The following is a 288,358-nucleotide window of genomic DNA, read 5'->3' as shown; positions in this document are numbered from 1 at the left end:
ATAATGGACCTAAACTGGAACTGTTTCCCTTAAAAAACAGGCTTAACCATTTTTTCTATATGCCATTGAAATTCATATCATCACTTCCACACAAAAACACATAATTAATCCTAATCATTTCCAACACTCTGAAGAGGAGAAATGGAATTCTTGGTCTCTCTTTTATGTGTGTTAAGCCTTTCTGGCCACAAAGTCAACATTTAGTAAATTGCTTCCTCTAAAAGGCTGCCCAGTGGCCTCTTGGCCTGAAGGAGTTAATTCAGTTACAAGAGGTGAGTCACTGAATTCCTTTGTGACAGAAAGATGAAACTCAGTGATGGCTCAGAGATGTCCTACTCTGCTATTGAATGATGATCCAGTTAGGAAAAAAAAAAAAAATTACTTCTCACACGCAGGTCTTAACAAGAAAAATGAAGAGTATGCATTGTAAATGCACAGGCGGGGCAGTGGGTGTGAAAGGAATGTAACGGTGTTCCTGACCAGTACAAAATTAAAATGGAAAGAGAATGAAATCTTCCCTAGAGGTGATTCTTCAACTTTGCTATGACTTTTGTCAAAGATGACCTAGCTATGTATTATTGCCTTATGATATTTGTCTTGGATGACATTTGGAAGCCTAAGGGGAGACTACAGTTCCCACAAACCTTTGGCATTTCAACCTCTGGACTCCAAGTCCTACTCAGGTAGGAGACAGCCCCAAATCGTAGGTAGCTAAGTCATTTGCTCCAACTCTGACTAACTTCCTCTTTCCCAAATAGCTGCTTTTGGCATGGCCATCTTCCCAAAGTGCCTCAGTTCCTGAATCTGCTTCACTCCAGCCCACTGCCTCCCTGCTTCACGGGGTTTCAGCGCTACACTCAGTTCTCTCCTTTCATTCTCTCTGCCCCACTCTGTGCTGTGTGTGTGCTCAGTCGCTTCAGTCGTCTCTGACTCTTTGCGACCCCATGGACTATAGCCAGCCAGGCTCCTCAGTCCATGGGATTATCCAGGCAAGAATACTGGAGTGGGTTGCCATGCCGTCTTTCAGGGGATCTTCCCAATCCGGGAACTGAACCCACGTCTCCTCCATCTCCCCCATTGCAGGCGGATTCTTTACAAACTGAGCCACCTGGGAAGCCCCTTAGCCCACCAGGCTCCTCTGTCCATGGGACTCTCCAGGCAAGAATACTGGAGTGGGTTGCTATTTCCTTCTCCAGGGAATCTTCCTGACCCAGGGATCAAACCCAGGTCTCCTGCATTGCAGACAGGCGCTTTAACCTCTGAGCCACCAGGGAAGCCCTTACCCAGCTCAACCCCATGCCAAAAGCACCTCTTCTCTCCTAGGTTCACCCTGCTTTCTCAGACACTTACAGAACTGTAAAAATTCTTATTTCCTTAGGATTGGGTCCTTGCAGGAGTTATCTTTGAAGTTGTCTCCAGATTTCTATCCTCTCCCCTAGATTTCCATCTAATAACCCCTCTAGTGGTTATTGGTAATTAATACAGTCTCTAAATAGTTCTGTGCTGTCAGACACTAGGTTCACAGTATTTTCCTCTCAAGATCAGGTAGGTCATGTCCATGAGAATTGAGCTGTAGATTTTTAACAGAGTTCTCACTAACTGCAGCAAGTTGTCCTCCTTGCAAATTCAACATTATCTCCTGCTGGTTCTCTCTAGCTCCCTTTATACGGCTTCACTCCCACCCACAACGCTTGTTTGGTCATTAACAACTTCTAGTTCTGGTTTCATTAAATCATTCAGTTTATCATTGATGAGCACCTACTATATGTCATACATTGTGCCTGAAAGACATTAGTGAATAAAAGCAGGAGTAGTCCCTTTTGTGTAGTGCTTAATCTAGTAAAGGAGTCCAGTTTGATTCAACAATCCCACAGAAAGCTATAAAACTGCAATTGCAAAACATAGATAAACAGATTAAAGGGGAAGTATAAGGTGCCATAAAAGTCTGGTCAGGGAGGTCATATAGACTGACCACCCACCTCTTATATTTATCATCAAGATTACTCAGATCCATGTTCATTTCACTCCAAGCCTAAAAGGTCATTTTCATTTGACCTCATCTCCTACCCTTCTCTGACCTCCAGAAGTCTTCCTGGGCTCTATAAAAGGCCCCCCAAAACTCACAGCAGTAAACCCCCCATATCCATAATTCCTTCTTTAAAATTTCTCTTCACCTTATTCAGTTCAGTTCAGTTCAGTCGCTCAGTTATGTCCGATTCTTTGTGACCTGGTGAACCGCAGCATGCCAGGCCTCCCTGTCCATCACCAACTCCCAGAGTCCACCCATACCCATGTCCATCGAGTCGGTGATGCCATCCAACCATATCATCCTCTCTCATCCCCTTCTCTTCCTGCCCTCAATCTTTCCCAGCATCAGGGTCTTTTCAAATGAGTCAGCTCTTCACACCAGGTGGCCAAAGTATTGGAGTTTCAGCTTCAACATCAGTACTTCCAATGAACACCCAGGACTGATCTCCTTTAGGATGGACTGGTTGGATCTCCTTGCAGTCCAAGGGACTCTCAAGAGTCTTCTCCAAGACCACAGTTCAAAAGCATCAATTCTTCGGCACTCAGCTTTCTTTAGAGTCCAACTCTCACATCCATACCTGACCACTGGAAAAATCATAGCCTTGACTAGATGGACCTTTGTTGGCAAAGTAATGTCTCTGCTTTTTAATATGCTGTCTAGGTTGGTCATAACTTTCCTTCCAAGGAGTAAGCGTCTTTTAATTTCATGGCTGCAATCACCATCTGCACTTACAGTGAAACCAGGCTATATGTTAAGTCCATGTCTTCCCCCTGAGACTTTCAAAATGGAGCTTTTTTCTTTTTCCACCCCACATTCCAGGACTTAGGTTGGTGTGTCTTCTTCAGTTCCTTAAAACCTATGGCCTCTTAGAAGCACAACCAACCACCAGTCTGTATAACCACTTTCCTTATTTTATATCATCAAGCACCTTGGCACCAAACTCCTTCATGGGCTAAGTTAGCATCTATTTCACTGTCTTCCACTGTGCCATGACCCCTGCCATCCTTGGTAGTTTCCATGCTGAGACAGATGATCCTTCTGACCCTGTGGACTCTCAGAAGTCTGAATCCTATGTTTTCAACAACTTTGTCCTCACTCTATCTTATCTACCTATTCTCAGAGTCATTTTTGTTGTTGCTGTTCAGTTGCTAAGCCATGTCTGACTCTTTGCAACCCCATGGACTGCAGCACACCAGGTTCCCCTGTCCTTCACTATCTCCTGTAATTTAGTGAGTTTAGCTCAAATTCACGTCCATTGAGTTGGTGATGCTATCTAAACATTTCATCCTCTCCTGCCCCCTTCTCCTTTTGACCTCAATCTTTTCCAATATCTGGGGCTTTTCCAATGAGTCAGGTTTTTGCATCAGGTGGCCAAAGTACTGGAGCTTCAGCTTCAGCATCAGTCCTTCCCATGAATATTCAGGGTTGATTTCCTTTAGGATTGACTAGTTTGATCTCCATGCAGTCCAAGAGACTCTCAAAAGTCTTCTCTAGCACCACAATTCGAAACCATCAATTCTTCAGTGCTCAGCTTTCTTTATGGTCCAACTCTCATATCTGTTCATGACTATTGGAAAAACCATAGCTTTGACTATATGAATCTTTGTCATCAAAGTGATATCTCTGCTTTTTAATACACAGCCTAGGCTTGTCATAGCTTTCCTTTTAAGGAGAAAGTGTCTTTAATTTCATGGCTGCAGTCACCATCTGTAGTGATTTTGGAGCCCAAGAAAATAAAATATGCCACTCTTTTCATTTTCTCCCTATCTATTTGCCATAATGTGCCATAAAAAATCTGTGGCACTATGTGCCATAGTGCCATAAAGATCATGCCATACCAGAGGCCATGATTTTAGGGTCATTAGAGCTGTGTTTTCAAACTGCAAGTTTGGGTCCGTTAGTAACCAAAACAATAACCTTTGGTTTGAGTTATAATCAGTGTTTTTCCTTATAAGTTTAACACAGATTACATTTTAAAATGTCAGCTTATTAAGTAAGGTAAACATTGTTTCATGAACATTTCTTTCAGATACATATAATATACGTATGGGCATTCTAAGTTGTTTTGAAGATCACATTATTTACTGTCTCCAGTGCAAAAAACATGAGAAACACTGACCAACTTTGTCATCACCAATAACCAAATTACTTCCAAAATCTTTATTTTAAACATTCAATTTGTTAACTTCCACCTTCTAATTTTAGAGCCTACTAATCTCCTCCTTCCTTGGGGAAAAGACATTACTGACGCTCTAACCCAAAAGTGATACCTCTCCTAATTATTATCTACCTCTGTGTCCTAATTTATTTTCTTCACAGTACTCAGTAGAATCTGAAATTATTCTATTTGTATATTTAATGTCTGCTTCTCTACTAAAATAGAAATCTATATAAGGCCAGGACTGCATATTCAGTTCCTAGAATTTTTAGTTGAATGAATGAGTGGGAGCTGACAGTGTGGTTGAGTTGGAAAAAATAGTGATGGAGAAGGGGTAAAGGAGTTGGCACTATCAAATATGCACTTTTAAGAAAATATCATTCTAGCTGGACAGCTCTAGTTGATACCATGATCAATGAGGTAGCTACTAGCATAATCTGGGTGAGTGATGATGGGAGCTTATACTACGACCCGGGGAAGAGACGACAAGAAGTGAAAGAATTGCAGAGATATTTATGAAGATCAAATGATATCCCTTACATTCGGATATGGAAAATGAGGGTGAGCGAAAGGGAGATTTGAAGGATGTCACCAAGTGTTTCTGTGTCACTGACTTAGGGACAGTGGGAGAGGCCAAGGTTTAAGGGAAAAATCACAAGTGGTTGTTTGGGCTTGCTAAGTTTAATTTCTCTTGACATATTTGGGAAGAGATGACAACATGACTGGTATAAAAGTCTGGCACTCTCCATATGATCCAGCAGTCCCACTCCCAGCCACATACCCATACAAAACTGTACTTAGAAAAGACACATGAACCCCTATGTTGACAGCAGCACTACTTGCAATAGCCAAGAATGGAAATGGCCTAAACAGATCAGCAGATGAATGGATAAAGAAGATGTGGTACATATAGATCATGGAATATTACTCAGTCATTTAAAAGGATAAAATAATGCCATTTGCAGCAACATGGATGATCCTAGAAATTATAATACTAAGTGAAGTAAGTTAGCAAGATAAAGACAAATACCATATGATATCATTTACATGTGGAATGTAAAATAGGACACAAATTAATATATCTATGGAGTAAAAACAGACTCATAGATACAGAGAATAGACTTGTGATTGCCAAGGGGGAGGGGAATGAAGGAGAGAAGGATTGGGAGCTTGGGATTAGCAGAGGCAAACCAGGGCTTCCCTGGTGGCTCAGTGGTAAAGAATTTGCCTGCAATGTAGGCGATGGGGGTTCGATCCTTAGGTTGGGAAGATCCCCTGGAGGAGAGCATGGCAACCTTCTCCAGTATTCTTGTCTGGAGAAACCCATGGACAAAGGAGCCTGGTGAGCTACAGTCCATAGGGTTGCAGAGCTGGACATGACTGAAGCAACTTAGCAGGCATGCAGAGGCAAACTATTATATCTAGGATGGATAAACAACAAGGTTCTACTGTATATCACAGGAAACTACATTCAATATCCTGTAATAAAAGGTAATGGAAAAGAATATGAAAAAGAATATACAAATATATATGTACATATATCTGAGTCACTTTGCCATACAGCAGAAATTAACACAACATTGCAAACCAACTAGACTTCAGTTCAAGTCTGAAGTTCTAAGGAATGATCTAGACTAAAGGAGATAAATTTATAAGTCATTTCATACATAAGTAGTGAGGGATGAGTTGAAATCATACTCAATAAGATAATCAGGAAAGGCCTCATAAAAGATCACCTGATGACCAAGGAACCAGACATGCAGAGGCACTATCAAAGTTTGCTGGATGGACATAAATAAAAGATAATGTGGCTAGAGAATGGGGAAATAGGAGAGAATGATAGGAGATGAGGAAGACAGGTTCTATCATGCAGTGCTCACAAACCACAGTGAAGAACTTGGATTTTATCCTCAACATTAATGGAAACTACTGAATTATACCATCAGATTTACATTAAAAATTTTTATAGTATTATGGTAAGACTATATAGCATGAGATCTACCCTTTTAATATATGTCTAAGTGTACAATGTTTTCTATAGGCACAACGTTGGACACGAGACCTATAGAAGTTATTTACATTGTAAAACCAGAAGTTTGCATCTGTTGATTAGCAACAACTCATTTATTCTTCCCCCCAGACTCTGTCAACCAACATTCTCCTCTCTGCTTCTATGAGTTTGACTATTTTAGATACCACCTATAACTAGAATCATAAGTATTTGACTTTTTATGAGCGACATTTCACTTAGCATAATATCTTCAAGGTTCATCCATGTTCTGTCACATATGGCAGGCGTTTCTTCTTTTTTAAAGGTTGGATAAAATGCTATTTTATGTATATACCACAAGCTTCTTTCCTATTCATCAATCGATGGAATGATGTATTTAGGTTGATTCCACATATTGATTATTGTGGAACATGGGAGTGCTGATATCTCTTCAAGATACTCATTTCCATTCTAATGGATAAATACCCAGAAGTGGGACTGCTGAGTGATATGGTAGTTCTATTTTTATTTTTTTGAGGAACCTTCATACTGTTTCCCATAGCAGTAGTACCATTTTGCATTCCTACCAACAGTATACAAGGGTTCCAACTTTTCCACATTCTTGTCAATATTTTTCATCTTTTTTTTTTATATGGCCATCTTAATAGGCATGACATGATATCTCATTGTGATTTTGATTTGCATTTCCCTGATGATTAGCGACATTACTTTGGTTCATTTGTATATCTTCTTTGAAGAAATATGTATTCAAGTCTTTAGACCATTTTAAAATTCAGGTTATTAGTTTCTTTGCTATTGAGCTGTAGGAATTCATTATATATTTTAGAAATGTAGCCACTATTAGATATATGATTTGCAAATATTTTCTGCTATTCCAAAGTTTGCCTTTGCATTATGATGACTGTTTGCTATGCTGTGTAGTAGCTTTTTAGTCTGACGAAATCTCATTTGTTTATTTTTGCAAGTTTATCTTCTTAAAAAGTCACTCTATCATTGTAAAGCAACTATACTTCAAAAAACTTTGTTTTAGATAAATAAATATGTTGAAATTTTCTTTTAAAGAAAGGTCACCTTGAGTACTGTGTGCAAAATGAATTGTGGCGGAGGGGGGGAGTAGGAGGAGAAGTAGGGAAAATTAGATGACACAGGTTTTGTAAAACCATAAAGAAGGATGAAGGTAGCTTGGGCTAGGCTTCTCAGGGTGAGGAAGAAAAATAGACTCTGACTGGAAAGAGTGTAGGATTAGAAGGGGTAGAATTTGTTGGTATACACAGTGGACAAAAGAGGAAATGTGGAAAACCCCTAGGTTTTGGGCTTGAGCAACTGGATGAATATTTATGAAGTTTCCTATGATGGGAAAGATTGAAAAAGAAGTAAGTATAGGAGGTAGGTGCAAATTAGATCAGGTTAAAAAACTGTTATGTTGCTTATTGTCTTTTATCCTACATGATAAGTTTGGATATGACTCATGTAATTCTGGTGACAGTTTCTTAATGTTAGTACTGAGGATGAGGGTTCTCAGATATTCTTTGCAACATTAGAGGACTACAAAATCTCCTTGATCCTGATTTCCTGTACCCTGTAAGGTCACAGGAACTTACACTATCATTACACTGGACCCTATACCTTGCCTGAATACATTGCCTGCTTCATAGACTACCATTAGTACAATGCAACAACCTATTCTATCATTGTCTCTCAGCCTGAGAAAAATCATCTACTTTGCAAGTGTTAGAATTGAATGATCACAATGGAATTAGTCAAGCCTATTTCTTACCTGAGCAACAACAAATGGTCTTGTTTCCAAGTCAAAAATAGAGTATGAGTCAAGAACCAAGGACTTTTATGAATTTAACACTAAGCCACACTAATTCTTTCAGATAGTACCTTTAGGTTTAAAGAAATTTAAAATTAAATGTATTACTAAAAAATCCCTCCCAATATTTATTTGACCACATGGTTCAATAGGTCACAATATACTATGTCATTCAAGCCAATACATATTTTGAGAGTGAGAAGAATTATTGATAACTACAGGTAAACAATGGGACTGTCCAGGTATATTAGGACCCAGGGTCACTACTTTTTATAAACCATGATATCTTGAGCATGAAAGTCCAGAACAGTATATGGTTTCATTGAACTAAATCAGGTGGTAAAATACAAAGAATAAAATGAAAGGAAAATCAGGAATTCTGCATCTACTTAATGGTCCTTCTTTTCTTTCTCTTCAATTTCATTGATTTAAATATATTTATTTGATTGATGTAAAAACTGACCACATTTTTAAAAGTCGGATTACATAGCTGTGGATTAAATTTCTGGCAAAAGTTCAGATAAGATACTCATTTCATTATGTCAATCTAGGTCATATATTACAGTAGAGTACAGTACAGTCGCTCAATCATGTCTGACTCTTTGTGACCCCATGGACTGCAGCACGCCAGGCTTCCCTGTCCATCACCAATCCCCAGAGCTTGCTCTCACTCATGTCCATTGAGTTGGTGATGCCATTCAGCCATCTCATCCTCTGTTGTCCCATTCTCCTCCTGCCTTCAATCTTTCCCAGCATCAGGGTCTTTTCCAATGAGTCAGTTCTTCGCATCAGGTGGCCAAAGTATTGGAGTTTTAGATTCAACATCAGCCCTTCCAATGAATATTTAGGGCTGATTTCCTTTAGGATTGACGTGTTGGATCTCCTTGCAGTCCAAGGGACTCTCAAGAGTCTTCTCCAGCATCACAGTTCAAAAGCATTAATTCTTCAGCGCTCAGCTTTCTTTATAGTCCAACTCTCACATCCACACATAACTACTGGAAAAACCATAGCTTTGACTAGACAGACCTTTGTTGGCAAACTAATGTCTCTGCTTTTTAATATGCTGTCTAAGTTGGTCATAGCTTTTCTTCCAAGGAGCAAGCGTCTTTTAATTTCTTGGCTGCAGTCATCATCTGCAGTGATTTTGAAGCCCAAGAAAATAAAGTCTTCCACTGTTTCCAGTGTTTCCCGATCTATTTGCCATGAAGTGATGGGACCAGATGCCATCATCTTAGTTTTCTGAATGTTAAGTTTTAAGCTAACTTTTTTACTCTCCTCTTTCACTTCCATCAAGAGGCTCTTTAGTTCTTCTTTGCTTTCTTCCATAAGGTCATATATTAGTGCTTTAAAAGTATAAAGATGATGCTATAGATAAATCATGTATATATTCAAAGGAAAAATTAAGATGATTTCAAAAACCAAAATAATAGTCATAAAGATTACAAAAGCAATTTCAACATTTTAGTCAATAGATACAATATATGTTAATAGGTTAAATATATGCATACAAAGGAAATATTGCTTATAAATAGAATAAGAATATCATGTCCAAGCTAAATCTAGCTGAATGCCAAATCTTTAGTAACCAAAGGAAAAGTGTTTCCCATAATGTAAACATATACTTGGAGATGTTTGTTTTCTCATTTCAATTTCATTTTCAAAATATGCTGTATTTTCTGTGTAACCCATTTTTCATCCGCCCAATTACTAGCAATCTTTTTTCTACTATCAAAAACGATCATTTGTTTCTTTATTGTAGTAGATAAAATATCCTTTCATTGTTTCAGCTCACAAGCTGTGCAGATCCTACCCACTGTTCTTGCCTCCAGCACTTCACATTATTGGTGTATTATTTCATGCATGCCCTACTCTTTTATCAATTGCTTTTGAAGTAATGTTAATAGACTAGAAAATTGAGACATTTATGAAGTATAGGCAGTGTTTATGAAAAAATCCATAAAATATGACACAGGCAAGACAAGATAAAAGCAGCATTTTAATAGATTATGGCAAAGAGATCCTGTCAGAGTTGACAACTGACTCCTTTGAGATCACTAATTTTTATGGGATTAATTCTGTGGTATAAAAAATGAAGTTAAATGTCCTAATTAATCTGTAAATAGCACACCCACAATTAAACCTTGTGGCCCCTTCTTGGATTAGGGCTGCAATTTTTGAAAAGTAATTATCTCACATTTTTAATGAATAAGGTTTTGCTCTTTTCATTTTTTTTTTTTTTTTCGTGCCATTTCAGCTAAAAATCCACCTGGATTCCAACTTGAATAGCAGCCTTCTGATAAGGAAATCAGTTCACAGCTTGCTGGGCAGCCACATCCATTAGACTTGTAGGCTATATACTTTTGAATGGTTTATATATTAAGAAAATAAAATTTGAAGAAATGGAGTGAAAGAGTGGAGGGGAAAAAACCTGGAATTTCTCCATATTTGAGCAGCTATTCTTTATTCCACAATTTATAGCACCCAGAAAGATTTTTAGTTCCCATCTCTTGTGGAGTTGACAACATGCAAGGCCCTGCTTCTAACACGGAAGTTAGAAAATACCTTATGTAGGAGTTAGAAATAAAGCTATCATCTGACTTCCTGACGCTGTGGCAGAGTGCTCAAGAAATGTCTGTTCCGTTTCCTTTCTTTACTTCCCTTTTAATATTTGAATTTTAATAATACTACCATAAATGTCTGATGTTATCTGTATGTAGGCAAATGGAAATAACATGATTGATGAAACATTAATTATTTTGAATATTTTTAAAGAGTTAATGTTAACAATGCATACTAGCCTTTATGATTTACATTCATTATTTTATTGCATCCAGACAACAGCTCCAGAGACAAGTATTACTGCTTTGTTGTTAAAAATAAGGAAACTGAAGTTGAAAGATGCTGAAAGAATTACCCTAATCATATGTATATGATAGGTGATGGAATAGATTCTTGCATCCAAATATCCTGACTTGAAATTCTGTGCTTTTTTTCATTATAAGAATACTGTGAGGTTATGTCTGCAATCAGAAATAATCTGTTGACATAGTAAAATATCCTATCAGTTTTGGTGAAGAGAAAATTATTGAAATCAGTGGGCTATCAAGTTAATAAAAGGGTTTAACGACCCTTTCCATTTGGATATTCTGCTTTTTGGAGGAATAGGAATATATGTAACCACCCCCTTTTTTTTAAAAAAAGGACAGATATTTTCTTCTTTGAATCCCATGAGAAAGTATGATTGTGAAAGTTGATAACTTTTACATTTATAGTCTATGGCCCCAACAATAGGTAAGTTGTGATTATAATCTTTTAGATAATACTGAAGGAAAATGGTATATTATTACCATTTTTGAGAGAAAGATCTTTTAAATTGCTATTACTTGGCAAGGTAGTACCAATATTAAGAAAGCAGATAGTTCTCAAGCTATAACAAAGAAGTTTTTTGATTGTTTATAGTCTTATTGTAAATTGCTTAAATATTTCGGCTGAACTAACCAGCTGATGTGGTTAACATGATTAAATGACTTGTGTATTTGATGCCTAATTAATGGAATTAATTTCACACTGAGGAAACTTGCAATCTACCTCTTGCATTTCATATGAGAAAATAGGGAACTGAGAGGAAGTGATTTGCTCAAGATAACATAAATTATGTTGCAGATTCCTGATTACAACTCACTTATGATCCCAAGTTCAAGTTCCCTTCCAATAAATTACCTTAGCTGATTTTATCAGACTACTATTCAGTCAAAACCTTGGATACACATTGAATGGAACATTCTTCAACAGGTAAGACATTTAAGAACAGTTAGGCCTAGTATTATAAACATGATTGCAAACAGAAGTCCTAAGCTGACAGAAAGAGAAAATAATAAATGGCACCTTTTTCATCTCTAAACTCTCTAATACCAAGAAAACACCTTAAAGCCCTTGCCTTGGGTAAAAAATATTTGAAATGCCAAATCCAGTTATCAATTCATCTCTATGTGTGTCGGGAAGGATTACTACAGTTAAGTATATTCTAAGCCTGTTTATACCCAGCATTATTCCTAAAGTTCCAATAAGAGTGCTTATTTTTATTTTTGAAGTGACACTAACCTGAGAAGAAAGAAAGAAAAAAAAAGAGTATGTTTAAGCCATGCTTCAAAGCTCATCTCCATGAAACTATTTTGATGTTTTCTTTTTAAAAAAGGAAGCAAGCTGCAGTGAAATTAGATAGCCACACTTTCATGTTCTCTGAATACAAATAACAAAAAGAACGTGATATACTTACAGATTTTGATAATCAAATTTGAAATTCTGCTTATTTATGCAGTTACTCTGTCCTAGAATTGAAAATAGAGACGACTAGTCACAGAGGAACACTTTTAATATTATTATTTTCACATCTTCATGTAAGAGCAAATGAGGAATTCTCCATGTATGGCATGGTGCATGCAAAGAGGAATTTTCATGTGGCCAACCCATGCACTCAGTAATGCCACAGAGACAGGCATAAAGGCTTTTTATTATTATGTACTTCATGCTGTAGCTGCTGCTGTTTAGTTGCTAAGTCATAACTGCAACCCCATGGACTGTATAGCCTGTTAGGCTGCTCTGTCCATGGGATTTCCCAGGCAAGAATACTGGAATGGAGTGCCATTTCCTTCTCCAGGGAATCTTCCTGACTCAGGGATTGCACTCAAGTCTCCTGCTTGGCAGGCAGATTCTTTACCACAGAGCCACCTGGGAAGCCCCCAAGTATTTAATACTCCTTGCTAAATAAAGTTGGGTATCTTCAAGATAGTTGATTCTACCATATACGGTGAATGATTCATTTTAAACATTTTTAAAAGGTGGTACATAGTGACTCTTTTCCAGGGTATGTAATGCTTCCATGTAATTATCAGTAACATTTCTTACACTCACAAAATATTCAATGTCATTGATAGAAGATAATGACCACAGTCTTAAAGAATGTAAAAATAACCTTTATGACTTTAACTGCAACATACTCTGCACTAGCAAAATGAACATTTTCCAAACCACTTTGTTTTCAGTTCCTGATTATTCCCATGACTCCAACCACTTAGATTTTATGTTTTAGATTACTCCCTTTTACATTCAATAACCACATCAAAAAGTTCATAATTGATGTGCGATCTAACATCTCTCTACTTGCCACAAAACCACCTGTGTTAAGGAATTTTGATGCAAGCATAGAGGAAATTATAGATTCTTAGTTACTGTGCTTAGACCATTTAAAAAACCTACTTAAAGATATCATATCAACAGGATTTTATCTATATATATACATATATTTCTAAGAAAGAGCAGCTACATTTTTTCAAGTTTTGTAATAAATTCTGTCCTTTCTCACAGTCATCAACTGGAAGACACAAAATAAAATAACATTAAAGTAGATATAGTACTCAAGAATCTTCTGTTGGATATGTTTTCTTTTTAGGAATGAAGGAAAAGTCTCCCATTTTTGAGCCATTCTTTTATATCAATTCTACAAATGCATGTAACTTTATAAATATTTTTAAAAAGATATATAGTTTTGTAAATATTTAATATTCTCCTAATCTGATTGTGAATTGTAAACGTCAAGTATTCTGTTTTGGGGTTTTTTGTGTTTTATTATACGCAATTAAAAAGGAAAATCTGTACATTTTTAGAATGTTCTTATGAGTAAATTTAATGCACTGAAAATAAAAATTAAAAAGAAAAGAAAATTAGTACGGTGAAACAGAAATACATATATTGTTAGATCCCAAGGGTCAACATGGTAAATCAAGTTTTGTTATTTTTTTCTTTAATGGTTATTCTGTTCTTCTTGTGTAGGTAAAAGTATTGTTGGAACAGTAAGCCTTTAACATCTGTGCACTTTGGATCACCTTAAGCCAGCTGGTTCCTCTCAAAATTGCTCATCTTTTGTTCTTATTAAGTTCTGACCTGGGCCCCTAGCCTTAAGACAGCTCTGTGCTTTCTACAGCCAGGATATCCTCTTCAGGACTGTCAGACAATTTCAAATGATTGATGTGTTAGTCTGGTGCTCTGGTATTTTTCCCTTTTGTAAGTCTCCGTAAATCTACAGCTCATTCTATAAGAATGCTAATTAGGTCTCCTCTTACTTAACTCCCTGCACATTTTTCTTGTTTTCCTGTATCTTTGGAAGCAAGCTTTAAATTTATATCACAGTGTTTCTTTTAAAAAATAATATTACATATAAATAAAACACATTTTCTACAAAGGAAACAACTTAAGCAGCAAACTTAGATGACTCTTTTCCCTCTGGAACTGTGCATCCATTGGACAAACCTGAAGCATGTTTCCTAGGTCCACTCTGAAAATTAGAACTCATTCCCCCCCGCCCCTTTTACTCCTTTCCTCTGTTACTTCTTACTATTTTTACTCTTATTTGGATGGCTCTCTACCCTTTCCCTCATGATCAGAGGCAACGAGTACAGGAGGTCTTGAACTTCTTTATCTCTGAGGACATTTCAGTTTCTGCTCCAGAGTGTCACCGAGGGAATCTCATCTCACCTACGTAAGCCATGCCACTAACTGAGTCACAGTCTTCTATCAGGCAAAGCCCAAGCAAGGTAGGCTCCGGCTCTTTTAGGCTATCAAACTTGTTTTTTTTTTTTTTACTATAGAGATGTTTGCACATGAAGACAGACCTCCATCAATCTCAGGGCATTAATTCTAAATCTCTTGCCTTAACACATATTGTATCACGTTTCCCAATCTCATGATTGATTGTCCTTTTGGGGCCTTGTATGACCTCTCAACTGAATTTCCTGCTTCAACTTTTTGCTTTCATTCCTGACCATATTTGGATTTTTCCTCTAAATAAGTTACTTCTTTCAGCAAACTGCTGGGCCACTAAGGTTTCCAGGGCCCTATAACTATCTCAACATAGCCCCCTACTGGTATTGCATACAACACAGGAAACCTGACTCCAAAAGTAAGACCTGAATATCTTGTAATGAATATCACTGGGTCAACTAACACAACTGGAATACAGATGGAAGATAAGGGGGAAAAAAGTCTATTTTATATCTATTTGTATGTAAGACAGTATTCTTATTTGTAGAAAAAATACATGTTGAAGTATATGAGTAAAAGACCATGCAACTAATATTTAAAAGGTTTAGAAAAAATGCATGTGTGCATATAAACACACATATATAAATATATTCATAATATATACACGATATATATATGTATGTGTACATATACATATGTATATGTATATATATATATATACACATACCTACATACACATATGCAAAGAGAGAAGGAGAGTGCACATTCATTTGATAAAGGAAATGGGGCAAAATACTAACAACCGGTGAATCTGGTAAGAAGATGTATGAGTGTTTTATGTACTATTCTTATGGTCACTATTCTTCAGTGAATTTGAAATAATTGCAAAACAAAACCATAAAAAAGCAAAAATTCTGCTCAGAATGCCAATAGCTTCTACATATCAAGATACAGTTAACCATGGTAAGAGGGGTGGAGAAGACTGGAGGAAGGCAGGGGAATTTGTGTAGGAGACAGAAATCTCTTAATTGAAGTGGCTGGTGGTCAAAAAGAGAGAGAGGAAAAAAAACTTGGAAAACTCAAAATTGGAAGGGCAATTCCTATAGATCTGAGAGTACATTCATATGCCCAGAGATTTCTTTCTTCTTTATAAACCATAAACATTTAGGAGTTGAAATATTTGTATTTTATGGAGACGTGTAAAAAATGACTGTGTATTAACATCTATGCTATTTGTACTTCTACACACTAAATGTAATACATTCAACTTGAATGTAACAATTAGAGGATCAACACTATGGATAGAGTTAATATGTGCTTATCTGAAACTTAGCAGATAAAGAGAGACTGCCAAAATAAACAAGTTGAAAGTGAGAAGGGACATTCAAAGTACATTATTGTGTTACTGGAACATCTGGTACTAACACTGTCAAGTTTACATATGTTCTCAAATACTTATTTATGTAACAATCAAATGCTAAGCATTCCAGCTGCACTTGTAAACTTTTTATGAACTGAAGTCATATGCACAAGCTCAGCTGAACATATTTGACAGAGGGAGGAGCGTGAGGAAACTATTAACTCTCAGAACTGAAGTTTCATTGCAATGTGACCTTCTGGCAGTTTGGTATGAGAACTAAGCTGCTGGCTCATGTGAGATTCATTTTATTCAAGTAAGTAGAATCAGAAGTATCTAATCAATGGGTCAAAATCATGATTTGGCAGCTACCTTTTGAGCACATAATTTATTCAGGAAAGAAAATCGTATACAGATTTAAAAAATAAAGCAAAGGATATGATGATACTGAGTCATTAAGGAAAGAGTATTTGATATTAAAGTGAAAAAAATATTTTCCTTAACATATCCTAGAGCTAGTACAGGTAGGCTGATGGATCATGGCAATATATAAATTAGAAAAGATAGCAGAAAAAAGGAGGTGCTTTTGTATGACGATCATCTGATATTGCTCCTATGAAAATTATTTGCGTGTACCTTGCCTCCTTAGTGACAGGATAAATGATAACTATCTTAAACCCATTTTAGAGTACAAAGGCAAGAACAGTGGCAAACAAATATTTCTATTTTTCTCCTTTACTAACAAGAGGAAATAGACATTGTTTTCTCCGAAGTTTTCCTAATCACTGCTTTGATCCAATTTCTGTAGTATACAATATTGCAAAAAGGAAATAACTCACAAAGATCTTAATTTTATGAACAGAAGAAGGTCTAAAGTGATTTCTGCCAGGTTGAGGTTAAAAGGACACAATTTTGAGGAAAAATAAGAATCTCCTCCCCTCGCGATGTGACCAGCAAGATTCTGAAAGTTTCCTTTAGAATCAACCAGATGTTTCAGAGTGAGGCATTGATCTCGAAATGTGGAAGTTTGGAGTCCATGTGATTCTCCTGCTCTGTCGTTCAGTCGCTAAGGCATGTCTGACTCTTTGCCACGCTATGGACTGCAGCACACAAGGCTCCCCTGTCCTTCACTATCTCCCAGGGTCTGTTCAAACTCACGCCCTTTGAGTCGATGATGCTATCTAACCATTTCACACTCTGCCATCCCCTTCTCCTTTTGCTTTCACTATGCTAGCATTTGCAATCACAAAACTTATACCTAGAAAAATAAACCCTTCCCCCTACCCTCTATGTAGGGTTAGAATAATGGCTTTCAACCTGAGATACATACATCAAAGTCTCACACCTAGGTTGCACCCCAGACCAGATAAGGGTGAACCAGCCCGGTGTGATGGTGCAGCTGAGACTGAGAACACTGCTTAGAATGAGGATGGGTATTCTTTATTGATCATGGGATTAGTTTTGCAAAAATAGCACTTTTACAAAATAATCTGGAAGCACTAGGTGCTCTCCATTTTCTGATTTTTAATTAGGCCTGGAAATTTGGGATTACTAACACAACAGCTCTGATTCTTCAAACTCTACCTCTTTTCCCATTTTGAGAACATCTTAAGGCTGATAGGGTTCTGTTGGAGGATGGTGGTCTAGACTTCTAAACCCTACTATTTCCTCCATTTTAGATGAAGAACAGTAGAATAAGAAAAATGGATTGTTTTCATTTTTGACAAATTATGAAAAAAGCAGTAAATTTTGCTTACAAAACTACATTATTCAATGGAGAAGGTGGGGTTTAAGTGGCAACTTAAATCATAAGGGGAACAGGAAATAATATTTTTAAAATGCGTTTTAGAGTTTTTTTGAAACAATGTGGCATGTATATGCAAATTTCTAGACAAATGGTATCAGCCAATGGAATAACTGGAATTCAACTTCAAGAAGAGTGACTCTAAGTGCCCCTCTGCCTGGACAGTTCAGGTTATACCAATTGTCTCAGAGTATTAATAGTATCTCAGGTATTAATAGTACCTTCTTTGATGCTCAAAGCATCTTGTTTGGACCATAAATTATATTACAAGGGATTAGAAAGTTCTTATTGAGAGAGAACTCAGTCTAAATGTAGAGACCAGGTACATGAGTTACATATAGCAAGTACTCAGCAAATACTAGCTGCTACAAGATTATTGTCATCATTAATTCACAAGCAATAAGTTTTAATGACAGTCTACATATGAAAAGGAAACAAAAATGCACACCCCCAGATTTTAATCAGACCTCTATAATTGAATTGGTTTTCTCTACATTTTCACATGTGGTCATGTAGTTTCACCTTTGAAAGTAGATGGCAGTCTTCTTACTCTTTTTTATTTTGGTAGACAAAAATATAATTCAAGATAATTACAAAAGGATTTTTGTCTTCAAAATGTCAGAGGGGTTTATATAATGTAAAGATAGCTCTAAAATTATTACCAAATAGGTAACCTTCCTTATAATTATCATCTATGTTTAGCAAATTATGCTTAGTGCTTTGGGACAAGAAAGCAAAAATAAAATAAAATACATAAATAAAAATAAAAAAGACAGTAATGTCATTTAGATGTACTTTAAATACAGCTATCTGGAATGTTCTCTTGTTTTGACTTATTCCAGAAGGAAAATTTAAAACAATGAGTAAATGAGTATAAGTTACAAAGAAACATATTTTAGCTAAACATAAGGATTTTTAAAATAGAGTTGTCCAACAGAATGGTTTGTTTTAGGAAATGATGAGCTCCTTTTCTGAAGATATCCAAGTTGAGACTGGATAAGCATCTGCCAAGGATGCTGCAGGAAACATTTCTGTACTGTGTGGGAGATTAGCCAACAGAAGATGATGTCTTAGGTTCCTTCTAATCTAAATTTTAAAATCGTATGACTATTTCAAACATGAATAACTACTTTAATGATACAAACTCTGAGGACCTGGTTAAGAAAATGAAAAAGAAGGAAAACAAAATGACTTTATTTGGGTTCCAGGAAAAGCAGACTATATGAAGCAGCTTTTTTTTAAAGCCAAGATAAAATGTAAGATAGTACTAAGATAGTACATTTTAAAAGCATATGCTTTATGATGCATGCAGTTATTTTATAACACTTAATACAAATAATAAAGCATGCATTTATAAAAAATAAGTGAACTGAAGAATAAGAAATCATTTGCTGAATTATTAAATTATACAAAATAAGATAATAAGAAGCTCAGCAGAAAGCCAAAGAAGGACTGGCTGACTAAGGTTTTCTACAGTCTCACAGTCCTAGGGGGACAAAAACTATAGTTCAGAAGTTTCCAAGAGGGAGAGATCCTGATGAAAAACTCCAGTATATCAATTAGCAATCCAGGTGTCCACATACTAGAAAAGCAGAGACAAACAAAAGGTAGAATGACCATCACCAAATCTGCAATTGAATCCTAGAATTAGAATACAGTAATCTGCCAACATTTTACTGGCAAACTAGAGCCACAGAGAAAGATAACATTATTCAGAGTCACTATACTTTAGCAAACATAATCTTTGATAGTAATAAAATACTAAGAAAACAGACATGACACAAAATAGGAGAAAAGATCAGATCAATAGATGACATATTTATTGGAATTATCAGCTTGGATAAAACAGGTATAATTAGGCTCAAAAAATAAACAACAGGGAGAATTTATAGATTTTAAAAAGAATAAATAAAAATTCTAGGGCTAAAAATGTAATAGCTGAAATTAAAAACTAAATAGGTGTGCTAAATAGAACACTGAAAGATGAAGAGAGGGTAAGTGATCTGAAAGAAATATCAGAAAGTATTAGGGTTAAAATTTGGTGAATAAACGAGATGAAATGCTAAAAAGTTTGTCACTTTAATACAAGTAAAAAGTATACATAACTGGCATCCCAGAGGAAAAGAACAGGAAAAAAAACTTGAAGAAATAAAGGCAAAGAATGTCCAAATTAATAAGACACCAAATCAAAGAAAACTGCAATAAGTCACACACACATATAGTAGTTTGTATCTGTTAATCCCATATTCCTCATTCATCTCTCCCCTCTCCGTCACCCTTTTGGCAACCATAAGTTTGTTTTCTATGTCTGGATTCTGTTTCTGTTTTATATATGAATTCATTTGTGTTATTTTTTAGATTCCACACATATATGGTATCATATGGCATTTGTTTTTCTCTGACTTATTTCATTAAGCATAGTATTATACTAGCTCCAACCTTATTGCTGCAAATGGAAATATTTCATTCTTTATTATGGTTGAGTAATATTCCATTTTATATGTATGTATGTGTATATATGTGTATATATAAACTTCTTAAGACATCTTCTTAAGCCAGTCATCTGTTGATGACTACTTGTGTTGCTTCTGTGTCTTAGTGATTGTAAATGGTGCTGCTACGAACATTGAGGTGTACGTTCTAAAGAATACTTTCAATAAACCTCCCTTAATTGGCATATACATATCCTGCACCAAACAATAAAAGAGCATATATGTATATGCATCATTCACCAAAATTGACCATGTGCTGGGCCGTAAAGCAACGTCAACAAATTGCAAGAGGCTGAAGTTATCTAGAGCACATTCTTTGACCATCAGTTAGTTAAGCTAGAAATCAATAATCAAAGAATTACAAATATTTTTGTTTCATATTCTAAACTAAGACTATAGCAAATAGGAATAAATTTATATTTACTTTCAGTTAATTACAAAAAAATCTAAATAGTGTTTTTACTTTTCATAGATGAAATAATATATAGAATTACTTTTCTTAATTATTTTTGCCTATATATCAAGTTTCCTCTCTTAAAGATGTCACTATATATACCTGGGATAACTAATATGATGAAGATTAGAGCTGAACTGAAAACTTTTGTTATTAAAAAAGAGCCAACTTGTCAACTTCTTTCATGTAGTTAGACGATTGCCACAGAAACAAGAATACATGTCTACTAACCTTAATAGACTGACTTTACGCTCCAATGTTTTCAGGTGCCCAATAAGAAACTCTGAACATGCAGAATCTATTCAGGATGAAAGAGACCATCACTGATCTTTATGTCACTCTGGTGGATAAAACAATCTACTGAGAAAAGTACTTCTGGCAACATAGTTTCTACAGATACTCTGAAAAGGGAACCACATTGAGAGAAACAACATTAAAAAACCAAAACCAAGAAAATAACTGTGGAAAGGATCTTCTCTCAGTGTTGTAGTTCAAGGTCACTGATGGAACCTAGACATTAATTTTTTGCCTCTCTCCAAATTCTGCTTAAGTGACAGTAGGAATATAAATCTAAAAATACATCTTCAGCAATGCTTTAAAGTTAGAGGAGTGCTACTAGCATAGAAGAATGGGAAGAAATGTCTGGAAGGTATAAAACAAAATTGGGGAAAAAAGGTTAAGAAGGAACTGGAACAAAGTTGAGAATTCTGCAAATCCAAAAAGGGATCAGGAAGGACATTATGTACAATACATTCTTATATTTTTCACCTCTTTGCCATTATGCCTGGGATTATATAAGAATTAGTTCATTCACTCTTCTAGTTCACTAAGCTGATCTTTAGCTATTATGTCTACTATTTAGCCTGAGTGATTTTTAAAAAAATCACTAATCATTTCATTTTCACAGCAGCTCTTTTTTTTTTTTAAAGCTATTGTCTACCTGAATGTCACTAAATATATTAAATAAAATAATTGTGAAGTTTTATTTGTTTTGCAATTAACTTTGTTCCCACAAAGGCTGCATTGTTTTATTGTTGAATCTGATGCCTCTTTTTGCTTGGGTTGGCTATTATTGAATGTTTGGTTTTTGGTTATCTGTTTATATTTACGAGCAAGGATCTTGATTACTAAGAATTGTCTCCTGGAATGTATCAAATGACAACATTCACCTGGTTCTGAGATTGACAGTGATTACATGGTGCTGGCCACACTGTCAGGCTATTTTGTGTACACTGCCTATCTTTTACATGGGGTGCACTTTCTTGTTTGGGGCCTATTAGTCAGGGGAGACACTATCTCATCAAAATCTCTTCTGGGACTCTCCCGCATCATATTTGGATTTCCAAATTTGTGGCTTTCTCCTGTTCACAGTAGAATTAGTGCAGTGAAGGCAGGACTCTGGTGCAATTGTTCCACCATCATGGCCAACTGGACACAACCTATTTTCAGTTCCCTGAAGCCTTTCATTTTGGGCTTATTTATAGGCTCCTTTTGTTCTGGAGGATATTTTCCATCTCTGTGGAGCTGCAGGCTCCTCTGTGCTGGGATATGCTTCATATCTTATTTGCTTTATGTCTTCCAGAATTTTGCATTTCTGATGGCACCCTTGCCTGCTTTCTAAAGTTTCTATGGACTTATTACTGTTTTACATTTCTTATGTCCTTTCAATGAAATTTTGGTAGAGTGGAAAGAAAAAAGCCTGTCAAAATGTCAGTCATTCTTCTTGAACCAGCATATAAAAAAATTCCTATGTCAATTCACTTGAATCTTCTGAGTAATTAAACAAATGTAATCTGATAGCACTTCATAGTTTACTCAAATGGGAGCTATTCATCTTAATTCTGACTCTCTATTAATATTTTAGTAAATTCGTCCAGACTCTGTTTTCACAATCTTGCTTCAGCATAAGAAGTGTAACCCATACCTTCCTTATTCCTTCTCTTTTTTGTATCTCCAATCTTTCTCCTGTGGGGTCTTCTTTTCTCTTAAATTTAAATTTCCTTATTCTAAGTCCTTTAGCTTCATTAGCAGGACTGATGCTGAAGCTGAAGCCCCAATACTTTTGGCCACCTGATGCAAAGTACTGACTCATTGGAAAAGACTTTGATGCTGGGAAAGATTGAAGGCAGAAGGAAAAGGGGACGACAGAGGATGAGATGGTTGGATGCATCAACAACTCAATGGACGTGAGTTTGAGCAAGCTCCAGGAGTTGATTATGGACAGGAAAGCCTGGTGAGCTACAGTCCACGGGGTTGCAAATAGTTGTACATGACTGAGCGACTGAACTGAACTGTTCTAAAAATGATCTCTTCTGTTTCACCTCCCTCCTATCCTTCATAGCCCTCTCATTAACTTTTAAGCCCAAAGAGAAATAAACATTGCCAAACACTCACTCTTGAGGAAGTGCTCCTTGGGGTTCCAGTATCTTACTCTACTGTGGTCCTTGTCCTGCTTCTATTAAAATTAAGTCTGAAGGTAGTAGGGCATTGGTGATTCTCTCAAGGTTGATACTAATGCCAAAGAGAGGGAAAAATCATGAAAATTGATCAGAAATAGGAAGAAAAGAATTAAAAACCATGCTGAGCACTTCATAAGTTAAATCTGTGTTTTCTTAGTCTTCATCTGCAGTAATGAATACTACTGAACCCTGACTCACTGAAGCTATCTTCCCTAGGATTCCATGATCCCACTTGAATGTGATCCGCTTTCTACTTCTTGGATAATTCCTTCTTTGTCTAAAGGGAGTCAATAGTGGGGGAGATTTCTACAATATGGAGGGCAATCTGTAGGAGTGTCAAATTTTTTTTTAATTCCTTGAAATTAATCAGAACTTTGAAGGAATAGATTTAAAAAAAACAAAACAAAAGAGGACAAAACCCAAGAAAACAGGGTTGGAAACAATATGAATTAAAAGGTGGGTCTAACCAGTTAGTTGAGAAGCAAAGCAGAAATAACACTGGGTTTCAAAGCCAGTGATTTCTGAATGGGAAATTGTAATCTTAGTGTTGCCTCCCTGATGGAATGGCTGATAGATGTCAAGTGCTTAAGCCCTTAAGTGTAGCAAATCAGAGGAACATTGTTACTCTTATCTGCCTAATAGAAAAAAGGCTTGGTCATATATTGAGTCACTGTCCTTTAGTGGTTCTGGGGGCAGATGAGTCAGCCTGCTCATGGCTTGATGCTGCTCACTGTGGCTACCTGGAATGGGCCAAGAGCAAGGCAGAGATCCTGCAGAAAGTACAAATTTCCCAGGTCACTGTCACAATAGTCTATTCCTTTATTCCATACCTATTAAGTATTCAAGCATTTTCTTATCAGTAAATTCTCTTCTATTTATTTACTTCTGATGTGACTTGGGTTGTTTTATAAAAAAATACTTTTACCTCTAAGCTTGTCATGGAAAATGTCTTTTAACTTTCTTTCTTTTTAAAAATATATATCCCTAGTATATGTTGTATTCTGCATCAAAATTAAATATCCATTTCTAGGAAACTTCCTATAAAAGTTAACTTCTCTGTCAAAATACTGTAATTTCCTGAAAGCATTTATCATTGTACAATCAAAGCTATTTTTATTTTTTTATCTTTTAATTTGAAAGTTAAATATTTAACAAAAACTGGAAAAGATAATTAAATATTAGTAAATTTTCCTGATTAGTCTTGTGTTGGCAAAACAACAACAAAACATCTGATGTTTTGTTGTTTAAGACTGTGTCTGAAACCATTTACTTTATGAGTAAGAAAAACAGAGACAAATTAGATCATTTGGAAATGACCGTAAACTGGAGGTATAGAGTTGAGCTGAGGAAGTAAGATTATCCTGGTTCCACAAAGATTCATTCTTTACCTCACTGCTGATGCCACTTTCCAATGTTACTTTTTCTGTTTTTATATCTCAGAATCCCTTTATTTCTTAAGCCTTACCATGAGTGTGTACCTCCATGTGTGAATTACTGACAATTGTTGTTAAGAAATGGTAAGAAATTGTTGAGAGAGGGGGAAAAAAGAAACTTGCGCTAATAATCCATGCTAGAAAACATGAAAACCACAGAAATTTGAAAAACAACACAACAACTATACCAATGGGAGACAGCATGATAAAAAACAGCTTTCAGAGTCAGGGATAGCAGGGCATGAACCTTGAGTGAGGATTAAAGGAGATAACCATAGAAGTGCCTGGTATCAGGCATTCAGGAAACTGTCCCTTCATGTAAAAGTAATAGTTACATAACTTGCAGGCAGACAGTGCTTGAAGGTGGTCACATATGCTGAGCTAATAATTGAGAGATCTTACATATTTTTCAAATAGAGATGGACCAAAATAATCTCTCTCAAATCTGATCTCTTAGATTTAATAGTATCTGAAGAAGGAAAGATATATCCATAAATTTAAGAAAACTACAACTCTTCTAAGAAAATTATTAGTGATATCTTGAGTAGATTTTATACAAAATATATTCCATTTATAATATTTATATTCTTGATAATGGTTTAGTGTAATTGTAGCATTTGGTGATGGTATAATGCAGAGGTTAGCAAACTTATTCTGTAAAGGTAAATAGTAAATATTTTAGGCTTTGCAGACCAAGAGGCAAAATTAAGGCTATCATATGGAACATAACAAATTATAGAAAATATAATAAGTTGCTTTATTAACAAAATTCAAAACACAATAATAATAGTTGAGAACATTAAAAATACATACCTACTAATGGGAAGAATAAAGTTCTCTTTTTTTTCTTTTGGGATAATATTTCACTTAATAAAGTTTCAAAGTTAGTATTCTCTGGCATCAATAAGGTGGCGAATATTCATTGTAGGTAGTATCAATATTGCAGCAAGCTGGCTTTGGTCTGTGGGCCTTAATTTATTGACTTCTATACTAATGATCTTTAAAGCTATTATAACTTGGCCTTTTATTAAAAAAATGAAACGTGACTTTAAACTTTAGGTTTTATGAAATAAAGCATCTTCAACTTATCAAGGTTTTTTCTGTACAAATTACATGTAAACAAGATTAAATCAATGAATATACTTTAAAATGTTATGTAAACAAACTATCCATTTTAATTTCAGAATTAATACTTCCAATGAGTATTATCATTGGTGATATCAATGACTTTAATACCTTATTTCTTAGCAAACAATAGGCAGAATAAGGAAATAAACAATTATCCAAATTTTAGTTAAAACAAATTGATCTAATTTCTGACCTCTGAAATTGCTGATAATGTCCTCTACACTAGATTTGAGATTTGTACACTTCCCAGTTAGATCCACTGTAAAAGATAAGTTGTAAATACTAAAATATTAATACTATATTCTCAAGGATTCTTGATTGTTTTCATATATTGCTATTCCTTACTTTCTCCAAAGCTCTAGAACTGAGATGAATCTTCACTGAACCAAGAAACTAAGAAGATTTAACAAGACAAAGAAGTAAGAAGCCAGAATCATATCTGATGAGGCTGAGGATTACTAATAAAATGGAAAAGGGCAGTAAAATTCTTAAGTAAACAGAATCCTGGGATGATCATTGAATTATGGGACTTAATTAATAAAAGTCCTAATTAATAAAGTTCTAATTAATAAAGAACTTAGGGGAAATTACCTCTCTTTAAGAGTATTCCAGGTAAAAGAGAAAAATTCAGGCAAAGAATGCTTAGGAGATAACTGAGCAGCTGATCATCAATAAAGCCGATGAAAGAAGTAGGTTTTATTATATATTATATATTTTGAATAGAAGAAAATAGAAAACGAAATAACCTTCAAAGAGCTTCATATGAAGATCACAAGCCACTTTTGAAATTAATATTATTTCATTCCTATGTTCTGAAAAATTAAGTCAAACACAATAAACAATTTGCATTGCATGCCAGCAGCCATTCTTGAGATGCTACATCCATTTTTCACCTCCCGTGGACCACTAAATCACTTATTCAACATTCATTGGCTACATTCTTTCTTAAACTACTAAGAAAATGAACTTAAATTATTCTGAAGTGTTACATCTTGACATGCAAATTAATACTTAAAAGTGAACCAAAGATTTTAAAAAAGGTAAAGGAAAATCCCTGAGCAAATATTAAAGATTGAGTATCAAAATTCACCCCCCCACAAAAAAATCCCTTTTTCTTTTAAGGAATTTCTTGCTTCAAGAATTATGAAACATTTGACTATTTTCACATTTTATACATTTCAAATAAAAATTCGTTATTGTTGTTGTTGAGTCATTAAGTTGTGTCCAACTCTTTGCAACCCCATGGACTATAGCCCAACAGGCTCCTCTGTCCTCAACTGTCTTCCTGAGTTTGCTTAAATTCATGTTCATATAGTCAGTGATGCTGTTTAACCATCTCATCCTCTGCTGCTCCATTCTCTTTTTGCCTTCAAAGAAAAATAGACTGCTATTTTTCTGAGGTCAAGAAAAATTATACAGAAGAGTAGAGATTCAGCTCAGATGAGCTTTTCCCATTCTTTTCTGTTTCGTGATCCTTGGATAAATATGACACTCAACAGCATTTATACCTAGGAGACAGAGGATACCAGTAATAAAAAAATAAAATAAATTTTTTTAAAAAAAGGGCAAAAACTTTAGATTTTCCATGTTGGAATCCTTCTACAACTTCTCTTAGTCTAGAAATAACAAAGAGAATTTGAAACTTTTCTTACTCACTTCTTTGGTTTAGATAGTGTCTGATAGCTGCAGAGAGATTTTGACTTGGAACTCATGTTATGGAAAATGTGTCTATGTTGGGATTTGGGGTTCCTAATCCAAAGCAATTCCTTGAGGAGGATGTGCAGGTTACAACGGTTTCCTGCTCCATTTTCTGGCAGCACCTGGCTGGTTTGCATGCCTACTAATAACCCTCGGAAAGGAGCTGCTTCTACCTATGATGTCTTTGCAATGTCATGTGGGGAAACCTAGGTGTCCTACTTATGCCCAGCTATTCCCAAACCATAGAACTGATAGATAACAGATGGGCTGACAGATCCACTATTACACATATTTCCCAGAAATTGAAGGTCTTCTGTTATTGTGGCTACTCTCTTTTTCTCTGAGAAAGTCTACAGTGGGTAAGTGTGCCAAGGGAAGTTATTTTGGAACCATCAAGATACTCCATTGCTTCCTAATTCTTTGGAGATTATACATCCCATTATTCCATTGGACTATCTAGGTTCATGGCATTTTAAATCAAAGACTTTTAAACTGAGGGATTTCCACAAAGAAACATAATTTTCATCTTAGAAATTAATTCATAAGAAAATTTTATTTATTTATGCACATGTAAACCTCTCACTCTCAAAATGATTTGAGACAGCCACTTATGAAAATTTACCTTAGCAGTAGCTTTATTAGAATTTGTTGTCACACTAATGTGATAATTGAGCAAGAGACAATTGACTAAGATTCTGAAAGTACTCAGTCTCTTGCATTTAGAGGATTATTTCAACTAGCCTATACTAAAAGAAACCTGGGTTATGGATATTTGAATGTGTTTTTTAATATGATATTTTTGGCTATTTTTGTATGTCTTGAGTATCTCATAAATTTCAATAACAACAAAAAGCTATACCATATTTGCCATATTGATCAAAATAAAAGACTAATAATAACCAGTAGTATCCATATACATTGGTTCAAAATTTTTGAGTAGTAATTCAACAAAGTGTTCATCAGTTCAGTTCAGTTGCTCAGTCATGTCCAACTCTTTGCAACCCCATGGGCTGCAGCACACCAGGCCTCTGTGTCCATCACCAACTCCCAGAGTTTATCCAAACTCATGTCCATCGAGTCGGTGATACCATTCAACCATCTCATCCTCTGTCGTCCCCTTCTCCTCCTGCCTTCAATCTTTCCCAGCATCAGGGTCTTTTCAAATGAGTAAGCTCTTCGCAACAGGTGGCCAAAGTGTCAGAGTTTCAGCTTCAGCATCAGTCTCCAATGAACACCCAGGACTGATCTCCTTTAGGATGGACTGGTTGGATCTCCTTGCAGTCCAAGGGACTCAAGAGTCTTCTCCAACACCACAGTTCAAAAGCATCAATTCTTCAGCGCTCAGCTTTCTTTATAGTCCAACTCTCATATCCATACATGAACTGGAAAAACCATAGCCTTGACTAGACGGACCTTTGTTGACAAAGTAACATCTCTGCTTTTTAATATGCTGTCTAGGTTGGTTATAATTTTCCTTCCAAAGAGTAAGCATCTTTTAATTTCATGGAGGCAGTCACCATCTGCAGTGATTTTTGAACACCCTAAAATAAAGTCTACCACTGTTTCTAGTGTTTCCCCATCTATCTGCTATGAAATGATGGGACCAGATGCCATGATCTTAGTTTTCTGAATGTTGAGCTTTAAGCCAACTTTTTCACTCTCCTCTTTCACTTTCATCAAGAGGCTCTTTAGTTCCTCTTCGGTTTCTGCCATAAGGGTGGTGTCATCTGCATATCTGAGGTTACTGTTATTTCTCCTGGAAATCTTGATTCCAGCTTGTGCTTCATCCAGCCCAGCATTTCTCACGATATACTTTGCATATAAGTTAAATAAGCAGGGTGACAATATACAGCCTTGATGTACTGCTTTTCCTATTTGGAACCAGTCTGTTGTTCCATTTCCAGTTTTAACTGTTGCTTCCTGACCTGCACACAGATTTCTCAAGAGGCAGGTCAGGTAGTCTGGTATTCCCTTCTCCTTCAGAATTTCCACAGTTTATTGTGATCCACACAGTCAAAGACTTTGGCACAGCCAATAAAGCAGAATTAGATGTTTTTCTGGAACTCTCTTGCTTTTTCAATGATCCAACAGCTGTTGACAATTGGATCTCTGGTTCCTCTGCCTTTTCTAAAACCAGCTTGAATATCTGGAAGTTCACTGTTCATGTACTGCTGAAGCCTGGCTTGGAGAATTTTGAGGATTACTTTACTAGCATGTGAGATAAGTGCAATTGTGTTGTAGTTTGAGCATTCTTTGGCATTGCCTTTCTTAGGGATTGGAATGAAAAGTGACCTTTTCCAGTCCTGTGGCCACTGCTGAGTTTTCCAAATTTGCTGGCTTATTGAGTATGGCACTTTCATAGCATCATCTTTTAGGTTTCAAAATAGTTCAACTGGAATTCCATCACCTCCCCTAGCTTTGTTCATAGTGATGCTTCCTACAGCCCATTTGACTTCACATTGCAGGATTTTTGGCTCTAGGTGAGTGATCATAGTCCATGTTTGTTTTAATAAAGATAAAATATAGCTTTTAGAAGACAACATGGTCTTCATGATCTTTAGACAGGAAAGATTTCTCTTAAATGAGACACAGATAGCATTAACCTTAAAAGATAAGAAAAGGAGTGAGTTGTCATCAAAAGACATCATTAAGAAAGTAAAATGGGAAGCCACAGTACAGAAGATGATACTGTAACACACATCTGACACAAATCATTTCTAAAATAGAGAAAAAAATTCTTATTGATTAATTAAAAACAGTGACAGATTATCCTATAGGAGAATGTACAAGAGACTTAAATGTACACTTTATGAAAGAAGATAATCACATGGATAGAAAACATGATCAGAGACCTACAGATGAGAAATACAATGAAATACCATTATATACTCACTAGGAGGGCAAATACTTAAAAGACTGACAATACAGTGTTGGTGAGGCTATGGAACAAATGGGAACTCTAATACACTGCTAGTGGAAGTGTAAATTATTTTAATCACTTTAGAAAATCTAGCAATTCTACTCTATAAAGTGCATAGATATATGAACCAAAGATGTGTAGCACAATATTCATAGCATTATTTGTAAAACCATAACATACCCAAATATCTATCATAGAATATATTACAGTACATACGTACAATAGAATACCTTAAAAAAAAAGTAAAAAGGAAAGTAAATCCCTGACAATTCCTACAACAATATGGATGAACTAGAACTCTCCTCTTTCACTTTCATCAAGAGGAACTAAAGAGCCTCTTCATGAAAGTGAAAGAGGAGAGTGAAAAAGCTGGCTTAAAACTCAACACTCAAAAAACTAAGATCATGGCATCCAGTCCCATCACTCCATGGCAACTAGATGGGGAAACAATGCAAACAGTGACAAACTTCATATTCTTGGGCTCCAAAATCACTGCAGATGGTGACTGCAGCCATGAAATTAAAAGATGTTTACTCTTTGGAAGGAAAGTTATAACCAATCTAGACAGCATATTATAAAGCAGAGACATTACTTTGCCAACAAAGGTCTGTCTAGTCAAAGCTATGGTTTTTCCAGTACTCAAGTATGGATGTGAGAGTTGAACCATAAAGAAAGCTGAGTGCCAAAGAATTGATGCTTTTGAACTGTGGTGTTGGAGAAGACTCTTGAGAGTCCCTTGGGCTGCAAGGAAACCAATCACACCTAAAGGAAATTCTAAAGGACTATACATTGGAAGGACTGATGCTAAAGTTGAAGCTCCAATACTTTGGCCACCTGATGCAAAGAGCTGACTCATTGGAAAAGACCCTGATGCTTGGAAAGATCGAAGGCAGGAGGAGAAGGGGATGACAGAGGATGAGATGGTTGGACGGTATCACCAACTCGATGGATATGAGTTTGAGCAAGCTCTGGGAGTTGGTGATGGACAGGGAGGCCTGGTATGCTGCAGTCCATGGCATGACTGAGTGACTGAACTGACTGATAGGTGAATTGTATAGCCATATGTTGAGTGAAATAAAGTGAAAGAAGCCAGGCACAAACAGAATACATAAGAATAGATAATAAATATTTTATTGAGTTCAAAAAACAAGTAAAACTAATTATCTGTGGTATTATTTGTGAGAATGGTGTTTCCTGTCACAAAAAGGAGAAGAAATAGTTACTGAGAAGGGCACAATGCTGTGGGGAAGACTTCTGCACTCTTTATTTGTTTGATTTTTTGATCTGGGTAGCAGTTACACAGTGGTGATCACTTTGTGAAAATTAATTAATTTGTATATTTGAATTTTCCTCTTTTTGGGTGTGTTAACACTTCAATAATAATTAAGGAAAAAAGCAGTTGTATGGATATCCTAACAGAGATCGTCCTTCAATTAAAAAAACAAATAAATTTTAAAAAATAAATAAAATGACACAAAGGAAAAAAAATCTTTTTAACCATCTATTTCTGTTTTGTTTATTTGAAAGTAGGACCTCACAGATTTTTCTTCCACATCTCATTTTTTCTCCTGTATTTTCCAAACTTTTTGTTATATATCTAGAACACATCCTTGACTGATAGGAAATTATCAGATTATTAACTTATTCTTGTGTCTTGAACTATATTATTATAGTTCATTATAATATATGCCTCTGAACACCATGTTAATCTCAGGTTAAATATACTTGCTTGTAGGAATCCAAATAATTTTTGGAATGAATTTATCAATATGTTTGGAAACATCTTAATTTTCACTGAATTTCAAAAATTTTCACTCAGGTATTGTTATTTAAACATAGTGAAGGAATAAAGGAAAAATAATGAGAACACTGATTCTAGATGAGTTTGAGAAGAATTTTAAACTTTCCCTCCTCAAATCTTGTATACTGCAGACAAAAAGTAATTAAATTGGATTAAAAAAATCATTATGTCAATTTCTGAAGATAACATTTAAAAGACAATCTATTCAAGGGTGATGTTGCTTATATGCAACATACTTTAGACATGTCCTTTTCTTATGAATGCCTCAAAATCAGCTTTGTTACAGAGAATTTTGGTTTTACGTCTGGATTGAAAGATTTTTTGATTGTGCTAAAATGAACATATTTGTGGGAAAAAAGCCAAGAAAATGTGTCACTTGGGGAAAGAGAGGAAAATATTTTGTTTTATTTCTTTCTTGGGATATTTTTGTTTACAGAATGAGCATAGGTTGCGATCAAACTTCCAAATCTGAACAGCAGAGGTGGCTTTGTCAGCATCACTTTGTTCCCAAAGTCAGTGGCTTTCCAAAACAGTGCAGTTGCCAGCTTACCTCTTTAGTTACTACTACATTTAGACACTTTAATTAAAGCCTATTGTTCACCTTAAGCAGTATCATTTTATTTTTATGTATTATTTGTCTAAGGTGAATTTATTTATAGGTAAGAATTAATGTTTTAAAGTGATTCTACTACGGAATTGGTTTAACAACAGTGAGAAATTATTTTCACAATCACTAATTAAAAATAAAATGCAGCTCCAGAATCTATCCAATATTTGTTTTGCTTCAGCACTGAGAAACCATTGTTATTAGAATTCCACTAAAAGTAATTTATTTTATAACCTATGACAAATGTCTACTCTTAAATTTCTCACTAAAAATTTTAAAGCTAAGTAGCTTGAGAAAAGTACCTATACATTTACTTAATCCTTCAACAACAGAATTAAAATATAGGTGTATCACTCACCTAGTGAGAGGCCATACAGAATAGAGGCTAAAAGCAGAGGTGTAAAGGCCACTTGTTGATGCGTATCCTACCAACTGACTACTTGTATAACTTGGCCTGGATAACTTCTAGGTACCCTAGTCTTATCATCTGTAAAATGGGGATTGTTGTTGTTGTTTAGTTGCTAAGTCATGTCTGGCTCTTTTGCAACCCATGAATTATAGCCTACCAGGCTCCTCTGTCCATGGGATTTCCAAGGTAAGAATACTGGAGTGGGTTGCCATTCCCTACTCCATGGGATTTTCCCTACACAGGGATTGAACCCATGTTTCTTACATCTCCTGTGTTGGCAGGCATAATATTTACCACTAGCACCACCTGGGATGCCTTAATAAAGAATGTTGGAAGACGTTAATCAGTAGAGATATGAGTGTATTGTATAAAGTCATGTCATCTTCCAAAGATCAATACATAGGAATTTATAGGAGTAAGGGGAATGGGAAGAATATATTGATCCCTCACTTTTTCTTAAATTCAACAAAAATAGGATGAAGACTATAATAAAGATATGTGCATCAGTTAGTTAAATACAAAACCATTTCTTCTTCTCACTGTGCCCTCTGTTATTCTCAAAGCTTTCCAACAATTCCCTTTATGACTTCAAACATTCCTGTGTCCTATCTCCCAAAGATTAAAGATATATATACAATCACATGAAGCTGAGGAACCCGTAAACCTTAAAAAGAGAAATAAAGTGTACCAAATATAACAAACTCCGATACTTTTCATCCCTTTGTGATTTTGCACTGGATCATGTAAAAATGTCTCAAGTTAAGCTTCCAGTTCCCTAAGGTGATGTTTGTGTGTATGCGTGCTGATGTTTGCATGGGCGCACGCTCAGTCCTGTCTAACTCTTTGCGATCCTACGGACTGTAGCCCGCCAGTCTCCTCCATCCATGGGATTCTCCAGGTAAGAATACTGGAGTGGGTAGCCATTCCCTTTTCCAGGGGATCTTCCCAGACCAGGGATCGAATCCAAGTCTTCTGCGTCTCCTGCATCAACAGGCAGGTTCTTTACCACTGAGTCACCTGGAAAACCTGGTTCTTTTTACTATTCATTCCAAACTAGTATTTTTAATTTTTTAATTTAAGTATAATTGAGTTACAATATTATAAAAGATTCAGGTTTACAACAAAGTGATTCAATATTTTTATATATTATATAGCATATAAAGTTGTTATAAAATATTGGCTATATTCCCAGTGCTGTACATTACATCCTTGTATCTTATTTATTTTACACTTAGTAGTTTCTATGTCTTAATCCCCTTCCCCTATCTTTTCCCAACCCAGTCCTTCTCACTGGTAATGACTAGTTTGTTCTCTGTATCTGTGAGTCTGTTTCTGTTTTGTTATATTCATTATTTTATTCTTTAGATTCCACATATCAGTGAAAATATATAGTTTTCTTTTCCTCTAACATTTCACTAAACATATTACCTTCCAGATTCATCCACATTGTTATAAATGGCAAAATTTCATTATTTTTTATGGCCAAATAATATTCCATTTATATAGACACTGCTGTTAAGTCACTTCAGTTCAGTTCAGTTCACTCACTTCCATTGTGTCCAACTCTTTGTAACCCCATAGACTGTAGCCCGCCAGGCTCCTCTGTCCATGGGATTCTCCAGAATACTGGAGCAGGTTGCCATGTCCTCCTCCAGGGGATCTTCTGGACCCAGGGATTGAACCCACATCTCTTACGTCTCCTGCATCGGCAGGCAGGTTCTTTTCCTTTTTCACCACATGGGAAGCCCCTTATATATGTGTGTATGTATATATACAGATAGATAGATATACACATACATGCACATATGTATATATATCTCACATCTTCTTTATTCATTCATCTGCTGTTGAACACAAATTGCTCCCTTGTCTTCCTATTGTAAATAATACTGCTATGAACATGGGGTTCATATGCCCTTTCAAATTTGTGTTTTTGTCTTCTTCAGATATATACCTAGGAGTGAATATTGGTGGATCATATGGTAGTTCTATTTTTAATTTTTTAATATAAATAGCAAGGGTAGGCATTCTTGTTCCTGATTTTAAAGGAAAAGCATCAGATTTTCAACATTGAGTATGTTAGCTGTGGGTTTGTCATAAATGGACTTTATTATGAAATATGTTCCCTTTATGCTAATTTTGTTGAAGTGTTTTTGTCAAGAATGGATGTTGAATTTTGTCAAATGATTTTTTGTGTATCTATTGTAAAAATCATGCAATTTTTATCCTGTGTTTTCTTAATGTGGTGTATCACATTGATTGATCTGTGTAGGCTGAAACATTCTTGTATCCCTGGAATAAATTCCACTTGATCATGGTATATAATCTTTTTTATGTATTGCTGAATTAGGTTTGCTAATATATAGTGGGGGATTTTTGCCTCTATGTTCATCAGGAATATTGGCCTCTAATTTTTCTTCTCTAATATCTTTGGTTTTGGTATCAGGGTAAAGCTGGCCTTCTAGCATGAATTTAGGAGTGTTCCTTCCTCTTTAATTTTTTGGAATAATTTGAGAAGGATAGGTATTAACTCCTTTCTAAATGTTTGGTAGAATTCACTTGTGAAGTTATTCAGTGCTAGACTTGTTTTTGGGAACTTTTAAAATACTTATTCAATTTTAATATTAGTAATTGGTCTGTTCATATTAGCTATTTCTTCCTGATTCAGTATTGAATGTTTGTATGACTGTATGTTTATAGGGATTTATCCATTTTTTCTAGGTTGTCCACTTTGTTGGTGTATAACTTGCAGTATTCTCCTATGATTATGATTGTATTTCTGTGATATCAGTTGTAACTTCTCCCTTTTCATTTCTCATTTTGAGACTTTTCTTTTTTTTTCTTGATGGCTTGCTAAAGGCTTATCAGTTTTATATCTTTTCAAAACACTAGCTCTTGATTTCATTGATATTTTCTACTATTTTTGTTTTGCCCTCTATTTTATTTATTTATATTCTGATCTTTACTATTTCCTTTCTTCTGCTGACTTTGGGGTTTGTTTTTCTTTTTGTCATTCCTTTAAACGATTTTTGTTGAATGTCATGCTTGAGTTGGTTTGCTTTAAATTTTTGGTGATTCTTGGTTATCAGTTTATTTATGGATAAGTATTTAAAATCTTCATTGTTTTTCACTGCAAATATGTCCTCAGTCCAAGTGACAAGTCTCTTCTTTCATGGTTCTGAGTATAGGTTCTGATTATATGAGCTCTAACCATATCCCCAAGCCAGTACATGGAGGTCACTTATCTTTTGGATGTAATCACTCCTCTTTAGAGGAAAACTCTAGCTTACATCTCTGGCAATCAAATTCCCCTCTGAGAATCTCTCCATCAGAATTAGATTCACGTATGTGTGGCTTTGGTCTAGAATTAGATGGCAGATTTGGCTGCTTTGGTAGCAAGGGACTAATGGAATTATTCTACTATCTGTAATTAAATAACTAGTCAGCCAGACAAAGCCTATTCTTCCCAGTTTACCACTGCCTCTATCTTTGGTTGATACATTTCATGCACATATTTTATATAATGTTAGAGTTTTAAGATAAATTATATGTGACGAAAAACTCTCAATATGAGATACACACCTTGTTCATTAAGTTAAAAGTCTCAGTACTTCAGAAAGCTCAATTCTCCCCTAACTAGCTTGTAAGTTTAATATATTCCTGATCTAAATTCTAGTATTATTTTTGAATGAAGCTGACACACTCATTCTAAAATTTTCAAGAAAATGCAAAGGACTAAGAAGAGCTAATAGAGATCATTTCAAAGACGAAATCTGGAGAATTTTTTCTAATGGGTATCAAGACATTGATATAGTACTTAAAAGCTACTATAGTTCAGATTGTGTGGTACTAGAAAAAGATAGACCAATCAATCAACAGAATAAAACAAAGAATTGGAAGCAGGGACACAGTTATATAAATAGTTTATGAGAAAGGTAATGCTACAGAGCACTGCAGAAAGAATTGTTCTTTCAAACAATAATGATGGTTCATTCATATATTTTTATGGAAAAGGATATTATGAATTTTATGAATCTGAACCTTACCTTAATCCAGACACAAAAATCACTTCTTAAAGGGGTTATAGATATAAATGTGAAATGTAAGCAAGAAAGTTTCTAGAAGAAAATGAACATTTCCTCATGCTGTTGGACTTGGAAATGTTCTCTTCAATAGGACACTAAAAAGCATTAATTGTAAAGGAAAATATGGTAAATTGCATTACACTAATTAACAAATTCTCTGTATGAAAGAAAGACAGCATTAAGAGAGTGAAAACATAAGCTACAGAACAGGAGAAGGTTTTGCAATCAGTTGTTAAATTGTGCCTGGTTCTTTGCTTCACCATGGACTGTAGCCTGGCAGGCTCCTCTGTCCATGGGATTCTCCAGGCAAGAATAGTGGAGTGACTTGTCATGCCCTCCTCCAGGGGATCTTCCCAACTCAGGGACTGAACCTGTGTTTTTTATGTCTCCTGCATTGGCAGGTGGGTTCTTTACCACTAACACCACTTGGGAAAGCCTGGTAACTCCCTAGATGCCCAGATAAACAATCTAGGTGAGGTGTATGAATCTCTTTCTCCCTTATCTTTTTGGCATAATTATGGGTATTATTTCCACTACACTCTAAAATCTGTGAGTACAGAAAATAAATCTATTTGATTCTCTGTAGTAAACCCAACATGTAGCGCTGTACATGGCTGGGCACTAAAAAATGTTTGCTGAATATACATTGTGGAAAGAAAAAATCCTAGGATGGGGCAGACCAAAAGAAGAAAAGGTGATAAATGAAAAAGGTGATGAGGAAACAAAGACTTAAAATTATTTATCAAGAAATATAAATCAACTAATAAGATCATTTGATGGCCATATTATCCAAAGTCATCTACAGATATAGTGAGATCATTATCAAATTATCCCATGACATTTTTTTTATGGAACTAGAACAAATAACCCTAAAATTCACATGGAACCAGAAAAGAACTAAAATTGCCAAAGTAATCTTGAATAAAAAGAACAAAGCAGGAGGCATAACCCTCTTCTGACTTCAGACAATACTACAAAGCTACAGTAATCAAAACAGCATGACACTGGCACAAGAATAAGACATATAGATCAATGGAACAGAATACAGAGCCCAGAAATAAAGTGATATACTCATGGTCAGTTAATCTTTGACAAAAGAGGCAGGAATATACAATTAGAAAAAGACAGTCTTCAGCAAGTGGTTTTGGGAAAGCTGGAGAGCTTCTTTGTAAATCAATGAAGTTAGAAAACACCCTCTCACCATACACAAAAATAAACTCAAAATTGCTTCAAGACTTAAACATAAGATATGACACTATAAAACTCCTAGAAGAGAGCACAGACAAAACATTCTCTACACAAATTGTCCCAATATTTCCTTGGGTCAGTTTCCCAAGGCAATAGAAATAAAAACAAAAATAAACAAATGGGATCTAATCAAACCTAGAAGCCAGACAAAGACAAACATCACATGATAATGTAGAATCTAAAAAAAGGGTACAAATGAAATAAAGTTACAGGTGTAGAAAACAAACTTATGGCTACCAGGGAATAAGGAGTGATGAGGGATAAATTGGAAGATTGGAATTGACATACTACTATATATAAAATAAACTAATACACTACATATATGTAATAAATTAAAAGGTACCCACTGTGTAGTACAAGGAACTCTACTCAATATTCTGTAATGACCTATGTGAGAAAAGAAGCTAAAAAAAAACCAATTGATATACGTCAATGTATAACTGATTTACTTTGTTGCACAGCAAAAACTAGCACAAATTGTTAATTAACTATACTCCAAAAAAATTTATAAAAGAACATATATATACACGTATGACTGAATCATTTTGCTGTAGATCAGTAATTAACAAAACATTGTAAATCAACTCTACTTCAATGAAAAAATAATTGGAAACTGTGTTATAAAATAATTGCTAAAAATTAAATTAAAGAATCCTCATAGATCACAATCTTTAATATTGAGGTTTCTTTCCTATTAATTGTTTCAAATGGGTAGGACAAAAATGCCATCAATCCAAGCAAGGATATTTCCTTTTGGGGTCAGTAAAAGATACTAGAATGTATAAATTAAAGGTTATTGAGGAGCACTTAAGCATGCATGGCAAACTATAGTATCAGATGATTACAATATCCATTAGCTATATTCACACTGAGAATATATGATTTCAAAGACTATAACACACAAATGTTATCTGGTAATATTTGTTATTGTTTAAAATCTAGGAAAATAGATTTGTGAAGGATGGGAAGAGTGTCAGCTTTGAAAAAAATTAATACAAGACATACACATTCTCCATAAACTATTTATATTAAGAAGAAACTCAGTCTTAAAATATTACTTAAGTTCATTTGCTAATTTAAAATTCATAAATTTAGATTCCTAAATTCCTCTGGCAAAATTTATCTTCTTTGGGGGTTATTAAATCAATTAACTTTGCAAGGAAAGGTTAAAAGGACTTCTGTAGGCTACAATCTCACAGCATGAAAGAGAACAAGCAGCAGCTTGAGTGAACTGCTGGTAGGGTTCAAGGAAAGGCTTATACTAGCAGATGATCAGCTCTGTTCTTGCTAAAATTTGGCAAAGAATTACACTGTGGTTTCTTCAGATGACAGCATCATAATTCATTTAGCTTTCTCCTACCTTTTCACAAAAAGGCCAAAACCCCACAGGAAATGTGAGCACTGACATTTTCTACCCAGGATCAAAAACTGACTATTTTGCCAGAAATTGAAAATAATATAGCTCAAACCGTAAACACACACTAATGCATTGAAAGAAAGAGGCTGCTGGACCAGCCAGTGACACAATCCATCATTTCTATTTTAATTTCTGATGGATAGAAAGGTGAAAAAAATAAAGATATATAGATGTTTGGATTGGCAGATTTCCATGTGAGTGTAATGAAAACCAAATAAATTTTAAAGAATCCCTTTGCATTAATTTACAGATTATGATCTAAAGATTTACACAAAACATTGTGCCGTTAATGGCAAGTTTGATTATACATTTCTAGCTGTTTTCCAGGCAGTTAAAAGCTAGCTAAGGGCCAACTAGAAGGCATGATTTCTTTTCTTTCCACAAAATGCTAAAGCTTCTTTATCATTCTTATTCAGTCATGAACTCAGCTGCACAAGCCAAATGTAAAGATTTTATGGGGTGATCTATCATGCGAATTCGTGAACAAGAATACAAGCCTACTCATGCAGTCACTCAGAGTGATTTCCATTTTTATGAATGAAAAAGAACCTTGCATAAACATTCTTTATTTAAAGTTTTAAATGAAGAAAGATGCAAAACAAAATGGGAGCATTTTGTTTTATATGTCAATATCTTACAAGAGGGGCAAAGTAACGAATCTGGTTCACATGATTCCCAAGACAGCACTATCTCCTTTGCATTAAGTACATAAATGAGATTTACGGCCACTGACCTAATCTTAGATGCCAAAACGTACAGCAGGAACAGCTTTCTGAAAAACTTAATTTAAAATTATGGTGTTAACAAAAGCACTTTAGGAAGCAGACAACACACTAGGCATACATACACACGTGCATCTTAGACTATAGAAAGAAGCCACGGTTATTTGCATAAAGCTTTAGAATACATTTCAGAGATAATTCAAATCCACAAATTTTACTTTTTTCCCCTGTCACATTGATGTTTGTTGTTGTTTGGTTGCTCAGTTGTGTCTGACTCTTTGCGACCCCATGGGCTGCAGCACACCAGGCTTTCCTGTCCTTCACCATCTCCCAGAGTTTGTTCAAACTCATGTCCTTTGAGTCGGTGATGCCATCCAACCATCTTATCCTCTGTGGTCCCTCCTCCTCCTACCTTCAATTTATCCCATAAGAGGGTCTAAAATAAGAACTTGGATGTAGGTAACTTACTTGGGAGGCAAATCCCAAAATGTTGACTGAGAAGAAATGGGGAGCAAGAGAGGAAAGGAGACGCCAACAATGCGATTGAGTGGGTTAATGATCTGAACAACCAAGGATCAATTCTACTAGTCTGTAGAACGTGGCTCAGAACTGCTCATTTGAAGGCTAATCAGGCTGGTGTGTGTGTGTGTGTGCGCTCTGTCACTCAGCTGTGTCTGACTCTTTGTGAGCCCATGGACTCTAGCCTGCCAGGGCTCCTCTGTCCGTGGGCTTTTCCAGAGAAGAATCCTGGAGTGGATTGCCATTTCCTCCTTCCATGGATCTTTCTGACTAAGGGATTGAACCCATGTCTCCTGCATTGCAAGTGGATTCTTTACCACTGAGTCATCAGGGAAGCTTATCAGGCTGGTGTATTTATTCACAATATCCTGTCTTTCATTAGTTGCATATTGCTGCAAGTGGCAATATCTTCCTCACTCCTCCAAGCTTCCTTGGCACAAGGGCTGAGTAAGCTCCCCTGACTTCAGAGAAAGCCCTGAGGCAGAAGAATGGAGAAGTGCACAGCCCAAGTTTTGGTAGAACACTGTTAGTGTGCCCAGAGCTATTTGGCAGTGTTCCACAGGATGTGACAAGGGCACCAAAAACCCGTGCCTCAGATGCCAGGTCACCTACAAAAGTTATCACTGCATTATTCTGGATCAGCTCACAAGATGAAGATTAGTAAAACTCTTCATAAGTCTGAAATTTTTCATTCTAAAATATATTATTATTCCTAATTTAAAAAATTGGAAGGCAACTTAATTTATAAAAATAATTTATGTTTTCATACAACCAGTACAATTTCCTTTCCAAATAACTTTTTTTTTGGTGTGTGAGTGTGTGTGTACCTTCAGAAGAAATTCATGTTTAAACTAGGCAAAAGCATAAATCTGAAGTTTAAAAGAAGCCAATGATGTCAAAAGAAAGAAAAAGCATCACATAGATATTATGATAACTAATTTTCATATTGTTTATATACTACAAAATTATTTACATGGAAAAAATGTAATTCGATCAGTTTTATTCTTTTTTTATCTCAGTAAAGAACAAGCTGGTTTGGATTAATTTCACATTTTTCAGCTAGCTGTTTCAGCATCATGAACAAATACATTATCCTAATTGTACTTTTTTAAAGGCCATCTACCACAGTGATTAAAACTGCTCATGCCTTGGGGTCAGCTGCCTGTGTTTGAATTCTCACTCTTCAACTTACCAGCTGTGCAAAATGGTGACAATGATAATACTTAGTTATATATTCATAATTGGTACTTCAGAATTAAATCATATAATACATATGAAACCCTCAGAAATGTGTCCATCTCATATAACTGCTCAGTAACATCACTGATTATTATTACTATGTATTGTTAATAATCTGCAAAAATTAGGAGGTAAAAGTCATAACAGAAAGTTTGCAACTACATGTGAATTCATATACAATTATATTACAAAGCAATAAAGGAGAAAAAGAGACTCTTGAGTAATGACTTCCAGATGAGAGGTGGAGTTTCATTTTGGTCTTCCTCATTACAGTTCACCTCACACGAGCAGTTACCCATAAACAGCTTGTCTGAGGCTGTCAAACGCTAAGAATAAAGATTAGTGAGCAGAAGAAATGATGAATCAGGAAGCTAAAAAAAACGATGAAATGGGACAGATAAATGCAGCTTATATTTACTCAAGAAAAAAGTGAAAGGGAAAGTAAGAATTTTACCCAGTAATAGGAAAATGCAATATCTGAAAATGGCAAACAGTAGATATTGGTGACATGGTATACACTGAATTTCTAGTTTGGTTTAAAATAGGGGGACATACATAAAACATATCTTGAGGGTAAATTTGTATATCATAATATAAAAAAGCATACTCCCCAGTTTTAAAAAGTGACTTCCAAGCAGTTTTCAAAACTGAGTTTTCATATCAAGACATAGTGTTCTCATTATATGGGTTTTCATAATACAAATGTGAGGAAAAAATGTTGACGGTTTTCCTATAAAACTTCATTTATACTTTCACCCACTTCTTATCCTCACTGTGATACTACTGAAGAAAACCTCAGATATCATAACATTTCATCTGTGCATATTTCAGTTGGTAAACCGCTAGTGTTTTTATGAATAGAACCACATACAATTATCACACCTAAAACATCAATTCCTTAATATCACTGATTTTTTTGTCAGTGTTCCCAACAAAATTTGATGAAATACAACAAAATGTAAGGTATCTTACTACCTATCCCTTCTCCAGCAGATCTTCCCAACCTAGGAATCGAACCAGGGTCTCCTGCATGACAGGGGGATTCTTTACCAGCTGAGCTAGCAGGGAAGCTCAACAAATAGTACAATAAATGGTTAAAGCAAAATTGATAAGCAATTTGTATATTTGTCTTAATTTTTAAAATATATTTGGTAATTGAATGTTGTTTTCATATGAATTATCAAGCAAAATTAAATCTCCACTATCATTTAATTTAGAATCTCCATTAAGCAATACAGAAGGATTTTGACCTTAAAATTTAATATCTTAATAGGTTATATCCAATGTTCACTTTTTTCTGTGAATAATCACTGTAATTTTTATTTGTACATGCACACAAACTGAAATGGGATAATGTTACTTCTATGGCCCCAAACAAAAGTACATGATGTCTTTCCATAAATTACAGTGCTGTCTCATTTTCTATTATATACCACCTCATGTTCCAACAACTACTTTATTTATAGTAGCAGTGAATAGGTAAGGCCCTGGACTACTTTATGGTAGGATTGTATTGCTGTAAACTTCCCTCTTAGAACTGCTTTTGCTGCATCCCATAGGTTTTGAGTTGTCGTGTTTTCATTGTCATTTGTTTCTAGAAATTTTTTTATTTCCCTTTTGATTTCTTCAGTAACCTGTTGGTTATTTAGAAATGTGTTGTTTAATCTCCATGTGTTTGTGTTTCTTATAGTTTTTTTCTTGTAATTGATATCTAGTCCATAGCATTGTGATCAGATAAGATGCTCGATACGATTTCAATTTTCTTAAATTTACAGAGGTTTGATTTGTGACCCAAGATGTAGTCTATCCTGGAGAATGTTCCATGTGCACTTGAGAAGAGGTGTATTCTTCTGCATTTGGATGGAATGTCCTGAAGATATCAATGAGATCCATCTCATCTAATGTATCATTTAAGACTTGTGTTTATTAATTTTCTGTTTTGATGATCTGTCCATTGGTGTGAGTGGGGTGTTAAAGTCTCCTACTATTATTGTGTTATTGTCAGTTTCTCCTTTTCTGTCTGTTAGTGTTTGTCTTATGTATTGGGGTACTCCTGCATTGGTGCATAGATATTTACAATTGTTAGGTCTTCTTCTTGGATTGATCCCTTGATCATTATGTAGTGTCCTTCCTTCTCTCTTGATATCTTCTTTATTTTAAGGTCTATTTTGTCTGATATGGGGATTGCTACTCCAACTTTCTTTTGCTTCCCATTTGCATGGAATGTATTTTTCCATCCTCTCACTTTCAGTCTATATGTGTCTTTAGGTCTGAAGTGGGTTTCTTGTAGACAGCATATATATTGGTCTTGTTTTTGTATCCATTCAGCCAGTCTGTGTCTTTTGGTTGGAGCATTTAATCCATTTACATTTAAAGTAATTATCGATATATATGTTCCTAATGCCATTTCTTCTGGGATCCCTATAATTTGAATGTTGGTGCATTTGATATTGTCCCAGAGGTCTCTGAGACTATCCTCAGTCCTTTTCATTCTTTTTACTTTATTCTCCTCTTCAGAAGTTATTTCCACCATTTTGTCTTCCAGCTCACTGATTCATTCTTCTGCTTCAGATATTCTGCTATTGATTCCTTCTCGAGTATTTTTAATTTTAGTCATTGTGTTTGTCTCTGTATGTTTATTCTTTCATTCTTCTAGGTCTTTGTTGATTGATTCTTGCATTTTCTCAATTTTGCTTTCAAAGTTTTTGATCATCTTTACTATCCTTATTCTGAATTCTTTTCCAGGTAATACGCCTATTCCCTCTTCATTTATTTGAACTTCTGTGTTTCTACTTTGTCCCTTCATTTGTGTAGTATTTCTCTGCCTTTTCATTATTTTTTTTTTTAACTTAGTGTGTTTGAGGTCTCCTTTTCCCAGGCTTCAAGGTTGAATTCTTTCTTCCTTTTGGTTTCTTCCCTCCTAAGGTTGGTCCAGTGGTTTGTGTAAGCTTCATATAGGGTGAGATTTGTGCTGAATTTTTGTTTATTGGTTTGTTTGTTTTTCCCCCGGTGGGCAAGGTGGTAATCCTGTCTGCTGATGATTGGTTCTGTATTTTTGTTTGTTTGTTGTTTAGATGAGGCGTCCTGCACAGGGTGCTACTGGTGGTTGGGTGATGCTGAGTCTTGTATTCAAGTGGTTTCCTTTGTGTGAGTTCTCACTATTTGATACTAGGGTTAGTTCTCTGGTAGTCTAGGGTCTTGGAGTCAATGCTCCCACTCCAAAGGCTCAGGGATTGATCTTTGCAGTTTAGACACTATTACTTTGGATTTCTCTAAGAGTCAGACAAGGCAAATATGAATCAATGTTCTGGTCATTAAACCAGGGAGAAGAGTCCCATGGTCTTGAAGTTACACCACCTGTACCTTGATGCCTGTCTTAATCTCAGTTCACCTTTGCAAACATATTGGATGAGGTGAGAGTTGCCTGAAGCCTGCTACCAGCCTCAAGATGACCCTCTTTCTTGATTTGTCTTTGAACTGATTCCAGTTGACTCTGAAGAATGAACACGCCAGCAGCCCAGACCAGGAACTTTTTCACTCCCTGGATTACTTTAAATCAATCATTCTTCCTTTGACAAATTAAAGAAGTTGGCTAATTTACTTCAACTTAATAAATATTTATTGAGTGCCTAATAAATGCTAGGCTCCATGATGTCATATGTGCTGTTATATGAGTAGTCAATAGGTGAGAAATGATCTCCACTCTCATCAAGTTTATAATCTAGTCCAGTAGGAGAACTGTAAAAATATGCCAAAGCAATAACTATGTAACCTATTTCAAAAATTAGGAAATGTGATATTAAAAAAAAATCTCTAGCAACATTTGTTTCTCATGTGGAAAATATGATTTTATTAAGAAAAAAAAAGAGGGGAGGCAGAAAGTTTTGCATACAGGAAGTCATTCAATTAATAGTAACAAGACTAAACTGATTAACCTAATTTTTTTCTGGATAAGGCATTCATTAATTTTCCTGCTTAATAATAGTTAGCTGTGTTTAAGGTGGGTTAAACAACTTTTAATTAAATCTAAAGTAATCAATTAAGATAAGTTTGAAACATCAAGTCTGTTTTCTTACTAAATAGCTTTCTTTTTTAGAGGCTTATGATTACTACTGGTGATAAAGAGAAACCGACTGGAAGGAAGAAGGATTGGAAGAAGCACATACACTAAGCTCAAAGAGGACATGTAAATCACCAATCTTAAATCCATTAGGAAATGCTCTCTCTCCTTAGAAAAATATTTGTACCAGGCTGAAAGCCCCATTATATGCAGTGGAACTGAACCTTAGCTTATAATTAGGGTTGGGTCAAAATTCTAAACCAGAAATTCAAAATACACATAAATACTTAACCTGAATAAGGAAAGAAAGTCTCCAGTGAAGTGAAAGCTATATGTTTGAAGGTTCTCAGGGGACTCCATTACTACTCCTCATTCTTTTAGGAAACATAACTCAGGAGAAGTTTAAAGGGAAGTTAAAAAGATGCTAAAATCCCCAAGGATTTTATTTTCTCTTATTAGATAGTCACTTATTTAGGCAAATAAACGGATATAAATTGAATGAAGAAAAAGAAGCAATTAAATAGTATATAATACATTGTATGATATTTTCCTGTATATGGACCATGTTCTAAATTATAAATAAAATAATAATTCTGTTCTGAATTTTATTTGGTAACAAAAAGATGGGAAATTAGTTATGTATGCCATAGTTAAAGAATATGCAAAAATATAAGCAGATATCAGTTCCTACTTGATTTCAAACTGGACTTGAACTACTCTTGGACCTAATCCAGGGAAATTAGTTTAAAAGGAGTGAAGAATCTTACTTTTGAAGTGACTTTAATTTTTTGGCTTTAGTAAATTATTAGAAAAACAAGTCATTTTTGAGAAAATATTTTTATATGGTTGACTTGGATCAACCACCCATAAATTCACATGCACAAACATATGAGATGATCAACAGAGACCGTCAAATATGTAGCTGCAAAGTCTTACTAGATAGCATTTACTCAATAAGGATGGATTTTTTGATATAATGTGGCACCCAATGCACTGCTAATGTTCACTGTGAAAATACTATTACTCAAATAATAATTTAAGCATTTTCTATGATATACTAGCCATTTTCTAATTGCTATTATTATTAAATACTATGATTGTTTAATATCACAATTATTAAATATTAGCTAATTTATAATATTTGAGACTGACCTACTTTCAGGGGATACTGCATTAATCATTATTTCTTCTTTCTGTCCACAGTTATTTTACTGCTTCCAAGGACTTACTTTGATTCTTCATCCCACTTTTAATACATTGAAGGGGTCAAAAATAACAATAAAAGCATCATCTTGAAAAAAAAGTTCTTTTGTTTTCTCACAAAAATTCTATCTGCAACAGATTGAGAAGTTTCCCTATAACTTTATCCTTTAGATTATAAATAATTAACATATTTTAAAAGATTATTGGGCTTCCCTGGTGGCTCAGACGGTAAAGAATCTGCCTGCAATGCAGGAGACCTGGGTTCGATTCCTGGGTTGGGAACATACCCTGGAGAAGGGAAAGATTATCCACCCCAGTATTCTTCCCTAGAGAATTCCATGGATGGAGGAGCCAAGCAGACTACAGTCCAGGGTGTATTATTTAGATGCATAAATTTTACATATCTACAATCATAGGTACAATTTCACTTTTAACATTTAGATATGTAATATGCAATTATCAATGCTGTATACTCTGTGAAATAAAGCCTGTCAATGGATGTATCCCCATGAGTTAATGTGCTATAATTTAACTACTCTACTATAAAGGAAAAGGCAAGTAGGTCAACATTTAAAATGCTTAGAAGAGTATCTGTATATAGTAAGTTCTACTTAGTACTGGGTTTCATTATTATCATAATTATTGTTATCATTCTATTATTATTGTAATTATAACTGTTCTTAGAGTACTGGATAAAATGAAACTTGAAAAGAATAAAATGAGATATAAAAATATTCAAATTGAATTTATATATATATATTCTTACGAAATCCAAGGAAATCAAATAATAAAAATTTTTTAAGCTAGTTCTATAAAGAGAATCTATTTAAAAAAGAAGCCTTCTTTATGCAAACAATAACTCATTAGAAAATATAATGGAAGAAAATCATAATTATATCAATATTTAACATTACTGAACATTTGTTAAGTGTCAGGCACTGTTGCAAATATCTTAAATTTACTGTATTTATTAATTCACCTTCCAAACTACATTATGATACCATACTACATATGATACCATATTTCATGAAATCTAAGACCACATCAATGTTAAGACACATCATAATTTCAAAGATGTTAAAAAAAATGGAAAAATGTGTGTCAGAATCACTAAGATACAGTATTATCATTCCTAAAAAGAAGAAACTGAGAGAAGAGAGGTTAGAAAATTTGCTCAGGGTTACTCAATACAAAAGTAGAAGGCAGCCTGGTTCACTTTAGCTATTTCTTGTTGTACATAAATGAAATTATTTTTCTAAATTAATCTTATACCCAGAAACTTTACATTCTAAGTATGTGTCTATAGATCTGTTCTACATTTTCTACTTACACAGTCATAATCTGTAAATATTGATAGTTTTATATCTTCATTTACCTAATTACATTTACTTATTTCTCTTGCCTTCCCACTGGCTGAATAGAAGTGGTGATTCTATGCACCCTTATCCTGTCCTTAAAAAAAAGATCTCATCATTTCACACATAGATATAACACTTTCTGTGTCTATTGAAGATGATCATGTTTTTGTCTTTGTTATTCTGTTAATGTGGTGAATTCATTAATTGATTTTCAATTGTTAAATCAGCCTTACATTCATGGAATAACCCAACTTAGTCATGGTGTATTGTTCATTTTATATGTCACATGTTTGATAATATTTTCTGAAGGATTTTTGAACCTATGTTCCTGAGTGAGATTGACTTATACTTTTCCTATTTCTTAATTTCATTATCAAATTGTGTTACTTTTTAATTTCATTATCAGATTTTGTTATTTTCTAAAGTTAGAGTCATGAGTTTAAAGCAAACATAGATTGAACATGTATTAAATATCAAAATTTATGTTTCTATTTTATGTAATTAATTTCTTTTAAAAACATTGTTTCCTTGGGTTAAATTTCTATTCTTTAACTTATCATTACTGCTTAACTCACTGATTTTTGGTGATTCTCCTTATATTTGATATGTATATATATATTTGTGGCTATAAATTTCACTGGAAATACTGCTTTAATGTTATTTCACAATTTTGATATGTCAAAATTTTCACTAGGAATTTGTTCAAAACATTGCTAATTTCACTTGGGGTTTATTCTTTGTGCCATGAATTATTTAGAGATTTGTTTAATTTCCACATATATGATGATTTTCTAGCTATCTTTTAGAGTGGGAAATGGCAACCCACTCCATTATTCTTGCCTGTAAAATTCCATGTACAGAGGAGCCTGGTGGGTTACAGTCCATGGAGTTGCAAAGAGTTGGACACCACTGAGCATGCACACACACACACACACACACACACACAAATCTATTTTTTATTAAAGACAAGTAACATAAATTTTACAACCTTAACCATTTTTAAACATGTAGTACAGTAGTGTTAAATCTATGCACATTGTTGTACATTAAATCTCTAGAACACTTTCACCCAGTAAAATTGAAACCCATTGGACATCTTCTCTTTCCTTCCCTACCCCCAGTCCCTGACAACCAAGATCCTATGTGTTGTTTCTGTAAGTTTGTGTACTTTAGATAACTCATATAAGTGGAATCATACAGCATTTATCTTCTTGTGACTAGCTTATTTTTTGTGTGTGTGACTAGCTTATTTCATGTAGTATAATGTCCTCAAGGCTCATCCATGTTACTGCATATGATAGAATTTCCTTTTTTTGTAAGGCTGAATAAAATTCTATCATATGTAAAATCCTATCATATGTATACATCAATTTTTGTTATCTGTTCATCTGTCAATGAATATTTAGGTTGTTTCCACATCTCAATTACTGCAAATCATGCTGCAATGAATGCAGGAGTGTGAACTTCTCTTTAAGATCCTGGTTTCAGTTGTTTTGGATATATATCCAAAGGGAGGATTGCTGGGTCATATGGTAGTTCTATTTTTAATATTTTGAGGAAACTCCACACTTTTTTATATAACTGCTGCATGATTTTACATTCCCAACAGAGTACACAAAGATTATCATTTCTCTGCATCTTCACGAACACTTACTTTTTCTTTTTTTTTTTTTTTGATAGAGGTTATCCTAATGTTTTTGTGGATTGGTATCATGCTATAGTTTATTTCCACACCCTTGATAATAGTGATGATGAGAATTTTTTTCATCTGTCTGCCATTTGTAGATGTTGGAGAGATGTCTATTCAATTCCTTTGCCCATATTTTAACTGGATTATTCTTGTTGTTATTGTTAAGTTGCAGGTGTTTTTATATATTCTGCATACTAGAATGATTGACAAATATTTTCCCCTATTTTGTATGTATTTTATTGACTGATTCCATCGCTGTGCAGAAGTTTTTAAGTTTGATGTCCTATTTGTATCATATTCTTGCTTTTACTGCCTATGCTTTTGGTATTACATCTAAGAAATCACTGCCAGATGCAATGTCATAAAGTTTTCCCCCTATATTTACTTCTATGACTTTTACAGTTTCAGGCCTTATGTTTAGGCATTTAATACATTTTGAGTTAATTTTTGTACATGGTAAAAGGTAAGGGTCTAAATTTATTCTTTGGCATGTAGAGATCCAGTTTTCCTAGCACCATGAAAATAACATGCTTTCCCCATTAAGTAGCCTTGGCATTCTTGTTGAAGGTCATTTGACCATGTATATGAAGGTCCATTTCTGGCTGCTCTATTCTGTTCCATTGACTTACATGTCTGTTTGTATGCCAGCACCAAAATGTTTCAATTACTGTAACTTTGCAATATGTTTTGAAACCAGGAAGTGTAATGCCTCTAGTATTGTTCGGCATTCTCAAGACTGCTTTGGCTATTGGAGTTCTTTAAGGTTCCATATGAATAATATTTTTTATTTCTGAAAAATCAATGCCATTGGGATTTTGATAGGAATTGCACTGAATCTGTGGATTGCTCTGAACAGTATGGATAATTTAACAATATTAAGTCTTCCAACCTATGGCTGTCTTTTCATTTATTTGTATCTTTTATTTTTTTTTCAGCAATGTTTTGTAGTTCTCAGTGTATTAGTCTACCATCTACTTATTAAACTTGCTCCTAAGTATTTTTTTTTTTGATGCTACTGTAAATGGGGCTGATTTCTTAATTTCCATTTCAGATTTTTTATTGTTGGTGTACAAAATTGCTCCAGCAGTGTTTTATGTGTTGATTTGTATACTGACATTTTATGGAACTGTGCATTAATTCTAACAATATTTTTGTAGAATCCTTAGGGTGTTCTGCATATAAGACCATGTTACCTAACAACTGAGAAAATTTTACTCCTCCCTTCCTGATCCGGATGCCTTTACATCTTCTTCTTGACTAACTGCTCTGATTAGGACTTCTAGTACCATGTTGAATAGAAGCAGTGAGAAGGCACCCTTGCCTTTTTTCTAATCTTAGGGGGGAAAGCTTTCAGTTTTTATCACTGAGTGTAAAGACAGCTGTGGGCTCTCCGCTCTGGGCTTCATCATGCTCAGGCAATTTCCTTTTCTTTTGAGTTTGTTGAGTGCCTTCATCATGAAAAAGCTGTTGAATTTTGTCAAATGCTTTTTCTGCATCAATTAAGACAATCATGTGGTTTTTGTCTTTCATTCTCTTAATGTGGTATGTTATATTGATGGACTTTCATTTGCTGAGCCAACTTTGTATTCCATGAATCTCACTTGGTCATGGTGTAGAATTTTTTAAATGTATTATTGAGTTCAGTTTGATTGTAGCTTGTTGAGGATTTTTGCATCAACATTCATCAGGGGTATTGGATGATAGTTTCCTTTTCTTGAAGTATCTTTGCCTGATTTTTTTTTCTTGCAGTATCTTTGCCAGGGTATTGCTGGCTTCATAAAATGAGCTTGGAAATGTTCCCTCATTTTCACTTTTGTGGTAAGAGTTTGAGAAAAATTGTTAATTTTTAAAATGTTTGGTATAATTCTTCAGTGATGCCTATGCTTTTCTTTGTTGGGAAGTTTTTGATTACTGATTCAATCTCTTTATTAGTTATAGGTATGCTTAGACTTTAAATTTCTTCATATTCAGTCCTGACAGGTTGTGTGATTTCTAGAAATTTATCCATAACTTGTAGGTTATCCAACTTGGGGCATATATTTTTTTTTTATAACAGTTTTTGTTATTCTTTATTTCCAGGATACTAGTTGCAACATAATCTCTATTACTTTTTGTTATTTGAGTCTTCTATTTTTCTTAGTCTAGCTAAAGAGTTGTCAATTTTGTTGATCTTTTTCAAATAACCAACTCTTAGTTTTGCTGTTCTTCTATATAATGTTTCTGTTCTGTTTTTTTCTGCTTTAACATTTATTATTTCCTTCCATTAACTTTGGCTTTAGCGTGTTCTTTTTTTCTAGTTCTTTGAGGTGTAAAGTTAGGTTGTTGATTTGAGATCCTTCTTCTGTTTTTTTTTTCCCACTCATCTAAAATAATTTTTTTGAGTCAACACTAGTTTATAACATTATGTAAGTTTCACGTGTACCGCATATTTTTACTTCTGCAAATACCACCAAAAATTTAATTTCCACCCTTCACCATACAGTTGAACTCTTTGACCCATTTCACCTTCTCTCTCAGTATCTTCCCCTTTGATAACCACTACTCTTTACTTTGGCCACCTGATGTGAAGAACTCTGCTTTAGATTTATGTTTTATGGTTATCACATGGTTCATATAAAACATTATAATTATAAATAAGATAGTCATTTTCCTGATAGCATCTTATCTTCATTTGCCTATAAAAGTTCTTTTTCTTCTGTCTCTTTTATGTTCTTATTGCCTCAAATTATTCCTTTTTATGTTGTGAATTTGTTACTAAATTGAAGTAGTTATAATTACTTTTACTGCTTGTTTCTCCTTTAACCTTTACAAATCTATTCTTAATTAGAGTTGCAATTTTCTGATTCTTTACTCAAAATTTTGTGTATATTTGTCATTTTGTTTCTGATAAAGAGCTTCTTTCAACATTTCCTGTAAGGCAGATCTAGTGTTGATGAACTCTCTTGGCTTTTATTTGTCTGGGAAAGACTTTATTTCTCCTTCATATCTGAATTATAACTGCAGGATAGAGTGTTCCTAGTTGACCAGTTTTTATTTTTCAGTATTTTTAGAGAGTCATTCCATTCCCTCCCAGTGTATAGTTTCTGATGACATATCTGCTAACTTTACGGGGGTTCCTTTGGAAGTTACCACCCCCTTTTTTTTTTAACCAGGCTGCCTTTAAAATTCTTTCTTATTGACTTTGACAATTTTAATTTAATGTATCTTGGAGATCTTTTTGTGTTGAGGTAATTGGGTGTTCTTTTGGGTTCATGGGAGTGTATATCCAGTTCCTTCTCCAGGTTTGGGAATTTCTGAGTTATTAAAAACAAACAAACAAACAAACACTCTCTTCTCCCTTCTCCTTTTCTTCTTCTTGAATAATTATTTATGTTCTGTTCCTAAAAGAGTCAGATAGGTCATGTAGAATTTCTTCATTTTTCTTACATCTTAATTGTCTTTCTTCTTCTACTTGCATCTTTTCTAGATTTCTGTCTTTAGTAATATTCCATGACTTTACATTTGGTTTCTGGAGAAGTATTACTTTATGTTTGTGATACAGTGTTACTGTGAGTCTTTATGATGCTTGATGATTTGTTCCTCATTTGAAGCAGTGAATAACTTTCTTCTTTAGGTAAAACTTTTTTCTTTTTACAATAAAGAATTCAAGATTAGACATTAAAGGTCTCTCTTTTACTTTTCAGTAGGTGGCGGTACAGCACAAGTTGTTGGTTACTCTTACTTGAACAGCCTCTGGTTATATATCACATGTAAATATATGTCTATGTATAATATTGTAGAGATGGCACTGTCCACCCTCCCTTGCCCCATCATTCAGCGGTGTCTCCCAGTCCCTCTGTCCCTCCTTGTTGGTGCCTTGCTGCTGCTGGTGCTGCTGTCAACATCTGAGGCACGGGGATGATAGGTGCTACTCCTGTGCTGGGGATCTCCTGAGTCACAGGTTCCGCTGCTGTAGCAGATGAGGAGGAACTGGGGTTTTGGGTGCTTCTGCTATGCCTGGAGTTGTTGAATTTGTGCATGCTACTGTTGAAGGTGTGGTGGCGGTGGGTCAGGAGGGCCGAAGTCGTGGGAGCATCTACAGCTAGAGAGATAGGGTCACAGGCCCTGGACCACTCTTGCCCAGTTACCTGTGACCACAAGTACTGGCCTCTTCAGACAGCCATTTTGCTTTTTTGCATTTCTTTTTCTAGGGGATGGTATTGATCCCTGTCTCCTGTACAATGTCACGAACCTCCAACCATAGTTCATCAGGCACTCTATTAGATCTAGTCCCTTAAATCTATTTCTCACTTCCACTGTATAATTGTGAGGGATTTGATTTAGGTCATACCTGAATGGTCTAATGGTCTTCCCTACTTTCTTCAATTTAAGTCTGAATTTGGCAGTAAGGAGGCCTTACAAATAGCTGTGAAAAGAAGAGAAGTGAAAAGCAAAGGAGAAACGGAAAAATATACCCATTTGAATGAAGAGTTCCAAAGAATAGCAAGGAGAGATAAGGCTTCCTCAGTGATCAATGCAAAGAAATAGAGGAAAACAATATAATGGGAAAGACCAAAGATCTCTTCAAGAAAATGAGAGATACCAAGGGAACATTTCATGCAAAGATGGGCTCAATAAAGGACAGAAATGGTATGGACCTAACAGAAGCAGAAGATATTGACAAGAGGTGGCAAGAATACACAAAAGAACTGTACAATAAAGGTTTCATGAACCAGATAATCACAATGGTGTGATCACTCACCTAGAGCCAGACATCCTGGAATGTGAAGTCAAGTGGGCCTTAGGAAGCATCACTATGAACAAAGCTAGTGGAGGTGATGGAATTCCAGTTGAGCTATTTCAAATACTAAAAGATGATGCTGTGAGAGTCCTGCACTCAATAATGCCAGCAAATTTGGAAAACTCAGCAGTGGCCACAGGACTGGAAAAGGTCAGTTTTCATTCCAATCCCTAAGAAAGGCAATGCCAAAGAATGCTCAAACTACCACACAATTGCACTCATCTCACATCCTAGCAAAGTAATGCTCAAAATTCTCCAAGCCAGGCTTCAGCAATATGTGAACCATGAACTTCCAGATGTTCAAGCTGGTTTTAGAAAAGGCAGAGGAACCAAAGATCAAATTGCCAACATCTGCTGGATCATCGAAAAAGCAAGAGAGTTAGAAAAACATCTATTTCTGCTTTATTGACTACGCCAAAGCCTTTGACTGTGTGGATCACAATAAACTGTGGAAAATTCTTCAAGAGATGGGAATACCAGACCACCTGACCTGCCTCTTGAGAAATCTGTATGCAGGCCAGGAAGCAACAGTTAGAACTGAACATGGAAGAACAGACTGATTCCAAATAGGTTAAGGCATACGTCAAGGCTGTATATTGTCACCCTGCATATTTAACTTATATGCAGAGTACACCATGAGAAATGCTGTGCTGGATGAAGCACAAGCTGGAATCAAGATTGCCAGGTGAAATATCAATAACCTCAGATATGCAGATGACACCACCCTTATGGCAGAAAGGGAAGAAGAACTAAAGAGCCTCTTAAAGAGCCTCCTAATTAGTGAGTTAGTTCAGTCACTCATTCGTGTCTGACTCTTTGCAACCCCATGAAAAAGCAAACTCTCTTGTTTGGCCAGGGAGGCCTAGCGTGCTGCAGTCCATGGGGTCACAAAGAGTCAGACACAAGTGAGCGACTGAACTGAACTGAACTGAAAAATTACTGGAGTACTGCTTTTGCCAGGAGGCCTGAGTTGTGTGTGCTGCCTTCCTGTAGCTATTGGGTTCCCTAGGGCTGTAGGTTCAGCTGTTGTAGCAGGGACTAGGATCACAGGCACTGTTCTTGCTTTTCCTTGATTTTGCCTTCCCTAAGTGCTTGCGTCCACCCACCTTTAAATGTACAGATGTGTGAAATTCTCATGTTCCGGGCTGGCAGAGCCATCTTGGCCGAGTTGGCGACTTTCCTGGTTGCAGATTGAAGGGGAGTGACAAAAGAGGGTGTCTCACTCCACCACGATGCTGACATCACTCTTTGTTTTTTATTGTATGTGTTTACTACTATAACCTTCCCTTTTGGTAATGCTTTTGTTGCAGTCTATAAATTTTGGTACATTCTGCTTTCATTCTCTTTTGTCTCAAAATATTTTCTAATTTCTCTTGTGATTTATTTTGGCCCATTGATTATTTAACAGTGTACTATTTAATTTCAACATATTTGTGAATTTTTCAGGTTTCTCTGTTTTTGATCTCAAGTTTCATTCCATTCTGGTTTAAAAAGATAATTTGTGTGATTTCCATCTTAAATTTGTTAAGAAGTGTTTTGTGGCCCAACAAGTGATCTACCTTGGAGAATGTTCTTAGTACATTTGAGAAGAATGTGTATTTTGTTGTTGTTGTTGGGTGGAGTGTTACTTTAATGTACATTAGATCCAATTATTCTACAGTATTGGTCAAGTCCTCTGTTTCCTTATTGATCTTTGATCTGACTGATTTTTACATTATTGAGAGTGAGATATTGAAATCCCTACCATTATTGTGTTACAGTCTAATTCTCGATTCACTTCTGTCAATATTTATTTCATATATTTGGATGCTCTGCTGTTAGGTAGATATAGATTCATAGTTTCATACCTTCGTGGTAAGCTGACTCTTTTATCATTATATGATGTCCTTCTTTGTTTCTTGTGACAGTTTTTGACTCAAAATATATTTATCTGATGTAAGTATGGACACTCCTGCTCTCTTTTGGTTATCATTTTCATGAAATGGCTTTATTGAAACTTCTACATTCAGCCTATGAATAACCTTATATCTAAAGTGTGTCTCTTGTAAAGGGCATACTGTTGTTGTTAATGTTTTAATACATTCAACCACACTATGTCTTTTGATTTTCTGAGTTGTTCCCCACGTAGATGTAATTTTGGTGTGTTTATAAGAAGAGTTGAGCTACAGGTTTTCTGACTCCACCATCTTGATCTCCCAGTGTGCATCCCTCCCATGTCTTTTGATTGGGAGTTTAATCTATTTAAATTTAAAGCACTTACTGGTAGAGAAGAATTCAGTGTTATCATCTTGTTGTTTATCTTCTAGTCTTCTAGTTATTTTGTTACTCCTTCCTCTTTTGCAGTTGTCCTCTTTTATTTTTTTGTGGTGATACACTTTGATTCCTTTCTCATTTTCTTCTGCGTATCCTCTATAGGTATTTTCTTTGTGGTTACTATATTGCATCAAACATCTATAATAATCTATTTTAAACTAATAAAAACTTAACATTAATCACATATATAATTCTACACCTTTATGCTTCTCCGTCCTACTTTATATTATTGATGTCACAAATTATATCTTTGTATATTCTATATCCTCTAACATAGCTTGATAGTTATACTTTCATGACATTATTTATAACATTCTATGACGGAATTATAATTAATTTACATACCATCATCACAGTATTACAAAACTCTGTATATGTCTACATATTTACCTATATCAGGGAGTTTTACATTTTCAAGTGCTTTAGTGTTGCTGTCTATCTTTTTTTTTCAACTCGAAGAATTCCTTTCAGGAATACCTGTAAGTAAGGCAAGTCTAGAATTCTCTGTTTTTCTTTAACAGTGAAGGTCTTTTATTTCTCCTTTTTGGCTTTTCTGTATGTTTAAAATTTTCCTTAATAAAATATTGGACTAAAATAAAAATGAAGTGAAGAAATTTTACAAAATTAGGAAAAATTATTACTAGCAGACACACCAAAGCATAATAAAGTATGTTAAAGTTTTAACATAAATGTTATTAACTAGAGTTAAATATTTGTTAAATATTTCTTGAGGCGAAAAACCACAGTGAAATTGACAAACTATAAGTGCACTATCAACGAGTTTTGACAAATGTATAACTAACATCCTGAAAGTAACTCCACTTTAATTTTTGAAGGATATTTTTTCTGGCTACAGATTCTAGAATGAGAGTTATTTTCATTTAGCGATGCAAAGGATAGGGCTCCATTATTTTGCATTTCATTTTTTGTTTGTTTGTTTAAAAGTTAGGTTAATTTAACAGTTGTTACTTTGAATGTGGCCTTTTAAAAAATTGTATTTTGACTATTTCTAATTTTTTTTGACATTTTTTCAGCAGTTTTATTATCACATACCTAAGGAAATCAACTCTGAATATTTATTGGAAGGACTGATGCTGAAGCTGAAGCTCCAATACTTTGGCCACCTAATATGAAGAGTGGACTCATTGGAAAAGACCCTAATGCTGGGAAAGACTAAAGGCAAAAGGAGAAGAGGGCAGCAGAGGATGAGATGGTTAGACAGCATCACCAACTCAATGCATTTGAGCAAACTCTGGGACATAGTGAAGGACAGGGAAGGCTGACACGCTGCAGTCAGACATGATTTAGTGACTGAATAAGAACAAAAATCTAAATATGGATCTCTTTTTATTTCATTTGTGGTTCATGAAATTTGCTGAATCTGTACCTCAGTGTATCTAATTAATTTTGTAAAGTTCTCAACTATTACCTTCTCAATTATTCCATTTTTTCTCATTATACATCTCCTGACACCTTAATTATATACATTTTAGACCTTTTCACTAGTTTTATTTCTCAGCTTCTGTGTGAGCTTAGTTGCTCAGTCATGTCTGACTCTTTGAGACCCCATGGACTGGAGCCCTCCAGGCTCCTCTGCCTATGGGGATTCTCCAGGCAAGAACACTGGAGTGAGTTGCCATGCCCTCCTCCAGGGGTTCTTCCCAACCTGGGGATTTTCCCAACCCAGGTCTCTCTCATTGTCGGCAGATTTTTACCATCTGAGCCACCAGGGAAACCCGCTCAACCTCTAATGTGTATTTTTTATCTTTGTTTCTCTTCATGCTTCATTCTGAATATTTTCTTTTGACTTCCAATTCACTGAAACACTCTTTGGCTGTATCTATAGCCTTCGGGCAAGACTCTTACCATTGCCTACCCAAATCCAACTACTCATAGTTTATCACTACCATCTGCTATATGACCAAAAGAATTAGTCTTGTTACCCTAAATCTGGGTTTAAACATGTTACAAGAGCAGCCTCAGATTCTCAGATCATGTTTATTCCATAAACTCCAATCTTCATCTCTATGGGTAGTCAGGCAACCTTTCTCCATCCCCTCTTTTTAACATATTTAATTAATCTGTCTTGGTCCATAGGATAAGGGCTCCATGAAAGAAATAAGTTTTGGTTGTCCAATTCACTATTGTTTCCTCACTGAATGAACAGTGCCAGCTGTTTAAATTTAAGCACTAAATAAATGTTAAATGAATAAGTAGTATGCTACCTTTTTAATGATAAACTATCAAAGTGAAACTTTATGAAAATACTAATTAAAAACTTTATTTTTCAAAACAACACCAAGAACAAAAAGCTACATAGAAGAGCATAACAACTAAGTAAATACTAAGGGAAAAAAGTCACTTAGAATTGGAAAGAAGGGAAGGAAATCATTTGATTGGTTATTTTTATGATCCTCCCCCAAACTGATTAAGTCTATCAAGATGTGGGTTCAAAAACTCTTCTACTGTCCAGTTTGATTCATGACTTCCTGATGCGGTGATAAATTGTTGGTAGTACTGAAATATATGCATTAGGGGCAGAAATGCATTAAGTAGCTCTCTAAATTTGGGTGAATATAATGCTTGATTTATTAATCTCCTCCAATGATCATTTATGGTAGCATTAGCACAGCAGTACCTAAAGCCAAAATTTATCTGAATTACAAGCTGTATCAGTAAGGTTTGTAGAAAAAGGTTTTAAAACCTGCTAACTGCCTTGCTCTCTCTCAACAGATCAGTTTTTTGCTCCTTACCTTGAGGGCAAAGATGGGGAAAGGGTGGGGTTGGATAGGAAAGCTGTGCTGAACCAAATGTTGATGAATAAAAGTCATCTTTTTATCTTTCTCCTTCTTCTGTCCCTCTGTAAGGAGAGCTATTATAATTATATAAAATATATAATTATCCCATGAATTATTTCAACAAAAACCAAAATTAAGTGCTAAATGATAGTAGGGTACTTTAGTAAAATTGGGGCTAAATTTCTGTGAACCTTGCCCTCTTTATAAATGCAATGGCTTTGCCAACAATTAACTTGAAATATTTCTCTTATAACTGTTTGAAAAATCTAAAACAACTACGTAAGGAAGAAAGAGCTTCTGAATAGTTAAAAGTCTTGATTCTTCTGTTAAAGGTTATGCATTTTAATATGATCTTTTGGTTGATTTATGTAAAGCTTTGTATTTTTCATTTTCTCAAGCCTGTCATGGTAGTGATGTATGGTGTATTTTAGCATCAAGTTTGCCATAAGCAATAAAGTCAGAGCCCTAAAAGAAATTTTAATATATTTCTTCATTTTTAACCTGGAGCTTTCCATTATTCACTTATTTTGTTTGGGATCCCATGTTTAGTTGATATAATTTTTACACTCACATAAATAATTTAATATTTAATTCAAAGGTAACATTTAAATAGATTATTCAATAAAAAGTTAAAGGGTCATTATATATAAAGTGAAAATCTTAGCAATAACTTAAATTTCATACTAACAACCTCTCTAAAGGTTGTATGCTATGTTCCAGTTTGCTTGGCGTATTTTATCTAACAAGATAAAAGAAAAATAAACAAGAAAGTGACTTTCATTAAATAATATGAAGCATGAAATGGAAGCATGTTTATAAAACCCTACATGAAGAAAAAAAAGAAGTATGAAAGTAACAAACAGTTAAAAATTCTTACTGCAGAACTAACTGCTGTTGTAGGAGCTATGAGATGAATAAAGAGGAGTCCTTCAGAAATTTTCATCCTAGTGGAAATAGTAAGTCTGTAAACATCCTGGTGGCTCAGAGGTTAAAGCGTCTGCCTCCAATGAGGGAGACCAGGGTTTGATCCCTGGGTCGGGAAGATCCCCTGGAGAAGGAAATGGTAACGCACTCCAGTCTTGCCTGGAGAACCCCATGGACGGAGGAGCCTGGTAGGCCATAGTCCAAGGGGTCACAGAGTCTGACAGGACTGAGCAACTTCACTTACTTACTTACTTAAACATCTAAAACATAAGCTGCTTAAGTTAATTATCACAAGAAAAGGCAAAACAAAGTGTTAGGGCAGTTTATCTGATATGGTTAAGTCTATGTCAGTCTTATATCATGGACAAGATGTACATATTTAAAGAAAGGGAAGAAGAAAGTAAGATAGGTAAAATAGAATAATCAAAGGGTGGGAGGAGGAAGCAGAAGGCCTGGTAGGACATTTATTCAATGGTTCTTTATTACCAGAGCAAAGGTACATGTGGGAGAATCCTGGGAACAAGACTGAAAAAAAAATATTATGGCAATAAATGTGAGGTGGCCCTCAATTCATGGCTAAACATCTTATTTATTAAGAAAACCATGTGGCACCATTATGGATGTTTGTGCAGAGAAACAAAAACTAGAAAGCAAAATATAACATGGCAGTAGAGTAGAATGTGGGAAGAATAAAAGCAATGAATCCACTTAAGTTTTATCTTGTCCAAGAGTCTGAGCAAGATATAACTTTAACTGGAGAGATGGGCATGGAGATGGAACAGTGTGACATTAAAACTAGTTTATAAGGAATCAGATAATCAATTGAATGTTTATGGTAAAGGAAAGATAGCTCTAATAGATGGTTCATTTCTTTGTGTGCCTGAGTTACTAGGTGGAAAACAGTAGTGCTAAATAACAAAAAGAAATGGTACACTTGGAGGGGAAAATAAGTTGAAATTTGGTACATAATGTGCTTGATCCTTATTGGCGGTCATGTCCAGCAGCCAGTCAGAAATAGGGATGTAGAGTTAAGGAGGAAAAACAGATATTAGTATAAAGACCAGAAAGAGAGTGCCTTGAGAATTATCTATATAGAGGTAAAAAGTAAACTTGTAGGACAAGATAAAATCTAAGAAAGAGACTAACAGCAATTCATCAAAGTAATTGACAAAGCTAGATTGCAAATGTGTTATAAAGTATATAGAAAGTAAAGAAATTCTGGGAACAGATACAGATTTTCAGAGTGGTATTCAAGGTATACATTCATGTTCTATTATTTGGGGTAGAGTGCTAATTTGTTAATGAGTTTGAAATGACAATGTGATTTTGATAAAACATGTGGAAGTCTGTCATTTATTTTTTGGCCATGCTGTGTGACACGTGGGATCTTCCAATGACTAGGGATCAAACCTGCATTCCCTGCATTTGAAGCACAGAGTCTTAACCATTGGATTGCCAGGGAAGTCCCTATCTGTCATTTTTGCCCTCTAGCATTTAACCATCTTTCTTTTGTTAATGACACTTTGTTTCCATTCTGTAAAATCCCCTTCTCTACTACCTGAGTGGGCTCAGGGGTAGAGCTGGTGACTTGGCCAGTGCTTTACTCAAGCCATTGATACATAGTACAATTTCTGGGAAAGGAACTCTTACTTATTTCTTTCCTGATTCACACTAAGAATGCTACCTTGATGTCCGTCATTTGCAAAAAAAAAAAAAGTTGAAAGGAGGCAATATTTAACGTATTAGGTTAGAATAATGAAAATAAAAAGAATATTCAAGCATATATACATAAAACTCTGATGAAAGAAATCAAAGAAGAATAAAATAAACAGATATCCCAAGGTCATGGATAGTAAGATTCAGTACTGTTAAGATATCAGTTCTTTCCAACTTGATCTATAGATTCAATGTTATTCCATTCAAAATCTTACAAAGTTGTTTTGTAGATATAAAAAATGGACTCTGATGCTTAAAGGGAAAGGCAAACAGGTCTAGAATAGTCAATACAATATTGAAGGAGAAGAACAAAGTCAGAGTCTGACATTATCTGACTTTAAGATACACTACAAAGCTATAGTAATTAAGACATTGTGGTATTGGCAAAAGAATAGACAAACAGATCAATGGAACAGATAGAGAGCTGAGAAATAGGTCTACACAAATATAGTCAACTGATCTTTGACAAAGGAGCAAGGAAATATAATGGAGAAAATACAATCTTTTCAACAGATGATGCCAGAACCACTAGATATCTACACATAAAAAAATGAATCCAGACCAAACCTTATATCCCTTTACAAAAATTAAGTCAAAATGAATAACAGACCCAAATGTAAAATGCAAAAGTATAAAAATCATAGAAGATAAAATAGGAGAAAATCTAGATGATCTTGGGTTTGGTGATGACTTTAAGATATAATACCAAAGACATAATTGATGAAAGAAATAATAACCTGGTCTTCGTTAAAACTAAAAATGTCTGCTTTGGCAAAGTTACTGGCAAAGAATGAGAAGACAAGCCATACACTGCAAGAAAATATTTGCAAAAGACATAGCTGATAAAGAACTATTTCCAAAACATACAGAAAATTCTTAAATCTCAATAATAAGAAAACAGAGTTCAAATAAAAAATGGGCAGAAGGTCTGAGCAGATATCTCACTAAATATAATATAGAGATAGCAAATAAAATATATGAAAAGATGTTTCACATCATATGTCATCAGGGAAATTCAAATTAAAACAGCAATGAGATACTATTACACACCTATTAAAATGACAAAAGTCCAAAACACTGACAATATCAAAAGCTGACAAGGATGCAGAGGAATGCAAATAGTGAACAGAGGGAATAGGAATAGAGAATAGTGAATCTCATTCACTGCTGGTGGGAATGCAAAATGGTACAGACACTTTGGAAGACAGTTGGATAGCTTCTTGTGAAATTAAATATACTTTTACCACATAATCCAGCAATCATGTTTCTTGGCATTGTACCTCAAAGAGTCGACAAGTTATGTCCATACAAAAACTTGCATATGGGTGTTTTATAGTAGTTTTATTCAAAATTGCCAAAACTTGGATGCAACCAATATGTTCTTAAGTAGGTGAATGGGTAAATAAATCATGGTATGTCCAGACAATGGAATACTATTAAGCATTTAAAAACTTATGAAAGACACACAGAAACCTTAAATGTATATTACTAAGGGAAAGAAGCCAATCTAAAAATGGCAACATACTGTATTATTCTAACTATATGACCTTCTGGAAAAAGCAAAACTACGGAGATAATGAAAAGATCAGTGGTTGCCAGGGGATGGAGGAAGTAAGTGATGAAAGGTGGAACACAGATGATTTTTAGGGCAGTGGACATACTCTGTATGACATGTATAATGATGGATACATGTCATCCACAGAACGTACAATACCGAGTTGATTGTCTATGGACTTAGGGTGATAATGATGTGTCAGTGTAAATCCCTTGATTGTAACAAATGTACTGTTGTGGTGTGGGATGTTGATAGTTGGGGGGCACTGTGCATGTGTGGGGACTCTCTGTGCTTTCTGCTCAATTTTTCTGTGAATTCAAAAAACAGCCTGAAGTCAACATAGGTAATACTGAAAAATTGTGTGTTTTTAATCAGTTACAAATTAACCACTAAGAGCTAATGGTGTTCTTCCTGATTGTCCTGTAATGTTGAAACAATGAATATATTATGAACAAAAATGATGACACCCAGTAAATGTGATTAACTAAATATAGTGATTGCCTTTTCATCTTCATTTTCAAATGCCTTTGCATCATGGTATCATTGGCTGAGATGAGAGCAGGAACAAGAAAAAGAAAATAAACTAGGGTGACGAAGGCAAAGAAATGTTACAAAGTGAGGACTGCAGATGAAGTAAAGGGGAAAAGAAAAAGTTACCAGAGATGATGCACAGGATGTGTTAACCAATCAATGGTTCTATTAATTTCTGATAATGTAAATATTTCTAAGAATTAAAAAAAAGGGTAATGAGGAAAAAGTGGTACAAAATAATTAAGACAATGCTATGTAATTTTTTAAATTACATAGAAATAGCAGGTTAGTAACAAAAATGTTTTTCAAGAGTTATGTATATAATTAGATGTTCTGCAGTTGTCAGGTACTGGGGACACCTAAAAAAAAACAAAGGAAATACACCATATTTATTCAGTGTCAATGAGTATTGTACCTCAAAGAAGTAACATTCTTTTCCCAAAGAGGGAAAATGGTCAGTAAAGACTAACGAAATACCCAAACAGTGTGAATAATGAGCTATTTAGGTAGAGCTGAACGTTTAACGGCCAACGTATCTAAACCAGAATTTGGTGGGTTTGTTTTTTGTGTGTGTGCACATGGCAGCAAAAGTAGCAGAGACCTAGAAATAAGAAGCTTCTTTCAGTGGATCTGAAAGAAACCTGGATAGTTTAGCTTCATTGTCTTCAGGGTTACCAGCTTTCGGGTAAAAGGTCACTGAAATAGCCTCCTTCCAGCCCAATTCAATGATCTATTTTCAACCCTATCTTAATTTTTCTGGAGAAATGACAGCAAATATCATTCTCTACTTTTGGAAACTCCTCCTGATTAAGAGATTTCTGGGGTTCCCATTTTTCTCCTTCCTTTGCTGATCATTGAGTCTCTTGATTCTTCAGATTATCTATTATATATATAAATCTCTGGGTGTGCATCAAGACGTGGTGATAAAACACAAAAGATGCAAAAACCTTTTCCCAATCCTTTATGTCTTAAGGAGCAGAACTTTTAATCAAAGGGTCTAATCTAGATCTTAACTACTTTACAAAACATTTAAAAATAAACTTTCTGCTGTATCTTGACAGTATATTTAAAATAAAACTCTTTATCATATTTTTTGCTGAATTTTCCATCTTTTATTTGTACGTCTGTTCTCTTGTTTATTTTTGGAACAGCTTTAATTTCTCATACTCCTCTTAAATTTTGTATAAGCATTCAACTTATCCTCAAACCTTTCCCCTACAGCTAATGCTCAACAACCTAACTCTTAATTTACTAGAGGATTTGATATTTGGTTATACATTGTCCTGTCTTCTCCTTGATTAATGTATATATGATCCCTTTTCAGATGAACTACAAACTCTTCAGAAATGTAATATCTTTTATATCATATAGAGCTCTCAAAACCATAAACATTTGAAAAATTCTTAGTTATTGACTGAGGATCTGAAAAAAATAATTTTTTACCTTTGATTTGTTGCTATGGAATTACATATATAGAGATAATGCATATATCCCAATTTTCACTTTAAATCACTGCCAATTTTAGATTACTTGCCTTGTCCTCCAAGTGCAATTCTAAAAAGCGTAGGTAAGCCACAGGTGCAAATGCATCAGCTGAATGTGTGACTACTTCTGACGAATCTCTGAAATAAAATAAAAATTATAGTTTATCTACTATGCAAAATCTGTTTTGTGCAAACTAACTCCTACTAGTGACTAGAAAAGACCAAAAATCCTCATTTATTTCTACTGGAATACTACTGTATACATATTTACTTCACAATTAGTGATTAACATCTACTTTTAATAATTAAATATTTAATTGGGAAAAAGATGGAGGAAACTAAACTTTCAAGAATAAGTAAAGAAGCTTTTCATCTTTATGAGGACACAGAGTTCAACTTTCAGGTTCACTCAAAGCTCTCTGAACAGTTTTACAACCTGAAGCCTCTATTCAATTTCATTCTCACAAAGTTGGTTGGTATGGGCTAACCATTAAACAATAGGGCTTTATCTTCATTATTCTTTTCATTTTCAAGAGGTAATTCATTCACTGTTTCACACAAAATCTCAATTATCCTTCACAAAAGCAGTACTGGTGATGGTTTTAAGCTCTAGATGAACTCTTCACACTGTAATATCATTGCTATTAAAATTAAATGTCTGACATAGCAATTACCACATTCAGGTAAAATAGTATGAACTGCTTGCTGGCACCATATGGATACATGTAAATTAAATCAACTTATCAAAGATACCCTGTAAAGCACATGTAAATAAATAAGATTATGTGTGAAGTTCTAATAACTAATTATTTTTATTGTTGTTTATTAAGAAGCAGTGTTTTTGTATTTTAACTGAAATTCTAAAAGCAGACATTTTTCATCTCTTTTTAAAGCCTCAGGAACTAGTTGCAGTGTTCATACTAGTACATTGTTAGCATTTTAACCATTGTGGTACAGCAAAATAGATTCTTACTTTGCCTCTTTTCCACTTACATAAAATAATTTTGAATCAGTGTTTGTAATGAAAAGTTATTGAGTGACAATAGAAGAAATCTTAATCTTAGGATCCAGTATATTAAATTTTCATGGGCAAAATCTGTTTACTTTTCACATGAAAATCAGAGATAGAGAAAAAGCAGTCTGATGATACCACTCATGAACCTTTTGTATCAAATATGAATCTTGTTAGTGCTTTAAATATTACATTAAAATGGGCTTCTATAACATTAAAAGAAAAGTAACACATTACAACAGAAATAAAATCATTAAAGAGTTGCGATCATGAAAGGAAGTAATAACCTGTCTTCACAGACTACCTAAACCAAAAGATGCCTCCCTGTATAATGAGCAGGAGGAGGAGAAAAAGAAAGCAAAGAGGAGACCTCTTGCTTTTTACCACTTGCCTCTCTGCCTTGTTAACCCTAGTTAAGTCGTCCTGCTTATTTACTCCATACTTGTCTGTCCTGGTTCTATCTTGGCTCATTAGTTCAGTTGCTCAGTCGTGTCTGACTCTTGGTGACCCCATTGACTGCAGCACGCCAGGCCTCCCTATCCATCACCAACCTGGAGTTTATACAAACAAACTCATGTTCACGGAGTTGGTGATGCCATCCAGCCACCTTATCCTCTGTTGTCCCCTTCTCCTCCTGTCTTCAATCTTTCTCAGCAACAGGGTCTTTTCCAATGAGTCATTTCTTCACATCAGGTGGCCAAAGTATTGGAGTTTCAGCTTCAGCATCATTCCTTCTAATGAATATTTAGGACTGATTTCCTTTATGGACTGGCTGGATCTCCTTGCAGTCCAAGGGACTCTCAAGAGTCTTCTCCAACACCACAGTTCAAAAGCATCAAATCTTCGGCACTCAGCTTTCTTTATAGTCCAACTCTCACATCCATACATAACTACTGGAAAAACCTAAGCTTTGACTAGATGGACCTTTGTTGGCAAAGTAATGTCTCTGCTTTTTAATATGCTATCCAGGTTGGTCATAACTTTTCTTCCAAGGAGCAAGCGTCTTTTAATTTCATGGCTGCAGTCACCATCTGCAGTGATTTTGGAGCCCAAGAAAATAAAGTCTCTCACTGTTTCCACTGTTTCCCCATCTATTTGTCATGAAGTGATGGGACCAGATGCCATGACCTTAGTTTTCTGAATGTTTTGTTTTAAGCCAGCTTTTTCACTCTCCTCTTTGACTTTCATCAAGAGGCTCTTTAGTTCTTCCCTTTCTGCCATGAATGTGGTAACATCTGCTTATCTGAGGTTATTGATATTTCTCCCTGCAATCTTGATTCCAGCTTGTGCTTCATCCAGCCCAACATTTCTCATGATGTACTCTGCATATAAGTTAAATAAGCAGGGTGACAATATACAGCCTTGACGTACTCCTTTTCCTATTTGGAACCAGTTGGTTGGTCCATGTTCAGTTCTAACTGTTGCTTCCTGACCTGCATACAGATTTCTCAAGAGGCAGGTCAGGTGGTCTGGTAATCCCATCTCTTGAAGAATTTTCCAGAGTTTGTTGTTGTCCACACAGTCAAAGGCTTTGGCATAGTCAATAAAGCAGAAGTAGATGTTTTTCTGGAACTCTCTTGCTTTTTCAATGATCCAATGGATGTTGGCAATTTGATCTTTGGTTACTCTGCCTTTTCTAAAATCAGCCTCAACATCTGGAAGTTCATAGATCATGTACTGTTGAAGCCTCGCTTGGAGAATTTTGAGCATTACTTTACTAGCATGTGAGATGAGTTCAATTGTGTGGTAGTTTGAGCATTCTTTGGCATTGCCTTTCTTAAGGATTGGAATGAAAACTGACTTTTCCAGTCCTGTGGCTACTGCTCAGTTTCCCAAATTTGTTGGCATACTGAGTGCAGCACTTTCACAGCATCATCTTTTAGTATTTGAAATAGTTCCACTGGAATTCCATCACCTCCACTAGCTTTGTTCATAGTGATGCTTCCTAAGGCCCACTTGACTTCACATTCGAAGATGTCTGGCGCTAGGTTGGTGATCACACAATTGTGATTCTTGGGTCATGAAGATCTTTTTTGTATAGTTCTTCTGGGTATTCTTGCCACCTTGTCTTAATATCTTCTGCTTCCCTTAGGTGCATACCATTTCTGTCCTTTATTGAGCCCATCTTTGCATGAAATGTTACCTTGGTATCTCTACTTTTCTTAAAGAGATCTCTAGGCCTTCCCGTTCTTTTTTTTTTCCCTTTATTTCTTTGCATTGATCCTTGAAGAAGGCTTCCTTAGCTCTCTTTGCTATTCTTTGGAACTCTGCATTCAAATGGTTATATCTTTCCTTTTCTCCTTTGTCTTTTGCTTCTCTTCTATTCACAGCTATTTGTAAGGCCTCCTCAGACAACAATTTTGCCTTTTTGCATTTCTTTCCCTTGGGGATGGTCTTGATCCCTGCGTCCTGTACAATGTCAGGAACTTCCATCCAAAGTTCTTCAGGCACTCTATCAGATCTAATCCCTTGAATCTATTTGTCACTTCCACTGTATAATTTTAAGGGATGATATGATTTAGGTCATACCTGAATGGTCTAGTGGTTTTCCCTACTTTCTTCAATTTCAGTCTGAATTTGGCAATAAGTAGTTCATGGTCTGTGCCACAGTCAGCTCCCAGTCTTGTTTTTGCTGACTGAATAGAAATTCTCCATCTTTGGCTGCAAAGAATATAATCAATCTGATTTTGGTATTGACCATCTGGTGATGTCCATGTGTAGAGTCTTCTCTTGTGTTGTTGGAAGAGGGTGTTTGCTATGACCAGTGCGTTCTCTTGGCAAAATTTTATTAGCCTTTTCCTTGCTTCATTTTGTACTGCAAGGCCAAATTTGCCTGTTACTCCAGGTATTTCTTGACTTCCTACTTTTGCTTTCCACTTCCCTATAATGAAAATAACATCTTTTTTGGGTATAAGTTCTAGAAGTTCTTGTAGGTCTTCATAGAACCATTCAACTTCAGCTTCTTCAGGATTATTGGTCAGGGCATAGACTTGGATTACTGTGATATTGAATGGTTTGCCTTGGAATTGAACAGAGATCACTCTGTCGTGTCTTGGCCCATCAATAGATTCAAATTCTTACTCCTGGATATGATCTCATTTTTACATTAAATTTTGATTTCTCAGGGTTACCATTTCCAGCTTTGGAAACTCACCCTGAGCCTGAATTATGCCTGATGTAGCCAGCTTGGTCTTGATATCCTTGACAATGGATACACCAAAACTATGACTAATCCAAACCAATGATGTGTCAGTAGAAAGGGTTTCAGTCCCTCCCTTCTCATGCCAGTTATCCCTGCTAGAAACAGAAGATTGGCAGCAAATGGTTCACTTAACTGATATAATTATCACATCTGAATCAAGATTGTTTTCCAGAGAAAATATATAACAGAGAAATATATATATATGTAAATTATATATATAGAAATATATAACAAAGAAAATATCTAACTATACTATATAACATAACTAAATGAAGAGGAGTAAGATTTTTATGGATTCTATTGCATCCACAATTGACTAATATAATTTCATTCTCTTATACAAAGCCAGAATCAACTGGAAGATAGATAATAGATATCAAATACATAGCTTGTAGCTTCAAAGAGCATAGCCACTATTGCTCTTCTTTTCTTTCATAAACTGTCACTTGAAACTGAACTTTCAAGGGTCTCTGGTTTCTGTTGGCTTCTGAAACCCAGAACAGGATCTGCGGGAGTATCCTCAGAGAAACCCCCAAATTAAGAACTGAACTACAGCAAAAGTGCTTTCCAGTTGGTTACCATCCTCCTCTTTCCCTACTGATACAAGTAATCAGTGCAGCCTCGACCTCTTATAGAATGGAGATGTCTCTGTAGCAAACAGCTGGATCTGACATTCCCTTTCACTGCTGCATTAGGCTTACCCCCAGTTATAATTTCAAAAGGACAGCTACCTGAGCCAGGTCTGAGTCTCTCTTCTCTGAGCCAGACTCTCTCTCAAGGTATGAGATCAGGCCTTACCCTCTCACTTCAAAAAACTGATACTTTCTCTTGAGATTCAGCCATGATCTTGGTTCCTACTTCTCTAAAACACAGCCACACATAGATATATATCCCCCATGAACTCACACTTATGCTCACATTTCTGTGAAGCCTTGCCTGACATCCTCACACAGTGCTAGTTTTCTGCTTTCTGTGCTTTGATTGTGCATTTGTGTGTGTGTGTGTGTGCGTGCATGCGCGCACACACACACTCAGTTGCTCAGTCGTGTCCGACTCTTTGTGACCCCATGGACTGTAGCCCGCCAGGCTCTTCTATCCCAGGGATTTTCCGGGCAAGAATACTGGAATGGGCTGCCATTTCTTCCTCCAAGGGATCTTTGCAACTCAACAGCCCTTTCATAATACATCTACTATATTAGAATTATGTTTCTGTGCTTGTCTTCATTTTCAAAGAGGGACTAAGTTTCGTTCATCTTTGTCTGTCTGTTCCTCCATACTTCGCCTCTGGCTCAGAGAAGAATATATTGCCAGGTATTCACTCATTTGTTGAATAAAAAAATTACTGTATAGTTTAACTTTGTTAAACATATTTACTATCAAAAATCCACAGATTTTTCAATTACCTATCTTTACATGAATATATACATTTTCATACATGCATATTACTTGTATACATATAGATGAACATAATCACACATATATATCAATAACATAATATAGCATCTCTAGCATAATAAAAATAATTATATAAATTTAAATACAAGGAAAATTAGTTCATAAATTTTAGTTTCCTGAGTGATATAGGAGAGACATGAGAAAGTAGATAAGGAAAGTACTTGACTCATCCCCACTGCTAAATGTGATATTAGGATGCTCTGGGCTGAGTTATGTCTTGACTTGAATAGGTAGAAACTAGGAGTGAGTGGGGAAAATGAGTGCATAGTGTTTTAATCATAGAATTTAGTTCTTTTCATCCCTTCTTCCTTCCCACTGTTTCTTCTATCTATCCACCCATTCCATACATAGCAACTGTGTAGCAGCAGTATATTAATATTGTAGTTCAAATGGAAATGTGGGGTTGTATCAAATACTGACATTAAAGATGTGTTCATCAATAGCAAGAGGAAAATTATCACTTTCATTAATACAGTACTGGGACTTTAGTTTTTATTTTTTTCCCCAAAATATTGGCTATATTCTTGTGTTTCAATTCTTACTTTCGATATACATACATACATATTTCAAAGTAAGAAACAATAGGAAAATAGGTATATTATTTTTAGGACCTACAAGTATCTTCTTCTCTTAAAGACTAAGCCATATTTTTTTTATCAAGGCTCCTCAGGAAGAAACTCATTTTCTGATCTAAAAATTTGTATCTAGAGGTGGGTAGGCACATCATAATTGATGTGAAAAGTATATTGTAAAATGTTCTAGTAAAATTTTTTCTAAATTACTTCCAGACAAAGACTGGTATGCTAGTCTTTCCTACAAGATTTTAAAAATGTTAATTGGAATATATCTCATAATACATCTCATAATAAACTTATAGAAAGTGAAAGTGAAAGTCACTCAGTCATGTGCAGCTCCTTGCGACCCCATGGACTATACAGACCATGGAATTCTCCAGGCCAGGGATACTGGTGTGGGTAGCCTTTCCCTTCTCCAGGGGATCTTCCCAACCCGAGGATCGAACCCAAGTCTCCCAAATTACAGGTGGATTCTTTACCAGCTGAGCCACATGGGAAGCCTAAACTTCTAGAACCACCTCATTTGTCTAAATTACTTCATTATACAAGAGAGTTAATCTGTGTTTAAAAAAAAAATCATCATTTATAATCAAATAATTTTACATGAAAAAGTTTATTTTTTTCTCCTGTTAGATGTAATCTCCTTTTTAACAATAAAATTTTGAGTCACAAATTTAAAAGGGGACTCCTAATAATCAACTAGTTGTATGCTAATTGTGGAAGATCACTACTATATCAAATAGAACAGGAAATAGCATAAATTTGTCTCCTAAATAAAGTCCAACTTATAGGATCCAGGATGATTAATAGTCAGTTGTTAACAAGTAGTTACCTGGTTTAAACTTATCATTTAATTTTATTACATGGACAACTATCTCTAAGTGAAATAACTTAATTTACATAATGGTTTTAGAATGTGCAACGCTTGTTCACTCACACCATCACATTCAGTGCTTATCAGATAGGTATGGTAAGGACATTTTCTATTTTAAAGTGAAGGAAAGATTTTATATATAGTGGGTGATATTCTTTTTCCATTCAACTACTATAACCTGTAAGTATAACTTAAGAAAGAAATGCATAGAAGTGAAATATGCATATATAAAAATAAACAATAAGTAAAATTAATTCAATGATATTCAACATTTATTAGTATCTACTGTATGTTCTGAGAGTTCAGTTATGAAAATAGGCACTGGGGGCAATAACCACCAAAGTTTTTAAAAATGGAAGGATTTAGCAAAGTAGGGCAAAGTGGGAAGGCAATCAAGAGAAAAGAATTCAAATAAGAAAGCTGTGAAGCTGAAGTGAGGCAGAACATATGAAGAAAAGAAAGCAAAGAATTTGCCAGCATCAGATTTAGATTAGCGACTAGTTGACAAGAAAGAAATATCATTAGCACTTCCTCCGCTGTTCCTGAGGGGTGCACAATACAGTATTGCTGATTAGCCCCTCCATTCTTAAAGAACTCCTACAGAGCAGGGCAGCAGCCTGCAGAGTTCCACCCACATAATTCTCCTCAACAAATGATTACCCAGTTCAACTGAACAGCTCATTTTGGCACTAGAGGGTTCTAATACACTTCCCCCGACTTCCCTCTCCCTCTCTTTAACATCATGACTAACTCCCACTGTGCCATTGTTTCAGTTAGGTTGAGGTTTTCTTATCTACAGAATGATAACGTAAGATTCATTTTTCAGGTCTAAAGTTTACTATGATAAACAAACCTTCTGATTATGTAATGTAAAACAGTACATTTCTTATAATTCTAGGTTGTCCATAAAGACTTCTAGGTGCCCCAGGAACTCAAGTTGTCAAATAAATAGGAAGAATATTCTTCTTTGGCCTTTTTTCTCTTATTGTGCTTTTTATTTTTTTCCTAATTTTGTTAGTCCCATATTAATAAGTAAGTATATGTAAGTTTCCCATTATACAGCAATTTCACCCGAGCATGGAAATGCCCTTCTTGAGTAACAAAACAGTATTTTTTCACAGAAGCAATACCTAATGCACAATTCAATCATGAATTGTTTTGTGATCACTGAAGTTAGGAGAAATACCTCCTATTTATGAAATTTTTCTTGTGGCTCTGATTCTCTACCATTTTGTGTCAAATTCTATGCAGATGTGTCGTCCTCCCATCATTTTGGAGACAGGAACTATGTTCAACATCAATGGTGCCCAGTAGAATGTTTCAGGCATAAAAGGTATAATAGGTACATATTTGTCAAATGCACTGTTATGTTGATGATCATTAATGGGAAAGAAGTCAGAAGAAATGAGAAAAGCAAGAGTGGGTAAATATTGCAAAGGATGAAGTCTTGGCTATGTTTCTCAAGATAAAGGTATTTTTTAGAAAATTCACCTCGAGTTGTCTTCACTTTTTAGAACACTCCTTCCCTCATTATTAGTATGTACAAAGAAATCACCTTTCAGTGTTGAAAACATTGAAGATTTTCATTCAATCCAAGATTCTAATCTTTTAGCAGATGAGGTTTCTGAAATCAAACATAATTCTGACAACCGTTTCAAGAAGCTAAAGAGCTTAGGAAAAGCAAATAAAATGCTCTCTTAGCATATGAGAAGAGTGATATAAATTAAGAATATGGGTAATGATGTAACAAACTGAAGAAAGTCCCTGTCTTTTACTACACAAATTTTTAACAATTTATGGCAAAGAAATCACACTACTCACCACAAACAGAATTCATTTTTAAGAAGTTTATATGTAAAAATAACCCCAAATAATTGAAGAGAACTGTTTAGTATAACCATTCTAAGTTATTAAAGCCAAGAAAAAGGAAAAAGAGGATGGAGTTAATGGAACCCACAGGCTACTGATGTGGCAGTTTATCAAATGTAGCTGTAATGAAAGATAAATAATACAGGCAATTCACACTTCATGAAAGGATAAAAGTGTCAGTGTGTAGGTACCAGTTTTACTGCAGGCCATAATCAGCAAGTAAACGAAAGTGCAATGTCTAAAAAGTTTATAGGCTTCTATGAAGGCCTCGTCTTGTCAGGTATTGATTTAGGTATTCAGACGACTTCACTGGTATTAAACAAATTGAGTGTTTGTGAACTTGGAGGACATGTTCTATTTCTCCCAAAAAAAGTTGCCTCCAGCTTAAAGTTAAGTTGCTTCCATCACTTAAATTTGAGGAAGGGGAAGAAAATGCCGAAATGATATCTTACACAATTATTTTCTTCTTAAATAGAGGGCAATCCAAAGTGAACGTTTCATATTCTCCACCTTCTCCACAAACATGGACTCCATATTTCTTAGAAAGCTGAAAATAGAAAAAAAAAAGAGAAAGAAACAGGAAACTTAAAATTTAGATAACAAAAACGTTCACTTAACTTATTTTGTCCTAAAAAAAATCCATGTCAGAAACTTTAATTCCAAAATAGATTGTGAGCTATAGGAAAATGACTGTATATTTCTGTTTAAAAACTGTTAAAAATCATTTGTAAAATGTTATCATAAAGCACAGCATTTTAAATAATCCCCAATCCTTATAAAAAGATATATTGGACCAACATTTTTATGTATAATGAAAAAGCTTAAAGATTACTATAAAGTTTGACACTAGCTTTAGCTTCAAAAGGAGGAGAGATACTAAGTCATTATGTACTAAATGAGAATACATGCAGCCAAAATGCGCTTTCCCTGCCCTTTACCTATATGTGGAAGGGGAAAAATGTGTCTAGAAAATTTCTCAGACAACACAAGGGAATGTAATCTAAGGCCTTTCCTTGGGCCTATGAACAAAAGGAAGTCATAAACATGGTTATTATGCTTAAGGCTGTTATTAGTAGTAAAGTTCTAAGAATATCAAGATCTAATGAAGTTCCAATGCTACAGACAAGCCCTGGGAGGGTCTAACTCCAAGAAAGGTTGGAATAGCTTATAATGTTGTCTGATTAAGCCTGAAATTAAAAAAAACAATAAGCACAGAAACAACCACCCCCCCACCTCAACCCCATGCTTTGCATGAAATAGAAGTTGTTATTCAAATGATCCTGATACTGACAGTAAAATCCTCTCTTATTGGGCTGGTGCAAGGCTGGAATCAGAGCTGGGGAGCACTCTCACTGGCTGTGCAACAGAATCTTTCTGGTCTTGTATGGAGGCTTTATCACTGTGATTCTATCTCCTTCATTCTGAATTTCATAGCTTTTCCTGCTTATAGCCTCTCCTAGCCCCAAATCCTCATAGCCCAAAGGAAGAGTGACTCCATTGATGTTCTCTGCTACTGCCAGTGCTGGGACTGTGGCCTAAGTTTTCAGTTTTACCTGCATAAATATTACACATTTATTTATTTGGTTATTTTTATAGTTGTGCTACCATTCCAACTCCATTACATTTCATCTATCGACTACATGCCCTTCGGGACTGAAAGGATGGATCTATGAAAATTCTATTCCCTCTAAGGATGTGGTAATGTGAATGACCTGTAAAGCAAAACAGCAAGAAAAGTGAGGGAAAGAAAATGAGGTGGCATTTAGTATATGAACTTGCAAAAAGTTAGTAGATAAATTTTCACCATGGTGGATCATGAAGTAGGGAACTGGCAAGGCAGAATTAGGGCAGCTGGTCATTATGAGAGCAGATAACAGGAATAGATTACAGTAGTAAACCAAATTAAATTAATGTCTGTTTTGCAGTAAAAATGTAGGAATAATAATGGGATATGGATTTCAAGGGCGTTTCCTTGTTCTGTCAGCTAGTGCCCGACCCCTTCTGTGCTCATCTCCCTTCACTGGTCTTCTCATTCTAGTGACTTTCTGCCAAGGGAACCTTCTACTCTCACCTTTATGGTCAGTCTTTTTTATGTGGGAATATATCTTAATAACCACAGACTTCTTTTTATTAGAAAATGTATAATTGAAGCTTTGCAAAATTTCTGTAATCTACCACAAAAGCATAACTGGATTTTTTTTTATTAATGTTGGCATAGCTGTTATCATACTGAAGTAATTCTGTTAGTCCCTAAGTAAAAATAATGTAAGCTGCTATATTAAACCAACCAGCACTAGGAAATCTAAAATTTGGATATATCCAGTGGTATTTTCAATTCACATAAAATATTTCCATAATATTCATCCAGTCAGTTCTTCCACAAACATTTACTGAATAGTGATTATTGGGCAGGCTTTGCTAGATAAAAAAGTTCCAGGAGTAAACAAACAATGTCCTTGGTCTCTGAAGCTTACTAAACATATTGCACCCTATATTTCAATACCACAGTATGATGAAACAGTGATGTTGATTCTGTAAATAATATGTGCAATCTCTTTCCCCTCTGCCACTCATTGACCAGCATGGACACAGATTCCAAGTCAAGAAAGATTCTAGATTAGTGGATGTCCCTTGGGGATCTCGAGAGGGTATGCCCAGTCACCCCCAGCTGAGAACCATCATTACATCTGACTATACACAGGCGGTAGACGGCAGTGTAGTCCATTTTAGGTGGAAAGGGAATATCGAAACATAGAGAGGAGCATTTTTTGTGGGTAGTCCACAGAGGTGAACTGAAGAAAGTGACCTACATTTCAAAAGCATACAGTAGGAGGGAGGAGCCAAGATGGCGGAGGAGTAGGACGGGGAGACCACTTTCTCTCCTACAAATTCATCAAAAGAATAACTGAACGCAGAGCAAACTTCGCAAAACAACTTCGGATCGCTAGCTGAGGTCATCAGGCGCCCAGAAAAGCAGCCCATTGTCTTCGAAAGGAGGGCTGTATAGTTGGAGAAGTCCTGAGACTACAGGAAGAATAAAACTGAAATCCAGAGGCAGGAGACTTAAGCCCAAAACCTGAGAACACCAGAAAACTCCTGACTACATGGAACTTTAAGTAATAAGTGACCGTCCAAAAGCCTCCATATCTACACTGAAACCAACCACCACCCAAGAGCCAATAAGTTTTAGAGCAAGACATACCACGCAAATTCTCCAGCAACGCAGGAACATAGCCCTGAACATCAACATACAGGCTGCCCAAGGACACACCTAACACATAGACCCATCTCAAAACTCATTACTGGGCACTCCATTGCTCTCCAAAGAGAAGAAATCAAGTTCCACGCACCAGAACACTGACACAAGCTCCCCTAACCAGGAAATCTTGACAAGCCAATCGTCTAACCCCACCCACTGGGTTAATCCTCCACAATAAAAAGGAACCACAGACCTCCAGAATACAGAAAGCCCACTCCAGATACAGCAATCTAAACAAGATGAAAAGGCAAAGAAATACCCAACAGGTAAAGGAACATGAAAAATGCCCACCAAGTCAAACAAAAGAGGAGGAGATAGGGAATCTACCTGAAAAAGAATTTAGAATAATGATAATAAAAATGATCCAAATCTTGAAAACAAAATGGAGTTACAGATAAATAGCCTGGAAACAAAGATTGAAAAGATTCAAGAACTGTTTAATAAAGACTTAGAAGAAATAAAAAAGAGTCAATTAAAAATGAATAATGCAATGAATGAGATCAAAAACACTTTGGAGGGAACCAAGAGTAGAATAACGGAGGCAGAAGATAGGATAAGTGAGGTAGAAGATAAAATGGTGGAAATAAATGAAGCAGAGAGGAAAAAAGAAAAAAGGATCAAAAGAAATGAGGACAACCTCAGGGACCTCTGGGACACTGTGAAACGCCCCAACATTCGAATCATAGGAGTTCCAGAAGAAGAAGACAAAAAGAAAGGCCATGAGAAAATACTCGAGGAGATAATAGCTGAAAACTTCCCTAAAATGGGGAAGGAAATAGCCACCCAAATCCAAGAAACCCAGAGAGTCCCAAACAGGATAAACCCAAGGCGAAACACCCCAAGACACATATTAATCAAATTAACAAAGATCAAACACAAAGAACAAATATTAAAAGCAGCAAGGGAAAAACAACAAATAACACACAAAGGGATTCCCATAAGGATAACAGCTGATCTATCAATAGAAACCCTCCAGGCCAGAAGGGAATGGCAGGACGTACTGAAAGTAATGAAAGAGAATAACCTACAACCTAGATTACTGTACCCAGCAAGGATCTCATTCAGATATGAAGGAGAATTCAAAAGCTTTACAGATAAGCAAAAGCTGAGAGAATTCAGCACCACCAAACCAGCTTTTCAACAAATGCTAAAGGATCTTCTCTAGACAGGAAATGCAGAAAGGTTGTATAAACGTGAACCCAAAACAACAAAGTAAATGGCAACGGGACCACACCTATCAATAATTACCCTAAATGTAAATGGGTTGAATGCCCCAACCAAAAGACAAAGATTGGCTGAATGGATACAAAAACAAGACCCCTATATATGCTGTCTACAAGAGACCCACCTCAAAACAAGAGACACATACAGACTAAAAGTGAAGGGCTGGAAAAAAATATTTCATGCAAACGGAGACCAAAAGAAAGCAGGAGTCGCAATACTCATATCAGATAAAATAGACTTTCAAATAAAGGATGTGAAAAGAGACAAAGAAGGACACTACATAATGATCAAAGGATCAATCAAAGAAGAAGATATAACAATTATAAATATATATGCACCCAACATAGGAGCACCGCAATATGTACGGCAAATGCTAACGAGTATGAAAGAGGAAATTAATAGTAACACAATAATAGTGGGAGACTTTAATACCCCACTCACAACTATGGATAGATCAACTAAACAGAAAATTAACAAGGAAACACAAACCTTAAATGACACAATGGACCAGCTAGACCTAATTGATATCTATAGGACATTTCACCCCAAAACAATCAACTTCACCTTTTTCTCAAGTGCACACGGAACCTTCTCCAGAATAGATCACATCCTGGGCCATAAATCTGGTCTTGGAAAATTCAAAAAAATTGAAATCATTCCAGTCATCTTTTCTGACCACAGTGCAGTAAGATTAGATCTCAATTACAGGAAAAAAATTGTTAAAACTTCAAACATATGGAGGCTAAATAACACGCTTCTGAATAACCAACAAATCATAGAAGAAATCAAAAAAGAAATCAAAATATGTATAGAAATGAATGAAAATGAAAACACAACAACCCAAAACCTATGGGACACTGTAAAAGCAGTGCTAAGGGGAAGGTTCATAGCATTACAGGCTTACATCAAGAAACAAGAAAAAAACCAAATAAATAACCTAACTCTACACCTAAAGCAATTAGAGAAGGAAGAAATGAAGAACCCCAGAGTTAGCAGAAGGAAAGAAATCTTAAAAATCAGGGCAGAAATAAATGCAAAAGAAACTAAAGAGACCATAGCAAAAATCAACAAAGCTAAAAGCTGGTTTTTTGAAAAAATAAACAAAATTGACAAACCATTAGCAAGACTCATTAAGAAACAAAGAGAGAAAAACCAAATTAACAAAATTAGAAATGAAAATGGAGAGATCACAACAGACAACACTGAAATACAAAGGATCATAAGAGACTACTACCAGCAGCTCTATGCCAATAAAATGGACAACTTGGATGAAATGGACAAATTCTTAGAAAAGTATAACTTTCCAAAACTGAACCAGGAAGAAATAGAAGATCTTAACAGACCCATCACAAGCAAGGAAATCGAAACTGTCATCAAAAATCTTCCAGCAAACAAAAGCCCAGGACCAGATGGCTTCACAGCTGATTTCTACCAAAAATTTAGAGAGGAGCTAACACCTATCTTACTCAAACTCTTCCAGAAAATTGCAGATGAAGGTAAGCTTCCAAACTCATTCTATGAGGCCACCATCACCCTAATTCCAAAACCAGACAAAGATGCCACAAAAAAAGAAAACTACAGGCCAATATCACTGATGAACATAGATGCAAAAATCCTTAACAAAATTCTAGCAAACAGAATCCAACAACATATTAAAAAAATCATACACCATGACCAAGTGGGCTTTATCCCAGGAATGCAAGGATTCTTTAATATCCACAAATCAATCAATGTAATACACCACATTAACAAATTGAAAGATAAAAACCATATGATTATCTCAATAGATGCAGAGAAAGCCTTTGACAAAATTCAACACTCATTTATGATTAAAACTCTCCAAAAAGCAGGAATAGAAGGAACATACCTCAACATAATAAAAGCTATATATGACAAACCCACAGCAAGCATCACCCTCAATGGTGAAAAATTGAAGGCATTTCCCCTGAAATCAGGAACAAGACAAGGGTGCCCACTCTTACCACTACTATTCAACATAGTGTTGGAAGTTCTGGCCACAGCAATCAGAGCAGAAAAAGAAGTAAAAGGAATCCAGATAGGAAAAGAAGAAGTAAAACTCTCACTGTTTGCAGATGACATGATCCTCTATACAGAAAACCCTAAAGACTCTACCAGAAAATTACTAGAGCTAATCAACGAATATAGTAAAGTTGCAGGATATAAAATTAACACACAGAAATCCCTTGCATTCCTATATACTAACAATGAAAAAACAGAAAGAGAAATTAAGGAAACAATACCATTCACCATTGCAACAAAAAGAATAAAATACTTAGGAGTATATCTACCTAAAGAAACAAAGGACCTATACATAGAAAACTATAAAACACTGATGAAAGAAATCAAAGAGGACACAAACAGATGGAGAAACATACCGTGTTCATGGATTGGAAGAATCAATATTGTCAAAATGGCTATTCTACCCAAAGCAGTCTATAGATTCAATGCAATCCCTATCAAGCTACCAACGGTATTTTTCACAGAACTAGACCAAAGAATTTCACAATTTGTATGGAAATACAAAAAACCTCGAATAGCCAAAATAATCTTTAGAAAGAAGAATGGAACTGGAGGAATCAACCTGCCTGACTTCAGACTCTACTACAAAGCCACAGTCATCAAGACAGTATGGTACTGGCACAAAGACAGAAATATAGACCAAAGGAACAGAATAGAAAGCCCAGAGATAAATCCACGAACCTATGGACACCTTATCTTTGACAAAGGAGGCAAGGATATACAATGGAAAAAAGACAACCTCTTTAACAAGTGGTGCTGGGAAAACTGGTCAACCACTTGTAAAAGAATGAAACTAGAACACTTTCTAACACCATACACAAAAATAAACTCAAAATGGATTAAAGATCTAAATGTAAGACCAGAAACTATAAAACTCCTAGAGGAGAACATAGGCAAAACACTCTCCGACATAAATCACAGCAAGATCCTCTATGACCCACCTCCCAGAATATTGGAAATAAAAGCAAAACTAAACAAATGGGACCTAATGAAACTTAAAAGTTTCTGCACTACAAAGGAAACTATAAGCAAGGTGAAAAGACAGCCGTCAGATTGGGAGAAAATAATAGCAAATGAAGCAACAGACAAAGGATTAATCTCAAAAATATACAAGCAACTCCTGCAGCTCAATTCCAGAAAAATAAATGACCCAATCAAAAAATGGGCCAAAGAACTAAACAGACATTTCTCCAAAGAAGACATACAGATGGCTAACAAACACATGAAAAGATGCTCAACATCACTCATTATTAGAGAAATGCAAATCAAAACCACAATGAGGTACCATTACACGCCAGTCAGGATGGCTGCTATCCAAAAGTCTACAAGCAATAAATGCTGGAGAGGGTGTGGAGAAAAGGGAACCCTCTTACACTGTTGGTGGGAATGCAAACTAGTACAGCCGCTATGGAAAACAGTGTGGAGATTTCTTAAAAAACTGGAAATAGAACTGCCATATGACCCAGCAATCCCACTTCTGGGCATACACACTGAGGAAACCAGATCTGAAAGAGACACGTGCACCCCAATGTTCATCGCAGCACTGTTTATAATAGCCAGGACATGGAAGCAACCTAGATGCCCATCAGCAGATGAATGGATAAGGAAGCTGTGGTACATATACACCATGGAATATTACTCAGCCATTAAAAAGAATTCATTTGAACCAGTCCTAATGAGATGGATGAAGCTGGAGCCCATTATACAGAGTGAAGTAAGCCAGAAAGATAAAGAACATTACAGCATACTAACACATATATATGGAATTTAGAAAGGTGATAACGATTACCCTATATGCAAAACAGAAAAAGAGACACAGAAATACAGAACAGACTTTTGAACTTTGTGGGAGAATGTGAGGGTGGGATATTTCAAAAGAACAGCATGTATACTATCTATGGTGAAACAGATCACCAGCCCAGGTGGGATGCATGAGACAAGTGCTCCGGCCTGGTGCACTGGGAAGACCCAGAGGAATCGGGTGGAGAGGGAGGTGGGAGGGGGGATCGGGATTGGGAATACATGTAAATCCATGGCTGATTCATATCAATGTATGACAAAACCCACTGGAAAAAAAAAAAAAAAAAAAGAAAGATTCTAGACAAGACAGATTTCAAAATTCCAGAATCCATGGGTTCCAGATTCCAAGAGTGCAGTGGATTTTATGGCTGATGAAACACGAAGTAGCCTATGAATCCTTAGGATGTCTTTTGCAGCCCCTCTAAACTCTATTAGCTTAAAGCTCTAGCAGACATAAGTATTCAGAAGAATCCCATCTTTTTTGGCTTACATTTGGCCAGTTCCAAGGTCCTTTGATGTCCTGAGAGAACCTCCTCAAGAAGCAAAGCCTAAGCTAGCCACTTTCTTTAAGGAATCTTTAGCTAAGGCATAGCAATCAACAATCTGTTGTTAGAAATCAACAACCTGGTAGCACAAAAGCGTGAGGTGTGCATTTGACTGGGCTTCCCAGGTGGTGCTAGTGATAAAGCACCTGCCTGCCAATGCATTCAATCCCTAGATAGGGAAAATACCTTGGTGGTGGGTATGGCAGCCCACTCCAGTATTCTTGCTTGGAGAATCCCAGGTATGGAGGAGCCTGGAGGGTTATAGTCCAAGGGGCTGTAAAGAATTGGACATGACTGTGATGGACAGGGAGGCCTGGTGTGCTGTGATTCATGGGGTCGCAAAGAGTCGGACATGACTGAGCGACTGAAATTAATTGAACTGAAGTGACCTAGCATGCATGTGTGATTTGATTTTTTTAAAAAGGGGTCAATTAAGGTAAGTGGAGAATCTATAGACATATTTGTGGTATGAGATGTTCAATCGGCTTTTCTAAAACATAAAACACTTGCTTACATAAGCAAGTGTTGCTCATATCTACATTACTCATAGAAAGTAGCAACTTCATTCTAACATAGTTCAGGTCTGTGTCTGGGTTTCAACTCAGTATTATTGTAGGCCAGCACCTACTCATTCCAAATACAGTTTCTGCAGTTCACTTTGATAGTTTTTCTGTCAATATCATTGTAATTGAAAATACTGGATTGGTTTTCCTAAGGTTTAGTTCCTTACTGAATTATTGTGATTCTTTCCATAATTTAAATGAATAAGATAGCAAACTATATTGAAAAATAAAAAAAAGTGTTTTTCAAGTTGCTTTTTTCCCACTAAAGTATGATATAAAGGATTAAGATGTTCCTTAAATAGTTTCAGTTGGTATATAAAAAGTGGGAGCAGACAATTGGTGTCATCATAACACCAGAAATATGCAAGATCAGCTACAAAACCACACCTTTGTGTTTTACATACAGAGATCTGAGAATGCAAAGGCATCTGGAGGAACTAATAGCAGATAAGGATAAGCTTTTCTGAGATGAGTGAAGATTCATGGTCACCTTCCTAATGGGGCAACAGACAGAGTAGAAGCAAAGCTCCATGGATGTGGGATGTCCATCAGCGTATGTAGAAAGCCAAACTCTTGTGGACCTCTGTGATGGATTATTAAGAGTCCTGAAGAGACCCAGGGAGTATGTATAGCCTACCAATTATTTTTCAGAGTCTTAACTAAGTGCACACAGTGGCTACCTTCAGAAAACTGCCCCTCTCCAGGGCAGGAGAGAGGAGAGACAGAGATCCCTTTGAGAACACATGCCCATCAAGTCTTTTCTATTGAACTTTCAAGGTACCAAGGGGTGGTGACAGGGCAGGAAGACTGAGAGATTTCACCCAAGACTTGGAAAGCCATAGAGAAGGCAGAGAAAGGCTGAGAGTAGTAAGCCCTCGAAAAGGCACAAAATGGTGGTGAAGGACTTTAAAACATGGGGACAGGGTAGGGGGAACAGGGAGAGAGAGATCTCTAGACTCATTGGAGAATAGATCACATGCCCTGATAAAGCGAGAATCTTTATCCTGCTTTCAAAACATTTCAAACAAGTAGCAAACTGAAACTAAACAAAAATCAAACCAGACTCACCTCAACTGGAGAATAGACTAAAAAGAATAAACACCTCAGACTAGATGTCACAGAGAGGAAGTGGTGTGACTTTTCTGGAGTAAATATTTACTTCAGTCTCTATTGTTCTTTTTTATTCACTATCTACCATAAAATATATAAAATAAATTAAGAGATAAAAAGTGAAAAATGTGACTGTAATCAGGAGAAAAACAAACAAAATAGAATCAAACCCACACATTAACCAAATATTGAACCCAACAGACAAGGACTTTAAACATAAACTATAATTATACACTAGAGATTTACTGGAAAAGACAGATAAAGTTTATGAACAGAGATTAATTTCAGCAGAATTGGAAAACTAGGGGGAAATATCTTTAGGTCCATATTCTGGTTCCAACATGTATTGGGCACAGGACCTGGGATGAACTGCTTGTTCTCTGAATTTCCACTTGCTTAGGGAAAGCCTGCCCTCAGGGGGATGCTATATTAAAAAATATAATACATACAAAGCTTTAAATCCAATGCCTAGTGCACAGAAAGTAGTTAACATATGTTATCCTTTCTCTATTAATTTGCCCTTCCCTTGGACCTTCTGCTCTTTATCTATATATACCTTCTTTGAGGATCTTGACTCCTACTATATCTATCATCTCTACTGCAAATGGCTCTCAAAGTGAAAACCTTAGTTATTAAACTCTCTCCCATGTATCTCCTCTCCCCACAACTCCAAATACTTATTGAGTGTTTTACTTGGGAGCATTGATAGGAAAGACTAGAGATCTCTTCAAGAAAATTAGAGATACCAAGGGAACATTTCATGCAAAGATGGGCTCAATAAAGGACAGAAATGGTATGGACCTAAGAAGCAGAAGATATTAAGAAAAGATGGCAAGAATACACAGAACAACTGTACAAAAAAGATCTTTACTACCCAGTTGATCACGATGGTGTGATCACTCACCTAGAGCCAGGCATCATGGAATGTGAAGTCAAGTGGGCCTTAGGAAGCATCACTATGAACAAAGCTAGTGGAGGTGATGGAATCCCAGTTGAGCTATTTCAAATCCTCAAAGATGATGCTGTGAAAGGTTGCACTCAATATGCCAGCAAATTTGGAAAACTCAGGCAGTGGCCACAGAACTGAAAAGGTCAGTTTTCATTCCAATCCCTAAGAAAGGCAATGCCAAAGAATGCTCAAACTACTGCACAATTGCACTCATCTCACATGCTAGTAAAGTAGTGCTCAAAATTTCCCAAGCCAGGCTTCAACAGTATGTGATCTGTGAACTTCCAGATGTTCAAGCTGGTTTTACAAAAGGCAGAGGAACCAAAGGTCAAATTGCCAACATCTGCTAGATCATTGAAAAAGCAAGAGAGTTCCAGAAAAACATCTATTTCTGCTTTATTGACTATGTCAAAGCCTTTGACTGTGTGGATCACAATCAACTGTGGAAAATTCTGAAAGAGATGGGAATACCAGACCACCTGACCTGCCTCTTGAGAAACCTGTATGTAGGTCAGGAAGATACAGTTAGAACTGGACATGGAAATGGTTCCAAATAGGAAAAGGAGTACATCAAGGCTGTATATTCACCCTGCTTATTTAACTTATATGCAGAGAACATCATGAGAAATGCTGTGCTGGATGAAGCACAAGCTCGAATCAAGATTTCTAGGAGAAATATCAATAACCTCAGATATGCAGATGACACCACCCTTATGGCAGAAAGTGAAGAACTAAAGAGCCTCTTGATGAAAGTGAAAGAGGAGAGTGAAAAAGCTGGCTTAAAGCTCAACATTCAGAAAACTAAGATCATGGCATCCTGTCCCATCAGTTCATGGCAAATAGATGGGGAAACAGTGGAAACAATGGCAGACTTTATTTTTTGGGGCTCCAAAATCACTAGATGGTGACTTCAGCCATGAAATTAAAAGATGCTCACTCCTTGGAAGGAAAGTTATGACCAATCTAGACAGCATGCTAAAACGTTGAGACATTACTTTGCCAAGAAAGGTCCTTCTAGTCAAGGCTATGGTTTTTCTGGTAGTCATGTATGGATGTGAGAGTTGGACTATAAAGAAAGCTGAGCGCCAAAAAATTGATGCTTTTGAATTGTGGTGTTGAAGACTCTTGAGAGTCCTGTGGACTGCAAGGAGATCTAACCAGTCCATCCTAAAGGAGATCAGTCCTGAGTGTTCACTGGAAAGACTGATGTTGAAGCTGAGACTCCAATAGTTTGGTCACCTGATGCAAAGAACTGACTCATTAGAAAAGACCCTGATGCTGGGAAAGATTGAGGGCAGGAGGAGAAGGGGACAACAGAGGATGAGATGGTTGGATGGCATCACTGACTCAGTGGACATGGGTTTGGGTAAATTCCGGGAGTTGGTGATGGACAGGGAGGCCTGGCGTGCTGCAGTCCATGTGGTCACAAAGAGTCGCACACGACTAAGCAACAGAACTGAATTGTTTTAAATAAAACATAGTTCTTGATTTTTCCTCAAATTCTTCTCTCCCTGCTCAATTTCTGTAATAGTTCAATCAAGTTTGAAATTCTGGAGTTGAGCTTAACTCCTTTTCCTTCTGCCACACAGCCTACATTTAAAATTTTTCTTGAATTTATTTATTGAATCAACAAATATTCACTCAGGACTTATTAAGTACTAAATCCTAGTCTATACATAAGGCATGTGGCAGTAAATGAGACAAAGTAAACACTCCCTTCCTTTCTAACACCTTTCCTGATCATTTTGGGCTTTAACTGTTATAGTAATCTCTTGTCTCCCTGCTTTATTTTCACCCCTCTCATCTACCATACATGTTATCACCACACTAACTTTCCTTAACAATATAAGAGATGGCATTCATCCACTCAAAAACTTATGGTGTCGACCATTGCCTACTCAATAAAAATCAAGGTCTATAAACTGAGAGTCAAAAGACTTCAGTCATTTGATCCCACCCTTCACAAGAATACCAAGACATAAAGCTAATACAATAGGAAAATAAAATAAAGATTCAAAAGAATCTTGACTGGCTGAAAAAAAACCTGAGGACTAAATCTTAAAAACTGAAATAAAAAGTAATAAACATAAACCGTATCATGCAGCTTCTTTCTGGTCTACTTACAGAAATCACTATTATTGCTTGTGGAATTGTCCTGTGCTGCCTTGTGACATATTTCTGTATTGCATCACTATGAATTTCAGTGTTTGTCATGAGACTATAAGTTTCTAAATTTCTTAAACCCTCTCAAACCCATAGTTTTCTCCCAGTAGTGTGTGTAGCACATGGTACTCAAAGACCAAATGACTCTCTTCTCTACGGTCAAGATATCCTGCATACTTCCAGAAAAGAGTCTAATTGGCCTTGTACTCACAGAAAGTAAGCCACCACCAAACAATTATCAAGTAAAAGGGAGGAAAGAGTTACTGATTGCTTTTGATATACCCTTGGAAATAGGACAAAATAGGATCAACATTTTCTGTTTCTGGAACTCTAAAACTAAATAAAATTTACACATGGTAGTCAATGCTTTTCTCATCTAACCCATTGAATCAAGAATGTTACTATTTTCACCCATTTTTAACCATTTGGGGAATGTTATACAGAAAAAGATTCAAATCAGATGACTATTTTATAAACTTAATATACCTGCTATTTTGTCTGACATTAGTCAAGTAGTCTCATCCTTCATATAAATGCAAAAAAATTAAAGCTGATAAAATCAATAAAATGAAACAAAATTTCAAAAGGATCTTGACCAGCTGGAAAGAAATACGTTGCTGTTTTCTAACCAGAAGCAATAAGATCAGTTTTTACTTGTGTCACAATATAATTTTCATTGTACAAAAGCATGCTCTTTGTTTCATATACATCTAAATTATTCTATGTTCTCTTGGATAAAATGTTTAGGGAAGGTGAACATTAATTTTTCAACTGACTATTGTTAAGATAAACTTTTTAAAACACATTTTGAACAGATGTGGCTGACTTGGGTCATTTCATGACTTATAAGAATTCCTTGGAGTCTGAGCATTTAAAAAGTGAATTCCTAGAGTTAATGTAAAGGAAACTACTAATATGATTCTATTTTTTCCTGGTACATTTATTCACATAAACATTCATATTCATAATAACACCATTTGAACTCTACTGATTATTGAACTAAAAAGGTAATCAGGCATCATCATTTTCCTGTTTAATTTTCTTTTTTTTTATCTTTATTAGTTGGAGGCTAATTACTTTACAACATTGTAGTGGTTTTTGTCATACATTGACATGAATCCCTTTAAAAGATTGTAATGATCATAGTTGTGAGAATTTCTTATTAAATCAAAATATTTCTTCTTTTAAACCTGTCTCATTTGCTGTTAGTAATCTTAAAACTGGAAAAAATAAAAGAAGGGCCAAATGAAATTGCACTTCCTTCATTCCTCCTACCACCTAGATAAAACCATGATGTTTATAGAACTCACCATAATTTCATATAAATATTGTATTTAACATATAAAATAATTTCACCCTGCATATATTCATTCATAGCAGTTATTAAAGAAGTATTTATTGAATGTCTACTATAGGTTTGGCATTGTTTTAAGTGCTGGGAATAACAATAGGAACAGACATAAATTTTGCATAAAACAGCTTACTGTCTGCAGGTACAGGCAGAAAGTCAAACAAGCAGTTACAATAAAGGGTAGGGATGGGTTTGGTGAATGCCTGAAATGCATGGGACTACAAAGCATGAGATCTAACTGGAAGGACCTCAAAAGGCTTCTAAAAGAATCTAAAGGATAAGTTAACCAGAAAAGTCCGAAGGGAGAGATGGAAAGAGAAAGAGGGAGGGGTAGGAACAGCATGTGTTAAGTCCCAGAGTACATGATGGGTACTAGAAATTGAAATAAGTTTGGCATTTGTAGTTCAGTTGCCAAGTTGTGTCTGATTCTTCATGACCCCATGGACTGCAGCACACCTGGCTCCTCTGTCCTCCACAGTCTCTTGGAGTTTACTCAAACTTACGTCCATGGAGCAGTGATGCTGTCTAACCATCTCATTTTCTGGAACCCGCGTCTCCCTTTGCCTTCAATCTTTCCCAGCATTAGAGTCTTCTCCAGTGAGTGACCTTCCAGTGCATATTCAGGATTGATTTCCTTTAGGATTAACTGGTTTGATCTCCTTTCAGTACAAGGGATTCTCAAGAGTCTTCTTCAGAAACACCGTTCAAAAGCTTCAGTGCTCAGCCTTCTTTATGGTTCAATTCTCACATCTGTACATGACTACTGGAAAAATCATAGCTTTGACTATACGGACCTTTGTTGGCAAAGTGCTATCTCTGCTGTTTAACATGCTGTTTAGGTATGTCACAGGTTTCCTTCCAAGCATCTTTTTAATTTTGGCATAGCCGAAGTATAACTAGATGAGTAATAGTGGAGAGATGAGGCTAAAAACCTAGAAAGAGGACAGATGTTACGGAGCTTTATAAGCCATACTGAGTTATTATCCTCAGGTCAATGAGAACCCATGGGGATGTTTTAAACAGAGAATTGACCTGATCTCATTTGTCTTTTAGAAACATCATTCTGGCTGCACATGGAGAATGGGCTGGAGGGCAGTAAGTCAAGAAGCAGATAGAACTGAGAGGTCGCTGGAGGAATCTTGGCAGGAGGTAAAGATTTCCTGAAGTGGGGAAGGAGCACTGAGGATGGACAGCAGAGGGCAGATAGATCGACAGAGTTTTTAGCAGGCTGAAATAAGTGAATGGAGAAGTGATGAAAGTTTTTTTAAAAATTAAGAAAAATTTGCAGCTTTCTGCATAGGGAAACTGGATGGATGGTGGTTCTGTTTACTGGTATTTCAGTACAAACAGCAATGGGCTGGGTCACTGTCTAATGACCTTTTTTGCAAATTTTATGTATCACGTCATACGACTGATGTCTCAAATCTTTGTGATTATTTTCCTGAGTCTTCTATGTTACTGTGTTTTCTAAGCTACTGCTAGGCTTTTCCAACTCCTTTCCTTCCTGCTGCTCCAAAATTATAAATATCCTTCATGATTCTCTCTATGCTATATTCTTCTATATTCATTTATTCCTCCTGATAGCTTATGCAATCCATGGGTTCAGCTAATCACCTTTATGTTATTCTGTTACTGCAAACTGTTGAACTGACGAACTGATGGTTTGTCAGTACTGATGAACACTGTCACTACTAACTAAAGAAAATTTGCTTTATGCATTGAAGTTAAGAAAATGATAAAATTATCTTATTTAATCTTCAAAATGATTTTTAAGAATAAAAAAGAGCATAGGCTCTGAAATCAGATATATTTAAAGCATAAATTCCGGTTCTGAAACTTCCCAACTCTGTGACTTTGGAAAAGTTACTCACCTTCTAAGTGATCCCTCATTTTTAAAATGTAAAAATTAATAGTAGCAACCTCATAGTCTTGTTAGATAATTAAATAACATAATGCATAAAAAGTACTTAGGTCAGAGCTGTAATACACAGCTTAACTATAAGAGTAGGTAAAGCACATATTGTAGTGAGGCACAGTGAAAGCAGCATTGTGTAATATATTAGTCAAAAGCAGTAGCTCTGGAGGCAAATTGTTCTTGGTTCACATTGTCCTTCATTCAAATCATAGCTCTATCACTTTGTAGCTATGCAGTCTTAGGTCATGCAAACTCTCAGAGCCTCAGATTACTGATCTGTACAAGGGAGAAGACACCAGTACCTACCTCACAGGAGTACTGTTTTCAGTAACAAAACCATGTGAAAAAAAGGTCTAATATATTACACAGCACACAATAGATACTCGATGAAATGGTTACTAATTTTATTTTTTTTCCTTTTCCAGAGACAAAAACTAAATTGATTTGCAAAGGATATGTAGCTTAGAACTAAACAAACCCATAATTTAGAGTTGTGTCCTGACTCATAAACTATAAACCTTAGTCTTTAGCCTGAACACCTCAATTGTGTGCCAACCTCATGGTTTTAAAACACATGCTTTGGTTTATAATTTAAAACTCAGTATGTTTAAGACCAATCTTATCATGTTCCTTTCAACCCTGTTCTCTGCAAACATGTGTGCTTCTTATTTCCCCAATTATTTGTGTGTGGATTAATCTTTGATTCTTCCTTTTCCAGCTTCTGGCCATTTGGTGCTAATTTCTTTGTCATTCTTCCATCAGAATCTTTGTTTTGTTCTGTGTCTCTATCCCTACTGTCAGAGGTTTCATGCTTTAAGCCCTCAGACCTGTTTCAATAAGAGCATCTTAGACTCTTTTTGATTTCCAGTTTCTTCTCTCCAAATCCAGGAATACTGCCACCACACTAAATTTCCTGAGATATCTTTTAATAATAAATACCCCTGTTGATGAGCCTTCCATATCTTATTTCTTACCCCAAATTGCTTGGTCCATCTCTCAAGGCCCTTAATGACTGGGGCCTAAATTACCACCTCACCTGGTTCTTATTAATCTACCAACATGAGCTGTTACTTTCATTTGAATAAAATCCCTTATTGTCCTTACATGTCTTCTTGCCAAGGAATCTACAGATTGATTCACTTTGTTGCCACCACCAATACAAAAAAGGTCTTAATGATCCAGAAAACCATGATTGTGTGATCATTCACCTAGAGTCAGACATCCTGGAGTGTGAAATCAAGTGGGCCTTAGGAAGCATTACTACAAACAAAGCCAGTGGAGGTGACAGAATCCCAGTTGATCTATTTCAAATGCTAAAAGATGATGCTGTGAAAGTGTTGCACTCAATATGCCAGAAAATCTGGAAAACTCAGCAGTGGCCACAGACTGGAAAAGGTCAGTTATCATTCCAATTACAAAGAAGGGCGATGCCAAAGAATGTTCAAACTACAGCACAATTGCACTCATTTCACATGGTAACAAGTTAATGCTCAAAATCCTTCAAGCTAGGCTTCAACAGTAAGTGAACTAAGAACTTCCAGATGTACAAGCTGGATTTTGAAAAGGCAGAGGAACCAGAGATGAAATTGCCAACATCCACTGGATCACAGAAAAAGCAAGGGAATTCCAGAGAAATATCTATTTTTGCTTCATTGACTCTGCTAAAGTCCTTGACTGTGTGGTTCACAACAAACTGGAAAGTTCTTAAAGAGATGGGGGTACTATACCATGTCACCTGCCACCTGAGAAACTGGTATGCAGGTCAAGAAGCGACATTTAGAACTGGACATGGAACAACAAATTGGTTCCATTTTGGGAGAGGAGTATGTCAAGGCTGCATATTGTCACCCTGCTTATTTAACTTATATGCAGAGTACATCATGAGAAATGCAGGACTGAAAGAAGCACAAGCTGGAATCAAGATTGCTGGGAGAAATATCAGTAACCTCAGATATACAGATGACACCACCCTTTTGGCAGAGAGTGAAGAGAAACTAAAGAGCCTCGAAGAAAGCGAAAGAGAAGAGTGAAAAAGCTAGCTTAAAACTCAACATTCAAAAAACTAAGATCATGGCATCCAGTCCCATCACTTCATGGCAATGAGATGGGGAAACAATGGAAACAGTGGCAGACTTTATTTTCTTGGGCTCCAAAATCACTGCAGATAGTGACTGCAGCCATGAAATTAAAAGACGTTTGCTTCTTGAAAGAAAAGCGATGACAAACCTAGACAGTGTATTAAAAAGAGACATCACTTTGCCCACAAAAGTCCATATAGTCAAAGTTATGGCTTTGCAAGTCATCATTTATGGATGTGAGAGTTGGACAATAAAGAAGGCCGAGTGCCAAAGAACTGATGCTTTTGAATTGTGTTGGAGAAGACTCTTGAGAGTCCTGTGGACTGCAAGGAGTTGAAACCAGTCAATCCTCAAGTAAATCAATCCTGAATATTCATCAGAAGGACTGATGCTGAAGCTGAAGCTCCAATACTTTGGCCACCTGATGCATAAAGCTGACTCAGTGGTAAAGACCCTGATGCTGGGAAAGATTGAGGGCAGGAGAAGGGGGCAACAGAGGATGAAATATTTGGATGGCATCATCGACTCAATGAACATGAGTTTGAGAAAGCTCCATAGATACTGAAGGACAGGGAGACCTGGTGTGTTGCAGTCCATGGGGTACAAAGAGTTCGAGATGACTGGAAGACTGAACAACTAAGTATAAGTTTCATCCATCCTTTAGACCAATTTAAGTGCTAAGACTCCCATGACATTGCTTTCAACTATTCTAGGTCAGATGGTCATCTTCCATTTTTAGCTTCCAATTATACTTATAGTAAATACCAACTGGGCTTTATCTGATCCAAATTATTAGGATCCCTCCTCATAAGACTCTAAATTTAATGCAAAAACAACTTTTTTACTTATTTTACAATACACACTCAATGAAATGTGAGGAACATGTTCATGATCATATATTGGAAGAGCTACTAACTATGGAGGACCTTCATTTCTTCTCTTTAACTGCAAATGTTAATGGGCTCTACTGCTGAGTCAAATTCCTTAAAGTACACCTTTCAGAATTCCCTTCCGCTAAAACCTTCGGTTGTTCATTGCTTTGATAATTAAATCCTCAATTCAGTATTCAGAATTTCTCACAGTATGGCTTCTAAACTTTTTGTTTCCTCTCCAAGTACTTAAGACATATTCCAAACAAGCCAGCCAGTCAAAAGTTCTATCCCCATTCTTAAAGTCCAGTATGGCTGTCAATTTACCTCTCAATTTATTCAGAATTCTCTCAACAACATACAATGTTTTCTTTGAAATTCTTTGGTACATATTTTATACTATCTTAGAGTACATTTTTTAATTTAACAGTTTTCATTATATTTTTAATTGGAGGATAATTGCTTTAAAATATGTGTTAGTTTCTGCCATACATCAACATGAATCAGTCATAGGTATACATATGTCCTCTCCCTCTTAAACCTAGACTATGGCCTCACTGATTCAATGAACATGAGTTTGAGCAAACTCTAAGAGATAGTGAAGGACAGGGAAGCCTGGCATGCTGCAGTTCATGGGGTCACAAAGAGTCAGACATGACTTAGGGACTGAACAACATTTTAATACTTCTTGTAAATTATAAGAGTCACTGAACATCTCAGCCTTACTAAAGCTCCACATATCCTTCCAACTCTGTTATATTGAAAATTTAAAATTTCCTCTCAAGGATATTCTACCTTTCTCTTAACTTTCAAGGTCAGTTATAGGTTTTCCTTTCCATAAGTTCAGCAGTGTAGGGAATAAGGCTTAAAGTTCTGTCTCTCACTCACAACATCAAATCAACTTTAGTGAAATTCTTTGTCTTTTGCGTTGTTAAGTGATAGGTAGCTGGGACTGTAAATTGTTCTTCTGTCAAACTCATAAGGAAGACAAGTTAACTCATATAAAAGAGAACTTGAAATAGAGCTTTAAGCTTGACGTTAGCATTAGTATCCTGCTTTAGCTCTTATAGCAGCCAGCTGAGCAGTATACTCCTTAGTCAATACATATCTGCTTACCTTTGACTCAAGACTAGAAGTCAGATTTCCCAATTCTATGTGAATAGTTCTGGAAAAAGTAACCAGATCTACATATTCAACATTTTTATATAATATAATATGATTTCACCTTCCATTTAGCAAACAACTTTTACTTGGATGATCTCTTGATTAAAGAGTAATCACTGATTAAAGAGTAACCTTTAATCTCTTGATTAAAGAGTAACCACTGCTGGTAAAGATAGTGAATTGAATCCACGCACCTACTCCCACCCGCTTCTAAAACTTCCATGGAAGGTATTTCATAAAAAGGCATAAATTCAAAAAAGATGGAGAAAATCAGAGAGCAAGCAACAGAATCAAGAACATTGGAACCTAAGCCAACAGGACAGCATGCAAAGGACTGACCCAATTTATACAGGAAATTAACTCTTTACTCTAAAGCAATAAAGTAAGGGATTGATGACACCAGTTACTTCTGGAAGTAAAGGGAAAATGTGAAAAGGAAACCAAAATAAGAGGGATAGATAGGCAGTCTGTTTAACAAGCAGTCAGATTCCCTAGATCCTTTCTTTCTTTTTTTTTTTAGAGACTTAAAAATTCTTTATTTTATTGAAGTATAGTTGACTTACTATGTTGTGTTAATTTCTAGTGTGCAAAAAAGTGGTTCAGTTATACATATGCTACAATCTTTTTCATTTTATTTTCTATTATGGTTTACCACTGGATGTTGAATATAGTTCCCTCTGCTATATAGTAAGACCTTGTTGTTTATCCATTCTATATAAACTACTTTCTATCTGCTAATCTGAAATTTCCAATCCATCCCTCCTCCACCAGCCCTCCCCCTTGACAACAACAAGTCTATTCTCTGTCGAGAGTCTGTTTCTATTTTGTACATAAGTTCATCTGTATCATATTTTAGATCCCACATATAAGTTATATCATATGGTATTTGTCTTTCTGACTTATTTCACTTCGTATAATCTTTAGGTCCAAGTGTGTTACTGCAAATGGCATCCTTTCACAATTTTTATGGCTGAAGAGCACTCCCCTAGATCCTTTCCCTATAGGCTGACAACCACCTCTACTTGACCCTGTCAGAACACTGAAGGTTTATTCTCTGCAAAGGGAAAACAAATGAACTAACCTGGGAGAAACAAGACACAGCTGAGGACAAAGGTACTATAACAAAAATAGAGAGATTCAGTTAATATATGCACACAAGATTCTAAGACCTCTAGCCATTTTCCTTGTCAACTCCAACAACAACAACAAAAACCTGCAGCATGTCTTCACGTTAAGAGGAGGCTGGAGAATCATTTTCTTTGGAGTATAACCAGCTCAGATTAAATGACCCATATATACTCCCTTCCAGTGAAACTCAAGGTCACAAAGCTCCATCCACATACTTAGGGCTTGCAATAAAACTTTTAGGTCTCCACTCTTAAATGTGAGTAGAACACCAAAGATTAGCAGAAACATCTATAAGATGAAAGATAGAGATCAAAATAGACAAAGGAAAAGACTGACTACGAAGGAGAGAAGAAAAATTATTTAAGGATAAAGTATTACAGATTAAAAAAAAACATTCAGAGAACAAAAATGTGCTTTTAGAAATTAAAAATAAAATATGAAAAAATTTAACTAAAAGTTTAAGTGTAAAATTGTGAAATTCTTCCAGAAAGAATAAAGTGATGTGGATGAAAATTAAGAGAAAAGTTAGAAGTTCAAGGAACATCTAAATAATAAGAATCCAAAGAAGCAAAATTGGGACTGGTTCAAAACTGGGAAAGGAGTACGTCGAGCATGTACATTGTCACCCTGCTTATTTAACTTATATGCAGAGTACATCATGCAAAATGCCGGGCTAGATGAAGCATGAGCTGGAATCAAGACTGTGGGGAGTCAACCGGTTATATCAATAACCTCAGATATACAGATGATACTACCCTCTTTGCACACTGTGAAGAAGAACTAAAGAGCCTCTTGATGAAGGTGAAAGAGGAGAGTGAAAAAGCTGGCTTAAAATTCAACATTCAGAAAACTAAGATCATGACATCCGGTCCCATCACCTTCATGGCAACTAGGTGGGGAAACAATGCAAACAGTGGTAGACATTTTTTTCTTGGGCTCCAAAATCACTGCAGATGGTGACCACAGCCATGAAATTAAAAGATGTTTACTCCTTGGAAGAAAAGCGATGACAAAGCTAGACAGTATTAAAAAGCAGAGACATTACTTTGTCCACAGAGGTCCATATAGTCAAAGCTATGGTTTTTCCAGTAGTCATGTACAGATGTGAGAGTTGGACCATGAAGAAGGCCGAGTGCCAAACAATTGATGCTTTTGGAACTGTGGTGTTGGAGAAGACTCTTGAGAGTCCCTTGAACTGCAAGGAGATCAAACCAGTCAATCCTAAAGGAAATCAACCCTGAATATTCATTGGAAGAACTGATGCTGAAGCTCCAATACTTTGGCTACCTGATGTGAAGAGCTGACTCATTGGAAAAGACTCTGATGCTGGGAAAAATAGAAGACAGGAGGAGAAGGGGATGACTGAGGGCTAGATGGTTGGATGGCATCACGGGTTCAATGGACATGAATTTGAGCAAACTCCGGGAGATGGTGAAGGACAGGGAAGCCTGGGCATGCTGCAGTCCATGTGGTTGTAAAGAGTTGGACATGACTGAGTGACTGAACCACAAAAAGAAAAGAAAGAGTAGGTAAACACCAGTGAAATAATTCAAGAAAATTTCCCAGAACTGAAATTTTCAAGCTGAAAACCCTTCCTGTCTAAGCACAATGGATAAAAACATTCATGCCTAAGACACAGCACATAAGACTTTAAAATTCTTGGTGCAAAAGAAGTGTCTTACATACTCTTACACAGAGGAGATGGAGAGAGAAATAAGTAAGGTTGCATATAAAGAGTTAGGAATAAGAATGACTTTGGGCTTCTCAACAGCATACCAAGCTGCAAGGGAATGAAGCAATACTATCAAGATCTGGAAGGGAAAATATTCCTAAAACAGAATTTATGACTTGCTAAAGAACCAATCAAATGAAAGGAAAGAATGAAGACATTTACAGATATGTATACTGTCTCAAAGAGTCCTGTGGACTCTCCCTTAAAAAGAATGTGCTTCACAAAAATGAGATGGAAACAAAGATAAAGAAAGACACTGAATCCAGGAAACAAGGGATCTAACAAAGAAGAAAGGTAAAGGGATCTCTTGGATTATGAGAAGATGAAGGATGACAGCCTTGTAACAGGCATAGAATGAAACTGATCCAAATTATATACATCAGGTCATAAGGCCCTGGAAAAGACTTCAGGGAGAGGAAACTTAAAAACTATTTAGTATGTCTGAACACCTGGCTAAGAGACTAAGAAACTGTCAGTGAGTAAAGCACTGAATTAGTGATTAGTACATAGCATACTGAATAAATGAATAAAGCAAGACAATTATAATTCACATGAAAATATATGAGGATCAAGAAGCAACAGTTAAGAACCTTGTATCGACCAGCTGATTGGTTCAGGATTGAGAAAGAAGTACGGCAGGGCTGTCTGCTGTCACCCTGTTTGTTTAATCTATACTCTGAGCACATCATGAGAAATGCTGGACTAGATGAGTTACAAACTGGAATCAAGATAGCTGGGAGAAACATTAACAACCTCAATATGCGGATGATATCACTCTACTGGCAGAGTGAAGAGGAACTAAAGAACCTCTTGATGAGGGTGGAAGAGGAGAGTGAAAAAGCTGGTTTAAAACTAAATATTAAAAAAACTAAGATCATGGCATCCAGCCCCAGCACTTCATGGCAAATAGAAGGGTAAAGGTGGAAGCAGTGATAGATTTCCTCTTCTTGGGCTCTAAAATCACTGTGGATGGTGACTGCAACCATGAAAACAGAAGACAATTGGTTCTTGGCAGGAAAGCTATGACAAACATAGACAGTGTGTTGAAGAGCAGAGACATCACTCTGCTGACAATGGTCCATATAGTCAAGGCTTTGGTCTTTCCAGTGGTCACGTATGGTTGTGAGAACTGGACTGTAAAGAAGACAGAACACCAAAGAATCGATGCCTTCAAACTGTGGTGCTGGAGAAGACTTCTGAGAGTCCCTGGGACAGGAAGGAGATCAAAGCAGTCAATCTTAAAGGAAATCAACCTTGAGTACTCACTGGAAGGACTGATCCTAAAGCTGAAGTTCCAGTATTTTGGTAACCTGATACAAACAGTGGATTCACTGGAAAAATCTCTGATACTGGGAAAAACTGAGGGCAGAAGGAGAACAGGGTATCAGAGGATGAGATGGCTGGATGGCATCACCAATGCAATGGACATGGACCTGGGCAAACTCCAGGAGATGGTGAGGGGCAGGGAGGCCTGGTGTGCTGCAGTCCATGGAGTCACAAAGAATTGGATATGACTGGGAGACTGAACAACAATACAGGAAAGGTTTACTATCAGAGTCTACTACTGAATGAGGCAGTGTTTTGAGTTTTTATAGTTATTGTCATTTAAACACTGACTATTCATACAACCAGAATTGCAGTATAACATGGGAAGATGGAATAAGGAAAAGGGTACACACATTTATTTGATGGAGACAAAGGGAGTAAAGAGCTAAATCTGCATAATCTAGAGTGAGAAATCAATAAATAGTGCTAAATTTGAGGGAAATCATTAAGTAATACAAAGACATAGAGGTAAAAATCAACCAGAAGACATGAAAGTGAGATGATGAAATAAGTAAAAGGCAAGAAAGACTCATAGGGTTGTTTACATAGCAAAGTATGAAAATCATTTGAAAGACTGAGTTCAACAAACATTGTAAAATATCACAAAAATAGGAATACTCTTCAAAAGCATTTAAAGAGCAGTCCAAAGCTTTTAAAATTTGATGTAATTTTATATTAAAATTCATCTCCTTTTTTGAAAAATGAGAAAATAATCCTGGGGGAAAAAGCACAAAAGATAAAATAATTTTTTAATCCATTGTTCATGTATCAGATAATAATTTAGGAACTTGAAGAAATTTAAGAAGCAATGGCTAATAGTTAATTTAGAGTAGTAAATGTATAAGCCTTGAAGTTTTATTTTTTGATCCAGAAATTATGATTCCTAGGAATTTATCTAAAGAAAGTAATAATCAGAAATATACATGAAGATTTACTTGGAAAGATAATAATCAGAATATTATTTATAATAATTTAAAAAGAAATAACTTTTTAATAACTTATTAGGTTGTTGAAAAAGTAACTGTGGTTTCAGACCATGAATTTTAAATCATTATAACTAGACTCAAACACATCGTTATTAATTAAAATAGAAACGATTACAATCAACACATTTTTGCCAATGAGGTAGAAGTTTGTTTATTCCTGTAGCATAAAAAGCCATGCTTTGGGATTTGATAAACTCTTGAAAAACATTTTCTGCCTCCTGCTAGTTGTGGAAGCATTTTCCCTACAAAAAGTGGTGGAGATGCTTGAAGTGGTAGCTGGTTGGTGAGAGGTCAGGTGAATGTGGTGGATAAGGCAAAACTTCTTAGCCCAATTTGTTCACCTTTTGAAGCATTGGTTGTGTCACATGTGGTCAGGCATTGTTGTGGAGAAGAATTGGGCCCATTATGTTGACCAATGCTAGCTGCAGGCACTGCCGTTTTTGGTGCATCTCATTGGATCTGCTGAGCATACTTCTCAGATATAATGGTTTCACCAGGATTCAGAAAGCTGTAGTGGATCAGGTGGGCAGCAGATCACCAAACAGTGACCATGACTCCTCACCGTCGAGCTCCCTTCTCCTTTGCAAGACCTCTGGAACCGCCACTACTCTGTGTGCTCATTAGCGGTTCCTGGGCCAAATGCATCGATACTGAGAGCTGCCTCCCTGCTTTATGACCCATTTTGAACTTGAATAAAAAAACTGCTTGTATTTGCTTTTTGTCTAACATCATTTCTATAGTATAAAATAAATATAAAATACACATCAAGTCATTAGCAAAAAAACATAAAGTAAGACGTGCATGAAAATGATGTATAGTATAATCACATTTAAGAAGTATTCCAATCAAATGGAAAAGTTCAACAATGCAAAACTGCAATTACTTTTGTACCAACCAAATAGAGATAAATATCCCCAAAAAGAATATATTCATATGTAGAACATGAATATGATGGAATCTACACAGCCATTAATTAATGTGTTTTCAAAGTAGATTTAGTTTTGTGGGGAAGTAAACACATCATAACACTATGAGGAAAAAAGGAGACAAACTATATGTATAGTTGAACCAAATTGTGCAAATACAATACGTACAAGTATTTAATGATATGAACTTGAGTGTACAACAAAAGCTCAGGAAATAAAAATCAGGGAATACACCAAGACGTTAGCAACATGCATCATGGGGCAGAAGAACTATGCTTTTTTTTTTTGCTACCTTATACTTCATCATGTTGCAAATTTGCAGTAATAGGTATTCTTACGTCTTATTAAAAAATATTTATCTTATTTATTTGTTTGGCTGTGCCAGGTCTTGGTTGCAGCACACAGAATTTTGATCTTTGGTATGGCATGCAGGGACTTAAGTTGCAGCATCTAATTACCTGACCAGGGACGGAACCTGGGCCCCCTGCACTGGGTGTGCAGTGTTAGCTACTGAACCCCAGAGAAGTCCCTTATGTTGTTATTTTTTAAATTTCCATTTATTTATCAATGAGAAAAGGGATGGGGGATGGGCAACATAGTGGTGGACAATTAAGAGCTACAAACTATCATATAAAATAAGCTATGGGATATATTAAAAAGTACAAGAAATATAGTCAATATTATTTAGAATAACTGTAAATGGAGTATAACTGTTAAAAACTGTGAATCACTACATTGTACATCTATAACATATAATACTGCACATCAACTAAACTTCAGTAAATAAAAAATAAAAATTCCCATTTATCTCTATTCCTTATCCCCTTTTCCATATCACAGGCAAATATTTAAAAGTATTCCATGTGTATCTTTTGTCTATGTCCTTGCAAATGTATTATTATTTTGTGTCCCTGTATTTTTCATTTATTTCAATGGTTCTTTTATTCATTCAGCACTTTGCTACCACTGGTACATTGACAGTAAAATATGAAGGGATTTGAAACTTGAGGAGCAGAGAGGGAATAAAATCGTCATTATGGAGAATGGGTAGAGAATTTTTCTAGTGAAATGTAAGACTGACAGGCTTGTGAGGAACTTGCTGAAGTAGAATAAAATAATTTCTGTGTTTAAACATCTTATGGTAACACACAGGTTAATTCACAATCAACATCATGGTAATCCTGAAGCTTTACTTGTCTTTTCTAAAAATAATCTACACATGCTTGAAACCTGACCTCACAACTTCAAGTTTTAGAAGCATCTTTTGCCAAAACTCCAGTCTCCTATCTCTGAAGTTCCCTTTCTTTTACCCTCATAAGTTTAATTACATTATTTATTTACACTGCTTTTATAGAAGCAAAATTTAGCCTGATGGTAGTGAATAGATGTGAACATAGATACGCTGGGCATAGAACAAATTACTATGAAAAGAGTCCTATCAGAGGGGCATGGAAAGCAACCATGTCCATCAGATAGACTTAAATAAATAATATCAAATTATCCAGAAATCAAAATAATTTGTCACAATTATACAATCATTTCAATTTTAATCTTTTATTATTTTCCTAGCTCATTTTCAAATCTTTTCCTAGCTCACTTCCAAATCTTTTACTATTTACGTCATTCATTGGAAAAGACCCTGATGCTGGGAAAGATTGAAGGCGGGAGGAGAAGAGGATGACAGAGGATGAGATTGTTGTATGGCTTCACCGACTCAATGGACATGAGTTTGGGTAAACTCCGAGAGTTGGTGATGGACAGGGAGGCCTGGCGTGCTGCAGTTCATGGGGTCGCAAAGAGTCAGACATGACTGAGTGACTGAACTGAACTGAATTGATTTTCCTAGCACATGTTAGGTGCTTAATAATGCTTAATAAGGGGCTTCCCTGGTGGGCTTCCATGGTAGCTCAGCTGGGTAAAGAATCTACCTGTAATGCAGGAGAGCCTGGGTGAATTCCTGGGTCAGGAAGATCCCCTAGAGAAGGGATAGCTACCCACCCTAGTATTCTTGGGCTTTCCTGGTGGCACAGCCAAGAATTTGCCTGCAATGCAGGAGACCTAGGTTTGATCCCTGGGTGGGAAGATTCCCTGGAGGAGGGCATGGAAACCCACTCCAGTATTCTTGCCTGGAAAATTCCATGGACAGAGGAGCCTGGTAGGCTACAGTCCATGGGGTTGCAAACAGTCAGACACAACTGAGTGACTAAGTACAAGCATAATGCTTAGTAAAACAAGAAATGAGTATTTTAGGGATTTCTAAGCATTTGGTACATAATGATAAGCCATAAAATAATCAAATATCTGAAAGAAAAAAGTGAAACACATACAGTTACCGACAGGTATAACTGCTAACAGTTCATATTACAGCATTGGCATTAACAGTGTCCAAGACAATTTGATGAAGAACACGGGAGGTAAAAATGGTAACTTAATAGAGGAGTTCACTTCTTTCACAGAAGTAGGGTGATTTTCTTTTTCATTGTTTGTAACTGTAAAATTTCAAAAATCCAAGTTACACTATTCTCGTTATTTCAGAATTGCCATACTAATACTAACATTTGACCCCTAACTCTAATAAAATATAATACAGTTAATAGAGTAAAAATAGCAAGATCTTTCTTTAATATTTAAAACACATTTAGACTTTGACAATGATAAACAGTTGTAACCTGAAGCCTTGGGATAATTTGTTTACTACTCGGCAAGTTAATTTCCTAATTGGTAAAAGAAAAGAGGTTAGATTAGATAATCTCTAAAGGAAATTTCCTCTTCCATTTCTGATGGAAATGCACCTGATCATGGAGACCCTCAGGGACTGTACTTTGAAAGTGAAAGTGTCAGTCACTTAGTCGAGTCCAACTCTTTTCAACCCCATGGACTGCAGGCTGCCAGGCTCCTCTGTCCATGGAATAAACCCAGGTCTCTTGCATTGCAGGCAGATTCTTCACTGTCTCAGTTACCAGGGAAAATAAAAGTAAACTTTTTGACAAACAATTTCCTTTTTAATATAGCTTACTTAATTATTCTTTTAGCAAGCTCAACAAAGTAGTCATAACTTTTGTAATTAATTTTAAACACTTTCATACCCATCAGAGGTTTAATTTTTTCACAAAGTTGTATCATCAATGTATCTGAGAATTTCTAAAAATTGATTGTATAACCAGCATATCATGGCATTATTTATTTTCCTCCTTTAGAAGCCTGTATTTTGATAAATACTCTAAATTCTTACCTCTAAGAGATAGGGCTCCATTTGATCCAAGGTTTTTCCAAGATGCTTATCTGGATCTAAACCTGCCAAGAAAGGTCAAATATTTTTTATGTAACTATTAAACTGGAGGTTTAAAAACACATTTCCATTCCCTTGGTTCCTCTTTGCCTAGTGTATATGTATTTTAAGTTGCTCTGATCCTAAAGCAAAATTTACTTTGCTAGTATTTATTTTTCTATTCCCCTTGGGTAACTGCTTTTCTTGCTCCTGAAAAATAAGTTTCATTCCAATTCATTTTAATTGCACTTCATCAACTACCAGATCCATTGTTTTCAATCCCTTTTTCATTTTTGAGGAACTGTAATTAGGATAAGAAAAAAAACTATAATTTCAAAGATATGAAATTTAAATCCAAGGCATTTTAATTATTATAATTTGTTTTTACTTACGGAGAAAACAGTGAGAATTTTTCTGACACACCTATTTTGTATAAATTTCAAACTTATTTGGAGAATAAAAGTAGAAAACAAGAGAGTGGTAGACTGTAAGCCTATATAATTAATTCACTTAATAACATATGAACAGAAATACTACCAAATTAAATGACAGCTTATTTTAATGACCACTTGTGTGACAGTGTTTTCTAAGAAAAAAAGAAACACTCTGAAAAATCATTACAGTACCAGTAGCATGTGCATAATCTCTGATCAAAGTGTTCCAACTGATAATAGCAGAGTTTATGTGAGTGATGGGGTATAGGTAGACAACTGTGGACAATATGAACTCTTCCTACATTCCAAAACTAATCTTCCAAGGGAAAAAAAACACATGCCACAATTCAGCTACGAAATGAATGAACTCATTTTAGATATTTACATCCATAATATTTGTAGCAGCTTAAGTTTATTTAAATATGCTATTTTTACATTTAATTGGTTTAAAACATTTAGCTTATTGAGTATACAAACTGAGTAACAATTTTCTGCTTCTAGTTGGCTGCCTGTTTTGGTAACATGATATTTGTTATAATCACATACAGAATAATAAAAGGGAAGTCAGATAAAGATTAAGGAATCCTATATAGTAAAGCCAAAGCAAACAACTCAAACTAGTAGCACTAGGTAGACTGAGTCAACTCCCTTCCTGGCACCCTTATTCTTGTGGTGTGTTCACTAAATGCAAAATTTCAGTTGGCTAGGTAAACACATTGATGAAGTAATCACTGACTTATTCTAGTCTCTATTCATGTAGACCACTTTTCAAAGTTTAAAATAAATAAGTAAATGAAATATTTTGAGAGAAACACCTATGTAATCATCACTCAGATTTAATAAACATTAATATCTTGCCATATTTCCTCCACAACTTCAAGAAATAAACACCATCAACATAATAGAATTTCACAGTATATCTACCCCTAATTAATCTATTTTCCCTAGTCTTTCAACATGAATAATCACTTTTATCAAGTATTTCCTAACTATGCTTTTAAAATTTTATTACAAGTGTACATGTCCAAAACAGTATTTGATGTTGTTCATGTATATCAAATTTTAACATGAATGATAACTTGTTTTTTTCCAGTTCCCATTGTTAATGAGAGCTTTATTTGTATTGATTACTGTGGCTCTGGTCCATCCATCTTTACTATTCTATTTCATTATGGAGTTTACATGTCCATTTTCCAGTAGGTGGACAGCTGGGCAATGACATTTCTAATGTCTGTTTTTCTACTAGGAAGAACTTTCTATGCTGCAGTAAATATGCATTTATGTAAAATTACCATGATAATATAGAAAAACTATTATATAATTGCTATTATATATATATTTATATCTATATGTAATCTTCAAGTCTACTATATATTGCCAAATTGCTCTCCAAACAAGTATTGTTACTTCCTACTTTCACCATCAAGGAAATAAATCCCTAGTTCCCATAATATGAAAAGTTTAATATCAGATTTTTCATCTTTGCCAATCTGATATACATAGACATATAAAAAATGTTTTGGATATTTGTATTAATTTTTACCTCATGATTACTATTAAAAATAAGCACTTTTCCATATTTCATTGCCCATTCATTCAGGTTATCACTTCTGTGAACTGCTTATTAAAATCATTTGGTTCTTTAAATGCTGTTTTACCTTTTATTTGATGATTCATTGTTCTTGATATATTCTGAATGCTAATTCTTCATCATTATGGGCACAGTAAATATTTTTCTAACCAGTGGCTTGTTATTACACTTTTCTATTGGGGGAAGCTCTTTTGATAAACATAAAAAATTTAACCTTATAGTAGCAAAAAGAATGGTTACTTAAAAATGTTTTTCCTTTGTTTTGTAATAAATTCTTTCCTTCCCCAAGGAAATAATGTGAGGAAATAATATATTTTCCTTTCAAAGTTTTAAAACTTTGTATTCACATTTAGATATTCAACATATGTAGAATTTACTTTCAGTTACCATAGCTGGAGTGTTAAAATTTTATCTCTTATTTATGGGTAAAGTATTGTTTGTGGAATCCTTTCCCTACCTCTGCCAAACACAGCATCTCCATCCGTTCAGTTCAGTCTCTCAGTCGTGCCTGACTCTTCGCGACCCCGTGGACTGTAGCCTACCAGGCTTCTCGGGTCCATTGGATTTCCCAGGCAAGAGTACTGGAGTGGGTTGCCATTTCCTTCTCCAGGGGATCTTCCAGACCCAGGAATCGAACCCAGGGCTCCTGCATTGCATGCAAACACTTTACCCTCTGAACCACCAGGGAAGCCCATGTTATTCCTTTCAAGGAGTCAGCGTCTTTTAATTTCATGGCTACAATCACCATCTGCAGTGATTTTGGAGCCCCAAAAAATAAAATCAGCCACTGTTTCCCCATCTATTTGCCATGAAGTGATGGGACCAGATGCCATGATCTTAGTTTTCTGAATGTTGAGCTTTAAGCCAACTTTTTCACTCTCCTATTTCACTTTCATCAAGAGGCTCTTTAGTTCTTCTTCACTTTCTGCCATAAGGGTGGTGTTATCCACATATCTGAGATTATTGATACTTCTCCCGGAAATCTTGATTCCAGCTTGTGCTTCTTCCAGCCTAGCGTTTCTCATGATGTACTCTGCATATAAGTTAAATAAGCAGGGTGACAATATACAGCCTTGACATACTCCTATCCCAATTTGGAACCAGTCTGTCGTTCCTTGTCGAGTTCTAAGTGTTGCTTCCTGACCTGCATACAGGTTTCTCAAGAAGCAGGTCAGGTGGTCTGGTATTCCCATCTCCAGAATTTTCCACAGTTTATTGTGATCCACACAGTCAAAGGTTTTAGCATAGTCAATAAAGCAGAAATAGATGTTTTTCTGGAGCTCTCTTGCTTTTTCAATGATCCAGCAGATGTTGGCAATTTGATCTCTGGTTCCTCTGCCTTTTCTAAAACCAGCTTGAACATCTGGAAGTTCACGGTTCACGTATTGCTGAAGCCTGGCTTGGAGAATTTTGAGCATTACTTTACTAGTGTGTGAGATGAGTGCAATAGTGCAGTAGTTTGAGCATTCTTCGGCATTGCCTTTGTTTGGGATTGGAATGAAAACTGACCTTTTCCAGTCCTGTGGACACTGCTGAGTTTTCCAAATTTGCTGATATATTGAATGCAGCACTTTCATAGCATCATCTTTTAGGATTTGTATGCATCTCCATACACATGCAAATCTGTCATGCTGCCTATAACTTACTTTAAAATATTTTGCAAAACCAATGAAATATACAAGTGTCTGTCTTAGTCTGCACTGGAGTGGGTTGCAATGCCCTCCTCCAGGGGATCTTCCCAACCCAGGGGTCGAACCCAGGCCTGCATTTCAGGTGGATTTTTTAAGGCCTTGAGCCACCAGGGAAGCCCCAGAGATGGTTAGTTGGCAACTAAAGGACTCTAATCAGAAGCCATAACTCCAGAGGCTATAACTTCTAGTGGTACAATTATATTTATGCTAGTTCATCAAGAGAAAGTTTGTTAATTAACACATGCTAGAAAATATTTTTCCTTGTGAAATTTATTTTAAATTTTATATATTTATTTATTTTGGGCTGTGCTGGGTCTTTGCTGCTTTATACAGCCTTTCTCTAGTTATAGCAAGAGGGGCTACTCGTTGCAGTGCTCGGGCTTCTCACTCTGGTGGCTTCTCTTGTTGATGAGCACAGGCTCTAGGTGTGTGGGCTTCAGTAATTGTAGCATGCAGGCTCAGAAGTTGCGGCATGTGGGTTTAGTTGCTCTGGCATGGGGAATCTCCCCAGACCTAGGACTGAACCCATGTCTCCTGCATTAGCAGGCAGATTCTAATCCACTGCACCACCAGTGGACATATTTTTAAAATATGTAAATTATATAGTACTATGTGCAAGACACTATGTGCAAGTGCTTTACTGAATTCTCATAGTGCAATAAGTGGTATTATTATGGTCCCTGTTTAACATACGAGAAAATTGAGGCACAGAGAAGCTTAGTGACTCAAAGATCACCCACTACCAACAGATAAACATCAAGATTCAAATGTAGGCAATCTAGCTGTACAGTTCAGGCTTTCAATTGCCAGACTATAGTGCTTTCCTAAATTGGGTTAAGGATGTTTACATCTATACTTCATTGGCTAAGATTTCTTTGCTGTTTTCATGATTATACTTAAACTCTGATGTTATATAGCATGAAAGACACCAAATTTTATACATATTTTGTACATATCTACTGAGCTGTGTTCTCCAACATCTTCACCAATTATCGATATTATTAAATTTAAGACTTTTGCTATTTGGATACAAAAATATTTATTTTCTAGGTATTTTTAATTGTGTACCTTTCAAAGAAGACTCTTGAGAGTCCCTTGGACTTCAGGGAAATTAAACCAGTCAATCCTAAGGGAAATCAACCCTGAATATTCATTGGAAGGACGGATGCCTTATGTCAGAAAGTGAAGAAGAACTAAAAAGCCTCTTGATGAAACTCAAAGAGGAGAGTGAAAAAGTTGGCTTAAAGCTCAACATTCAGAAAACTAAGATCATGGCATCTGGTCCCATCACTTCATGCCAATAGATGGGGAAACAGTGGAAACCGTGGCGGACTTTATTTTTCTGGGCTCCAAAATCACTGCAGATAGGTGATTGCAGCCATGAAATTAAAAGATGCTTACTCCTTGGAAGGAAAGTTATGACCAACCTAGATAGCATATTAAAAAGCAGAGACATTACTTTGCCAGCAAAGGTCCGTCTGGTCAAGGTTATGGTTTTTCCAGTGGACATGTATAGATGTGAGAGTTGGATTATAAAGAAAGCTGAGCACTGAAGAATTGATGCTTTTGAACTGTAGTGTTGGAGAGGACTCTTAGGAGTCCCTTGGACTGCAAGGAGATCCAACCAGTCCATCCTAAAGGAGATCAGTCCTGAATATTCATTGGAAGGACTGATGTTGAAGCTGAAACTCCAATACTTTGGCCACCTGATGCGAAGAGCTGACTCATCTGAAAAGACCCTAATGCTGGGAAAGATTGAGAGCAGGAGGAGAAAGGGACGACAGAGGATGTGATGGTTGTATGACATCACCAACTCGATGGACATGGGTTTGGGTGGACTCCGGGAGTTGGTGATGGACAGGGAGACCTGGCATGCTCAGGTTCATGGGGTCGCAAAGAGTCAGCCATGACTGAGTGACTGAACTGAACTGAACTGATGCTGAAGCTGAAGCTCCAATAGTTTGGCCTCCTGATGCAGAGCCAACTCTCTGGAAAAGACCCTGATGCTGGGAAAGGTTGAGGGCAGGAGAAGGGGACGACAAGGGATGAGATGGTTGGATGGAATCACTGACTCAATGGACATGAGTTTGAGCAAGTTCCAGGAAATGGTGAAGGACAGGAAGCCTGATGTGCTGCAGTACAGGGGTCACGAAGAGTTGGACACAACAGAGCAACTGAACAACAACTCTTGTATGTAAGAGTAAATGGGAGATGGAGAGTTAAAAGCCACCTTAAAACTAAATATTAAAATAACTAAGATCATGGCATCCAGCCCCATTACTTCATGGCAAATAGAAGGAGAAAAGGTGGAAGCAGTGACAGATTTCTTCTTCTTGGGCTCTAAAATTACTGTGGATGGTGACTGCAGCCATGAAGATGAAGACGGTTGGTTCTTGGCAGGAAAGCTATGACAAACATAGACTGTGTTAAAAAGCAAAGATATCACTTTGCTGACAAAGGTTTATATAGTCAAGGCTATGGTCTTTCCAGTAGCTGTGTACAGATGTGAGAGTTGGACCATAAAGAAGGTAGAGTGCCGAAGAATTGATGCTTTCAAACTGTAGTGCTGGAGAAGACTCCAGAGAGTCCCTTGGACAGCAAGGAGATCAAACAGTCAATTCTAAAGGAAATCAACCCTGAATACTTATTGGAAGCACTGATGCTGAAGCTCCAATACTTTGGCCACCTGAGGAGAACAGGTGACTTATTGGAAAAGACCCGGATGCTGGGGAAGACTGAAGGTAGGAGGAAAACAGGGTAACAGGATGAGTTGCTTGGATGGCATCACTGATGCAATGGACATGAACCTGGCCAAACTCCAGGAGATGATGAGGGACAAGGAAGCCTGGCATGCTACAGTCCATGGGGCTGCAAAGAGTTGGACACTAACTGGTGACTTAATAGCAACTCTTGTATGATTGCAGCGGAACATGTTTTTCAGAAATTTGCAGCCAGATTTATAATTTTTATTTTTTACTGTGAAATGACTCTTCATATTCTTCGACCATTTTTCTAATAGACTACTCATCATCTTTTCTTAATAACACTGAAACATCTCCAAACAAAGTCTCTTTATTTCATGAATTCACATAGGGGTAGAAGACTTTATTGGTGATTGGTCTTTTACTTTAGATAGATTTCATCACATATGTGGCAACTTGGGGAGTTTCATCAAGGTGCCAGTTTTTTGCTGATTTTACTATTTTTTCCAACTTTCAATTTCATAAACTTTACTCTTACTTTTATTACTTCCTTGCTTCTATTTACATTTATTCAGTATTTATTTATTCTAGATTCTTGATTTGAACATTTGATTCATTTATATTAACATATTTCTTATTTTTTTAAATAGGTTTTAAATACCAATTTAGCTGTATCCCAAAAGATTTGAAAGTGGTGCATTTGTTGTCATTCAGTTGTCAATATTTTGTCACATTTATTGTTACTTAAGATTACTCATGTGTCAAATATGTTTGTTTATTTCTACTACTCTTTTTCCTTTTAATTTGACTGCATATGGTCAAGACTATATCTTTATACAATAATTCTTCAAAATTTGGTAAAGTTCCTTCATGACTTATAGATAATTAAATATTATAAATGCCCCATCTATGCTTGGAAAGTGGATCTGTTGAGAGCAAGTTCAGTTCAGTCACTCAGTTGTGTCCGACTCTTTGTGACCCTATGGACTGCAGCACGTCAGGCTTCCCTGTCCATCACTAACTCTCGGAGTTTGTCTCAAACTCATGTTCATCAAGTCAGTGATGCCATCTAACCATCTCATCCTCTGTCATCCCCTTCTCCTCCTGCCCTCAGTCTTTCCCAGCATCAGGGTCTTTTCCAATGAGTCAGTTCTTCAACTTCAGCATCAGTCCTTCCAATGAATATTCAGGACTGATTTCCTTTAGCATGGAGTGGCTGGATCTCCTTGCTGTCCAAGGGACTCTCAAGAGTCTTCTTCAACACCACAGTTCAAAAGCATCAATTCTTCGGCACTCAGCTTTCTTTATAGTCCAACTCTCACATCCATACATGACTACTGGAAAAACCATAGCTTTGACCAGAGGGGCCTTTGTTGGCAAAGTAATGTCTCTGCTTTTTAATATGCTGTCTAGGGTAGTCATAGCTTTTCTTTCAAGGGGCAAGCATCTTCTAATTTCATGGCTGCAGTCACCATCTGCAGTGATTTTGGAGCCCAAGAAAATAAAGTCTCTCACTGTTTCCATTGTTTCCCCACCTATTTGGTATGAAGTGATGGGACCGGATGCCATGGTCTTAGTTTTGCAAAATAAGATTTTATACTTAAACACACAAAATCGTGACCTTAATTGTTAATTCTGCTGTTCAAATCTTCTATGACCTTACTAATATTTTATATACATGAACTATTATTTAAAATAGAGAGGTGGTATAACCTCTCAGTACTATTTTTCTCTTAATAGTTTGTTATAATTCTGTCAGTTTTGTTTTATACGCTTGAGATGTAAGTTGTTACATACAAATTCATAATTTCTAAAACTTTTGAGAGTTTTATTCCTTTATCAAGAAGTGGTAGGCTTTTCATCTCCACATATGACTTTTATCATACATTCTATTTATCAACATTATAATATCAGCTTTCTTTTGTTAACATTTTTCTGATTTACACATAACCAGGGTTTGAAAAATTTTATTCTATCTTATAAATACAAGTTCACAGAATTGAGCTTAAATATTTTATTTTTATATTCTACAGTTTTTTTTTCTGGACTGTTTCTGTCACCTTATTGTGGACTTCTTGTTATATTAAACTTTATATATCATTTTTCCTTCGCTATTTTCTGCCTCATACAAAAAAAAAAAAAGATCAAAACAGTGTTTTGTCTGTTTTCTCGGCTGATTAGAAAGCTGTATGCCGGATTTCTACTCTTTCAGTAATCACTGGTAATTTTTAACACACATTCAAAACCACAGAAAAGTTTTAGTCACTCAGTCATGTCCAGCTTTTTGTGACCTCCATAGACTACAGCCCTCCAGACTCCTCTGTCCATGAAACTGTCTAGGCAGAATACTGGAGTGGCTATCCATTCCCTTTTCCAGGGGATCTTTCCGACCTACGAATTGTCTTCTGGGTGAGTTATTTTTTTCTGCTTCACTCATTTTCTCTTTGACTTGGTTCATCTAGAGTTTATTCTGCCCACTGAATATTTTGTTTTTTAAATGACTATATGTCACTGCCAAAATTTCTAATTGTTTATTTTTCACATCATACTGTTGCTGTTTCATTTTGAGTGATTTAGTTTTCGAACTGATTGCTTTTTCTCTAATGGATGCTTTATTTTTATCTTTTTCAGGTTCTCCCTCATAGAGGGCACTTCCAGTCTGTTTTCCCACAGGGCTATGATTGTCCAACTACTTTTGCCTATTTCCTGACCCTTGGTAGTACAGCCCCACAACTTCAGTTCTGAACTATTTTGTATTCTGTTCATTCTTAATTCACAGTGATGTTTATAATGCTTTCAGTCTTTCATGACTGAATCTATGAATTTATGTTTTGTGTTCTCAAAAAAGATCTGGGAGTAAATGCCTATCTAAAATGCATAAAAAGTATTTTAAGAGCACATGGTTTTATATAGGTGGGTACTGAAAGATCAAATCCAGAGTCTTCCCATTTTCCTTGCAGTCTTTTAATTCACTGCAAAATCATCAGGCTCCAAGTCTGAACTATTAGAGAAATATCTGTTATATCTCATTTCAAAGATGGCTGTATTCCATGACATACCAGTAAAGTGATTTGGCATGGCTTTAGATAAGAGTCAGTAAAATATGTAAACATAAGTCACATTGGGAACATTTTTTCCAGATGAACCCATATTCATCATAGAAGAATACTGTGGTAAAAATTAGTTGATTATTTCAAGATTTTCATGTATTCAGAGAAATATTTTCAATTAATTTATTCCCAGGATAAGCACTGAAAAGTCTATGGAGCTGAAACAATTAGAATAAATAAAACTTTAAAGCTTTTGGGGGGCAGTCCTAAGATGGCGGAGGAATAGGATGGGGAGACCACTTTCTCCCACACAACTTCATCAAAAGATCATTTGAACGCTGAGAAAATACCATAAAACAACTTCTGAACACTCACGGAGGACACCAGGCACCCAGAAAGGCAGCCCATTGTCTTCAGAAGGAGGTAGGACAAAATATAAAAGATAAAAAGAGAGACAAAAGAGTTAGGGACAGAGACCCATCCTGGGGAGGGACTCTTAAAAGAGGAGAAGTTTCCAAACATCAGGAAACCCTCTCACCGGCGGGTCTGTGGGGAGTTTTGGAATCTCAGAGGACAACATAACCAGGAGGAAAAAATAAATAAAACCTACAGATTATGCGCTTAACTGCAACTCCCAGTGAAGAAGTAGCCTAGACACTCGCATTCACCACCAGAAAGCAGTGGCTGAACAGGGAGGCACGGGCTGCAGTGGTTAGGGTAAGGACCAGGCCTGAATGCCCTGAGGGCAATCTGAGGGAGCTAACATGAGATAGTAACCCAAACTGTGGGATAGCCAGAGAGGAAAAAAAAAAAAGAGGAGAGAGTGAGAGAGAACTTTCCCACAAAAAGCTCTAACCTAAGGCACTGCTGGGCTGCTCACAGAATAAAAGGACTGAGCGAATACCAGAGGAGAGTTAGCTGGCTGTGGACCGGTCTATCCCCCACTGGAGACAGGGAGGTAGGCGGGTGACAGTCAGAGCCTGAAGGCAAGGGGCAAACTTGGCCCCAGAGACAGCATCCCCTACCAAACTGCGAGCAGGCTCCCAGTTGCTAACCAAGTCTTCCTGGAATCCTGGACGGTTGACATTCATCAGGAGGGTTGCAGCCAGGGATCAGCACCCCAGAAGAGACAACGGCACACCTGAGACGGTGTTCCTGCTGTGCACCCAGGACACTGAGTGGCTGGGAAGAGTACTCCTGCCATGCTCCTGGGCGCCTGAGCTGCTCGGACCTGGGACGGGCACAAAACGCAGGCCTAACTGAGTCTGTGCCTTTGTGGAGTGCCTGAGAACCTGAACCTGAGTGGCGTAGATCTGGGAAGTGCACGCAAGCCAGGGCCCACTTTAGACAGTTCCCCGGCAGAGCAACCTCGAGTCTGAGTAGTGTAGACCGGAAAAGCACACATGCCGTGAGTGGGGGCAAACCCAGTGTGATCCAGACACCGTGAGCACTCCCCACATACGTCAGTGATATTTGTATGCAGTGTTCCTCCCTCCCCGCAGCACGACTGAGCAAGTGAGCCTGAATAAATTACCACCTTCGCCCCCTTGTGTCAAGGTGGAAGTTAGATACTGAAGAGATTTGCAAACAGAGGAGGCCAAAATAAAGAAAGAAGAGGCAACAGCTTTGGAAGTGACAGGTGCAACAGATTAAAACACTGTAGTTAGCACTGGCTACATTGGAAGGGACCTATAGACCCTGAGAAGAAATATAAGCTGGAACAAGGAACTATTCATATAGTTGAATATGAATTGAATATGAATATGTTGAATATGAATACTGAATTGACCACACACTGCCCACAACAGCACCAGAGGAATTCCTAGACATATTTTACTATTATCATTTAAAAATTTTTAAAATTTTTACGTTCTTTATTACTCCTTTAATTTTCATTTTTAAACCTACTATTACCTTGGAAAAAAAGGACCCTATTTTTAAAGCAAATTTCATATTTTTTATATAACTTTGGTGATTTTGTTTTGTTTTTCTAATATTGTATTTTTGAGAGTCTAACATCTACTCTAGATTTTTAATCTTTGCTTTTTGGTATTTGTTATCAATTCTGTACCTTTAAGAAACCAAAATCAGTACCCATTTTAACTTAGGAATGTGATTACTATCTTGACTGCTCTCTCCCCTTTTGACTCTCCTTTTTCTCTCCCAGGTCCCCTCTATTTCCTCCCTCTCCCTTCTCTTCTCTACTTAACTCTGTGAATCTCTTTGGGTGTTCCGGGCTGTAGAGGAAACTTAGTGAACTGACCACAGGCTAGATTGGTCTCTCTCCTTTTGACTGCCCCTAATCTCCTCTTGGTCACCTGTATCTCCTTCCTCCCTCTTCTCTTTGCTATGGAACTCCATGAACCTCTCTGAGTGTTCCAGACTGTGGACACAAATAGGGAATTGATTACTGGCTAGACTGGTCTCTCCCTTTGGATTCCCCCTATTCTTCTCCTGGTCACCTCTATCTCCTTCCTCTCTTCTTCACATAACTCTGTGAACGTCTCTGGGTATCCCTCACTATGGAGAAACTTTTCATCATTAACCTAGATGTTTTATCATTGGAGCTGTAAGGATGGAGAAGTCTTGAGGCTACTATAAGAATAAGACTAAAAGCCAGAAGCAGGAGGCCTAAATCCAAAACCTGAGAACACCAGAAAACTCCTGACTACAGGGACCATCAAACGACAAAAGCTCAACCAAAAGCCTCCATACCCACACTGAAACCAAGCTCCACCCAAGAGCCAACAAGTTCCAGAGCAAGACATACTATGCTAATCCTCCAACAAAGCGGGAACATAACCCTGAGCACAAAAATACGGGTGGCCAAAAGTCACACCAAACCCACACACCTTAAAACTCAACACTGGACACTTCATTGCACTCCAGAGAGAAGAAATCCAGCTCCATCCACCAAAACACCGACGCAAGCCGGTGAAACCAGGAAACCTTGACAAGTCACTCGTCCAACACCACCCACAGGGAGAAACCTCCACAATAAAGAGGAACCAAAAACTGCCAGAATACAGAAAGGCCACCCCAAACACAGCAATTAAACAAGATGAAAGGCAGAGAAATACTCAGCAGGTAAAGGAACATTTAAGTGCCCACCAAACCAAACAAAAGAGAAGAAGATAGGGAGTCTACCTGAAAAAGAATTCAGAATAATGATAGTAAAAATGATCCAAAATCTTGAAAACAAAATGGAGTTACAGAAAATAGCCTGGAGACAAGGATTGAGAAGATGCAAGAAAAGTCTAACAAGAATCCAGAAGAAATAAAAAAGAGTAAATTAATAATGAATAATGCAATGCTGCTGCTAAGTCACTTCAGTCATGTCCGACTCTGTGCGACCCCATAGATGGCAGCCCACCAGGCTCCCCAGTCCCTGGGAATTTCCAGGCAAGAACACTGGAGTGGGTAGCCATTGCCTTCTCCGGAATAACGCAGTAACTGAGATCAAAAACACTATGGAGGGAACCAACAGTAGAATAACTAAGGCAGAAGACAGGATAAATGAGGTGCAAGATAGAATGGTGGAAATAAATGAAGCAGAAAGAAAAAAAGAAAAAAAGAATTAAAAGAAATGAAGACAACCTCAGAGACCTCTGGGACTAGTCAAACGACCCAACATTCGAATCATGGGAATCCAAGAAGAAGAAGACAAAAAGAAAGGCCATGAGAAAATACTTGAGAAGATAATAGTTGGAGACTTCCCTAAAAAAGGGAAGGAAATAGCCAACCAAGTCCAAGAAACCCAGAGAGTCCCAAACAGGATAAACTCAAGATGAAACACCCCAAGACACATATTAATCAAATTAACAAAGATCAAACACAAAGAACATATATTAAAAGTAGCAAGGGAAAAACAACAAATACCCACAAGGGGATCCCCTAAGGATAACAGCTGATCTTTCAATAGAAACTCTTCAGGCCAGAAGGGAAGGGCAGGACATACTTAAAGTGAGGAAAGAGAAGAACCTACAACCCAGATTATTGTACCCAGCAAGAATCTCATTCAAATATGAAGGAGAAATCAAAAGCTTTACAGACAAGCAAAACTGAGAGAATTCAGCACCACAAAGCCAGCTCTTCAACAAATGCTAAAAGATCTTCTCTAGACAGGAAATACAGAAAAGGTGTACAAACTCAAACCCAAAACAACAAAGTAAATGGCAACAGGATCATACTTATCAACAATTACATTAAATGTAAATGGGTTGAATGCCCCAACCAAAAGACAAAGACTGGCTGAATGGATACAAAAACAAGACCCCTATATATGCTCTCTACAAGAGACCCACCTCAAACAAGGGACACATACAGACTGAAAGTGAGGGCTGGAAAAAGATATTTCATGCAAATGGAGACCAAAAGAAAGCAGAGTAAACAATACTCATATCAGATAAAATAGACTTTGAAATAAAGGCTGTGAAAAGAGACAAAGAAGGACACTACATAATGATCAAAGCATCAATTCAGGAAGAAGATATAACAATTATAAATATATATGCACCCAACATAGGAGCACTGCAAAATGTAAGGCAAATGCTAATAAATATGAAAGGGGAAATTAACAGTAACACAGTAATAGTGGGAGACTTTAACAACCCACTCACACCTATGGATAGATCAACTAAACAGAAAATTAGCAAGGAAATATAAACTTTAAATGATACAGTGGACCTGTTAGACCTAATTGATACCTATAGGACATTTCACCCTAAAACAATGAACTTCACCTTTTTCTCCATATGTGCATACGGAACTTTCTCCAGGCAGATCACATCCTGGGCCATAAATCTAGCCTTGGTAAATTCAAAACAATTGAAATCACCTCAAGCATCTTTTCTGACCACAATGTGGTAAGATTATATGTCAACTACAGGAAAAAAACTATTAAAACTACAAACATATGGAGACTGAACAACACATATCAGAATAACCAACAAATCACAGAAGAAATTAGAAAAAAAAGAAAGAAGTCGAAATAGGCATAGAAATGAACGAAAATGAAAACACAACAACCCAAAACCTATGGGACACTGTAAAAGCAGTGCTCTGGGGAAGATCCATAGTAACACAGGCTTACCTCAAGAAACAGGAGAGAAACCTTATAAATAACCTAACTGTACACCTAAAGCAACTAGAAAAGGAAGAAATGAAGAACCCCAGGGTCAGTAGAAGGAAAGAAATAATAAAAATGAGGACAGAGATATATGCAAAAGAACAAAAGCCCAGGACCAGATGGCTTCACAGCTGAATTCTACCAAAAATTTTGAGAAGAGCTAACAGCTATCCTATTCAAACTCTTCCAGAAAATTGCAGAGGAAGGTAAACTTCCAAACTCATTCTTTGAGGCCACCATCACCCTATTACCAAAACCAGACAAAGATGCCACAAAAGAAGAAAACTACAGGCCAACATCACTGATGAACATAGAAGCAAAAATCCTTAACAAAATTCTAGCAGACAGAATCCAACAACATATTAAAAAGATCATACATCATGACCAAGCGGGCTCTATCCTAGGGATGCAAGGATTCTTTGATATTCACACATCAATCAATGTAATACACCACATTAACAAATTGAAAGATAAAAACCACATGATTATCTCAGTAGATGCAGGGAGAGCCTTTGACAATATTCAAAATCCATTTATGATAAAAAGCCTCCAGAAAGCAGGCATAGAAGGAACATATCTCAGCATAATAAAAGCTATATATGACAAACCCTCAGCAAACATTATCCTCAATGGTAAAAAATTGAAAGCATTTCCCCTAAAGTCAGGAAAAAGACAAGGGTGCCCACTCTCACCACTACTATTCAACATAGTTTTGGAAGTTTTGGCTACAGCAATCAGAGCAGAAAAAGAAATAAAAGGAATCCAGATTGGAAAAGAAGAAGTAAAACTCACTGTTTGCAGATGACATGATCCTCTACATAGAAAACCCCAAAGACTCCAACAGAAAACTACTAGAGCTAATCAATGAATACAGTAAGTTGCAGGATACATAACTAACACACAGAAATCCCCTGGATTCCTATACACTAACAATGAGAAAACAGAAAGAGAAATTAAGGGAACAATTCCATTCACCACCAACAAAAAGGATAAAATATTTAGGAATAAATCTACCTAAGAAACAAAAGACCTACATATAGAAAACTATAAAACACTGATGAAAGAAATCAAAGATGACACAAATAGATGGAAGAAATATACCATGTTCATGGATTGGAAGAATTGATATAGTGAAAATGAGTACACTATTCAAAGCAATCTATAGATTCAATGTAATCCCTATCAAGCTACCAAAGGTATTTTTCAGAGCATTAGAACAAATAATTTCACAATTTGTCTGGATTTACAAAAAACCTCGAATAGCCAAAGCAATCTTGAGAAAGAAGAATGGAACTGGAGGAATCAACCTGCCTGACTTAAGGCTATACTACAAAGCTACAGTCATCAAGACAGTAGGGTACTGGCACAAAGACAGAAACATAGATCAATGGAACAAAATAGAAAGCCCAGAGATAAGTCCACGCACCTATGGACACCTTATCTTTGACAGAGGAGGCAAGAATATCCAATGGAGAAAAGACAATCTCTTTAACAAGTGGTGCTGGGAAAACTGGTCAACCACTTGTAAAAGAATGAAACTAGAACACTTTCTAACACCATACACAAAAATAAACTCAAAATGGATTAAGGATCTAAATGTAAGACCAGAAACTATAAAACTCCTAGAGGAAAACATAGGCAAAACACTCTCTGATATGAATCACAGCAGGAACCTCTATGACCCACCTCCCAGAGTAATGGAAACAAAAGCAAAAATAAACAAATGGGACCTAATTAAACTTAAAAGCTTTTGCACAATGAAGGAAACTATAAGCAAGGTGAAAAGACAGTCTTCAGAATGGGAGAAAATAATAGCAAACGAAGCAACTGACAAAGGATTAATCTCAAAAATATACAAGCAACTCCTGCAGCTCAATTCCAGAAAAATAAGCGAGGCAATAAAAAAATGGGCCAAAGATCTAAACAGACATTTCTCCAAAGAAGACATACAGATGGCTAACAAACACATGGAAAGATGCTCAACATCACTCATTATTAGCGAGATGCAAATCCAAACCACAATGAGGTACCATCTCACGCTAGTTAGAATGGCTGCCATCGAAAAGTCTACAAACAATAAATGCTGGAGAGGGTGTAGAGAAAAGGGAACCCTCTTACACTGTTGGTGGGAATGCAAACTAGTACAGCCACTACGGAGAAGAGTGTGGAGATTCCTTAAACAACTGGAAATAGAACTGCCATATGACCCAGCAATCCCACTGCTGGGCATACACACCGAGGAAACCAGAACTGAAAGAGACATGTGTACCCCAATGTTCATCACAGCACTGTTTACAATAGACAAGGACATGGAAGCCACCTAGATGTCCATCAGCAGATGAATGGATAAGAAAGCTGTGGTACATATACACAATGGAATATTACTCAGCTATTAAAATTAATGTATTTGAGTCAGTTGCAACGAGGTGGATGAAACTGGAGCCTACTATACAGAACGAAGTAAAGCAGAAAGAAAACCACCAATATAGTATACTAATGCATATATATGGAATTTAGAAGGATGGTAATGATTACCCTATATGCGAGACAGCAAAAGAAACATGGATGTAAAGAACAGACTCTTGGACTCTGTGGGAGAAGGCAATAGTGGGATGATTTTTGAGAGAACAGCATTGAAACATGTGTATTATCATATTTGAAACAGATTGCCAGTTCAGGTTCGATGAGTGAGGCAGGGTGCTGAGGGCTGGTGCATGGGGATGACCCTGAGGGATGGGATGGGAAGGGAGGTGGGAGGGAGTGTTAGAATTGTGAACACAATGTACACCTATGGCTGATTCATGTGAATGTATGGCAAAAACCACCACAACATTGTAAAGTAATTAGTTCCAATTAAGAAAAAAAAAGCTTTAAAGTTTTAAGGAAGATTTTAAAATATTTTTCTGAAACACATTACATATCATTTCACTAGGAAAAATAGCTAAAATAAAAGTAGTACATTTTTTCTCAGAGCTAATAATGAAATAATCTGAATGTGTAAGTCTTTATAATTTGGTAATAGGGTCTACATCATGTTTGGTGAGGATGGTAGGCGCTATTTCCAGCCACAGTCTGATGATTTTTCACACAGGGCAGACCAATCAGTAATGACACTTCACATACACACATCAATAGATTATTCCAATGGACATGTAATCCCAAGGAAACATGGGGCCTGAGAAACAAACAATTTTGACACATCGTAAATTTATCAGAGATTGTCTGGTGACTTTGGTAGGCATCCTTGGCCTACCAAATGATTTAGCAATTTTTATTATATCTCATGAGATGATACTATTTAAATAGACTAAATTTCATTTCCAAAAAATATCTAAGTTTTAATAATGAAAGAGCTTGTCTAGATTTCACACAATAGTGTACATATTTATCTCAATTAATCTTTCTACTTTAAGTCAACACTATATATAATACACATTTGTTACTGTGGTTGGTAATGTCTACTCAAGTCCTTTTCTCCTGATGCTGGTTACTCAGCCCAAGTGCAATCTGTCTTTCCTTTCATTTCTCTGTTCATTATAAAGTGACAAATTACTGGGGATCTCATGATCACTACCCATAAGACATGCACTTCAAATTGTTTTTATAAAATATTTTCTTGGATTAGATCCAGAGATCCCTAGCAATTCAAGCTCCCGACCTTGAGAAATCAATGGCCTAAAGCCACCCTGATCTCTGAGATCTCTTTTAAATTGGTATACCACTACATGTGCGATGATGATAGTTGGGGATGTGGTAGGAAGATTATTCATACTACCCTGGAATATACTCAGATATGGAACTTTTCTCAAGAAATTTTTTACTGCCTAAAACACTGATGTTTCCATAAATACTAAACTATATGCAAATGAAAACTCTTTGTAACTTATTTTTATAAATATAATAAATGAATATTTAATTTTCTTACACTTACACATTTTTTTCACAAGTTTCTCTATTTAGAAACATCTTAGCATTGTATGTACAATCTTTATGATATTTAATTTCTCTAAATGGAAGAAGACAGTTATTAAGATAATTTTAAAACAAGGATCTGGAGAGACAGATCACTTCAACATAAAAAAACAAACCTGTTAGCTTATCTATAATTATGAAGCTCAAAGATGTTAATCTTTATCTCATGTATTTTGGTTTTGGTATTTTTTTAACTAGATGATATGCACAGAGAATTCTGACATTTAAGATCCTTCATAAATGAGAATGGAAGGGCAGGGTCCTATTAGTATCAATAAAATATACTTATCACTGGATTTATGCTTTAAGCACTTTAGAGAGAAATATTTTAAATAATAAAGTCAATGTTTGAGTTAACATTTAACACAAAGCTTAACAAAATAAATAACTTCTTAGTTTAATTTACATGTTTTATCAACAAGAATTCATTTATATTTCTAAGCTCAGCTAAAGAAAGATGCTAATACACCAATATATTTGCTCTCAAATGACTCTACTATATAGAACCATTTTAGAATATATGAATATATAACAATACCTCAGTAATTTTAAGATCCATCAATATATTCATTCTATTTTCAATTTTTAAGGTGTAGGCATTTAACTGGTAAGTGTAGCCAGTCCAAAGTCATAATCTTCTCTTACTTTGAATAAATGCTAGTATCTAGACCCAATACAATTTCAGTATAATTTGAAATCTCTATCCTAATCTTTGTAATTTCATCATTACCATTTTATTTTATACAATGTTAGAAACCTTTGAGGGACTGTGAAAAGACTATGAAAAAGTCACAATGGCTCACGGGCTTTTTCAATGCAATTCAACTTTATCTAAAAGCTTCAACTTATCCTAGTTTTGGGGAAAAAAAAAAAGTTTATTTTTCAGATTCACTCAATTTAGGTGTCTCTTCTCTAGCGAAGGCTGGGTCATGAAAGGACATAAACTGTGCTTCACCAAAACCCTAACAGTCTGTTCAATTTACCTCCTGAATCAGTCAGCTGTGGAATGTGTTTCAGTGTTTCTGGTTCCCTTATGAAAACCTTTATAATCATTGAGATAGTAATATTTAACAACATTTATATAAATGCAAACATGAAAAATATTAATATTAATAAAAATGAAAGTGAAAATGAAATTTACTCAGTCATGCCCAACTTTTTGTGACCACATGGACTATACAGTCCATGGAATTCTCTAGGCCAGAATACTGGAGTGGGTAGCCTTCCCCTTCTCCAGGGGATCTTCCCAACCCAGGAATTGAACTGGGGTCTCCTGCATTGCAGGGAGATTCTCTACCAACTGAGCTATCAGGGAAGCCCAATATTAATAAAGATTACTACAATCCATAAGACCCAGGATGATGCTATACTTAAAGTACATTTTAACTCAAATACATAAATAAGTTAAAGTTATTAACAAAATTTTCTCGAAAGTGGAGAAAAATTTACCATAAATCCTGACACCTAAGCATTTATTCATGTATTATAGACATTCCTTGATGGAAGCTGGGTGGATGAATAAACCCACAATAAGACCTAGGCACTGGATAACTCCATGCAGAATTAAGAAATTAATTAGGAGGAAGAGCCATAATTTGCAGAGCTGACATCTATTTTACTTTACTTGCATGTATCAATGGGAAGCAATTACAATTCAATTAAAATATTCAATTTTATTACTTTACTGACTGACCTTGAAGTTAATGCCTGTTTTATTTAATTGCATCATCTATGAATAAATGTTAACCCTACAATGTTATGCCCCATTATTTTCAATGCATTTTTCAACTTCTCAACTGAATTATATCAGTCAATTTATTGTCTACTGTCATGAGAGCAAGTGGAGGTTTATTTCTTTGCGACAGCCCAATGTATGAGAGAAACATTACAAAATGTTTGATAATGCTATTTTTAACAGAGTCAAGTAAAATGAATTGTGTTCTCATCTCAACTTTTGTACCCTAGACTTTTACTGTAAAATCAGTAGGTAATATTAGAAAAGGTATAATCACTCTGAGAAGCAATTTATAGTCTGACTATAATTCTTGATAAATATCATTGCAGGCAGAAATGGAATATCCTGTGTATCTTCAGAAGTTAAACATACACACACACACACCCCTAATAATCTCTTCCTATTTTTACCAGGCTCTCTGGCTATCAGAATAAGTGGCTTTCATCTAAAAAGCTCTAATGTTTTTGTTAGGGCTTCCCTAGTGTCTCAGTGGTAAAGAATCTGCCTGCAATGCAGGAGAGGAAGGGTTTGGTCCCAAGGTCTGGAAGATCCCTGGAAGAGGAAATGGCAGACCACTCCAGTATTCTTGCCTGGAAAATCTCACGGACAGAGGAGCCTGGTGGGCTTCAGCTCATGAGGTCTCAAAAGTCAGACACAACTTAGTGACTAAACCACCATCACCATGAATTTTTTTGTTCCCAGACTTCAATTGAGCATACCAGTATCCTACAATTGAGAATTCAATTAATGAAATCACTAGATTCATGTCAAAAAGAACAAATAAGAAGACTGATTATGTGATCTCTAAAGCAAAAATTAGCTCACATGTTTTGAAAGTTGACTATTTGGAGAAGGATCTTATTTCAATTTCCAGATTTTCCATTTCTACAATTAGATTACTAAAAGCTTAGTTGTCTTACAGCGTATGTTAGATTCATCTCAACATGTAACTTCTTTCTGAAATCTATGAACTTGTAGCTTATTTCAATGTATGCAATATAAAGGAGACTCAGATACTTTATGGATTCACTTTTGAGATCCATAGAACCCATGAATTGAATGATAAAAAAATCATGCTAAATATAATTATGCAGTTAATGACAATCAATACTGATGATGGCCTAAATGGTCCTTTGTCTATTTTTAAAATACTATAAAGTTTTAATATATAAAAACTGAATAAAAAGTGAAAGATATGCAAATTAAAGAAATTTTTAAAGTGAGGATTTGAAATACTTATTAAAAATATTTAAGATATTTAACATAAATATCTTCCTAATTTTTCATATTAATTTTTGACATAATGAAAACTGGAAAGTGAAAGAAGCCTGATAATGAGTAGAGATTATTTAAAGGGGTGAAAGTTGAAGTTAAAAAAGCAGACAAAAGCCAAATCCTATGGATGTTTGTGTTTAATTTTAAAGAGTTTATACTTGAATGTAAGGTCAGAGAGAAGACAGAGGAATTCTAAGTTGAAGATGGCATGATTCAGTTTAACCTTTAGAAAGACCACTCTAGCTTCAGTCAAATTCATTGACAGGAAACAAGACTGACGGTAAGAAGGCAAATAAAGGAACTGCTGCAATAATTAGTGAGGCAGGATCTAAGAGACAAAAGCAATAGGTACGGAAGGAAGGGAACAGATTTGAGAGCAACATATAGTAGGCAGCATACATATTACTTGCTGATGAATTGGGTCTGGGGAATAATACAGGAAAAAGAAAAGGCAAAGATAGGGGCTGTCCTAAGATGGCAGAGGAATAGGATGGGGAGACCACTTTCTCCCCCACAAATTCATCAAAAGAACACTTGAATGTTGAGCAAATACCACAGAACAACTTCTGAATGTTGGCAGAGGACACCAGGCACCCAGAAAGGCAACCACTGTCTTCTAAAGGAGGTAGGACAAAATACAAAAGATAAAAAGAGAGACAAAAGAGTTAGGGATGGACCCATCCCAGGTGGGAGTACTAAAAGAGGGTAAGTTTCCAAATACCAGGAAACCCTCTTACCGGCGTGTCTGTGGGGAGTTTTGGAATCTGAGAGAGCAATATAACCAGTAGTAAAAATAAATAAATAAAACCCATAGATTACTTGACTAATGGCAACTCCCAGTGGAGAAGTAGCACAGATGCTCGCGTCTGCCACCAGCAAGCTGGGGCTGAACAGGGAGGCACGGGCTGCATTGCTCAGGGTAACGACCAGGTCTGAATGCCCTGAGGGCTATCTGAGGGAGCTAATGTGAGATAGCAACCAAAACTCAGAAAGAGAGAGAAAAAAAAAGAGAGAGAGAGAGAGAAATTTCTCGTGAAAAGCCCTAACCTAAGACACTGCAGGGCCCGCTCACAGAACAAAGGACTGAGCCAATACCAGAGGAGATAGGTTGCGGACCAGCCCATCCCCTGCCAGAGACAGGAAGGCAGGGGGGTGGCAGAGAGAGCTGGAAAAGGGCAATCTTGGCCCCAGAGACGGCATCCTCTACCAAACTGTGAGCAGGTTCCTAGTTGCTAACCAAGTCTTCCTGGGATCCTGGACGGCTGACGTCCACCAGGAGGGTCGCTGCCAGAGATCAGCTCCTGAGAAGAGACACATGGGACACCTGAGACAACACTCCCACTGTGCACCAAGGAAAGCAGCGGCTGGGACGGGAGAGGCGATGAGAAGCACCACACCTGGGGAGAGTGCACCCGCCAAGCACCTGGCCGCCTGAACTGCTCGGACCTGGGATAGGCACAAAACGCAGGTGCAACTGGGTCTGTGCTTTCGTGGAGTATCTGAGAACCTGAACCTGAGTAGCTTAGACCTGCGAAGTGCACGCAACACAGGGCCCACTTTAGACAGTTCCCCTGCAGAGCAAACTGGAGCCTGAGCAGTGTAGACTGGGAAAGCACACACGCCATGAGTGGGGGCAAACCCAGTGTGGCCCAGACATGCGGGCACTCCCCACACAACCAATGATGTTTGCAGTGTTCCTCCCTCCCCTCAGCACGACTGAACAAGTGAGCCTAAATAAGTGTCCACCTCACTCCCTTGGGTCAGGGCAGAAATCAGACACTGAAGAGACTTGCAAACAGAGGAAGCCAAAATAAACAGAGGGAACCGCTTTGGAAGTGACAGGTGCAGCAGATTAAACCCTGTAGTTAGCATCGACTACATTGGAAGGGGCCTATAGATATTGAGAAGTATAAGCTGGAACAAGGAACTATCTGAAACTGAACTGACCCCACACTGCCTACAACAGCTCCAGAGAAATTCCTAGATATATTTTATTATTATTTTTTTTAATTTTAAAAATATTTTTAAATTCTTAAAAAAATTTTAGTCCTCTATTACTCCTTTCATTTTCATATTTTTTATAACCTACTATTACCTTGCAAAAAAAAAAAAGACCCTATTTTTAAAGCAAATTTCATATATATATTTTATAACTTTTGTGATTTTGTTTTTTTTTTTTTAGTATTGTATTTTTGAGAGTTTAACCTCTATTCTAGATTTTTAATCTTTGCTTTTTGGTATTTGTTATCAATTTTGTACCTTTAAGAATCCAATCTTCAGTACCCATTTTTACTTAGGAGTGTGACTACTGCTTGATTGCCTCTCCCCCTTATGACTCTCCTTTTCTCCCCTAGGTCACCTCTATCTCCTCCCTCCCCCTTCTCTTCCCTACCCAATTCTGTGAATCTCTTTGGGTATTTTGGGCTGTGGAGAACACTTAGGGAACTGATTACTGGCTAGATCTGTCTCTCTCCTCTTGACCACCCCCGCTCTTCTCCTTCTGGTCACTGCGATCTCCTTCCTCCCTCTTCTCTTCTCTGTGGAACTCCATGAATGTCTCTGGGTGTTCCAGGCTGTGGAAAGCACATAGGGATTTGATTACTGGCTAGATTGCTCTCACCCCTTTGGATCCCCCCTCTTCTACTCCTGGCCACCTCTACCTCCCTCCTCCCTATTCTCTTCTTCATGTAACTCAGCAAACCTTTCTGGGTGTCCCTTGTTGTGGAGAATTTCGCTCCATTAACCTAAATGATTTATCATCAGTGCTGTATGGATGGAGAAGTCTTGAGACTACTGTAAGAATAAGACTGAAAACCAGAGGCAGGAGGCTCAAGTTCAAAACCTGAGAACACCAGAGAACTCCTTACTTAAGGGAACATTTATCGATAAGAGTATATTCAAAAGCCTCCATACCTACACTGAACCGAGTTCCACCCAAAAGCCAACAAGTTCCAGAGCAAGACATATCACACAAATTCTCCAGCAACACAGGAACATAGCCCTGAGTTTTATTATACAGGCTGCCCAAAGTCATACCAAACTCACAGACATCTCAAAACTCACTACTGGCCACTTCATTGCACTCCAGAGAGAAGAAATCCAGCTCCACCTACCAGAACACTGATGCAAGCTTCCCTAACCAGGAACCCTTGACAAGCCACTCATCCAACACCACCCACAGGGAGAAACCTCCATAATAAAGAGGAAACATAAACTGCCAGAATACAGAAAGACCACCCCTAAAACAGCAATCTGAACAAGATGAAAAGGCACAGGAATACTCAGCAAGTAAAGGAACATGATAAATGCCCACCAAACCAAAGAGAAGATAGGGATTCTACTTGAAAAAGAATTCAGAATAATGATAGTAAAAATGATCCAAAATCTTGAAACAAAATGGAGTTACAGATAAATAGCCTGGAGATAATGATTGAGAAGATGTAAGAAAAGTTTAACAAGAACTGAGAAGAAATAAAAAAGAGTCAATCAATAATGAATAATGCAATGACTGAGATAAAAAATACTCTGGAGGGAACTAACCAACTGAGGCAGAAGATAGGATAAGTGATGTAGAAGATAGAATGGTGGAAATAAATGAAGCAGAGATTAAAAAAAAAAAAGAAAAAAAGAATTAAAAGAAATGAGGACAACCTCAGAGACCTCTGGGACTGTCAAATGCCCCAACATGTGAATCATAGGAGTCCCAGAAGAAGACAAAAAGAAAGGCCATGAGAAAATACTTGAGGAGATAATAGTTGAAAACTTCCCTAAAATGAGGAAGGAAATAGTCACCCAAGTCCAAGAAACCCAGACAGTCCCAAACAGGGTAAATCCAAGGTGTAGCACCCCAAGACACATATTAATCAAGTTAACAAAGATCAAACACAAAGAACATATATTAAAAGTAGCAAGGGAAAAACAACAAATACCCACAAGGGGATTCCCATAAGGATAACAGCTGATCTTTCAATAGAAACTCTTCAGGCCAGAAGGGAAGGGCAGGACATACTTAAAGTGAGGAAAGAGAAGAACCTACAACCCAGATTATTGTACCCAGCAAGAATCTCATTCAAATATGAAGGAGAAATCAAAAGCTTTACAGACAAGCAAAAGCTGAGAGAATTCAGCACCACAAAACCAGCTCTTCAACGAATGCTAAAAGATCTTCTCTAGACAGGAAATACAGAAAAGGTGTACAAACTCAAACCCAAAACAACAAAGTAAATGGCAACAGGATCATACTTATCAACAATTACATTAAATGTAAATGGGTTGAATGCCCCAACCAAAAGACAAAGACTGGCTGAATGGATACAAAAACAAGACCCCTATATATGCTCTCTCCAAAAGACCCACATCAAACAAGGGACACGTACAGACTGAAAGTGAAGGGTTGGAAAGATATTTCACACAAATGGAGAACAAGAAAGCAGGAGCAAACAATACTCATATCAGATAAAATAGACTTTAAAACAAAGCCTGTGAAAAGAGACAAAGAAGGACACTACATAACGATCAAAGGATCAATCCAAGAAGAAAATATAACAATTATAAATATATAGACACCAAACATAGGAGCACCGCAAAATGTAAGGCAAATGCTAACAACTGTGAAAGGGGAAATTAACAGTAACACAATAATAGTGGGAGACTTTAATACCCCACTCACACCTATGGATAGATCAACTAAACAGAAAATTAGCAAGGTAACACAAACTTTAAATGATACAATAGATCAGTTAGACCTAATTGATATCTATAGGACATTTCCCCCTAAAACAACTAATTTCACCTTTCTCTCAAGTGTACACAGAAGCTTTTCCAGGATAGATCACATTTTGGGCCATAAATCTAGCCTTGGTAAATTCAAAACAATTGAAATCATTCCAAGCATCTTTTCTGATCACAATGCAGTAAGATTAGATGTCAACAACAGGAAAAAAGCTTTTAAAAATTCCAACATATGGAGGCTAAATAACACGCTCTGAATAACCAACAAATCACAGAAGAAATAAAAAAAGAAATCAAAATATGCATAAAGGAATGAAAGTGAAAATAGAACAACCCCAAATCTATGGACACTGTAAAAGCAGTGCTAAGGGGAAGGTTCATAGTAATACAGGCTTTCCTAACGAAACAAGAAAAAAGTCAAATAAATACCCTAAATATACACCTAAGCAAGTAGAGAAGGAAAAAATGAAGAAATTCATGGTTAGTAGAAGGAAAGAAATCATAAAAATCAGGCTAGAGATAAATGCAAAAGAAAAAAGAGCATAGCAAAAATCAACAGAGCTAAAAGCTGGTTCTTTGAGAAGATAAATAAAACAGATAAACCATTAGCCAGACTCATCAAGAAACAAAGGGAGAAGAATCATATCAACAAAATTAGAAATGAAAATGGAGAAATCACAACAGACAACACAGAAATACAAAGGACCATAAGAGACTACAATCAGCAACTCTATGCCAATAATCGGACAACTTGGAAGAAACGGACACATTCCTAGAGAAGTATAACTTTCCAAAACTGAACCAGGAAGAAATAGAAAATCTTAACAGACTCATCACAAGCACGGAAATCAAAACTGTAATCAGAAATCTTCCAGCAAACAAAAGCCCAGGACCAGATGGCTTCACAGCTGAATTCTACCAAAAATTTTGAGAAGAGCTAACAGCTATCCTATTCAAACTCTTCCAGAAAATTGCAGAGGAAGGTAAACTTCCAAACTCATTCTATGAGGCCACCATCACCCTATTACCAAAACCAGACAAAGATGCCACAAAAGAAGAAAACTACAGGCCAATATCACTGATGAACACAGAAGCAAAAATCCTTAACAAAATTCTAGCAGACAGAATCCAACAACATATTAAAAAGATCATACATCATGACCAAGTGGGCTCTATCCTAGGGATGCAAGGATTCTTTGATATTCACACATCAATCAATGTAATACACCACATTAACAAATTGAAAGATAAAAACCACATGATTATCTCAGTAGATGCAGGGAGAGCCTTTGACAATATTCAAAATCCATTTATGATAAAAAGCCTCCAGAAAGCAGGCATAGAAGGAACATATCTCAGCATAATAAAAGCTATATATGACAAACCCTCAGCAAACATTATCCTCAATGGTAAAAAATTGAAAGCATTTCCCCTAAAGTCAGGAAAAAGACAAGGGTGCCCACTCTCACCACTACTATTCAACATAGTTTTGGAAGTTTTGGCTACAGCAATCAGAGCAGAAAAAGAAATAAAAGGAATCCAGATTGGAAAAGAAGAAGTAAAACTCACTGTTTGCAGATGACATGATCCTCTACATAGAAAACCCCAAAGACTCCAACAGAAAACTACTAGAGCTAATCAATGAATACAGTAAGTTGCAGGATACAAAACTAACACACAGAAATCCCCTGGATTCCTATACACTAACAATGAGAAAACAGAAAGAGAAATTAAGGGAACAATTCCATTCACCACCAACAAAAAGGGTAAAATATTTAGGAATAAATCTACCTAAGAAACAAAAGACCTACATATAGAAAACTATAAAACACTGATGAAAGAAATCAAAGACGACACAAATAGATGAAGAAATATACCATGTTCATGGATTGGAAGAATTGATATAGTGAAAATGAGTACACTATTCAAAGCAATCTATAGATTCAATGTAATCCCTATCAAGCTACCAACGGTACTTTTCACATGACTAGAACAAACAATTTCACAATTTGTATGGATTTACAAAAAAACCTCAAAAAGCCAAAGCAATCTTGAGAAAGAAGAATGGAACTGGAGGAATTAAGCTACCTGACTTAAGGCTATACTACAAAGCTACAGTCATCAAGACAGTAGGGTACTGGCACAAAGACAGAAACATAGATCAATGGAACAAAATAGAAAGCCCAGAGATAAGTCCACGCACCTATGGACACCTTATCTTTGACAGAGGAGGCAAGAATATCCAATGGAGAAAAGACAATCTCTTTAACAAGTGGTGCTGGGAAAACTGGTCAACCACTTGTAAAAGAATGAAACCAGAACACTTTCTAACACCATACACAAAAATAAACTCAAAATGGATTAAGGATCTAAATGTAAGACCAGAAACTATAAAACTCCTAGAGGAAAACATAGGCAAAACACTCTCTGATATGAATCACAGCAGGAACCTCTATGACCCACCTCCCAGAGTAATGGAAACAAAAGCAAAAATAAACAAATGGGACCTAATTAAACTTAAAAGCTTTTGCACAATGAAGGAAACTATAAGCAAGGTGAAAAGACAGTCTTCAGAATGGGAGAAAATAATAGCAAACGAAGCAACTGACAAAGGATTAATCTCAAAAATATACAAGCAACTCCTGCAGCTCAATTCCAGAAAAATAAGCGAGGCAATAAAAAAATGGGCCAAAGATCTAAACAGACATTTCTCCAAAGAAGACATACAGATGGCTAACAAACACATGGAAAGATGCTCAACATCACTCATTATCAGCGAGATGCAAATCCAAACCACAATGAGGTACCATCTCACGCTAGTTAGAATGGCTGCCATCGAAAAGTCTACAAACAATAAATGCTGGAGAGGGTGTGGAGAAAAGGGAACCCTCTTACACTGTTGGTGGGAATGCAAACTAGTACAGCCACTACGGAGAAGAGTGTGGAGATTCCTTAAACAACTGGAAATAGAACTGCCATATGACCCAGCAATCCCACTGCTGGGCATACACACCGAGGAAACCAGAACTGAAAGAGACATGTGTACCCCAATGTTCATCACAGCACTGTTTACAATAGACAAGGACATGGAAGCCACCTAGATGTCCATCAGCAGACAAATGGATAAGAAAGCTGTGGTACATATACACAATGGAATATTACTCAGCCATTAAAATGAATACATTGAATGAGTTCTAATGAGGTGGATGAAACTGAAGCCTATTATACAGAGTGATGAAGTGAGAAAGAAAAACAGCAATACAGTATACTAACGCATATATATGGAATTTAGAAAGATGGTAATGATTACCCTATATGCAAGACAGCAAAAGAGACATATTTCTAAATATTTACCTACATATTTTTGAGATATCAACCAATACAATAGTACCTTTCTGAAAGAGTATTTGTCAGAGGCCAAAGCCCAACAAATGTTATAACATATTCTTGTTCCAAGCAGTTTTAATACATAAACGTTGGGCCCACACCTGAGATGGAAAAGTTTCACTGTCCAAACATTGCAGATATAGAATGATATTGGAATATTCCTATACACAAATATCTGCTTAGGCAATACAGTTATTAAATAGTCTTACTACTAAATAGAAAAACAGAAGAAGACTCAAAGACTTATCTTTCCAGGAGGAATTTTCAGTTAATTGTTACATATTAACATGAAAGTTGTTCTAGTGTAAACTGACTAACACAGTCATAAAGGTTACTATACAGGGACAAGTTTTATAATAGCATGCATTAAAATAAGATTTTATTTATTTGTGAATATTGTGTTTTGTATATTTTAAAGAATAAAGGGAATTGTAGAGTTGAAGGCAGAAAGACATGTTCTAGAATTATAATACAGTGCATACTTCTTGGAAGGCTATACACACACACATATACGTATACATACAGAGACACTTGGAATGAATAGAATCTTAATGTATTCAAGAATTCAAAGACTATATCCATACTAGAACCAAACAGTCATATGAGTAACATTTTTAGACCAGCCTGCCCTACGTGGTGAAGAAAAGATAGGCTTTTCAATCATAAAATGAACAAAATCAGCATTTATTTCCTCTGCTGTTATATATATGCTGCCTAAGCCAGCACTCCTCTGCTGTTGTAACCTGCTACTTCCCTTTACAGACTGAGCAAAAGGCACTCTATTCAGAGATGGGGACTAGTAGTATTTGTATTTGAACCTTAAGGAAAGATTCTATTGCATATACTCAAAATCTGATATTTAAGCCTTGATATTTTTTTCTTTCAATTTAAAATGGTATTTACAACACATTTCCAGGATACACACAAGATGGTGGAGTAGGAAGACATGCACTCATCTCCTGAGAGAACTCCAAAACTGCAACTTGTTGCTGAAAAACCATCGACAGGAAAATGTTGGATCCCAACAACAACAACAAAAATACCCCACATCCAAGGGCAAAGGAGAGGCCCCAGCATAACCCACCAGAGATCTCGGACGGTTCAAACAAAACCTTGTGTGCACCAGGACCCAGATGTCCCACAGAGACTGAGCCAGACCTGACTTTGAGTGACTCCTGCAGAGGCAAGGATAAGCAGTGGCCTGCCACAGGGGCAGGGGCTCTGGGTGCAGCAGACCTGGGACATGTGGCGTGTGGCATAAGCCCTCTTTTTTGGAGGAGGTTTCCATTAGCCCCACCATACAGCCACCAAGTAGACGACCCACAAACTGCAGAACAAGTATACCAAAGAAATTCTCACACTGTTAAGAAAGTTCTAGGACCCACAACAGATTTCCCAACCTGGGGATCTGGCAAAGGGACTGAGAACCCCCAGGGAATTTGACTTTGGAGGCCAGTGGAATCTGATTACAGAACTTCCAAAGGACTGGGGAAACAGATTCTTGGAGGGCACAAACAAAACCTTGCATGCGCCAGGATAAAGGAAAAAGGAATAGTGTCCCCACAAGAGACTGAGCCAGACTTGCCTGTGAGTGTCCAGGAGTCTCAGGCAGAGGCACGGGTCAACAGTGGCCTGATACGGGGTCAGGAGCACTGAATACAACAGTTCAGGCATAAGTTCTTTTGAAAGAGGTCACCATTACCATTGCCACCATTACCCCTACCATAGTTAGGCCTTAGGACAACCAGCAGGGAGGGAACCCTGCCCCACCCATCAATAGAGAGCCCACCCATCAAAATAAGACCCAGATTTCCCCACAGTCAACCTCTCTCATCAGGAAGCTTCCAGAAGCCTCTTATCCTTATTCATCAGAGGGCAGACAGGATGAGAAACAAAATCACAAAAAACTAATCAAATGGATCACATGGATCATGGCCTTGTCTAACTCAGTGAGGCTATGAGCCATGCTGCGTAGCTCCAACCAAGACAGGTCATGGTGGAGAGTTCTAACAAAACGTGATCCACTGGAGAAGGGAATGGCAAACCACTTCAGTATTCTGGCCTTCAGAACCCAAGAACTGTATAAAGGCAAAAAGATATGACACTGAAAGATGAACTCCGCAGGTCAGTAGGTGCCCAATATGCTACTCGAGAAAAGTGGAAAAATAACTCCAGAAAGAATGAAGAGATGAAGCCAAAGCAAAAAGAGCTCCCAGTTGTGGATGTGACTGGTGATGAAAGTAAAGTCTGATGCTGTAAAGAGCAATATTGCATAGGAACCTGGAATGTTATGTCCATGAATCAAGGTAAATTAGAAGTGGTCAAATAGGAGATGAAAAGAGTGAACATCGATGTTATAGGAATTAGTGAACTAAAATGGATTGGAATGGCCAAATTTTATTCAGATGACCATTATCTCCTACTGTGGGCAAGAATCCCTTAGAAGAAATGGAGTAGCCCTCACAGTCAACAAAAGAGTCCAAAATGCAGTACTTGTCTAAAATGACAGAATGATCTCTGTTCATTTCCAAGGCAAACCATTCAGTATCACAGTAATCCAAGTCTATGCCCCAACACTAATGCCAAAGAAGCTGAAGTTGAATGGTTTTATGATGATGTACAAGATCTTCTAGAACTAACACCCCCCCAAAAAAATCCTTTTCACCATAGGGGACTGTAATGCAAAAGTAGGAAGTCAAGAGATATCTGGAGTAACAAGCAAGTTTGCCTTGGGAGTACAAAATGAAGCAGGGCAAAGGCTAACAGAATTTTGCCAAGAGAATGCACTGGTCATAGCAAATACCCTTTTCCAACAACACAAGAGATGATTCTACACACGGACATCACCAGATTGTCAACACCAATTTCAGATTGATTATATTCTTTACAGCCAAAGATGGAAAAGCTCTATACAGTAAGCAAAAACAAGACCAGGAACTGACTGTGGCTCAGATCATGAACTCCTTATTGCCAAATTCAGACTTAAATTGAAGAAAGTAGGGAAAACCACTAGACCATGTGGTTCAGTTCAGTTCAGTTCAGACGCTCTGTTGTGTCCGCCTCTTTGCGACCCCATGGACTGCAGTAAGCCAGGCCTCCCTGTTCATCACCAACTCCCAGAGTTTACGTGACTGATAACACATTTGGGAGATATTAAAAGTTTCAACTTCTGATGTTTCAATACTTGAGCTAGAAATTCTATGCTGAAGTACTTTTTGTAAAGGTAAAAATATATTTCTTGTAGCAATTAAATAAGCTTGAATGCACATTAAGTAACCTTTTTTAAACAAAATAATTATTTGAACAAAGTTCAGGGTGAAAAACGTTATGCTAACCACAGAATATAAAAGAATAATGGAATCTGCTTTTAACCTTCACCGTTCAGCATTATTTTCTAGGAAAACTATTGCTTGTGAATGATTTTAATTATGTCCATTATTATCCAGATAAATGACAGAAGAATGCAATGTGTAGAAGCAATAATTAATATGCCTTATCTTGGCTTATTTGGGCAGTTATAAAAGAAAAAGCAGATTAATGCATCATATAGGAAATTATTGTAGGTTAGTATGTGTAGGAATAAAATGCAGCAATTGGGACATTTGCACAATTAAAGCTTATTTTCTAATTAGTATGGGTATCTCTTAATGTTACCCAATGAGTGAAACTTTAAAATGACTATGTTAAAAACTTGAAGAGAAGAAATGGTTAGTAGCCTTCTGAGAGGAAAGTAAGGGAGTTAAAAATAATCCAGGCTGCTTGGAAGACATAAAAGGACAGTAGCAATAAGAGATATATAGCATGCCCATTATTTGAAAGGTCAAAGAGAAATCTATGGATAGTTTAAAAAAAACCTGGAAATAATTCATACAGTCACTTATGAATACATTGAAAGTATTTAGAATATTTTTTTTCACATTTGTGTTTTTTTGCTCTGAGTTAAATACCAAAAATATATTGTTGGGGGAAAAAGGAATTTGAAAATTAAAAGGACAAAAAAATAACATGAAGATGAAGTAGCCAACATGAGTGGCTGGATTAATTGCTGAGTTTCTCCCCATCAGTGAGGACTTGCAATAAGGACAATAAGAGGATAAGAAACAGCTGCTGCTGCTGCTAAGTCGCTTCAGTCATGTCCAACTCTGTGTGACCCCATAGACGGCAGCCCATCAGGCTCCCACGTCCCTGGGATTCTCGAGGCAAGAACACTGGAGTGGGTTGCCATTTCCTTCTCCTAAGAAACAGCAGAGAAGTTTAATTCCGTTTTATTTGACATTGACCTTTGCTGCACAGCATAGTGGGGAAACGACTATTCCAAGGGCACTTTCTGAGAAAAATCAGTGGGGCAGTAGCAGAGAGCAATCTCCTAGGAGGAAATAATAGAGCGACTTGAGAAATTCCACAGTAATAAATCACCACGGCCAGATGGTATTCAACTGAGAGTTTCTGAAGGAAATAAAGTGTGAAATGGCTCTGCTACAGATTAGAATATGCAATGTATTCAGAAAATCACAACTGTTTTCAAATACTGCTATTTTTCTAATATGGTAGTTTTTCTGTAAGAAATAAAAACAATCAAATTACAATTTATAGAAGTACAGACCAGTGTCTCTCCAAGTGATAATGGAGAAACTGATAGAGTCTAATTAAGAATAGCTTCCTTCAACATCAGGATAAGGTTAACCTGCTAAGGTCAAATCACCCACTGAGTCTATAAAGAGAACACTGTTTCTCTCCATCCTATTAAACTTATCTGGAAATGTCAATAAAATACTAGATAGAAGTAAACCAGTAAATGTAATTTATTTGGGAATTACATGAAGCTTTTAACAAGGTCACATGAGACTACTGGGAAAAATAAATAAGCACAGTCTTTGGGAAGAGAGGCCACAAGAGAAACTTCAGTCATTAATTGTAAAACTTGCTAAGTAATGAAAACAAAGTTTCAGGGCCAATTTCTCTTTTCTTCCCTAACACTGTGTTACCTCTTCCAGACACACAGTTCACCTTCGGTTTAAAAAAAAATAATTTCACTATAGACAAGATGTGGAGTAACAGTAGGGAAGGACATGTGTACATGCTTAGTCACTTAGTCGTGTCCGACTCTGCGATCTTATGGATTGTAGCCCACCAGGCTTCTCTGTCCATGGGATTTTCTAGGCAAGACTACTGAAGTGCCTTGCTATGCCCTCCTCCAGGGGATCTTCCTGACCCAGGGATCGAACCCAGGTCTCCTGTATAGCAGTTGGATTCTTTACCATCTGAGCCACCAGGGAAGCCCAAGAATACTGGAGTGGATAGACTATCCCTTCTCCAGGGATCTTCCAGACTCAGGAATCAAACTAGGGTCTCCTGCATTGCAGGCAAATTCTTTACCAGTTGAGCTACCAGGGAAGCCCGTAGGGAAATGTCCTTCTAAATCATGTGCTTCCAAGTCAAGAAAAAAAAACAAACATATAGCAAGAGACCAACAAGCAAGGGTAAAATAAACATGTAACAAAATTTTTACCTAACAAGTGGAATCTGAAAGCCATAACTAGTTTAAAGTTCTCTTCATGTTCCATGTAAGCTTCAGATTTTAATGAAAACTAAGAAGTCATAATGAGACTGATTTTTATGTATTTAAATGAGGGCTGTCACCTTCACAGTGGCCACCTTTGCACACTATATATGCTTATTCCAGTAGAATACATATTCGCCTTTAATCAATCAATTTCCAAAATTCTCTCTATAGAACTGCCCTCAGAGCAAGTGGCATATTGTTCTAAAGTTACCTAATGGGGGCAAACCTTTACCCTTCATGAATAGAGCCATAAGTCTTTGGGGAAGGATGGAATTTCCTTCCCAAAGCAACCTTAGTCAGCTCAGTTCTTCAACCTCAGATTACTTCTTTTTCAACATGAGGGGACAGTTTTACATAAGAAAGAGCAAGGGCATGCAGTAGAAGCTTGAAGAAAGTCACACAAGGGCCTACGGCAACCTCCTAATGCCACTATTTGAGAGCTTCAAATGTCAGAAAGTTCTGATACCAAACCAAGATTTGCTTCACTATACAGCTTCCACTTTCTCTTAGAATTGTTCTCTGAAGCAACAGAAAGTATCAGCAGACTTTCAAATACTATGGACTGCTATAATAATATCCATTCTCCTTGGCCCAGTAACCTGCTGCCTTCACTTCAGCCTAAATATATGGTTCCTTTAAATAGTCCTTGAAAAAGCAAGAGTCTCAGAAAAACATCTACTTCTGCTTTATTGACGACGCCAAAGCCTTTGACTGTGTGGATCACAACAAACTGTGGAAGATTCTTCAAGAGATGAGAACAACAGAGCTTCTTACCTGCCTCCTGAGAAATCTGTTTACAGGTCAAGAAGCAATAGTTAGAACTGTACATGGAACAGACTGGTTCCAAATTGGGAAAGGAGTACGTCAAGGTTGTATACTGTCACCCTGCTTATTTAACTTATATGCAGAGTACATCATGTGAAATACCAGGCTGCATGAAGTACAAGCTGGAATCAAGATTGCCAGGGAAATAACAATAACCTCAGATATGCAGATAGATACCACCATTATGGCAGAAACCGAAGAGGAACTAAATAGCCTCTTGATGAAAGTGAAAAAGGAAAGTGAAGAAGTTGGCTTAAAATTCAACATTCAGAAAACTAAGATCATGGTATCTGGTCCCATCACTTCATGGCAAATAGATGGGGAAACACTGGAAACAGTGGCAGACTTTATTTTGGGGGGACTCCAAAATCACTGCAGATGGTGACTGCAGCCATGAAATTAAAAGACACTTGCTCCTTGGAAGAAAAGTTATGACCAACCTAGACAGCATATTAAAAGGCAGAGATATTACTTTGCCAACAAAGGTCCATCTAGTCAAGGCTATGGTTTTTCCAGTAGTCATATATGGATGTGAGAGTTGGACCATAAAGAAAGCTGAGCACCGAAGAACTGATGCTTTTGAACTGTGGTGTTGGAGAAGACTCTTGAGAGTCCCTTGGACTGCAAGGAGATCCAACCAGTCCATCCTAAAGGAGATCAGTCCTGGGTGTTCATTGGAAGGACTGATGTTGAAGCTGAAACTCCAGTACTTTGGCCACCTGATGTGAAGAACTGACTCATTGGAAAAGACCCTGATGCTGGGAAAGATTGAGGGCAGGAGGAGAAGGGAATGACAGAGGATAAGATGGTTGGATGGCATCACTGACTTGATGGACATGAGTTTGAGTAAGCTCTGGGAGTTGGTGATGGATAGGGAAGGCTGGCGTGCTGGGGTCGCAAAGAGTTGGACACGACTGAGCAACTGAACTGAATTGAACTAAATGGTCCTCCTATGGTACCATTTCTTGTCCCTTCAATGTTCTGGTCACTCACCACTCACTGAATTATAGGTGTTTCTGTTTCCCATCTTACTCCAATCTTTCCCCCGGTTTAAAAAAGCAATTTCCATTCCTTAAAGGAAATATAAGAAACATAAAAAAAAATTTTTATTTTTTTCATATTTAACATTTTCTGGAGATATTTGATTATTCATCAATATCATCAATAATTCATCATTGGTTTTATTTTCAGGTCCCCTCCCCCCCACCAAGGAATAGATTTTGCCTAGTCTGAGGATCCAAATATTTATCCTGTTTGTTAATGCAACCCCTCAGATTTCCTTAGCTGCTTCAGCACCTACTTTGTACCTACAAGTTACACATGTAAGTGTAAAATCAAAACCTCAAAGATTTTTCTCTCAAGTCCTAGTGTTAAGCTATATCACACCCATTCTATGTTTTGAAGCTGGTTTTAGGGATTAAAAATCAGAACTCTATATTACCTCCATTACATTTCACCTGGTCAGATTTAGTCTCTAGTTCCAGCCAATAATGCGAGTCAGTATTCTGATTCTATCATTCAAAGTATTAGTGATCCCAAGAACCTCTGTGTCACAAATTTAATCAGCATACCATGCAAGTGCTTATTCAAATAATTGTTTAAAAGAATGAAAGAGCAGGATAGAGAAAGAATGATGTGATACATCAACACAGGCCTTCCTACATGTTGATACTAACGTATTATCAACTTCCTATGAGGTTTGTTTAATTAAACATGAATTAATTATTAAGCCATTTGTTTTATCTTTACTTGCAGACATACATTCTTACACACTCATACTCTGATTCTTTATACAAAAGATGTCTTTGAAAAACTATAAGTTAAATCACATTTTAAATATCAACAGAATTCAATACTGTAAGGATTTCTGTAATGAGAAAAAACCTATTCCTGATATAAATAACATTTTAATAATGTTGTTTTCACTGAGTATTGGTGTGTAGTTTTTATGAGTGAGGAGTGGCAAAATCAGAATAGTGATTAACAGGAGCTAGATTCCAGGAGATTTTGTACAGAATAGATAAACCTACACTTTGGGGGGGGGGGGGGGAAAGAGAAAAAAATAATTTGTTATTGTGGATCTGTGTCTTGGAAAAACATTAAACCTTTTTAATTTGTAAAGACTGAATTAAAAATTATCAAAATATAATACTTATTTGTTCAAATATATATTGTTTAAGTAAACCTTGAATTTTTTTAGTGCGGTAAACAGAATGAAGGACAACAGAGGATGGAAGTAGTCTTAAGTCATGTTAATGCTATTGAACTAGGGAAACAGAATAACTGCATACCATCAGCAACATTCATTTCTGACTGTAGTCTACTACTTGTTAATCCATTCATTGTTTCTTTGCATATAAAGTACATATAGTTATTTACCTAAAAGATAAATGGACACCCTATACTTTAACATTTTTGCTACTGATATGTTAAACAACCTTCATACTTGGAAAAAAAAAAAAAGTTGCAATTATTGAAGCACAGCTGAATGGCCCCAGAGCACACAGACTCCATTAAATTTGCTTACATCTAATTACTCCCGCCTAAGGCAGGTGACAAATTTATTCTTATAAAATCTTTCTTTATCTAGTACCCAAATAATAAAATGAAATAAAATCAGTCACTTTCAATCTAATCACTATGTAAAACTATTTGTAGTATAGCATTTGCTCTTTAAGACCTTATAAAGATGGGCTTTGTGCAATAATCATTATAATTATGTTTTTAATTGCTTAATACAAACATTTTCTCCCTGAAAAACTGGTGTAAGTCAATTATGAAATCATCTATTATCTTTCAAATTAAACCATTTGAGTCACTTAAAAACACTGTTATTTTGAAATTGTGATACTATTCTAGTATCCCAAATCATAACTATATCTCATCTGAAACACCTGAAAAATCTTTAACAAAGCAGATAAAAATGTGAGATTAAAAGTATAATACAGGAAGTAAAAAAGTCCCAAGATTTAACCACAATTTAGACACTGACTTTTCTGAACCTGTCAAAAAAGAAAAATACATCTCCTAGCTCTACTGAAAACCACAGGCTTAATTGTCTTGCCTATATTCCATCTGCTGCATGGAAAACTTCCAGTGATTTTTAGAGGTGGAAATAGAGAGGTGAATTGGATTTATGTTGCAGCACAATTATACAACAACTAAGTCTCTCTTTTTGCATAACAAGAAAATAAAACAGTAAAGGAAATATATGAAAAACAAACAAGCAAGCAAGCACGTTACTTACAAAAGGAGAAAACTCAAAAACTATCCATAAACATGTGTTGACTTTCATATGTTAAAGCAAAAGAAAGACAACCTGAGCTCAAGAAAAAAAATTTTTGAAATACATACAATTTCTGAATAAATATTGAAGACATATTTCACCAGAACAAATTAAGAAGAAAAAAAAAACAGTTAAGGGAAGGGAAGTTGTAACATAAAATAACTGGTGTCAAGAACCAAAACCCAGTCAGATATATAATTGTGTCAAAGAAGTTCTATAAATCAGATCATGAAATGCAAATGTTGACTCTAGAAAACACAGGGCAAGAGGAGAAGGGGGGTGACAGAGGATGAGATAGTTAGATGGCATCACTGACTCAATGGACATGAGTTTGAGCAAAGTCCTCTGGGAGATAGTGAAGGACAGGGAAGCCTGGCGTGCTGTAGTTGATGGGGTCACAAAGAGTCGGACATAGCTTAGCGACTGGACAACAACAACAACATACATATGCATTGCAGGCAGATTCTTTACTGTCTGAGCCACCAGGAAAGCCCCTGTGTGTGTGTGTGTCTATATATATAAAATAACTATATACATAGTAACAATAATGTGTGTTCAAACTTCAGGGAGTAGAAACTGGGGGAGAAATATTGGAAAAAGTAAAGAATGTATACCAAACACATACAGGCAAGGATTCAAGTTCCTTTAAATTAGAAGAAATAAGAATTGAATGAAGATACCTTGTCAACACAAAGAATCAGTAGCATTCTCCCATGAGAATGCTTTGGAGGCAGGATTCTGAGTCTCAAATCCCCTCAAAGATACCTAGTTACCAATAAAATTGTCTGACTAGAGTGAAATCCCATCAGGTCTCTTCTGGAATTGGCAAACATTTTCTACAAGCCAAACAGTAAACATTTTGGTTTTTGTGGGCCATATGGTCTCTTTTGCAATTACTCAACTCTTACACTGTAACAAGAAAGTATCCACAGACAATATGTAAACAAATGAGCATGGCTATATTCTTATAAAACTTTTTTCTATTCACCTTTATTTTCAGCTTATAAAATAGAACATATAAGGCCCATCATGTTAAACATATTACTGAAAAAAATACAGCAAGCCATTTTGAATCAAAGGTCAATCCTTAGTATCATTGGGATATAAGGATCCCAAATAGGACAGTTTCTGGACTGTCTATGGGCTAGTCCCTTAAATTCCTTATATTGATTAGGAAGGACTGAAAAGGTTTTATTGTATTTTTTGTATTAATATTTAAAAAATTATAAGCTGAAAAATAATTTTGAAAAGATTAAAGCTAATTATAATTAAAGCTAATTAATCCCTCTTAGAACAATGTGAAACATTAAAATATCCCACAGACCAAAAGATAGAAATTTTTTTAAAAAATCATGAAAAATAGTTAACTTTAAATGATAAAATGAAAATGGATAAGAAGAAAAATTAAGAAATTACCTACTGACTCACCAATCTTACGGAGAATTTCTCAGACAACAGAAAAAGAGGAAACACTTCTAAGTTTTATGAGGCCAGGGTAACCTTATTGCCCGTATATGTCACTACTAGGAAAGAAGATTATATCCTTCTTTTCAACATGCGTACAAAATTCCTAAACAGAGTGTGAGCAAACTGAATCAAGCAATAAAGAAAGGGACTATTCATTATGGAGTGTTATATGGCAATAAAAAGACATCAAATACTGATCCAGGCTATAATATAGGTAAACCTTGAAAACACTATTTCAGGTTTGGAAAGAAGCCAGTCATGAAAGACAACACACTGCAGGATTCCATTCATAGGAAATGTGCAGAATAGCAAATATATAAAGACATAATGATGGGAATGTACTATGAATATACTAATAATTGGACACTTTAAATGGGTGAACTGCATGGCATATTAATTATATTTCCATAAAACTGTTATAAATAGTGTACAGTATATAAGTTATAAGCTCAGACAAAACAGATATAGAACTTTTAAGAGATAAGTGAAATTCAGGAGAGCACATGTAAAAAATTATTTTTAACTGTTTTCAACAATTACAGTGATGGTGGGGGTATTAGCGTTGTGATTCTGAAACTGTTTCACACATTGTGAAAATTTTAATATACATATTTATTAACATGCTGAAAGTCAACATGAATTTCTTGGAGCAGAACAGATAATACTCATACAGACAGTAAAGAGATAATTCCATTCTGGTTCTTCTTGGTGCCAGCTCTTTACTCAGAAGCAAGATGATGAGAATGAGATGCAATCTTTCAAATAGTTGCATCCTCTGTAGGTAAGGTATAAAGCTGCATATTTACTTAAGAAAAAGGGGACAGTTGTTTCCCGTCTCCTTCTGAGAGATTCTTTGGAAAAGTAAAAGCAAAGACTTGTGCCTTCATTTTGTAACGTAAAAAAAAATCTCTCTGGGGAGGAATAAAACTAGTGTCTCCAGTTTTACAGCCAGGAGATGATGTCCCCAAGGTCCAGGTCTCATCCCTCCACCCTGGAAATGTAAACACAGACCTCCAGAGAAGTCAGCCTCTCTGGAGTCCTCTCTGTCTATTCCATCATACATTAAACTCTAATGCGTGCTTTTAACTGAGGTCCCAAGTTGCTGTAAAATTTGCTCAGAAAGCCCTAATTGTGCAGAAGCACAAACGCATTTTCTCTACAACCCTACTTATATAATGTGGTACAAAATAAACGAGAAATTGAGTTAAACCAAAAGATTGGATTGTCAAGTCAGATTCAAACAAATCTGAGACCTTATTCAGCACCAATTTTTACTGATAATTTAAAGAACAGAAATAAACAAACAACACAGTAAATCAAGCAGAGATCAAGGACCATCAGAACAACTCTCCATGTCCTTCACTGTCATACTCTGTCATACATATGCTCTGTCATACATATGCTCTGTCATACATATATCTGTCATACATATATCTGTCACACATATGCTCTGGCACAGGAGGACATAAAGAGTCAATTAGAATTAAAGCACCATTCTTCATTTCTTGTACATCAAAATCAACTTTCTTTCGCATACATTCACTTCCACTGTGACTAGGGTGGTGTGACCAGAGATATTACTGTTCAATTAAACTGTGGATTCCATCTTGTTTGAGGATTTACCTGTATCCCAGACATCACAGTATAGGTTTTAGCAGCCATTGGTTTCCAGATGTCATTGTGCAACATGCTCTCTTCAGGTCAACAGTGTTATTCCTTTATCTGTCCAATCTCCACCAATGCACCATGAAAAGGCAAATTTCATTTAGATCTGTGGTACTTGGGCCATTAGAAAACAAGCATAAGGGTCACATGTTCAGTAATGTCTTACCATAATCTATGATAATGGTAGTATGCTAACTGGCATCCTTAGCTTGGTTTCTGATACTCCTGATTGTTGATCTTTAAACACAGCAATTTCCATATGATTTGAATATCCCATAGTCTCCTCTGGGTAAGTATTTAGGCCCTATTCCAATACTGTTGACTGACACAATGTTCCATGAAAGTAAATACTCTATTATTAGCCCAGTTATTTAGAGCTCTGTTGTCCCTCCAGGGCCATTTCTAGATGTAGTCAGTCTCCTGGAAAAGCGCTCCCTCTAGTGTCTATATTTGGACTAGTAAGTTCTTTTCATCATGAAGAGCTTTCAGGAATATTATGTATTTTGGTCCAATATAGAACCGAAAAGTCAGGATCAAAAATCCATACAGAACATCTAGCACAGTAGAGGAAATAGTAATCAAGCCACAACACGTGTTATTACCATGGTACATTAGTGACATTTGTATAGTTTACAAAAATGGTTTGTACACAATATGTAAATCTCATGAGATTATCAATTAGCATATTATACCAAACACAGCTCTTCCTGGCCGTCACAGGTTTTCCATAAATGTACTTTGCATAACTCCAGAAAAGTGTTATCAGTAGCATCAATTCATTGTATCTCTAGTAAGTCCATCTCCCTCAAGAGCAGTGTTCCAATTTCCTTAAATGAAGTCCATTCAGTCCAGTTCACTCAGTTGTGTCCATTCTTTGCGACCCCATGGACTGCAGTACACCAGGCCTTCCTGTCCATCACCAACTCCTGAAGATTGCTCAAACTCATGTCCATTGAGTCAGTGATGCCATCCAACCATCACATCCTCTATCGTCTCCTTCTCCTCCTGTCTTTGATCTTTCCCAGCTTCAGGGTCTTTTCCAACGAGTCAGTTCTTCCCATCAGGTGGCCAAAGTACTGGAGCTTTCGCTTCAGCATCAGTCTCTCCAATGAATATTCAGAACTGATTTCCTTTAGGATGGACTGGTTGGATCTCCTTGCAGTCCAAGGACTCTCAAGAGTCTTCTCCAATGCCATAGTTCAAAAGCATCAATTCTTCAGGTCCTAGCTTTCTTTATGGTCCAACTCTCCCATCCATTTATGACTACTGGAAAAACCATAGCTTTGACTAGATGAACCTTTGTTAGCAAAGTAATGTCTCTGCTTTTCAATATGCTGTCTAGGTTTGTCATACCTTTTCTTCCAAGAAGCAAGCATCTTTTAATTTCATGGCTGCAGTCATCATCTGCAGTGATTTTGGGGTTGACACTGTAGTGATTCTGCAGTGATTTAAATGAAGTCCATTACATTCACATATTCTATATTTGAAGGACTAGATCAGGCTATAGTATTAGTCTCTCAGTCATGTCTGACTCTTCGTGACTCCCATGGACTGTGTGGCCCGCCAGGCATCTCTGTCCATGGAATTCTCCAGGCAAGAACACTGGAGTGGGCTGATATTTCCTTCTCTAAGATCAAGCTATGACAGGCGGTAAAAATCTGCTTTCCATTATACCTAGGTAGGTGTCTTAGCAACATACTGTTTTGTTTTATGCCCACAAAGAATGAAAAAGCTCTACTGTTCAGAATTTTTCACCTATATAATTCATTAGTAATTATCATCAGAAAAATGATCAGAACAGTAACTATAGACAACAAATCAATAACTGAGTTATAGTAAATAAACCACCCCTACACTGAACCATCAACTGGAACTTTGTCCTTCTGTTGCTTCAGATTGCCCAGGTAAAATCTTCAGGTAAAGCTCATATATCATCAACTTCCATTCTCTCTAGAAAAGAGGTCCAGAGTTTCCTCTCAACATAAGTAGTTAGTATTAGATCTGAGAGGGATGCCTTAAGTGTGTTATTCTCTAGCTCAGAGGGGCTGGCATGGAGGTCACATGATTGCACTCTGCTAGAATTGTAATCTACTTATAAGTGCTTTCCCATCTCCTCTGATACCCTTGAATTCCATTTACAACCTGTTTTGACCTATACCCTTTCCCCTATGATTGGCCTTTCTGGCTCAGTAGGTGTATTATAAAACCATGGGAGCAGTAAGAAAGCAGCCTTGTTAACACTTCTCCTTGGACTCACTCCAAGGTTGATATTACAGATTTTGACAGATAAAGAATCACAGGACACATGGCCCTGTGTTTAGACATAGGCCTTAATTTACCTCCGTGGGTGAAGCTGTGACATACTCCCAAGAGTCTTTAAGGATAGGCACTGTCAGATTCAGTAGTGTTAATATTGTGTTTTCTGCACTGATAACATTTTCTTTTGGTACATGTAACTTTAAGTTCAGGCCTGGGACCAAGACATCAGGCAAAACAAAAGAAAAAACTTGTAAAATGGGAAAAACAGATAGTTGTATACTTAAATCATCCCCCATCACCTCATTCTTACCTTCCAATCCCAGAAGTATTCCGAGTAGAATCTTGGCATTACTTGCTACCATAGTCAATGTTAGCACTAAATAATTTAATTAAGCTAATCATTAAATCTTTTTTTCCTTTCTGGCCATTCTAATTAACTAGTGCATCAATTTCCTGTTTCAGTCTTCAATTATATTGCTGCTCTACAGATGTTAACAAATGTAGCACACCTGTGAGATATTTCTTGTCCATTTCTGTGTATTTATAGCAGTGAAATGTATACAATGGTCAGATTATACTGAAGTGGGCCAAAGGACGGGGAATTGGCTGCTCCAAACTTTAACCATACTTCCCAACGTTGCCTCAGTTAAATCTGGCTTAGTGTTAAACAGGTATCATCCCAGTTAACACTCATTTGCAGCCTCTTGGGGCTTTTGGTAAAGGTCCAATGTAGTCTACTTGTCAGCTAATATTCCAGTTCTTGGCTTTGGGAAATTTTTTTAATTCACTGCCATGTTTGTTTTCTTTTTTAAAATGGCTTTAAAATAAAATACACCAATTTAAAATTTCAGTAAATATATACAGGCATGCAAGCATCAACATAATTATACAGAATATTTCCACCACTCTAAAAAAGTTAATGAGAAAAGTTGGATGCTGTCATCTTCCCACTCTGCAGTCAGTCCTTTCTCCAACTCCCAGCATCTGGCATCCAGTTACTTACCATGTGTCTATAATTTTCTATTTTTAAAATGTCACATAAATGGAATTATATAATATGAGCTTACTTGTATCTCACAACTCTCAATTTTCTCTCAATTCTCTACTCTCTTCTTTGATTAGTGGGTTAATAGAAGTATGTTGGTTAATTTCAAAAGGTGGTGTGGGGATTCTCCAGATACATCTCTGTTAATTTTGTATATTTGGAGAACACATATATATCTTTTCTCCTATGTTTTCATTTTCCTCCTTTTTGCCTCCTTTCTTTTGGATGGCTTGGAAGTTTTTTTTTTTTTTTTAAATTATGTGACCCTATGCAAGGTAACTAAGTTGGAAGATCTGTTACTTCCCCCTGAATAGTTTCTTCACTTCCCAAGAGCAAGGTTTTCATGACCTACTCACATGACATCATTTATGCCAATGGATCTGTGTTCAACTTAATGAATTTTAAAAAATCAGACATATTTATGTAATCAAAACCCAAATCCAGATTTAGATCATTGCCAGTATCTCCCTAGTCAATACTTGCCCTCCTGGAGATAACAGTTTTCCAGATTCTTAACACTGTAGATTCATTTTTTTCTATTCTTGAATTTTATATGGTTGAATCATACAGAATATGCTCCATATATGTGTGTGTATGTTAGTTGCTCAGTTGTGTCTGACTCCTTGCGACCCTATAGACTATAGCCTGCCAGACTCCTCTGTCCATAGAATTCTCCAAGCAAGAGTACTGGAGTGGGTTGCCATTCCCTTCTCCAGGGGATCTCCCTGACCTAGTGATCGAACTGGGTCTCCCACATTGTAGGCACATTCCTTACCATTTGAGACACCAGGGAAGTCCTAATATTATACATACACATACCAGAAAAAGATGATCAGCATCACTCCAGTGGTATCTCTGGGAAAGGGAACGATTGGCAAGAGAAGAGTTGATAGAAAATACAACAAATTTTTTCTGTATCGTGAAAATTTACCATATATGGCAAGAATGTTTTCATGTAATACTTATACCATTAAAAATAAATATTTCTAAATGGCAGGATTGTTCTGAAATCCAATAATGGAAATAGTGTTTAAATAAGTCTAAATACCAGAAACATCAATAAATACTAAGTCATTAATATGAAAATTTCATGAGTTCACTCATACCTGTAAGACACTGAGGTTATGTAACACAATTATTAGAAATATGTTTCTATACATCCACACAGAGCCAACCCTCATATAAGACCATTGCATAATTTTATGGCCACAAAACTTTGCTGACACCTTCTCCACATGGAAAGGTCCTATTGTTCCATTTGTTTTACTTAAAACTTCTTCTGAAAATTAAAGTGTGTATATGTTGGGGGCAGGGCAGGGGGAAGCCTGAAAACCTACACTGCATCATTTATATCTGTGTTTTTAGAAGGAATGTGCCACTCAGCAAATCTTTCTTTAATAGTGTTCTTGAGAATAATTTCTGTCTCTGTACACCTATAGTCAATCAATAGAAACTATGCTATAATTGTTAAAATCAGATCTATATACTTTTGTCATTGGAATGTCAAGGACAAATCAACTTGGTTTTATACTTTACCCAAAAGTTTAATACCGTTAATCACCATCTCCAACCTTTACACAGAGGTGCACACACATACAGACACACAAATGAAAAGTAATATCAGTCACAGTAAGGTCATATTCTATAGCTCTGTTTTTCTAACAGGGCAGGTTCTCTCAGGGTTATAATCTATTCCATTTTCTAGCAGTATTAGGGGCAGAATATGTACTGTCCAGTGACGTGTCACATGAACTTCAATATGGAACTATGCAATCTTAGAAAATCTGCAAGTGGGCAACAAAGAAAGTGACAGCATACTCTGTACATTCATAGGGAAACTCAAGACAAATATATCTGTAGTGAGAATTTCAATCATAAGAGTTGCTGAGCAACATTTTCTCAAAAATGAGAACACAAAACCACCTCATTTTTTTCTTTTTAACAGCTAAGGAGATCAACTGCATGTTCTCTAAATAAGGCTTTCCACTAAAGATAACACCTTGATTTCCACAAGAAGAGAGTAGCTTGGTGTTTACCAAGAAGAAATACTATGGAATCTTCCTTTTAACGCTGTTTAAAATGTGAATGTATTTGTAACATCTTCCACAGCTTGAGACCTTGTTATTTCAGAGATCAGCAAGGTATACACTATCAAATGAGGTATATGATTTAGGCTTTGAGAACCCTGAGGCTTCAGGGCATTTACTGTAATAGGCTCGTGAAATAAATGAATTGGGCTCAAACCCCATGGTTTCTTGAACATGAATATAATTATAAAAATTCAAAACAACAAATTAAATGTGTTCACATGTAATATCCATATTTGAATCAGATTACCACCTGCCTGTTGTGTCTATGCTAACTGATCAAATGACACTGTCTCAAACGTGAATTTCTCATTGTCTTCAACAAAAATCCACTACCCAGCATATTTCTGAAACCAGAGGGTCAATCTTTCTAGTGATGCTTAGCATTATTCAAGGTGTGTTAAAAAAAAAGATAAAAATATCATGTGTTGTGCCAAATACAGATTTTAAAGAGCTTCAAAAAATAATCAATCTATACTTTTTGTTCCCTATGAATCTGAATTCCATATCTTATAAAAGGAACTTAAACTGAAGGACTACAATATAATACCAATTTAGAGACAGTTATACATTTAGGAACAAAAAAGAAAGCCAAAAAAGAAAAAAGACTCACTACTAATCACTTTGGTAAATAATCAAAAGCCCATTCTAAAACTTCCCCTTACTCAATTCCTTTAGCTTATAACTCCACATTTTTATATTCTAAGTCAATCTTCCTTTTAAGTTGTAACTGTTTATTAGTGAACTCAGAATATCTGAGTGGTGACAGACAGCTCCCTTGAAACTCTGGCTACATACCTAGAGCTGCTACTTTTATGATGATTGCTTGAATGTTAGATGATATCATCTCTTGGAGCAAATCTTCCTGGTTTCTCTGCCAAAGGTAAGTTAAAGGCTGGAGATTAAGCCTTTTACACCTATAAAATAATTTTTAAAAAAATCACATAACATTTTAATGTTCTATACTTAGATCCATAGCAATTACTTTGATTTTAAACATACTGCTTCTCTCAAGGATTTTAGCATATAAAATACTTTAAAAAGTATGTTTTGTATAATGAAGTTTATGTATACAACATAAACATATTTAATTTCCACAAGCTATTCCTAAACAGATAAAATGAAATCTCCAGGCAGATTAGAAATATTAATTTTAGGAAGACTAAATCTATGCAAAAAAGTTTCCAAATGCTAATGGATGATTATTCTTGTTTTTAGAACTTCCTTAGGAGTCAAAAGTGCAAAGCTTATGCAAAATAGGCAAATAACTGTATCCTAATAAAATAATCATATTAATTAGGATAAATTTATATCCTAATAAATAGGAAATAATCATATACTGATTAAATTTATAATATCTATGGTTATATGAACAACTCTTACCCAACTTTGAAACTTTTTTTAAGGGTAGAGATAAATTGAAATATGAGTTAACAGATAAAAATTATCTATTATATATATAAAATAGACAAACAACAAGGGTTTACTGTGTAGTACAGGGAACTGGAATTATAGTCAATATTTTATAATAACCTATAATGGAAAATTTAGAACTGGATATGGAACAACAGACTGGTTCCAAATAGGAAAAGGAGTATGTCAAGGCTGTATATTGTCACCCTGCTTATTTAACTTATATGCAGAGTACATCATGAGAAATGCTGGGCTGGAGGAAGCACAAGCTGGAATCAAGATTGCTGAGAGAAATATCAATAACCTCAGATATGCAGATGACACCACCCTTATGGCAAAGTGAAGGTGAACTAAAAAGCCTCTTGATGAAAGTGAAAGAGGAGAGTGAAAAAGTTGGCTTAAAGCTCAACATTCAGAAAACTAAGATCATGGCATCTGGTCCCATCACTTCATGGGAAATAGATGGGGAAACAGTGCCAGACTTTATTTTTGGGGGCTCCAAAATCACTGCAGATGGTGACTGCAACCATTAAATTAAAAGACGCTTACTCCTTGGAAGGAAAGTATGACCAACCTAGATAGCATATTAAAAAGCAGAGGCATTACTTTGTCAACAAAAGTCCGTCTAGTCAAGGCTATGGTTTTTCCAGTGGTCATGTAGGGATGCTAGAGTTGGACTGTGAAGAAGGCTGAGCGCCAAAGAATTGATGCATTGAACTGTGGTGTTGGAGAAGACTCTTGAGAGTCCCTTGAACTGCAAGGAGATCAAACCAGTCCATCCTAAAGGAGATCAGTCCTGGGTGTTCATTGGAAGGACTGATGCTGAAGCTGAAACTCCAATACTTTGGCCACCTCATGCGGAGTTGACTCATTGGAAAAGACCCTGATGCTGGGAGGGATTGGGGGCAGGAGGAGAAGGGGACGACAGAGGATGAGATTGCTGGATGGCATCACCAACTCGATGGACATGAGTTTGAGTAAACTCTGAGAGTTGGTGATGGACGGGGAGGCCTGGCGTGCTGTGATTCCTGGGGTCGCAAAGAGTCAGACATGACTGAGCGACTGAACTGAACTGAACTGATAATGGAAAATAATCTGGAGAAAATATATGACTTTGCTATATACTGAAACTTTGCTATACCTACTTTGCTATACACTTTGTTATACTTTGCTATATACACTTTGCTATATACCCAAAACTAGCATAATACTGTAAATCAACTATACTTCAATACAAAAGAGAAAAAAGGTGAAAAGATATTTTAACAAAAACAAGCATAAAGAATTAAGAATAAGCATAACTATAATGATAGCAAAAAAAAAAAAAAAGAATTCATGTCTGAGTGAAAAGAAAGAAAACAGTAACAACAAAAAGTGCATACGCTGAGCACCTAATATGCTGCAGGTATTGTACTACAAATTGTACATTATGGTGCTGGAAGAAGAATTTGGATTTTGGAGTCCAGACAAATTTGAGTTTGAAACTTCCTCCTAAACTCACTCGCTGCATGATTTTAACAAGTCAAAGCTAAGCTTTAATTTTCTAGTTCATATATAGGGACAAAAATATTTCTTTCCAAAGTTCTTAAGAAGACTACAATATTAGAAAGTGAAGTCAGCCTTTATTCCTCTTTTCTTCACATTCTACATCTACCACAATGCAGGATACAATCGCTCCTCACCAGTACCGCTGGTAACATGCTGGTAGGAGCCACCACTATCTTTCAGCATACAGGATCCTAGTTCCCGACCAGGGACTGAACCCACCCCCATGCAGTGGAAGCACAGAGTCTTAACCACTGGACTGCCAGAGAAATTTCCATTCTTGTCCTTTTAAAATAATTTTCAATATAATAGTCGGTGTGATCCTTTTAAAACATAAATGGGTCATGGGATTCCTCTGCTCTAGTCTCCCTTATCACTCCTAGTAAATAAGCCCTGCAGGGATCCCACACTGGTCGGCTCTCAGACCTCACCTCCCACTACACTCCAGCCTGCCCACCCCTACTCCCCCAGCCTGCTCACTCTTGTCTAACATACTTGCCATGTTCCCTACTTCCCTCATTTGCTTCATGCCTTTAGTTAGATATAACTTCCTAAGGGAGGATTAATTAATTAAAAATAATATAGATTAACTGATAATTAATTAAAAGTAATATAGATTAAATTGTTGCACAATGCCTGGATAAACTAGGTATTCAATAAACAGTATAGACAAGTGATTCACTCAAGTCACACTGTAAGTGGTTGAGCTCAAATTTCAAGTGGAAAAATATAGCTCTAAGCGCCACCATCCCTAGTGTCAGTAAGGTTTCCTGGATGACTACTCCAGCAGACATGGAACTCTCTGTCTTGCAGAAAATCCCAATACTTATTAAATGTACCACATATTTGGTCATTTGCTCATACATGGTCTTAAGAAATATTAATACCACTTTTTTTTTTCTTGCACATATACCTTGACTTTCAAAGAAATCAAGATCTTCCTTAATGTTGAGACTGTTTTATATAATTTTCCTTTGTAAAATGTCCTGAGCATCTAAATCAATGCTGAGACAATGCTGAGGCATTTAATAAACATAAAATAATAAAACTGTAACTACCCACATAACACAAGCATTACAGTTTTTGCTGTCCTATCACCAATATTTAATGTCTACTAACCAAATTTTTCTCTCCATATTTTTGAGGTAAAGATTTTTTGGTTGTTTTTTTGAAGAAAATTTTATTCCTTTCTGGCTTTACTGGAAAATTCTTGGTTGTTTCTTTGGTATCCCTGATCTATTGAGTATTTTTAGACTTAAGTCATATTTCTTTGGGGTCTTCCCTGGTGGTGCAGTGGTAAAGAATCTGCCTGCCAATGCAGGAGATTCAGGTTTGATCCCTGGGTGGGGAATATGCCATGGAGAAGATAATGGCAGCCCACTCCAGTATTCTTGCCTGGATAATCCCATGGACAGAGGAGACTGGTGAGCTACAGTCCATGGGGATGCAAAAGAGTTGGACATAAGGAGCCTAGTAGGCTACAGTCCATTGGGTCAAAAAGAGTCGGACATGACTGAGCGATTTCACTTCACTTCACTAGCGACTAAACAACAATGTATTTCTTTACCTATTTAAATTCTTTAACAGTATAAAATATCATGGTTGAAATAGTTTCCTCTGTAAATCACTACTGTATTTGAGCTTGTGACATCTATTAAACTCTTTGTATCTCGAAAATATAATGAAGAAATTACAAATTGGAGATTGGCTAATTCGAAACTGAGTTTGTAGACCAATGGCTCCCAATAAAGAAAGTAAAGTCGCTCAATTGTGTCTGACTCTTTGCAACCCCATGGGCTGCAGCCTACCATGCTCCTCTGTCCATGGGATTTTCCAGGCAAGAGTACTGGAGTGGGTTGCCATTTCCATCTCCAGAGGATCTTCCCAACCCAGGGACCAAACCTGGATCTCCCGAATTGTAGGCAGATGCTTTACCATTTAAGTCACCAGGGAAGATTAAAAAAGAAATACTGCAGATATGCTTTTTTTTCCCTCTTTTTTGGTGCTGAAACCCAGGAATGAATAGATGTGCTTTATGGTATATAGTATGGTTAAACTATTTGTTGAACTGTACCTGAGACTGCATTTTGAGAAACAGTTTGCCTCCATTTTTGAGTATCCAATGGGCCCCTCTCTCATGTAGATATAAAGTGGCTTCCCAACAGGAGCACATTTTTATTGTCTCCATAAAGCTTTAATAAATAGATGTCAGCCCTACCTACAGTTTGGCTACCAATTAAATCACGTACTTTTGAATTTATTCAAAAGCAAAGATTTTACACAAAATATTCTCAGAGAATATGACTTAAAACTGGATGAGAATAATATTACTTTTAACATTTGGCTAAGGGATATGCAATCCATCTCTATCTATAAATCAGTTCAGTTCAGTCACTCAGTCGTGTCCGACTCTTTGCAACCCCATGAATCGCAGCACGCCAGGCCTCCCTGTCCATCACTAACTCCCAGAGTTTACTCAAACTCATGTCCATCGAGTTGGTGATGCCATCCAGCCATCTCATCCTCTGTCGTCCCCTTCTCCTCCTGCCCCCAATCCCTCCCAGCATCAGGGTCTTTTCCAATGAGTCAACTCTTCACATGAGGTGGCCAAAGTATTGGAGTTTCAGCTTCAACATCAGTCCTTCCAATGAACACCCAGGACTGGTCTCCTTTAGGATGGACTGGTTGGATCTCCTTGCAGTCCAAGGGACTCTCAAGAGTCTTCTCCAACACCACAGTTCAAAAGCACCAATTCTTTGGCGCTCAGCCTTCTTCACAGTCCAACTCTAGCATCCCTACATGACCACTGGAAAAACCATAGCCTTGACTAGACGGACCTTTGTTGGCAAAGTAATGCCTCTGCTTTTTAATATGCTATCTAGGTTGGTCATACTTTCCTTCCAAGGAGTAAGTGTCTTTTAATTTCATGGCTGCAAAACCATCTGCAGTGATTTTGCAAATGCAGGCAGACAGAACACAAGGAAAATTTTTTCAAAATCCACATTATTATCTCACATAGGGGGTGGGGGAGATGGGAGGAGTAACAGTCTAATAATTCCTTTAAACTTGAATGGGTTTTTATAGAAGTATTTCAATCTCATGAATATTCTTTTGTAAGAACTGAGTTTGAAGAACCAAAGAAGATATTACTTAATGTATTTTTTCCTTTAAAATATTACTACACTACTTCTATTTGCTCCTGATTTTTATTACAAATGACAATGAGTTAAAAAATATTAAAAAGTTACACCATTTCAAATTAGGGAAATTTGAGAATAATACTTCAAAAAAACCTTTGCTTCAATTTTTATTATAATGTTTCCTTATGGTAAGTAAGTAAGTTTTCTCATGCATAAAGATAGAAAAAAGAGTAAAAATGCAACTTTTGTTACTTAGGGCAATATATTTAGTTTCATGGGACACGTGGTGATGGTGGTGGTTTAGTCACTAAGTCGTGTCTGACTCTGCGATCCAATGGACTATAGCCCACCAGGCTCCTCTATCTATGGGACATGTAGAATACTTTATCTATTTATTATTTGGGTACAATTATTTATTTTTCATTAATTCTCATTCTTAAATTACTACATTTAAAAAAAATATAAAACAAATTAATGTTCTCTTACACATTTTCTACTCGAACACGCTGATAGTCAGAGAGTATAGCACCTACTGATATTCCCTCTACTTCTTCTTTTTCCTGAAAATAAAGCAAAACATGTTTAAAAAAATAAATAAACATGTGACTCTGTATTATGTTCTGAAAATTATAAATGAATTGTTTCATTTAGAAAACCACTTGAAACAGAATAATTTACTGAATATACAATCCACATTCAGGGGAAAAAAGTATATTAAAAAATATATGTTTAACTCACCCTCTCAGGTCTGGGGAGAAATAATTATTCTTTTTACCAAAAATCCCAATAACTAGAGACCATTTTCCAAGGAGAAGATAAAGGCAGTACTTTCAAAATGTTTTCTCACTTGATATCCCTTTAAGATTCACTGATGTTTGACAGAAATTTCTAAGAAATTTCTATTTAAGGACAATGTTTTCTCAGATTGAGTAACTTTAAAAAAATTGAACCAATGGTTCAGTTCAATCTCTCAGTCATGTCTGACTCTTTGTGACCCCATGGACTGCAGCATGCCAGGCTTCCCTGTCTATCACCAACTTCCAGAGTTTACTCAAACTCATGTGTATCGAGTCAGTGATACCATCCAACCATCTCTTCCTCTGTCGTCCTCTTCTCCTCCTGCCTTAAGTCTTTCCCAGCATCATGGTCTTTTCAAATGAGTCTAATAATTCAGTTCTTTGCAGCAGGTAGCCCAACTATTGGAGTTTCAGCTTCAGCATCAGTCCTTCCAATGAATATTCAGGACTGATTTCCTTTAGGATGGACTGGTTGGATCTTGTTGTCCAAGCAACTCTCAAGAGTCTTCTCTAACACCACAGTTCAAGTGCATCAATTCTTTGGTGTTCAGCTTTCTTTATAGTCCAACTCTCACATCCATATATGACTATTGGAAAAACCATAGCTTTGACTAGATGGACCTTTGTTGGCAAAGTGATGTCCCTGCTTTTTAATATGCTGTATAGGTTGGTCATGATCTTCCTTCCAATGAGCAAGTGTCTTTTAATTTCATGGCTGCAGTCACCATCTGCAGTGGTTTTGGAAGCCCCCCAAAATAAAGTCTGCCACTGTTTCCAGTGTTTCCCCATCTATTTGCCATGAAGTGATGGGACCAGATACCATGATCTCAGTTTTCTGAATGTTGAGTTTTAAGCCAGCTTTTTCACTCTCCTCTTTCACTTTCATCAAGAGGCTCTTTAGTTCCTCTTCACTTTCTGCCATAACGGTGGTGTCATCTGCATATCTGAGGTTATTGGTATTTCTCCTGACAATCTTGATTCCAGCTTGTGCTTCCTCCAGCCTTGCATTTCTCATGATGTACTCTGCATATAAGTTAAATAAGCAGGGTGATAATATACAGCCTTGACGTACTCCTTTCCCGATTTGGAACCAGTCCATTGTTCCATGTCCAGTTCTAACTGTTGCTTCTTGACCTACATATAGTTTTCTCAGGAGGCAGATCAGGTGGTCTGGTATGCCCATCTCTTTAAGAATGATCCAGAGTTTGTTGTGGTCCGCACAGTCAAAGGCTTTGGCATAGTCAATAAAGCAGAAATAGATGTTTTTCTGGAAGTCTCTTGCTTTTTTGATGATCCAATGGATGTTGGCAATTTGATCTCTGGTTCCTCTGCCTTTTCTAAATCCAGCTTGAACATCTGGAAGTTCACAGTTCACATACTGCTGAAGCCTGGCTTGGAGAATTTTGACCATTACTTTGCTAGCATGTGAGAAGAGTACAATTTTGTGGTAGTTTGAGCACTCTTTGGCATTGCCTTTCTTTGGGATTGGAATGAATACTGACCATTTCCAGTCCTGTGGCCACTGCTGAGTTTTCCAAATCTGCTGGCACACTGAATGCAGCACTTTCACAGCATCATCTTTTAGGATTTGAAATAGCTCAGCTGGAATTCCATCACCTCAACTAGCTTTGTTCATAGTGATCCTTCCTAAGGCCCACTTTACTTCACATTCCAGGATGTCTGGCTCTAGATGAGTGATCACACCATCATGATTATCTGGGTCATGAAGATCTTTTTTGTATGGCTCTTCTGTGTATTCTTGCCACCTCTTCTTAATATCATCTGCTTCTGTTAGTTCCATGCCATTTCTGTCCTTTATTGTACCCATCTTTACATGAAATGTTCCCTTGATATCTCTAATTTTCTTGAAGAGATCTCTAGTCGTTCCCATTCTATTGTTTTCCTCTATTTCTTTGCATTGATCACTGAGGAAGGCTTTCTTATCTCTCTTTGCTATTCTTTGGAAATCTGCATTCAAATGGGTATATCTTTCCTTTTCTCTTTGCCTTTCACTTCTCTTCTTTTCACAGCTATTTGTAAGACCTTGTCAGCAAACATTTTGCCTTTTTGCATTTCTTTTTCTTAGGGATGGTCTTGATCACTGCCTCCTATACAATGTCATGAACCTCTGTCCATAGTTCATCAGGCTTTCTATCAGATTTAATCCCTTGAATCTATATGTCACTTCCACTGTATAATTGTAAGGGATTCCACTGTATAATCATAAGCAATGGTATAAGTAGATAAAGAAATACAATGATTTTTATCTGTATCTTAAAAAAAAAATGATTGGCAGAGGAACATCCAGGAAGTAGAGATGATAGAGGATAAAGAAATCTCAAGTAAGGACACAATGAAATCTTGTCAACAGAGTTACAAGTCAGAACACCCAACAGTATATTCAGCAGTATTCCCCACAGATGAGGGCTAACCTATCTATCTAGCACACCCATTAAAAATGTAATTTCAAATATGATCAAGTTTCCAGATGAAAGCTAGAATGGATTAAAAAGAAAAGAAAATTAATCAAGTACCTTGATGGATATGGACAACACAGGGATTTGGAAGGACAGGCCCAAGATGAGAGTTAATGAAAGGAAGTATAAAATAATACACTAAGGGAGGACTCATACACAACACAGGTATAAATTAGGGAACTGTTATCTAGAAAACAGATATGAAAAAAGTGACTAGGGGTGATTACTAATAAACTGAACAGAAATTCTCTGAATAGGCATAAAAGAAAAGTCATCCTAGACATATGGAGTACAGAAGAAACTACTTCAGAGAGATGATTTCTTTACTAACACTCTGGTCTTTCCAAACTTGAAAACCTACAAAGTACAACAGCGTTTCACATAAAAATAAATGTAATACTTTGAGATATTCTAAAATAACCTTGAATGTCCTAAAACGATGCCATAATAAATAAACAAAAATGAACAACAGGAATCTCTCATGTCTTTGAAGACTAAAGCAAATTTAAAATTTCTACTCTAAAATGATAGAGAAATATCTTCCCAAATTTGCTCAAAATAAATAGATTCTCCAGGAAAAGAGCTATTTCCTTTGTTTTCTTATTTCAGCAACTTTGTAAGAACATTTGCTTGTGACCTTTCTCTAACCTTCCCAGCCACTTTATTTTTATAAAAGTCATTGTATTAGTAGAAAAAAGGCAAAGTGTAGTGTTTCTTGTTACATGCAAATATGGCATAGATCACAGAGTAGTGAGTGATATTATCAACAAGATCAAAATTTCAGCTATATTCTTATACCATATATTGTTTATCTGAAGTTCTGTCAAAAGAAAATATAAGGTCTTGAATATTATATATAGGTGTATTTCTGTGTGTGTTTCTCAATAGATCATGAAAACAAATATCAGTCATTGAAGTTTTCTTTGCACACTAAGTCAAGCCACTTTAATAATTGACATTTATTATATATTTAAAATGGGTTAATGTTCTATCATTCTCATTTATTACTCACCATAACCCCCAAATAATTATTATTTAATTCCTTTTAGTCTACATGAAATCTCTGGGATTCTCTTCTATTTCTATCTTTCATTTTTTATTTCATAATATTGAACTAATCAGTTCTAGAATTATATACCCAGCTAAATTTGGCTGTTCTTCGATCTAAGCTACCTAAATAAAGATTATTAGTTACATTTTTTTTCAACAATCATCATTACTACTACCCATTAGAAATTCAGTCCTATTACCTATTTAGCTCTGTGATTTTGAACAAGTTATATAATTTCTCTGTTTCTCAGTTTCCTTATCTATATAGTGAAGATAATTATAGCTCTGTTTTCGAGGGTTATTATGAACACTGAGTAAAATAATACAGAAAAATAATAGTGACAAGCATCTAGTAAGCACCGAGTAAATACTTTCTTCTGTCACTATAAATCTTCTTTATTATTACTAATATTGTTCTATAACTATTTCAGCTACTACTTCTACTATTGCTACTACTAACTACCACCACCACCACCACTACTGTTACTACTACTACAACTAGATAAAGGCCTAACTTGACAGACAAAGCCCTTCATTCCTGGGCTTTAATCTCTTGCTCACTATTACTTTTTAACAAAGGTAAGGTTCCCCAACTTGTAATAGTTAATTTTATGTGTCAATTTGACTAGGCTAAGAAGTACCTAGATTGAACATCTAGTACCTGATAAAACATCATTTCTGTGAAGATGTTTCTGGAAGAGATTATGATTTGAAGTGGTAGACTGGGTAAGGAAGATAGCCCTAACCAATGCAGGTGAGCATCGTCCAATCTCTTGAGGGCCTGAATAGAACAGAAAAGTAGAGGAAGGGCATATTTACTCACTTGAGCTGGGACATCCACCCTCTGTCCTCAGACATCAGTGTTCCTAGTTCTAGGGCTTTTGGACTCAGACTGAGATTTACAACACTGGTCCTCTTGTTCTCAGGCTTTTGGGTTTGGATGGAACTATATCACTAGTTTTTCAGGCTCCCAGCCGGCCAGTGGCACAGCATGGCACTTTTCAGGTTCCATGATCAGATGAACTAATCCCTCAAAACAAATCTCTTTCCATATATCTTTATATATTCTATTGGTCTTGTTTCTCTGGAGAATCCTGACTAATACACAATCCTTGACAACCAACTCTACAGTCCAGTTACAAACTTTTCAAACCTAGTGAGCCCCGAATAATCCAAAGATTAAGTAAGACTTTTGTTGAACCCTTATCATTCAGAACATACTACTAATTCTGAAGAAAGACAAAACAGATCTTTAAAAGGTAAATATCTAGCAGATAGTCAATCTAGTCTGTAGAAAATACAGAGCTAAGCTCAGGTCCTAATCTGTGACTCATACCATTTGGGGGAAAAGTTGGTAAATTAACAGTGTGTGTGTGCTTCCTACAAGTCATGGCACCCTCAGGGTCGTATACTGAGTCCTCTTCTCACTCTGCGCCCTGCTTCTTGAGGTTCTGGTTTGTTTCTGTGGCTTCAAGTTCTCCTACATGCTGACAGCACCTCCATCTTTCTCTAAACTCTCTTGAGTACCAGAGTACAGCTGTTCCTTGGTATGTGAGGAGGATTGATTCCAGGACCCCACTGTGGATACCAAAATCCTAGGACGCTCAAGTCTCTTATATAAAATGGTGCAGCATTTAGATATATATACACATTCTCTCTAAAGAGAGAATACCTTAATAAAACAATGTACTTGTCATATAATAGTTATAAATACAACGACTAGATTAGCCAAGCAGACATCACGAGCTTATTTGTTGCTTAGATCACTGTTTTCCACAATTTTGTCAATATGAAGCACAACTGCAAGACTGCTGGGGAGCTAGTCCAGGCAGCTCTCTGACCTATCTCACCAATTGTAACAATAGAGAGAGTAAAAATGTTAGTTGCTCAGTCATGTCCAGACTCTTTGTGACCCCATGGACTATGGCCCACCAAGCTCCTCTGTCCATGAGATTCTCTAGGCAAGAATACTGGAGCGGGTTGCCATTTGTTTCTCCAGGGGATCTTCCTGACCCAGGGATCGAACCCAAGTCTCCCACATTAAAGGCAGATTCTTTACTCTCTGAGCCAACAGGGAAGGGTACAATAGAGAGGTCACTTGCAAAAACAGACACATACACATTAACTGGTACAAAACATAGCTTCATTATTACCATCTGTACACCTAACTTGTATGTTCAGAAAGGACAAATATATCAATATATCAACACTCTTGTTTAAGAATCCAATGTCTGATTACAGAGGGTCAAATGTGCTTCTCAGAATATATTTTTAAATTCTGGAGACCAGAAATAGACCAAATCGCAATAATGCTTAATTCTGAATAGTAATTCATCTTTGCTATTTTATTTCTAACTTTATATTTCCTCAAACATTTTTATAATGTATTTACCTTTTTGATTTGGGGAAAATTTATTAAAACCCATGTATGCATATATATACTTATCCTATGAGCTGGTAAGCTGGCAGACAAAGTTATTCATGTGTTTATTATGCAGCAATTTATAAAGGCCTATTGTGTGACAGGTCCTACACCAGGAAGGCTGAAACACATTTGAAAAAAGCACAGATGTTAACCTTAAGAAATTAAAATCTAGTGGTGAGGGATGCAGGAGAATGGACACACTGAGAAAGTTAGTAAAATAAGTGACATAAGTCCATACAGAGTATATTGGAACACAAAGAAAAGAATCTTTCTGGGGGGATGAGATTAGAAAATACTTAAAAAAAAAAAACATAATTGAAAGAGATGCATGTATCCCAATGTTTGTTGCAGCACTTTATACAATAGCTAGGACATGGAAGCAACCTAGATGCCCATCAACAGATGAATGGATACAGAAATTGTGGTGTATATATATATATACAGTGGAATATTACTTAGCTATAAAAAAGAATGCATTTGAATCAGTCCTAATGAAGTGGATGAATCTAGAGCCTATTATACAGAGTGAAGTAAGTCAGAAAGAGAAAGACAAATATTGTATATTAATGCACGCATATGGAATCCACAAAAAAGTACCGATGAACCCATTTTCAGGAAAACAATGGTGATGCAGATATAGAGAACAGACTTGTGAACACAGTGGGGGAAGTAGAGGGTGGAACAGATTGATAGAGAAGTATAGAAACATATACAAAACTATATTTTAAATAGATAGCAAGTGGGAATTTTCTGTGTGACACAGGAAGCTCAACCCAGTGCTGTGTGACAACCTTAGAGGGGTGAGATGGGGTGGGAGATTGGAGGGGGATTCAGGAGGGACGGTACATATGTATACCTGTGGCTGATTCAAGCTGATGTATGGAAGAAACCAACAGAATATTGTAGAGCAATTATCCTCCAAAAAACAAATTATATTCCAAACATGAAACAGTCAGAAATGTTGGTTCTTTGCCCTTTGTGATCATAAGAAAATAGATAACAGTTTCTACTGTTTTCCTCCTTCAAATAGGATTTGTGTACAAAATCCACCAAATTTTTTTCTTCAAAGAAACAAACCTGGTTCTAAAAAGACATGTATATAATTTATCAGCTAACAAATCAACATACACCTGTTTCTCTCCATTTGGTATCTGATTGTGTGGTCAAATCTTCTATAACAAACAGTAATCAATAATCATTAAAAAAAACAACATGTCAATCTGTTAGGGCCACAGAAGTGGGTCCTGTGCCAACTTGGCACCTTTCTTCTGTTGCTCCTGGAATGTTTACTGCTTTTGGCCTGGGCCTGGTTCTCCGGAAAGTAAGAGTCCTCTGCTGGGTGAAGAGCTGCCCTGAGGGCTCCATGTAGCTTCTATGGGCACAGTTCAGGCCTGGTCCAAGGTTTTGTATCAGGTTGGGGCTGTATAAAATTATTAGACTTGTCCATGTATAACCTAGTCCTAAAGTCTTATTAACTACAAAGCCTTATCTATGCCTTTTAAAATCAACATCCTAAGGCATCAGGAACACAGACACACAAGGACAGAAATGGACTTTTTACTATGAAAGGTACCTAGTGTGTCCTCATTTACATGCAAAGCTCTACCATGCAACAGTTCAAAGGCACCCAATTCAGAGACTGGGATGAAGACAGCATACCCTCAGTCATATGGTAGCAGTGAAAATTACAAGTTTAGAAGGAGGGTTTAAAGGTAGAAATCTAGACCAAAATTAGCTTTGTTCACTCAATATTCACTTATCTTCATACTGAGAAGTTGATTCACAAAGCCAACAGCATAAATTTTTCAACCAACTTTTAAAATGCAACTTCTATAAATGAGGATTAGTATTTTTTATGTTTTTTAAACAGTTTCAGCTTTACTGAGATATAAGTGACAAATAAAATTGTAAGATGTTTAAAGTGTGCAATGTGATGAAAACAAGCTGTCCCTTTTTACAAATGAAAACTAGGCCTATTTATTCCGAAGACGAGAAGATATGCAGCTTGCATTTATCAGGGATATTATTTTTTTTGAAAAATGCTTCAGTTACCAGTATTATTCTGTTAATGAGTTCCTGCCTGTTGAGAAAAAAATGATCTGCTGAATTTAAAATGTTTTTCATCTGAAAGGCATTCTAACATTTTTAATATGAACCATTCATTAAAGAAGCACACTTGCATTATAGCTCTGAGTGGTGATATTTGGACTTCTGGCAATGTGACATTATTAAATAAGAAACATTTGTGAATGCCAATGATATTCTGGGGACTGGATAATGAAACGAGAAATTTATGTGGCCAGTAAAGCACTAGATGATTTTTCCTTAAACTTTTAATTCTTCACTTCAGTAGAATTACCTAAGACCAGGTTAAGAAAAATAGCCACAGAAATGAATACTCTTTTACATGAAATAATTCTGAAAGTGACACTGAGAATTGCCAAGAGATATATTCAGGCATCTGACTAAAATTTTTGTTCAACTTATTATTGTTTTTCTTAGTATCATCAATATAAAACATTTCCAAAATGAGAAATGATCACCATCTGGAGTTCTGCCATTAAACAGTAAGCTCATGACGGAGTACTAGGTCACTAATTTGTAACATTATTATCTCCCTTTGTGAGCTTTCTCAATTAAACAGGGAAAAAGTTGTTAAGGAAATCATTTGACAAAGAAACTGTAGATTAACATAATCATTTGTCATTTATGTCCATTTTAAAGCTAAAGTGATTTCTTTTACTTTTGAGTTTCCATCTTCGTTGTAACAGTATGACACTCCTAGTTTGGAATAAATCTGTCATTTGCTACCTGGAGTGTCTTCCAACCTCAGTGGACACATTCATACATTGCTAGTCAACCTAGGCCAAATTCAACCTGAAATAAAACTGAACTCTGGAACAATTCTTCCCCCCTTGGGTTTCCAAGAATATTCATCCTGCTAAGAAGGTGACATTTTGAGGACTTCTGTGAAACTCTTTAACAACAACAACAACATGAATAAAGGATTAAGCTGTTACTCTTTGTGGGAAGAATAAAAAAGAGATCAAGACTCTTTGTGGGAAGAATAAAAAAAAGATCAAGAAGTACTCATTTCTAAATAAATCAGTTTGGTAGCAAGTGTTTGACCTGTTTAAAAGCTGCTTTCTAAACTCATTTTCTAAGCTCCTAAGAAAACTTTCTTTGATTAGAGATAATGTTTAAAATGCAAGTTATATAAATGGGGATTATTGTATTCTATGTTTTTTAATTACTCCAGCTTCACTGAGGAATAATTAACAGGCAAAATTGTAAGATGTTTAACATGTTCAGCATAAAGATCCATACGACCTAGACAGCGTATTAAAAAGCAGAGACATTACTTTGCTGACAAAGGTCCAAATATTCAAAGCTATGGTTTCTCCAGTAGTCACCTACAGATGTATGTGAGAGTTGGACCATTAGGAAGGCTGAGCACTGAAGAACAGATGCCTTTGAACTGTGTTGTTGGAGAATGCTCTTGAGAGTCCCTTGGACTGCAAGGAGATCAAACCAGTCAGTCCTAAAGAAAATCAACCCTGAATTCACTGGAAGGACTGATGCTGAAGCTGAAGCTCCACTACTTTGGCCACCTGATGTGAAAAACTGACTCAGTAGAAAAGACCCGGATGCTGGGAAAGATTGAAAGCATGGGGAGAAGCGGACAACAGAGGAGGAGATGGTGATGGAGAAGGAAGCCTGGCGTGCTGCAATTCATGGGGTTGCAAAGAGTAGGACACGACTGAGTGACTGAACCACAATCAACAATACTTAGGTTGTTTCCATACCTTAGTTATTCTGAATAAAACTGCAATGACCTTGAGAGTACAGATATCTTTCAGAGATAATGATTTCACTTCCTTTGGATTTATACCTGGAAGCAGAATTGCTGGATCATATGACAGTTCTATATTTAATTTTTTGAGATACTTCCATATTGCCTTTCATAATGGCTGTCCAACGTACAAGACCATCAACACTGTACAAGTTTCCATATTCTCTGTATCCTTTCCCACATTTCTTAACTTTTTGACAATAGATAATCCTAACAGGTGTGAAGTGATATTTCATAGTGATTTTGGTTTGTATTTCCCTGATAATTAGTGATTTTGAGCACCTTTTCATATATTGCTGGCCATTCATGTCTTCTTGGAAAATGTCTCTTCAGGTCCTTTGGCTATTTTTCAAATTGGGTTACTTTTTTTTTTTTCTTTTTTTTCTTTTCTTGTTTTAATTTTTTTGGGGGGGGCAGGTATTGAGTTGTTTGAGTTCCTTGTATACTTCAGAGATATTAACCCCTTATAATACATATAGTTTGCATATTTTTTCCCACTTCATAAAATGTCTTTTTACTTTGTTGATTTCTGAGGTTGAATAGACCTTTTTAGCTTATGGAAACCCATGTGTTTAGTTTTGCTTTCGTTGTCTTTGCTTTTCGTGTCAAGTCCAAAAAAATCATTGCTGAGTGTCTAGGAGTTTATCGCCTATGATTTTGTCTAGGAATTTAACCAGTTTCAGATCTTACATTCAAGTCTTTAATACATTTCGAGTTGATTTTTATATATGGTGTAACACAGGGGTCCAGTTTCATCCTGTTGCATGTGGCTAACTAGTTTTCTCATTGCCATTTATTGAAGAAATTATTCTTTGCCCATTGTACATTCTTGGCTCTTTTGTCAAAAATTAATTGATGATACATGCACAGGTTTATTTCTGAGTTTTCTATTCTGTTCTATTAATCTATGTGTCTGTTTTGTGCCAACACCATATTGTTTTGATTACTACTATTTTGCAATATAGTTTGCCTCCATCTTTGTTCTTTCTCAAGACTGCTTTGGCTATTTGGGAAATTTTTGTGGTTCCATACAAATTTTAGGATCTTTTTTCCTACTTCTACAAAAAACACCACTGGAATTTTGATAGGGCTGCACTGAATCTATAAGTTGCTTTGAGTAGTATGGTCATTTTAACAATATTAATCTTGCCAATTGAGTGCCAAATGCTAAATACTTAACACTCTTGCACAATTGGCTTTACATTTTTAAATGACTATGTAGGAATATTGATTGGAAAAGTGTATAGAAGCAAAATAACTACTAAGGGAACCCTAAAGAAATCTACATAAGAAATGATGGAAGTCTAAAGTAAGGCCGTGTTTATGATGATGATAATGAAAAGGCATATTTGTGATATAAGAAAAGATGAACAGATTTTGGTGGCATGTGGCTGAGAAAGAAATCCAGAAAGCTCTCAATATTTTGGCTTGGTCACTTGAGAGAGAGCAATGGCATTACTTTTATAAGAGATACACAAATTTGAGGAGGAATATGATGTGTACTATTTTGGACATTAAGCTTTATGTGTCTTTGGTCAATCAATGAGGTCTGCTCAGCAGACATTCGAGTATGGAGCTCAAAGAAGATATAATTGGGTGACATAAATGTGCACATAGTACGAGTGGTAACTATGACTTCCCTGGTGGCTCAGATAGTAAAAGTGTCTGCCTACAATGCAGGAGACCTGGGTTCGATCCCTGGGTAGAAAAGATCCCCTGGAGAAGGAAATGGCAACCAACTCCAGTACTCTTGCCTGGAAAATCCCATGGACGGAGGAGCCTGGTAGGCTATAGTCCACGGGGTTGCAAAGAGTCAGACATGACTGAGCGGCTTCACTATCAGTGGTAACTGAAGCCAGAAGAAGAGATGATGTGAGGTCAAATGGAAGTGTAGAATAAAAGAGGGTGAAAAATGAAGCCATAAGGAACCACAACATTTATAAAGTGGGTAGAGAATGAAGGATCTTGAAAGACAACTAAGGACAGAAAAACAGGTGGAGAACTATGACAGAAGGAAATCATGGTCAAAGAAGAGGAGGTCATTAGCTCCTAAAGAGATCAAACTGGGAAAGGAGTACGTCAAGGCTGACAGAAAGCAAAGAAGAACTAAAGAGCCTCGTGATGAAAATGAAAGAGGAGAGTGAAAAAGCTGGCTTAAAACTCAACATTCAAAAAACGAAGATCATGACATCTGGGCCCATCAGTCCAGTTCAGTTCAGTTCAGTTCAGTTCAGTCACTCAGTCGTGTCCGACTCTTTGCAACCCCATGAATCGCAGCACGCCAGGCCTCCCTGTCCATCACCAACTCCCAGAGTTTACTCAAACCCATGTCCATCGAGTCAGTGATGCCATCCAACCATCTCATCCTCTGTCGTCCCCTTCTCCTCCTGCCCCCAATCCCTCCCAGCATCAGGGCTTTTTCCAATGAGTCAACTCTTTGCATGAGGTGGCCAAAGTACTGGAGTTTCAGCTTCAGCATCAGTCCTTCCAATGAACACCCAAGACTGATCTCCTTTAGGATGGACTAGTTGGATATCCTTGCAGTCCAAGGGACTCTCAGGAGTCTTCTCCAACACCATAATTCAAAAGCATCAATTTTTTGGCGCTCAGCTTTCTTTATAGTCCAACTCTCACATCCATACATGACCACTGGAAGAACCACAGCCTTGACTAGACGGACCTTTGTTGGCAAAGTAATGTCTCTGCTTTTTAATATGCTATCTAGGTTGGTCATCACTTTCCCTCCAAGGAGTAAGCATCTTTTAATTTCATGGCTGCAGTAACCATCTGCAGAGATTTTGGAGCCCAAAAAAATAAAATCTGACACCGTTTCCACTGTCTCCCCATCTATTTCCCATGAAGTGATAGGACCAGATGCCATGATCTTAGTTTTCTGAATGTTAAGCTTTAAGCCAACTTTTTCACTCTCCTCTTTTACTTTCATCAAGAGGCTTTTTAGTTCACCTTCACTTTCTGCCATAAGGGTGGTGTCATCTGCATATCTGAGGTTGTTGATATTTCTCCCGACAATCTTGATTCCAGCTTCTGCTTCTTCCAATGTGATGGAATTCCAGTTGAGCTATTTTAAATCCTGAAAGATGATGCTGTGAAAGTGCTGCACTCAATATGCCAGCAAATTTGGAAAACTCAGCAGTACCACAGGACTGGAAAAGGTCAGTTTTCATTCCAATCCCAAAGAAAGGCAATGCCAAAGAATGCTCAAACTACCACACAATTGAACTCATCTCACACGCTAGTAAAGTAATGCTCAAAATTCTCCAAGCCAGGCTTCAGCAATACGTGAACCGTGAACTTCCAGATGTTCAAGCTGGTTTTAGAAAAGTCAGAGGAACCAGAGATCAAATTGCCAACATCTGCTGGATCACTGAAAAAGCAAGAGAGTTCCAGAAAAACATCTATTTCTTCTTTATTGACTATACCAAAGCCTTTGACTGTGTGGATCACAATAAACTGTGGAAAATTCTGAAAGAGACGGGAATACCAGACCACCTAACCTGCCTCTTGAGAAAACTGTATGCAGATCAGGAAGCAACAGTTAGAACTGGACATGGAACAACAGACTGGTTGCAAATCGGGAAAGGAGTACGTCAAGGCTGGGCCCATCACTTCATGGCAAATAGATGGAGAAAGAATGAAAAGATTGAAAGACTTATTTTATTGGGATCCAAAATGACTGCTTATGGTGACTAAGGCCATGAAATTAAAAGATGCTTGCTCCTTGGGAGAAAAGCTATGACAAACCTAGACAGCATATTAAAAAGCAGAGACATTACTTTGCCAACAAAGGCCCATATAGTCAAAGCTATGGTTTTTCCAGTAGTCATGTATGGATGTGAGAGCTGGACCATAAAGAATGCTGAGTACCAAAGAATTGATACTTTTGAATTGTGGTGTTGGAGAAGACTCTTGAGAGTCTCTTGGACAACAAGGAGATCAAACCAGTCAATCCTAAAGGAAATCAGTCCTGAATAGTCATTGGAAGGACTGATGCTGAAGCTGAAACTCCAATCCTTTGGCCTCCTGATGCAAAAAGCTGACTTAGTGGAAAAACCATGATGCTGGGAAAGACTGAAGTCAGAAGAAGAAGGAGATGACAGAGGAGGAGATGGTTTGATGGTATCACTGACTCAATGGACATGAGTTTCAGCAAATTCTAGGAGATGGTGAAGGACAGGGAAACCTGGCGTGCTGCAATCCATGGGGTTGCAAAGAGTCAGACATGACTGAGTGACTGAACAACAATAGGTTGTTTCCATACCTTAGTTATTCTGAATAAAACTGCAGTGAACATGAGAGTATAGATATATTTCAGAGATAACGATTTCACTTCCATTGGATTTGGAAAAAAAAAAGAGTCAGGCATGACTGACAGACTGAATTGAATTGAAGAGGTCAAAGAAAGGAAAGACTGAAGTGAAAATGAATAAAACAAGGATTTAGATGTCATTGACTTTAACAAGACAAGTTTTAATGTACTGGTGTTGATGAGAAAAAAATTGAAGCAGCATATGAGAATGTGCAATGAGGAAGAAAATAAACATAAATAAATATTCCAAAAAGATCTCTTACAGAGAGATGGTACAATTGCTAGGAGAGAATGTAGAATTAAGGGGGAATGCATAATGTTTAGTATTACATGATCATAAAATATAGTGGTGGCACCACCATGAAAAAAAATAACATGTCTGAGTTCAGTCTTACTTCTACTAACATACAGAAACATTATCCAGGTCAAGAATGACCATAAGAAAATATATGTAGCTTCATAATCCAAAAGCACAGTTGTCCTCCAAAAAGTAAAAGAAAATGAGAGAAAATTTCTTACTTTTATCTCAAATTGTACTCTCAGAAGAAAAACTTTAAAAAATATTTCTAACTTAGGCATTTCACTACAGTACTGCTAGTTCAGATCTTCTCAGCTCTCCTTAGAATAATATCAATGGAATCATCCTTGCTCTCTCCACCTGTAATTTCTTCTCCCTCTAGCTGATCAAGTAGCAGATTTTTGTTTCTAAAAGCAATCCCTTCACACTTCCCTACCAGCCAAATTCATTTCTCTCTCTAATTTAGACTTATTTACATAAATCCTTAATGCAAGTATCTTCTACTTAGACTGAACGTACTAATTTCCTATCTTACTCTTCTTTCCATTTGTCATTGTCTACCAATCCTCTGACCACAATCTCCACTAAATGCAATCCTACTCATTCTTCACAACCCATGAAACTTTGTCTGATCCCTCTGATCAGAGGTGATTTCTACCGCCTTTCAACCCTATCTAACTCTTATTTTATACACTTCTTGAGTCACATTACAAATACTATTTTATACACATATAAAATACATTTTACATATATGCTTGTATATATATATAAAATAACAAAAAACTATCTGATTCTGTTGGCATTCACAGGCACCCAGTACTAAAAAGGCACATAAGAAGAATTCAGTCATTACTATAGATACTACAATGATAAAAGTGAAGGGACGAGCAATTTATTTAGCAACATTAAAGTTACACTTTATAAAATTATCACTTTGATGACTGTACCGGTCAAAGTACAACTAGAGAGAAAAAAAAAAAAAAAGAAAGAAAGAAACCACTCTGAGTTTAAAGAAAAGTTGTCATTTAGTATCAAAGTCACGTCTGAACCTTTGTGACCCCAAGGACTGCAGCACACCAGGCTTCCCTGTCCTTCACTATCTCCCGGAGTTTGCTAAATTCATGTTCATTGAGTCAGTGATGCTATGCAACCATCTCATCCTCTGTTGCTTCCCTTCTCCTCCTGCCCTCAATCTTTCCCAACATCAGGGTCTTTTCCAGTGAGTCAGCTCTTCGCATCAGGTGACCAAAGTATTGGAGCTCCAGCTTCAGCATCAGTCTTTCTAATGAATAGTCAGGAATGATTTCCTTTAGGATTGACTGGCTGGATCTCCTTGCAATCCAAGGAACTTTCAAAGAGTCTTCTCCAGCACCGCAATTCAAAAGCACGAGTTCTTCGGTGCTCAGCCTTTTTTATGGTCCAACTCTCATATCCATACATGACTACCGAAAAAATCACAGCTTGACTATACACAGACCTTTGACAGCAAAGTGATGTCTCTTCTTTTTAATACTCTGTCTAGTTTTGTCATAGAGATTTCCTTCCAAGGAGCAAGTGTTTCTTAATTTCGTGGTGGCAGTCACTGTCCACAGTGATTTTGGAGACTAAGAAAATAAAATCTGTCTCTGTTTCTACTTTTCCCCTGTCCATTTGTTGTGAAGTGGTAGGGCTGGGAATTAATTACATGGGTTACAGAACTGAGAAGCCTACAGCACACTGAGTGAGAACTCAGGGACCAGAAATTGCAGAAAGCAGTTATTATCCATAGTCTGGGTTTCTCCTTCACTATACACTGCTACTACACTCAACACACTTTTGACTACAAATGTCAGGTAAGGTTGTCCCACATCAAGAAATTCTGCAACATCTGCTTAATGTCCTACAATTTAACTCAACTCTGACACTACCTGCCTGGATATAGCACCCCACAGGTTAAGGGCTCAGTCTTACAAGACCATTCTCACAACTCCTTCAGATGCCAATCTATAGTGGGTCTCCAGGTGCTTACAACTTTTTGTCCAGTTGTCTACAAATCAGAGGTCCCTTGAACATTTTGAACATTCTGAATTTTGAACCAGGTGACTACACTGCCTATTCAATAAATAAATAAAATTAACAGCAACTTCAACAGCAAAATCCTCGGAATCTTTTTGCCCTTAGCAAATTTGGCAGGAAACTGATTTCCAAACCAATTTAATTTCACCCCCTCTCTTTAAGAGAGAGAAAAATTCAAGGGAAAAATTCCAATTAGCCTTGATCTACATATTATTGCCTGAAGTGCTGTTACAACTATACAGTCACTAGGTTTAAGACTCTAGCAGAATGTTGCCACATAAACATATGGAACTACACAAAGGAGAAGCAAACATGGAGGACCAGCTACATTCTTAACTCTTCTTTGCCCCTGATAAACTCAAAATAAAGAAAGCACCAACAGACATAACATTAAAGTTTCAAAGCAGAGACAGTAGTTTTCAGATTTCTTTTAAAGTTAACCTGCTAATAGTCTGCATGCACATGGTTAGGATAATTAAGTTAAAACACAGATTTTTTTTGCCAATTTTTCTTGGTAGATCATCTTTTAGTTATTCATTTAGCATCCCTGAGGAAAAAGAATGCTGACCACCAGCCAAACAGTGTTTCTCTCAAACCATACTGGAATACTATGTAAACGTAAAGTGTTAAATAAAGATTTTCTAAATTTAGTACTAGTCATCAATAATGCTCAGTTCAGTTCAGTCATTCAGTCATCTCCTACTCTTTGCAACCCCATGGACTGCAGCACGCCAAGCCTCCCTGTCCATAACCAACTCCCGGAGCTTACCCAAATTCATGTCTATTGAGTCAGTGATTCGATCCAACCATCTCATCCTCTGTCGTCCCCTTCTCCTGCCTTCAATCTTTCCCAGCATCAGGGTCTTTCCCAATGAGTTAGTTCTTCCCATCAGGTGGCCAAAGTACTGGAGTTTCAGCTTCAGTATCAGTCTTTCCAATGAACACTCAGGACTGATCTCCTTTAGGATGGACTGGTTGGATATCCTTGCAGTCCAAGGGACTCTCAAGAGTCTTCTCCAACACCGCAGTTCAAAAGCATCAATTATTCGCCATCAGCTTTCTTTATAGTCCAACTCTTACATCCATACATGACTACTGGAAAAACCATAGCCTTGACTAGACAGACCTTTGTTGGCAAAGTAATGTCTCTGCTTTTTAATATGCTATCTAGGCTGTCTAGGTCTAATATGCTGTTTAACTTTCCTTCCAAAGAGTAAGCATCTTTTAATTTCATGGCTACAGTAACCATCTGCAGTGATTATGGAGCCCAAAAGAATAAAGTCTGCCACTGTTTCCACTGTTTCCCTATCTATTTGCCATGAAGTGCCAAAATTTTGAGCATTACTTTACTAGCATGTGAGATGAGTGCAATTGTGAAGTAGTTTGAACATTCTTTGGCATTGTCTTTCTTAGGGATTAGAATGAAAATTGACCATTTCCAGTCCTGTGGCCACTGCTGAGTTTTCCAGATTTGCTGGCATATTGAGTGGAGCCCTTTCACAGCATCATCTTTTAGGATTTGAAATAGCTCAACTGGAATTCCATCATGTCCACTAGCTTTGTTTGTTGTGATCCTTCCTAAGGCCCACTTGACTTCACATTCCAGGATGCCTGGCTCTACGTGAGTGTTCACACCATGATCATCTGGGTCATTAAGATCTTTTCTGTACAGTTTTTCTGTGTATTCTTGCCACCTCTTCTGAATATCTTCTGCTTCTGTTAGGTCCATACAATTTCTGTCCTTTATTGAGCCCATCTCTGCATGAAATGTTCCCTTGGTATCTCTAATTTTCTTGAAGAGATCTCTAGTCGTTCCCATTCTATTGTTTTCCTCTATTTCTTTGCATTGATCACTGAGGAAGGCTTTCTTATCTCTCCTTGCTATTCTTTGGAACTCTGCATTCAAATGGGTATGTTTTGCATTTTCTCCTTTGTTTTTGCTTCTCTTCTTTTCACAGTAAGGCCTCCTTAGACCGCCATTTTGCTTTTTTGTATTTCTTTTACTTGGGGATGGTCTTGATCCTTGTCTCCTGCACAATGTCATGAACCTCCAGTCATAGTTCATCAGGCACTCTATCAGACCTAGTCCCTTAAATCTATTTCCCACTTCCACTGTATAATTGTAAGGAATTTGATTTAGGTCTTACCTGAATGGTCTAGTGGTTTTCCCTACTTTCTTTAAGTCTGAATTTGTCAATAAGAAGCTCATGATCTGAGCCACAGTCAACTCCCAGTCTTTTTTTGCTCCCTTTACAGAGCTTCTCCATCTTTGGCTGCAAAGAATATAATCAATCTGATTTCAGTGTTGACCATCTGGTGATGTCCATGTGTAAAGTCTTCTCTTGTGTTGTTGGAAGAGGGTGTTTGCTATGATCAGTGCATTCTCTTGGCAAAACTCTGTGAGCCTTTGCCCTGCTTCATTCTGTACTCCAAGGCCATATTTGCCTGTTACTCCAGGTGTTTCTTAACTTACTACTTTTGCATTCAAATAAGGTAGCATTCTCTAATTAAAGAATATTACCCCCATAACTGCACTGGGAAGTAACACATGCATGCAAAGTCTTCATTCAGAAGATCTTTGATATCAAGAGTCAGGACATAAAAGGCCTACTCCTATGAAGAGAGGAGTTAGAATATTGCCCCTCATACTACCTACTCACACTTGAGAAACTGAAAAAAAAAAAAAAATTAAACATCTACCACCATTCTTGATTTTCTCTCTCCTTCCAGTTTCATCCCTGTAACTGAATAGTAAAGTATTGCAACACAGGACTTAGTAAAGGATATTATCCTGGAGGTGGTAGTGGCGGTTGTTCAGTCGGTAAGTCGTGTCTGACTCTTTGCGACCCCATGAACTGCAGCACACCAGGCTTCCCTGTCCTTCACCATCTCCTGGAGTTAACTCACATTCATGTCCACTGAGTCATTGATGCCATCCAAACATCTCATCCTCTGCTGCCCCCTTCTCTTCTGCTGCTGTCAACTTTTCCCAGAATAAGGGTCTTTTCTGGTGAATCGGCTCTTCGGAAAAGGAGGTGACCAAAGGAGCTTCAGCTTCAGCAAAGTCCTTCCAATGAATACTCAGGATTGACTTCCTTTCGGATTGACTGGGTTGATCTTCCTGCAGTCCAAGAGACTCTCAAAGAGTCTTCTTCAGCACAATTCAAAAGCATCAGTTCTTCAGTGATCAGGCTTCTTTATGGTCCAACTCTCATATCCGTACATGACTACTGGAAAAATCACAGCTTTGACTATACAGACCTTTGTCAGCAAAGTGATGTCTCTGCTTTTGAATATGCTGTCCAGGTTTGTCATAGCTTTCCTTCCAAGGAGCAGGCCTCTTTTAATTTCATGGCTGCAGTCACCATCTGCAGTGATTTTGAAGCACAAGAGAATAAAATCTGTCACTGCTTCCACTTTTTCCCCTTCTTATTATCCTGGTACCAGCTGTCAAACATTAAATATTGCATAGAATGAAGATAGGATGAGAGTGAGAGTTAAAACACAGAGATGGTCTTTTATATGTCTTCTTTCCATACATACATCCAAGAGACTGCTGGTGTGATTTTCTATTTTCAGGGTATCAGTTATAGGACAGATTTGAAAATAAATTCAAAGATCAGCAGTGGATTCAGAAGCTATAGACATCATGTTTATTTAGTTTCTCTGAACCTTCTGTAATCGAAGGCCCTCAGAAACCATAAATCTGGAGAACTTAATCAGAACCAGTATTCCAAACTTACTAAGGTCTTTCCAGACAAAATATTGACAAAGATGACATTGAATTACAATTAAGGAGACTGCAGTGCTATTGAAGACATATTAAATTGAAATATGTACTTCTTACATCAAGTCTTTGATATTCTGTAGTTATTTACAGAAAAGCAAACTTTTCTGATGCATTTGGTGAAAAAAATGTTTAATGTTGCTTTGAAGCATTTTATTATTTTGCCAGTTGTAAACATGTCAACATTTTAATAGCATTGATTTTTGGAGTAAAAGCATCAGAGTAACCTGAAATTAACACATATCAGATAAAAAAGATAGTCAAGAAGAGGGGTAAGAGTAGCAGAGCAGAAATAATAATAAATTACAGCAGGAACAAGAACGAAAAAGGACAGAATATTAAAAAGTAAAGTAAGCCACAGTATCTACCCTCAAGAAGCTTATTGTAGCTGGAGAAGAAGATATATGAATAGAGAATTAATAATATGAAACAATAAATGAAAAGAACAAAATAAAAATTTTTATAAAACAAAGCAGCAAAACATCATTGCAAGTGGCTACAGAGGTTATTAAGATTTAAGACTACTGAAGGCTTACAACAGCATGAAAAGGCAAAAAGATATGACACTGAAAGATGAACTCCCTAAGTTGGTGGGTGCCCAGTATTCTACTGAGGAAGAACAGAGAAACAGCTCCAGAAGGAATGAAGAGACTGAGCCAAAGCGGAAACACACTCAGTTGTGGATGTGTCTGGTGGTGAAAGTCAAGTCCGATGCTGTAAACAGCAATATTGCATAGGAACCTGGAATATTAGGTCCATGAAACAAGGTAAACTGCAAGTGGTCAAACAGGAGATGGCAAGAGTGAACATTGATATTTTAGGAATCAGTGAACTAAAATGGACCAGAATGGGCAAATTAATTCAGATGCCCGTTATATCTACTACTGTGGGCAAGAATCCCTTAGGAGAAATGGAGCAGCCCTCGTAGTCAACAAAAGAGTCCAAAATGCAGTGCTTGAGTGCAAATTCAAAACCGACAGAATGAGCTCTGTTCGTATCCAAGGCAAACCATTCAATATCATATTAATCCATATGCCCCAAACACTAATGTTGAAGAAGCTGAAGTTGAATGGTTCTATGAAGACCTAAAAGACCTTCTAGAACTAACACCAAAAAAGATGTTCTTTTCATCATAGGGGACTGGGATGTAAAAGCAGGAAGTTAAGAGATACCTGGAGTAACAGGCAAGTTTGGCCTTGGAGTACAAAATGAAGCAGGGCAAAGGCTAACTGAGTTTTGCCATGAGAACGCACTGGTCATAGCAAACACCCTCCTCCAACAACACGAGATGACACTACACATGGACATAACCAGATGGTCAATACCGAAATCAGATTGATTATACTCTTTGCAGCCGAAGGTGGAGAAGCTCTATACAGTCAGCAAAAACAAGACCGGGAGCTGACTGTGACTCAGATCATGAACTCCTTATTGCCAAATTCAGACTTAAATTGAAGAAAGTGGGGAAAACCACTAGACCATTCAGGTATGACCTAAATCAAATCCCTTACAATTGTACAGCAGAAGTGACAAATTGATTCAGGGGATTAGATCTGAAAGAGTGCCTGAAGAACTATGGACGAAAGTTCGTAGCATTGTATAGGAGGCTGTGATCAAAACCATCCCCAAGAAAAAGAAATTCAAAAAGGCAAAAATGGTTGTCTGAGGAGGCCTTAAAATAGCTGAGTAAGGAGAAATAAAAGGCAAAGGAGAAAAGGGAAGATATACCCATCTGAATGCAGGTTTCCAAAGAATAGCAAGGAGAGATAAGAAAGCCATCCTAAGTGAACAATGCAAAGAAATAGAGGAAAACAACAGAATGGGAAAGACTAGAGATCTCCTCCAGAGAATTAGCGATACCAAGGGAATATTTCATGCAGAGATGGGCACAACAAAGGACAGAAAAAGTACAGACCTAACAGAAGCAGAATATATTAGGTAATATCATTAAAGCTAGTGGAGGTGATGGAATTCCAGCTGAGCTAGTTCAAATCCTAAAAGATGACGTTGTAAAAGTGCTCCACTCAATATGCCCGCAAATTTGGAAAATTCAGCAGTGGCCATAGGAATGGAAAAGGTCAGTTGGAATTCCAATCCCAAAGAAGGGCAATGCCAAAGAATGTTCAAACTACTGCACAACTGCACTCATTTCACATGCTAGCAAAGTAATGCTCAAAATTCTCCAAGTCTGACTTCAACAGTATGTGAATTGAGAACTTCCAGATATTCAAGCTCGATTTAGGAAAGGCAGAGGAAACAGAGATCAAATTGCCAACAACCATTGGATCATAGAAAAAGCTAGAGAGTTCTAGAAAAACATCTACTTTTGCTTCATTGAGTATGCCAAAGCCTTTGACTGTGTGGATCACAACAAACTGTAGAAAATTCTGAAAGAGATGGGAATACCAGACCACCTTACCTGCCTCCTACAAAACCTGTTTGTCTGTCAAGAAGCAACTGAACAAAGAATAATAAACTAGTTCCAAATTGGGAAATGAGTACATCAAGGCTATATATTGTCACCCTGTTTATTTAACTTATATGCAGAGTACATCATGAGAAATGTTGGACTGGATGAAGTACAAGCTGGAAACAAGATTTTGAGGAGAAATATCAATAACCTCAGATATGCAGATGACACCCTTATGACAGAAAGCGAAGAGGAACTGAAGAGTATCTTGATGAAGGTGAAAGAGGAGAGTTAAAAGCTGGCTTAAAACTCAAACATTCAAAAGACTAAGATCAATGCATCTGGTCCCATCACTTCATGGCAAATAGATGGGAAAACAATGGAAACAGTGAGAGACTTTATTTTGGGGGCTCCAAAATCACTGCAGATGGTGACTGCAGCCATGAAATTAAAAGGTGCTTGCTTCTTGGAAGAAAAGCATAACCAACCTTGACAGCATATTAAAAAGCAGAGACATCACTTTGCCAACAAAGGTCCATCTAGTCAAAGCTATGGTTTTTCAAGTAGTCATGTTTGGATATTGAAAGTTGGACTATAAAGAAAGCTGAGCACTGAAGAATTGATGCTTTTGACCTGTGGTGTTGGAGAAGACTCTTGAGAGTCCCTTGGACTGCAAGGAGATCCAACCAGTCAATCCTAAAGGAAATCAGTCCTAAATATTCATTGGAAGGACTGATGCTGAAGCTGAACCTCCACTACTTTGGCCACCTGGTGCGAAGAACTGACTTACTGGAAAAAACTCTGATGCTGGGGAAGATTGGAGGCAGGAGGAGAAGGGACCACAGCGGATGTGGTGGTTGGATGGCATCACCGACTTGATGGACACGGGTGTGAGCAGACCTTGGGCATCAGCGATGGACAGGGACGCCTGGCATGCTGCAGTCTATGTTGTCACAAAGAGTCGAACACATCAGATTGACTGAACTGAACACTGTATTCAAGGTACAGAAGAAAAACTGAATTAAAGGAAAGAAACCCATTCACTATCACATCAAAAAGAATAAAACATGTAGGAATAAACTTATCTAAACAGGCAAAAAACTTGTACTCTGAATACCACAAGATGCTCAGGAAAGAAATCAAAGATGACACACACAGATGGAAAGATATATTATGTTCTTGCACTGGAACACTCAATACTGTCAAAAAGACTATACTACCCAAGGCAATATACAAATTCCATTCAATCTCTATCAAATTACCAATGGCATTTTTTACAGAACTAAATGAAAAAAATTTTGAAAATTTAAACATTTTTACTAAACCCCAAAGACCCCAAATAGGCAAAGCAGTCCTAAGAAAGAAAAATGGAGCTGAAAGAACCAGGCATCCTGACTTCAAGCTACACTAGAAGTTACAGTGATCAAAATAGCATTGCCCTGGAACAAAAACAAATATAGATCAATGAAATAGGATAGAAAGTCTAGAAATAAATCCACTTTGGTCAATTAATCTATGACAAAGGATTCCAGAATATATAATGAAGCAAAGATTGTATTCAAGAAGTGTTGTTGAGAAAACTGGGCAGCTACATGTAAAAGAGTGAAATTAGAACATTCTCTAATACCATACACAAAAGTAAGTGCAAAATGGGTTAAAGACCTAAAGGTAAGACCAGATACTATAAAACTTAGTGGAAAACAGGCAGAACACTTTTTGAAATAAATCACACTGATAGCTTTTTGGAATAACCTCCTAGAGTAATGACAATAAAAATAAACAAATGAGACCTAACTAAACTTAAAAGCTTTTGCACAGGAAAGGAAATCATAAACAAAATGAAAAGACAACTCACAGAATGGGAGAAAATATTTGCAAAGGAAATGGTCAACAAGGAATTAATCTCCAAAATATACAAACAGCTCATGCAGCCAAATTAAAAAAAAAAAAAAAAAAAAAAAGAACAACAACCCAATCAAAAACTGGGCAAGAAACTTAGACATTTCTCCAAAGAAGTCATAGAAATGGCCAAGAGGAACATAAGAAGATGCTCAACATGGCTAATTATTAGGGAAATGCAAATCACAACTACAATGAGGTATCACCTCACACAAGTCAGAATGGCCATCATCAAGAAGTCTACCAAAAATAAAGAGCTGGAGGTGATGTGTAGAAAAGGGAACCCTCCTACACTGTTGGTGGGAATATAAATTAGCACAACCACTATAGAGAACAGTATGAAGGATCCTTAAAAAAACTAAAACCAGAACTACTGTGTTGCCCAAAAGGCTTGTTTAGCTTTTACAAGCTCTAACGTCTTACAGAAAAACACTAGCAAACTTTTTGCCCAACCCAATACCATATGACCCAAGAATCCCACTCCTGAGCATTTATTAAAGAGAAAACCATAATTCAAAAAGATAAATGCATCTCATTTTTCACTGAAGCACTATTTTCAATAGCCAAGACATGGAAGCAGACTAAATGTCCATTGACAGATGAATGAATAAAGGAGATGAGGTAAATATATATAATGGTATATTACTCAGCCATAAAAAGAAAGAAATAGTGGCATCTGCAGCAACATGGATAGACCTAGAAATTATTATATTAAGTGAAGTAAGTCAGAGGAAGACAAATATCATATGATATAACTTATATGTGGAATCTAAAATGATACAAATGAACTTACAGAACAGAGACAGACTTCACAGACTTTGAAAACAAATCTATGGTTATCAAAGGTGAAATGTGGAGGGAGGGATAAATTAGGAGTTTGAAATTAATATATACACAGTACTACCTATAAAATAGATAATGAACAAGGACCTACTGTATAGCACAGGAAACTCTATTCTATATTCTGTAATAACATATGGGAAAAGATCTGAAAAAGAATGGATATATGTACATGCATAACAATCACTCTGCTGTAAACTTGAAACCAACACAACACTGTAAATTAACCATATCCCAACATAAAATAAAAATTAAACAAAGCTCTGTAATTATAAAGTCGTCAAGTTCTTCCCTAAGGTATTACTTAGAGGTGAAACTTCTTTAAAACAAGGTCCTGTGATTGACCAGGTACAAGAGAGACTGACTTTAGATTGAGTTCCACTTACTAGTAACAATGTATATTATAGAGAAATCCTGATACATTATTTAGCCTTCAGAGTATTCACTATAGAATAGTTAATATTAAATGTTAAGAAAAATAATCTAGGAAATATAGGTAGCAAAAGACTATGCAGATTTAGAGTTAACAAAGCTTTTCATTTTTTATAACATTTTCATTCTATGGAAACAACACTTCTAAACTTTTCTGTAATAAAAACAATCACAACATGAGACTCTCAAAAACCAAACCAAACCAAACCAAACAAAAACAAATACATTTGAGATTTGTGACAAAAAACATTTAGAGGTAGCACAATATTATATCTACAAAGACTTCTTACCTATAGGTTTTATTTTTCATACAAGCTGAAAGGATTAGGCTATTTTCATTTTTATTATACCCTATGCATATCATTAATGAAAGTGGGGAAAAACCCTGGAGGCTTACTGTTAGATTAAAATGTACAATTATACAACAACTATATATCCAAGTATAACATTTATTGTCTGAATTACATAAAATTTTAAATCTTTTTTTAGTTTTTTTGTTTTGTTTTGTTAAGGGATATTTAGGTGGGGGGTAAATTTTCTCAAATATTAACATGGAGTTACTGTACTTTGTTATATATTATGTAATATTTTTCCAAGTAAAAAAATGAATCATTTTATGAAGTGTTAAGAGCTATATAACAAACAAAGGAACTGCAAAAGCTCAATACCATTAGGGTATTCCATCAATCCAGCATATTCATTCATTAGAGTAGTGCCATCATACACATGGATGGTAGTGATGCATTTAGTTCCTGGTAATGTATTACTTTTACAGGTTAGACCAGTGCAATATTTTATAAACTTACAGTACATAATGATTTCATTCATTTAGAAATTTCATTTTCTTGTCACAGCCTAAAATGAGTTTTCTGAACATCCATAGTAGTTTCACTGTCTATATCCAAAATGTTTTAACTGGCCAACTAACCAATTGTTTAAATTAGTGTGTGACTACATGGGTTTTCTTCAATTTCACATTCTCACTTCTTATCTAGCCATCTTAGGGTTCAGCAAAAAGAAAATTAGTGATAATGCTTTCAATTTAATTAGTATATTACATGCACTGTAATTATTAGCGGGAAATGTTGTATTAATGAATGTAAAAGTTAGCAGTAAATTACCTTGTAGCTATCATCAATTTCCCAAGCTACTGCTCCTTAAGATAACCCTCTCCCTATGGTCCTTCCCGTAATTTCTCTTTGCCTGATAAACATGGTGATTAAATAGCACACAGAGCAAACCTTTGATACTTTTTAAATTAAATCCATGCCCAGCCCAAGGGCTGCGTCTGATTTCAACTAAATGTGTCAGTTAGTCAGATAAAAAATTATCAGTAACTGAAAGCAATAGCAGCCTCAGGCTTCATCAGTGCCAGGGAAAGCTGAACAAAATAAGACATTCAGACAATATCACATTATGTGTAAAGGTTACTGATAAGCCTATAAGTAAACAGAACTGCTTACCATTGTAACAATGTCTGTCTGGGAAGAAATGTTATAGTCAACATTCGAATTACCTCTAAATTTTTTAAGAAAAAAAAAAAATTTAGAGAAAAGACCAGGGGTATTTTATCTATACACACACACACACACACACACACACACACACACACACACACAAAAACATGTGTGCAAACTTTTAAATATAAACAAAACCACATAAAGGTAGTAAAAATATGCAGTGGATTAGGGAAATGGAATTCTTAAAACTAGATTCTGAGAGATTTTATTGAAAAAGTGCTTATTATCATCAATACTACTCCTAGGAAACTTGAATTACACCAAGTAGACCAAATATTTAATGGTTAAGGGAAGGTGTATATGAATTCCAGATCATTCATTCACACAATTCATTAAAATGATATCATTTCACCAATTTTTTAAAAATCTAAGGTATATTAAACTACAGCAAGATCCTAAATTAATTAAGGAGGGGGGCTTCCCCAGTGTCTTAGTGGAAAAAAAAAATCAGACAATTTTTAACCTGTAACAACGAGCACCAACAGTCATTTGCAATATTACCAATTAAAATAATACATATCATCAGGGCCTGATTATTAATAAGAGAATTTAAAAGCTCCTACAATTATGGCAAACCTTTAAACTTTCAGAGCATATTATGATTTTCAAAGCATTCTCAGATTCCTAATTAAGATTGCTTTAACTAGAGAAGAGGGCTATCTTATAAACGGATATATCAGTAACAAATGCAAGAAGAAACTAAATCTGAAAAGAACGGAAAATTATCTTCAAAAGACATAATAGGCAGTCGTTATGAAAAATCCATTTATAAATCAGAGCAAGAGTCCCAAACCCTCTGACAAGGAAAATTTCAAATTAATATTCCATCATCTCTCTTCTACTATGATCAGATAATATAATCAACATCAACAAGATTCTCATATTCTTTTCATCAAATTCAACTTTTCAGTTAAGTAGACCATTGACAGGATGAGAACTGAGCTGATTCTACACAAATATAAGCTGCTAAGTATCAGAGGCCCAATATTATATACAATATGGATAGAGGATCAATGTAACAGAAATAAAATGTATTTCTCAATACATTAAAAAAGCTTAATACAGACCCTCTGAAATCACTGTTTTTGTCAAGAATTACCTGAAGTGCAGAGGAAATGGTTCTGCTTTCCTAACTGCTACATGCAGCAATATATACCTTTCAGGAAACACATGGATGATGGGCATCCATCAAGGACTAACATTGGTTATAACCAGGTTAAAGCTTCTCCAAGATGTCTACACATTTTGAAGTTCACCACAGAGCAGCTGAAAAATTATCTTAGGGTTACAGGATGAAATTCAAACCAGTCACCAAGAGGTGACTTAGTTTAGCAGCTTCCAGCAATTCCCAGGGCTTTTTGGTTTCCTCTCATATTACAGTTTATTGATGCATGTTCCCTGACCTCTGGATGTCTCACTTTAACGGTCACAACACTGTCCTTCTGAATGCTCCACAACTTCAAATCCACACGAGAGTATTACTTAACAGCTTGTTTAAATAAAAAGCATAATGATTCATATGTATTAAAAATTCTAATTGAAAAGAAAATTATCCAAAGTTTTAGTTGAGACTATAATTATAACACTGGGTTCATCCTCAAAAAGTTAACTGCAAGGAAAATTATAATAATGTCATTTATTAAAATAATGCATTTATTACTGTCCTAAATACTATTTTCTATACTTTCAAATGTATTTTCCTGAACAGTGAAAATGTTACTCTTTAAAAAATTACTCTAATAATAAAATTTATTTGGATGTGTGATTATTGATATAAACTTGAGGTAAATATGTAAGATATAAATATGACACATTAACTTTTATGAAAGCAAAATAAAAATTAATCTTGAATTAAAAAAATTATAGTAACAATCCAATTTTGCTTCTGAGATGAGTTCAAGTCAATCAAAAAACTTCATAATAATATTAGCTAAAGAAATGATAAGATTAGGTAGATGCTTTTCTCTGTGAAATACCTATGAATTTTGTGGTTTCTTTACTTGAAAAGCTCAAATACTTACACAGCATTTGGCTGTAGACATTTCCTTCAGGAAATCCTATATATAAGGATGACCTCCATTACAGATCTGAGGATGACTTATATTTATGTCATGTCAAAACTGAATTTGATATAAACAAGTTTCCCAAAACTTAATACACAAAAATTATTTTGCAGTGATGAGGTGACAGTGAACAACCACAACAAATTAAGTCTAAAAGCTATGTAAGCTTCTATCCAACACCAATCACAAAAGTGTCACACACAACTGTGGGGCTTTGCACAGAATGCCTGTAAAACCTGTAGTAGTTTTATGTTTTTATTCTTAAATAAAATGTTTCAAACAAGCATTATAATATTTTATATATAGGATGCTAATATTTAACCTAAGAATTCCATTAAAATAATTTAACAAGAGAAATTAAATCACCTTATATTTAGGTTGGGTATTATCTTTAAGAAAATATTATTTTCAAGTAAGTTAAGAGTTAACAATTTGTCCTGTCTTTCTTATATACTACTGGGCAGCTGCCATGTGTGCTCAGTCACACAGTCATGTCCGACTCTTTGTAACCCGTGGACTGTAGCCCACCAGGCTCCTTTGTCCATGGAATTTTCCAGGCAAGAACACTGGAGCAGGTTGCCATTTTCTAGTCGAGGGGATCGTCTTGATCCAGCGATCAAGCCTGAGTCTCTTGCGTCCCCTGCACTGGAGGCGGATACTTTACCACTGAACCACCAGAGAAGCCTTAGGTAGCTGCTAAGTAACCAAATAAAGGTGAAGAGAAGTCTCTTTTCAATAGACTGTTCCAACTAATGAATGAAGCACGAACAATAGAACCTTTTTTTTTTTAGTAGAATCATTAATATCACCATTTTGCAACCTCCTTTTAAATAATAAATCTACGAAACTATCATTGGCAGCTGCTAACATCATAAAAATGAGAATTAGATGTTATGCCTCCTATTGGAAGAACATAAAATAATTTGTGAAGTAGTCTTAAAAAGAAAATTCAAACCTGAATTTAATGAAACTTCTAGATTAGTGATTTCCATTGAGCTTCCAGCAGTGATGGAAATGTTCTATCTGTACCATCCAATATGGAGACTATGACCCACCTGTGGCTACTGAGCATCTGAAATGTGGCTACTGACACTGAGGTAGTAATTTTAAATTTTACTTAGCTTTAATTAATTAAAATTTAAATTTATTTAATGACATGTATCTCACAGCTATCAAACGAGACAGCAAAGCTTTAGATTCAATGATGAATTGGGAGGAAATTAGAGAACAAAGAAATATACTTCACTACACTGTGGGGTTTTTGTCAGTCTGTGGTAAACCCTACTGGACAAGTGACCTAGTTTATTCAATGAAGAAGTTTAAAGAGAGACAAAACTTAGATTATGTACAAGGGACTTAAAAGATATGCCAGCCAATTACAATCCGTAAAACTTACTTGGATCCTGATTTAAACAAAACAAAACAGACAATGTAAGACATTATGAAACAATTGAGAATTTGAACACTGACTGGTATGTACAATAAGTTAAGAAATTACTATGAATTATTTTAATCTGTGATTATGGTATACCATTATACTTAAAAAGAAAATCTTATCTCTTAGAGATAGATGTTAAAATATCTGTGAATGATACATGATATCAGGTGTTTGCTTTAAAATAATAATGGAGGGAGGTAAGTGGGTGTATACATGAAACAAGATAGGTTATGGTTTAATTGTTGTTGAAGTCTCTACTAGGTACCAGCATATTTATTACTTTATATTACTTTACCTTCTTTCTAAATGTTTAAAATTTTGGAAAAGGAAAACAACAACAACAAGTTTCAAAAAGAGAAAATAAGGCATGGTGATTTTACTACCAGCAAATCCTGTCCATAAACAGTTTCTTGACAAACTGTCAGAAACAACTATCTCAGGGCTCTGGAAATTGATCAAAGGTATATACTAAATTAAGAAGTGGTTATACATGAAAAACTACTGAACTTTGGGAGTCTGTGGCATTCTTGCCTGGAGCGGCTCTCATATCAAGGCAGGGGAAGCTGTGAAAAACAGCAGTTTTATTGCTAGAGGAGGCTGACTCGATTTGGAATGAGAAATGGAAAAATGTCTCATTGTCTCTCAATGTCAGTTGTTACTAACAATGCCACACCCAGTAGCATTCTCCGTAACTGATCTCCCTGACAAATGAAGTGAGAAGACCAGTGACTCATGGCCTGAGGTTACAACCCTGGTTGGATTAAGCAATGGACCTTTAGACCAGCCAGATATTTAACAGTGAGACCCAGAAAATGAAGCAGCAAGAACAAATTAGTAAATTCTACACACATATATGTAAGATACACCAGAGACGGTCCAAGCTACACATTCCTGACAATAGTAAGCCTATGTGGATAGGACATAAGAGAGAGCTGCTCCACAACATTTCAGTGGGTTTTGTCATACATTGATATGAATCAGCCATAGAGTTACACGTATTCCCCATCCCGATCCCCCCTCCCACCTCCCTCTCCACCCGATTCCTCTGGGTCTTCCCAGTGCACCAGGCCCGAGCACTTGTCTCATGCATCCCACCTGGGCTGGTGATCTGTTGAAGTAATTAGCCTCCAACTAAAAAAAAAGAAATAAAGAATATCACTTCTGCTGCAAAAAAAAAAAAAAAGAGCTGCTGCTGCTGCTAAGTCACTTCAGTCGTGTCCGACCCTGTGCGACCCCATAGACGTCAGCCCACCAGGCTCCCCTGTCCTTGGAATTCTCCAGGCAAGAACACTGGAGTGGGTTGCCATTTCCTTCTCCAATGCATGAAAGTGAAAAGTGAAAGTGAAGGCGCTCAGTCGTGTCCGACTCTTAGTGACCCCATGGACCGCAGCCTACCAGGCTCAGTCCTGGGTGTTCACTGGAAGGACTGATGCTGAAGCTGAAACTCCAATACTTTGGCCACCTCATGAGAAGAGCTGACTCATTGGAAAAGACCCTGATGCTGGGAGGGATTGGGGGCAGAAGGAGAAAGGGACGACAGAGGCTGGATGGCATCACTGACTCGATGGACATGAGTTTGGGTAATCTCCCGGAGTTGGTGATGGACAGGGAGGCCTGGCGTGCTGCGATTCACGGGGTCGCAAAGTCGGACATGACTGAGCGACTGAACTGAAGTGAACCTTCATGGGGCAGCTCAGACACCGCAGCCAACATTCTCTCAGAGTGAATGAGCAGGAGAGCAGGAAAGGAAGGACATAAAATAACAGTCTCTTTGTAACCTCCTCTTGGAGTAACATCCTATCACTTTTGCTGTATTCTGTTGGTAAAAGTAAGTCACTAGGTCCAGGCTACATGCAAAAGGAGAAGATTACAAAGGGTCAGGAACACCAGAAAACAAAGATCATTAAGGATGATCTTAGAGGCTGCCAAACCCAATAGGAGATGGGTAATTGGGTTAGTTATATATTCCTTGTACTTTTGTGTATGTTTGAAATTTTACCTAATAAAAAGTTCAAGAAGAGAAAGTATCATTTTCAGAAACTAAATTCAAGTAAATGTTTCTTATGTTTAACAAAATTTCAGATGTTTCTGTGGCTTCCCTGATGGCTCAGCAGGTAAAGAATCTGCCTGCAGGGCAGGAGACACAGGATACGTGGTTTGATCCCTAGATCAGTAAGATCTCCTGGAGGAGGAAATGACAACCCACTCCAGTATTCCTGCCTGAAATCCCATGGACAGAGGAGCCTGGAGGGCTATAGTCCACTGGGTCACAAAGAGCTGGACACAATTGAGCGACTGAGCACAGAAGTTTCTACAAAGTAGCAAAATAATGAAAATGTCATTAAGTGAAAAAACAGTAAAATGACTAATTTAACATTTTTTGACTACTTCTCAAACACCAGCATGCATGCTAAATCACTTCAGTCATGTCTGACTTTGCAATGCTATAGACTGTAGCCCACCTGGCTCCTCTGTCCATGGGGCTCTCCAGCCAAGAATACTGGAGTGGGTTGCCATGCCCTTCTCCAAACTAGACACTGTTCTAAACATTTAACATCTATTAGTGTAATTTAGTTTTCACAACAATCCTTTGTAGTAGGTATTACTATATCTTCAGATGAAAAAACTAAGGCACATGGAGTTAGATAAGCTGTCCAAGGTCATATAGCTAGTAACTAGTAGAGCCAAAAAGCTCCATGGGTGTAGGGGGGAGACTGGGGATTGAACAGCACATGGGGAACACATCAGAAGTTCAGCATAAGGAATTCTTGGAGAAGGGGATTAAGATTTTTTGTATTGATATGTGTTGTCTTAATAATGTTTAAATCATTATTATACAATCTGCGTGTCAGGATATGTTATTATGTCAAAATAACTAAATGGTCTTGATCTCCTTTGTTAACCCCATTACATGATCAGGTCATTACAAAGACAAGTTTATTCTATGGTTCACTCTCTGCTCCAAAGATCAGCATGGGTTATTCTTAGATGTAAGCAATCTTTAATAGCTAATGTAATTTCTCATTTATACAAATCATAAATGTAGCCAGCTGTCGTTTTCAACTCTCTTTTGTTCTTCTCACAAAACACATGTCTTCATCAGTCTCGATCAGTTGGTGGGGCAAGATTTCCTTTTCTTTCCCTCTGTCAAAATCAAATGTCCAATAACTGTTTGGGTAGAATATTTCTGAATTTATGAAGCAATTTCATATATATTATTTTGTCTGACCCTTCTCACAACTAGCCTGTAATGAAATCGACAGCTTATAGTATTGCTGTTTTTAGATTACAATAATATGACAAGTAGGAGAGAAATTCACAACTCATACCCAGACCTCTGCTTGTGAGTCCAGAGCCCTTCCTAGTACCCACTATCCCTCCCCAAATGGTTTTGGAGTTTAGCAGAACACTAATCACTAGTTAAAGTAGTTAAATATTAGTTTGAAAGGAACAAAAAAGGAACAAACTATAAATTATGTAAAATAAAGTTCTATGGGTTATGAAAGAGATAAAAATGATGAGGAAAGGAAATTATAATCAGGCAAATGGCATTTAGAAATCTGGCCTTGAGGGCCATAGACATTTAATTCAGAAATAATGAGACTTTGAATTTTTCTAAATTTCCTAAAAATACAAGACTGATACTGCAACTTTGTGGACAGAAAGCTATAGAAAGCTATAAAAATCACCTAGCACCTGGTCATTTCAGTGAATACAGTAAATACATATTTTGTTGTCTGTCTAGCATCTCTTTTGAGGAAAATGTCCACCCATCACTCATGTGGTAACCACAACTATTTTTCACAAAATGATTTGGTCCCTAAGGCAATAATTAATTGGTCTAAAGTGGGTATTCCAAGCTGGGCAACAGTCTCCTCAGAAATCTGAAATTGAAACTAACAGATTTTAAAATCAGGCTAAGACAGATTCTTAAAAATAAGAGCTATAACCTTGAAAACTATGAGCATCCATGTTTTCTACTACATAATCTGGGGATCTGAGAAAACCTGTCTTTTTAGAGAAAACAGAGTGGATGCTTAAAGAGAAGCAGAAGTAATAGATAAGTTTTTAAAGTACTTGAATCCTTTGCTCTAGTTTCATGAGGTTCCCTTCTGTTTCTAACATATTTTTTCTAGCTTAAAAGAGATCCAGCTAATACATCATAAAAAGAATATGACACATATTAATTAATAGTAATTAGAATTACAACCAAAACATACTCACCAAACTTCTACAAGAAAAGGGCCTATATCTTTCTTATGTTCATATCATAGTGTACATAGAATAAGATCCTTTCTGTTTACACAAGAAAACATTAAATATAAAAATAATTTTTCCTGGTACAATATATAAAATCTATTAAATGTTTTGCTTTGTGGGGATGGAAGACAAGTTATATACTTTCATGTGCAATTTTATTAGTCTAATAATGCACTATTTTTTCAAATATTAGCATAAGTTATCTGGGTACAAGATTACAAGATGTTTTTAAATATTTTTTCTGAATTAAAAACCTAATAATGATTACTTTTAAAAAGCAGCAGAAAGCAATAAACCATTTTTGGTAAACAATTAGACAAAACTACTGAAAATGCAGCTAAAAATTAAAAGACAATTTGCTCCTTTGAAGAAAAGCTATGCAAACCTAGACAGCATATTAAAAAGTAGAGACATCACTTTGCTGACAAAGGTCCATATAGTCAAAACTATGGTTTTTCCAGTAGTCATGCATGGGTGTGAGAGTTGAGTGCCAAAGAACTGAGGTGCTGGAGAAGATTCTTGAGGGTCCCTTGGACAGCATGGAAATCAAATCAGTCAATCCTAAAGGAAATCAAACCTGAATATTCACTGGATGGACTGATGCTGAAGCTGAAGTTTCAATACTAGGGCTACCTAATGCAAAAAGCCAACTCACTAGAAAAGACACAGATGCTGAGAAGGACTGAGCGAAAGAGGAGAAGCGGGCGACAGAGGATGAGATGGTTGGATGGCATCATCTGCTCAATGGACATGAGTTTGAGCAAACTCCAGGAGAGAGCAAAGGACAAGGAAGCCTGACATGCTGCAGTCCATGGGGTCATAAAGAGTTGGACATGACTGAGCAACCGAACAACAACAACTGAAAATGTATAAGCCCTAGTGTTCGATTAAAGAAAATACCAGATGGAAATTTAAATATATCATAATCAACTCGGTAACCATGCATAACAGAAAAGAGACCATAGGTTCTCCTTAGGAAAGGAATTAGCATGGACATCATGAGGTGTTTGTGTAGCAGTAAATGCCCTGATGACAGGAGAAAGGTTTGAATTGTGAACAGTTTAAATATGTAATCAATAAACTTTTGGACAAGAACAAAAATCAAAAACTTGTTTTGTAAGACCTGAAGTGAATGTTCTTCATGCAGAAGGGGCACCTGAACTTAAAGAACACCCAAGGCTAAAAGAAGACTGAACATTTATCTCTGTATCTGTCTAAAACTACTCTAGGATCACTGGCCCTTTTTCAACTGCACCTCAATTCCTGGGTTAATTTGCACTTCACTAAGTAAAGTCTGAGATTTCTTTGGCTCCCATTTAGTCCCTCTTAAAGAAAAACATATCCCCCAAAACCAGAAAAGAAGGCAGCCTGAATTGTCAGTTATAAAGACAGATTTGTAGTGGATCAAGTAAATGTGGAATATTGTTAATAAATGAACTATGCTCCATCACTGTAAAACAAAGTACCTTCAGTCTATTTGACTAGAAAAGGAAAAAAAATCACAAATTATTATGAGTATGTGACCACATAGAGTCATATAATGATAGCAATCTGTTGTGCCAACATTTCATTTTCTTTAGGTCCAGGATTATACAAAAGAATATTTTCTTATAACACATTCTTGTGTGTCTCTTCATTCATTCCATTTTATTTAGAATTTTTCTTTTCTGAGATAGCCTCCTGGGACACGCATCTCATTTCCATGAGGGTCCCTGAAAGACTGGAGCATACAGTATTTACTTCAGTACAATGTCAACAACATATTGCAGAACATTTCATCTAAAATAATAATAGAAAATGTTGAACCATCTTTCCATTTGGAAAACATATCTGGAAGAATGTGATGTCTGATGAAATCCACATTGCTTAAATACACTGTGCCATCTCAGCTTGTTTTGGGAATTTAAAGATACATATATGTGTGCATATATATACACACACATATATTTATTAAAGAATGGAAGAGTGGAGAGAGATAAAAGGCTATTCCCTTAGGGAAGAAAAGACTAATGGATATTATACACAGTGCCTGGCACAGAGTAAACAAGAATGCCATAAAGTGAGCTGACTACCTTGTGAGGTCAAAAGTAAAATTACTGAATTTGTAGATAAAGAAAATTTTTCCACAAAGTAAACTGTTACTGAAATTAATGTCCTAAAATATCTTCTTTCAAGTTCCTATAATCACTTTCTCCACAGCATTTTTAATTAATCCTTTCAACTGCATGGTCAACATCAAACATGAGGCCAATGAAGGGAGATAATTAAATTTACCTATTATGTTATTCAAGTTTTTCATTCAGACATGAGAATATTATTTATCAACTAAAAATTGAAAACTGTCTGTCATGTGGATGCTAGATAGTAATCCACCAAATTTCCCTCCCCCTTTATCAATAATAGCAATCTATCGGAATAAGATTTCCTAAGATTCAGAAACATTTTTCTTGGTAAGCCTTATCTCTCCTGGCCTCCACTAACTGAAATTTTCAAGGCTGAGAGTATTGCTAACAATCAGTGAGGTGTTAAATAAGTGCATGCTCTCTGCTAAGGGTTTACATGTATTATCTTATTCAATCTTCATTATAACTTCATAAGGTATGTTCCTCTATTTTTTATTTTACTAACAAGAAAACTGACGTACAGAGGGATTAAGGAACTTGTTGAAGAACATATAATTACTAGTGCAGTTTGGCTCCAGAGATTGGGCTTGTAACCACAATGCTTAAACATCAGGCAAAGGTATAGAAAGAAATGAATAATAAATTCCACTATTTTGGTTTACTATATATAAGACAGAACTTTACAAATAGATCCTAATGTACAAACTACTTTTATCTGATTCTGAGTGTAATCCTTAACATGGGTCTACTTCCTACCTCAGGAAGACCACTAACTTCTAAGTTCTTTATTCAAGAGTAGTATAGTCATGCTGATCTTCCAACATTCTCTCACCTGCAGTCAAAATAAAATGTGTGAAGTCATTTGGCTTAGGAAGCAGAGTATTAGGCAGAGAATTAGACAAATGGTTTAATAGTAACAGGTGAGAGAGGAACTATGTACTCAGTACACACACAGGGACAATTAATGAAGCCATAATGTGGAGACCTCTTGTATTTCAGGTGAGATATCTGAATTACATTTTTGTTGCTTCTGCTGTATTTTTTGAGCCTGAGATTAAACTGTATGACTACCCATCTATTTTAAGATTCTATTTTAAAAATTAAAGATTTCTATATCAGCCTAACATAACACAGACTTCAAAAGAAAGCTTTGGAGCCAATTGCCTGGGTTCAAATCATGATTCCATCATTTATTAGCTTTGTGGCCTGGAGAAAGTTCCTTATCTTTCTGTGCCTCAGTCTCCTTAATAGTAAAAAGGAAGGATGAAATTGTTGCATGAGAGTTAAATAACTTAAAACAGTGTCTGATCAAAAGTAAGAAATCTTTAATTGCTCAAAAAATATTACCTTTACTTATTATTATTATCTTTAGCTATTATTACTAATAATTACTATTAATATTAGCATTAACATCATGACTATTTTTTGTCATCCATCTGTTTCTGAATAGCATACTTTTTAATGATTTCCAGATATCTGCAAAATGAAAGCTATTTGTGCAATGCACAATTTAACTTTTGCACACACTCACTGTTTTGGAGCACCAAACTCCAAATACCAAAGCAAAGAAACTAGAGCAGTTATTTCCATTATTAACAGAAAATACACTGAATAACAACATTAGTTGGCAAGAATTAAAAAAAAAATCATGTTAGAATATTCAAGTGCTGATGATTATAAATATCTGAATCTTTAGAAATATTAGATGGCTGAATTTTTAACTTTTTCAATAAAACTTCATATTTTGGACAAGAAATTTCTCTTTTCCATCATTCTTCATATCAAAAATTATCCACCAGTATATTCAACCAACTTGTCTCCATTATAACAATTTCATATAGTCTAAGAGTTTCAAACTCAGTTCATGATTAAAACAAACAAACAAAGCAAAAAAAAATAAACAAACACAGCAGCAACAGAAAGAAAGCTACCGTGATTTGATAAAAGTGTTTACAAAAAGCCCATAGCAAGTTTCTTCTTAATGGTGAAATACTAAAGGCTTTCACTCAGATCAGGAATAAAACTGCCATTATTCACAGGTGATGTAATTATGTACAAAATCCAAAACAGTTAACAGAAACACTATTAGATTAATAAGTGAGTTTAACAAGATCACTATATAAATACAAGGTCAATATTCAAAATTAAAATTGTATGTCTGTAAGTCAACAACAAACAATATGACACCATTGTGTTATGGGCTGAATTCTGTCTCCACAAAATCCATATACTGACGTTCTAAATCCCAGTACCTTAGAATGTGACAGTATTTGGACATGAGTCCTTTAAAGAATATGGTAAAATCAGGTTACACGGGGGGCCTTACTCCACTATGACTATGTCTTTATAAGAAGAGTAGGTGTTCTATACCTTATATTAGCTCACAGATATACACACAGACACAGGGAAGACCATATGAAGACATAGGGATAAGGTCATCTGTAAGTTAAGAACCTCAGAATGACACCAATCATACTGACACCTGGATCTTGGACTTCTAGCCTCTAAAGTGTGAGGAAATAAATTTCTATCGTGTAAGCCACTGACTCTGTGGTACTTTGTTGTGGCAGCCCTAACAAACTAATGACACATTGGCTCTAGCATCAGAAATACTCAAACAAAAATCTAAAAGGATATGCAAATGACTTCTACACAGAAAACTTTAAAACATTAAGAGGAATTAAAGAAGACTCAAATATATGGAGGAATATATTAATACTACACTCACATTAATTAATGTAGTGTTAATGCAGTATTGATGCCAGATCTCTTCAAATTAATTTACAGATTCAGTATTGTTTACTTGCTAAGTTATGTCTGATTCTTTTGTGACCCCATGGAATGTAGCCTGCCAGGCTCCTCTGTACATGAAATTCCCCAGGCAAGAATACTGGAGTGGGTTGCCATTTTCCTCTTCCAGAGATTCAGTATAATCCCAATCAGAATCCCAGCAGAGGACTCCCTTGGTGGTCTAGTGGTTAAGAATCCATCTGCTAATGCAGTGGACACAGGTTCAATCCCTGGTCCATGAGGATCCCACATACCACAGGGCAACTAAGCCTATGGGTCACAACCACTGAGCCTGCACTCCAGAGTCCCCAAGCTGCAACTACTGAGCCTAGAGCCTGTGCTTCACAACAAGAGAAGCCACCCCAATGAGAAGCCCATGCATAGCAAAAGAGTAGCCCCCGCTTACCAAAACTAGAGAAAAGCCCAAGTAGCAATGAAGACCCAGCACAGTCAAAAATATATAGATAATTTTAAGACTTCCAGATTATTTTTGTAGAAACTGGCAACTTGATATCTAAAATAGCTGAAAAATAGTCATAATACTTTTTAAAAAGAAAAAACGTTGGAGAAATTACACTACCAGATATAAGAATTAGTATAAACTTGCAATAATTTAAAAAGTGTTCTAATGGCATAAAAAGAAACAAATGAACCAATAGAATAGAGAATTCAGAAACAGATACACATATATAAGGTCACTTATTTTATGTCAAAGATGACAATGTGGTATAGTGAAGTCTTTTCAAAACACAATACTGGGACAAATGGATATCCATTTGGAACAACAACAAAAATGAATCTTTACTTCTAGCTCACATCATACTCAAATCAAGTTCAAGTGTACATCTAAATGTGTAAGTAAACAATAGCTTCTAAAAGACTGTATAGGAGAATACTTTTTTGACTTTTGCGTAGGTAAAGATTCCATTAACAAGGTATAGAGATGCCTTGTATGTGTGCTAAGTCATTTTCAGTTGTGTCCAACTCTTTGCGACCCTATGGACCATAGCCTGTGAGGCTCCTCTGTCCATAGGATTCTCCAGGCAAGAAAACTGGAGTGGGTTGCCATTTCCTCTTCCAGGGGGGCTTCCCTACCCAGGGATCAAACCTGCATCTCACATCTCCTGAATTGGCAGGCAGGTTCTTTACCACTAGCACCATCTCGGAAGCCCACAGAAATACCTTATCTAATCATAAAAGAAAAACTGATAATCTGAATTTTTTAAGCAGCAGAGTAGAAGACATATTTCTACCACAGAATAAAAGATATTTGTATTATAAAACCTCTATCTGACAAAAGACTTATATCAGAAACATAAAGAACTCCTAAATTAATATGAGAGAGAGAGAATCAAATAGAAAAGTTGTGAACAGACTTGGCTGGGCACTACCCAAAAAAGAATATCAAAATGGGCAGAAAAAACATATAAAAATTTTCAACCTCAGCAGAGAAATGCAAATTAAAATCATAATGCATAACATTGTATGCCACCAGAATGACTAACATTTTTTAAAGTGGTAATGCCATGTGCTGACAAAGACATAGAGCAACTGGACCTCTCATACATTACTGGTGGGAGTATAAATTGTCACAATTTCCACATTCTGGAAAACTATATAGTAATATTTACTAAAGTTGAACATATGCATACCCTATAGCCTAGCAATATGATTCCAATATAGATTTCTAATAGAAATGAGTCTACAAGCACACCAAAAGATATATACAAAATAGTCATAGCAGCATTTTCTGTAATAGCCCCAAACTGGGAAGTGCCCAAATGACCATCCATAAACAGAATGAATAAACAAAATACAGTATTTTTATAAACTGGGTTACTATGCTGCAATAAAGTGCACAAGTTACTGCTCTGCGCAAACACAGAAGTATCTCACAGACATAAAAGGAGTCAACAGAAGCCAGATATAAACTCACAAATACTGTGATTCTAATCATTTCATGTTTAACAATAGACAAAAATAACCCATGGTGACTGAAGCCAGGGTAATGGCTACCTTTAGTGAAGACAGAGTGGTGAATGGGAATGGATGGAAGGGAATCACTAGGGTGCTCTTTTGTTTGCCTTAAAATAGACTTCGGAGCTGTAAAATATTCTTTGGAGCCTTAAAATATACTTTGGAGCCTTAAAATAGTCACTGAAGTAAATCTAAATTTTAATCAAACTCTTTAATTGAATTAGAATGCATATATAGAAGAGTGTATCAAAGTGGACAGCTTGATGAGTACTCACAAATAAAACCACCCACATAACTGCTACCCAAATCTACCCACTTCAGTCTCTTCACATATCACTCTCAACATTCACTCTCAGCCCTGCAGCTGTAATACCTTTCTCTCAGCCTCATAATATTCACCAGGTTGCTCTCCTGCCTGCTAAGGACCTTTGCTTATGCCCATATGTGGAATGCAAATGCTCTTCCTTGTCAGCACTTAATCAGATCCTGTTCAGATGGAGAAATTTCTTACAGTCAAACTTCACTTCAAGGAAGCCTTTCATAACCTTTGGCCAGTTTAAATTCCTTCTCAACATCTCTTGTACCTCTCCTTTGTAGAACTTGTTAGAGCTGCAATTCTATGTTTTAGATGGTTTATTTGATTAATATCTATAGATGCTAATAGCTACTTATGTAATTACTTAGTAATTAACACAGACATTAATTACAAGATGCTAAGCAGATGCTCCCCATTATACTCCTAGCCGTAAGCACAGGGCCTGTCACACAGTAAGTACTCAAGGAATATTTGTTAAACAAACGAATGAAAAGAAATTTGACACAATCAGACAATAAAATAGTACGGAATCAAGAAATATATATTAGTGACTCTTCCCTTATACAGCAGTTTTTATTTTTGCTGCTGCTCAGGAGTGAATTTATAATCATTTACACATTTTGGAAACCATCACTGACACCAAGATACAAAGTTTTCCAACTGAGGTATAATCAACTCTATGCTCTAAAATGTGTTCCTTTTTCATATAGCAAATTTTCTTGTACTGGGAAGGGTAGGTACTTCTAAATTTTTCATAACTATATCCATAGTCAGAAGTTGAGAAAACAGAGCTCCATAACGTGGGGAACTATTGATAGTAAAATCAAAACAAACAAAACCTCAAAATCTCTTTTTTAATCAGTCTCTATATTCTAGGGGGGAGGGTGGGGAGGAAGGGAAAAAAAGAATACTAACCCTATCAATCTATGAAAATTTTAATCAACTCTCAATATGATATAGAGAAAAAGATGACTCAAAATCATAGTTTGAAATAATAAAACCAAGACACAAAACTGACTGTCTTCAAACTTCAGTTAACATTATCCAATGTCATTCCAAAGCTATTTATTCAAAAGTACAAGGTATTGTAAAAAAAAAATTACTATTCTACTAACATTACCCAATAGTGTAAAAATAATAAAACAGTTTAGAAACACCAAATACCACACAAATGGAAGAATACAGACCAAAAGCTGGCCATCTGTTAAAATGGCCTATTGTTGACTGGTACAGAGCTGTGTTCTTCTTTCAATACTAGAAGGAAGCCTATGCAACATGAGTTCATCACTCTGCAAACTATCCTTTTTACTTGCTATAGGTTGAGCAGATACAAGACTCTTTAAACCCAACACACGGAGGATCATAGTTGAAGAGTTAGTGCGTTCTCTCTCCTGAGTTTAGAGGGGCTTAAAAAAAAAATGGGGCTTCCCTGGTGGCTCAGCTGGTAAAGAATCCACCTGCAATACGGAGACCTGGGTTTGACCCCTGGGTTGGGAAGATCCCTTGGAGAAGGGAAAGGCTATCCACTCCAGTATTCTGGCCTGGAGAATTCCATGGACTATACAGTCCATGGGGTTGCAAAGAGTCGAACATGACTCAGTGACTTTCAATTCAGTTCTCAAGTTAAAAAGCCTTAATACTATCTCATATGTCTTTCTGACCATGCTCGTGGATGTTTGTAAGGTCACAGAGAGGCTTGTCACAAATATATCTAGAATGATAAAATGTTTAAAATACAAAAAGAAAAAAAAAAAACTTTCAGTCTGAGTTCTCTTATTTTTAACAGCAAAGTCATGAACTTACATGAATACTAGTTTCTCTCTACCCTATCCCTCATTCAACCCTTCCTCCCTACTCTCAGTTTTAAAGATAAAATCACCTCTTGGGAGAAAATTAGAGAATCCTTTTATTCCTTGTTTGCCATAAGAAACAGATTTTTGCACAGGCTATCACATGGTTATCAGAGCATACAGTTCAAGTTATTTAGAACTTTTCTACTCATTCCCCTTAATTCATCCCACATTCCCCCACTTCCCAGGACATACAGTTAAAATGACTGCTGGTGGGAAGTACATGCTTCACTGTTAATGGGAATGGGCCATCCTACTGAGGGAGTAAATAACATCTGATCCTTAATGATTTTTATGTAATTCCAAACAACAGAGACTTCTTAATACTTGTAACTTTTTTCTTCACTATGCCAAGTCTAGCATGACAATCTAGCAGTCCAACTAATGCAGTAGAAACTATTCCATTTCTGTTATACTCACTTTTAGTCTCAATTTGTACAGTTGTTTTTATATAGATGTCAAAGTAAATGCAACTTTCTATCTTGTTATAATATATGCATTTTTATGCGTTAATGTATGAGGCTTTAGCACTGAAATATCCTATTGGAATATTTAATGGGATATACTATGGCACAAAATATCTCTTTTAATGGGATAATTTGTTTAACCATTCCCATAATGTTGTACCTCTTAATTAGAGTAGCAGGTTCTAGTAGTTTGCTCTTCCCTGAGAAAGCTCTATACTTTTCTGTTTTCCTAAATTTGTCTCTTGCCAGTTCCAGAACACTAAATAAAGAATGAGCTTGTTATTCTCATACTCCTTCCCAATTCCCTTTGCTCTTGACAAATTTTCTCTGAAGATACTATGACCAGAAGCTAACGAGACAGTCTAAGGGCAGGACTTACAGAGCCTGCGTTAAACAGAGAAGCAGGGTCGCTCTCCTCTCCTTCCCTCCTCCCTCTCACCCCACCCTTCATTTCCTCTCTCCCTTCCCTTTCTTTCCCCACCCAAGTTATTTTTTCTGATGATTATGATACTTAACTTACCTTTTTGGTTACAAATATATTTTATGCTGATGTGCATATCACCTCTGTTCCAACTACCCAATTTGGACCTAGTTCAAATTTTAAGAATGGCACAGAATATAGGAATATCTGTCCCCTATTCTATGCCCATGGAAATCTGGGAAAAGGTTTAGATATGAAATAGTAATTTTTCTACTGTGTGTTTTAGGAGGAAAGTAGGAAAGGAAAGAGTTAAGAGAGAAGAATCTGCTATAAGGATTATAGCTCTTAATGTCAACAGCATGGTTGTCATAGCCAAAATCATTTTATCAATTACTGAACTTAGGTATTAAAGGTGACACTTCCCAGGTGGCACTAGTGGTAAAGAACCTGCCTGCCAATGTAGGGTTTGATCCCTGGGTGGGGAAGATCCCCTGGAGGAGCAAATGGCAACGCACTCCAGTATTCTTGCCTGGAGAATGCCATGGACAGATGAACCTGGCAGGCTACAGTCCCTGGGGTCACACAGAGTCAGACCTGGCTGAAGTGATTTAGCAGGCATGCGCACAAGTATCAAAGAATAACCAGTCACAGAAGCAAATGGAAATCACAAGTTTGTGGGTCTAGCAGATTCTTGCTCCATTACTTTCTGGCCACTGGGTATTTGGCAGGTGTGCCTAGGAGGAGGTGTCATGCTGGGGAGCTTCCCATTTAACTCAGGAAATACCTTGCCAAGAGCTGCAGCAGTGTCAATATAAGCAGGAATAAGGTTCCTGCAATAACATACCAGTAACAATCAGCTTGCTAAAGCAACCATTCGGTCTTCTGAATGTCAGCAAGGTCACAGATGATAATGTGGTTTCTTGCCCTTGTGCAAAAAGGTCAAGAAGTTGATAAGAGGTGAAGCTAATAATTTTAAAGTTGTCATATTTTTCTAGGTTCACCCTTATCATGAATATGAGGAACATTTCAGTCCTACGCTTTAAGTAAGTCCTCTATTTTCCAGGATAATGAATGTATCAGTGTATGCCACAACATAATCAATATCATAACCGCTCCATATGATACTGATGGATCTCAAACTAGGAAGACAGTGATGGGCTTTCCCTTGATCAGAAACTTCCTACTCTCAGTCCTGAATCTTATACTCTCCATGAGTCAAATCATATTGTTACAATCAACGAACAGATCACTGATGGCTATGCTCTCCATTTTGCAAATGTTTTCAGCATACTAACAAAGAGCTCAATATGATCCAAGTCAATTTAATTTGATATTCACTACCCTTTCTCAGAACTGCATTTGCTGGCAATGCAATCCGGTGATCAAGGAGAATGATAGTGCAAGGGTTATTTTTATGAACAAGTATATATTGATCTAGGGGTCCTTGTGATTTAAATAATAACTCAACCTATCATTCTGTAAGCAGTCTTGGTTATTTCACTACATACTTGTTCACATGAAGGCTAAACTCCCACTGCTTGGCTTATTGGCATTTACTTATTCACTTAACAAACAACTGGGGTACCCAAATATAGACAAGGCACCATGCCTACTCAAATTGTCCAGCATTTTGTTTGTATTAGGAATAAACTGTAAGCCACCATATTTTAACATGTACTCTCTTTTCATGATAATTTTTAATATTAACTAAAACAAACTTAGTTTGATTATGAATGATATGCATTTCTTCATTCAAAAGACTGTCTACTTATTTCTCCCATTTTTTCCCCCTGTCTCATTGCCCATTCTCTTTCCAAAAGATATTTACCCTAATTCCATAATGACAGTTAACAAGGGGCTTCCCAGGTGGTGCTAGTGGTAAAGAATACACTTGTCAAAGCAGGAGACGTAAGAGATGTGAGTTTGATCCCTGGGTTGGGACGATCGGTTGGAGTAGGAAATGACACCCCACTCCAGTATTCTTGCCTGGATAATTCCATGGGCAGAGGAACCTGGCAGGCTACAGTCCATGGAATGGCAAAGAGTTGGACACGACTGAGCAACTGACCATCCATACATAATTAACAACAACCATAATAATAACCTAAAATATGGAAAAATATTAGAAGCTTAGTCACCTGCTGAGACCTTGCAACTTACAGCACTTTCTGTTGAAAACCACGCCCTCTTATCTTGTTTTGAACAAAGTGAGTCTCATTAATGCCAGAGCAGCCTTCCTATTAGCATGAGTATTTAGCTTAGTCAAAAACTCAATTAGTTCTCTAAACTGCTAACATGGGTTAATTTCTAGCAAGTAATATTCTTCCTAGAAATTTTCATCATGTTTCACATAAAAGACAAAAAACACAGAAAAGTTGGTTGTACGTTACAACTTTTCTTCAGCTTCCTAGTGAAAGACAAAGGCTCAGTCTCTTATACACAAAGAAAAACTTTTAGGAACCATTGAGTTGATTTGTGTACTGGAAAAGTCAGTCTAGTTGTTTGTTCCGTTGTTTTTTAATACATAAAGTAAATGTGTCCCTGAAAAATCAACCCTAAAATAAAACTCTGTTCATACTTTTCTTCCTTCATTAAGAAGCTTCTGAAACTCAAGTTTTTACATTTATCTCACGGAGAAAAGGTAGGAAGCCATGCTGGTTTTAATTCTGTTCATATACTTTTAGGGGTAGCTATATTTTAAAATAGTTCTCTGAGATTTCTTAATCAAGGTAAAAAGGACTATTGAATGGGTCAAAGACATTCTTAAGCCAGACCTTAACTCATCCAATTTAAGTTTAGCATGTAACATTTTCAAGGTCAATTCAATCCTTACACCTAGCCAGCGAATATTCTTTACTTCAATCTCTCATTTGATAACCTGAAGTTATGCTTTAATTTTCCTAACTGGAAAACGATAAAATCAATGGCTTTAAAATGCTCATTTAGAGAAAAAACTTATTTCTTCAAACTCTTCTTATGAAATTTAACAATTTTAAATGTTACTTTACAGTTTTTTATATTTATAATTAAGATACAGCTAATTATTGATATATTGGCACCAAGACATCATATAAATCTGTATACTTAAATGAAACAGTCCATGAGTGGAAAATTACTGAATTCACGATATACCTATATGGGTAGTCATAATGTTATTCTCTCTACTTTTATATATGTTTGAACATTTTCCTCATTTCAAAGTTAAAAAAGAAAAAGAAAAATTAAGCATTAAATAGCTACCAAAATACCACTAGAATCTCTACATTGCTATTTCCAACCAATGTCCTATCAACAAATAATCGCCCATTCAGTTTGTTTCTTATCGGTGAACTCAAACTATAAGTTGTTGATTTCTCAATAATTAAAGAACTGTAAGTAGTTGACACTGGGATATTTACTCATCCTTTCTAATATAAATTAATGTAAACTAAGTGACAACATTTTAAAGATTATTCTCTATCATTAAAAATAAGAAAATTGCTTTATAAATTAAATATAGGATAGCCTTTAAAGAGGAATATTTGAAAAAGTAAAATAGTTATTTGGAATAACTTTTGAAGCAACTTATACATAAAACAGAAAAGCTACAGCACTATGTTGTTATGCAGACATTTATTTAACTTATATGTTGATACCTCATTTTGTTTTTAATTCATTTAATAAGAACTTCCAGGCACCTATTTCTATTTAGGATCATTATTAATACTAGAGTGGGAGGACTATTTGTTTGAATCTATGAATGGCTGATTCATGTCAATATATGGCAAAAACCACTACAATATTGTAAAGTAATTAGCCTCCAACTAATAAAAATAATTGGAAAAAATTAATAAATAAAATTTAAAGTAAAAAAAAAAAAAGAATTGTTTTCTGATATGTGATTCTTTCATCACTGACATAGTTAAGTGCCCATCGTAAAATGACTGCATCATCTGTTGTTTGTTGCTGAAAGGATATAATCTTTGAGCAACTGCATTATTTTAAATTCATACTAATATTGCATTCTTCCCTCTGAAGCATGAAAGGTCATTCTCACTTTTTACTTAGCAATTGCTATCTGCCATGGTTTCTGGAATGCTTTATTTATATATTCCATAATTAAACATATTTATTACTTAGATTTAAGTAAATAAGAAATCTGTTTCCTAAAATGTGATCTTACCTACTAAATATCCCTAATTCTTCTCAATTTAATTGAAGTTGAATTTTAAAAACTGTCCCCTTATCAAATTTCTGATTTCTAACCACACATGGCTCTGGGTGGTTTGGCAATCCTCAGTCCCCTTTTCCGTTCTCCAAAAGGAGCATTACATATATTTAAAATTCTCCTCAAATCCCTTAATAACTTCCATTATCTCCACCCACTAGAAGTAAATGGTCTTGCCTCCAAGATAACAGAGAAAAATAGCAACAGACAGATAGTCAATTATCATTCCATTTCTCTTTTCTAAACATATCTATATCCTTCTGTCCAGAGCTAACCTACAAACATGTGCTCTTCACACCATCACCCTCCTATATCTTCCTGTATCTCTTTCAGTTGCTTGACCTTCAATAACTTCTCAACAGACTTCTTTTTCTTAACTTATAAACATATCCCAATCTCTCTCAACTCACAAAACTCATTCCTTCTACTGAAAAGTCATTTTTTTTTCTTATCAAGACACTTCATGGGGGGAGAAAAAAACGACTCTCAATTCTGTATAAAAGGATAATATTAATAATAATACTTAACACTACATTAACTCATTCAATCCTCACCACAACTCCATAAGCTAGGCAGTATTTATCTCCATTTTATGGGAAAGTAAATTGAGACACAAAGACATAAAGTGACCTGCCTAAAGTCATCTAGCTAGTAAGTGATAGCTGGGAAAGCAGGTACCAGAGCCCAGGTTCTTTCCCACTATGCAGCACTTCATCCCTTGGGTAAGCGTATTTACTCATGTGACTTTATTAGTTACACACTAATTATCACTACCATCAATCTATCCAGTTTTAATTTTTCCCTAGTTTCATTACCTTTTATTTTAAAACACCTTGATTTCAACATAATCAAAAGACCTAGCCTCCATCTCTTTTCCTCCTATGCTTTCTCTGCACTGTTACAAAATAAAAATCTATCCAATATGCTTTTTAACTTACAAACCTTCAATGACTCTCCATCACCTACAGAATAGGGTCTCCAAACTCTTTAGCAAGACATGGGAGATCTTCATAACCTGCTCCAAAATTATCTTCTCACTTCTGCTTCTGTAATTACTTATATATATATCCTCTAACCATCACACTCTGAGATGTGTCTACCATGATCGGTCACATCTCCTGTTGCACACAGAACAGATGTTCTGCACACAGAACATCTTCTGTTGCAAACACAACAGAACTTCTGTTGCACACACATCGAGAACCTTCTCTATGTTCCATGAACAACTTGGGAAGTCATTTCTTCATTCTCCCTTGATGAATCATTACTGTATTTTCTGAACTGCCTCTTCTGCACCTTCCCCAGGTAAAGCTAATCTCTCTCTCCTACTTATTACCAAAATATTAAAAAAAAAAACCCTCTATCATCAAAATATAACACTGTACTGTCATCAGTAATGTAGACTATGAGTTCTTAGAGAACTGGAACTTTCTCTTATTGATATTCGTAACCAGTACCCAGAACAGAGCAGTCGCTCAGAATATATTTGATAAATGAATAGATGTAGCTCTTCTTTACTATTCAAAATCAATGGGCTCTGGACATAGGAATATAAATGAATATGTCATAGAAGACATCATAATCATTATTTACCTATAAAATGCCTAAAATCCTAACAATATGCAGAGAATATCTTTGTTCAAATAGTAATACAAGGATAGACTCTTTCTTGAAGTGCCAGTGAACAAAGAACTCTACCATTTACACAAGCAATCTTTAAGAGATAAAAAAATACATGAAGGCAAAAGAAGTTGGAAATGTTAGGCCTATCTAAAAGCCACAAAACTTGATTATGAATGACCATCATATTATAAATATTATAAGCTACCCACATGAACCAAACACTGAAGTTTTAGTCTCAATAGTTTTTCTTGCCACTCTAACTCCTGAGTGTATAAAATAAAATATTTTGGCACTTGTATGATACACCGTGGCATTTATTAAATGGCTTACTAAATTACATTTATAAATCACAGAGGCGTCAGTTTACATGCCAAATGCTTACAAGTTGTGAGGTGGATTGAAGCTGCTTCACTCAGCCTTAAGTGGAAGAAACCCATGGCATAGTTTTTGCTTATAGGAGGTAAACTGTTGCAAGTAGATCTTTAAAGAAAAATTCAGTCAGAAAGCAATGTGATTTTCACTATGTTTTAAATAGCAGTTTCCTCTGCAGGCAGTTCCTTTTAATTCTACTGAGAGAAAAAAAATACAAAGGTTACAAAGTAAGGTGATGAGAGAAATGCAAAGTAGCACAAACAGAACAATAATGAAATACTCAGAGCAGTTTAGTTACTTATGCTCCAATGAAGTCGACTTAATGTGTCTTATTTCTTTAAAAACTATTGAGTATCTCACTGAGTTTTTTCCTAATTTATAGTACATTCTAATATCAACAGTCTCTGATGGCATTTAACAATATGAGTGGTCTTGAGTGATTCTGATCCTGAAGTGACTTCCTTATACACTAAGGTTCACACATAGGCTGGTCTAAAGTTCAGAGTTCAAAATAATTCAACTTTTAATACATACAATGAAAAATTACACCTAAGTCACTCACCAGAACACAAAAGCAACATTAATATTGCTGTTGTAGACTAAACAAAAGCAGGAGTAGGCAGTCTTTAAAACTTTTACTGTTTTTCTAGCCTCCAACAGGAAGAGCATTTTGGAAATACAGGGCTCATTAAAGAAGCCCTTTAAACTACTGTTGGAACTCAGGATTTTTGCCTTATGGAGGGAACTCTAAGCAGAGATTTAATGATGGTTCTTATTTATACTTGTCAGTATTTTAAAATTTTATATTCTACAAAGAACAGCTGATGTTTGACATTGCAACTTCATTATTAAAAGCATAGTATGTCAAAGCCCAAGACACAAAAAGAGAAATAAAACTGAACTGACTTAAGTAAAAATCTTATCATGTACAGTTTACTTTGCTTCCTGCATCACCAAGTCTGTATTTTCATCTTACTTGCAATTTATGGACTAAAAATCAAATGAATTAAAATTAATTAATTAAAAAAAAACCAAATGCACATATTAAATCACCAAAATATGAGAACAAAAACAAATCTCTAGGAATGCTTAAACAAAAATTCTGGAGCTTAAAAAAGAGCTATTTGCAAGCTTTCCTGAATTAACAAAAGGGCAGGTAATAATGATGGCTTGTATGACAATATTGTCTTTGTTAGTTTAGCCCCAACAGAACTAAAGATTTCCTGATTACAACTTGGTAATCTAAGTCAACTGAAAAGATTTCTGGGGAAGGGAAACAAAGAGGAGTCTGAGTGCTAGCACTTAAGTGGAATATATTACCTACGTTTATACTCTTCAGTGTGGGACACTGTAAATAAGAGGGGCTCCCACTTTGACAGCCCATGCAGGTCATGACCTGAACTCACTGTACTGGTGTAAAAGAGAAAGTTCTACGGGACTCTCAGATTTGCATGCTTCTCTGCTTCACCTTCACACAGGGCCTTACAATGAAGTGTTCACTCTGTACTCTATCTCATTGTCAAGATTTTTAAACAGTTGCTTTTTTATTGTAATGAGCCAATTATGAGCCAGTCACTCACGCAGTCATTAACAATAGATTTTTCTAATTGCATTTTTAATGAATTTTATTTTGGATAAAAGCCCTTAAAAGTACCTATGGCAAAGGGTAATCATACGCTGAATTAACAGCAAAATCTGTTTAATAATTACTTGTCTTTTATTTACTACAACAAAATAAATTCCAGTGAGAACACTAAAAAATTGACAGTGTCAGGGAAGAAAGGTTGCAAGGCTGGAGAGGGAGTTGCATTCTATGCTGCTAAAAATCAAACTGAAAACGTGAATTTTTCCTTTCCTAACTTTAATACAAATAACATCTTATCAATATAGACCTTGCTCTATATTTAGAAAATAATGTTATTAATATTTTATCCATAAGCTATTGAAAATGCTTAATATAATTATAAAACAAGCTAAATTGAAAAGGGAAAAGAGGCTCATTTCAAATTTAATGCGCTCAAAGATGAATATACAGATATTAGTTTTTTAAAAAACTGTGTTGTTTAAACAAAATCTCTAGTGTAAAAAACTTCATTCATCTCAAAATACTTTCTATGTATGTATGAATGGAAATGTCCTTGCTGAAGATAAAAGAATGATCTTAATGAAAATGTGAATGTATATTGTTTGTGATCAGTCAGATACATAAATGTATTTTTTTAGGTTGACTCTATTGAAACCCCTTAAGTCTTAATCATAATGAAGAGCTCACTACCCAATGTGATTTAATAAATCATTAATCAGTAAGTTTTAAAGATGTACAGTGGCACTAGAAAAATCTTCTCATTGGGGGCTATCAGTGTCATACTTTGGATAGATTTAAAAAAATAATTCATTCAAATCACTCATTGGTGCAAAGAGACAAAAATTATACATATGTTCATATATACACATATATATATGTATAAGTAAAAGTATTCCCAGAAAAACTCTCACTATACACTGATTTTGTTAAGAAAATAAAAACTTTTTTGAATGTTCAAGGTTTTAAAAACCTTGCATTTTCTGCTTCAAGAATGGGCTGACTGAAAGCACGAGGCTCTGCAGCCTCTGGTTAATTAATCTGAGGCTGAATGACAGCCCGCCTAGGGGCATGGCGCTGGCATCCCACACAGGGTCCCAACGTGCTTTAAGCCTCGGATAGCTACATACTGCACGCCAAGACTTTGCCCAACAAATAGCATAGAGGCCTTCAGAGCCTTTCTTCTTCTGTCTGAAACATTCCATTAATTAATGTAATCCCTCTTTATCTTAAAGTTTTAATAAATTTAGGTGAGGCAAAATCAACACATCTATTGCACTGAATGCTATAACTAGTTGCCCTAAAACTTTCCTTATGTACTCGAAAGGCTTCTTCACAGAGCATAAAGACAATGAAAGCAAAAAATAAAAATAAAAATGCTATAACAGGTTTAGAAATTTTCAAACATGCTACTTGATCTATAAAAAATATAAATATTTGTACAACCCAATGTTTAAAAATTCAATTAAATGAATCTGGTAATTTCCATTCTACCAAACTTAAAGATTTTGTGTTATAAAAATATAAATCACATATCCACCCCAAAATACTTTGAAAATTACTAATACTTAGTCTTGAGCAAGGTGAGGCTGTTTTTTTAGCAACAGGATACAAAGGACATTCTTCTAATCCCTTTTACTGCCAGAACAAAACATCTTTCAAATCAAGATAAAATCACTGCATCATGAATGTTAATATCATTCTGAGAAAAAATAATACCTTATGACTAGAAAAGACCATCCCTTTAGGGAGAAATGTTGTGTTAAAGTGGATTATTCTCTTAGTAGTATAATAGAATAGCTTCTACCTAGTCTCAGATGGAAAATCAAAATCTGCATTTAAATGGAAATATTTTTAAAACAGATAGGACAAAAGGCTAAAACCATAAGGAATATCTCCATCCCTACATTTCAAAAATCCAAAATGCTTCATGAGAACTTTTCTGTATGGTACAGCTTTAAGATTTTGTTTGTATGTTTGTTTCATTTTCATGAAGAGCTTGCAGAGTAACATAATTTCACAGTTCTGTGATTAACACATACTATTTGTGCATATTATATCAAATTCACAAATTGGTGCAAGAAGTAGGGCCACAAAATTTTTACTATTACAAGAAACAGATTTATGGTTTAGGTTTATGCAGAATTAAGAATGAGTCCTCTATTTTCTTCCCATTTTTAACCATGCTCTTTTATATGTAATTCTTATAAGGCAATAGCAGTTTGCTGAAATCAAATAAAATCTGAGTTTCTTCAGCATTGACTCAAATCACCACCATGGTTAGAGTAAAAAGAAAGCAAAGTGCTAGGCAATATTATAACAACTGCTCTTTGCGACCTAAAAGATTATTTTCAGCTCTTCAATAGTTGGGGCAATTTTCTTAAATCCTGAAGGAGCCTGACAGCACTGCACATTTCTTAAAGCTTGCATTTACTTTTACATTATAAAACAATAAAACAGCAGGGTAATGTTCATGCAGTTTAGAGACTTGTAACATTACCACAAATAATTCTACTGTATTATGGCAAAACATAAGCTTTTTAAATGTAAGGCTGACTAAAGAAAGGGTAATCTATATTCATTGGAAGTACACAGAAAAATAAGGTTGAAAATGTAACATAAATGTTGTATCTAGTTCTAAAATAATATTTGCAAAGGGTTGAAAAAGAAAAATCCATGCTGGATGAAATTTTCTGACATAAATTAAAATACAATTAATTTCAAGGGTAGGGCTTATTGGCAAGGGAAAGGCTTCTCTCCTTTCTTTGAGGTACAATAGACTACATGGCTCTGCCGCCTCAGAAACCAACTCCATTAGGTAATTTGAGCATTTTCCTCAACACTGTTGTAAACCAAGATACTCTACAATTACCAGCTTCAAAGATGCAGGCATTCTGACAGTAGTCACATTTGACTACTGGACTCCAAACAATAGGCCAACCTGCAAAACTTGGCCATATCATCTCCTTTCTAAAATCAGCCCATCAGTTCTGAAATGTTTTTATTGCTAGAAGCTGCTGGCTTTTGTACAGGAAACTGTGTGGGTCTCTTTACTTAAAAGACATAAAAGGCATCTTATTAAAAAGTGTAATAAGAACAAAAACTCTTGCATATGTACTGAATGTTTTTCTCACTTTCAACAGGTAATTCATTTCAATCCAGTTGTCCATGATTCTCCTAAGGGATAACCATAGGGATGAAAAGAATAAGAGCATTTATCAACAGCAAGCTAATTCTCATTTACACTAGAGTCTCCATGCCTGCTCTCAATTCCCCACCTCTAGCCCTCATTTCCAAACCTTCCAGCAGAAAAAATTTCAACTATCAGCAGGAAATGATATAACAAAATCTAATCATCAAAAGTAAACCTTGATACATATCATCATTAATCTAACTAAGTAGCAAACTAAATTTGGGAAGCTGTATATGGGACATCACAGAAGATCTAAGACTCATGGATATTTTAAATCATCTGCTTTACAATTGCCTAGAGAACAACTGCAGAAATGTAGCAAATTATGATTTAAAAGAAACTACCTCTCCAATCTTGTAGATATTAGGCTTTTAGAGTTAATGCTTGAAGAAACAGATGTTTAAACTCAAATACTCCTGTCCTAAATGAATGGTACTCTCAGTTGGCAGAGAAGAAGAGTCTAAAATCTCACATTTCTAAGTGTGGCCTCACACCTACAGCAATGGCATCACCCAGGCACTTGTTAGAAAATCTTAAGCTCTTCCCAAACCAACTGAATCAAAACATGAATCTTTAATAATTCATCCAGATGATTTATCTGTAGTTTGAGAAGCTCTGGTTTAAGTCTTTCTCATTCCACCATTTATTATTCACTGAGAAACATAAAAGAACAGAACAGCTTGTACTCATGAAAACACATTAATATTAGAGATGACCACAATTTAAATAATAAAAGAGAAAATGGGGGAAATGCAAGTAAAACAAATAATTAAATTAGATCTAGATAATAAAAGAGAAAATGGGGGAAATGCAAGTAAAACAAATAATTAAATTAGATCTAGAATCTGCACTCATTGCTTTTAACAGTTGAAAATTCACTTGTAAGTGTGGATGTGCATGCACAGACACATGTGAGAGGAGAAAGAGAAAGAGAGAAAGGAAAGGGAGAAAGAAAGAAAAAAGAACAGGGAATGAATGGAACCGAAAGAGCACACATAGGGTGCAGATGCAAATGTATTCAGGGCTGGAAAGTAGGTGGAACAAAGTGAGAACCCAGCAGGTTGGAGCAGAGCAGAATGCCCCCTTCTTAACCACTTTCCCACGCACTCCCTCTTACACGTGCCCAAGACAGGGTGGTGGGAATGCTTTTCATCCCAGTAGCAAGAAACCATCAATAAATTAGCATTAAAAAGCAAAATATGTCACAAAACCCAGGATTCCCTAACTATTTTAAAAACAATGCAGGTAAACATGGAAAGAATTAGTTCTGAGAAAGTGAAGAGACCAACACCACAAGGTAACTGTACTATTAAAAAGGTGATTTAATATTCTTTTTCCAAAGTCTAAATAATCATTCAGAAATAAGTACCATAAAATAAACATTATTTACAAATGAATGCACTGTTGTTACTGTTACTATTTCTATACTAAAACACTAAATTTAAAGTAGTAGCACTATTTTTTTTGTTGTTCTTAATCACATAATAAAAATAGCGAACAATTAATAACATAAGTTCTAAAAGAAAGAGAAACATATTTTCTATCAGACATAAAGTAATGGCTTAAACCTGCAGTAATAATTTGAAGAGTGTGAAGTTTACCTAAAATATTACATTTGATTTTAATGTATATATGTATATATATACATCTAAAAGACTAATCTATTATTAATCCAATATTTTATCATTTATTTAATGAGAGAAAATACTGACAAACTTGATGATACCAATAGCAAATAAACCAGTTGATATCCAAGAGAACATAATGGTTAGAAAACAGAACTTGCTGGGGAAAAAAAATGTATTATAATTAATGTTACATTGTACCTGTTACAGATAATGTATATGTCTATATCTGTGTCTGTATTCATCCACGTGGCACATTATTAGTAAAAGGTGTACTAAAATTCAGCTCACTTTGCAGCTGATCATCTATCGAATATAGGCCCATTAAATCACTGAGACTGACTTCTCACAATAATAGAGGGGGAAAAAAATCACCCTATGTCTTGCATTTCATGACTGAGCTGCCCTAACACATATCTCTCTGGTTTTGCTCCAAGAAAAAAAAAATGCAGTAAAAGATGGGCAGGATGCTACTCCCAGCTTGTATTCACAAAATGCCAGGAACTGTAAAGACTGGATTCCAAGTTGAGGTTTCAGATACTTATTAAACAAAGACTCAGAATTTCCAAATATAAATAATACATGTACAAACAGGTATATTATTTATGAAATAAACTAGGCAATTTATATCAACGGTTTTAGAAATAATCACATACTTTGATCCATTAATTCTATGTCTGAAAATCTATCCTAAGGAGTTAATTTTTTAATGTAGACAATAATTGATGTATCCACATCAAAGTGCTATTATTTATACTAAAAATTAGATTGAATCTAATTTACAAAATTAGGGAATCATTAAGGAAATTATTATACAGCCACATGATGGAATGTTAAGTAGTCATTAAATTATATTCATAAAGAGGTTTTAGTGACATGAAAAATCCTCCTGATAATTTAAGTTAAAAAAAAGTGTTGTAAAGTTATCCACAAAAAGTGGATGTGTGTATATCTATATATGTGTGTTATCTCTATGGATGTGGAAAATATGTCAAAATATTAACTCTGAGATCCCCTGGAGAAGGAAATGGCAACCCACTCCAGTATTCTTGCCTGGAAAATCCCATGGACTGAGGATCCTGGTAGGCTACAGTCCATGGAGTCGCAAAGAGTCGGACACGACTGAGTGACTTCACTTTCACTTTTCACTAAATTTTGAGTAAGATCTTTTCTATACTTTTATATGTCTGTATCAGTCGCTCAGTCATATCTGACTCTTTGCGATCCCACGGACTGCAGCCTGCCAGGCTCCTCTGTCCATGGGATTCTCCAGGCAAGAATATTGGAGTGCATTGTCATTCCTTTCTTCAGAGATATTTTAAATATTTTTTTAAAATTTAATAATTACTTGTTTTAAATATCAAAGAAAATTAAGGAATAATTTAGACTAAAAAGCAAGGTATGAAGAGTAAGGGTGGGACACTACAAGGTTACTATGGAGTTGGATAAAGAAACAGTGTGATTATCTGAAAGAGAAGTACCAAGAACCTAGTGTCAGAAGCTCTTTCTTCTGACTACCCAGAGGTAAAAGACAGATGAAACAAACAAAAAAAATCATAAAAAATAAAAGAATGTAGAAAAGTCAGGTCTATTAGAATCTAATAATTAGATAAAGAAAGCAAAGGGGATACCATCGATGACAATGTGATTTTTACTCTACAAAGGAATCAAAATAGTTCCAGCAAGTAAGTTAAAAAACTAAATTATAGTAACACTTAGTTTGATAATTCTTATTCCAAGTCTTGAATTGAATACAAGGAAAGAATCTAACTACTATTAAACCATAACAAAATAAATTTCTACAACTTCATTTTGTTTTCTACAAAGATGATAGGTACAAAGACTGCTTTTTCACAAAAAAACAGAATACGACTTTAGACTGTCCAAGTAATAAAAATTATACACTGAAACGTGTACTGATACTCAGTTACATCTTTTATGAAATAATATTTTAGCTACTATGTTAATTAGTAACAGTAAATTGTAACATACTATGTTTTCTCTTAAATTTTTCTTGGTTGTAAATGCTTCATAATCATTTTCATTTCAGATTGCTTGACTGATCTATTGATTCCAAGTCAATTAAAACATGGAGTAAAGAGCAGTCACACTAAATCCATTATATAAAATAGGGAATTCAGTATATATACTGAATTTATACATAGTAGGGAATCAGTAATTACCAGTTAACCATAAAGCAGAAAGTATCAACATGTTTGACATCTTTTAACTCTGCCAACTCTTCACACAACTAGATTAGTTTTATCTATGTACATCATTGTTTTGTCTAAAATATACACAAGTAACAATCTGAGAAGAAGCTATATATGCTCAACAGCAGGAAGGATCAAGCTACTCAAAGCTGAAGACAAAATTTCTATGTAAGTATAAATGCTCAAGACATTCACCTGAAAAACAAGGCTCTTGATATTAACCTAATATTAAGATTTAAATGACCTAGTCTTTGACAGAATCTAGCCTATGAGAGCCCTGAAGAATACCTAAAATTAATGAGATGCTGCTTCCATAAATAAAGGGGAGAGGTAGTTTCTGGCTTTCCAAAGTAACTAATTTAGAGCAGTACACAGTGTTGAATTAATGACCCCAGGATATACTGAATTGGAAGTCAGATCTAATTTTAGTATAAAATCACCCTTGACTTTGGCAAAACTAGTACTGTGGTAGAAGCTGTCAACATGTAATTATCTGCTCTCCATTGTGGAGCACCAGGACAGATAGGAAACTTAGAGACTCTAAATCGGTTAAAAAGAAATGACTAAATTATAATCAAAATTATAAGTTAAATCAAGATTCATAAGTATAATCCACAAACAGGCCCAGTTAGAGCAACACTGAGCCTTAAAGACCACAGGACTCTTGGGTGAAACTAAGTGACAATGGCAGATGAATGCCAACTCATGGAGCAAAGGTACACTACAAAGAATATGAAATATTTTTTAAAAAGCTAAGAATTCATCACAAATTATAACTCTGATGAATGCATAACAGTAACTTTTTCCCTTAAATCTCAAAGTGCCAAGTCCTGAGACAGGTACTGTGCCTTAATCATTTACATGTCTAGTGAACTAGAAAAAAATCTGGAAAAACAAGAGAAAAAATAAATGTGTATTAATGTTCTACAATTCACATATGTAAACATTATGAATAATGGTTACATAGTATGTGACTTCTTATCTTTGTATCTCTTGCATCTGTAATTTTATTGAAGCTCAAAGAAAAAAAGAGAATAAAATCATCTGAAGAATTCCTCCTCATACTGTTTTCTCATATAAAGTTTTCAAATTCTAGTGATGTGACCATTTTCTGTTTACAAATCTGTCCAGGCAATTAGTTTTTAGTAGCTGGGCACATGAAAGACTCTTTAGAAAAACTGAACCCTGGAAAACATTCAATCAATTCCAGTGGTATTGAGCTAAAGCAAAGGGAGAAACAGACACAGTGAAATGCATACGTTTTGACATCATATTCACCAAGGTCAAAGCAATTTATACCTATCACATAAAAAGGAAAGACAATTAAAGACAAAATAAAGAGTAGCAGAATTTCTACCACACTATACCTAAAGACACAGAACACCATGGTTAACTTCTCTAAGAACAAGATCAGCAGATAAACCACAACAGATAACAATGATCTTAACTTAGTTAAGAGCAATGCTCTATTGCTCCAAAGCAAGAACACAGACAAGTATGACTACAGGTCCTCACTTAGCCTTTGGAAACAAAACATCTCCCAACATTTCTTGTTACACACAACCTTGGCTTTCTGAAATATATGTAATTATGAAGATATCACCGGTCATCATTAAAGCATAAAGGGAAAGCAAAACGCATAAAGCAAAAAGGGAAAAAATACAGTGTAACGTACATGCCTGGCAAGTCGCTTCAGTCATGCCCGACTCTTTGCTAACCCATGGACTGTAGCCCACCAGGCTCCTCTGTCCATGGGATTCTCCAGGCAAGAATATTGGAGTGTGTTCCCATGCCCTCCTCCAGGGGATCTTCCCGACCTAGGGATCAAACCCGTGTCTCTTATGTCTCCTGCTTTGGCAAGTAGGTTCTTTATCACTAGCATCACCTGGGAAGCCCATACAGTGTAACAGGGGCTGTTAACTTCTTTTTGATCTCCAAACACTGTCACAACATATTATCCTTCATCACAATCCAGTGAGGAGCTGAGGAGGAAACAGCACCCAGCTAATCCTGATATACCTACCTTGAGAATTCCACGTATACATACATATCTTTTTTTGAAAGCAACAGCAACATCCAGATCTTGCTGAAGTTCTTAAAGATTTTTAAATAAAATGTATATTCAAAGATTTCGGCCACATTCCTCTCACACAAGACTAATATTAAAAAAAAAATCCATCACATACTTCCATATCAACTTATAATAAAGAAAACTGAATTAATAAAAATAACAAAAATGCTATTTTGTCTCAGGTTTAATCTTCATTCAGCAATGGCAATGATCTTGTCTCACATTCTACCACCTTGAAGAAATTTAAAGAAGGATTTTTTTTTAAGAGGACTGCTATAAAATTATCATTGACATTTTAATTAAAAAAAGAAATGTATGTAGAATAAACAGGACATTTCTTCTAACAGTCTGCAGTGGCTGTGCCATTGCTTCTTTGTACAGTCTGGGTAAATTATGCAGGCTCTCACTAGACAGAGCAGCTGTATTTCACTGTCTTCAGTAATGTAATCTACATTTATCATTATTTTAATTAAACGGATTCTTAATTTGGTACTTTCATTGCAAAGAAAAAATACCTTACTCATTCCTTCTTGGTAGACAGCAGTTTGCCAGTCTTATAAACCAGAATTTAATTTTAAACATGTTTCCTACTGCAACTGGCCATTTTACCATATCTGGTTTATTAAGAGCTTGCTCATTTTCAATCTACAGGCATAAACATTGGTTGCTTTTCTAGGATGATTTTAAAAAATGGTTTTGTAGTTATCAATGTTAACCTAAATTATATGCTAAAACCAATATATGCTTTATTATAATATTAAATTTAAGGTTATTCAAAATCAATATGAAGCACAAATAAGAACTTTATAAGAAAAACAGCACTTTACAAACTGTTGAGAAAATTCAATCCAATAGATCTTTGAGAAAGATTATGTTTATAATCAGGTTATTTGAAATGACCAATTCTTTAGCTAAATCTGCCACTGGGTAATACAACCGCTTTTAATCATTTTGAAGACAAGTTTTGAATTTTTAAAAATTCATTTATGATTATATTTGTAGTTATCACAATTTGACTTTAAAGAATTACAGTTTGACTTTAATGAATTACTTTGGATGTGCTTATTTTAAGTGGTTCACAGAGAAACAGTTACTGTAGTATCATGCCACTACATAAAATTGCATATTTGAATACATATATCTTGAATCTTATGTATTAATTTAAAAAAAAGCTTGATGCTAATTTTTTTTTATTCAGCACACACTAATTGAGATTAATTGAGCACCTTTTATGTGCGAGGTAAAGAATTAAGTGCTTTTTATTCAAACCAAAGTAGAACAAAGCTTTTGCACAAAAAAGGAGGGGGTGTGTGTGTGTGTATGTGTGTGTGTGTGTGTATGTGTGTGTGTGTGTGTGTGTGTGTCTACACTTCCAAATACATTAATGGTACAGTACCAAGTGATTTTTAAACTCTGTTCTTTCAAAGGGGAGGGTTTTTAGTTCCCCAAGTCCACTTTAACCAGAAAAGCTCCACTTTCATCTATTTTTACGCATCTTTTTTGCAGTTGGGTAAAGAGAGCAAAAGCCATTTACTACAAAATAGAATAAGGGCTCTAGACTACCACTAAGAGCAAGGGAAATGAAAAGTATCCTAAGTGCTCCCAGATATACTGAACGGAAAAAAATAAAAGATTCCTGTTTTTGAATTTCATTTATTATCAGCTTTCACATGTTGCCAATATCGGTTTGTGGGTAAATGTCTACTAAAGTAAAGTTTATAAACATAGCCTGTTTAAGAAGTTTGGGGATGAGGTCTGTAGGGAATTGAAAGTTAATGCACATCTCACTTTATCAGTCCACATTACCAAGGAATACTATGCCAACTTTCAGATTCACATAAATCATCAGAAGTTATGAGATCAGAATTTTTAAAGAAATCTATAGTATATTAAATATGTTCTAGATTTATATTAAAACTTCTCCAGGTAAGACAATATCACTTACCTTCACACTGTGATATTTGGATTATGGCTACCACTTGAACACATATAATGCCTTGTCCAGTTAATATACATTATCTCTCACCCCTTACAAAACCCTCAAAAGATAAACTATTTTCACTTCCATTTGGCAGATGAGAAAGCAGGCTCAAAGGTTAAGAAATGTGTTCAATATTACATAGTAAATGTAGAAGAAGCTATGATTTGGGTCTATGCTTTTTTAATTAAAACACTTTCAAAAGCTAAACTTTGCACATGTAATTTTTCTCTTCTAATCACAGATAAACATGATGCCTTCTTTTACTATCATTTAACAGCTTCATGTAAAGTTGTTTTACAATAAACAATTTAGCTATCAACCTATATGATCAAATAGGTAACCAAAAAAGAGAAAGGAAAATCTAAAATTTAAATTAATGCTAATGAATGAAAAATAATTTAGTCATTGTGTAACTCCTTTAACTTGAATTTAAATAATGTCATGTATAAAGCCTGGGTAACCCAATTCTAGAATTAGTAAAAGTTAAGTTCTAGGCAGCCCACTCAGGCTCTAATTAAATAGAAGAAATGAGTAAAAAGGAACTATATTATTTTCTAAAATACTCTTATTGGAACTCAACTTCAAAAAGATATTTCATGAAGAGATAGTACACCTTGTAAGATTCCTTCTATCTCAGATTACTCTGATGAATGTCTGATAAAACTTGATATTTACCACTGGGTAACAACAAGAGGTAGCCAATAATTCTAAATGAAAACTCAGAATGGTTTTTTGTTTCCTTTGTTTAAAGTAAAGCTGCTAGTGAAAAACAAGAATGTCTGCTTGGGAAAAAGGAGTCTCTTTTCTGAGCAAAAATTAAATTTAAATATCCTGCTTCTTACCTGAATATTCTAAATCATCTACATTTCTCTACTGTTCACTAGAAGACTACAGAGGGCACTGTTGCACCAACTTTGAAGCTCTACAACAGAATCCGAGAAAGGCGTCTATAATATGTAATTTCTTTAAAGGGTCAAACACATGGAAATCTACTAAGCCTAAAAAAGGGAAAAGGCCAAAATGTATGTTTTTCTAAAATAGGCTAGACTTCAATGGGGCAAAAAACTTAACAAAAACAACTGTCAAATTGAGAACACCACATTGCACACATTTTGCATTTCCCTTTGTAGTGCTTTCATGAGAAAGGTAACTAATCATGGCACCTCCTTATCCAATGGAAACAGCACCCCATTGCAGAGTTCTCCTCACAATCAATAGGAAAATGAATGTGGCACCTCATGCAATCCTTCCATAATTCTATCAACAGAAAGAATGCAGTCTGTTTGCATACTTTTGTCTAAAAGGCCAGTTCCATTTGTCGCCTCTGGGAAAAATGATAGGTAAAGATCAATCACTCTCACATGAAAGTAAACACACTGCAAAAACAAAACAAACAAACAAAAGGATAAAAATTGAAATCCTCACCTTTTTAAAGTGAAATTCTGTTATATGTAAAAACTCCACGAAAAATAGAAAAAACTAGTTTTTACTCAGAGATAGGAATTTTGTTGCTATTATGCAACAGTTCTGGCACATAAAAGAAATGTTATATACAACAATATTCACTAATCTTATAATTACATATGGACAACATTCACTTAAACTTCGAAGTATTTTCTGCCCTGTCACATCATTCCGTTATAATTCTTCGAAACTAAATTCAATTAAGTACAGGGCCAAAGATCTCTTTAAATACATATGTTTGTAATGTATTACAATAAGACTAGTATATAAAATACAAAGCTTCTTATTATACTAACACCTAAACTTTTCCACTTGTTTATTCACCAAAAATTAAAATTTTTGACAATATGAATAGTATAAAAGGGAAAAGGAAATAAAATTATTTTATTTTGGTAATTTAAAAATAATGCCCTGAATTGCTGAACCTCTGTAGAAATACTAACATTAGCTGTAAGAATTAAAACATCATGACCAGGCAACTACAGATAACACGTAAAATGAGAAATGCATTAATGCATATCAGGTCACAACATTACATCAGAAGTTAGATGAATCAACATTAATAAAAGTATCATCATAAAACTAAGGTCTTGGAATTCCCTGGCAGTCCAGTGGTTAGGACTCCTTGCTTTCACTGCCAAAGCCAAGAGCCCAGGTTCAATCCCTGGTAGGGGTACTAAGATCTCACAAGTCACACACTGCAACCAAAAAAATAAAAATAATAATAAAATAAAACAAAACTAAGGCTTCAAATAAAGAATTCCAAATTCCCTAGAAAAACAGTATACAGCTCATTTTGTCACTCTCAAAATTCCAGAGAGATTAGCACCTTCTCTGAAATCAAAGTGCAGAACTGTGAAAGTGTTAAAAATTCTTTAATAATATGTCAACTTACTCATAAATCAAAAAGAGGGGAAGGGGCTTCAGATGGTATGTTAGATTTAATTTTATTACAAAAGCTCCAATTTAACAAGTTATTTTCTGCCAATAAAAGTCAGAAGTAAAGCATTGTTAAGTAGCCAGTACTGACTCTAAAGCTTTAACTTATTAACTTAACCAAAATGCTACTTGAGTATTGCTCCCTTAAATTATTAATTTATGAGTTTTGCTTAGTCTCCTCCTGAGGCAAGGCAGTTTGTAGGTATGCTGAGTGCATGTAAACAAACAGAAAGCTTCTATAATAGTCTAGTAATACACTAAACATAATAAAGCAACCTTTTTTAATCAACACTGAATGCACAATCCTATGAACTAAGTTTATACAAATGGGCCATATAATTTTAAGAAACTGTATGATCTCTAGGAAGTAAATGTACAAAACCAGAAAAATTAAATACAAGCCCATGGCTTTTCACTGATCTGATAAAATGCATTCAATACAATCAAAGCGGAGCTGTGACTATGAAGAGTATGCCACATGCAATGTCAAAGAAATCTAAGAAATGTCGTGAACTGTGAGAAAAATTGTGATATTGCTTTTCGTCTACCACAAGGATGACTGCAAAAAAGGAAAGCAGGTAATGTCTTTAGTATTAAGGATATTTAAGTAGATATTTTAGTTTCCTATTATAAAAAGAAATGTAGCATATTAAAATCAATTTTGTTTAACGTGAATTTATGCAAAGCTTGATTGTGAGCAATAGCTGCTAAAAGGATGCAGCATTGTTGATTCATATACAAGCATTTTACTTAACTACATTGGATAATAGCAGTGCTTCTAAAGGAGTATAAAAAGCAAAGCGATTAGCAGTCATTACTGTTAATTAGTGCTCACATTACATTCCTTGGGATGAATCTCCTTTAACTTGTATACATGGAAAGTTTATTTTTGAAGGACTGCCAAACCTTGCCTAGGTAACTAGTGGAATAAGCCGTCAACTACCAGTAAGCAAAATAAAAAACAGGGACAGATCAGTATCCAATTAGTATGTCTAAGTTTTTAAACAGGAAAAGGGCTGAGGGGAATGAGTAAAACTGGAAACTCATACTTCACATTCTGCAATCTCACTGATAAAAGGAGGAAATGTGTGTTTATCAAACTTGCTGTGAGCACACAGTTCATTGGGAGTCCTGTAAACAATCGCCTGGCTGCCCACTTCCAAATGCATGTGAAAATCTTGGAGATTCAGAGCATCATATTCAGCAAGCAAGGTCATTCAAGCAATGCCCTGGAAATGGGAAATTAGGAAAACGTGGCAATCAGAGGATTCTGGCTGACCAGAAAAAGCCCTGGGGCTGGCTCACCATCTTTCACCACCAGCCAGGCTGTCTCTGCCTATTCAGTATTAACACGACAGCGCTGCAAATGAATGAAAAGAACTCCACACACCTAACTGGGACATTGGCTTTCTTGTTTAGAAAATGATAGGCATTTGTCACAGAAGGAAAAAAAACAACCCTCACACATAGCTTTCAAGAACCAGCTCTAAAAGAAAAGAAAACAGGCTCCTGGTGAACCTTCAGCATAGGACCTGGGGAATGGCGACATCCTGTTGATTATCAGGTATCCTTCATTCCTATGCTATTCCGTACATTTTAAGATGGAGGCTACATCTTCAACAAAAAAGTTTTAAAAGTAATACATGCTCATTAGAGGAAAGAATCAAAAATTTAAATGAGCAAAAATTATATAAACCCTCTTAATATTTTCCACAGACTTAAAATTTATCTTTCAGATCTTTTTCTATGCATGTATTTGTACAAATACTTCTAAAAATGTAATTATACCAAAAAGAATATTTGGTAATCCATTTCCTTCTCTTCATAATACATATAAATGTATTTGTGCAACTTCATTTTTGATCTATACATCATTCCATTGTGTGGATAAATCATAATTTAGTTTGCCAGTCATTTCTAAATCTTTGAGTCAACTTAATATATCCTTGAAAGTGGACGGGCTGGATAAAGAGATGCTGTATTTTTTGTTTTCTGATGAGTTCTGCCAAATTACCTTCAAAAAGGCTGAACCAACTTATAGGACTACATACAGCACATAACAGAACTCACTTCTCCAAAACCAGTATCATTTCTTAATCTTACCCAAATGATGGACTTCCCAGGTGGAGATAGTGGTAAAGAACCCACCTGCCAATGCAAGAGACATAAGAGACACGGGTTCAATTCCTGGGTTGGGAAGATCCCCTAGAGGAGGGCATAGCAACCCATTTCAGCATTCGTGCTGGGATAATCCCCTGGAAGAGAAGGCTGGCAGGCTACAGCCAGAGGGTCACACGAGTCTGACACCACTGAAGCAACTTGGCACACTCACACACCCAAGTGATAGCTGCAGCTTTGGATTACTGAGATTGAACACTGGCTACTTCAATTTCTTTCTCTATGAAATGCCTGTTCATATCCTCAGCCCATTTCTCTATCTGGAGGCCAACTTTTAAATGTCCAAAAAAATGGTGATGAAAAGAACTCATCAAATGCTGCTTTAAGGGATTACCAAAAAGAGATTATTTTAAAGAGGAGATCGTAATCGTATGAACACTAAAAGACTCTATTAGGATTAGTAACTGAGCATGTAATTATTTTACAACATTATATTATAGAAGGCTTCCCAATCCACTTAAAAAGAAAAATTAGGAACTGAACTGGTTTTGCAAATATTAATTTAGTGAAGCTATCTTTGCTTTCCATAAACATAAAAGCTATTATGCCAACATAGCATCATCTGCAATGTCTTGGAGCTATCTTTTTTCTTTTCTGTTATTCCAGTAAACAATTTGAACACACAAAAAATTCAAAGTACCTTATTAGCTACTTTGATAAGTCAAGGAAGGAAGCTGTAACTATAAATGATAGACACAGCCCTCGTGCTACTATCTTGTATCAAGGACTAAATTAAAATGTGTCATTCTTGAGAATAATACTAAGTATAAGGGGAAAAAAAGTCCTCCTTCCCTAAAAAGTCCATTCAATTTAAGGCCTTTTCTCACAGGATCAAGAAACTGACCAAGCAACCAAATATACCAATTCCTAATTCATCTGCAGTCAAGTTTAGATTAGAATGTAATTTCAAGCTCTAGATCTTGTCTTGTCTTCTTCAGAGAAATAACCTAAAAACTTGATGCTTTTGAACTGTGCTGCTTGGGAGTCTTGAGAGCCCCTTGGACTGCAAGGAGATCCAATCAGTTCATCCTAAAGGAAATCAATCTTGAATATTCACTGGGTAGATTGATGCTGAAGCTGAAGCTCCAATACTTTCGCCACCTGATGAGATAAGACAACACAGTGGAAAAGACCCTGATGCTGGGAAAGATTGAAGACAGGAGAAGGGGGTGACAGAGGGCGAGATTGTGGATGGCATCATAGGCTCAATGGGCATGAGTCTGAGCAATCTCCAAAAGACAGTGAAGGACAGGGAAGCGAAGCCTGGCATGCTGCAGTCCATGGGGCTGCAAAGAGTTGGACATGACTGAGCAACTGAACAACAGGACCAGGGCTTCTCCAACTGTGTTAAAGTTCACTTTAAGAAAAAAAAAAAATTGCAAAGCTTCAAAGACCACAACTTTTGCAAAATACAATTGAAATGAATAACCAAAAAAATTTTAAAAGATACAAGGTCAAATTATCATTACTAGGGTAAATAAATATAAAATTACTCTCAAATAACTATAAAAGTTCCTAAATACTTATTTTCAATTTCTATAAAAATTAGCTGACCTTAAACCAACGGAAAACAGTTCTTGGACTAGCACCTGCCCCTAAACCAAACTTGAGTAGCAATAATCTAAAACTATTCTGAAAGCTTTGAAATGAGATGAGATCATAGATATATCATTTAAAATCATGATTTAATAATTTCCTCTCCTTATCAAACCACATATCTGTCCCTCTGTCTCACTGTTAATACATACATGCCTTATTGGTCTCTCTATATATATTATATATGTACTGTTAAATGGTAATATCTGCATGAGTTAACACATATGTATTGTTGGGAGACAGCAGAACACAGAGATTAAAAGTACATGTTCTACTTTCTAGCTGTATAACCTTGGATATGTTATTTGTCCTGTATTTCAATGACTTATCTGCAAAACAGGGATAATAAACAGGGCTGAGGTAAAAATAAATTAAAATATAATGTGTAGAGATTAGGGCAGGGCCTGGCAGGTAGTGCTCCATGAACAACAGCAATTATAATTACAAAAATAACTGAAAAAAAATCTCATGGTTCAGCACTAGTAATCAATATAGAGAGGAAACTAAAATTAGTTGCATGATTTAGTGTTCACACAATAAAAACTAATAGATGGAGTAAGGCAAACTGATATAAAGACTAAGTCCTGAGAGAAATATCACCCTTGGATTGTTATAAAGTTGCATATGTAATATGGGAAAAATCTTCAACAGCATCCCTAGGAAAAATATATAATGAAAAATTCTGTGTATTTCTTATGGACAGGTCACCATGATGAGCACTGCAGAGTATCCAAACTGGAAAAACACAAAGCCATGCCTTCAAGAGGTTATAAACTAGCAAAGAAGATACAATATATAAGCAAATAAGGGTGCAAACAAAGCATAATGTAATGACAACCAAAAAGAGTAACTAAATACAACAGAAATTCAGAAGAAGAAACTTGTACTTGAGGAAATCAAGAACACTGCATTTGTATCCTTGTCCTTTTCTCCTTCAACGGAAAAGCCAAAGGCCTATTGAGAACCATCCTGAAAACACACAGGACCCAAGCCTATTGGTCCTTCTCTGGTCATCTTCATTTCTTACATAAAATTATAAGATGGCATTTTTTACTCTATTATCTTTCAGTTCAGTTCAGTCACTCAGTCATGTATGACTCTGCGACCTCATGGAATGCAGCACACCACACTTCCCTGTCCATCACCAACTCCCAGAGCTTCCTCAAACTCATGTCCATTAAGTCGGTGTTGCCATCCAACCATCTCATTCTCTGTTGTCCCCCTCTCCTCCTACCTTCAGTCTTTCCCAGCATCAGGGTCTTTTCAAATGAATCACTTCTTCCCACCAGGTGGCCAAAGTATTCAAGCTTCAGCTAAGCATCAGTGCTTTCAATGAATAGTCAGGACTGATTTCCTTTAGAGTTGACTGGTTGGATCTCATTGCTGTCCAAGGGACTCTCAAGAGTCTTCTCCAACACCACAGTTCAAAAGCATCAATTCTTCAGCACTCAGCTTGCTTTATTGTCCAACTCTCGCATCCATATGTAACTACTGGAAAAATCACAGCTTTGACTAGACGGACCTTTGTTGGCAAAGTAATGTCTCTGCTTTTTAATATGCTGTCTAGGTTGGTCATAGCTTTTCTTCCAAGGAGCAAGTGTCTTTAAATTTCATGGCTGTAGTCATCATATGCAGTGATTTTTGGAGCCTGAGAAAATAAAGTCTCTCACTGTTTCCATTGTTTCCCCAGCTACTTGCCATGAAGTGATGGGACTGGATGCCATGATTTTAGTTTTTTGAATGACGAGTTTTAAGCTTTTTCACTCTCCTCTTTCACTATAATCAAAAGCTCTTCAGTTCCTCTTCACTTTCTGCCATCAGGGTGGTGTCATCTGCATATCTGAGGTATTTGGTCCCGGCAATCTTGATTCCAGCTTGTACTTCATCCAGCCCAGCATTTTGCAGGACATACTGTGCATAGAAGTTAAACAAGTAGGGTGGTTAAATAAGTTAAATATACCTTGACATACTCCTTTCCCGATTTGGAACCGGTCTATTGTTCCATGTCCAGTTTTAACTGTTGCTTCTTGACCTGCACACAGATTTCTCAGGCAGCAAGTAAGGTTGTCAGGTAGTCCCATCTCTTTAAGAATTTTCCACAGTTTGCTGTGATCTACACAGTCAAAGGCTTTGGCATAGTCAATAAAGCAGATGTTGTTCTGGAATTCTCTTGCTTTTTCGATGATCCAATGGATGTTGGCAATTTGATCTCTGGTTTCTCTGCCTTTTCTAAAACTAGCTTGAATATCTGGAAGTTCACGGTTCACGTATTGCTGAAGCCTGGCTTGGAGAATTTTGAGCATTACTTTACTAGCATGTGAGATGAGTACAATCGTGCGGTAGTTTGAGCATTCTTTGGGATTGTCTTTGTTTGGGATTGGAATGAAAACTGACCTTTTCCAGTCCTGTGGCCACTGCTGAGTTTTCCAAATATGCTGGCATATTGAATGCAGCACTTTCACAGCATCATTTTTCAGGATTTGAAATAGCTCAACTGGAATTCCATCACCTCCACTAGCTTTGTTCATACTAGCTTTGTTCATAGTGATGCTTCCTAAGGCCCACTGGACTTCACATTACAGGATGTCTGGTTCTAGGTGAGTGATCACACCATCATGATTATCCGCATCATGAAGATCTTTTTGGTATACTTCTTCTGCTACCTTTTCTTAATCTCTTCTGCTTTTGTTAGATCCATACCGTTTCTGTCCTTTATTGTATCCATCTTTGCATGAAATGGTACTTTGGTATCTCTAACTTTCTTGAAGAGAAAAAGTTATCTCTAGTCTTTCCTGTTCTATTGTTTTCCTCTATTTCTTTGCACTGATCACTGAGGAAGGCTTTCTTATCTCTACTTGCTATTCTTTGGGACTCTGCATTCAGATGGGTTTTCTTTCCTTTCTCCTTTGCCTTTTTGTCTCTTCTTTTCTCAGCTATTTATAAGGCCTCCTGAGACAACCATTTTGCCTTTTTGCATTTGTTTTTCTTGGGAATGGTCTTGATCACTGCCTCCTGTACAGTGTCATGTATCTCTGTCCATAGTTCTTCAGGCACTCTATGAGATCTAATCTCTTGAATCTATTTCTCACTTCCACTGTATAATTGTAAGGGATTTGATTTAGGTGATACCTGAATGGTCTAGTGGTTTTCCCTACTTTCTTCAATTTCAGTCTGAATTTGGCAATAAGGAGTTCATGATCTAAGCCACAGTCAGCTCCCAGTCTTGTTTTTTGCTGACTGTATAGAGCTTCTCCACCTTTGGCTGCGAAGAATATAATCAATCTGATTTTGGTGTCGACCATCTGGTGATGTCCATGTGTAGAGTCTTCTCTTGTGTTGTTGGAAGAGGGTGTTTACTATGATCACTGCTTTCTCTTGGCAAAACTCTGTTAGCCTTTGCCCTGCTTCATTTTGTACTCCAAGGCCAAACTTGTCTGTCACTCCAGATATCTCTTGACTTCCTACTTTTGCATTCCAGTCCCCTATGATGAAAAGAACATCTTTTTTTTGGTGTTAGTTCTAGAAGGTCTTTTAGGTCTTCATAGAATAATTCAACTTCAGCTTCTTCAGCATTAGTGCTTGGGGCATAGACTTGGATTACTATCATACTGAATGGTTTGCCTTGGAAATGAACAGAGATCATTCTGTCATTTTTGAGACTGCACCCAAATACTGCATTTCAGACTCTTTTGTTGACTACTAGGGCTACTCCATTTCTTTTAAGGGATTCTTGCCCACAGTAGTAGATATAATGGTCATCTGAATTAAATTCAGATTATCTTTGAGGTCTTATTACCTCTGAGATCTTAATGTCTTTCTTGAGAGATGTTGGACATCCACATCTGCTCTCAGGTACACTAACTCCATGCTACTTTCCTCTTTGCTTTTTGCAAGCCACAGAAGCCCCTTCTGACTTCATACCACATAGCATATTATAGGCTTAGTGGACAATAGATTCCTAACTTGAGTAGTCATGGCTACAAGTAGCCAAGTAGCCTAGGATACAAGGCTTTCTGAAATTGATGGTTTAAACTGTAGTTCTTAAACTTTAAAAAAAGAACAGATCATTGTGGGACTATAATAAAAATTTAGATCTCTCGTTAGAAAAATTTATATTCACAAAAGAACTTTACAAAAATTTCAGGGTTCAAAAACACATCTCTCCTCTAGGTTAAGAAATCCTGTCTTAAAAATATCACATTTCCTGCACTGAACTCTACTAGACTGACTCTTATTAGCTTCCTGTGATCAAGTCCAAACTATACGATCAGCAAAAATCAGTAAAACTTGTGTGAGGTTTAAGGAAGTCAAAAAATGACTGTGAGACCAATAAAAATTATTAAAGGAGTGAAATTGTTAAAGGCTCAAAAGGGAAGGCCACGGCGTATGTACCAAGTGACAATGACTCCTTCTCCTCTCTGGTAACCTTGCAAAATTACTACACAGAAAGGAATCCACAAGGGAACTTGTTTCAAGACAGACCACCGACCATTTCAATGGCCTTGGAACCAATCTTATAATAGATAGCAAAGAATTTTGCACACAGAAGGGAAATGCCTCTTCTGATTTGTCTCTATTTGTATAGACATCTATAAGGATCAATATTAGCTAAATTTTGTCAAGGTCTGTTCAGTAAGTCTAATTAAACAACAGCTCATTGAGCACCTACTCTGCGCAAGTACATAAAATGATCACATGCATGAGCACTGTAGATTCTATGAGCAACAGTGGGATAATTCTGCTGGCAGTGAAAGATAACTGCTCTTATATACAGGAGTACGCATAACAGTTCCATTTTAATGCCTCTGCCTTGTTTTAGAGCCATTTTTAAAATCTCTTAATTCTTCATATACTGTCTCAAAAGTTGAAAATTCTCTAAATTTAGTTAATGTAACTTTCAATTAAAGTTTTTGCTTGAGGCTTTTTACAAATGAGTTAATAGAAAATACACTGACTCAATTTTAAAAATAAGCATAGAGTTAAACCCTAAAAGAACATGCCAAAATAATTTTTAATGGAAAAAAAAAGCATCTAATAATAAGAACCTTTGTCATCTTTGGGTTACTTTGTTATCTTCTTTTGAAACAATCCATGCCTCTGTTTACCTATATAGGAAACTGACAGGAAACATTAATTCCACACATCTTTTGGAACACTGTATTACTGGACTAAAAGAGTCTTAAAAAAAAACTCTGGAGGGCCAAAAATTATAGGCAACAAATGTAGAAGAATAAATGCAATCCAATATATAATATAAATTTGCCCCCATTAAAACCTCTTTCACAATTTGAACGATTACCACTCTTTTTCTTCTCTGTATTAACATACTAATAAAGTCAAGAGGAATTACACTCATCTCAATGGCAACTTGAAGTCACTACTCAATATTAATATACTAATGGAAATTTGTATGCAATAAAAAAATTGATTTTATTTAGTTTTACTAGAGTATTTGGGAAGCTAGGGAGTAAAGACAAAAGAAAATCTGAGACTGACATGAAACTGGCAGGTTTTAAAAAAACTAAATTTTACAACATCTTTTATTTTAGAAACCTAAAGAGGTTCTCCTATATTTTCTCATTTATTCTCAAACAAATACAAAGGATAGAAGGAAGCTATATACAAGTTTTACAGACAGAAAAAGTGAATTCCAGAGAGTAGCTGAACATAATGCCTGCACAGTCCAAGGAGAGTGTGGGGGTTCATAAAAAATAAAAAAGAACAAAATACAATCCTTGCCCCTTGAAGTAATTATAACTTTTGGACAAAAACCCACTACAAGAACAGAACACACAACACAACAAAGCCAGCAGCTCTGGGTACAAAGATGGATGGAGTCCCAGAGGGGAGTACAGTGTTACAGGACAGTTTCAGAGGAGATGTTATACTCACTGGGGGCATATCATGGAAGGCATCAAGGAGATGCCATGTAAAAGAATGCATTGGAGAGGAAAAATTATTTCTGAATAAAACATAGCACTAGGCAGGAAAAACAAGGACTATATGGGGAAGAAAGAGTCCTGACAACAGTCTAGTGCAGGTGAAACACAGGTTCTGTGTGGGGGTATACTGGGAAAATGTGAAAGGGAAGATGAAGTAAAATTGCAGAGAACCTTGTGGGCCAGTGGTAAAGATTTTTGATGAAGAGAAAAATGTGCCTGGATCTATGCTCTAGAAAAACTAACCTGGCAGGAGTTTCCAGGAGACATTATGGAGTGTGAAAGACTGGAGAAAGACCATGGTAATTTGAATCCCACCTACATACATTATTATTAAGTCAAAAGCATTTGTATTGTACATTGCACTCCCCTGTAGGTACTTTATTATTTATTTAAAGTCACGAAATAGGATAGAATATTTCAGTTGCTGTGTACTACATACAACTCTATGAAGAAAATGTAAAAGGGCCAACAAGACTAACATTTATTAAGAGGTAATCTTGATTAAATTAACCCAGATTGATATGAAGTATCTTCTATACCATCCTATACAGATTAAAGAGATGACAAAGTTAGGGTGCTGCAAATTGAGGATCACAATATTTGTAATAGACAGCTATCATAATTAACTCTGATCATCAACACTGCCCAGGGAAACCTGAGTAGATTAGCCATTAAAGTCAGTTACCAAGCTACCTTACACAGACTCCTTGTCCCTTTTTATTTCAATGTTACCATCAAGCCTTAACAACCCACCTCTTCAATGGCCCCTCTTCAACTCTCTCACTTGTATTCCCCCAGCTCATGCGCTCCGAACCTTCCAGCTAACCAAGTGTGTGAGTTTTCACTTTGAACCCTCATCTCCAGTCCACAGGGTCTCAAACAGTCAGACATGGCTAAGCAACTGAACAACAATAACCCACTTCTTAACGTGATTAGTGGTTCAAACTAATGCCCTTGAAGCTTCCTTCAGCCATACATTTCTACGTCATTTCTTTTGCAAAATCCTTCAAGGTGGTGGCTTTCAAACTTGTTTAACCGCAACTTTTTAACAGTAAGCAACATATATATATATATATATATATATATATATATATATATATATATATATAAAATGTTAACAGCTTAGCATGCACATCACACATGTGTATACACACACACACATACACACACATATGTTTCACAAAATAATAAACAGCCTTACTATGTACAATAGATTTTGATATTTTCTATTTTATTGTAGGTTCTTTCACTTAAAGGAAAAAAATGTGACCACTAAATTCAGTTTGGAAAATATCATCTTGGGTCTCTTCACTGCCTGAACTTGGTCTAAAATGTAAGTCACTCTTCTTGGTAGCTTTAATCTACCTTTCCAGACTTATTGCCCCTACTCCTTAAAATTGAGCTTTAGCCAAACTGAACTACTATTTCCCTAATATATCTCATGATTTCCTACTTTCATGACTGTGGCTAAACTAAGCTCTTAATTTGCAACATTTTCTTAGGCATATTCCATGCCTGCCTTTGTCAAAATTGACACAACCTTTAATGATATCAAATGTAACTTGCCCTGGAAAGCCTCTACTGACTTCCCAACACAGGGGACTTTTTTCTTTTCTGAATCCCCACAGCTCATTAAAGGCACACTCTAATAGCAACTCTACATTATATTAGTTTTTTGTTTCTGTGTATTATCAGGATCTTGTACATCTCTTTACTTTACAATAGTGGTACATTATAAGCATTCAGTTAATGTTCAGAAAATCAAAGACTTGAAGAGTGAAGGTAAAAGGAGAAGGGGGTGGCAAAGGATGAGATGGTTAGATAGTCTCACTGACTCAATGGACTTGAATTTAAGCAAGCTCTGGGAGATAGTGAAGGACAGGGGAACCTGGCGTGCTGTAGTCCATGGCGTCGCAGAGTTGGACATGACTTAGTGACTGAACAACAACAATGACAAAATGAAAGACATAAGAAACGTCTCCAAACATTAATATCATTAGTAGAGGTTAAAGTTAACATGAAAAGTCAAGGTCAATTGACACATATTTTGATTCTCACATGTCATAAAACAAGCCCCTATTAAATCATTCCCTATCAATTAAAAAACCCTCTAAATATTTACTGATATTATCATTGATTTTACGGTTAATTTGAGGTTTGTAGTAGCATGTGTGTGTGCTCACTTGATCAGTTGTGTCTGGCTCTCTGCAGTCCCATGGACTATAGCCTGCCGGGCTCCTCTGCCCATGGGATTTTCCAGGCAAGAACACTGAAGTGGGGTGTCATTGCCTACTCCAGGGAATCTTCCTTACCCAGGGATCAAACCCACGGCTCTTGCATCTCCTGCATTGGCAGACGCATTCTTTACTGCTAGCATACCTAGGGAGCCCCACTTTACAATTTAGGCACTACGAATTGCTGAATGAAGATGTGCCCTATTTAAAAGGGAAAGTCAACATAAAAAGTTCAATTCATGACCTATCATTTTGTGTGAGACCACCAATAGAATCTTATGTTACAAGAAAAGTAAAGATAATAATAAAGGAATAAAGTAATCTATACTTATAAATCTTTGTGATGTGTTCTTGGTTATTTAACAGAGAAAATAACAAAGATGTGGTAAACTACAGGTCTAGAAATGAAATAATGGGCTGTGGAACAGAAACATACAACTAGCATCTTAGACAACTCCAGAAGTAGATTAACAAAGGATTTCTTAAAAAATAAACAGTAGCATAGTCAGGAAAAAACTAAAAAAGTCAATAGGACACAAACATCAGAGTTTGAAAAGCATAAAAGAAAGAAATTTGAGAGACAAGTCAAACATACCCAACACACTTTAAAATATATAGAGTAGATGATAAGATAGAAAAGAAATCTATGGTTCGTAGAAGAAAGGAATACAAGGACATAAAAGTAAGTCAATTGGTAAATTTATAGAGGCAATGAATCAGACAAAAGATAAAGAATATGTAAGTGTATGTGTAATGTACACATACAATCACTGATACTAAGTTCAAGGATGAGGAGACAGAATGACAGCTTTGCTAGGATGAGGAGGTCACGTTTTTCAGTCTTTAAGGGAAATCTATAGGTGAAGACTGTAGACCTGTGATAAGTTTACACACTGTAATAACTGACAAGTGTAATCTAACATTTTATTTCCAGACAGATCATCCACCGGGTACTTTCTCATGCATGCTTGACTTTATCATCAAAAGGGCCAGAGATGGCACAGCCTCAATACAGACACACCTGGAAGTCAAAATGACACTGGTCTGTGCTAATTCAAAATCTTCTTGTTTGGAGTCCGGAATCAATACTAGCAAAGTATTTCTTATGCCAAGGGACTAGGCTTAATGTCCAAATCTTGGGAACTGACAGGGCTTGAGGCAAGCTGTACAATACTTAAGATCCAGGAACAATGTGTACAGTGCTATGTGCCTGTTTAATTAGCACTATGGGTCCTCCCTGAAAATCTTAAGGCCATCTTATATGTTCTTTCCACTCAAAACTCTGGATTTGCCTTAAGCCACACAATGATCTACGTTTTTTTTCCCCTGAGATCCAAGGTGAAAAGAGATTCACAAAGCAATTTTCCACCATAATAAGGTTTCTAAGATACATGTATCAATCTAAAAAATGTCTGCTTAGCATTTTTATAAAATATTCTGCAGCTGGAAATTATTCCTGGTAAACTTGGTGACACTGCCAAATCAACAGGACACCCTATTTTGAAAAGTTTCACTATCATGTCCATTCTAGTTAAGCTTCTAAATGAAAAACAAAATAAAATTGCCAATGGTTTTACATCATATTTCTAAACAATATTGTGACTTCCCTTGCATTAGATAAATTATTATATAAAGAATAATCTGTTACATTTTGGACTAATTTGTTCAACAATCCTTTAAAAGACATCTATACGCCAGGAACATAGCTGGACACCAGAGATATGAAAGTGAACACACTGAGATTGTCTTTGAGGGCCTCACAGTATAGCAAGAGACAATTATATAAACAATCCGAGGAATGTACTGAGAAGTACAGTAGAGGTACAGACAAGCTGCCAAGATATAGGAATGTAAATCAGAACTGATTTCACAGAAGGATATGAAGCAAGAAGGGGTTCCTCAGGAGAACAAAGAGACAAAGGCAAAGTAAAGCATAGGCAAAAACCTTAGATATAAGAAAGCAATCTCCTGGAAACCTAATTAGTTCAATATAACTTGACCCAGAAGCTTGTGTGAGAATAGCAGGATCAGATAGGTGGGACTGCAAAGGCCTTTTCCTAAAGAGTCTTTTTTGCCAGGCTAATTTGTTTGGACTTTATCTTAAACGTGGGTATTTAAGTACTTAACGCAGATCATACATGCATGCTCAGCTACTCAGTCATGTCCAACTCTCTGAAACCTCATAGACTAGGGCCCATCAGGCTCCTCCTCCAAGGGGTTCCTTCCCACCCCAGGGATTGAACCTGCATCTCTTACGTCTCCTGCATTGGCAGGTGGATTCTTTACCTCTGCACAAATTGGGCAGCCCATTTTCACAGATCAGCTGATAACAATGTGGTACAAAGGTTGGTAGGTACACAAGGCAATACTGAAGGCAAGTGGACCAGTTAGAAGACTTGTACAGTCTAGACAAAAAAACTAGTTATGGCCAAAATGAAGTCAAAGGGTCAAATTCAGAAGTAACAGAAGTAATATCAAAAGGTCCTTGAGATCTAAGGATTGTGGTTGAGATGGGAGGGAACTGAGAGAAAGTGGAAGTCTGGTAGTGAAGCCCCCGGTTACACTCAAGTAATGGGATAAATAACAATGCTTTTAACTAAGAGGGAAATACAGAAAAGGAGCAAATTTGCACAAAATGATAATGAGGAAGTACTGAACTTGTTGAGTTTATCATGCCTATCATGAGCAACTAAATATACAGGTCCTTGAGTATAGGCTCACTGTTGTGGCTCCAATCATCAACCTCTTTTTTTTTTTAAAGAAGCTAAGAAGGAACAGAAAGAGGGAGGGAGGAAGCCAAAAAAGAAGGGGTGGGGACAAAGGGAGAAAAATACTGAAAGAAGAACCATCAAGAATGGCTCTCAAGCTTGCAAGCAGTTGCAACCTATTTATTTTCAGGAAAATTGTTATTCTTTAACCCCTATCACAGTTTAGCCTCCTATCAGCAACAGCCTGCTTTATATTTGGAGAACTACCCTTCCAACACTGGGTCTTGTTTTTCCCCCAGAACCATAGTAAATGTGGTTTCAGTAATTATGACTCAGTCTCTTGCCCCAATCCTGGCACAGGATCTAGACTTGTCACATCAAACAAAGTCATCTTCTCCCAACAACAATGGGTTCATGGATGATACAAGTCAAGCCACTGAATGACACTGAACCATAACTGTATTTTTCTTCCAGCTATTTGAGATTACCACTTTTCCTACTAAGTATGGACTTCCCAAGTGGCACATTGGTAAAGAACCCATCTGGCAATGCAGGAGACACAAGAGATGCAGGTTCAACCCCTGGGTTGGGAAGATCCCCAGAGCTGTACATGACTGACTGTGTGGGCAGGTGTGCGCGCACACACACACACACACACACACACACACACACACGAACTAGAAAGGATGTAACTGCAAGCCATCTTCTGACTATAGGGGTCCAAACTGAGAATAGAATCAACAGAAGGTAAAGGCAAGAGATTAAAAACCGGTGTGTCTGTGTGTTTGCGTTCTGATTACATAGTTTGTATCTTGTTTCTAATCTACTTGAAGCTAATTTATCTTCAGGTCATTATCAGTAAATTCTCTTTTTATTTAAATCAGCTTGAACATGACTTTCTGCTCCTTGTAATCAAAAGAATCTTAACCAATATAAAGAGTAAAGTAGTAATTGATGTTTTCTAAAAATATTAAATTAAAATCCAGTTTTAAAAAATCAGTTATTCACAAGTCTATCAACAGTAAATATTCTATTGAAAAAAGAAAATTATTCATCTATTGTTGCATTCAAATTAAAACTATCCACTAAGTAATTTAAAATCATATTTAACATAATTAATACCAATATAAAATGCCTAATGCAAAAAGGAACATGAAAGAAGAAAAGTATCAAAGATTAGAAGAGAAAGATTGAAACTGCATATTCAACTTAGGAAAGAATATTAAACGAATTTCATTAGAATGAAATTAACAAACATTTCTGGATCAAGAGATTCCATTAAAATGAAAACAAAGTTATAACCTCTAAAAAACAAAGAAAACCGGGGGGGAGACATCAATGGAGTAGGGATTTCAATTAGATTCTTGAGTCAGAAAGCAGCAGCAGAAGGAACAACGACTGATAAATCAACAGAGGAAGTTGTAACCCACAGTGTGTACAGGAGAGAAGAAAGCCAAGAAAGGAATTAAACAAGGCCACACTATCCTGAGCTCCAGGTATAACAAGGATGAGGTGTGAGGCTGGAAAACTCTAATCTCAAAAAAAGCATCTATTCAGCTTTCCCCTTGCCTTATTCTTACATATGAACAAGTAACCAAGACATTTGAGAAAAGCCTTCAACATGAAAGAGAAAAAAACATGAGAAAATAGACCCCAAAGAAAACATGAATATTTCAGAGAATGAAATGTTTAAAGACTCTAATCTGTATTTTAAGATGGATATAAAGATGTTATTAATACATCTATAGAAGGAAAAAGAGGTTGTTATTAAAAAGGAACAATCAATAAACAAGTAAAGTTCCTGATTACTATAATAAAAAGAAAATTTCAACAAGAAAGTAGGGTGTTTAAAAGGGAAACCTCACAGAATGTACAACAAAAAAATATAGAGATGGAAGATACAGGAGTAGAGACAATAGACATGAAAATTCAAACTGGGAGGTCTAAAGTGTGATCAATTAGAGTACCAGCAAAAGAGAATAAAGAAGGTCAAAGGGAGTCAATTGTCAACTAACGGGAGGACATGCAGAGCCAACCTAACACTGCAATTCTGCTGGCTCTGCCATTTGTGTACATCAGATTAGACAGCAGGTTCTCCTCTTTCTCTATCAAAAAAAGAAAGCAGTAGCAGTTTTAGGTCTCATATCCACATACTGCTCTGCACAGGAGAAAGACCTTATCTTTTGCCAACAATCCATCACTTAGGTTTCATCCTATGTGGTACAATGCAGATTAATAAAACCAACCCAACTAATTGCTACGGCCAGCATGCCATGCTGTGACTGGCTTTCACCTGGATTAATGCCATCCCTAAACAATCATTGGGAGAAAGAGGAAAGAGGTATGCTGCTACTCAATAGAAAACTGTAGAAAGGATACAGGGGAAGCCACTTTCAAATGTCCAGTATGCTGCTGTGACATTTCATTACATCAAACATAAAGACACAATCATAAAAGACAACAGAGAAGAAAAACGAGTCAGCTAAAAAAGGAACAAATATCACATTAGCATGAAACTTCTCATCGCAAAATGCTAGAGGACCATGGAGCAGTGCCTTTAATGATTTGAGGAAAAGTGACATTCATCCTAAAATATTAAATTTAATGGACAAACTAATCAAATACAAGGGTAGAATAAGAGCATTTGCAAGCTGCAAGGACTTGAAAGGAAACTGCAATTTCCTTCTCTAAGGCAATCTCTTAATGATGGATTCCATTGAAATTAGGGAATAAACCAAGAAAGAGGACAATAACAGATCCTGTAAGAAGTAGCTCCAGTTGAGAAAGAAAGAATACGTGATCCTTAAATATATTCTCTATAGAGTTATGGTATTTAGACATATCATGCAGGAACTATTGCATTGTTTTATGTGACTTAAAAGAAAACACCCACAGAATTTGAAAATTACTATATTTTTAGAGAATAATACAAGTTATCTATATGCCAAACTAACCCAGATGAGAATCAAATGATATTTTAATATTAAATAAATTTTAAGGAACAAAAGACTAGCTATATGAAAGTCAGATATTTTGCAAACAGCTTGAGTTATACATATATATATATATATATATATATATATACACACACACACACCTGTCATAATCACCTGACAATCCATAAGGCATAAAGGCTTATTCCACTTCTATTAGCTTTCATGACTTCTACAAAATATTGACAGTTAGGAAACCTTTAATTCTGCAAATTCTCCCAAGTCTTTCCTACTTCCTTTAAGCAATTAGTCAATTAAACTCTGTAAAAAACAAACATCTCCTATTCAAATATTAGCTCTAATATCTAGGGGCAAAAAGAGTTAACAAAGACAAAAGTCTGACATACATATGAAAGTCACAAAACTACAACCTGTTATAAATAAAATTTAAAATGAAAATGAATCTAAATGCTTTCAATTCATTAATATTCAAAGGATTAAAAAAATGCAATTCTACCTTTTTCTTAGAACAAGTGAAGACGAACTTGAAGAATTATAGCTCTTCTCAACTCGTTTTTTCCCATAATTACTCAATTATTCATTAGAATATGTAAGACCTCTACTGGAATCTTTGCACCAGTGTTTCATAAATGGATTTAACTATAAAAGCCTGGTTATACAATCTCTTCCATAAAATCAGTATATTTCTGATATTTATGTCCTTAAAATATCCTATAGTAAAATTAATATTTTTGCACAGGAAAAGAAGGAACTATTTAGTCCCAGACAACTTGACAACATCTCTTTCAGGTATAGTTATAATTATCATGTATGAACTTCCAAAGCAGAAGTTGTCAAGATTTAACATTAGCATTAATTTATGTCATAACTGACGGTTACTATAAAGATAATGGCAAAGCATCCATTTCAACAAAGACAGAATGTATCAAAAGGGAAATTTCTTCTTAATTACTACTAATCAGCGCATTTTTAATTAAATTGATTAGTAATTTATTATCTTTCCCTTTCTCGGAAGGGTGTTATTATCACAGTTTCTCCAAAGTTATCAGTTATCAGTGGTTTTTAAGCAACCTAATTACCTGTGGTATTGAGTCCTACCATTTTGTAATGTTGGTTTATGCTACAAACTTAATACCTAGTTTCTTTGTACCATGAGGAAGAATTTTGAGAATGAAGAATTTGTGCTCAGTATTTCACACCTCAAAGTGAACGTTGTCAAAGTCTTAGTCGTCCACATGGAGAGAAGTGAAATTTCTTTTATGCCTTCTCTGTTGTTTGATAGGACTTTCCAGTTGGTTCAGTGGTAAGAAATCCACCTGCCAACACAGGAGACACAGGAGACGTAGGTTTGATCCCTGGGTTGGGAAGATCCCTTGGAAGAGGAAATGGCAACCCACTCCAGTATTCTTGCCTGGAAAACTGCATAGACAGAGGAGCCTGGGGGGCTACAGTCCATAGGGTCGCAAAGAATTAGACATGATGATAATCAAAATAGTTGTTATTAGCATGAATATTCCCAGAAGGAAGAAATCAGGTCCCTGTGATTTCCTTTGAAAAGTATTTACCTCTTATGCTACCCATATCCAAACAGTAATTTTTTTTTCTAAATAGTAAATTATAGAACCATTCTTTCCCTATCAGTTTTGTTTTTTAAAGCGTAAATAAAAATAAGAGTGTTCTGTGTTGGAGAAGACTCGAGAGTCCCTTGGACTGCAAGGAGATCAAACCAGTCAACCCTAAAGGAAATCAGTCTTGAATATTCATTGGAAGGACTAATGCTGAAGCTGAAGTTTCAATATTTTGGCCACCTGATACAAAGAACGGACTCACTGGAAAAGACTCTAATGCTTGGAAAGATTGAAGGCAGGAGGAGAAGGGAATGACTGAGGATGAGATGGTTGGATGGCATCACCGACTCAATGGCCATGAGTTTGAGCAAGCTCCGGGAGTTAGTGATGGACATATGGAAGTCTGGCGTGTTCCAGTCCCTGGGGTCACAAAGAGTCAGACACCACTGAGCAACTAAACTGAACTGAACTGATGTAGAAAATAAGAGATATTTTCAAAGTGAAAAGAATTGAAGAGTTTCATATATTTTTAAAATCGAAATTCTTAATTAATATTCGGCTTTGATCAGCATCAAATCTGAAGTATATCACTAAAGTAGCTACTTGGGATTAGCAAATTTTTTCATGACAGGGGTTCATAACAGCTTCTGAAAAGCTAAACTTTTCTAAAGAATGAGAAAATAAAATGCAATGTCCCTTGGTACAAGAAGGGATAGAAATTTTCTTTCCTTTGTAAAAAAATATTAAGACATCAAGGAAATATTTGGTTTAAATTATCTATTTCACTAGCTACACCTTATATGAACTGCCTATAGTTGACTGGATAAAATTCATATTTAAGAGTACTGAACTGTATTTAAATAGTTGACTATAATAAGAATAAAAAGATGACTGCTTAATATAAAAGGATATCTATTAACATTTACTAAGTATAATGCCTATTAGATAGATGAGTCCCATATACTTTCTCCCTCAGTTTTCCATGTAGAGAAATTAAGAATGAATGCACAATTGCTGCAAACTCATATATACAGAAACTTTAGTATTTAATTTATAAACCTCTTTCACTAACTTAAAGTAAGGCTCAGTCTCTCTTTCTTTAGGTCTATTTAAATTTCACCAAAGCAGAAAGGTCTTTCTGGACTACTCACTGCCATCACTCATCATTACCTTGACTCCACTTCATCTTTCTTCACAGTACTCTTCACCACCACGCATATAATTTATGTGTTTGCTTATTGACCTGTCTCCTACAGAGAAGTAAGCTCCAACAAAACAAGACGTTTTCTGTCTGTTCATTGTCCTATCCCCGGTGCCTAGAACTACATATAACAAGGCATTCAAAAAAATATTTGCTAAAAACATGATTGAAAGTTCATCAGCTCCAAAATCCTAAGGAAAACTTGGGTAAATATCATTTGACAATTATCGGTGCCAGACTATATAAAAAATTCTATCTTTAAATAATATTTAATATAAAGGCATAGTAATAGTTTTCTAACTGAAAAGACAAAATGGCTTTTCAAAGAATAGTTGGGCTGCTTAGAGTTGTAATTATTAACTTAGAGAGTAATAATTAACAAATAATTGTTAATTATTATTAAATAATTCAGTAAATATAATTTACTAAATTACACACTAAAGTCAGTAAATGTAATTAGTTCCTCTGCATACCTTAACAAGTTTCAAAAGCTCATAGAGATCTTCAACCTCATCACCTTCACATTTGGTGTACACTGGTCCCGTATCCATGCTCTTTCCCCTTATGGTACGGCGATAGAGGGGAAGAGCCATCGCTTCTGCATACAAATCAATGGCATGATGACCCACTGTCTGATACATGTAGCTATCCAGTTCATCTGACCCCACTGCAACAAATAAAGGGAAATAATCAAACAGAATGAAAGACAGTGGATTTGAAAGTCCACCTGAGTCTCATTGCCTATAGAGCAGTCAACACAATTTGATTCCAAAATTATCAATAAGAACAAAAATATTCAAAACAGATAAGTTACATGAAACTTTTTAGTGATACAAATGAACGTAGAAATATACTGGAATAGGCTTTTTGATTTCTTTACTCTATTTTTTAGAAAAAAGAATCATGAATATACATAAAGATTATTTGCAAAGATATTCATCATAGCATTTTTTATAATATCAATAGATTAAAATTATAGTATATTCACATAATACTATGCAGCTATTAATATAATTTTGAAGAAGAGTATTTTCTAAAGTATGTTCTGCAGAATAGAAATCCCATGAGATATTATTAGGTACTGGATGAAAAAATAAAGGATTCTGTGGGCAAATGAATTTATATAAAAAATGAGGATAAACCAGATTAAATAGGTGTTTTAACTGCAATTCTTCCTAGGCTAAGCAGCTTTAAGATGCTCTAACAAGGCGAGAGAGTGTGAATTCTCTCTCAAATTTATCTATCTATATAACACTTACATTTTCGTAGGGTATTTTTGTTGCAAAGACAATATCTAGAAATGCTGTGGTAGAACAATAATGACAAGGAAGGTGTTAAAAAATATTTTTAAGCTTTTAAAAAGTTACAAAACAATGTTTGACACATATGTGTGTATCTGTGTGTATACATGTATATATGCATATATGCCAAGCAGATCTAGGCTTTCCACTGAATGTGAAAGAATTCTATCAAAAGGCATGAAAAATTATATTGTAAGGGCCTTCAATAATCAAAATTGCCACCTCATGCTATCAGATTTTGGCTCACACAACAGATTGGCTTCCACATACTCATACTATTATTATAAATCTGTCTAGTACTGGTTTCAGTAGGAAGGAGAGATATAGCCAAAGTAACCTAAAAATCTCTTAGATTACCTTCATCTCAAATTTAAACCAGATCTTTAAATGTATTAGCTTTAAAGACAATTAATACAATCGAATTAATATATTTAAATAACTTTGAGTTTCTCAGCCAGAAACTTCCTGATGTTAGCAAAATAATTACATTTTACTGAATTCAAAAACCTAGACGACAATTTTCCTTTAAGGCTCCATTTAGTCCCAACCACAATGTAACTTTTATTAATGGAAGCTAGAGAACAACAATAGTATGAGATCAAATAAAACCAAAAGGCTCCACTGTTGCCTGAAGCACCTCAATTAACACGCCACAAATGTTCCTACTACAAATTTAAAGAGATAGCTTTGTGAATTTTATGCCAAGTTCACATTTATCCCCATTATGGGGATAAACTCTTTTCCAGACTACCCACTGAAAACTCAGTGCTATGATTTAGTTTAACCAACTTTATACTGGAGTCATCTCTACCAGTCATTCCTCATTAAGATTCCTTTTACATGTTTAGGGGGAGAAAAAAAGCCAGTCAATGAATCATTCAATAATCACCAACATCCTGTTGATTTTAAATCAAGATTAGCTAAACTCTCCATCTACCAACCCACAGCCATCTATTCTCTTCCATTACAATGAGAGTGCAGCTGATTTCCTCCAGCTTTTAGTTTGTAATATTCCAATTCCATTTACTACTAAATCCTTTCTCACTTACAATATTCTAGGGTTTCCCTGGTGGCTCAGCTGGTAAAGAATCCGCCTGCAATGCAGGAAAACCGGGTTTGATCCCTGGGTTGGGATGATCCCTTGGAGAAGGGAATGGCAACCTCCAGTATTCTTGCCTGGAGAGTCCCATGGACAGAGGAGCCTTCCACTAAGAGGCATAATTTAAAGACATACTTTGCTTGTCATGTTACCCACCCTGCTAGTGAATCTTAAGCACAAGAAAGATTATAATGATGATTCAAAGCAGGATTTTTCAACTTTATAGTGGTTCAAAAGCAATACACATATAATAAAAATTGTACTTCAAATTTTGAATTGTTATCTTTTCCCAGACTAGTGATACATGGTCCATACTCTCTGTGATACTGGGCAGCAGTAGATAGCCACAGCTCCCAGGCAACAATATGATCAAGATAGTAAACAACTGATACACTTAAGAACCATTCTGTACCCATACAACCATTCTGTTTTTCACTTCCACACACTACAGAATTCAATAAACTACATAAGATATTCAACACTTTATTATAAAAGAAACTTTATGTTAGATGATTTTGCCTTACTGTAGGCTAACGTAAGTATTCTAAGCAGAGTTAAGGTAGGCTAGGCTAAGTTATCATGATCAGTAGGTTGGGTGTATTAAATGAATTTTCGACAGGATATTTTCAACTAATGTATTTCAACCTAACCACACTGTAAGTCAAAATCTGTACATCAGTGATTCAGTAGAAGGGAACTATAACTATTCATGTAGAAAAGTTGAAGACAAGATAAAAACTCCACGGAGTCAAATTACATCACGCACGTATTATATAAACAATCTTCTTTTTAAATACCAACACCTCTAAAGATAGAAAGCTTAAAAAATTACTTGCCTGACTGGCCACAAAAGATAAGAAAATTCTTTCCTTAAGTAATAGAATACAACCCGCAAGGAAATTCTGCTGCTTCTTTTATAATACAGAAGTTGTAGTATAGTTCCCACTCACCCTTAAAAGAATTTTCTCTTCATTATTTAAAGTCAGAAAGAGGAGGTCACTTTCTAAACATACCACTTTGAAAATGCTATTATTATTAATCATCAGAAACCCATACAATATCCAAAGTATATGTTTACACCTGACCCTCCACAGGACCTTCACAGGACCTGTTCTACTTCCTCCTATAAAATACTTCTAATCTCTATATTCCCACTTCACTTCAAGCATTACTTGGCTCTTAATCAGAGAAGGAAAGAAAACTCAGATAACTGCTTGCCCTTGCAGGGTAAATTCTAGTTAGTTCATTATTCATCTGTCAATCAATAAACCTTGAGTGAATGCCTACCAGGGGCACAGAGTTGTCCCAAGTACTGAGGAACAATTAAAGGAATATAGAAGATATGACCTCTCCTCTCAAGAAGTTTAAAAACAATCTATTTGGGCATTAAAAAAATAAATAGAAAACAACTGTAAAATGATATACAAATAAAAATTCAATATGCCAGCAGCACTGAAGAAGGAAAGAAGGAAGGGAGAAGAATATCTAGTGCAAGATTCAGATTTAACTGGCTTCCCTGATAGCTCAGATGGTAAAAAATCTGCCCGCAACCCAGGTTCAATCCCTGGGTCAGGAAGATCCTCTGGAGAAGAGAATGGCTATCCACCCCAGTATTCTTGCCTGGAGAATTCCATGGACAGAGGAGCCTGGTGGACTACAATCCATAGGATTGCAAAGAGTCAGACTTAACTAAATGACTAACACTCACTTTTACTCACTCAGATTAAATTTATTGGGGACCTACTTCATGCCAGGAATTATTAGTGTTTTTGCATATAATACTAATTTAATTAATCCTAAAATAATAGTAGAGTAAAAGCATGGAATCTTAAAAGAAGCTGAGTAAAGGGGACGATAAAAAGATCTTAGTAGAAAAGCAGTAATCAAGTTAGACAAGTTTAATCTCCCTCTATTACATTTCAACAGTTAATATCTATGGTTGCATGGGTATAATAAAAGAGTATAAAAAGCAAATCGATGAATATTTTTATTTTATTTAAAAGTCTGATGGGAAAAAAATATATAATTATGTGAGGTGATGGATGTAAAGTAAACTTGTTGTGCATATATGTATATATTATATACATCTATATAAAATCACTGTTATACACATAAAATGAATACAGTATTATATATCAATTATATCTCAATTTAAAAAAAAAGATTTTGTTGGTTGAACTGTGTCACTCCCAAATTCTTGGAGTAAAGTCCTAACATCTAATACCTCAAAATGTTACCTTGTTTGGGAATAGAGTCATTGAAGATGTAATTGGTTAAAATGAAGTCATTAGAGTGAGCCCTTCACCAAATATGACTGGTGTCCATATTAAAAGAGGAAATTTGGATACCAACATGGATACAGAGAAAAAAGAACATCTAAATGGAGAAATTTCATTGGAGAAAAACTGAAAAAAGTATCTAAAATAAGGTCTGTGGATTATTTGCAGATGTTCTTATTACCATAGATGAATAAAAAGTGGACATGTATTGTTCAATGGTTTTCTCAAGTATCACACATTTAGTTTACATCTAAGATGGCTAAACTGAATGCTTTTAATAACAAAGTGTATGTATGATCATTTATTCACATATGTCTTACTTTCCAAGTTCCAAAGAGTTGTATGTTATTCACCCCTACATTGCCAACAACACTTGGAAAAGTGTTGCAGTGGAACAACAGTGCACTCTGAACTAAGAGGATTCAAGTGTCAGTCCTACAAGTTTGTATTAGCTATTTTACCTTGGACAAAATTATAAAATTCAAAGCTTCAGTATCTTTGCCTAGGAGTAACTTTCTAGGAGTTCTTAGGAGGATTAAAGATTACATAATTGAAAACACTTAGCACAGAATGTAGCATCTAAACAGTGCTAGAGATATAAGAGTTCCCATTAATTGTTTGCATATTGTGTATAAGACAATGCAATTATGAGGCTGGAATTTCAGTCATTTAGAGAACTTTCCAATATATGTACACACTTACCTTGGTTTTCCGCAGGTCTTAGATTTGCTAAAGCAACAATCTGATGCCCAGCAGCAACGCACTGCATCATATTGTAACAGCTGTCCTTCCCACCACTAAAAAAATAAATAGATAAGGAGACAAATAAATATCAGGTTACTGACTGTTATTTAACATAGTCTCATTATACATCAAAATAGAACACATTATTTTTTTCAGTTTTTCAGAATATTCGAGGGGCTTATTTTGCAGTAGAATGTGTAATTTCCACAGCATATGCAACTCATCAAAGGAATCAGGATATCTCAAGCTGCTACTCGCAAGGGCTTATGAAATTACATGCCATCATAACAAAGATTATGCTAAAATGGTAACTCTTTGGTTTTTGATAGTGGTTTTGCTTTAATACATAAAGTGTTTTGCAAATAAAAAATGATTTAATTCTACATTCCAGTTAAACACATTATATATACTTCTCAGATGAAATTTTCTATGAAAAAGTATAAAAAGTACCTGTTCTTTCCCACTTTGAGAATGCTAATGATGGTCACCAGCACCAATTAAAGGATCAAATTAAAGATCTGAGATCCAGTCAAATGACAAAGTTTGACATACTTGGTGGGTTCAAATTCTGTAGAGGTTGAAATCTAAAAGCTGAATTACCCTGATAAAGTTAAACATCAGTACTATAAGTACTTCAGCTTTCAACCATCACCACATTCGATGGCAGGATAAGGCCTGAGGAACTTCTAAATTCTGGTACCAAGTGTATCTAAGGCAAATCACTTACTCAAGACCAGTGTTAGTTCATCTTTAACAAGGTTGAATTGCAACCAATATACTATTTTGGTTAAATACTCTACTGCTCCTCTCTATGCATGTTTCTTCTTTTTTAAAAATCATTGTCTCCTTCCCTTTGTTTTATTCCTGTTTCTTTTCATTCTAATCTCTGCTTAAAATCTGCAAATGTACCCCCAGACAATGTTTAGACCTACTCATAAGCAAAGAAACTAAGAGACTGATTATCCTAGAAGCTGGCCCTTTTGTCTTTTTAGTTCCCAGCACTTGTCAGCCTCTACTACATTCTGAGGGCTTCCCTGATAGCTCAGTTGGTAAAGAATTGGCCTGCAACGCGGGAGACCCTGATTTGATTCCTAGGTTGGGAAGATTTCCTGGAGAAGGGAACTGCTACCCACTCCAGTATTCTGGCTTAGAGAACTCCATGGACTGTATAGTCCATGGTGTCGCAGAGAGTCAGACATGACTGAGAGACTTTCCCTTTCACCACATTCTGAGGGCTTCCAAGGTAGCACAGTGGTAAAGAATCCCCTGCTAATGAAGGAGACTCCGTTTGATCTCTGGTCAGGAAGATCCACTGGAGAAGGAAATGGCAATCCATTCCAGTATTCTTGCCTGGGAAACCCCATGGACATAGAGGCCTGGTGGGTTAAGTCAATGGGGTTGCAAAAGAGTCAGACATGTCTTAGCAACTAAACGACAATAACCATATTCTGATCAGTAACAACAGTTATTCCAGAACTTCTCAAGGGGAGGGAAATTGCAAAGGGCAAAGTGAAGTTACAGATCACACTCTCATCCCTCAGATTCTGATATTCCCATAAGTATATCTTGCACAACTTCTCCTATTGAACCTGGTTGTTTGATTTCTGCAGGATGTAATGATCTAATTCTTTAGAATATTTAGAATATTAAAGACTAAAGGGTATATATCCTAAATCAGAACTTGGCCTTTTATTTTAAAATATGCTAAGATCTCAAATATGATTTTAAAATAGTATTTCCCAAACTGTGCCCTGTGGGTAGCCATTCCTTTCTCCAGGGGATCTTCCCAACCCAAGTATCAAACCCAGGTCTCCCGCATTGCAGGTGGATTCTTTACCAGTTGAGCCACCAGGGAAGCCCAAGAATACTGGAGTGGGTAGCATATCCCTTCTTCAGAGGATCTTCCCCACCCAGGGATCGAACCCAGATCTCCTGCATTGCGGGCAGATTCTTTACCAGCTGAGATACATGGGAAGCCCCCTGTGGGACAACAGTGTCCAACAAATGCTCTAAGAACATAAGCTTTTCAAGGTCAAATTAAGTTTGGAAAAGGCTGAGTCCCTTACTCACTTCTTAGAACATCACAGAATACATAACATATGTTAGGGGAGACATCCTACAGAAGATCAGAAGTTTATTTCCCAATTCTGGAATACTAAGCTAAGTTACTCATTGTGCTTGGGTCTATATGCTTTGTTATAAAATTAGAGAATGGCCTAACTAATCCTCAAGGTGCCATTCAACTTTAAAATTAAATGACGCAATCTTTTATGTATTAGGAAAATAATGTTCTTCACGGTCTAAAGATATGTAAGAATATTGGTTTCACTTATTCCCTAGAATGCACACACATATCTCATCTCTTAGTGCACCCACATACACACACTAAACATACTTATTACAAGTAGATTCATAGTATTAAATTAAAATCCAAATACATTCAAGTGTATGTGCATACAAATGTATATATGTATTATGTATGCATTCACATTCATATTGGAGAAGGAAATGGGAACTCACTCCGGTACTCTTGCCTGGAAAATCCCACGGACATAGGAGCCTGGTAGGCTACAGTCCATGGGGTAGCAAAGAGTCAGACACGACTGGGCGACTTCACTTCACTCACTTCACTCACTCCATACTTTATCACTGAAGGAAATGGCAACCCACTCCAGTATTCTTGCCTGGAGAATCCCATGGACAGAGGAGCCTGGGGGGCCATGGTCCATTGGGTTGCAGAGAGTTGGACACAGCTGTAGTGACTAAGTACGCATGCACGCACATTCATATGTACATATTATATTCTGTACTGCAACTTAGAGCATATCTTCCAACATTTATATAGATCTTACATTTTAGCAACAATTTTCAAACACTGCTTCTTTAAAAAAGTAATTAGTTTTATTATAAAAGTAAACTATGTACACAATATTTAGTGTAATAAATTATACCAATTTTCTTCTCTCTTTCCCTCCAACATTTCTGAGACTAGTTAAATGTCTTACTTGAATGGTTAAACTTTTGGTTAACTGCATGTGGATGTGAATTACTCATTTCCTGGACTGCTTTTTATTCTTACTGATCTATATCAACTGAAGCTCATTCATAATACTGAAAGCTTAATCATTCAGTTTACAGAAGAAATTCACTGTATAAAAATAATTATTTTGGCACTATAGTCTAGTATCTTAACAATGGCACTGAAGTAAAAGATGTTATATCAAGAGTTCTAAGCGGGTCACACTGTTTTCAGCCAGTATTAGTTTCCTAAGGCACTGAACAAAGATTTTCATGAAATCTTCCAGGTTGCATGGCTGCATGCAACTCACTCTACATCGATTCAATTCTCATCAAACAAACATTCAAGCAGTTTAAATTCCCTTTTGCATGTTGTTATTTTGTTTCCTTTTGTTTCAGTTCACAGAACTAGTATGGAGCCATTTAAACTGACCAGCCTTTGGTCGTCAAAGACACCTAAACATGATGGGTTACTATAGATTTCAAACTCTTTTTGGAATGTGGAGTACAATGTTACCATAAAGTCACTTTTCTAAACGCAATGAGTCTCCAAAGCAATGGCAGCTGGATCTAGGATAAAACAGGATGATTCCATCTCTATGCTTGACACCAAGCTAAAGCACATCCTCGTCAGAAGCAGTCCTGTCACTACTGGGACGCAGAAGAGGGAGAGGTGGTCTTTTGTGAGAGGGGGCGGGGCTGGTAGCAACCTCGGGAATAAGGCTGAGCCGGAGGACCCGCAGAAAGATAGGATCCTGAGAAGAAAACGAAGAGAAAAGGGTAGGGGACACTAAGTGGCGTCAAGTACTGCCTCTCAAACGCCACGGCCCATTACAGCTTTTGAGACTCCGACCCAGGTCCGGTTCAGACTAACTAAACGCTCTGGCGGTGAGTCCCAGGCATCAGTAGTTTAAAACGTAAATCCAATCTGAACCCAAGTCTGAAGCCCAGACGACCAGGGAGGCGGCGAGGGGCAGAAAGGAGGAGTACCAGCCCAGGGCCTGGGACCCAGCAGGGTGTAGCCCGAAGGCTCCGCCTCTTCCTGCGGCCAGGAGGAGCCGCCGAGCCCGCGACAAGCGGCTCCTGCACGGACACCGCCCGATCGGCGGCGGCGCCGCCGGGTCAGTCGGAAAGGACTAGAGGCTGACAGGGAATAGGAAGGCAGCGCGGACGCCGCGTTACCTGATCAGAGCTGCGACCCTCATGCTGGGCGCAGTGCGCGTGCGTGCCGCGAGCGCGGGAGGAAGCCGGGAAGTCGCCGCTGTTGCCGTCGCCCCCGCCGTGACGTGCCCGGGGCCTCAAGCGCCTGTTCGCCCCGCCGCCTGTCAGCAACCGGCGCTGCAGCCCGTGCGGCGGCCAGAGGGATACCTGGGCGCTGAGCACGCGTCACATGGCGCCTAGTCCGTGAGTCACGGATGTCGCGTCCCCGGAAAAGAACGCTGTTTAGGCGCAGCCTAACCACCTAAGTGAGGGCACTGAAGCTGCCTGGGAAGGGCAAGGTCCGCATCGCAGAGCTGGGCTCGGGGGCACTGGATTTGTTTGGGTAGGAAAACGTTCAAAGTCACTTACGCTACCAGTCGAAACACTTGTGGACGTACAAAGGGAGAGTACGTTGGTCTTTACTAACTCAGCCACCCATTTAAAAGAACCGAACCCTTCAGTTTTTTAGGTTTGATCTCCTCAGTACCTCAAACTTCCTTCTGGAGCTATTCCCAGGACCGCTAGGCTCCCTGGGCTTTGGTCACTCTGTAATAAAGAGGCTAGGAAGATGATTAAGGCTTGATTACCAAAGACCAGCAGCCTTGCAGAAGGAAATTCTAGCTTCTAAACTTTTTCACCAGGTATTCATTGAGTGCCTTTCGGGTAGCTGGCTCTGTTTCAGGCTCTTGTGTTTCAGGAAGGGGGCCCCTGTCCAGGGCCTGAGAATGAGCTCTTGTCTAACTCTGGAAGTGAACTGTCTGAGGAGACACAGGTATGGACAAAGCAAGAGAATTTATTGCGAAGGAGTGCCCCTGCGCAGAGCAGAAGGGTAAGGGAGCCCAAAAGGACTGCTCTGCCACCGTGGTTGCAATCTCAGGCCTTATGTTGATGGGGTTAGTTTCCTGGTTGTTTCTGGCCACTCTTGACTCAGGATCCTTCCTGGTGGCATGCACGTTGCACAGCCAATATGGTTTCCAGTGAAGAGGATTCTGGGAAGTTGGTAGGACATATGGTGTCTCCTTTTGAACTTTCCCGAATTCTTCCATCTTGTTAGTTTCTTGTTTCTTACAGGAAGCTACCTAAGTTACTGTGGTACCTGGCCACAGTACTTGGGATACATCCATGAATAAATTAAAAATCGCATAAGTCCCACTTTACTCCTGTGGAGTGTATGTGGAGGTGGGGAGAGCAGGCAATGTGCAGCTAAACAGTTACATAGTATATTAAAAGAAAAGGAGTGCTGTGTGAAAAAGAATAGAGTTTGACAGGAATCAGGAAGGTGAGGTACCAGTTGCCAACTTGAAGAAAAGTCAACTGTGTAAGTAACTTGTTATACTCTAGGCAGAAGAAGGGCTTCCCTGGTGGCACAGGGACTGTGCTGCAATGCAGGAGGCTTAGGTTTAATCCTTGGGTCGGGAAGATTCCCTGGAGAAAGCAATGGCAACCACTGCAGAATTCTTGCCTGGAGGATTCCATGGACAGAGAAGCCTGGCTTGCTACAGTCCATGGTGTTGCAAAGAGTTGGACATGACTGAGTGACTAACACACACATGTGCGCGCGCGCACACACACACACACACACACACACACACAGAGAAGAAAAAACTAGAGCCAAGACTTTAGATGCATTATGTGTCTGTGGAAAAACAAGGCTAGCCAGTGTTGCTGAAGCAGCCCAGAAAAGTGGGAAAGGAGTTTCTAGTGATGGAGGAAGGAGCATTATATTATTGATACCAGCCGGTGTTCTTGGCTTGCCCAATCAATAGAAATTGATAAGAGGTCAGACAAGAACTTCAGGCAAACAGAGGACAGTGAAAACAAGTAACAGATTCCCTTGCTCACTCCTGGAGGCAGGGAGTGAGTTGGTTCCTTATACAAGGTGAGGGTAGCAGTGTGTCCAGAAGTCATATTGGAGGGGTGGTTTGGGTGGCTGAGGTGGTTTGCCCATTCCTTTAGGGGGCTTCCTAGGTGGCACTAGTGGTAAAGGACTTGCCTGCCAATGCAGAAGAATTAAGAGAGACAGGTTCAATCCCTGGGTCCAGAAGATACCCTGGAGGAGGAAATGGCAACTCACTCTAGTATTCTTGCCTGGAGAATCCCATAGACAGAGGAGCGAGGTGAGCTATATAGCCCATAGGATTACAAAGATTCTCACATCACACAGCTGAAGCGATTTAGCATGCACACACCACTCCTTTAGTAGTGTTGGGGCTTCCCATGTGGCACAGTGGTAAAGAATCCACCTGCCGGTTCAGGAGACACAGTGATGTGAGTTTGATCTCTAAGTTGGGAAGATCGCCTGGTGTAGGAAATGGCAAATGACTTGGCCACCAATGTGCATGCATGCACATTGGTGATGTTAAGTGCAGGGAGCATGCGCAGTACCCTCCACCTTTTGCTCCCAACACCTTGTGTTTGTGCCCAGTTCTTCAGAAGCGGTAGTTAGAATATTTTTGGTCTTTTTGTATCTTGTATACTTCTCATGAAAGCATTTATTTTTAGTCCCTTAAAGTTTCTTTGTATTTTGTTCCTGGAGAGATGTTTGTTCAGGTGTAAGCACTGTAGCAAAGGGTCCCAGGTCCCAGCCTGTCTCATATTACCAATACTTTTGTTAGGGGAAGCACCTGACTGAAACCACCCACTCTGGCCAGGTACCATAGTAACTATTTGCATGAGTTGTTTTACAACAGGAGATCCTGGTAAGTATCACAGAACTAATAAGCCACCACCAACTGGAAGAGTTCGGGAAAGGTCAAAAGGAGACACCACATGTCCGACCACCTCCCAGAATCCTTCTTGCTGGCATCCATCTTGGCTGAACAAGGTGTGCACCATCAGGATGGACTCTGAGTCAGAATGATTGACTAAAGATGACTCAGAAACTAACCCCATCACCATAAAACCCAAGACTGCAGAACTGTCAGTTCTCCTGGGTTTCCTTACCCTAACTGCCCAGGCAACCTTCCCCAATAAAATCTTGCTTTGTCAGCACATGTGTCTCCTTGGACAATTCATTTCCGAGTGTTAGATAAAAGCCCAGTTTTGGGCCCTGAAAGAGGTCCCCCTTCCTGCAACACTTTCAAGTTAGGCTCTAACAAGGGTCCTCCTGCCTGGTTCTGTTCAGTAGCAAAGCAGAGCTTTGTTGTTGTTTAGTCACTCAGTCATGTCCTACGCTTTGTGACCCCTGGTACTGTAGCCTTCCAGGCTCCTCTGTCCATGGGATTTCCCAGGCAAGAATACTGGACTGGGCTGCCTTACCCTTCGGTCAAAGAATGGAGAGATGTGAGTTCTAGAAGAACAAACTCTCCTCCACAGGCCATGGGCAGGGCTGCTTTATGCGATTTTTGTCAACAGGAAGGGGCACAATTGTGTTGTTCAGGGTATTGTATTGTTCAGCACTTACGTCCTGGGATATCAGATGTAGCAGTTCTGCACTAGATCTCTAATCCATGTTTTAGGGGCAAAACCTCTACACAGATCCCCTATAGTAAGTGAAACTAAACACAAAAGAAATTGGACCTGGACACCTAGATTTCATCTTATTTTTTCATGGAATCTCGTGTGCTTTGCCAGTGACATAGGCTCTTGTAGGCCACTGAGGACTTTGTCTTTCATACTAAGGAAGTGAGTGGTCTTTGCAGCATTTTGAACAGAGGTATGACTTAAAACATTAAAAGGATGACTCTGGGCTGTATTGAGAATACAGCTATTAGGAGGATTTTGCAGTAAGCCTGGAGAGAAATGATGGGGCCTGGAATCAGGATGGTACTGGTGATTTGGATGAGAAGTGGGAAGGTTCTGGCTCTGTTTGGAAGGTAGAGCTAATAGAGTCACGTGAGCTAAATATGGAATGTGAGAGGAAGAAAACCATGAAGGATGATGCCAGTTGTTATGAATTAAATAAATAAATATATACAGAACTTGTACCCAGTATATAGTAAGCATTCAATTTTATTATACTATAATGTTCTCAGCTACCCAGGTGGCCAGTGGAAAAGAATTCACCTGCCAAGCAGAAGACTGATTCAATCCCTGGGTCAGGACGATCCCCCAGGGAAGGAAACAGCAACTCACTCTAGTATTTTTGCCTGGAAAAGCCCATGGACAGAGGAGCCTGGGAGGCTACGGTCAGTCCATGGGGTCACAAAGAGTTGGCCACAACTTACTGACTACACCACCACCACCATGATGTTCTCATTAACTCTACTACTCTTACTATGGGTGACTAGAGCAGTGGTAGTCTGCATACCAATTTCAGCATCTAAAATGCAGTTTTAAAGTTGTGTGATTGTGGACACTTATTAAATGAGCCAAATATTTAAGGAGCTAGCAATGTAGTTGGAGAGATATGACAAATGCATGAAACAAATATTCACAATACAAGAGGGCATATTTTGAAAGCAACAAGCTATGTAATGCATATGGCAAGAGTCCCATGAGTTGAATCCATAGGATAAATTCTAGAAAAAGACTTGGATGATGGGTAGAAATGAACAAGAGGACTAGGTGGACCTTACAAACAAAGATAAAGGAGTTCAGAGCATGTCAACCCCAAATATGCCATTTTGACATATTGATTATTTTAAACTAAGGGCACTTGAGAAATAGCAGGTGCAAGAAGGGCAATCTGAACTCCTTTTTATTTCTGAAAGCAGGAGATAAAAGCCCAGCGTAGAAAATGCTTTCTCTGTACTTGGGAGGGGAAAGACATTCTCACTGCAACAACAATCCATTTGTCAATAAGCAGGTTGCCAAAGGGCTTCCCAGATGGCTCAGTGGTAAAGCATCCACCTGCCAATGCAGGAGACATGGGTTTGATCCCTGGGTTGGGAAGATTCCCTGGAGAAGGAAATGGCCACCCACTCCAGTATTCTTGCCTGGAAAATCCAGGGAGCTGATGGGCTACAGTCCATGCGGTTGCAAAAGAGTAAGACATAGTGACTAAAACAACAATTTGCCAAAATTTCAAGAAAAGTTGGCTTAGCCAGAACCCTATATGCATAATGTTCTACATGGATAGTGTAAAGGTAGCAGCAGCCCAGTCAATGTCAACAAATTAAATTTTATATCAGTATAGTCTAAATTGATACTTTTTATACTATATTGAAATGACTTGCCCAAGATTTACCATTCAAAGCCATTGTGAGCTCACTTCCTACAATCTCAAACTATTATAAATCATTATGAATTAGTTTGCAGAGCCAACAAAATAGGTGAATGGAAAATTGGCTTAAAAAAATCTCAGTTCCTTGCCAGTTTACTCAGGGGAAACTCTCATAGCCAAACACTGTTGCTGGTAATAAGAAGTTGCAAGCTGTCACTGAATTCTGCTTCCTTGGCAGCACATCTAAATGATGTACTGATTGATAAAGAGTCAGATGCTCAAATCAAAAACTCTATAGGTAGTTACTCAGAGAGTATGTGTGGATTTACATCTCAAGTCAGTGCATCTCTCTGAAGTCACTTCATACAGGGACTCATCAGAAGGTTGCTTGGTGAAGACTTAGGAAAAAAGTAATTGAGTGATTATTTGGAAGGTAAATTGAAGAGCATCCTACACGAGTATCTGATGCATTTATATTAATAATGATAACCTCTGTGGACAAGGCACTCTTCTAAGTGTTTTAGGTATAGAGACATTTAAACATAGCATCAAATCTATGATGTGGGATACATTGTTTTTCCCATTTGCAGATGAGAAAACTGAGCACAAAGAAGTTAAATTACCTGGCTGTTTTAATCAGTTTGAGCAGCTTTAACAAAATACTATAGTAGTAGTTGACTTAAATAACAGCTATTTCTTTCAGTTCTGGAGGCTGGGAAGTCTGAGATCAGAGTGCCAACATGGTCAGGTTCTTAAGAGAGCTCTGTTCCTGGTCTGTGGGTGGATGTAACCTCACATGGTGGAGAGACACATTTCCATTCACGAGAGTTCGATGTCAGCTCCAAAAGGCCCCACCCCCAAACACCATCATATAAGGGATTACAACTTCAACATATGAATTTTGGGGTGATGCAAACATTCAGTTCATAGCACTGCCTTAAATTCTAGAGCTAATAAGTGACAAAGCCAAGATTCAAACCCAGGCAGCCTAGCTCTAAAGTCTGTGTTCTTAACCACTGTATTATACCTGCCACTGAAGTGGCCAGCTTGAAATTTTGGCTAAAGTATTTCCAAAATATGTCTGGAAGGACGTTGCCATCATTCACTTCCTGAATTTCTGTTTTCTGTGCTTCCAAACTGACCAATCCTTTTTCTGAATGACACAGATTGTATTACACAAATTAATATATTGCATTAGGTCATGGTTAAATATCATACGCCTGAGAGTCATTTTGTCTCTCTTAGATATCTTTTTTCTTTACTCCACAATGTGCTGTGCTGTGCTTAGTAACTTAGTCGTGTCTGACTCTTTGTGACCTCATGGACTGTAGCCTGCCAGGCTCCTCTGTCCACAGGATTCTCCAGGCAAGAATACTGGGGTGAGTTGCCATTCCCTTCTCCAGAGTATCTTCCAGATCCAGGGATCAAAACCAGCTCTCCAGCATTACAGGTGGATTCTTTACCATCTGAGCCATCTAATGTAGAACAGCAAATTTGGAAGCCATAGGAGCCAGTCAGGTAACATAAATGAGTGAAGTAACCTGGAATAAGACAGTTTGGAATGGTGAAGACTGTGGCACTCATCACTTTGTGGTAGCTATCTGGGCAAATGTGAACCCAGTGTTACCAGACCTTCCAATTTCCCAAGAGATGACAGAAATCTTCATTTTAGTTAATTACTTTCTCCAAAGTTGAAAACTAATTTTTAAAATTGTAATTACTATGCACAGCAAATAAAACATATCTCCTTATTTTTAATTTTATAATTTAACTTTAGAGAAAAGTTAAATTTAAAATTACTTTCTAATTTAATTTTAGAGAAAAATCTTTATTCTTTTGCTCAATTAGTATTTATTAATGGCCCATTATATGTTTATATATAAAAATTTTAAATGTTAACACAGCTACAGAAATATTTTGCACTCATACATGTGCAAAAGTGTATGAGAATGTCCACTGAAGAAAAACGGAAATCTCATCAGGACAGGGACTTTGAAATTATTATATTCTTACATATAATATTATTTATTATATTATTCTGTTAATTAATTTATATTATTATTTGTTATTCACTTATTGAACAGTCCTGGTATATAGTATGTCCTTATTTATATATTTATTGACATACGTATATATGTAATTAATCTAAATTTCATCAACAGAGTTGGTTTAATAAATTATTGTGCCTCCACATGGTGAAATAATGTGTAACAGTTAAAGGAAAATGAAACATTCTCTAAGACATATTTTCAAGTGTAAAAAGCCAGTTGCAGAAGATGTTTTCATTCGTATCAAAAGAAAATTAAACATTTATACATAAGTATATAAGTAAACATTAAAAACTCTACAGAGTTATATATTAAATTGTTAAAATGATACTTCTGATGAGAAATATGGGAGGTGGGACTTCTACTTTCACTTCATATCAGTCTATTATTTCACTACTTTTGATGAATACATATGCATTACTTGTATATCTTAAAAGACTAACAATGTAACTCCAATAACAAGCAAATGAAATAAAATAACATGTGATATTATTTGTTAACTTTCAGGTTAGCAGAGACTATAAAAAAGCAAAAACTGGTGAGGATAGAGACCAATGCTGGCAGGAATACAGGGAAAGGAAAAATCTCAAGCTCAGTTGCTGAAGAAGTAAGTACAACTTTGCTGGAGGGCAATTTGGGACTACATAATAAATCTTTAATGTGCATAGAGTCTGACTAAGCATTCCCATCACTAGGAATTATCTTAAGGGGATAAGTGGGTAATACTACAGAGAGTGTTTTTTGCAATGTTATTTGTAGTATTGAATAAGAGAAAATGTGATAAAATTTTATTGGTTACATAAAAGTACTATGTAAATATAACCATGAGTTGACATACAAAGAATACACAAACACACACACACACACACATATAGGCAAAAATATGGTAGACAATGTAGAATTATGGTTAAGTATTAGGTTGGTACAAAAGTAATTGTGATTTTGGACTGTGAATTTTAAATCATTAAAACTAGATACATCTTTATTAATCAAAACAGGAACCATTACAATCAACACAATTTTGCTAATGAGAAATAAGTTTGTTTATTCCTGTAGCATAAAAATCTGTGCCTAGGGATTTGATCAACTCTTGACAAGCATTTTCTGCCTTTTGCTGGTTGTGGAAGTGTTTTCCCTGCAAAAAGTTGTCAGGATGCTTGAAGAAATGGTAGTGGGTTGACAGGAGGTCAGGTGAATATGGTGGATCAGACAAAACTTCATAGCCCAATTTGTTCAACTTTTGAAGCGTTGGTCATGCTACATGTGGTTGCACATTATCATGGAGAAGAGTTGGACACATTTTGTTGACCAATCCCAGCTGCAGGTGTTGCTGTTTTCAGTGCATCTCATCAATTTGCTGAGCATATTTCTCAGATATAATAGTTTCACCCAGATTCAGAAAGCTGTGGTGAAGCAGACCAGCAGCAGACCACCAAAGAGTATGATCATGACCTTTTGTTGGTGCAAGTTTGGCTTTGGGAAATGCTTTGGAGCGTCTTCTTGGTCCAACCGCTGAGCTGGTTGTCACTGGTAGTCATAAAGTCCACTTTTCATCAGCTCAAGAAATGGTTCATTGTTCTTGCATAGAATAACAGAAGACGATGCTTCAAATCGATGATTTTTTTGGTTTTTGGTCAGCTTATGAGACACCCACTTATTGAGCTTTTTTGCCTTTCTGATTTGATTCAAATGTTGAATGACCATAGGGTGGTTGACCGAAGTTGAGTTCCATGGCAACTTCTCTTGTAGCTGTAAGAGGATCAGCTTCAGTGATAACTCTCAGTTGGTTGTTGTCAACTTCTGATAGCTGGCTGCTACAGTCCTCATCTTCAAGACTCTCATCTCTTTGGCCAAACTTTTTGAACCACCACTGCACTATACATTCATTAGCAGTTGCAAGTTATCTCTGCTGCTTTATGAACCATTTTGAACTCGAATTAAAAAAAAATGCTTGAATTTGCTTTTTGTCTAATATCATTTCTATAGTCTAAAATAAATATAAAGTAAACAGCAAGTAATCATTAGCCAAAAAACTTAAAGAGAGAAATGTGAATTAAAATGATTTATAACATAACCACACTTGTTTAAGAATGTATTCTAATATCAAATAGAAAAGTTCAACAGTGTAAAACCACAATTACTTTTGTACCAACCTAATACTTGCAGTCTGGAATCAAACTAACTCCCTCAATGTGAATGTCAATACTGCCAGTTACTAAGCTTTGTAATTTGAGACAAAGTACTGAAAACTTCTTTTCTTTAGTTTTGTTATCTGTAAGATGGGGTTAAAATATGATCTACCACCCAGTTGTTTTAAGAATTTAATTAAATAGTTAAATAGTTCATTATAATAACATAGTCTATTTTTATTTTACATAAAGAGAAATCTGAAAAAATTCATTAACATGTTGATGGCGGTGGTCTTTGGGAGATAAAACTGAATGGATTATTTTTACTTTCTTATATATATCTTTCATTTTAATTTTCCAAAACTAACACACATCTTTGTAAATAGAGTAGATATTTGGAAAAATGGATGACTAGGAGACTGGAAGGAAGGAAGGGAGGCAGGATACCTGACTGCTTCAGGTTAGGTCTCACAGGTAGGCAATACTCTGATGAAATTACAGAAAAGTATAGGATCTAGTCTTTAATTTCATAGATTCAGAGAGTCTTTATCATTCATGCAGTATAGATCAGATTTTAGGGAACTAATAGAAGCTACACAGCTTCATGGATTTCTTATTAACAAATCAGAATATATGTAAGTCAGTTGATTTATTGCCAATAGAAAGTGAAGTTGCTCAGTCATGTCTGACTCTTTGCAACCCCATGGACTGTAGCCTACCACACTCCTCTGTCCATAGAATTTTCCAGGCATGAGTACTGGAGTGGCTTGCCATTTCCTTCTCCAGGGGATCTTCCCGAGCCAGGGATAGAACCCAGGTCTTCTGCATTGCAGGCAGATGCTTTACCATCTGAGCCACCAGGAAAGCCCAATTGCCAATAGGAAAATGCAATTTGGAAATACAACTCTTTCACTGAAACATTGCCTAACAAATTACAACCACAATGAGACACCAATACATACCCACTAAAATAGCTAACATAATAAAGACTGACAATACTAAATGTTGACAAGGATATGGAGCAACTGAAACTCCAGTGCATTGTTAGAGGAGTGCAAAAATGGTATATCCTCTTTGAAAAACAGTTTGGCAGGACCTTATAAAATTGGACATATTTTACCTTATGATCCAGGGATTCTATTCCTTGTATGTACTTCAGGAAAATAAACATATATATCCTTGTAAAATGTGTATTTGAATATTCATAACAGTATTATTTATAATAGCTAATAACATAAAGCAACCCAAATTTTCATCACCTGATGAGTGAATAAATAAATTGTGGTATATTCATACCATAGAATACTGTTCAGCAATATACACAGCAACATGGGTGAATTTTAAAAGCATGCTAAAGTGAAAGAAGTCAAGCACAAAAGACTACATTTTGTGCAGCTACATTTTTATGAAATGCTAGAAAAGGCAAAGCTACCAGTAATAGAAAGGGTATCAGTATTGCCTGGAGTCAGGCATGAGACAAGCTTATCAAGGACAAAAGGCCTTAAGGAGACTTTTTAGGGTGAAGGAATTATTCTACACCTTGACAGTAGAAGTGGTTATACAATTATATGCAATTACCAGAATTCATCAAATTTTAATGTACATTTAATATACAAATTTTAATGTATACTTAAGATTGGTAATATTTATTGTATGCAATTGGTATCTTAATTAACAAAACTGTTATTGGTAAGGATGGAGTCAGTTTTTATTATCTGATAAATAGTATCATCCCATTAAGTCCCTTTCTCAAAATACATGGATAGATAGATAGATAGATCTATGAGCCTGGCAGGCTGCAGTCCATGGGTTGAGAGTAGGACATGACTGAAGTGACTTAGCACTCATGGATATAAGTGCCATAAGATTTAAACTTTGAAGGAGACCAGAATATCTTCATCCATTGGTGGGGCCTCCTTTTCCTCTTATTCTTTTTCTGAAACAATGGGAGTTCTAGGATTTCTATATCAAAAATGTTTTAGGAGTGTCTATATGGTTAAAATGGAGGGAAGGGATTATAAGGGGGTTAGAGCATCTAAAACCATTTTAGTGGCAGTAATATTTTCAAATACTATTTTGATTTCAGTTAGGCACTAGTCAGTTATAAATATGTGAAAATAAATTTCCATTACACATTAAAAATATTGGAGTATATTTAAAAACTTTGCCTTAAGGGTAAGGTTTACTTCTGCAGATAGCTAATTTCTTCCTTGTGTTTTACTGTAGTAGCTTCAAAGAGAGAGCGATAACATTACCATATTTTGAATTTATTTCTAAATTCTGCCAATCCATTACATTTAGACCCTGTATCTTTTTATAATATTCACATATATATTCAATAATTTAAAATTTAATAACAATTCAGTTTTTAGTTTATGTCTTTTTTATGGGATTCTGATTATATCAAGGTTGAAAGTTATTGCATTATTTTCCTAATATTACAATGTATGTTTTGGAGTCAGGCAAACCTGGGTTTTAATTCTTGTTCTGAGACATTTATTTATAATTTCAACAATATGTTTTTCCTTCACCTGCAAAATAGGGATATTCACTTTTACCTTATGAGGTTAGGATTACATATATATATGTGTAATATATATTATATAATAATTACATATAATTACATATATTACATATATATACACACACATATACATACATGTGTGTGTGTGTTAGTCACTTATTCGTGTCTGACTCTTTGCAACCACATGGACTATAGTCCACCAGGCTCCTCTGTCCATGGAATTCGCTAGGCAAGAATACTGGAGGGGGTTTCCATTCTCTTCTCCAGGGGATCTTCCTGACCCAGGGATTGAACCTGGGTTTCCTGCATTGCAGACAAATTCCTTACCATCTGGGCCACCAGGCAATTTCACACACACACACACAAACACACACTAGTCACAGTAGCTGTCACATGTAAACCCTAAAGGAAACACTGAGAGATTATAAAACAAAGATTTATAGCTAAAAAGCCAAAAAGGAGTTAAGGTGGAATCATATAAAAATACTGTATTAGTCTAAAAGAAGGCAGAAAAAAAAGAGAAAAGGAGGGGAAATGATACAGAAAACAAATATCAAGATGTTAGATTTAAATCCAGTAATATCAGTAATCACATTAAGTGTTGATGTTTAAACACCTAAAATGCAAATAGAAAGATTAGACAAGGAAGCAAGACCCAACTATATCATGTTCATAAGAAACTCCAAATGTGAAACCACAGGTTAAAAGTAAAAGTAAGATATAAATATTTACTATGCAGTAGTAGTAGTGTTAGTTGCTCAGTCATGTCCGATTCTTTGTGGCCCCACGAACTGTAGCTCACCAGCCTCTTCTGTCCATGGGATTCTCCAGGCAAGAATACTGGAGTGCGTTGCCATGCCCTTCTCCAGAGGGTCTTCCCAACCCAGGAATCAAACCCAGGTCTCCTGCATTGCAGTCAGATTCTTTACCATCTGAGCTACAGGGACTGTGCAAACACATTCCAAAAAAAGCTAGGGTGGCTGTATAAATATCAGACAATGCAGATTTCAGAGTAAGGAATAAAATTAGTCTTTCTCCCTCCTCAGACCTCCAGTCCTCCAGATCCCTTCCTGTGAGGTAACACTTTACCCACTGTTCTGTATCTCTCCAGAATGAATTTATGAGGGTATAAACATATGTCACTTTTATTTTTCACTAAGGGGAGCATACTATATTCACTGTTGTGACGTTGTTTATATTTCTAGGGCATCATTCCGTACCATTATATATAGATATATCTAATTCTTTTTAACAACTGCATAGTAAAGAATTAAGTATTTTTAAGAGAACCAGAACAAATTCTAGCTAATGTGCCTAGGTGAAGTTCCTCTAAAGTAAGACTGGATACAACTAGTTTAAGGATGCTGGACACCTGCATCTACAGCACATTCAAAACTGAGTTCAGTATCTTAACATGTCACACTCCTACGCCATTACACCAACTCGCACTTCTACCAATTTGTTGTTAGTTGAGGATGGTCTCCATGGTAATTTTTAACTTCTCTTTCTCCCTTATCCTTCCACAAACTGTAATCAATTATATTACAGTTATATTATATTATATATTATATATATAATATATATATTATATATATATGCAGTTATATTCTATTCTATTATAATAGAATCTATAAGATTCTATTCTCAAGATATCTCAATAAGTCAGAAATGGATAGTGAAATTCTTTTTGAAATTCATTGCTACTTATTCAATATATTGTAAATAAGACTAATGTGGTGGTTTAGTCGCTGAGTCATGTCCGCCTCTTGAGAGCCCATGGACTGTGGCCTGCCAGGATCCTCTGTCCATAGCATTCTCCAGGCAAGTATACTGGAGTGGGTTGCCATTTCTTTCTCCAGGGGATCTTCCCAACCCAGGGGTTGAACCTGGGTCTCCCACATTGCAGGCAGATTCTTTACCAACTGAGCTATGAGGGAAGCCTCAATAAGACTAACATCTACATCTAATTTCAGTCTCCAATGTCAGACATTTTATCTATAAAATTGCATCATAGAAGAAACTTAGAGTTACTTAAAGTGACAAATTGATATTTTTAATATTCCCTATTCAAAAAGTTTCTTTTCAGATTCTTTCTTTATAATTCTATACATCATTCTTATTTATGAAAATGTTTCTGGAATCCATATAGTATTGTATAAGTATAATGAGGATTTGTGGATTATCTTTCTTTTGACAAATGCCAAATACTTCAACAAGTCCTGTTTCATGTATCCTAATAATATACCTTTGAAATAGGAAGAAAATATTTTCTTTTCACTTTATTAAAGAAAAGACAAAAATAAAGATATATCAGATAATTAGTGCTTGCCCACACAGTGTGATAATGACAGAGCTGGAACTAGAACCCAGGTTTCCTGACTTTCAAGCCATTGTAAGTTTCAAAATCATAAAATTGTCACCTCTGCAATTTTGCAAAAGTAATAGCCTATACTTTCATACATTTTGAATTTCTAGAGCTTAATAATAATCCATTAAAAAAGAAAAAAAAGTCTTCCTTCTAATCTCATTGGGAAAAAACACTTCTCAAGAAATGTAGAGAATATGTATTCAACCACTGATTCTCTTCAAGAATTTTTCTGTAAAATGAGCTTAAAAAGTAATGACATCAGGCTCAATGTTACAACTATTTTCACTCCTCTAAATTATTATCCAAACATATAAATGCCTTAGACTCTAAATCAATCATTTGAAACTGATCAACCACAGCTTTGAAAATATTGGAAGCATCATAAACATCATGCCCATCTGTCACTTCTGTTTCATCATGGAACATATATAGCCTGTAATCATTCATAGCAATATCTCATGGCTCTGGTAAAAGCTTATGAATAACCTTCTCTGTCCAGCTGTGTATTCTGAGTAATTAGATAAATTAAAAAATCCAACAAACTAAATTCTGAATGATGACTCAGTGGCAACAGGAATAGTTAAATAAATGAGTTTGTTTAAGTGGAAAACCTATATTTCTCTGAAATAGAGCAATTTGCAAGAAAAACTGAGAGAAAAACAGTTTATAAAAAGAGAATTTGAACTTGAAAAATTTCCATTGTAACTATAATAGTATGTTAGAATTTGATTGAACAACATTTTAATTATGGTCATTTTCTCTTTGAGCTTTTCATTTCATAAATTTCTATATACATACATTGGCTTTGCTCTTTTTCTAGAACCTAATAGATTAATTTTTCTATTGGGTTTAGCACTGTGTATTTTGGATTATGTGTGTACATGATCCTAATATTGTTTTTCATTTCTCATATTTGTATCTGAGCATGTGCACACACACAAAGAAATAAGTGATATTTGAGAACTACTCGGCTGTGAGGAAGGAGAACAAATACTTGATATGATTTAATTTATCTACAGTAAAATACATGACAGAAATAATATAGGTAGGCGTTCTGATCAAGCAAAATTTACTATATAAGCATGAATATAATAAAAATCATGGGAGATTTTGATAAATAATAGGCAATGAACACTTTAAATTATTAATCACAATTTGTATTATAATTCTAGAAATTAAACAAGATATTCTGTATTTCTTTACTGATATTAATTTGAATTTTTCCACATTTTATTTGTATCTATATACAAACATAATTTTAACATAATTGTTATTTTGATAGAATGTGTTCTGATTTGGAAAAATGAATACTTTTTATAGATAAGAAGTTATTTGAAAAAGTACAGTAGATATTAATTTCATTTAATATTTTAAAATATGTTTAAAATGAGGAAGAATTGTTCTCTAAATTCTTCTCCTATTTTTAAAATAAAAGGTAAAGATATAAATTAATAAAGAACAAATAATTAGCCTACCTGATTTGTTTATAGGATTATTCATCACTGATTGCTTTTTCTCTCTTAGGCAAAAGGAAATTTATATGTCCTTAATTCTACTCTCTTTTAAGATAATTGTTGTCCAATCCATTGAAATATTCTATTCTGATTAGTACAGAATACTAATATGTGGACAGATGGGAACATTTTGCTTATATCTGTTAGACCAAGTTAAAAACTCAACTTTAACTTCATATCTTATGAAAAGACTTTTGCTTCCTAAGACCCTACCAAGACTTTTCAGTCATCAATTGATAATTTCCCATCCATTGGCAAGATCCCATCTGGTAGATGTAGTAGTTTTTATTACTGTTCACCAAATATTCTATTTTTCTTCCCTATGAAGTCCTTTGGCCAGAGACCACTGGTCTCTGTCCAAAGATCATGTGATTTGTTTTTGCCAAATAAGTGAATAGAGGAGACAGAAGTCATTTCTGGCAAGAACTTTTAAGATCCACCACATAGTTCACTGTTTCTCTTTTTCTTCTACCAAGAGACTGGTAATCAGAGTGATCATTGCTCTACTAGTGTAAATCCTGAAACAAAATCCCTACCTGTTTTAGGATGGATACTTAGAATGATTGAGAAATAAACCTTTGTTGTCACAAATCACTGAGACTTTAGGGGTTATTGAAATGTGAAGTCCACCAAATTATCTAAGGGAGGAGGTAAACCTGCCAGTTGGTATGGGCAGCAATCTCTAAAGAGGCAAGGGAAGAAATGGTGTCATTGGATCTTTCTAGATACTGGAGTGATGGGAGAGGAATCAGTCACTAGATAGGAGCTGTAGTGACTGAGGGATACAGTCATTATCATAATAGTACACCAAGAAAAGAGAAATCACTGATCTCCTTTGCTTCTGGTTTGCCATCTCCTACCAGTGCCTCTCACTGACTGAATTCCACAGGAAGAAGATAAGGAAGCATGTGGATACAATTCACGAGATGAGCCCCTTAGGGCTGAGTTGGCAGAGAAGGCAATAAAGGATGAAGGGTTGGTTTTGGAAGGGCAAACTGAAGAACCTTAATGCCTCCTTGTTGCTCTATTTCTAATTCCTGTTTGTTTGTTTGCCTGGTGCATAGGAAATACCTAAGGATATTTAATGGATGAAAGAATAACATAGACTTTAAAACCAAAGTAATCTGGATGCTAAGATTAGGCTGCATTTCTTGATACTAAAAAGTAAAGTAATTGGGGAAGCAATTGTGAAAGAGATCATATTGGTATGCAAAAATGAAGTGATTCATTTTGAACGTTTATTTAGCAGATAATTAAGTGAAGAAGGTGAGTCAGAAAATGTCATTCATGACATGCAGTTATACACAATTCCTCAAATTATCACTGTTATTGATATTGGGTAGAGATCAGCTGGGGCAAGGCATTAGAAGGTCACGTGGTTGTAGCATCTGATTACTGTGGCAACAATGATGATTAAAAGACTGTGGTATAGATTGACTATCTCTGTGTTGTAAAGCTTATGAAAAAGAAAAAAAATTAATCTTAGCATTTGAACTCTTAAACCAAAGCATGAAGAGAATATCAGAAGGTTTATATGGAAGTTTTAAGCAAGATTTTCTAAACCCAGGATACACGTTAAGAATTCACATTTCTTGTCTAAGGTAGGGGCACTTGTTGGGAAGAAGTGAAAACTATTGTTTGAAATAAGGACATTTGGACAGGCATAGATGAGACCGAGAACTTAGAACCTCAAATTCCTGTGACACTGCTTTGAGAATAGAACTGCTTTTTCCCACTGTCTGATGAAACCAGTCATTCTCTGTAGAAAAACTTTTCATTAACTTCAGCTGGGGCAGTTTCCTCTCAAAAGTGTTTCTATTCTCCTGAAGACACTCCTGCCCTAGAACCATAATATTACCTTATTGCCTCCAGAACCATAATAAGTTTAAATCCCAGCATAACCTTGAGAGAAAATTGCAAGGTCTGCTCTGAGAGATCATCTTGTCAATTTATAAAAACAAGAATCTGGCAAAGATGAATTAGATTGAATACTAAAGAGATTAGGTCAAGGTGAATGAATTATAAGATTTGATTGGCAGTGGTTCTCAAAATGTGGTCATTGGACCAACCAGCATTAGTGTCACCTGAGAACTTGATAGGAATGCATATTTCCTAGACTGCCATCCTAGACCTAATGAATCAGACACTCTAGAGCATGGGGACTGGAAATCTGTTTTAACAAATCATCCAGGTGATTCTGATACATGTTAAAATTTGAGAATCATTGGAATGTGCTAACTGTATGCTTAATGTGGCCTGTATTAGAATTTGAGATTTTGGTATTTTAGCCAGGAAAAATTGAGAGTAAGTCTAACAGTTTGCTGGTAAATGAAAGTCTGGACTCAGCAATTGCCTGTGGTCAATGAGTTTAAGATTTCAGAACTACACTGATATAATGTAGAAAAGGAAGCTTAATGGCTTAAAGAAATGAACGTATTAGAACAGATTTAAAATGTACAATTTGGTCTACACCTTCTCACTCAGTCACGTCCGACTCTTTGCGACCTCACGGACTATATACAGCCCACTCAGCAAGAACACTGGAGTGGGTTGCCATTTCCTCCTCTAGAGGATCGTCCTGACCCAGGGATCAAACTCGTGCCTCCTGAAACTCCTGAATTATCAGGCAGCTTCTTTACCACTGAGCCACCTGGGAAGCCCCAACTCTTATCTTCCATGGAAGTCACCTACTTCATTCAAAACATAGTAGAATGCAATGGTTAAAGGAAGGGTGGCATCCTTTAAAACCTCTGCGCTGGCATCCCTAACAGCTGATGATGGACATGAAAGATTGCCACGAAAATGAAGTCCCTGAGTAGTAGGGTGAAGTGACTGCTCAAAACTGTCAGAAATAAGGTGGACACATTATTCTAGTATCCTTATTAATAATAATGTCTCAGTAGTAGTAGTAGTAATTCTATTACTAATAATAATATAATTTACTATTAATAATAATATATTATTAAACACAGTTTACAGAGTGGTAACCAGAGTGTTTTGACCAGCATGGATGGGTGTCAATGACTAGTTGATCACAAGGTCACTGACAATTAAATATGTGGGTAATCTTCTAAGGTGTTTCTTGATTAATATAAAATATAAACCAATATAAGTTGTCATAGTGAAAATTAGCCTCATACCCAATTCCCAGACTTTAGCCAATTCGCAGATCTGAAATTCTTTAATTTGGGAACAGGCCATGTCCCTTTGAGGAAGAATGTAGCCTGAAATATGGCCACAAATGGCATCCATGTCTTTTCCAGACGAACTTGTCATTTACCAAACAATTTTTACTGGGATAGGGAAATCCTCAGTCCTTCTGAGGGGCTTATTAAATAGTGAATCTGAGGTAATGCCAGTCTGTAGGAGACAAAACATTATCATGGGCCAGTATGGACTTATAGAGATCAAGTGATGAATGAAGTCTTGACTTCATTTAATCTGACAGTGTCTTCAGTAACACAACGTCTTCCTGTGGTCACAGTTTTCTGTTTTCCACTGTTTTCCACAGTTTTCCACAGTTTCTGAATATATTTAAAAAACAGATTTTTTTTTAAATCAGCTGAAGCATCAACTTAGAAACAACTGGTAAGTTTAGGTTGCTAGGCTATTGAATGTAGTATGTGACTTAAACTAACATTAGATGTTCAATATACAGTGCCATTTTCCCTATAGCCAGAATTCATAGATTCAGGAACCAAAGAATGGAGGTGGGAGTTACCTCTGTCAGTATTATATATCATATTTCAACTAAGTATTCAGAAGATTTATAAATCCTAATTTCCTAGGTAGAACAATTTTTGACAGGAAATATTGTCCTTCTTCCATTAAATTAAGAGCTGAGACAATCCTTTGACAATTTGGGGGCTTCTCCCACTGAAGAACCAACAGAAAGACCTTACTTTATTGTCTAAAGTAATTGTATGTGAAAATTGGGTTACTATGATACAATAGAGGCAAGAAGAACGTGTGTGAAACGCAAGGATTTCACTGGGGAACTTCTTACTCTTCCATGAGAATAGTCTATGGGAAACTGTGGAATCTCAATAAAGTCATCACCACTAAGAATTGTTAAATTGTAAAAATAAAGGTTTAGTTCACCCAACCAGGTAAATAACCTCAATCAGAAAAGTATTAATATATTAAAAAAGTAATATATATTTAATTTTAGATCTCATGCCCAGCTACCAAAGCAGATATTTAAAAAAAGTGGCTAGATTTTATGCTAATTTCTTTTCATTTCCCCCTGTTTGCTGCTATTGAATATAAAAAAGTTCTGATGGGAGGTCATTTATAATTTACATTTCAGGAAGGAACATGAATGAACTGAAAACACTCCGTATTTATATAGCACAGCTGATGTCAATTTTGTGTGTGGGGTAAGAGTTTCTCCATGTGATTGAGGGGCAAAAATTAATGCTATGAGGCAAAAATGGTGAACTAAGGCAGTTATGCTCTCTCCCCACTCTTCCCATATATTGATTATCTACTGTGACATAAAAAATTACTCCCCAAACCTAGCATCTTAAAACAACAATCTTTTACTAGCTCATAATTTCTGTGGATCAGAAATCCAGATATGGATTATTTAGATACTCTGACTCAGGTTCTCTCAGAGGGCTGAAGCCTATTCAAAGACTTGGCTGATAAAAATCTACTCCCAAGGTCATTCACATGGCTATTGGCAGGATTCAATTCCTTAGGGTTGTTGGACTGAGGGCCTCAGTTCCTTGCTGGACTGGAGACTTCTTCTTTTTTTTTTATTTTTGCATGTGGACCTCAGTAGGGCAGCTGGCTTCCCATAGAATGAGGAAGTGAGAGGGCAAGGGAAAATGTCCAATGTGGAAGCCCATGAAGGAAGCCAGGATGGGATCATATCGTGGAAGTGACTTTTCAACACTTGTTACATTCTATTCATTAGAAGTGTGTGACTATATCCAGCCTTGATTCAAGGGGAAGATACACAAGGGAAAGAATACCAGGAGGCGGTGATTGTCGGGAGCCACCTTGGAGGCTGCTTCTCATACTCTCAATTCATTCTGTCCCCTATTCTGCTCTGATATGGATGTCAGTTGGACAGCATCACTCAGGCTCTTACCCTTTGCCTTTCTATTGGGTTTTGCCAATGGGAAATCCAGGCAGAAGAATAAAAAAGGAAAGAGAAGCAGAAATACAGTAGAAATATTTCTTTTCTTGCTTTTTTTCTGCCTTCATGCTGTGTTTCCGGCAGTGGCTAAATTCTTCTGCCTCATAATGCACCTCACCTGAGTGAGTCTGAGCTGCAGACATCACTGAGTGCTGATAATGCCATTTCCTCCACTTCCCTCTTCAGGCTTAAGAATGGTTTAGGCTTCCCACAATTTCCAGTCCCTGAAATACCTCAACATCCATTGCTGATTCTTTAATTCTGCACACACATCTATAAATGTTTCTTTCATTAAATTCTTTTGTTTCTCTAATAGAATCTTGAATAGTATACATTTCTTAAAGGAAGACATTATATATTATTAGTTTTTTAGTCCTAGTGCCTAACATGGTAAACATTTAACCATTGTTGGGTGATTAAGGGCATGAGTGAATGGATAGATGAGTGAGCCTAGTTTGAGTAATATGAAAGAAAGAAAATATATTGTTATATGAAAATTCTTTACTGACACAGAGACATTAGGATTCTTATGTTTTGCTTGAAACTATAACAGAGAAAAGAATAAAATGATCACTAATGAAATCTGACTGTGGCTCAGATCATGAACTCCTTATTGCCAAATTCGGACTTAAATGGAAGGAAGTAGGGAAAACCACTAGACCAATCAGGTATGACCTAAATCAAATCCCTTACAGTGGAAGTGAGAAATAGATTTAAGGGACTAGATCTGATAGACAGAGTGCCTGAAGAACTATGGACGGAAGTTTGTAAAATTGTACAGGAGTCAGGGATCAAGACCATTCCCAAGGAAATGAAATGCAAAAAGGCAAAATGGCTGTCTGAGGAGGCCTTACAAATAACTGTGAAAAGTAGAGAAGCGAAAAGCAAAGGATAAAAGTAAAAATATACCCATTTGAATGTAAAGTTCCAAAGAATAGCAAGGAGAGCTAAGAAAGCCTTCCTCAGCGATCAATGCAAAGAAATAGAGGAAAACAATAGAATGGGACAGACTAGAGATCTCTTCAAGAAAATTAGAGATACCAAGGGAACATTTCATGCAAAGATGGGCACAATAAAGGACAGAAATGGTATGGACCTAACAGAAGCAGAAGATATTCAGAAGAGGTGGCAAGAATACACAGAAGAACTATACAAAAAAGATCTTCACGAACCAGATAATCACCGTGGTGTGATCACTCACTGAGAGCCAGACATCCTGGAATGCAAACTCAAGTGGGCCTTAGGAAGCATCACTATGAACAAAGCTAGTGGAGATGATGGAATTCCAGTTGAGCTGTTTCAAATTCTAAAAGATGATGCTGTGAAAGTGCTGCATCAGTATGCTAGCAAATTTGGAAAACTCAGCAGTGGCCACAGGACTGGAAAAGGTCAGTTTTCATTCCATTCCCAAAGAAAGACAGTCCCAAAGAATGCTTAAACTACCACCCAATTGCATTCATCTTACAAGCTAGTAAAGTAATGCTCAAAATTCTACAAGCCAGGCTTCAACAGTACATGAACCATGAGCTTTCAGATGTTCAAGCTGGTTTTAGAAAAGGCAGAGGAACCAGAGATCAAATTGCCAACATCCACTGGATCATTGAAAAAGTAAGAGAGTTCCAGAAAATCATCTATTTCTGCTTTATTGACTATACCAAAGCCTTTGACTGTGTGGATAACAACAAACTGTGGAAAATTCTGAAAGAGATGGGAATGAATACCAGACCACCTGACCTGCCTCTTGAGAAATCTGTATGCAGGTCAGGAAGCAACAGTTAGAACTGGACATGGAACAACAGTCTGGTTCCAAATAGGAAAAGGAGTATGTCAAGATGGTATATTGTCACCCTGCTCATTTAACGTCTATGCAGAGTACATCATGACAAATGCTGGGCTGGATGAAGCGCAAGGTGGAAACAAGATTGCAGGGAGAAATATCAATAACCTCAGTTATGCAGATGACACCACCTTTATGGCAGGAAGTGAAGAAGAACTGAAGAGCCTCTTGATGAAAATGAAAGAGGAGAGTGAAAAAGTTGGCTTAAAGCTCAACATTCAGAAAACTAAGATCATGGCATCTGGTCCCATCACTTCATGGGAAATAGATGGGGAAACAGTGGAAAAAGTGGCAGACTTTATTTTTTTGGACTCCAAAATCACTTCAGATGTTGACCGCAGCCATTAAATTAAAAGATGCTTACTCCTTGGAAGGAAAGTATGACCAACCTAGACAGCATATTAGAAAGCAGAGACATTACTTTGTGAATGATAGCCCATCTAGTCAAGGCTATGGTGTTTTCCAGTAGTCATGTATGGATGTGAGAGTTGGATTATAAAGAAAGCTGAGCACTGAAGAACTGATGCTTTTGAACTGTGATGTTGGAGAAGACTCTTGAGAGTCCCTTGGACTGCAGGAGATCCAACTAGTCCATCCTAAAAGAAATCAGTCCTGAATATTCATTGGAAGGACTGATGTTGAAGCTGAAACTCCAATACTTTGGCCATCTGATGTGAAGAGCTGACTCATTTGAAAAGACCCTGATGCAGGGAAAGATTGAAGGTGGGAGGAGAAGGGGATCACAAAGGATGAGATAGTTGGATGGCATCCCCGACTCAATGGACATGAGTTTGAGTAAACTCCAATAGTTGGTGATGGACAGGGAGGCCTGGTGTGCTGCAGTCCAAGGGGGTCGTAAAGATTTTGCACATGACTGAATGACTGAGCTGGATGACTGACTGAATGATAACTGGAAATTTTAAAGAAATAATTTTTTTTCTTTTGATAGAGAAGGAAAAAAGAAACTTACTTAAGCCAGCAAATTTACAGTAGTGTAAACAGAGATTTTTCAGGGGATTACTAAGTTTATGAAGGCAAAATGCATACCAATATTAGATAGGCTGACCGAAAGTGTGGCTATTTTTATACCATTTCTAAACAATTAAGATTGTTCTAGCCATATGTGTCATGAAAGATATTTAAATTTTTGTTAGTAATAAAGGACAATTAAGCTGATGTTTGAAAGTATTTAAGAGTTTTAGGCATAAAATACAACAAACCATACTGTGTTCTAAATATCAATATACAATTAGTAAAGAACTCTAAGAAGAAAGACAATTAAAAGCATTTACTGTTGTATAACTTCATTCTGCAAGATGTAATATTGTGGAAATATGGATTTTTCATAATTTACTTTGTCAAGGCAAAGTACCATATTCTTTGAGATTTTGGCTTCTATCAGTTTGCCACCATAGTAAGAAATAGCTTTAGTGTTCTGGATTAGAATTTACCTGTCAATACAAGTCAAATTCTGGAGACCATATGTTTTCTTTCTGTAAAGTATGTTATAGCTGCCTTGTAAATAGCTTTCAAAAATTGACTTTCTCATTATTTTCCCTACCTGTCCTAGCCTTAGGGGACATATATTTGAACAGGAAATTCATAGTCTTTGCTACAAGGCACACTTGGTTACTTGCAGTGGATAAGTGAATAAGGAAATATTTGCAAGGTTCATGTAGAGACTATGAGGATGAGTAAAATTTAAAGGTAGAATCCAGTCAACTCAAAAGCATCTTATTAGTGGGAAATTTATTTTTGATGTATTTTTATATAGCCCAACTACCTAGCTAATTTGTTTTTAAAACAAAATCTCTAGGAGTACCTTTTCTTAATTGGCAGTTTTATTGGCATAGTGTTGACAACGGTCCTCATTAATACAACATTCATTGCACTTAAAGAAACCTAAGATGGTGTGCTGCAGGGTGTAAAAATATCTCAAGCAACTCTGCACCTTCTTCCCAACATTTGCAATGAGTAAAATTAAAAAAGTTGAGAGATATTAATAAAGTGACAGAAACCAATAATGTTCAAAAATAAACTCTAAAACAGAGAACTTCGACTTCTTAATTACGTCTTCTCTTCCATTTCAAACACAGACATACACAAACCTACATATATCTTCATATCAGCATATTCAAAAAATACACTCACTTTTTCAGACTTCAACTAACTTACAGATTCCCAAAGAGGTGCAAGGTTTAGGAAATAGTTCAGTTAACAGAGAACCAAGAATTCTTTTAACTAAAAATATTTGTAATCAACCTCCCAAGTGGGTAATAAAATATGTGACTGAATGTGAAACAAGCAAAAGTAAGAAGTGACAAATTCATTTATTTCTTAAAAATCAAAACATTATATTGAAAAATCTGTTACTCACTTACCTGCCAAGTTCTACGATAAGAAATCTTTGTTTTCACTGCAACAGTTGATGCTACTGCAAACTGCTAAGTCACTTGAAGAACCTCCCCCCTGATTTCAGATGTTTCTTCTTCAATAACTTCTTAATTAAAAAGCTTTACAGATAACCCTAAACTTAGAGTCATAAGAACAATGTTTTTAGATTTTTCCCCTCTCTCATGTGTGTATATATGTCTATAATTCTCCAGATTTATTAATATTAAAATAAGTGCTGTTCTGAAGACTGAAATAAAGCTACAAGTACAATATCTGTCTCAGTTCTTTAATTACCTCATGGATATCTACCAATGTATTAATTAACTTCTGGACTTAATGACTTTGTCAACGGTACAGTTACTTCTCTCAGTATCTGCTCTTGGTATTGTTCATAGTTTTAAAAATCAAATCAATCATTTTCTATAGATTTCACTTGATTCAATCACTACAGCTATTTAGTTTATCATTTCATTAAGATACTACTTCTTATTTATAATATTATCATGGTATATTTATTTATTTGTTTGCAATAGAGAGAAATATAATGAACCACTAATAGTATCATAGTATCCAATAGTCACGTATAGATATGAGAGTTGGACTATAAAGAAAGCTGAGCACTGAAGAATTGATGCTTTTGAACTGTGGTCTTGGAGAAGACTCTCGAGAGTCCCTTGGACTGCAAGGAGATCCAACCAGCCCATCCTAGAGCAAATCAGTCCTGAATATTCATTGGAAGGACTGATGCTGAAGCTGAAACTCCAATACTTTGGCTACCTGGTGCGAAGAACTGACTCATTTGAAAAGACCCTGATGCTGGGAAAGATTGAAGGCAGGAGAGAGAAGGGGACGACAGAGGATGAGATGGTTGGGTGGCATCCCCGACTCAATGGACGAGTTTGAGTAAACTCTGGGAGCTGGTGATGGACAGGGAGGCCTGGTGTGTTGCAGTCCATGGGGTCGCAAAGGGTCAAACATGACTGAGCGACTGAACTGACTGAACTGAATAGTATCATGGGTTAACAGATGCTAAAAGTCCAGAGTCTGCTGAGAACCATTCTTCTATACATGGCACAGTGTGTAAAACTCTCACCATCAGTGTCACTTTATTTCATTAAGTTGAATGGACCAGGACAATTATATAACCTGATACTATTACAAGGAAGTAATCTAATGTCACAACAGTAACATGATTGGGATAACTTGAAACCAATCTAAAAAAAAAAAATCTTTGCCATTGGGTTTGGGACCTAACTTAACTTTTCACTGACTCTTCAAATTCTACAACTTTTCCATCATTTAAGATGAATTATTTAAAACTCCAGGAAAAAAATTAAAGAAAAAAGAATTTTTTCCCCCACACACTATTACATAGCTAAGGTTTAGACAAAGCTCCAAATGTAGAGGGATGTATGTAAAAGATCTTAAAGGACAGAGCTGTTTTTGTTCACTACCCTCTCCTCTGCTTCAAAGAAAAACAACATGAGTTACCTATAAGGATAAGGGAAACAGATTTCCATCTGTAAGCCTATAAGGGGCTATTGAAAACAAGGATGTGAAAGCCTATAAGGGGCTATTGAAAACAAGGATGTGAAAAAAACTTAAAAAACACACTCAGCGAAGACTTTCAAATGAAAGCAAACAATTAATGAGTTGGGTAACAACAGAAATTGAGCCTATGCTGAAGCCTGACATCTATCTCATGTCTCTTCAGTGACAGAAACGGCTTTTTTTTTTTCTTTCACTATGTAACCCTGTCCTGAACTTTGTGACCTTTACAAGAAAGAAAGGTATTCACAAAATAAAACAAGATTATCATTGCTCGTGGCAAAATGAGAGACTAGTGGGTTTACTGCTTAGAAACCATTCTAAGTACAAATACTAAAGCAAGGAAATTAAAGTTTGTCTGAAAATAACTTTGATACAAAGAACACATTGAAGTTGCAAGTCTATAAACTGCATCATGTTCTAGAGTAACTTCATGGGCAATAATGGCATGATATTTTAAGGAGTTAGCTTTATATATGAAGATACTTAATCTGGATAATTTAAAGAAGTAGTTATAACCTTGGGCAAGTTTGTTAATCTTACTCTATGTATCTCAGTTTTCCTATTTTTAAAATAGAAATAACGACTCATCTCATAATTTGTTTTTCTGCTGCTAACCTATACAATATATTTAAAATATTTAGAGTTGTGGCCAACACAAAGTAAGCACTCAATAAATATTACTACTATGCCCTTAAAAACAGATTTTTGTTAAAATATAAGTCACAGTGTCACTGGCTAAGACACAGCATTTAGCCTAGATCAGAAATTTAATCTCAGTGCTCTTCTTGGCATAAAATAGAATCCACCAAATTTGCAGATGTTCTCCTATTTTTTTGTTTGTTTGTTTGTTTGTATTGTCACTTAGTCATGTACGACTCTTTGTGACCCTTGGATTATAGCCCTCCATGCTCCTCTGTCCATGGAATTCCCCAGGCAAAGATACTGGACTGGTAGCCATTCCCTTCTCCAGGGGATCTTCTCAACCCAGGAATTGAACCTGGGTCTCCTGCATTGCAGGTGGCTTCTTTTCCATCTGAGTTTAAGTGATCCTTATGAGTCTGAAAGCTACAAACCAGTGAGCTATCTTAGAAAACGTTTGGTTACCAGAATTTTTCTTGTACTCCAACAAAATTTGTACATGATTTATTCACTAAATTAAGCATCTAACTGTGGACCAGTCAGATCGTTCACTTGATGGTAAATGATTATCCATCTAAACCTGTTAATTAAAATATACAGTATTAGGTTTTTGTAGCTCAGTTGGTAAAGAGTCTGCCTGCAATTCAGGAGACCCGGGTTCAATTCCTCAGTCAGGAAGATTCCCTGGACAAGGCAATGGCAACCCACTCAAGCATTCTTGCCTGGAGAATACCATGGGCAGAGGAGCCTGGCAGGCTACTGATTAGTCAACTAGAAACAATACTCTGAGATTTAAGTGGTTCTTATTTTGGAGATGATACATTTCTTCCTATGGCAATGAATGTATGCAAAGCCCACAAGAGCTGGTGTATAAGAAATATCAAGATGCGTTGTGATTTATGAACCCTAGGTTAAGAACTCTTGAGGCAGAAAGAATTTCAAATATGAAGCAAGATTTTCAGGCATTTTTGTGACAACACAGAGCTTAGGGTGTCAGTTTGGATTTTTGTCCTGAATTGGTAAGAATTAGTTGCATCATATATCTTTAATGCATTTGAGTGATAGAGTTGGCAATAACTAGTATTATATTTGATTTGGTATTGCAAATAGACTTTTATCAAAACTTTCTACTTATATAGGATAGTGTTTTAGTTGTCTAGGACTGCTATAAGAAAATTCCACAGACTGAGTAGTTTAAACAACAGACATTTATTTTCTCACTATTATGGAAACTGGAAGTCCAAGATCTAGGGACTGGCAGAGTTGGTTTCTTCTGAGGTCTCTCTTTAGTTTGAAAATAGTGCCTTCTTGCCACCTTTTCTTACAATTTTCCCTCTGTGAGTTCATACTCTTAGTGTCTCTTCATACATCCAAATTTTTTCTTCTTATGACACCAGACAGATTGTATTAGGATCCACCCATATGACCTCATTTAATTTTTACCACTTCTTTAAAGGCCCTATTTCCTATACAGTCACATTCTTAGGCATGAGGGTTGGGAGAGTAGGGCATCAACATTTCAATTTAATGGGGACACAATTCAGGCCATAACACACAGCATATGAATTTAATTGGTTTTCTTTGCTTCTAAAAGTGTTATTTCAAATTCCAAATTTTCTTAGTTGAATTATCTATCCTTCAGAAACATTACATTGTATAGAAATTGTACCTCATTTTCTTATGTTACCTGATGTCAATAAAACTAACAATGGTTAATTTGTGACCAAAAGAAAACAACCATAAACAAAAGGCTTTATAAAGATAAAATAGTAGTAACTGTAGTTTGTAGAGCTTTTCTTGACCTTAAATGTCATCATGGAACAAGTAATGTAAATAATTAATATGTAGTTTTGAAAAGATTTATAATATTTGTTTAATTGTCATGTTTGCTTTTTACACAGAAGAAATGGTATACAAGTTTTTCTTGGCAATGGAAGGGCTATACAAATTATGTTTTAATTCTTACCATGCTACTGATTTTGTTGTGTTAGAAACATATCAATAATATATTTGCAAATCCGCCAGCTGAGGTTGGAAATTGCAAGGGAGTAAGAATTGATAGGTTTATATATACAACAGACTAAAAGATCAAACATTAGAATTTATTTAGAAATAGTATATTTATTGTTAACTTTCACTGTTAAACTAACCTTCCCAAATAAAATATCTTATGTTGGTGTGCATGCAGAAATGACAAAGCTGAATACAAAGAGGTAAAAATTATACAGCTGAACAGTGGACGCAAATCCAAAGCAAATAAAATCAATATTGGATATTAAAATGGTAAAATTTAGGCAATAAATCTTAGAATATGAAGATTATCAGTAGGTCAACTTCCACATTTGTGAAAAAGATATCAAAAAGAGACCAGTCTACTTAGTCCTTTTCACTTATCAAAAATCTTTTTTGCAAAGAGGAAATCAATATTTTGTGAGAATTAGATTTTTTTTTAAATTTTCCAATGTGGAACCAGTTTTAAGTAATATTAAAAGCATTTAAACCCAGAAAATGTGCAAAATATCAACAAAAATTTAACCCTATTGCATAGTGTGGTTAGATGAACAACAGAAGTAATTGCTGTCAGTTTATATTTTTTTGACCAATAATTCTCTGTATTTCCTGCAAGTAACTTGAGTGATGCAAATGACCTTATTTTTACAGCATGCTTTTATTAAATAGTTTATTATTTTGGCAGACTAATAAAGATTTTGGTATTTGCTTTTATTTGCAATAATATTACCACCACATAAAAAAGGATTTTATGTTCTTTTTGAGGAACAAGGAGGATAAAAGTGGTGATGGATAGCGCAACTGAGGCATCAGCAATGAGCTGGAAATGAGACACATAAATATGAAAGCAGAGCTAAGAAAATAGAACTGCACCCTTGGCCTTTCTTAAAAGCACAGGCACACTTCAAGGTTCATTCACACTGTTACAAAAACTCCTTTTTTTTCCGATAAATCAGGGCCTGCACTTAAAGTCTGAAACACTCTTCTTACTTATAACTGACTGACTCCTTCTATTTAATTAGATCCATTCTAGGGAAATATTTCCAAGCTTTCTGAGGATGTTTTGATTTGAGGGGGAAAAAAAATCAATTGAAAATTTGGTGGCTGGAGGCAGTGGAAGGGGAATCAAAACAGATTGACTATTTTTACCTTTATTTAGCACAGTGCACAGAAATGAAAGCTTTCCACACGGTAGCATCTTAGAGTCAATAGAGCAATTGCGTAGTATTTAAGGATGTAGGTGGCTAGGCAATTGAATGTGTCATTAAGGACAAATAATATTCAGTATATATATATATATATATACACATATACATATTCAGTATATATATACACATATATATATAAGCACATTGGGCAGACTGCATTGGACAGAGCCTTTAGGAATTATAGCATTATATCTTGCCAGTGATGGTATGTGTTTATTCAAAAATCATTATTGTTTTCATGTTGCATGTTTTCTGATTTAATGTCAGTATGTAAATTTTACATGTCAAATATTATATATGTATTGTCACCAGAGTATGTTTAGCATTAATTTTATCTTTTCTCATTAATAACTTGTTTCCCTGTAGCAGCATTTAATTGTTATCATGAATGAAAGAAAGCAGACTGTGATAAAGAGAAGAGGGAACGTAAATCTTTTATTTAGGGCTAGAACCTGAATTGGCAGCTCTTAGCTCAGTAATATTCAAACGTGGAACTATTTTTTCTTTGCACATGAAAGTGCAGCCAATAGATGAAAGTAGGAAGAACTAATATGTTGTGAGCTGAGAAATCCACTGCTTCATTATCGACA

At 36.2% G+C, this 288,358-nt stretch overlaps 1 protein-coding gene and 1 long non-coding RNA gene across 2 annotated transcripts; one reads left to right on the top strand and one right to left on the bottom strand.

The window, feature by feature from the left end:
* Positions 1-64,505: 64,505 nt before the first annotated feature.
* Positions 64,506-257,466, bottom strand: DPH6 (diphthamine biosynthesis 6). The gene is made up of 9 exons (XM_043919412.1): positions 257,279-257,466; positions 253,037-253,131; positions 248,129-248,322; positions 160,616-160,689; positions 154,830-154,948; positions 106,103-106,164; positions 76,195-76,289; positions 66,806-66,893; positions 64,506-65,630 (listed from the first exon to the last, which is right to left on the bottom strand). Exons 1-9 carry the CDS (start codon positions 257,299-257,301, stop codon positions 65,577-65,579), a joined length of 804 nt encoding a protein of 267 aa, XP_043775347.1. The 5' UTR covers positions 257,302-257,466; the 3' UTR covers positions 64,506-65,576.
* On the top strand, positions 91,464-111,909 carry LOC122704569. The gene is made up of 3 exons (XR_006343889.1): positions 91,464-91,596; positions 109,579-109,593; positions 111,898-111,909. It is a non-coding gene; the product is annotated as an uncharacterized LOC122704569 (long non-coding RNA).
* Positions 257,467-288,358: the final 30,892 nt, after the last annotated feature.

The sequence above is a fragment of the Cervus elaphus genome, chromosome 12 (assembly GCF_910594005.1).
Source record: "Cervus elaphus chromosome 12, mCerEla1.1, whole genome shotgun sequence".
Lineage (NCBI taxonomy): Eukaryota > Metazoa > Chordata > Mammalia > Artiodactyla > Cervidae > Cervus > Cervus elaphus.
This window is presented reverse-complemented; position numbering and strand designations above follow the sequence as displayed.

Bases quoted from the DNA above. Each gene is read 5' to 3' on its own strand.
- DPH6 (XM_043919412.1), bottom strand. From the start codon at position 257,301: ATGAGGGTCGCAGCTCTGATCAG. The intron at 154,949-160,615 runs GTAAGAGAACAT...ATTATTTTATAG, and splicing joins CGTGTTCGAGTAGAAAATGT to GTGTAAAAGGCTTAATCTCC. The intron at 76,290-106,102 runs GTAAGAATTTAG...TTCTATTTTCAG, and splicing joins TGGAGCCCTATCTCTTAGAG to CTTTCTAAGAAATATGGAGT.